The sequence below is a fragment of the Manis pentadactyla genome, chromosome 2 (assembly GCF_030020395.1).
Source record: "Manis pentadactyla isolate mManPen7 chromosome 2, mManPen7.hap1, whole genome shotgun sequence".
NCBI classification, from domain to species: Eukaryota; Metazoa; Chordata; class Mammalia; order Pholidota; family Manidae; genus Manis; species Manis pentadactyla.
In genome coordinates this window covers 229,840,178-230,128,535 of record NC_080020.1, presented here as the reverse complement: position 1 = coordinate 230,128,535, position 288,358 = coordinate 229,840,178, and the positions used below count along the sequence as shown (strand labels likewise).

Below are 288,358 nucleotides of genomic sequence, written 5' to 3'. Positions count from 1 at the left end.
CTCTCCCCTCTCATATCCCAGATCCTCTTCCCTAGAGATAATTACTATCAAGAGCCCCCTGGGGACCCTCCCAACAAGCTTTTACATGCATGGGGAAATACTGTTGGCTAACTAACTTAGTGTCTTTTCCAGACTCTCCTTGCTATAGTGGCTGGAAAGCCAGACACTTGCTTCTTGGCTTCCCTAAAGCTGGGGATAGGCATGTGACCCTGTCCTGGATGACGAGATGTGGGGGCAAGTCGGCCCATAGCAGAAAGAGGTGAGTTTAGGTGGTATCTGGGAAGCTCTTGATTTCCAGATTTAAAAGAAAAGGGAAAAGGCAATGTGTCTGGCACTGACAGGTCCCCCCTTCCTTGTTCGTTGTACTTGGATGTGATGTCCGCAGCTGCAGCAGCCATTTGGGGACCATGAGTAAGTGTAGGGATTTAAAAGCCAATGGATTTCACGAAGGTGGCACAGGAGAGAAAGAACCTGAGTCCCTGAAAACCTTGGTAAGCAGCAACTGCTTCCCTCCAGAAGTAGGGTTAATGAGAAAAATAAACCCTTATTTTTTAACCAGGGTTAGCTGAGTTTTCTGTTCCATCCAAACTGATAAAGTATATAAGCAGATACTATACTGTACGCTGTGCTCTGCACTGGGCTTTCCTCACTCAGGAACGAGTCTTTGCGATGTTTCCGTACCGATTCCTACAGGCCTATCTTAGTCTTTTCAATGTCGCCAGAGTATCTCTCCATATAAATAATATTACAGATAAACCCTGATCTCCTGCTAATGGACATTTTCATTGTTTCAATTTTATCCTATTATAAAGAACACTTCCATAAACATCTCAGTAGATGCATCTTCGTGCATATGTGGAAGTCCATCTGTACAGAGATTGGTACAATAATTTACACCAAAGGGAGGCCAGCAGACTCTTCCCTTGCAGTGTGTCCTTGCTGTCACCCACTCCCTTCACGCATTCTGAGCCTCTTTTCTCTCCAGACCCACCATCGCCAATGATCACACTTAGATCCCTCTTCTCCTTCACTCCCTCCCCTGCCAAGCCCTGAAACCTGGGACCCCACCCCCTTGGCCAGAGCCCTGGGCTCCCACTAACCCGTGACCTGGTTTGGGCAAGCACCTTCAGTGCTCTTCCTCTGGGACTGTGACCCAGGCTTGCTTTACACAGGCCCTCCAGGCCACCTCCCTGTCTGCCTCCACCCAGTGCTCAGTCAGACCAGATGTGGGCACCTGGCTCTGCTCCCCCCGCCCTGCCCAGCGCTGTTTCCAGCACCCTCCCTCCCGATCTGCCCCTTTCCTGCTTTGGTGAACTGGCCCACATGGGCTGCCTGAGGCCCAGCTCCCACAGGAAGCTCAGTGAGTGGCCACACCCCACCCAGGGCCTGGTTTCAGCACCTGTAACCAGCCTCGGAAATTCACACCCGAAACCCAACGTCACACCCCAACCCAAATCCCACTTGTCGATAGAAGCTGCCAAATGCCACTTCTGGGTAAAGAAGGACACACAGAGATGGAAAAGCAGATATCTAAGAAGGTATGAAACGTGTATCTGAGACCTAAGACAGTGGCACTTGCCCCAGGGCAAGTACCGCCGGTGCACGAGTTACGGAAAGGCAGCCTAAGGACGAATCTATTAAGGAAACTATAGAAACTCACCAATTTTTGTGTGGTGATCTACCAGTTGCTGAGAGAGGGACTTAAAACTACCAATCATGAGTGTGGAATTGTTTTTGTCCCTTTAATTTTGTCCATCTTAAGCTCATATATTTTGATATTCTGTTATTGAGTACAGATACATTTATGAATGTTGTGTCTTGTTGACTCAGTCTTTTCTCAGTATGAGTCTTTTCTTGATTTCTTGTAATATGATTTGTTTTGAAATCTGTCTTGTCTGGTATTAACGTAACAAGTTATTCTAGTCTGTGCTTACTGTTTCCTTGTTACATCTTTTTCTAACCATAAGCATTTAGTCTATTTGTGTTTTTGTATTTAAAGTTCATTTCTTGTATTTCAAAAAAAAAAAAAGAAATGTGTCTCTGTGTGCCCAGGAAAGCAAACACAGTCAGCATCCTATCAGACGAGCCTGGTTTATGATCTCCAGCCAGCCGGGGCGCTCAAGGAACACATGGGGGCTCAGCCCAGACGCGCCAGTTATACTTTCAGTGCAAAATTGTGTCTTCTAGGGCAAAAAAGACATCTTCTCTGCTGGCAGATTTGCAGAGTCATTTCTAACAGGAGGCTGGTGCTGGCCTCAGGCTGGGCTGCTCACTTCCGGGCCACAGGGCCTCTGCTGGCCCCTCTCCACCCTTCCCTCCATGCCCCCATCCCCAGCAGCCCAGCCTGCACCTGGGCCCACGCAGGACATCAGGAAGGGAGGTCTTTTGGTCCAGTCCCCCAGTTCTACAGATAAGGAAGCTGAGGTTCAAAGAGGTCAAAAAGGTCATGCAGTCGTTGAGTGACAGAGCCAGACACAGGAATGGCAAAGCATCTTATCTGGGCGGCTCCTGCACGGCTGGCACTGTCTCCAGCACCTCTTCAAGCTCCCACAGCTGGCGAGGGGCAGAAGGGGGCCACACACTCAGCCACCTGACTCTCCACAGTGCTCTTTCTGCCACCTGCTGATACCCATTCCTGGGACAGGAGTGAAAACTCCATTCCTGGCCGAAAGAGTGAGTGTGCTAAGGAAAGGAATGGATGGTTACTATTAAACAATAAAAATGCAAATAAAGTACCTCAGCAGAAGCCAGCAGGCATTCCGCAAAGCCAGGGCCTTTCTTCTTAAGTAAGGAAGCACCTGGAAACCAAAGGGATAGAAGCATGTCCAAGAGACACAGAGGCCAACCTGAAAGAGCTCTCGGCGGCCAAAGCCGAGCCGACGCGACCAACAAAATAGGCAATGTAACCCAAAATTTAAGACAGATACCTGTGACAGCAGTGCAAATAAACGATTGAATAAATAAATAATGGGAGAAGAGACAATTTTCCCTTAAAGAAGAATTCCAAATAATTTCTGTAGATACTGCCCCTTCACGAGCTGGAGCGGAACCGGCCTCTGCCATGGGTGCGGGCCACACTCCGTGACTTGCCTCTGAAGAAGACAGTCTGGAAAGGGGAGTGGCCTTCCAGTGGAGGTCCCTAGCAGACACTGCGTCAGCCGGGGAATCCGGGCCACATCAACAGTGACGACATGATAGTACATGCCCTTCACGCGATTCGCTTCAGTGGTTCCTTCCAAAACACACAGGCCCAGTCTCACCATGAGAAAAACATCAGACAAGCCCAAAATACCTGATGGCAAAACCATCAAGGTCACCCAGAACCAGGATGTCCCAGTGGGAAACTGCCACCAACCAGAGAAGGCCACAGAGGTGTGATCGTGAATGTAATGAGGGGCCCTGGGAGCAGGAGGACTTGGGGAGACTCAGTAGCCCATGGAGTTTGGTTAATAGTGATGGACAGACACTGGTGCCAGGTTGAGACAAATGCAGTGTAGTTTCGCTGGGTGTTGGCAAGAGGGGGTGGGGGGCGGAGGACCCAGGAATTCTCCACCATCCTTTTGACTTTCCTACAAATGCACAGCTCTTCCTAAAAAATGTTTATAATAAATAAATAGGCAGAGATGTCCGGCTATACCCCCAGGGGAGTTGCTCATAACTGCCCACGCGTTTGACTGAGGTGGGGGCTGTCAGGTGCTGGAACGCGGGCCGCCCCGGGTGGCATGGATGTGCGACACTGGCTGGGGTCTGAGCACCCACCGGGCTTTCAGCAGGTCCCAGTGGGGCTCCCGTCAGGCCTGAGACACTCGCCAGGGTAGGACGAGAGTGAATCCAGAGGGCTTCTGCGGAGCCCATGGGACGTCGGAACCGAGCCCAGGGTTCTCAGACCTGGGAGAGCTGCTCTGAGCTGACTTCCTCCCTGCCTGCACTACCTCATCTCCCACTCCCCGGCCTGGAGCCTGTCTTACTCAGGTGGTTGAGGGGTTCAAATTTCTTCTCAGTGTGAAAATGCAAAGTGACCTGGGCGGCCCGGAAAAGACCAGGTGTCCTCTTTCATCCAGCTGGGGTCACTGTCCCCTCAGGGGCCCCACGTCAGCCCTTCCTGCCACACCGAGGCCTCAGACCAGCGGCCCCTGAGGACTTGGCTGAGCTCCAGGCAGTCGCCCCAGAAGCACTAACGATCCAGCAGCCCAGGAAGACAGGCCACCCCAGCCCCCACTGCCAGGCAGAGGAGGGAGGCATTTCCGACGGGCAGGCTGGCCCCCAGCCAGCGGGCCCCCAGATGCCATGCAATGCACACCTGAGCGGAGTAAGAGAATAGGTGTGTGTAAACAGTATTTGAAAGAGAAAATAGCTGTACAAATACAGCACTTGTTAACACAGGTGTTTATAGGTGGAATTATTTTTCCAGGGCTGCTATCTCCTGTCCTTCTTTGTGAGTCTCAGCCCACACCTGCAGGGGCTTTCCTGTTAGGCGAAGGCACAAAGGGAAATGGAGAGTCCATATCGACTTCACGAAGCAGGAGGTCAGTGATCGGCTTCAGGCTTGGGTAGTTCTTACCCAGTTTCCATTGCTGGAGTTACTTTCATTTTTTTCAACCTGCTCTAACAGGATTCTGCCTGTTCAACACTTCCTGCTTGGCTAAGACGCTGCCCCTGACCACCGGAGGGCAGTTACAGCCACACACACCTTTCCTGGGACCACAGGTACGGCCTGCATTCCGGCAGGACTATCTTACTCTATTCTCTCTCCACAGGGCAGTCTCGCTGTTCCTATTTTATGGACAAGAAAACCAACGACACTTGTCCAAAGTCACACAGCTAAAAGGCAGAGGTTGCCAGGGCTGACATCAAACCTGAGCAGAGCTCAGTTGGATGGGACTCTAGGTGAGCCCCTAGGTGACGACCCGAGGGCACAGCGCTCCTTGTGAAAGTGCAGATACGCTCACCTTTGAACATGGAGTTCATTTCTTGGTTCCACCCCACAGAAGGCAGTACTCTCAGGTGGGCACAAGCAACAAGCACTGGAAATTATGGAAGAGAAACATAATTCTACAGATCTGCACCCTTCAGAAAATGGTTACAATGGTAAATTTTTATGGCATGAGTATTTTGCCACAATTTAAAACATTCATGGAAGAGAAACTTAAAACTGAGAACATCCTATTCTTTGCAGAGTCCTAACAAAGTAGGTGACTGGTTTTCAGTGAGTCTGTCTGCTGCCGGGGACCATGCCAGTTTTACGTTCTGAGAGAACATCGTCCTCTGCAAAGACCTTCCCTTGGGAGCAGACGTGAGGCGAGCTTGTCCCTATTACTTGGAGGAAGCCCTTAGGGTGAAATGCCCCAGATGCAGGCTCTCCAGGGAGGGGCATCAGGACTATGAGGTTCGCGGGTGGAGGCAGAAGTGAGGTGGGGGTGGGGAGGGCACATTCCATCTGCGTGGAAGGCGAGCAGCAGCCTGGCCACAGGAGGGAGACGGGCAGTAAGAAGCCTGGAGGGCTGGCAACTGGCCAGAGCAGAGCAGAAGAGCCGGCCTTCCTCTTTCCCTGTCATCAAGCTGGGGGGAGCCTGTGGGATGCGGCCACTTCGGGGACACAGGAGGACCCTGCCACTGTGGGAGAGGGGCAGGACAGGATGAGTGGGGCCGGCAGACACTGCCAGTGGCCAGAGGCCCTAGTAGGAAGGCCTGATGTGGCAGCCTGTGAGCAGGACGGGACTGGGAGGGCCTCGCTCCCAGAGTCCTCAGGCAAGCTTGGGAAGAGCTGAGTCTCTGGCAGGCACACAGGATGGGGCTTAGACAGTGCCCCTGGGCCCCTCCAGAAAGCGACCCCGCGGCAAGCAGAGAGCTTCAGGTCATTTCCATTAGTCGTTTTTATGTCACTATATCTACAAACCAGGGAGAAATACTATTTTTTGGTTTTAGCAGCAAAACTCTCCCATCCTTCATGAAGAACAAGGAGGTTTCCAGAAACTTTATGAACCATTTTTCTATTCCCCCTTTAGACCTCCACTCAGAAACCAACTCTGTTTCATGGATGAAGAGATCAAGGGTCAGAGAAACGGGGGTATTCACAGGTGGGCCTGGGGTTGAAGACTGGCCAGGGTTGAAGCTCGGGTGTCAAGATCCTAGCGTGCATCCTCCATCCTCTATGACACTTCCTCCAGGAAGAGGGGGGTGCCGTGAACAAAGCGGGGAGCCTGGCCCTCCCTGCAGCCCTCTGGCCTCCTCCCTGGCCACACCAGCCCCTGCCTCTCCCGCTCCTGGCAGCCAGGCCAAGGCGGGCCAGCACACAGGCCTGAGCACACCCTGGAGGCCAGCGCCTGCTCTGCTCTGCCCCTTGCCAGGAGCGGGGGGAAAGAGAGAGAGAAATCACCAAGTGACAATCTAAAAGGTCACTGCTGAGAGGCTGAAAGGTTTTCCATTTGAGTCAATGACAAGTCTCTAACATAGGATGATGCCCAATTTAGACATTATTTTATGTCATTCTAATTAAGATGACCTCATATTATAATTACAGACCTGTTCCCTTACTTGGAAATAATTAGGATGCTGGGCTCTGCCCTCTGTCCACCATGTTGGAAGCTGCAGGCTTCACCCTGACAGCCTCCTGTCGCTGCCTTTCAGGGCCCCAGCAGGTACCAGAGTCCAGGGAGCCAGGAGCAGCCTGGCCAGAGCAGGTACCTCAAGAAGGCACATCCAAAAATAAATGGGTCTTTCATCAGAGCACACTAGTCCGCTTACTGTGAGTTCAGGGACTACCACCAACGTACAAAATGCGTGCATTCACACACACACACGCAATGCATGCAATGCACACACACTCCCATGGCCACAAGGGGAAGTTTTCTGTCCTGAACTCCAGGCGTCCAGTTTTAAATTTAGACCTACGCACACATTGGCCATATCTGCTGACCCGTTCCTCTGTCTCCAGTGCCAGCACGTTCCTGGGGCATCCGGGTGCCCTGTAGATGTGCATTCAACTGTTAAACCCTGAACCATGCTGGTATCTTCTCAGCCGTCAGGGTCATGAACTCTCTCTGCCCCAGGTTCTGAGGGAGCATCTCAAATCTGAGCTTCCTGGCTGAGCGAACTGCTTCTCTTCCTTTCGACCCTGAAATTCCAGCAGGGGAGGCAGCCTATGCATAATGCCCAGCTCAGAGGCACACCCAGTAACCGAGGGGCCTGAGGCCCCCAGGCAGAGGCCATCTTGGGGTGTGTTCCGGGCTTGTGGGGCAGCGCACCTCAACTGTTTCCTGGCTCCTTGGCCAGACTCCTCATTCTGCGATGTGCTGACATTGGCTCCCTTGAATAATCATGAAATAAAGGGAGATAATTCATATTTAGCTTTGCCAGAAAGAAGAGCACTTGTCGGGGGAACATCTTTTAGTCAGAGGGGCTGATATCTGAGGACTAACTAGATACACCCATGGCAGCGACAAGGAGCTGAAAAGCAGTTTGCCAGCTCCCAAGGGACTTCCACAAGACGGTGAACCGCCCCGTGGCCCAGGCAGAGGCCGGGCCTCACCCAGGGATCCCCCATTCCCCACACACATCTTAGGCTCCGAGGGCCCCTCACCAAGGTCAGAGCCGGGTGCTGCCCAGGCCAGCCCCTCTCCTTGGGGCCAGCCACGGGGCCGGCCTGAGCAGAGACAGCGCAGTAGCCAGACGGACTGGGTAGGCTAATCCTCAGCAATGGGGTCTGTGTCCCCCCAGAATCCATACATTGAAGCCCTAACTCCCAGTGTGACTGTGTTTGAATATGGGGCTTTTAGGAAGCAACTGAGATGGAACAGGGTTGTAAGGGTGGGGTCCCAATCCAGATGGATTGGTAGCCTTGTAGGAAGAGGAGAGACAGGAGCTCTGTCCGTGCTCTCACCGTAGCCTGACCACACCGAACCTGCCCTGGGCTGTGCAGCCTGTGGGACTGGGAGCATTTCCAGTGTGTAAGCCTCCAGCCTTCAGTGCTCGGTGCTCAGAAGGGCAGCCCAGGCTACCACCGCCCACCTGCCCTCCCAGGACAGGAAGCCCTCTGAACACCTCTACTAAGAGGCCATCGGACTGGCTTGAATACCTCCAGGGATTGGGGGCTCACTCCCATTTCTTTAGCTTCAGGACAGTAGAATGGAATTAGGGACTTTAGTCCTGAAAGATCTGGGTTCAAAGCCCCTTGCGCCCCCAAGCCCAGCCCTCCCCCACCTCCTGGGGAGGGTTCTCGGGGCACATACAAGCATCCTAGCCAGAAACTCAAGCGCCATGCCGGACCCCCTTGCCCTCAGCCCCCACATCCAGTCTGTTCCCCGGTTTGGGGATTCTGCCTCCTTCATCTTGGATACCTGGGCCCATGGCCACCCGCCACTGCCGACCACCAGGGGCTTTCTGGCTTTTCGCCACTGCCTCCTAAATGGGGTACTTCCTCCGGCCCTCCTCTCTCGCTGCTATTCCCAAATGCAACCTCCAAACTTCTCCCAGTGAGTTTTCCAAAACACATGACTGACCACATGCTTTCTCACTTAAAATTGCCTGTAGGACAATGGCCAGATTCCTTAGCACTGCATCCTTGGTGTTCCACACAGGCCCCAATACCTGCTCTGACAGCACCTCTTGCCACAGTGTTACACACTCTGACCCAGCCCAGCCCCACCCACACATGTACACAGGCACACACATATATGTACATATACATACATGCATACACATGTGCACATACACATATGCACACATTTTGAGCACACACATCCCCTCTAACCACTCTGTCTGTTGCCTGTTGCTCTGATCTCCAACAACTGTCCCTGGGCTCCTGCTGCCCTGTCTGACTGACAGCTCCTTGAGTCTGTTTGTTCATCTGTCAAATGGGAACAATAAAATCCTGTCCATCTCACTGGCAAGTTAGGTGCTTTCAATGGAAGGATGTGTATCAAGTTCCTGGCACAGAGTCTGGCATACGTAAAGAGCTTGATAAATATTGGCGGCCTTCCCTCAAAAAAAAAAAAAATTCCAGGATGGTGCAAGCACCCACCACCCCCTGGAGACAGAATATAAGTCATCCTTCTAAGCCTCCCCAAGACAAATTGTAATCATTATTCTGATCATTCAAATTAAGATATTTACATGGCATGCACATCTGAAACAAAAAAACACAATAATTTTTTAGACTAATTTGTTTAAACAAGAACAAAACCCAACACAAGTTGCCTCAAAATGAAAAGGAAAGAGATGATTTTTCCCTTCCACCAAAGACACACAGGCATAACAGCACAGGTCAGCGAGGAGGTGAGTCCCTGAGCATTCAGAGGGGTGCCAGGCTTCTCTTAAATACTGAGCTGCATCATTGCTGATGAGCTTCTGAGGGAAAAGGATTTCTCCTGGGGGCTCCTCACTGTCCTTCAGTTGTGGGAAGGACAGATCTACTACAACAGAGTCCCCCTCCCACATGGTGGCTGGTGCCTGGCACAGCCACATGGGGCCTTGCACAGATCCCCGCATCCGGGGAGAGGGCAGGAGAGAGGGTGGAGGAGGAGGGGCATGAGGGTGAAGATCAGGAACACAGAAAACACTGAGCAAGGCAGAGAGACACGGATGAAAGAGCAGGAAAAACACACAGAGACAGAGGGGAGCTCAAAGAACGAATGGGCTAAAAGCAAAAAGAGCCCAGACAGACAGACAGATGTAGAGAGGAAAGTGGGAGAGAGAGAGAGAGAAGGGAAGGAGGATGGGAGAGACCCAGGGAGGGAGGCAGGGAGGCCTAATTCAGCCATCCTGTTCAGGTTGTGCCAACTCTCTGTCTCCAGGGAAACTACCCTCCCTTTCCGTCAGCAGCTGACCTTCAGTGCAAGGTCAGGAGGTCAGGCCTAGTAGCTAGGAGTACTCCATTTCTGGTGAAGATGGACCAGAAATGGCATTTAAGCCCCTGACCCCACTCACTGGGAAGAGGGCTAACATGGCCAAGGCTTTAGACTATCTCCTTGGTGAGCCAGCGGCTTGATTCATTGCTAAACTGCCTCACCCCAGAAAGATTCTTCAGGGAGTGCCGCTGGGTACCTTACAGGAGGAATCCCCCACTGAACATACACCCTCACTGGACATCCATCCACTGTCCCTCCCAGGCACTAATTATGACTCAGGACAACAGTAAGAATAGCAACTGGGGGCAGAGACAGATTCCAAAAGACACTTGGCTGGCCCTCATGTTCTCCTTTCTAAATTCAAAAGAGAAAGGGTAAAAAGAAGTCCAAGCCAATCCCCATCTGGTTCCTAAGGCTGCCGTGCCTGTTAGACTCAGCAAGAAGATTGCTCTTCATTTGGAATTGCATTAAGATCTCTGTGTCTGATTCTTAACATGAAGTTCTAGGCCCATCTAGACACTTCCAGGCAGACCACACAGGCCTGGGGACCTTTGTTTTATTGCTGCCCTAGTAGTGGCCTCCTGGGTGCATTTTCCCGTTGTCCCCTGGTACCAGCTCACATGTGGTAATATTTCCAAAGAGCCTGTCTGACTTGTGTTCAGGAAAAGCCCACCTCAGGGTAAAGAAGTTAAGGGAGAGTGACATGGAGAGAGTCCCACTTGAATTAGCAAGGCTGAGGGTTACCTGGGATTCTTGCTGGAGTAGGTCCACCCTGGACTTGAAGAAAGTCCCAGTTGAGGTCCAAAGACCACCGGAGGTCCTCTATACCCCTTCAGGTCCATGAGATCAAAGCTCCTCTTACATTACTAAGATAACATTTGCTTTTCTCACTATGTTGACATTTGCACAGATGGCTCTAAAGCAATGGTGGGGTGAAATCACCAACACTATAGCACAAATCAAGGCAGCTTGCAGTGGTGTCAAAATGCATGAAAGATCACTATTCTTCCCTATCACCTGGTCAGTTTCACTAAAGAATGCCCTTAATGAAGCAGAAAAAAAGTATTAATTTCATTATATCTCTAAAATTGATTATACATTTTCCTAATATTCTGTGTGATGAAATGGGATGGACACATAAAGCCCGTCTGCTATGCTCTGAAAGGAGAAGTTGGCTGGAGGAGAGAAACTTGTGTGGTTGAATTACAAGCTAAACTAGCCACTTTTTTTTTTTTCATGAAACAACATTGGTACCTGACACCTGATGAACTATGGCTTTTCAAGCTTAGATATCTTCTTGAAAATGAGCAAATGTGCCCCTTAGTTCAAGAAAAGCAACTGAGAGCATTTACTGTCAATGATAATATCTTAGATTTCAGGCAAAAAATAGAATTTTGGAAAACTTGTATCTACCACCACATGCTTGACTGAGAGTTTTCCAAGACTTTTCTGATGAGATTTATGGTGAATTAATGGTTTCTGGATAATGAAATGTGTCAGCACCTGGAATATCTGCATAACTCAGTACAGCAATATTTCCCAAATTACAACCCAGAATCATGCATGAGTAAAAGATCCACTCCAAGAGTAAGACAGACTCATAGACTTTAAAGTTACAGTGTACATACATTGCAGTCACCTTTTACAGAACTATCACAGAGTTTTAGAGCAGTGTCAAAGAAGAATGATCACAATTACCTGAAAGGTCCATTAAAGTACTAAATACATATCTACAATACAATATTTTGCAACAGATTAAATGCAGAAATAGGACAGACCAGCAACTTCTATTAAGTCAGACATTAAAGAGCTTTGCAAAAATATTGATACTATTTCTTCTACTATTTTTTGTTTGGAAAAAATATAGCTTATCTTTAAAAATTTTTGAGGTCTTGTGTAATGGGTTTATTGATGTTATTTTTAATGAATTAATAAGTAATACTTTTTAAATGTGTCAGTTATAATTTCTAATACAATAAAGAGCAATAGATATAACCCACATAAACAAAAACTTTTTGGTATCCTCAATAATTTTTAAGAGTATAAAGGTATCCTGAGATTAAAACTCAGAGGACACACTGGTCTAGTCACGTGCCACTCAGAGCAGCACGGGCACCTCCTGAAAGCCCGTTAGGAATGCAGGATCTCCGGCCCCACCCCAGACCTACTGAGTCAGATTCTGTATTTTAACAAGTTCACATTAAGATTTCAAGATATGGAGAGGCGTCCTTAATAAAAGCATTTATGATGTTCAACAAAGCTCTTCTACTAAATCCTGTGGGACCAACACTTCTCTTAGTGCAATGACCCTGCAGGTAAACATCAACTCCCCAAAATGGAGACTAGCCCGGAAATAACCCGAGTCCACAAAGCATTATGGGTCCCTCCCCCAGGGGCAAAAGGGGAGGCAAGTGTGAGGAGCATGGAGCCCCTCGAGGCAGTGGCCCTGGGCCAGACATAGGGCCTTCTAGCCACAATGTCTATGTCAGTCCTGAATCCATTAACAGCTGCCCGTGAGAGACACAATCCGTGCGGTGGAGCCCTGCTGAGGCCATCGCTGGTGGCAGGTCTTGCCACTCCACCCACACCCACCATACTGTGCAGGGTCCTTCTAGCCAAGAGCACTCCGGCAGCCCCTCGGCTCCCTGCCTGGGTGGTCTGCACCCCACTGACATATCAGCCCTGCCCAAAGGCCACCTTCACTCCAGGGGTGGGGGGAGGATTAAACAATCGGTAGGCTGGGCATAAGAGACAGCTCCAGCTGGGGGTGGGGCTGGGAGGGGGCACAGGAGCCAGGTAGGAGCACCAGAGCCCTGGGTTAGAAGCTGGAATCAGCATCTGGATTTGGTGCTGGAGGCCAGTCGGCACCAAGGGAGGGCCACCAGCCAGCACAGGAAGGCAGGCCAGGGTGCACGGTCATGAGGAGCTGCTGAGATTACCCAGAAAGCCCTGGAACAGAACCTGGCACACAGGTGCTCCCCACACCACCAGCAGCCAGGGGAGAAGCCTGCAGCGGATTCTCCCTCACGGCCTCAGAAGGCACATGCCTGCCGAGTGGCACCTTGCTCACCCTCCACCATGGAATGTATCTCTGTTGTTTAAGCCACTCAGTTTGTGATATTTTGTTATGGCAGCCCAAGCAACGAACACAACTGTGATGACGCATGCTTTCCAGGTGAGGAAACCAGAGGTCTGGGAGATCAAGAACTTTGCCAAGGTCACATGGCCAGAGTGGGGTGCCATCCCGCATGCTGGCTTGGGTTCCAGCCACACGGCTGACCCTGTGAACTTTGGCACATCTTGTCTCCTGACCTCCCTGAGTCGGAGGCATCCAGTCCAGACCAACTGGGAAATGCAGTTGACCCCTGGCCATGGTCACCCGGTTGTAAGGAGCTGAGTCAGTGGTACCGTGCACCCTGCTGGGTGGAAGGGGAGCCAGAGGCCAAGGGCCTTCAGGACTATGTCAGTCAGAGAATCAGGAACTAAGTGACCAGCTGCCAGAGCCCTGAGAGTCTTCTTAAATTTGTGCCACTTCCCCACTTTTTTCCCTTTTGTAACCACCCTGCTGCCTGGGTGGCTGCTTATTAACCCCTTGTAGCATCAAAGGCTGGCCTTGGGGACCAGCAGAGGCAGGAGCTGGAAGATCTCCCCATTGCGCACGGAGGCCAGAGGGGGGTTTTGGCAGCCCCAGCCTGGAGCCACCGCAGCCAGAAATGCCCTGGGCTCCCGGCACACTCCGAGCAGGGGCCTCTCTGCCCGGGGGCGCTGGTGCTCCAGAACTTCCAGTCCTGATTTCTCGGCAAGAGTGGGTGCTGAGTTCCCTTCCTCTAGGGGAAGTGACGTCAGATCGGGGCGCCTCTTTGCAGGTTACTCTCCTCCCCGGACCTCCCAGCTGCTTCCCATTCTTGTGCTACCGATTCTTCTTCACAAGGGCGAGAAAGATCAGGTGACAAGGAGGTCACCGAAAGGGATCTGACCAGGCCTTCCCCGATGCCCTGGCCTCCAGCAAATTGACCGAATGGCCTTTGTGCTGCCTTGGGAGGTGCAGGGGGAAGTGGGCGAGCCCAGCAGAGGAGCAAACGGCTCCCCAAAACATGCAGCAATTCATCCCGACCCAGAGCCACTCCTTCTGCACACACACGCATGTGCATTGGGGCAGAAACCTGTACTTTTTATGAACTAGAAACTCATTTTTTACTTACATTATTCCCTCTGATCCTTACAACAATCCCACAAGATAGAAATTGTTGTTAATATATAGCTGGGGAGCAGATTTGGACTGGTTGCAGGACTGGGCTGGAGCTCCCCTTCCTGTGTGACGGGAGGGTGGTGCCGTCCAGAAGTCCTGGAAGCATCCTTCAGGATGGACCATGGCCACAGGCCACACCTCCCACCTGCAAGAGCCTTTGCACAGGGACCTCCACTTGTAATCTATTCTCTCAGGAAGACCCTCGTCCTTGCCCCCAACCAACCCTTCAAGCCATAGTCTGAGCCTGTCTCCTGTGCACTGTCCAGAGCAGAGGACAGAGAACCACCCACTCAACACCATACTGTTCACCCTCATGTTCCACAGTCGTAACAGTCAGCCTCAGTGTCACCTTCCCCCAAAATTCCCCTCCCGCTTCTAAGTTTTCAGCCTCTGCTAATTTCTAGGGGCAGGGACCTGGGGATGGGAGGCTGCAGGAGGCAGCCAGAGCTTGGTGTGGAAGTTGGCGGGTGTCCCCAGGTTCCTACTGCCTGATATTACTAACCCACTGTCTTTGGGCAAGGAAGTGAGTTGATGTGCAGCCCGGCTCAGCACCAGGCCCAGGAAAGGCACGTGATAAGCAGGCCCAGACCCAGCAGGACCCGGGAGAGACCTCTGCCTGGCCAGGACGTGCTCTGCCCTTGGCCCCACTCACCCCAGCTCTATTTCTCACCACTTCCCCAAGGCCAATGTGAATTCAGATCTTCTCTCTCCCCAGCCTGCTGCCCCTCCCACCAGCTCTGGTGTCCTTTGCAAAACCTGCCAAACTGTGGGTCCTTGGTCCTAGCTGTGACGACATCATCAAACAGGCCTGGTGCTGAGAGGTCCCTCTGAGACCCTCTGTGGGGGTGGGCACTTAGAGGCTCTGGTGCCCCCCAGCTTGGGACCCAGAGATCAGGACTAATATCCCCTCTTTCCTGGCTTGGGGTAGGGGAGGTATGTCACAGAGTCAAGCAACGGCCTAACTGAACTCAAGATAGGTGACACCTATCAGTCGCCTGCAATCTGCAAGCTTGTCACACTGCCTGGGAAGATGAGATTACCGAGAGCCCGGTCATCAGCAATAGGGCTTGAGACCCTAACATCCTGCCCTCTTTAGTCTGGGCCCACAGAGGCTATGCAGCCAGCCTGTCTGGCAGTTTTTCAAGTGTAGAAACGAAGAGCAGACTTCTTTGCAGGACCACTCCGTGTTGGCGGCTCCCTGTTCACGCCCCCACACACCCCCTGCAGCCCCTCACAGCTTCCACAAGGCCCCAGCCTGGCTCCAGCTCAGCCTTGGGGCCCTCCCACAGGGCATCCTCGCCGCCCCTGGGTTTTCTGCAGAGGAGCAGTCGGGAGTCTCTCCATTTCTTCTTTGCCTCCTGAGCAGAAGTTCCCCTCCCCTCCTCCCCTGTCCCCTGCTTTGACAATTTAACAGGATTTGAATGATGAAGGCTTCGTGTCCTGTTTGCACGTCACACAGGTGGGGGAAGTGAATAAAGAAATGGTCTTGATGGACGAGGGCAGAGCAGCGTCTTTGGCTAGAGTTGGGTAGCCAAGCCTTGGCCTCTGGAACAAACAGGACAGCCAGGTCCCAAGACTTCTGCCTGTCAGCAGCTCTGGATGAGTGCCCAGACGTCAATGTTGGAGATGACAGACACCGAGAGGTCACACAGTCCCTAAGCCACACTAGCTGACATTTCCAAAGCCTAAAGTCTCCAAAGAAGTTTCCCTTTCAATCCAAGTTCTAGGAGCACCAAGTGGGGATTAGCTCCATAAACTGGGGCTCCTCCAATGGGGGCTGCGGCTGCAGAAGGTCAGAGCACAGGGTCTGGCTGTTCTGTCCCCCTTCTTCCTACATGGGCACCAATCAGCCTGCACCTCCAGACCTGTCCTTGTCCCTGGTGTAGGGTCGCCTGTCCTTTCTGTCCAGTCTCAGCCTGGATGGAAAGATCCAGCTCAGGCAGGGACTGGCCCCCTCCAAGGGGCTGTCATCTTTGGCTGGTTCCTCCACGAGAAAGGGAGCTGAGGACTTGGGTGAGAGGTTACGCTTGGTGCTTGGTGGCACCTCCAGCCAGGACTCTGTAGCTCTCCAGGGAAACGCAGAACGGACGAAACTTTACAAGCACCCAGCCGGTGGGCCCAGCGCCCTCCTGCTTGCAAGCCACTTCCCCTGGCCTGGGGCTTCCAGCTGACTTTGATGACAAAAAGATTCCAGGGTCATCACACAGAGACAAGACTTCATCAAAGTGCACCTGAAAATTCCACATCTCAAAAATAGCCCAACTCTTTTCATTCTGTGGTTTCATTTTGTCAAGTCTCCTGCCCAAAATCCTACTGCAAGTGAGTGCCTGGAATACTTTAAAATTCTCAGAAAACCTTAGAGCGGGAGCCCTGGTGCGCCTGCCCGCTCCGCCCTCCTCCGTCCGCCCGCCCCTGCTCCTTCCCCGGATCCTCACCTCTCCCTCTCCCCCCCCAGCCAGGATGTAGTTCCTCTCAATCGCTCTCGCCCATTATCTCTCTGTCTCTCTCTCTCTTTATCTCTGTCTCTGTCATCTCTCTCTCCCCCCTCAACCCCTTCCTTTGTCTCCTTCTCTGCCTGGAGGGGTCTCTCCTTTTTGTGGCCCCTCTCCCCAAATCAATGTCTCAACATCTACAAATATGAACTTCATTAATTTGAGAAGGACTTACCAGCGCAGAGGTTAATTGTCTTTCCCTGACATGTTCTTACTGAATACATCTGGGTGACAAATTAATTTCCTCATTAGCTATTTTTAAAAGTGGAAAAAGCTAAGGGGGAAATCAGTGAAGGCAGACCGGCAGCATGAGCCGCTCTGGCCTCCAGGCCGACCCCGACTCTGCCCTGGCTTTGCCCTCCCAGGGGGGGCTCACCCCGCCCCAGGACCAGGCGCACGGGGGTCAGGAGTCACAGGCAGGGCCTTCGGGGGACCCGAGGTCTGAGTCCTGGGGGGAAGGCTGGTCTCTGTGGTCTCAGAAGCTCCAGGGAGGCCCACCCCAGGGAGAGGCCCCGGCCCAGCAGCCGGGACTCAGGACCCACCCCGGTTCTTCCTAGCTGGACACCAAATCATGGCTCTTTTGAACAGAATAAGAGTCGCAGATAGGAACAGACATAATCAAAAGAGCCCCAGCTCCAAGATTCATCCCACTGAGCCCTGGAAGCCGGACCAAGCTACTCCAAGTGGCAAGGTGTCTGTGTCTCCCACCAGGAGCTGAGCAGCCAGGCCCATGGGTGCCTAGGACAGCAGCTTCCAGCCCAGACACCCCTGCATGGAGTGGCCCTGGGGCCCCACCCTGGGGGGCAGTCTTCTGGGCGAGAGGGCTAGGTGAGAGCTTCTCTGGTGCCTGGCCCTGACATAGCCGTCCCGCCCAGAACACTGTCCAAGTGGAGACCTCTTGGGCCATTCAATGCAAGGGCGTGGGAAGTGGCTAGTGGTGTCAAGCCGTGGGACCCTGGGCTGGTCACTCTACTTCTGTGCCTCAGCGTCCTCAACTGTGAAGGAAGCAGCTGCCCCCTGCCCCGTCCCCACTGCCCCCAGTGCCTTTCGGCTGCGCCGGCGTCTCCTCACCCTGTGTGACCTCTCCTCCCTTGCAGAGTCACCTGTCACTCTCAGCCCATGTCACCCCCGAGGGCTGACTGCCCAGGCAGGGAGACCTTGCAAGACCCAGTGTCCAGAACCTCTCTGAGCCAAGCCTACTCCCCCAGCCTGGCTCCTCCCAGCTGGCAGGAAAGTATCCGGGCTCCATTCTAGCAGAGAAGAGGCAGACGCCCAGGGGCCGGACACTGCCGTGGGCCAAAGCCAGGCCCACTCCAGATGCTCCGGCCTCCAAGCGCCAACCTCAGTGGGGGCCCAGCCTCTGCACTATCGGCCCCTTCCTCTCTAGGACAGAAGGTGGCATGGGCCATGGAGCTGATACAAATCCTGAATTTCCTGTTTCTATAAACTGAGGTATTACACACACACACCCTGGACGCTCCCCAACGGCCACTTCTGACCTAGCCCAGAGAAACCGCCAGGCTGCAGCAATTTCAGGAACAGGAAAAACCAGACCCAGGGAGCTATCTGACTGCCTCAGGGCCCAGGGAGAAACAGGATGGGCTGCCAGCACCTCAGTGCAAAGGGTCCTTCCAGGAGCCGAGCAGCTGCCTTCAGGAGGGAGAGGTGGTCCTGAGAGAGGAGAGGCCCAATGATACAGAGATGGAGACCGGGAGCAGGCCACCTTCCCAGCCTCCCCTAAGCTTGCTGCTCTGGCAAACAATGGCTCCATGCAGATGGTGCTTAAATGGCCCAGAAGAGCCGCCAGGAGCACTGGCCCCTCCCAAGGGCAATCCCTGAGCTACCAAAGCACAAGGAGGAGGTGACTGCACACAGCCAGGACCCCTACAGTCATGCTCCCAATAATCAGCCAGCTCCAGTTTGCCTTAAGCCTGAAAAGGCATTTCCTTCCCCCAGTCTCCAGCCTCATGGCCACTGTCCATCCCGGCTGCCAAAGAGGCTGGCCCAGGGCTTCCTGGGAGTAGGAATTCCAGCCTTTCTTTGGGTAGGGAGTAGGAATCTAGCAGTGAAGTGGGACAAGGTGGATTCATTCCTGCTCCCCATGAAAAGGAAGCCCCCTGGCTAGCCTGGCCTGCGGTGGTGGGCGGGAGGATACTAGGAGCAGGCAGGACCCCCCAACTCCCCCCCTACCCCCGATGCTGAGCCTGAAGGTAGGGCACATAGGGGGTCAGGGGAGTCTTCCTGGGGCCATCATCACAGAGCTAGCTTCTGAAGGCCGAAGAGAGTTTGCCTGGCTGATGGACGGAGAAGAGCCTGCGGACCAGGAGCATTTACAGAGGCCCTGGGACTCAAAAAAGGCCCAGCCTGACTATGGAACTTGGAGCTGCTCTGTGCTGCTGGCACGTACATTTCGGAAGGTTGGGAAAGGAGAGGGGGGCAGTGCAAGGAGTCCTGGGGTTTCTCCACCAAAGTTCTCAGGGGGATGAAGCAAGGGCAGAATAGACCACAGGTCGGGAAGAACACTTGGGAGGCAGCGCAGAGGCCAGACCGGAGGGGTAAGAGCACAGGGAAGCTTCACCTTGGACCGGAAGCACTCCTAAGGGGACTGAGTTGGCTAAAGTGGCCACGAGCCACAAGGCTCCTTAGAAGACCTCAGGAAAGACGCTAAGGCCTCTCTGGTCCAAGGGTGCAGCAGGCAGGCCAGCTTCCTGACCAGTGACATGGTTTGCCTGCAGGTTTTTTGGAGCCAGGTAAGTTAGCTCTTGCCCCATTTTAGAGATGGGGAAACCAAGATAGAGGGAGGCTTCGTATCACAGTAAGTCAGTGCCTACGCCAGGAATAGTGCCGATCACCCTGGACTCCCACACTGGACCACACATCTTTGATGTGGGCGCGGCAGCTGCACATGCCTTCCTGCCAGTGCACCTGGGTTGCCTGCATCGCATCCAAATGTGGGCGTCTGGGTGCTTCGAGGTGCCCCACCTGAAACACCGTGCCCCTCCTCCCGAAGCCAGAGAGAAAAAGGTTTGTGCAAAACCCGAGGTCGTCAGAAGCAAGCTGCTCATGGTGCTGCCCCTGGCTCTGTTTGGCTCTGCGCAGCCAAGGTCCTCACTTTAAGAGGTTTATTCCCATCCCTCCCCATCCACACCTTCGTGGGATTATTTGTTGAACAGCATCTCTCCCACTAAACAATATGCTCTGAGGACAGGTACCAGTAATTTTGTGCAGGATGCCTGGGCTGAGGATGTCTTGAAATGGAATGGGATTAAGACCGAGCTTCCCCAGGATGTCCTGGAGGCAGTGGTGGCTCCCAAGGGTTCACCTCCTGATCCACGGCTCTCCTCTCTCCCCGGGGGTTCTAGTTTTTGAAAAGAACAAATCCTGATCAGCTGTTTCCTCAGCATTGCCAGAGCGGGTCCAGCCAGCCTGGGTGGAAAGCAGGTCACTGGACCAAGTTCTTCCCAACCTGGTCCTCCTACAGGCAGTGAGGTTTGTCACTGTGACTAAAAGTGAGGTTTGCAGCCACATGAAGGCACACGCTTCAAAAAGCAAGGTTTTCTTGTATTCTGGGCCTTGTGACTTTTTTGAGTGAGAAAAATTAAAACGTTCTGAAATTTTTTTCTCCGTGCAAAGGCACATTGCTTTGGAAAGTGGTCAGATTCTGCATTTGGTTGATTTTAGGATCCAAAAATATGGCAATGGGGGAGGGGGTCCTTTTGAAGATGTAAAAATCCTTCTCAGACACATTTTGAACGTGATGACAGCTGGAAATACTAATGCACATGGGTCTTATGCTCAACAAAGAGCCTCTACTAGCCTAAATGTATGAGGCATTTCTAGGAGTAATTACAGCTTCCCTGCTTATGTCATTCACCCACTAAAAACCCTTCAGTGGCTCCCCAGCACCCTCAGATGCAATCATTACTGTCTTTATAGGGTTTAGTGAGGGCTGTGCTAAGCACCTTGCATGTAGGACCTCATTTAAGTCTCAAAACAATTGTAAAGGAAATACCATTACACCCATTATACAGATGAGATGGTGAAGGCTTCAAAAGGGGCAGGACTTGTCTGAGCTTATTGCACCAGATGACATTGCTAGGATGGACCCCAAACCTAGCAAGGTCATCCTCAGCATCACCCCTGCCCCTGAAATCTTCCAACTTTCTTTCTCCCCTTTATCTACTCCCCACCATGGAGGAGCTGCTCAGCTCTCAGCCACTACTGCAGCGAGCCCCTCCAGGCCCCAGCCCCAGGCTCAGCCCTCACTAGGGAGCTTCTCCAGAGTAGGTGGCATCCTTGCTGTTGGCTTTATCTGCCTCCTCCAGCCTGGGACCCCTGAGGACAGGGATTTGGGCTCTGAGCACCAGATGGTCCCTGGCTAAGTCTAGCACAGAGCCCAGTACCCATGAGGGGGGCAGTAAATCTGCGTGGAGTGAGTCATTTAATTCTGCACTAGAGTATCATTTTCATTCCTCACAACCCACGTCTATCAAAAAAATAATAGAATCCAGCACTGAGGCCTAGAGCGCCGCTGTTCGTGCTTGTGGTGAGACTGGTCCGCCTGCAGAGGCAGGTCAGACCCAGACTGCCAGCCCAGCTTGAAGCCCCAGCTCGGTGGCCCCAGGTGGGCCGCGGTTTTGCATCTCATACTGGCTCCCAGGTGCCACTGCTGGTCCCCACCTCACCCTCTGAGTGACTGAGCAGCGACATCCTTGAGACGCGACACTCTAGACAATTAAAGACACTTCACTAATGTTTACCAACATTTTGGACAACTTCCAAACTCTGGCCCACAGCATAAAAAAAATTAATGGACACATACTAAGTTTTCTATTTGAAGGAGTTGCTTGCTACCGCAGGGAATTTTCCTCTGCATTTTTGGAAATGCCAGGAAATAAAATTTTAAATGTGACTACAATACCCTAATCTAGGCCACTGCAAGCTTACCACAGTTACACCTCAGAGAGAATCCAGGGCTCCCCACGGAAGGGCAAAGCTCAGCCTAGATTTATGTTCTGACTTCTCAAAACATGATGGCATTTATTTTGGCTTTGGTGCATTCAAAAAATTCCCTATACCACACACATACTACACACACACACACACACACACACACACACACACACACAATCCAATTTTGGTTCACAATGAATGAGCAGGTCTTTTCTGCGTCTCACTGGGGCCGACGGGGAAAGGCCCAGGAGGGCGGAGTAGGTGCTGTCCCTCAGTGCTCAGAGGGAGATGCCCCTCGCAGACCCTGTCAGCGTCCCTGCCAGCCAGAGCTAGTGAATCACCAGCCCCGCGTCCCTTCCCAGTTACCGGAGCTATCGGAGCTGACTAAAAAACCAGTAGCAGCTGGCAGGAAATGGGTAAGAACACTGACCACAGATAAACTGAAGGGCTCCACAAAGCAGCGGCAGATAGACCCTGGGACAGGAAGTGGAGCTGTCAGGCCTCAGCCCCGCGCCTGCTCACGGGGCACTCCCAGGGCCGCCAAGGGGTGCCCACACCCGATAATGCTCCGGGACGCAGCTGTGGGCTTGTGCAGAAGTGAGGAGCCCAGCCGGCGGGGACAGAAATGGCCCGAAGGGAGAAAGGAGCGCCAAGGAAACCCCCGGCTCAGGAGTTCCCAGGCTCCCGTCATGGGAGGCTGTGGTGCTAACAACTGGGCCTGCGATGAAATAACAGCAGCCGGGACTGTGCTGTCAGGATCAAGTCAGCTGCTCTGCAAGCATTTCTTAGCCAGGGTCCCTGCAGCCCAAATGACCAGCTCTCAGGAGGAGAGGGCCAAGCACGTTGAGAATGTGTGGCCAGAAGGGCTGCTGGTCAGAGTTACAGACCTAATGTTTCAGGTTTTCTCACAGCTTTTCAGTCAATTCCAAAGATGAACCCCCTGAAGTTCATAATGATGGAGAACATAACAGCCAGGCAGGGTGCCAGGCCCTTGCCAGACATTGCCCATTTCATGCCCCCAGGCACTCTAGGATATAGGTCAGATTATCCCCATTTTACACATGAGGAAACTGAGGCTCGGGGGTGAGTACACCTTGCTCTGGGTCTCAGAGCTTAGAAGGGGCAGAGGGCAGATTCAAGGGGTGACTTCAGTCTCTGCATTAGACCCCGAGTGAACTATCCTCTGTTTCAGAGGAGCCATTGGGTGTGGGAAGGAAGAGAGACGAAAGGGGAGCCAGGCTGTCAGTGCCCACGGTCAGTGTCAGTGCCATCCTCCTGTGGCCCAGGCTGGAAGCCGACCCCAGCACCCCAGTGAGGGATGACCCAAATCCTTTGCACCCCAAAGCTGACCCAGGGGCAGCCAGAGCAGGTGAAGAGCAAGGTCCCATAGCCGCTCGCCCCTCTGTGACAGGCCTGTGACCAGCTGGGGAAGAAGTTCACACATCTGCACTTGGGCTCTTGAACCAGGTCTCAGCCTCAGAGGGAAGGGGCTCAGCGAAGAAGGGCGGCCTTGGGCACTCCCGGGGCCTTCGGGCTCTCTCAACAGAGAGCACCGCTGCGAGGGCAGGGGTCCCCTTCCTGTCTCTGAGAAGCAGCTCGGTGCCTCCGCCCCTCGGCACCCGTGGCCCCCTCTGCTGGTACTGGGGCCACCTCCCGGGCAGTGAGAAGAGAGTTCAGCTGGGCGACTGACTCACCCACGTTCCTGGAACTGACTGAAGGCGGGAGAGGATGCTGTGGGTAGGTTCTAACTGTATCATCTGGGCTGGGGCCGGTAGCAGATGGTCCTTGTAAAAAAAAAGACTTCCATGTGGGCTTAAAATAGAGCAGCGCTCACCATCAGCTGAATGGGGAAATGTACGAGCCAGCCGATCATGTGGGGGAGGCCAGCAGGCTGCAGGTCGGGACACGGGGGCCCAGGCAGCAGCCGTGGTGGCCAGGGCCTGGGAGGCAGAAAAGGGAAGCCTTGGGCACCCGCAGTCTGCCAGCCCCGTGGTAGGCAGGTGGTGTGTGCAGCCCTCACAGGCCCCACAACAATCCTGAGCCCATGGGACGCACGGCCTGAGAGGCACACAGGGGCACAGCGATAGAGAACCTCCGCAGCCTTCTCCGGAGTCCATCTCGGACCTGCCACTCACTGCTGCTGCGCCCTGGGACGGCGCATTTCCTCTTTCTGTGACTCAGTGTTTTTTCTAGAAAATGGAGTGGGCACAGCAGCATTCTCCTGGGGCAGGGGGGGTCTTTGCCAGGACCCTGTATGGGTAGGTGCCCTGCTGACTCACTCACAGGTCAGGGGGCCCTCCCTGAGGCATGAGGGAGCCTCGGCCCTTCCCCTTCTGTGAGAACCCGTCAGCGCCCTCGTTTAAACCACGTTACATTTGGGCACGTGGCAGCTCTGGGCTGAACGTTGTCCCCTCCGGGCCAGTGCCGTGCATGCGCGGAGCCAAGTCACGATGGCATAAGCCCCTTCAGCTGCATGGGAAGGCGGCAGGCGGCCTGCCCCACAGGGCCAGCATGGGCTCCCCCTGGCAGCGGGTGGCCCTGACTGTCTTCTGCCCCCAGAGCTCAGCAAAAGGTGCCCCAGTGACGTGCAGGGCAGATGGGAATGCTCCACAGGAGGCCCTCAGGCAGCTCATCCAAGGCAGAGGGTTTGTCTGAGACAGAGGGCTTTCCACCAAGTTCACCCCTGGGGCCTTTGGGGATAAACAGCTTTCTGGGCTGATAAGTGTTTAACAACTGCTCTGAGAGGGATTCAAAAAGCTCTGGTCTGTGCTGGTGGCCGTGGCATGAATACTCCCACGTGGCCCAGGGAGACCAGACACAGGGCTGGGAAGAGACCATACGGTCGGCTGCCGTGGGCTCAGGCAGCACGTCACTGGCACTGAACAGACCAGCCCTCCCTCAAGAGGCTCCATGTCTGCTCAGGGACAGCCACAGGGTTCAGCTGAAGGCAGGGCTCGGACGGGCCGAGGGGGTGAGATCAGGGCTAAGACAGGACTCTCCAGCTGGACTCCGTGGTTAACTGTACCTGGTCAAAGCCTCACTCTTTACTCTCTGTGTGGCCTTGGGCAAGTCACATACCTACTCTGGGCCTCGCGTGTGGAGTGAGCATGGTCACCATGCGCCCTCATGATGAACACAGCTGCTGTGCAGCCGTGACCCCCTGTGCAGTGGGCTATCGCTTCAGGTGACGTGGCGGGTGCAGCACAGGACTCTCCAGCCAGCTCTCATCTGGAAGGAGCAGGTTAGAACCTCACAACCCAAAATTAAATAAACACACGCCTGCCCTCAGCCCCACACCCCTCCAACTACCGCTTTCTCTCTCTTCCCCCCACATGCTTCTTCAAAGGTTGTCAGACCGCCTCCATTTCCTCTGCTCCCGCCCACCGTCCACCCACTGCCCCCAGTGAGCCAGCTCCTGGCAGCATCACCACCCACCCCATCTTCTCTGTCCAGGAGGCAGGTCTCAGCAGCCCTCTTGCTCAGGCCCTGCTGTCCTCCCCCTCACAGACCTGTCCTGCCTCCAGAGCCTGTTAACTCAGAGCGGCCCCGTCGCTGCTGCCAGCATCCTCTCTGTCACCCCAGACCTCAGAGCGCCAGCTTCTACTGGCCTCCTGGCCTCTAAGTCCACGTTTGCCTTCCATCCTCATCCCATCCCCGGCACAAGCAAACACCATCTCTGGGGACAGGCAGGGCTCCGGCCACCTAACCAGTCCCCCGCTCCACCCTCCCCTCCAGCCTGTCTCCCCATAACCCCCAAATCTGTATTTAAAATCAGCTGTGTCAGACCACCTCAGGCAGAAAGCTCTTGGGACACAGACCAGAGTCATCCCATCGAGTCTACTTAGGGCCTGCGTGACCAGCCACACCCTGTTTCTCCCAACCTCTCTCTTTCTTTCTAGAACAATCCTCCTCCTAGCTCCACCCCTCACCCCCTCACCCCTGCACTCGCCCTTCAACCCAATGCCCATTCGAGCTGAGGATCTCAGCTGCTCACTGCTTCCTGAGGCAGCCTGCCTTCTTCCGGGTGCCCACCTCCGCCCCTCCCTAGGAGATGGCCTGTATTATCCCCCCTCCTGCAAGCTTCCTATACCATTTTCTTCATCACAGCTAATTGGGTTTGTAATTATTCACTTATTTGGGTGGCTAACTGGTGAGCACGTGTCTCTCCCACTGGGCTGGCAATCCCAAAGGAGAGCCGGTCGCATTTGAGCGGGTAATGCGTTACCGTTGGGCAGTGCCCCTGAGCTGCAGGAGGCCCAGCCCTCCAACTGGATGCCAGTGGCACTCCCAGCCACTGAGGAGGAAAGCCCTCACATTCCCACTCCCCCGGGACCCTGGCCTTCCCCCGCCCACTACTAGGGGGGCAAGCTGCACACAGCACACCGTGTAGGCTCATCCGACCCTCGTGCCTCGCAGGGCCGAGGCCCCACAGACACTCTGCGGGCACGAGGAGCTCCCGGCCAGAGGCTTTTAAACAAGCTGTTCCAACCGGCTGGCGGGCACTGGCAAGGGGTTCGGGTTGGGGTCCAGGAAGCCATCCTGCCTGTGGCGGCCCAGACAGCAAGCCTCGGCACCCTGGAGGCGCCCCCGCCCAGAGCTTGATCAGGGTGCGGTGGCCGGGTGCATGAACCCTTGGCCACGTGCCCAGGAGGCACTGCTGGTACTTCCCCTGCTTGTCAAGATCTCCGCTTCCTCCCTACCTGCTGCCAAACTGCCACTCAGGCCTGCCCAGTGAGCTGGCCGCCAAGGAGAGACAAACCCAACTGCGCAGGGGGCGCAGCGGGGGGCAGGTGCCGCCAGGCCTCACAGCCGCACGCGCAGGCCCCCGCCTAGCCGCTCTGCCCTCCCTCAGCTTTCCCGTCTCCTCATGGTGGTGAGGCTCGGTCCCCATCACCCAAGCTCCAGCCACATCAGCCGGCCAGAAACCCTCACGGAGTCGGCCAGAATCAACACAGAGTTTCGTGTTCCAGTCACTCCATGAATATGTGCCAAGCACTCAGTCGGTGTCCTCGGGACCACCGTGGCACGGAGAACCCCTGCCGGCCTCGTGCCTCTGCGTGCGGCCCAGCCAGCGTCTTCTGTCTGCTCACCCCATGCAGCGTGACGAGACTGTTTTGCACCTGCTTCGTGCTGGGACGGTGCTGGGCGCCGGTCGCACAGGAACCGTAATTGGCCTTAAGCTGATTCTTCTGCCCACGTCATCTGTCCCCTTTATTTAATCTCAACCACTTATTCTGTGTCATGCACTCTGCCGAGTCCTCTTAGAGACCCTTCAGAATTGGGAAGAGTTACATCTGAGACCATCAGAGAACAAGTCAGAGGGTCTTAAATGGACAGCTAGGGTGTAAGAAGTGCAGACAAGAAGCCAGAGAAACTCCAAGGGGGAGAGGTCAGCATGGGTCAATAGGAACAATAGAAACTGTACGACAGGTTAGCGCCAGGCCGGCCCTCAAAGGACTGGCTGTAATCATAACGGTAGCTAATACCTGCTGAGTGCTAATGCTGTTCTGATCAATTAATAGGGCCTCGCTCGTGTCATGCTCACACTCACCCTGTGGTACGGGTGCTCCTCTTACTCCCATGTTACAGATGAAGGAACTGAGGCACATGGAATTAACTAGCCCGCCTAAGGTTGTCCAGCCTGGCAATGGCAGAGCCAGGACTTGAACCCACAAAGTCTGGTTCGGGACAGTGCTCCACAGGGTCTGGGTGTATCAGCTGTCTGTAACTGTGCGGCAGGTGGCCCCAGATGCAGCGGCCTGACACGCGTGCGCACTGTCTCACGGGTCCAGGAGGCCAGGAATCTGGGGGAGGCTTAGCCGGTTCCTCTGGCTCCTGGCCTCTCATGGGCTACAGTCAAGCGGACGGCCCGTGGTCCCCTCACAACATGACTCAGGGAGGTGCACCTCCAGCTCACTCACCTGACCCTGGTCAGCCGCTGGCGCTCCCTGGGTGACGGCTGGGACCTCAGGTCCTCGCCCCGGAGTGTCTCCCCAGAGCGGCTCACAGCGTGGCAGCCAGCACCCCTCGGCGAGCGAGAGAGCCGAAGTCAAGGTGGCTGCAGCCCAAGCACAGAAGGGCCATCGCATCACTTCTGCCAACATCCGTTTAAAAGAAGCGAGCCTCCAGAGCCCAGGCCACACCAAGGGAGGCACATCGCAGGTGGCAGGGGCACCAGAGGCAGGGCCCCGGCCAGGGCTGCCCGAAGGCAGGTGAGGTGGGAGGGGGTGCCTGGGGGCGCATCGTCCTCACCTTTGATCCCCTCCCCAGGAGTTTTCTTAGGATGTAATAATAGCCCCAACGTGAGCTAAAGCTTGACTCCCAGCCTAAGAATTCTTCCTCTTGTTTTTCCCAGAAACTAAGTTCCGAGTACACGGAACACTCCTTTGTATCTCACCGGCATTGGGCTGGCACCCACTCTCACCCCCCGCCCCCTCCCCATGCGACTGCAGCAGGTCCCTCTCAAGTCCGTCCTCCCATCTGTTCCTTTTCTTTCCCATCACCCGTAATGAAGAAACACCAATGGTTCCCGTGTCTGGGGTCTCCCTTCAAGCATTTACAGGCTCCCCTTCTGAGAGTCCCTTGCACCAGGTCCCCGCTCAAAGGCCACCCGTGGCTCTCCATGGCCAAAGAGCAAGGTGCAAACTCAAGCCTGGAATCCAAGACCTTTCCTCTCGTAGCCCAGACCTGCTGCCCACACGACCCCTGTGCTCCTGCTGAGCTGGTCCATGTGCCTCTGACTCTCCTGCTTCCACGCCTCTGCTCACCCCAGTTCCTAACTCGTGAATGTTTTTCCTGCTCCTCTCCACGTGCCCAAATCCTGGTCACCCTTCAAGGTAAGGTTCATGCCCCACCTTCTAAAGGAACCTCTCCCAGAGGACTCCAACTCTCCAGGGCTGGACTTGGCAGGAGGCAGTGTGTGCTCAACAGGACCAGTAAAAAACACTCATCACAGCAATAAAACCGTGATAGAAAAGTCGTCTGAGTCCCCTCCGTAAACCTACAGCCCTGCCCTCATTATCACGACCTGCTTCCTCTCTGTGGGTCACCCTAGACTCAGCCTTCCAGCTTACCTGGGCGATAGTTCGCAACGCCCTTCCACCTGAACACCGGCCACTCTGCAGCCCTACACCCTGGGGACAGCATCCTCCAGGCCCCCCACGCCTCCTGCTCCCCGCCAATCCCTGACTAGATCCTGAGGACTTTCATGGCGGGAATGTGTCCAATTTACCGCTGAACCCAGACCCGGGCTGAGATGGGGAAAACATTATCTGAGATGATGAAGCAGGAGAAAACTGTTCATTGTAAAAAACACACCACACCAGAGATGCTTTCCTCTATTTCTTTAGTGCTCAGAAATACAAAGACATCTTTCCACCTAAAATCTAAGAATATAAACTCAGTATTGTCTTGATGGGAGAATGGAGATAAAGTGAAGGTTCCTTTGGCCAGGATTCTTCCCCTGGCCCTGGTTGGCTAGCTCACCACACAGGTGTGGGCAATATGTCATTATTGACTCTGTATAAAGAGCTCCACCCAGTGCTCTGGGCAGCGACACGGTGGCACAGCTGCAAGGCTGCAGGAGAGCAGAGCAGAGGCTGGAGTGGTGGCAGCGCCAAGGACAGAGACTGAGATGGCTACAGGGGCAGAGAGGCCCAGAGGCAGAGACCAGCTTGCTGCATGCAGACTCGCTCTGAGTGGACAGGTTTCTAGTGACTGACCTGCCACAGTGGGAATAAAGTTGGGTATAACCCTTTCACCCCAAGAACGTTCCATTGTCATTTCTTTCGTCTCATTGAATCCATAGTGAACTTGCCTGGGGCTGAAACCCATTGGCAAGACAGGCAAGAAAGCATGTGGGGGTGCTAACAATCAGTAACCCACAAGTGCTTTATATGAAGCAACTGTACAGCCCATGGAAGAGGTACACCTGAGGCCTCATTTTCCATCATCCCAGGTGAGAGAGCCAAGTAGCAACCACAAAGGTAGATGGGAAACAGATCTGTGTGCATGGGGAGCATTGTGCCAAACCTGCTAATGTCAGCATGGACCCCAAATCTTCGTGGTGATGCCTCCTATTCCCCAGGCCCTGTCAGATGACACCCACATTACTCACTAGACATTTACTCTTGAACTTTACATTCTGCCATTCTCTTTTCTCACACTGTTCAGAAATAAATGTTGCCCACATCATATTTCACTTTTAAATAGCATGCCAAAGAGGAGACATGTCCGGCGCTCTCTGAACCACACCAGAATCAGAACCATTTGCATAAAAAGCAGAAGTTGGAGTTGGTCCAACCTGTCAGGTGAGGGCATGTGGAGGTCTGTCACCACCACCCAGAGGCCTTGAAGGAATCTCTTAACTGTCTGTCCTAAGCTAAGACTGGCTTTTCTGAAAAGATCCTGTCTCAGACTTTTTGGTCTGAGAACCACTTGATACTCTTAAAAATTACTGGGCATCCCTAAAAAGCTTGTGTTCATGTGGGTTATATTTGAAGATGTTTACTCTACTAGAAATCAAAACAGAAAATTTCTAAGTGTTTATCAATTTGTATCAAAAAACACAATAATAAATTAATTACATATTGGCATAAGTTTCACATTTTAAGAAAAATAACTATCTTCCAAAACAAAAATAACAGTGAGCAGAATGGGAACAGTTTCTTCTTTCCCCAAACTCCCTAATGTCTGAATTAGTAGAAGACAGCTGGACCCTCACATCTGCTTCTGCTTTGGATCCGTAGCATTATGTTGTTTTAGTTGAAGTATGTGAAGAAAACTGAGCTTCAAACAAATACATTGGAAAAGAAGAGATACCTTGTTATAGATTTTTCACATCACTGTACTGTGGATCTTCTTTGATATTACACCAAAACTCAACAAATGGTGGTTTCTTAGAGGTTAGTTATAATATGGAATCTGAAACCATATCAATTAATTTTTAAACACTGTTCCATTAAAATCCACTAGGTATCACATTCTAATTTTCACTCAAAAACTTCAGTTTTATGATTGGCAACAAATACTGTCATTTTTCTTGAAGAAGCAGGCTCACTTTATTCATTTCCCAGAAAATGTCTGCCAAACACTCAGGTCTGAATAACCTAGTTTTTCAGTCAATTGTTCTTTTATAAACAGTATGCTGCATGGAAAAGCCAGAAGAGGCCTAGAAACCTAGCCCCTCGCTAAGGACCAGCGGGTCTGGCTGCATGAACAGAGCTTAATTCATAGCTCAGAAGCAATTCCACTTAGGCAGAGAAAAGCCAGTCCCTCTACAGTGTTCATAAACATTTCTGGTAATGCATCGAATGAAACTATTGTGGATTTTAGAAGAAATGTTACAATCTTCCATGGAATCAAAAATTAGCGAAACCATTTTGGTCATTTACTTCTTCTTCATTTGATAACATTTGAGTCAACATAATGCTTCCTTCATTATTATTTTCCACTGAGGCATGGCAGGATGGCCAAGTGGGTAGGCCGGAGACTCTGGAGCCAGGCTGCCGGACGTGGACCCCTGGCTCTTTCTCATCAGCTGTGTGAGCAGGGCAAGTTCTCTAACTGTTCTGTGCTTTGGTTCTCTCGGCTGTGGAACAGGGCGATCATAACAGCACCGCCCTGCTGGTAAGCTGCGAGAACTAATCTGAGCTCATCACAGTGACACCCTCCTCACAGGCAGGGTCACTGCACACTGGCCATTTCCAAACGTGCCCATCTGTGCAGAGGGGCTGTGACCCGGGGCCTCACCCTTTGTGGGGAAGGCCCCATGCCTGGTCGGCTGTCCCACCCACCCAGGCAGCACACAGCCCCCATCTGTGGCGACGGTATGACCAAGAATCTAGAAAAACTAAACAGGCGGCTGCTCCTGGCTGTCTCCCACTCCTGTCAGTGAGGGGTGACACGCGTGAGAAGGAGGCCCAGCAGTGGGCCCTGACACTGAGCCCTGTGGTCCGGCAGCCTGACAGGACAGGGAGAAGACAGAGGGCAGGGGAGGTGGCCAGCACTTGTGCTTCCTCTATAATTGCCCAACAGTCAGCGCCTTCCAATGTGGGCATGTGTGGCAGGAGGGTGACCTGACAGAACCCACAGGTTCCCACTTAGCTGCTCCGGCTGCAGCAGGCGTGGCCTCCAGCCGGCCCCGCCCAGCCCAGTGCGGGCCTCCTGAGTGGGGTTTGTCAGGGACTCTCCCGGGTGGGGCCCACTGCAGGGCAGGGGCAGGGCCTGCCCCCCGAGGCACAGGGCCCCAGACCTGGGAAGTGGGCAGCAGGGCAGAGCGTAGGCTGCTGACCATTTTAGCCTTGGACTCTCAGAGAGGTGTGCACGGTTCCGCACAGGTGACTCAAACCAAAAACACCTGCGAAGCAGGTAATAGGGCTCAGAGCCAAAGCACACACCGCACGCGTGAAAGGGGAGCCCAGGCAGACAGTCACTGCCGGGGAGCTGCATGCGGCTGCTCGCTGTCCACCCGGGGGCCTCTCAGGTGAGCTCTCCCCTGGGCCCCTCCCTGCCCAAGGCCTCACTCAGGAGAAACTCTGGTGGCCGTCAACTTGCAGTGACCCCAGACCCCACCTGAATTTCTTCCACAAGAGGTCTTTGTCAACATCTCCTGCCACTGTTTCAATGTCAGGGACCAAGGCAAGGGATGAGCTGAAACAGGAGTGAAAGATGCATTTCTTGGTTAAATGCTCAGAAGAAGTGAGAGAAGAGGGTGCAGAGGGAGGGGCGGAGAGGGGAGGCGGGAGGGAGCAGAACCCGCTGGCGGAGGGCGTGCCCTGTGCCAGGGGGCGGCACCTTCCTCGTCTCCTGCCATCATAGGCGCTTTAAAGAGGACAGTATCACCTCCCTTCACAGACACCCCAACGAGGGGCATTTGCCTCCGTCTCAGGCCGACGGCTATGCTTCCTGTTTGCAGGATGCTGCTGCTGAGACTGGGGAGGTGGGGTAGGAAGGCTGGAGAGGCTCACTATGTACACCCCCATGTGCTTCAGAGCCCCTCGCAAGGCTCGTACACACAGGTGAGCAAAGCACCTGCTCCTCAGTGAGCAGGCGGCGGCTGTGACAGCAAGGTTCCAGGCGGAGGGGGCAGGCAGGGCATCGTGCCAGGGTCAGGAGCCTGGGGCTCCAGGGCCAGCCCTGCCTCTCGTGTGCTGGGGACCCGGGCCAAGCCATTTAGTAGCTGGGTTTCCTGTAAAATGGTGAGGGGTGGGATAGATGAGGTCGGTGGTTCCTGAAATTCCGTAGGAAGCACGATCTGATTAAGAGGAGTCAGCACACGATGCCAGCAGGTGCCCTCACCCCATAAACTCCATGAACCTGCAGTGATCATGGAAAAGTGATCGTTGCTTACAGATAATACAACTTCCTAGCCAAAAATTTATAAAGACATCATCTAACAATATTCTTGTAACGAAGAAGAGAATTCTGTAAGATGGCAGGAGAGCCACATGAAGACACTCATTGGCTTTCTATAGAGCAGGATAATAACTAGAAAACATATTGAAAGCTCCAATTCCCATGCACAGCTTTCAGAAGTAATATATAGGAATAAACCAAACAAAACAAGTGTAAGACCTATATAAGGAAAACTATCAAATATTTTTTATTAAAGATTCTACTCCTGAAATGGAATGACCTAAATATCCATAAATACACACACACACACACACACACACACACACAAGAAGTTGGGGGAGGGGAGGAAAAACTATTAGGGAATACTTGCCCTACCAGATATCAAAGCATAATTATCTTTAATAATTAAAACAATTGGGATATATGTATAGTGATAGACAAACAGCCCAATGGGACTTATTAGATTCCAGAAATAGAGCCATTACACATGGAAATCTAATATACGGTAGGGGAGGATGAAGCAGTTATAAATATGGCCACAAATCCTTTGACACTTCTTCCATTTAGAGGTGGGGTCTGTGCCCCTCTCCTGGAATCTGAGTGGGCACATGGCTTTCAGGAAATTGACATGATCCCACGTGACTTCCAAGGTAAGGCCGTAAAGGGCCATTGGGCTTCCTCCTCGGTCGGCTGCAACCCTGGCCCCTGGTGCCCTGAACTCCCATCAAGAAGTCAAACTGCCCCAGCCTCCACACGGAGAGAAAGCCCTCAGCACATGGAGGCCAAGTGTAGGTGCTCCAGTCCCAGTCCCAGCTGTGCTCAGCTTTTGCTGTATCCAGCTCAAAAAGATATCTGCACCCCCTTGTTCACTGCAGCATTATTTATAATAGCCAAGACATGAAAAAAACTTGTGTCCATTGATTCCATGGATGATGAATGGATAAAGAAACTATGGCATATATATATACACATATACACATAGAATGAGATATTATTCAGGAATGAAATCTTGCCATTTGTGGCAACCTGGACAGTATCAAGGGCATGAAGCTAAGTGAAATAAGTCAGACAGAGAAAGACAAATGTTATCTGATCTCTCTTCCATGTTGAGCCTAAAAAAATAAATTTTTTTAAAAACCAAGCCCATAGATAGAAAAGATTCATAGTTGCCAGGGGCAGGGGATGAGGGATGGGAGAATTAGGTGAACTGTGTTGTTTTGTTTTTCAGTTTAAATAAATTAGGGGAAAAAAGAGCCTCCTCAAGAGCCTGACATTATAGCTGGGCAGACAGGTAATGAACCATAAACAGAATAGTAAGTAATTACAAAATTTGGCACAAGTGCCATGCAAATCTACAAGCACCAGCAACAGATTAAGAGTTTGTAACTTTAATGTGGGTAGGCTTTACTGAGAAAATGACATCTTAACACAGATTTGAAGGAGGTGAAATAGTCTGTGCGGGTATCTGGGCAAAGAACCTTGCAGGCAGAGGGCAGAGGGGAGGCCAGTGCAAGAGCCCCAGGTGACACCACGTGATTACAGCAAGAGCGGGATGTGGGGCTCTCAGAATGCAGTGGGCAATGGGGAGAAGATGGGCCTCTGTGGAGCTTTGCAGGGCACTGGAAGGCCTGCCTTGCACTCCCTGGTGAGTGAGATGGGAGGGGAGGGGCTGTGGAAACCTTAACCCCCTTAGTAGTACCAGGATGACTCTTAGTGGGTGTCACTGTGAGAAGACCAGTGAGGAGGTGACTGCAGGTGTCCGGGCAAAGGATGATGGAGGCACAGACCAGAGCAGTAACAGCAGAGGTGGGAAGAAGTGACCAGAATCTGGACATATTTTGAACATGGCATTTTCTTTCTCCATTTGGGGATAATGCATTCACTCTGGGGTTAGTCCAGTTAAAAAAAAAAAAAAAAGATGTTACCTCCTAGCAATCATGCAGATCTCCATTAAAACAATACATCCCAAAACAAATAGCAAATAATATCATTTTTCACCCATTATGTTGGTAAAAATAGATCTTGATAAGCTACATCGAAAGAAGTACTGAGATATTCATAGGACTGTGAATAGGGGTAGTCTTTCTGAGGAACAATTGGTTCAATCTATCAAATTTTTAAATCCCATGCCTTTTAATCCAGCAGGTCATTCCCAGGGGTCTCCTCCACGGAAATATTCCCGTATGTCCACATGTGCAAAAAAAAAAATATGTTTGTAAAAAGGCAATGACTGCCTGTTTGTAAAAGCAACAGACTGACATAAACCCAAATGTTCACCAATAAGTAATGGCCAAGTAAACTCTGAGCAGACACACTATGGATAGCTATGTGTCCTTTACAAATAATGAGGCAGATATGCACATATGTAAATGTTAAGAAGAAGGCCTGGGAAGGACACCCTGAATTGTCCTCAGGGGGGGCTTACAGGAGAGAGCAGATTGGACAGCAGTATTAGAGGAGAATTTTGTCCTTTTCAGCACATGTTGTTCGGCATGGTTTCCTTCCTTACATTTATAAGAGCACATCTGTGCATTATCTGTGTAAATATTATCAACATGGGGCTTGTAAGTTTAAGCATGACAATCTTTCAGGCTCCTTCCTGAGAGCCCATGGTCTGTGATCACAGGTCCTCTGGACTCAAACCCATAAGCTTCAGGCCCCTTACAAACCTGGGCCCTTTTTAAATAAATATTCCTTTTGTGTACCTAACTAACATTGTAGCTCACATTTTGTATTTAAAGAAGAGCCTGCAATGTATAAGCTTCAAACCCCACCATGGTGCATCTGCCTCTACAACTGCCTCATGCTGGTATCAGAGGTCTAGGGGGGCAGGACAGCAGCATTTCAGCGACACCTCCTAGAGGGCCATCCGACAGGCTGGGCTGAGCAGCGGCAAGATGCAAAGGCAGAGAAGCGGAACCCAGAAAGCAACCACCCCCCACCCCAAAAATAAAGAACTGCTAGTGGTAGACATAAGCTCAGTGACTCCCCAGAGTCACTGTTCATAATGTGCTTGGAAGCTCAGGCAATTTTACAGGAAACACCATTAACCTGGACATCAGACCAGCCACAGATTCAAGTGAAATAGAAAGTCACAGCTGCCTCTACGAATTGAGCCATGCAGCCAGGGAAAGCAGCATTCTCTAGAGCGGGGCATCGATCAGCCGTGGAAACCCAGAGAAGCGGGGCTCCAGAAGAGAAGCAGGTCTGTCTGAGGAGTGGGTTTTAATTGTCCAGTCCCAGGGGCAGGCCTCCTCACTACAGCGATCAGGGGAGTCATGCATCAGAGCCCGATGTCACTAAGCATTCAAATCCCGTAGCCTACTCGGTGGCTCTGAGCCCACAGTCATGAGGCAACCAAGAGGTTAAGAAGAGGTTTGCCAGGTAGGTTTCCCCGCACAGGATAGGTAAGCAGAGGACTCAGCTCTCTAGACCCTTCAACAGATGGAGTTCCACTGTAAAATAATAAGCTGACGTCCAGCATAGACATCGGTGCTATGCACGTAGTTAATGTGAGTCTGCTCCACAGAAAGGAATTTGGGGTTTGGTTCCTGAACTTGCCCAGCCAGTCCAGCCCTGGACTGTAAGAATTTGCACACTGCCCACGTGCAGCCTGCTGTGTGACCTTTCACATGGCTGTCATCCAAACTGACTCTCTCCAAGCCTCGTTGTGTACTTGGTGACGTGCCGTAGCTGTGTGGTCCTGCTGGGCCCACATCTATGGGGCCGTACACAACTGACTGGCCATGATACAGGCCAGCTGGCAAGTTTGTGATGCAGCATGACAAGGCAGCCCAGATCTGAGGTCAGAGCCCATAGTTGGCATGTGGATCCCTAGGCCAGGGCCCACATCCTGAGAGGCACCCAGTGGGTGGTGGAAACTGTCCTGAGAAGTCACAGGCAGCCCCCTGCAGGTGTTGTGCATTTCTTATGATTCCAACACAAGTTGTCCAGAATTCGGGCAGGAAATCACATCACTGGGGTGGGGCTGTCTTCAGAGTGTCTCCACCCTCTGTCAGCTGATCTTTGCATCTGTGATCAGGAAATCCCGTGGGAAAACATGAGTGGCGCCTGCTCTGGATTCTGGAGAGAACGGCCGCCTTGCGGGCCGTGCCAGAGAAATAGAATAGAAACAGCTGGAGAACGACCCGAGAAGATGAGCTCAGAGCTGGCGCCTAAGAGAAAGAGCTCATGGGACAAGGACAGTGACGGCCCATGGCCCGGCCCTGCTTAAAAACCATGGACAGCTCGCGGACAGCAATGAGATGCCATTCCCTGGTGTGCCAAGAAATGAGCAGATACTTGTTCTTCCCATTCTCATAAACAGATGCACATTTTTTTCTCATTCAAAAGAGACGAGATGCAGAAAAATCAAAGAACAGACACAGAGGCCAGAAAATGCCAGGATGAAGACTTGCATCTGCTCAAGGTGAAGCCATGGTCATCCAGGCCTGAGCTGATGGGGAGGCCTGGGGACACACTACTCCTGAAAGAAACACTGCCTACACTAATGTATCTTCTCTTAAAACTGTCCAGTTCAAAAGACTCAAGTACGCAGCACAATCAGACCATCGCTGCAGCAGTGTTCAGAATAGAGACAATCTGGAAGCAACTTAGAGGAGCACTGAAGGGGAGATCTGCAGAATAAAATGGGGTTTATGTACAAAGGATGAGTTACAGGCAGCCAAATAATGATGTTGCATGGAAGGTTTATTGACAAGGAAAAATGGTTGTAAGATGTTACCAAGGGAAAAAGAAATTTTTACAGCTGTACATGGAGTTATCTAATTTTGGGCAAAGGATATAAAAGGTAGAAATTTACATACAGGTGAAGAGAAAAGAGCAGCAGTTAGTAGGACAAAGTACGAAGAGCTTTCACATCTGAGCGGGGTCATATGGTTGTTCCATCTTCTAGCTCTTTTTTTGTGTTTTCCAAATTGTTATGCTATGAACATGTATCAATTTTATGTTTGTTTTTGTTTCATTTCCAAACCCCATGGCATTGAATCCTGTCTGCAGTTTACACACCCTTTTGCATCCGATCACCCCAGGGTGTGCTGAGTCCCCAAGCAGGGATTTCTTCTCTCCACCTGAGGGCTGGGGGAGGCGGGGTTCTGCTGGCGGCTCCTGCCCGGAGCAGGCGGTCCCCACGCTGGTTCTCCAGGGCCCTCTCTTCAGAATCCAAGAAGGCCTGGCCGCCCGTGTCCGGCCAAGCCCATGCCCTCCCCCAGCCAGGCCAAAGGTCCCACGCCACGCACCTGGTCAGCTCCTGCTCGGCGCCAGGGCTCCGCCGTCTCGGTTTGTGGCGCCGTGTGCAGTCTCACTGTGTCCTGTCAGAGGCTGCTGTGTGCGCAGTAGTTTGCCATGTGCATCTCTCACGGTGAGCGGCCTGGGCTCACACGGGCACGGAGTCTCCTTCCAGCCTGATCTGGACACCCCCTCCTCCCACTGTGCCCCTTGCTCTCTGACCAGCTCCATGCAGGAAGGGTGATGTCTGTGGGGTTCAACCCCAAGCAGTGCCAGGCCTTGAGGGGCAGGCTCCAGGCCAGCTCAGACCAGCCTAGGTTAGAGGGTCAGAGTCTAGCAGATTTGCTCCTAGACCGGGCTGACTGGGTCCTGGGGAGCCCAGAGAGAGGAGGGAGGCCCCCAGTCAGAACCCCAGAGATCTCTGGCCCGGAATCGATTGGCAGTGTGGGGGCCTTCCCTCCTGACTGCTGAGGGACCCTCTGAGGGCCTGGGGAAGAAGCACTTCCCCGTGACCAAGGCCTCAGCCCAGGCAGCAGGTACTGACCTGGGAACCCGTGGGTCTTGCCAGGCAGGTGGGAGGGCTGAAGCTGTCACCATTTGTCCCACCCGCCCTTGAGCAGTCCACCGCAGCCCCCAGCTCCAGTCCCCTCTGACAGCAGTGGGCCTGGCCGGCCATGCCCCACTCTAGGAGAAAAGACTTTGGTAGCACAGAGCCCAAACTCCCCCACCAGGCACCGAGGACACCCCATGATAAGCCCCCAAGCTTCCCAAACTCATCCACTCCACAGGACCACAGGGTTCCAGCCCCCCAGGCCACTGGCTCTGCCCCAGATCTCTGCATTTGCCTCCTCAGAGACCCTTTTCCCAAATTGTTTGCTGCTAGAATCCTGCTTAGCCTCAAGATCCTGCTAAAATCCCCACCAGTTCTGCATGGACTCCTCAGACCAGACTCCCAATATGGAACTCAACTCCACCCTCCACACACATCCCTCTTGACCTTGCTGTGTCCCCACCGCACATGAACCCCTGTGCCTGTGCTGTCTGGCTCTCCCACCCCAATTTCTGAAGGGCAGGGAGCATGAATCACTCCCTTCCTGTCTGGCCCCCACAACCCTCCATATTGCCACAGGATGTCAATGGACACAGGAGGTAATCAATGAAGGTTTGTTATATTGATATAACCTCATGGCCGGCCACAGATTCTAGTCTTCTTCGATGTGCTAAGCTCCTCCTGGAATTTTTTTTTAATTACCTTCAATTCTTGAAAAGACCTTGACCTTTGAACCCTGTGCTATACACAGATTCTGTCCTTCTGAATATATGCAGTGGTTTTTCCATCTTGTCCAGGCACCCAAGGCACAAAATAAAATGGGCATTAGAAACCAGACCCAGAAGAGGGAGACCCCTCATTAAAATTTCCCAGGAGGGGGCTTGCTTGCCTCCCATGACTATAACTGTAGGCAAGACACCTGAACCACTGTGCTCTGTGCTTCTAAATAGACAACCCATCACCATAGCAACACCCACATCTGTCACTACCTCAGAGAGGGGACACCTTTTCAAAGAAATCTACCTAGCAACATGTCATGTTAACTTCTGTGCTTCCTAAGGAATCTCTCAGGAATCTAGGCCGAGGCCTGATATCCTGGGCCTGATACTGTGAACAATCTAGAAGGCACTGCCACAACCAAAAGTGGCTCCACCTGCCCCCTCCTGCCCTTGGATGAGTCAGGTACTGGGGACTCCCCAAAACCACAGCCTATTGGCTCTGCATGCAGGGCAGTTACACAAGCCAATTGTTATAAAAATAATAGCTGCTGTTCTGGTGCTTTGCATGCATGGCGATCCTCAGAACAGCCTCTGCACCAGGGGATCCCCCGCTCAGCCACAAAGAGCCAGGCTGGCCCCAGCCCCAGGTGCTCTGCCCTCCCCAGAGCAGCCTGCTGCCCTCGTGGCCACACCGGCTGTGCCTGACTCTCCACACACCACCCATACACTATGGATCTGCAAATTTTCCCAATGACACAGAGGAAGGGTTCCTTTATCATCCCCATTTTATAGAAGAGAAAATTATCTTAGAGAAGTGAGATGTCTCACCCCAGAGCCCTCCAGAAGTTAGGGGGGTCAGAGATGCTGCCCCACTCCCAGCCCAAAAAGAAGACCCCTGGAGGCCTGCCCTGCTCAGCCTGAGAATGAAATCACTTTCTTGCTCTTGCTGAAACTCTTCCTAAGCAGGATGGCCCACTGGCTAGGCTGTCATCCTTCCAGACCTTACACAGAGCTTTTCCATGCATTTGAGGGGAATGAGGACTGGGGAGACACATGTGAGGCCTTCGTGCACAGGAATCATGAAGACCATGTTAAATGCAGGTACTGATTGGGGAAATTGGAGGTGAGGCCTGGGAGTCTGCATTTCTAACCAGCGGCCAGGGGAGACTGCTGGGCCTTGATCCCATCTTTAGAGAAAGGGAACAAAGCCCCTCTGTGTAGAAGAAAAGATGCATTGTGGAAAGATGCAATGCTGCCCCCAGGACTGCCTGGGACTTTGGGGGCTGCATGTTAAGGCCTCCTGTTGCTGAGGAGCCTTCGAGGAAGGGAAGAGAGCCTGACTCCAGACTCTACCTCTAACCTCCAGGGGACTGAACACCCAGACGCTTCTGGGCTCCAAGCTCACTGTTGATAGCAGAGTATCTTCTCCATCTCTGATTCCCCAATGCCTGGCCTAGCACCTGGAATATGCTAGATGCCCAATAGACATTGACTGAAGGAAGGAAGAAAGGGAGAAAGGGTTTAATAAAAAAAAAAAATTAAGACTTGTATCAAAGAAGATTCTGAGATATTATCTATATTCATAAATCAGCACTTGCACATGTTTGAGATAGGTACAAAATGGCTACTCCTTGCCAACTGATAGAAAGAACTCAGTCTTATTTAGGAAGTTTTATGTATTTCTGTGCCCCACAGAGTCTAGGACTCTACCTTGAATATATTATATCAGCCTTCTAGAACCAAAGAAACTTCTGGATATTTAAATGATGTAAATTTAGGGGCTGTGATGATTAATTTTGTGTGTCAATTTGGCTGGGCCACAATGCTCAGCTGTTTGGTCAAAATTATTCTGGATATTCCTATGAGGATGTTTTCAGATGACAGTAACATTTACATTGGTAGACTTTGAGTGAGCAGATTGCCCTCCATAATGTGGGTGGGCCTCATCCGATCAGTTGAAGGCCTGCATAGAATGAAGACTGACTTCCCCCAAGCAACAGGGAATTCTGCCAGCAGATGACATCTATCCTTAAAATGCCACACCATCTCTCTCCTGGGGCTCCATCCCGATGGCCCACTCTGAAGATTCTGGACTTGCCTGTCTCCTTAATCACATAAACCAATTCCTTAAAATCTCTTTCCCTCTTTCTCCATGTATATATACACATCCTATTGGTTCTGTTTCTCTGGAGAACCCTGACTAATACAGGGTCAAAAAAAAGTGCTATGTTTTGTAGTGAACGATAACACTGTTTATCCCAAAGGATACTAAAAATAGCACACAGACTTGAACAGAGACTGAATATACTCATAGCTGATGAACTATCTCACAAGTCATAAGACAACTCTGAACCCAGAGAAATACAGGGCTTTGTCTTCTAAAAGTGCATCTGCCAGCTGGCCAGCCCTAGAAGCCCAGTCCCACCATGCCATGGGATCCACATGTAAACCTGATCCCCTGACCCCCATTCCCAGACGGGTCCTCACGTCACACTTTGAGAAACGCTATTGAACAGTTTTCCTGGAGGGATCGTTTCAGTCAGAATGAGGCAACCAATATATATTCTAAAATACGAAATGAGTTCTGCTTAAGAGTCCTTCTTTTTATATACCCTTAAACTATTAGTCAGACTATAGGAAACCAACTTTGAGCTATAAAAATGGCAATTTTCTGTATAGCACATCTAATTGTGCCTCATTTTTTAGATCCCATGGAAAAGAGCAAGTAATACCCACAGTCCTCTCTCCGTGCCCGCCTGCCCCCGCCCCACCTCCGCGGGCAGCAGCGTGGCGCTGTGTAGGCTGGGTGCCCTTCACCACCCAACCCCGTGCCTCATCCTCGAAGTGCCCTTATTATGGTGCTGCCTCCACGGGGCTGAGGCAGGACACAGCCGCGGCCAGACACTCCATGGGAGCACCTCTCGTTTCGGCCTGGGCCTCTCCACGGGGCAGTGCCACTCTCCTGGAGGCCTGGTTCTGTGCTGGAGGTGCCCCAGAAATCAGGCTAACCCTTGTCTCCTGAGCACAGAGTCTGCTGGAAATCCTGGGCCTGGGGCCTGCTCACAGCCCGCCCGTGTTGACAGGCCCGCCTGCCCCAAGGAGTTAAGGCCAGAGACCTGCAGGTGAGGCTGTGCCGAATTCACCATCTTCCCGGAGCCCAACAGGAGGCCGTGAGGCACAGAGCAGGTGACGGAGGAAGGAAAGGGGACAGCAGGAGGGAGGGAGGCATGGCCCTGCCTCAGCTCCCCACCAACCACTCCATCTGGGTCCTGTGTCCGCCACCCACCCCCATCCAAGGCCACTGTAAGGCTAGCTTCTACCCCACAGAGGAGCAGCCCTTTCCACCCCTTCCTGGTGCTGTCGCCAGCCCCCCATGACCTATAGCAGCTGCCACGCAGGTGAGGCCAACCTGGCCCCTGCCTCTCCCGCCCCCACCTGCACACTCCCAGCGAGAAAGCAGCTCCAGGGCTCCCCTGAGTGCACGTGCTCTGCAGCGGCTTCACCTGCCTCCGTTCATCCTGTGCAGAGGGGCATACAGGGCGCAGAGGCACACGCTGTCAGCAAGAGCAGGGCTAAAGACAGCATCCTAGGAGAGCGGCCACCCTGCGGACGGGGCCAGGTCAGCGAGGGGCCGCAGCCCGGCCCCCTAAACAGATCACTTAGGGGCCAGGAAGGCAGCGCCTTGCAACCTCAAGTAATTGTTAAAGTGGCAAATATTTGTAAACAACCTCCTTACAGAAGACTTGTTTGGTTTTGTTTAATAATTACTGTTTAGAGAGAGCTGTGACCTCACACACACACCCAGCAGATGCTGCATTTGAATAGTGTTCCTGAGGAAATCCAAGGAGCAGAGAGAAGAAAGATCACAGAGAAAAGCGTCAACTGCATTATTCCAAAAAACTGGCTTACGTTACCGCCAATGTCAGAAACAGCGGAGGAGGGCTCAGAGCGGCTTCTGTGCTGGGCAGACAAAACCGCAGCGTGGACTCGGCCTCCGTGGGGAGGTGGCGCTCCCGTTGCTCTGGCTGGTCTAGTTCAGTTTGCTTTACTTTCATGAAACAGCGGCTCAGCCGGCAAGTGCATTCGCTCACTGGTCATTCCTTCCGCTGGGACGCAAAAGCAAGTGGTGCCCAGGGGCAGATCTACGGTGCGGAGGTCACAGGACAGCGGTGTCTGCTGCCCCACCAGCTTGAGACCGTGGCTTTTAATGCAAGTGCGCCATTAAGGACCACCAAGCACATGTAATCGCAGCTGCTTCTCCATCCGCCCAACAGCCTGAAAGGTGGAGGGCTGTCACCCCCTTTGGCTCCCAGAAGACTGAGAGGCTGGGTGGTCACCTCTGAGCTGACCTGAGGCCTGGGGGCCCCTGGGGCCTGGGAACCATGGGTCAGGTCCAGAGGCCACCTGGCCCTGCAGCCACTGTGCATTCAGGGCTGGCATGGGGGGTAGCCTAGGGACCCCATGCTCACCAGCGGACAAAGCCATTGGCAGAGCCCAGCGACACAGCGGGGCGCCGCACCTTCTCACCACCACACAGTACTCACCGGGCATCGTGCGCCTACTAAGAAGCACATTTCATTAAACAATCAAGTTCAGGTTTGGTGGCTGTAGCTTCTGTAGAGATGCGAGGCTTTTGCAGCAGAAGAAGCATTGGCAGCTGAAACCCTGACCCGTCACACAGCCCACAAAGCGGCCGAAACCCTCAGAGGAATTAGAGCAGGTTTGCAGGAAATGACAGCCAAGATAGCCAAGTGTCCTTATTCTTCACTCTGTGTTGTCCCCTCCTTCGTTTTACTCTCTTTCTTTCTCCCACTTTAAATCTACACTATAGTCATATGTTGTACACCCTGATCAGCCACCTGAAGTCGTTTCTTCAACAGGGAGGGAGGCAACGAAATACATGAGATGAAATGAACCATGAGCTGTCGGCTTGTTACCTGACCAAGGAGGGAAATCAGACCCCCCAGTGGGATGTCCCTGCATGTGTCCCCTGTGGGGCATCCCTGCAGGACCGGCTGAGAAGGGGCAGTTGGGACATAAGTCTCCAGGGCTCCCACAGGAGCAGCAATCGGGGATTTCAGAGGGTGTCCAGCGTTGGTGGCTTCTGGCCCCGAGAGGCATGTATGCCACGTCAAAGGACCAGAGATGTTAGAACTTCCTGGGGTGCAGAAAACACAAGTACAAAACTAAAATGCAGGTTCCCAGGCCCCACTGAAGCAGACTCTCTGGGTGGGTGGGTGGGTGGGACCAGGGATCTGCGCTTTCACCAGAACCCCTAGCCCAGGACACCCTGAGCACTGCTGCCCCAAAAGCACTCAGAGTCTCACCAGCCACTACATGCATGTATGGGGGCCCCCCCAGGGCCCCCAGCTCCCTGCCTCTGCACTCCTGCGGGCACTTTGCTCCACCTGCCCCTCCCTCTGACACTCACTCCCCCTGGAAGCCACGGGCACTCAGTGCCTTCCTTTCTGACCTTGATCTGACACACTCCCTGTCCCTTTAAAACTGCTACCCCGGCACCCAGGACCCCACAGGGCCCTGAATGGCTCTCGGTTGGTTTCCCCCACTAACCAGCCACACCGCCCGCAGCCTCCTGTTGGCCTTCACTGAGCCGAATGGCAAGTAAATGTTTATTGAACAAACAGATGGATCTTTATTGTTTTCCTCCAGGAACTCACTCACCCCCAAATACACAGCTCATGACGACACAAAGCCTGACCACACCTCTCACTCGATTATGGTTTGGGAGCTGCATGCATCTCCCTGTGCCTAAGCCTGGCTCCTGCCATTCGCCCTCCTCTCTCCCTGACCCAGCACTACCTAAGCTCCAGCCTCAGCATGAATGACACCTCCTCAAGAAAGCTTTCTTTGATTTCCTCTTATTCATTCAATAAACATTTGCTGAGTGCCCACACTGGCTCAGGCACTTCCTCTCAGTCCTCTCACTTCACTCCTTCATCCTTGTACCTACATGTCACATACATAACACACCGTCTCACAGGCAACCAGCTGGGGCTGAGTCTTGCTCATAGGCCCAGACACTTATAAGGAAAAGTACCTCTGGAGAGACTTGCTGAGTAAACAAAGCGTAGAAAGAAACCAGACCCATAGTAGGGGAATCTAGGTAAAGCTAAAAATGAAACTAACACCCATTGAAACCAAAATGAGACAGCACTGCACACCTGTTAGAATGGCCAAAATCCAGAGCACTGACAGCACCAAAAACCTGCACGTGGCTGTTTGCTGGGGATGGGGAGCAGCAGGCACACAATGTAAACTGGGGCAGCCCCTTGGGAGACAGGCTGGGGGTCCCTCACAAAGCTGCCCATACTCTCCCCATGTGACCCAGCAATCACGCTCCTTGCTCTTTACCCAAGCGTTGAGAACTTATGTCCACAGAGAAACCTGCACATAGATGTTTGTAGCACTTTATTCATAACTGCCAAAACGTGGGAGCCCCTCAGATGTCCTCCGTAGGTGAGTGGGTAAATAAAATGTGGTGCATCCACACAATGGAATACATTCAGTGCTAGAAAGAAATGAGCTATCAAGCCATGAGAAGACATGGAGGAACTTTAAATGCATATTCCTAAGTGAAAAAAGCCAATCTGAAGAGGCTACAAACTGTATGATTCCAACTTTGTGACATTCTGGAAAAAGCACAACTATGCAAACAGTATAAAGATCTGTGGTAGCCAGGGGTTGGGGGTGCGGATGACTGGGTGGGACACAGAGGATTTTGAGGGGAATGGAAATACTCTGTATGATATGCGAAAGATGCACACATGTCATTATACATTTGTCCAAACCCACAGAATGTGCAACAGCAAGAATGACCCCCCAATGTCCACTCTGGACTTGGGGGCCTATGATGTGTCAGTGTGGGCTCACTGACTATAATAGATGTCCCAGTCCAATGTGGATGATGATAATGGGAGAGGCTGTGCATGTGTCGGGGCAGGAAATAGATGGGAAATCTCTATCTTCCTCCCAATTTTGCTGTGAACCTAAAACTGCTCTAAAAGAAAGCCATAAGAAATGTTTTTTAAAAAGAACACACACAATAACTAGCCACCCTCTTCCTTACCCTTACTAGTGACAAAATCAAGGTCCTCCATGATAAACAGCAGAGCTGGGAGCACAGCACTGCCCTGGCTCTGAGCCCATGCCCTCCCCAGCACCAGCCTGCCCGCAGGTGGGCAGCAGGGCCTGAGTGGGCCTCCCAGAGCTGCTGGGGGCTGTGGCTTACAGCACGGAGTCCAGGTATGGGTCGTGCCAGCTGCCTGAGACCAGTTGGAGGTGTCAGAGACCAGGAGCTGCAGGGGCCCCGGCATGCACAGCTTGGGGAGCAAGCAGCCAGTGGTCCAAGGGCAGTGATGTCCTGAGCAGAGTGAGAAATGGGGACAGCACAGACCCTGGGGCCTGACTGCCTGATACAAATGCCTGCTTCTGCCTCTGGCCAGCTCTGTGACCTTGGGCTTCTCCATGCTTCAGTTTCCCCATTTTCACCATTGATAAAATGGGGATGATCATGCTCCTTGTGTTATAAGACTGCTGTGCGTTTGGATAAGATGATCCGTGTGAACGCTCTGCAGGGCCAGGACGCGGGGAGCCTGCAGTGGGGGGCCGCTGCACTTACTATTAGCTGCTGCTTGCCAGGCACAGGACCAGGCCCCTTATGTCCTTGGCTTACTGAATCTTCAGCCCCGCCTCCAAGGAAATGTTACCGTCCCCACGCTCACATGACTCTCCAGGACACCCCGGGAATGAGAGGGATCGGGAACACAGAGCCCTGCGTCTGAAGCTATCATACTGACCTACTTTTTGGAGTCAAAAGTCTCCATGGAGGGAGCATCTGTCTGCAGAGAGTGGCCCCGCCACCTGGCTGGTGCATCCCTCAGATAGATGTGGCCTTGGAGCAGCCAAGCCCTGGCCGCCGGGGCGGGCAGGAGCAGGCTCCTCAGAAAAGCCCCAGGTAATGTAAATGGAGACTCTAACGGACAGCCCTGCACCTGGTGTTTTTGCATTTCCCAGGACAGCTGAGGGGATCATGTGTGAAGTTTCACGCCACAGGGGAAACTGGCTTTGGCCCTCGTCCACCGTCGTTGGAACAGCTGGACCAGGCCCCAAAGCCTCCTCACTTCCCGGCCTGGAGATTCTGTGATGGAGTTTACTTCATCGCAGTCCTTCTGGTGACCTAGAAAATACCTGGGAGTCACCCCAACCTTGGCTGGGAGCCAGACCCATTCCCACAGGGCCCTTCAAGCCACATCTTGCATCGCAGCCAAGGGGACGCTCTCTTGGCTCCAGGGAGGAGGGAGCGATGCCCTGTCCCCACAGGCTCCTAGAGGATCAAAGGGAGACCCCAAGGCCACTTAACGGTCTGCAGGATCTGCAAGAAGGGCCACCCACAGACTGCCCCCCTGCACTCCAAGTTCACATTGCCAGGCTCTCTCTGATGCCAAGTACGCAGGCAGCAAACCCCAAACACACAGGCATCACAAGGGAAGTGGTGCTTGAAGAGCTTACGTAAGCTGTCCAAGGTCATACCTAACTGGGAGAACCAGGACTTAGAGACAGGCCTGACTCCAAGACTCCAGCACTTTCCCTGAGCCTACCTGAACAGGAACCACCACCACCATGGTTTAGGGACACCAGCTCGAACATGGGGCCACGGATTGGCCACACTCTAGGGCAGAGTGCAAGCCTTGACTTTCTGGGGAAACCCCAGACACCAGACAACAAGGTTCCCGGCCTTGAACTACAGTTAAGTAGTGGAGCAGCAGTACAAGCATGTGCAAATGACCAGAGCCGGTTCCCTCATCAGCAGGGCTGGCCCAGCTGTGCCAGACAGGCAGGCACGTGCCGAGCCATCAGGGGCATGGTGGAGCTAAGGAGGTGCTGCAGCTGTGCAGTGGCAGGGGGCGGGGGGGAATACAGTGTGCCCAGAGCCTGAAGAGACTCACAGACAAGGAAGTGCAGGCAGCGGGCCCAGCCCACAGCCAGGACCAGGCCCCAGGGCACAGCTGCTGGGAGGAGGTGGCCAGGAGGCCTTCAGAGCCTGATCTGAAATCTCCACTTAGATGAAAATGGGCGGAGAGTGTCCTTCAGAGACAGAGAGCACAGGGGTGCTGGAAAGGAGCTGGTGCCGCAGGGACCCATGTGTCCCTGCAGGCAGCAAGTGGCAGGGTTTGGAGGGAGCCTCCCACCCCCCATCCTGGTGGACTGGGCTGCAGTGCCCAGATCTGAGCCCCAGTGCTCCCTAGCCCCCAGAAAAGGTATAGCAATATTTGCTGACTTACCTATTTCTCCCTTCCCTAAGTGGATTCATGCCTGTTGAGTGTTCCAATTCAGGAGGCTGCTCAGACTTTAGTAACAAGCCCTCCTGTCGATGGCGCTCTAAGAGGTGCCTCCATGAACACTGACAGCACTGACAACTGTACCCCAGAAACAAAAAGCTCAAGAGCTAAAAAGGCAGACCAAGGCCACATGTTAACTAAGGGGCTTCAGGGCTGATAAGAAGCGGTCTCTGACCCAAGTCACAGCTGAGCTGAGGCAGATGGGCTCCCCGGCTGTGTTCTCCAACCTGTCCCCCTGAGCCTGCCCCTTGGCCTTCCATCCCCTGGGTCTAAGTGTGTCCCTGCACGCAGGGCCCCTGGTGACTCTGTGGACTCAGAGGGCACAGCTCTGGAATAAGGTGACCCCCACTCAGCAAGCAGCCTCCAACTTCTGCCCTGACACTGCCACCTACTTCATCAGGCAAACTGCCAGGAGCTGCCCCCACAGGGAAAAGAGGCCAGGCGACATGAAAGCAAAACCGCCACCAGAACTGGGTGGGTTATTGTTATCATCCTATAGACTCGTCGCAGAGCCCCCAGCAGCTCAAGGGGCATCCCAGGCACTGAGCAGATCTTTCCCAAGCTCTGTCCCCTCCCTCCTTCAGCCTCCATAGCCCCATCCTCGGGAAACAGAGAAAGTGGACCAGGTCAGAGCAAAGCATTCCTCATCCTGCCATCTCCCAAGGGAAAACTCATTAGCCGCCAAATATTCAGAATGGCTAATTGCTACCTGAATTAATAAGGGCAAACAGTCGACAGGAAAACAGTGGTTTACTATTTCTGAGAGCTTGACTTTCTGTACCCGAAGTGCCAGGTTCTGCTGGGATGGCCTGGCTCTGGGAGACAGGACTCCTGCCAGCAGCCTTCAGGAGAAGGGGGACATGGCAGCCAGGGGCGGCCCCTGCTCCAGGTCAGTTCAGACACTGCTGGGACCAAGACGCCATTTGTCTCCTTTAACACCACGCACACACACACTCACAGGGCACATGTGCACACACCCCACACACACTCACAGGGCACATGTACACACACACACCATACACACAGAGCTCACACGCACACACCCCACACATGCACACTCACAGGGCTCACATGCACACATACCAGGAACACCCAAAGGTTCCCAGAACTTCTCAGACCAGGGTTCTCAACCAGGGTTTCAGCAAGTCGCCCCACACTCCCCAGCTCTGCCAAGGGGCTATATAAGCCAAACTGAGGGGGTTTGGGAGCAGAAGGGGGGAGGAAAAGGAAAGTTGAGAGGGGGAGGTGGCCACCAGTTCAGGCCCACCCTACCACAGACTCCGGAGTCACACGGTGGGCATGCTGACCCCCTCCTCTGCCTGGCTGTGTGAACCCGGGCCCGTCACTTCTCCTCTCTGGGCCTGGATTTCTGCCCGTGTGGAAATGGAGTGATTCAGTGTGACCATTTGAACAGTTCTAAGACGCTGCCATCTGGAGGAGGCTTCAGTTCAATCTGGGGGCCCCACTGTCACCCCTGCCCTTCGGCCCACCCCCACCCCTGCTGGAGCATTTAATACAGGACTTGCCCTGAGCTCAGATGGAAGTAACTTCCTCCAGGGCGGCCATGGCTCCCTGGGGGCGGCCTGATGTCACAGGCGGCTTGGGCCAGAGACATCCAGCCACCGGCACTGCCATCAGATCCGCAGTGGCTGCCTGGGCTGCCCCTGCAACATGTGAGGCCACTGTGGAAATTAAGTGTGTCCGCATGGTGCAACCACCCGTACTGCCCTGCTTACACTTAATGACATGCTACAGGCAGGTCCTGGGCCTGCACATGGAGAGCCTTTTCCTGACAGCCAAACAATACTTTTATCAAGTGGTTGTATCATAGCAGATCTAACTGAACCCCTACTGAGGTTATTTCGTTTCAGGTATTTCCAATCTTTGGCTTCTACACACATTGCTGTAATAAATCTGCTTATATGTACTCATTTTGTATAAACGAAAGGTTCCCTGTGTGTAGATATTTACATACTCATTTAACATTTCATATTTGTCTGGAACACCACATACCGAGTTACTACCTGGGGTCATTCCTGAGGCATGGGATTTAGGGAAGAAAATTGAAGCTTTTTGTAAGCAAGTTAACACTTTATAATTCTTTTTAAAGGAATGAGTAAAAGGGAAAATAAACAAAATGCAGTCACTATTTAAACCTCTTTAGAGGCAGTTTTATTATCTGGTATAGATGCTGCGGGAGCAGGCAGAGCAGGGGAGGAAGGTGGACACCCCAGGGAGGGGGCGCCAGGAGCCCCGCCTTTTCTACCACGCGAGCTCTCCCCTGGCATGGACAGGAGAGGACGGGGTTCAGATTTGGCTCTGCACACTAACTGGGTGCCTGGGTGTTATTTTGTCTCTGAGGACTTGAGTTTCTGTGTGTGTCAATGGGAAGGACAGAGATGCCTGGCCGGCGGGGCTACGGTCAAGCCAGCGAGTTAGCCTGGGAGGGGCGGCCTTCAGTGCCCTCCCCACCATCCTCCTTCCTTGTATGAGGTCCAGGCAAAAAGACACTGAATCTCACGGCTGCTCCTCAAATTCCCACTCCTCTCCCACGTCCCACGTGGCCCTCAACCCTGTCACTCGGGCAGGCGAGGGGGCAGGTGGCAGTTCACACATCACATGGCCTCTCTCCCAGAAGAGGGTCTCCTGGCAACACAACTTCTGGCGCAAAGACAAAGAAGACTCGAGCGCGGCTAGAAATCCCGAGATGACTAATTACTAAGACAACCCTTTCCGTCACCAATAATATGTCAATAACCTATTGGCCAACTTCTTAAAAATACGTTTCTCAGGAAAACTCTGCAAGCCTAAGACGCAGAAATACAGCCACTCTGGGGTCGAGCAGAGACGTTTTAAACAATCCCGACTGTGTACACAGTTACCTGCCCCTTCGCGATGACGTGCCCAGGAGGCGGGACTCCTGCGCATCCGAACTCCAGGCGGCCTCCAGCGGGCGGCCGAGCGCGCGGTGCTGTGGCCCCTCGTGCCTGTCCCGCTGCGGTCGCCAAACGCCGGCCAGCCCCCACCCAGGCCACCGAAATCGCTCCCGGCTCACCGGCCGCCGTGCGCCCTTGGGAATCTATGACGTCGCCGAAAGGCCCGGACTCCTCACCTGCAAGGAAGTCCCCTCTCCCTCAGGGGTGTGGGGAGGACTCTGACCGTTGAAGCTGATGAACTCCGAGTCCAGCGAACGCCGACAGCAGCCAATGTCCCCACAGGCCTCAGGGGGCTGCTCGCGAGCCCAGCGGAGCCCACACCCACGGAGCAACACGCAGACTATGAAAAGCTGGGCAGGTAGACTTGTGGGTCTCAAGGCCTTTAGTCGCCTCCCAGGAGCCAGCCCGGGGTCCCCAACCAGCTAGAACCCCCAGCACTGGGGAGGAAGCTGCGCAGAATCCCCATCGGTCGGCAAAGGGTCTGCTGATCCGTTTCTCCACACCCTTGGCCTGCTCGCCCCCCGCGCTCCCCAGCCCCCGCTCTCCAGACAGGCCCTCACTTGCTGTCCCGCCACCGCGAGAGCCCTGCCTCCGGCTTCCCCGCCACCCGGAGCCCCGCCTTTGGTCCTCTCCCAGGAAGCACTTGGAACATCTCAAGTGCCCTGCTCCAGGGAACGTCAAAGACGACAACGCCTCCCAGGGTCTCAGACGCAGTGACCCACAGATGTCCAGCCCCTCAAAGCCTGTCAGGCATGACCCGGGAGCCCGGCTTTGATCAAGGAGTGACTGACCCCCAGACCCCTGAGCCCCAAATCCATTCCACGGGCAGGGGAGAGGGCTTCCCCGGTGGAGGAGCTGAGATGGATTATGCCTGGAATTCGCACCTTATCCCACCGAATAAAAAGCTGCGTATCCCTAAGCCTCTCCCTTACTTTATTATGGGTTAATGGGTTAAATATTTTTAATTTTAGAAATAATTGCAAACAATTGAACAGCACACACTGGCTCTATGTCTCCAATTCATAGGGCCAACAACATAGGGCCAGCAACATAGGGCCAACAATATTTTTAGGCTCTATTCAAGTTACCCACCCTGGCTGCAAATGAAATACTAATTAAAGGTCATGCTTGAAGTCTTCGGAAAATGATTACTCAAGACAGCAATTATATTTCCCCCCCTTCTTGTGTAATAAAACTGCACCTTGCTGTGCAGTAGGAATTAATAATTCTGAGCCCTGTTGTTACAGAGGCAGCATCAAAGGGGAAGAGAGGGCATGCCCACGAGGGGAAGCACAAACACGTTTACACCCACAAAGAAAGTGGGGAACTTCAAAAGAGGAGGATTCTATATCCAGGGCTGGATCCTTTCTCCAGGTCATTAACCACTCTAGCTGACTGAAAATGGCCCAATTACGAAACATACTGAGAAACGGAAATGAGAACAGGACAGAGCAACACTCCCACCGCTGGGACACTCAGCACGGCCCACAGCCTGGCATGTGCCCAGAGCCAGTTGGCCAACTCCCCACATTCCTTCCAAGGGACCCCAAAACTCAGAACAGCCAGCTGACTCAAGAGCCAACAGTTCAGTAACTTCCCTGACAATGTCCTCGTGAGAAAAAGAGGACATGCTATAGTCTGATAAATGGCAATAAGAATAGCTGCCATTTACTGAGCACCTACTGTATGTCAGGCGAATATAGTGAGGCAGGAATTCCCATCTTCATGTTATAGGTAAAAGCACTGACACTCAGAAAGATTAAACAACTTGCCCAGGATTACACAGCAAATGGCAGAACCAGGATTTAAACCAACAGACCAACCAGCCCATGAACGCAGGCTGTGTCCACACAGTCTACCTAGCAGGGTGCCTGGCACAGAGTCGGTGCCCAGAAAACGTTACTTATTTTTAAAATGATCAAACTCCTGAATCAGTCATCCATGCTTGGAAGGCAAAGTCCTGCAACTTCTCAACAAAGTAGACTTAACGACAAAACAACAAAATAGTTGTGACTTCAACGGAGTCTCGGGGGTCAGGAACTGGGTCAGGTGAGGGGAGGGCAAGCACGAGATTTTGCGCATCTCAAAACATGACCCCTTTATCCCCCCATCCCAGGACTCAGGGTCTATCTTTCCCCCAGAGCAACTGCCAACTATTTTTCGTAAGCTGGACTCTAATAGTACACGAAATTAGCAATATATGGTATGAAATAATTATGGTTCAGTTTGTTCTGTGACAATGTGAAAATCAGAAATTTTTCATGAATCTCCCTTGCAGAAACTGGGTGACCACATCAGATGATGACGCCCTGACCCTGAGGGGAGGTTCCCATTGTCCCACTGCCCTTCAGGTAACGGGGCCAATGAGAAAAGCATTGCCCTAGAGGGCGAGGTTGCCGGTTGCAAGAGAACAGATATCTGGGTAGCCAGGACGCAGCTCCAGATCACATGGCCTGTAGATGGGGCCCAACCAGCAAAGGAGAATTTGCTGAGCCTGCTGAGGTGGGAAGAGCTGCTGAGGCAGGAGGAACAAGGCCACCATGGGGTCAGCCGTGGTGAGGGAGGTCTTCCCCTTCGGACAGGGAGAGCAGGGAGGCCAGGAATCTCGCAGCGAGGTGGTGGGACAGACTGCCAGGCAGGTGGACTTTTCAGGTTCATGGATTCTTCCAGAAATTACAGAGCCTCTGTGAACACACGAGGAGGTGGGGCAGCCCTTCATGCTCCAAACACCAGGAGGGGCAGGAGGGATCCTGGGAGGAGGCTAGGGGAGACAGGAAACTCACTGGCTCTTCAGGCAGAGGGCAGGTGCTGGGTAAAGTTTCCTAAAGCAGTCAGACAGAAAATCAGAGCCCAGGCCCCACCCAGAACCCAGGCTGGTGAGCCCACTGGTGGACAGCAGCTAGAGGGAGTGGCACGCATTCCTGAGGGTCCTACACGTGGGGCACGGCCCTTGATACTGCATACAACATCAGAAGCTCGGACCCTGCCCTTGAGGATCATGCAGTCCTGCAAACAGCCATCAGTGCATTCGGAGTGCAGCTGGATGCCGAAACCAGGGCCCAGAGCCCTGCTGGCGAATCACAACAGAGCCCAGGTACCCCTGCTGCTCCTCTGGGGCATCTCCTGCAGGGGGCGGCATTTTCACAAGGGGCTCAGATGAAATGCCCTGAGGTACCTGAGATGCCTTCCAAACCCAGGTTCTATGAAAGCCCTTATCAGATGGCCCTCGAGGATGACGACACCCTGGAGGGAAGCATGGATGACACCAAGGCCAGGGGCTGTTTGGGAGGGAGGGACGGAGGGGGTTCCTCCCACCTCCAGGAAAGGGGACCCAGAGCCTGCTTTTTTCTGACCCTCATTTTTTTGGGGCATGAAGGTCCCAGAGCCCAGAGGGCCTCTGCCCAGAGGCATCAAGGCCGTCAGGGAGAAGACACGGCAGGAAGGAGGGAGAGGTTTTGTGGGTGGCCAGAGGCTGCAGGGGCAGGGCCCCTGGTTCAGCAACCTGGGAACTCTACCTGCAGCCTGTGGTTCTTGGGGTCACGCCCACAGGTCCTCAGGAAGCCCTCGGGACTCACCCCAGCCTCCTTGGGGGCTCAGCACAGACGTAAGGAAGTGTGTGGGTGCACACAGCGCCACGTGAAGGTAGCGCCCACCACCCACCTGCAGGGCTGAGCCAGGGCCAGGCTGCCCGGTGAACGCTATGGGACACTGCAGCTGCCCCAGCCTTCCTGGGGGAACTGAGTGGCAGCAGTTGCACCACGAGGAAGCAGAATGTTCCAGATCCAGATACTCCTTTCCTCTTCCAGAAAATTAAGGCCATTTCCAGGAATGCTGAGAAGTCAAAGAATCTGCTTTCCGTGTTCCTGAGCTACAGAGACAAGGCACAGGCCCCTCAGACTCCAGGGATGACCTGGCCCTGTTCTGAGGGTGGGAGCAGGCTCCCAGTCCAGGAACGCAGAGGCTGGGGCGCGGGCTGCCTCAGGCTCAGGGGGCCGGTTCCCACACCTCCCGCCAGACGACCTTGTGGAGGGAAGAGCCTTCCTTGGCGGTGCACCTGCCTCTCCCTCCACCCGAGGCTCCCTGGCTTGGAGCGGGAATGCAGAGCACACGGGAAGCACGCCTGAAGTGCAGGCATCTTGCCTCCTGGGGCCTAAGGGGAGAGAAGCAGCCTCGTCCCAGGTGGGAGGAGAAGACCGCATCTGTGCAGCCCAGCCTGGTCACGGTCATGCAGCATGAGGCTGCACGGAGGAGGGCCACCCTGCCAGGAGCCTGGCTCAGGGCCAGAGGGGGACACACACTCAACCATTCAGCCACTGCATTTACCACATGCCTCCCTGGGCACTCATAAAACTGAGGCAGTGATTGCCCCACCCAACGCAGGGCGATGCAGGGTGCAGCAGGCACAGAGGGTGCAGAGGGGCCGCTGCCCTCCCTAGGGCTGTGGGCCAGGGCCATGGGCCGGGTGTGCAGAGGAAGAAAAAGAAGAGAGGGTGTGCGGGACGTGGGGCTCAGCTGCACAGGCGCCTCTCTGAGCCAGGATTGAGGAAGTTGGGGTCGGAGCTCCAGCCTGGAGTCCTTGCTGATTTCCCCTTCCAGACATCGGGGGAAAGAGGAACATGCATTCGAGACCACCTGCATCAGCCCTTCCCACTCAGTCAGAAATATAGGTTGTTCTGCCTCCAGTGCAGGCGCCTGGCAGGTTCCCCTTTGTGCTGAGGGCCCAGGGGCAGGTCTCAGAGCAAAGGGCAGCTCCCTTGAGCTGACTCTCCTGCCCCACAGCCCAAGGTCGGCCCCGCACCACCCACCACCCTCGCCCCAGGGCTCCTTCCTGGGGTCTACCTTCCCAGCGGGGTGCAGGACTGCTCACCCCTCTATCCCTCAGACCCCAACTGACACCTTCCTAGTCCTGCCTCCAAGCATCACCTGTACCTGTCAGAAAAACACTTCTTTTTAAGTCCATTCCATTGTTTAAGACCCTTTCAGATCAAGGCTTTCTTTAGCCCTGGCCTAGAAACAATGTTTCTCTCCTTTAACCACCCCACCCTCCCACCCCAAAACTGGTGCAAACATCTAATTCGGCTGATTAGACTACAGGAGTCAGACCGGACACTGCAGGGCGCCGGGGGCCCCTGGGAACCACACGGGGACTGGAATGAGAGAGGACTCGCATACTGTGCACACCTCGTGATGCCAGGGCACGCCACCCCTTTCCCTGCAGACTCCCATGAACCAGGACGCGGTGGGCCCTGCCTTTGGGTTCAGGGCTCCTCCACCCTGACACGAGTTCCCCTCCGTCTGCAGGACTCGCTGAGTCCCTGGGAACCACCAGCCTTCTCTCCCAACTGGCCTTTGGTACAGCTACTGTGTGCTGGGCACCAGGCCCCGTACCAGGAAGGCTCCAAGACACCGTGGGTCCCCTGAGAAGGTGTGCCTGAGGGGGAAAGGCATGAACCTCGGAGCCAGGGAGGCCCAGGTTCAAACTCTGGCTCTGCCACTTACTGTGGTTGTGACTAGGCAGCCTCCTGAGCCTCAGTTTCTTCAGCTGTGAAATAGGAACAGTAACAGCTACCTTGCCGAGTTGTTATAGGGATTGAAGGGAAGTGTTGGCACCTGAGGGTTCTCAGTAACCATGAGCTGCTATTAAATACCGAATTCAGCGTGGGGATTAGGAGCACGAGCTCTGAACCCAGATTGCCTGTGTTTGAACCACGTGTTTGTTGTGGAATCTGAGCTCTGTTTCCTCACCTTGATTTTCTCAGCTACAAGATGCAGATAATATGCTCAACAGCTACTGAGTTTCTGTTTGGGAGACAAAAAGTTTGGGAAATGGATAGGGCTGCACACCACGGTAAACGTAATAATGTGACTGAATTGTACACTGAAAATGGTTAAAATGGAAAGTTTTATATTATATATATTTTATCACAATTTTGAAAGTTAATAATATGATATACCAAGAAGCAATGAATTGGACACTTTTAATGTATGACATGTGAATTTTATTTCAATAAAACTGTTTTTTAAAAATAAATGTTGATGATAATAGTACCTGCCTATAAGGTTGCTGGAGGTGATTAAATGGGTCTATACAGTGCTTGAAAGAGACGTGAACAGCATTCAGAACATGGTGTGCATTCAACCAGTGTTGGCGTTTTAAATTAAATACACTTCATCCATCACATCATTTAGTCTTTATAAGAACTCTACAAGGTTAAAAAGTATTTGAATCCTTTTATGGGTAAGAAAATTGACAATTAGAAAAGTTAAGTCACTTTTGAATGGTAGTTGTAAAGGGAGGATTCAAACCCCAGGTGTGGGTGTCATCAAAGTCTGTTACTACAGTCTTGGGAAACACGCTGAGAGGACACCTGGCTGAGGCTGGCAAGCAGCAAGCCCAAGGGCCCCCAGGCTGCAAACCTGTGGCTCGCAGTGGCAGCCTGAGGGGACAGCAGCAAGGGGACCGTGCAGGTGGAGCACAAACTGCCTGCAGGTGAGCGTCCAACTGTCCTCGGGGGCTGAGATGGGGGCTTAGCTAGGCCACGGTACCCAGATACTTGGCCAAACATTATGCTAGAGGTTTCCGTGCAAGTATTTTATTTAGATGGGATTATTATTCAAACCAGCCAACTTGGAGTAAAGCATAATGTGGGTGGGCCTCATCCCATCAGTTGACAGGCTTAATGGGAAAAGATTGATGTCCCCTGAAAAAGAGGGAATTCTGCCAGCAGACAGCCTTCAGACCTGAACTGTAACATCAGTTGCTCCTAGTCTGCCAGCCTACCCTGCAGATGCTAGAAGTGCCGGCCTGTCTACACACACACACACACACACACACACACACATACACACACACACACACACACACACACACACACACACACACTTCCAGTTGGCTATTGGCTGTGTTTTTCTGGAGAAACCTAATACAGGCCTCAACTTCCCTGGTCCATTTGGGACTAGAAGGACTGGCTCACTATTGCCATGAGCTCCCACCATGGCCAGAGCACCTGCAATGTGGCCCAGGCCACATCTCAGTAACAAGAGCTTAAGCCCTGTCACTTGCCCAAGGAAGGAGAAGCACAGCTGGGTTTGGGGATCTGGGACAGTCTGGGTTTTCTAGGGCCTTTTCATTTTGTTCTAGGATCCCTTTTTATTATTATTATTCAAACCACTGAGAAAGCTCTGAACTTTCCACTCCTAAATTGGATGTAAATCACCTGACTTGGGCATTGCAAGGTGAGAACTGGGGATCTTGCTGTTTGAGACGTCATCCTGCTCAGAAGCAGAAGGAAAGGTCACATGCAGAGGGTGCCCTGTGATTAGTCCTGGCTACTGAGTGTGAACTCGGTGCCCCATAGATGGCTCCCACAGAAGCACCCGCGTGGCACTGGACCCCTCTAGAAGCTTCTCCTCTGAGACACCTGCTGCCATGCCCCTTCTTCAACGAAGCTCCAGGCTCACAGGCAAGATCCTGGCCCTCAGCTGCTGGCAAAGCAGGAGAAGATGCTGGGCTCAAGGAAGGGGATAGAGGCTGACAGCTCTCAGAGGCTGGGAGGCAGAGGGGGCGAGAGAAGGCCCTTCGTGCATCTGGGTGTCCGGCTTGGCTTCGCCTGCCTTCTCCCAAAGTTGCATTCACATTTGACCCCTGGAGAGGATGGGGTAGATCTGGGCAAGCCACGGAGGTCACAGTGCTGGGGGTCCAGGAGACAGGAATCGGGCCTGGAGCCAGAAGACAGAGCAGTGGTTTGAGAGCAGATCGTGAGCCTAAGATGTGCCGTGCAAGCAGCACAGGTCTAAGGGAGGAGGCACCCAAGTTGGAAGGCCCCCCTGCCTGCCTGGCCCACCCTGTCTTCACCCTGCCTGCCCCACCCCCGGCTGCTGACAATGGGACAGCCCCGGGCATTGGCGCAGCCCAGCTAGAGGGCCACATCGGACCCTCTGGGGCTCCTGGCTGTGCTCTGTGCTGAACCAAGGAGCCGAGGCCTGAAGGAGGGCAGCAGGCTGAGTGAGCACCAGGGAGGGGAGGAAATGAGCTCTCCAACTTCTGCTTCCTCCTCTGCCAGAAGGCTTCTCTGGGGACTGGACCTTTCACCTCATATGGGCACTGGGGAACCTCTCTTTCCCCTAAAATCTTGGCATGTTAGAAAGATGCCAGACAGAATGTAATGGGTGACATAAGCACCCTGTTCTCTGAGGTCCACCCTGTCCCCTTGTCCCACATCCCACCTGGACTTCAATGACAAGCAGCACAAAAGCTGCCAGCACCCCATAGCAGGGCCCCAACTGTGGGTGCCACAGAACTGGGCCAGGGCTTTGCCCCAAGCCTGGTGCTGGAGCCCAGGTACAACAGGGGAAGCCCCACCCCTGCTCTCCGGCTCCCTCCCCTAAGCCAGGCTTCAGTCCTGAGCGCCCCCATCACTCCGAGTTCCAGTCCCTATAACCAACCAACAGGTACCAGGTTGGCACCCCCCACAAAGTGCTTTATGCCCAGTCTCTCTAGTCCTCAAAACAACTTGGTATAAAGTCATCCCCATTTTACACATTTGGAAACAGGGACCCTGAATGGCAGGTGGAAAGCTATTAAGTGGCAGAGCCAGATTTGAAGCCAGGTCCACCTGCCAGTGCTTTGTGACCCCCTCCCTTGGGGCCTGTGGCCCTGAGCCCACCCTCAGCATCCTCTGTTTGGGTCCCACTCCAGCCCCACCAGCTTTCCCAGTAGCCCCATGAGTTCCAGTGACCCTTGGGTCAAAAGCCTCCAAAACAGGTCAGCCAGAACCATCTTGCAACTCAAAACATGACCCTAGAAGGAGCGGCAGAGTTATGCTCAGGCCTCCCTTCTAGTTCCCAACCCCTCTCAAGCCCCTGTCCCAAAGTTGCCCAGGGTCTGTTCATCCCAAAGTTGCCTTGGGTCTGCTCATGTAACAACCATCTCATGTGTGCTCGGTGGGGTGGGGGCACCCTGCCTGTCCTAACTCACTGGGCAACCTCAGCATTTCAGAGGTGGGAAACTAAAGCACAGAGAGGCCACAGGGACTGACCAGGTCTTACCACGCCAGCAGTGCCGCAGCTGGGGTCCGAGCCAGACCACGCAGCTCCAGGGAAGCGTCACCTGGTGAGACAGGCTCAAGCACCCTCCCACTCAGGCATTCTGTCCTCTCTCCTCCAGAAAGAACAGAGTCTGGCCCATGCTGCTTCTTGCAGGGAAGATGGGGGAAGGACAGTGGTATAAAATCACTAAGGGCAGGATGATGCATTTGGGGCTCTAAGAAGCCACATCCTTTCCTACCTTCCAGGAATAGTCATCAGAGGGTCAGGATGGATGGCTCACTGATCTATTGATTCACACCACTCTGTAAGATGATGAAATACACACCTGCCTCTGCCTTGTAGGATCATTAGGACACGTGCTGCAGCCCATTTCCCACAAGCCAAGAAGCTCACATAAATCTGTCAGGCCAGTTGGCTACAGTAGAATCTTAGCCAGAGATATCAGTGCACTGGGCATGCACGCAGGGACATCAGAGGCTTCATACCAGGACTGCAGTCAGCAGGGGGCGGCTGCTCAGACAGAGGAGCCCTTGTTTAATGGAATATCTGAATATTTATGACATCTTTAAACATCTTCAGGCCAAGAAGTCACAGTAAGGATGAGTCAAAGAATTAAAATGGTATAATGGCACCCTAGGGAGTGGCCATGCAGGCGCATTCTGCCCCTCCCTCTCCCAACCTCTCTCTCCCTCTGCCTCCCTCCTATCACAGGTCTTATGATATATAACAACCTATCCCAGGTCCTAAGATGTCTTCACACCACTTTCTGGCTTTCTGGAAGGATTTGGAGAGAGTTGCTATGCTTGTGCTTTTTAAGGTTATAATTCTGTATTGTTAAAATCTAGCACTTAGTAAAATAACAATGACTGCTCATTTGCTATGCATGTTTATGTTCTAGAGGAGTCTGTCTTATAAGTGGAAGTTGGTTCTCATAAATATTTGGTTAATTAGCTATACTATCTGAAATAAATTGTTTGCTCTCAGTTTTTATGTGGTTAACAGTTTGTGAAGCCTTTTTGCATACATTAGCCCATGGCTGGAATATAATCAGTGCCATATAAAATTTTATTGAATTGAGAATTGAGTTATCCAATTTGACTTTCACAATGGCTTATGAAGGGTTAGATTTTTGTTGGCGGGAGGGGCTGCCTTCTTAAAATACAAATCTCATGTGCCGAAAAAATTTGATCACTACAAAGGGTCATACAATCACAAATTGGTTTCCTGACCATTTCACGGACCCCCACGCTCTCCAGAGAGAACCACCATCAACAATTTCCTGTGCATCTGTCCAGAAATTTCCCGTCTACACAAACACACACAAATAGTTCTTTGCAAAGAACAGATGTATATCAATCATCATGAGTTTTTGCCTTTTTTGTTTAATCTTAATAACATATCTTGGCATGCTGTCCATACAAAACATACCTCATTCATTTCAATGGCCATCTAATATTCCATGATATGATATATCATAATTTACCTACCAAGCCTTTAGTTTATCACCATTTCAAATCTTCTGTAAATGAGCAACCTTGTTCACATATCTTTGCTTGCATTGCCAAAGTATATTTGAAGGATAAATTCCTAGAATTAGAATTGGAAGTCTCAAAATGTGTGCATTTGTGATGTTGATATGTAATGTAAAATTGCCACCAAATAAAGTAAAATCTGGACCAATTTATACTACCACCAGCAGTGTTTAGGACCCTATTTCTTCACACCCTAGTCAATACTGCAGATGACCAAACTTGTTCGTCTTTGCCAATATAATTGGTGGAAAATGGCATCTTGATCTGATTTGCATTTATGAATCAGCAGAGAAGAGCATCTTTTCATGTACTCTCAAGTTATTGGTTTTTCACGTTGTAAAGTATGACTAAGGCTCAGAGAAGTTGTGAAGAGCAATTTTCAAACATTTCTCTCCAGAGCTGTCTATGTCACTGATGTCTGATGTCAGCTCCAAGGAAATGACTCCTCAGAGCTCTAATGCAGGGGGTCAACAAACATCCCCAACTTAATGTTCCGGCCAAAATAGTTCCTATGAAATTCATCTGCTAGCTGGGCTTCTGCAAGGAGAAGAAATTGGGTTGACTCACTTGGGAAAGGGATGTAGCGCTCCCTCTCTGAGCTTCCCATTCCTGTTCACTGCCCCGACCAGGGAGTTAGGGTTGGACAGACAACACGCCCGTCCAGGGCTGTCATGCTCAGCTGCACAGGTTGTGCAGTGCACAATTTCCCAACTGCAAGGAGGCTCTGAGTCAGGCAGACGGACAGAGAGACGCATAGAAAAGAACATCCTTAGATGCCTAGAGTCAGTGGGAGGAGGCCGGGGACGGGGAACAGAGCCTCAGGAAGGGGCTCTTGGCTGAACCCTGCAGACAGCCTCCCCTCACCCACTTGCCTGCTTATCAGGCACCACAGAGGTGGGATTGACAGTTCTCAGCAGGGAGGGGCGCTGCAGGATTCTGGAGCTAAAGGAATCTATCTGGTCTCTCTTCCAGGCTCAGCCTCTCACTGACTTCAGCCTTGGGTAGCCACTCTGCTCACTTCCAGAGCCTTCTGTGTCTGAACAACAATACCTGGTTTCCTCTCACCTGTGGTAGCGTCAAAAATATGCACAGAGCTCCCAAGGACCCATAAAACTCCATCCTCAGCTGGTGGTCCATTTCCCAGACTCTGCTGAGAAAGAAAGAGCAATAATTCTATGAGAGTCTCTCCAGCGATGTGTGGAATTATCTCCCTGAGGAGAATAGAAGGCTGGAGGGGAGAAGCCCACATCACTGCCGGGCCTGTGGCTCAACCAGACTTGTCCCGCGTTGGGAGTTCATACCGAGTGAGGCGCAGACACGGGGCAGGGAGGGAGAGTAGCGACACCCAGAGGCATCTGAGCTGGGCCAGGCACGGCCCTCCCTGTCTGGCCCATTACTCTACTGTACAGATTTAAAGTCATCATTATGGACCAAATTGTGTCCCCCAAAGTTCATATGTTGAAGTCCTAAACCCCAGTACCCCAGAATGGGACTGTATTTGGAGACAGGGACTTAGATGAAGAAATTTAGGTAAGATGAGGTCATTGGGGTGGGCCTCCTGCACTATGACTTGTGTCCTTACCAGAGGAGACTAGGACACAGACGGGCCCAGAGGGAAGGTGGCCGTCTACAAGCCCGGGGGAGACAGGAGGAACCAGCCCCCAGCACCTTGCTCCCGGACTTCCGGCCTCCAGACTGTGAGCCAGGCTCTGCTGTTACGCCGCCCAGCCTGTGGCATTCTGTTAGGGCAGTTCTAGCAAATGAATGCAGTCATCGTTTATCACCTGGATATTTTTTGTCTTTTTTCTTTTCTTGAACCATCTGGGCTTGCCCTCACTATAAGAGTGGGTTAAAAGTCCTTATCAGAGGAAGCCACAGGCTCTGCCCCCACTCAGGTGTGCAAGCACCTGCACACGCGCGCTTCCCAACGTGCCCCCTCTCAGTCCATCCCTCAGCAAAGGCATGCTCGCTCCTACCAAAGCCGACACTGCTCACAGCCCGCAGTGAACCTTGATTTACAGGCAGCCTTCGGAAAGCAGAGTTCTCTGCAATGCAACAAGAGCAGCCCTAGTGTCGGCCGACCTGGGTGGCCAAACCACCTCAATTTATTTCTCCTTTTCCTCCTCACTGACAACTCCCCCACCCTCCCTCTTCCCCAGGTCAGGGCACACTTGGCCACAAGTGTCCATGGCCACGTATCTGAAGGAGATACTAAATCTCCCCTTCCTTTTCAGTAAGTACTGATGCAAATGCGATTTTAAGAGCGGGACCCCGCCGGCACCAGAGTGCGTCCCGGGGCGCACTGGGGTGCATCCACCCCCTGCAGCTCTGAGTGCATCCAGCCGGTGGCCGTGGTGTCTGGGCAGCCCTGAGCTGGTCCCTCGCCAGGGCACAGAGCTGCCCTGCTCGCGTGGAGCTCGGGCTGAGCGAGCCGCCTTCCCCGCAGCCGGGCAGAGCCCGCAGGTGTTCCCCAAGCCTCCGCGGGCCTCCTCCTCGCGGGAGAACGCCTCGGCTGCCAAGAGCTCGGAAGTGCCACCTGATACTTGGAAGCCACTTCCATCCCAGCTAAAGGCTGGTCCCTTCGGAAGGAAGCCTGTGCCCTGGAGATGGAGGTTACACGTGGATCAAAAACAGTGGGCATTTTCAACGGCTTTGTTCCCTTATGAACTTCTACAAAGCATCATTTAGTCCAAGCTGCAAAGCAGGCTTCCTTCTTCCTCCACAGCCCAACCTGATGAGAACCGTGTCTCCATCCCACGAAGACCCGTGAAAGCATACACCATAAAAATTGTATATTCATTTATTTTGTCTATTGCCATTCATTTTATATTGTGTCTGAGTCATATATTGATGCACATCGATGCAACAGGGCTCCTAAGAGGTCTCTTGTGTCAGGTCTCACCAGCTCCCAGTCAGCTCCTGTGCCTTGGTTCAAATGACTTTTCTCGAGTGCAGCCCCTTTCCAGTCACTTGCCCTGGTTCACGGATCCCGTTAAGGCTCTGGGCTTTAAGTCCCCTTTAGGCTATGGGCTTATTATTCATAATTTCATTTTATTGAAAAGAACACAAGGATAAAAGAACCCGACACTAAAATACCCTCCAGACCATTCCTTAATAAACATTAAGGGTCTCTGCTGGGCCCACTTGTCCTGCAGGAGGAAACGCTGCCACCAGAGCCCCTTACAATCTGGGTGGCACTTTGCCTGCCAAGGCCCTTTGACACAGAGCCTTCCCTCAATGACAAACTCACGGTGCTAAGTGTGGCGTCTATTAGAGAAAACCTCTGCCCACGTCAGAAATGTCCTGCTCGCCTGTGTCTCCTCTCCCCTTGTCCTCACGCTTCCCACGAGGCATTCAGCAGCAGGCAGACGTTCCAGGCTTGAGTTCTCACCTCCTGAAGAACTTCCCACTGGGCCTGCTTCCGGAGGCCCAAATGTCCCCATGAGCCACTCCCTCCGGCCCTCTGCCGCAGTGTAGACCGCAACCTGGCAGTGAGGACATCACACAACGCTCACCCACTCTTCTTGGCTTCCTCCCTGGGACATCACCCGGTGCGTGACATGTGTGTGCACACATTTGTGGAAGACTGAGCAAACACCTGGGCGTGAGGAGTCTGTGACATGTGCATGAGCGTGTGGAACCTGTGGCCAGGGTGCGTGTGATGGAGGAGGGGCCTGCCGACAGTGGGGCGGGGCTATGGATCTCCACGTGACTGGTCGGTGCACAGCCGACGGGAATGGAAGAAAGTTACCTATCTTGAGCTCTGGGCCTGAGCATACTGGAGGGTATCAGGGACTGGGGAGGACCGTGCAGGATCCCCAGCCTGAGAATAGCAGAGATGAAGGTAAAATCAACAGAGATAAAGGCTGCACGGAGAAGCGAGGTCAGAAGACAGTGGCCACAGCCCATCAAGGCCAAACACGCTAGGGGACTAGGAAAGACAAGAGGACAAATATGTTCCACGATCAAGGGTATTAATGCAGAACTTTATGTGAGTCAGTGAGAATGTCAGTGAGTCCTGGGGGCAATGCAGGGGCACAGAAATACCCTGGCTGGGGAGGCAGAAGACAATCATATCCCAGTTCACCCCACCTGCGCTGTGTGACCCTGGTCCGGCCAGCCAGTCTCCCTTCGCCTCCATCTACTCTCCAGGCAACCTCGGATGCTAGCAAGACCTCCCTTGGACAACAGACAAGATCAGATCAGCTCAAGCCCACCAAGGTGCCCTGTGGCCCATCACATGCTGTGTGATTGCTAGTCCGTGTTTCTGAAAAGTACCTGCCAGCTGATCCGGTAGAGAGAGAAGCGCGAGAAGGCCTGACATCACCAAGGGACCCAAGGAACCTGGGAGGGACAACAGGCAGGCAAGGAAGCTGGGGCCACCCCAGAAGCCCATAGCCTAAAGGGGACTTAAAGCCCAGAGCCTTAACGGGATCCGTGAACCAGGGCAAGTGACTGGAAAGGGGCTGCACTCGAGAAAAGTCATTTGAACCAAGGCACAGGAGCTGACTGGGAGCTGGTGAGACCTGACACAAGAGACCTCTTAGGAGCCCTGTTGCATCGATGTGCATCAATATATGACTCATACACAATATAAAATGAATGGCAATAGACAAAATAAATGAATATACAATATTTCATGAATGTACAATATATGACAAGTATACTATAAATGAAGGGGATGCAATATGCAAAATACAACAAACATATAATATAGGATGAAAACTCAATATGTGGTGGATACGCCTTCCTAGGAAAGGTTTTGTGAGCCATGACGTAAAGAAAAGAAGCAGTTACAATCAATTTATTTGGAAACACTTGTAAGTGCTCCCAGACCCTAGAAATAACCTGTCTTAGGCTTTTCTGATACCTCAAGACCTGTGTGGCTAATGGATTCATGAAGTAAATCGAGATAAAGCACAGATGCACACAGACACGGTTCAGAGCTCTGGCGGTCTGGTGCTGAGATGCTGAGCGTGGTTCTGGAGAAGGAGCGGGCCGGGCACTCTCGCTGCTGGGATGCGTAACAGCTTGCTGCAAAATGAATGCTGAGCACTCCTGTCTTTTTGCCTTCTTTCATCAAAGCAAAAATCCTTTTCTGATTTCTTTTGGTTACCAAAACAGCTACTGATGTGCATCTTTTGTAAATGCAAAGTGGCCTGACACAACCTTCCACAAAGTGGGGGATACCTGGACAATATCGGATGAAGGCCTGAGCCCAGATGGTGGGAGTGGGAATGAGAGGGGTGGGCACAGGTGTCCTGGGACAGACATATACTGGACAGGGTCACTGGCAGGATGCCGGGCTGCAGGGAGAATTCCCCGAAGACCATCTCGGTCTCCAGTTACAGAGACGGTCAGGGCCGTGATGCCATCGCCAAGACAAGGAGGCTGTGACCTCTAGGGACAACTCATCCCTCCTGAGGATATGTTCTCCCCCTTCCCGATGGCCTTCCCAGGAGCCCGTCTCAGTCCTCTAGCCACTGCTCCCACCCCTGGAGGTAGGAAGGAGTCAAGGAGGCCTCACCTGCAGGCAGGACAACTGGTTTGTAGGAAGACATCCTGCTCTTTCCCCCTCTGGAGGAAGAACCAAAAAGGACTAGGTTCCATGCCTCCTCAGTGGGGGTGTGGCAGGGTGGGAGAAGGCTGGGTTCAGAGCCCAGAGCTTGGCCAGGAGCGCCCCGGGAAGACCACGTGGGGAAAGCCAGAGTTCAAGTCCACCTCGGGTCCCACAGACAGAGGGCACACGTGAACGGTACAGCGGGAGGCAGGGTGTGCAGGGGCACCTCACCCCAGACCTGACAGTCTCCCAGGTGAATGCCACGCTCATGGGAAACAAGGATGGGGCCAACCTGTTTTTCCAGGCCGAGAGCTGTTTTCCCCAATCAGGTGTGCAAGATGCCATCTGAGCCAAATTTCAGAGTCAAAAGCCCTTGGGCTGGGACCACCTTCTTCACATGCCTCTACACAAACACCTCAATCTGGGCCCTTTGAACAGCCAAACCGAGCAGCCTCAGAAACCAGACAAGCTGGCTGTTGTCACAGGCCTCCCCAGCACACAGGGAAAGCCGTGCCCGCTCTTATTAACTTGCCTAGAAAGCCCCTTGCCTTCGCACAAAGTTCCCCAGAGCTGGACTCTTCCTCCACCCCAGCCAGTTCTTCTTCAGTCCCACCAACCTGGGCCCCTCGCGGACAAGCCTCCCTCACCTGACGGGAGGGCGAGTTTCCTGCTTCTGAAGCCCAGAGCGCAAACACCCTCCTGGGCAGAACCTGCCCTAAGGCCAGCTTGATTGGCAATGACTGACAAGGCATCCTAGGCCACCAAGAGCTCTCAGGCCAGCAGCCAAGTCTCACCAAAGGACTGGGGTGTTGAGCCCCCAGAGCCGTGGGCACCCTCTGAAGTGCACCCTCGTACATGGCACACTGGGTGAATCCACTTCCCTCAGACCAAGGCAACTCCAGCAGCAAAGGTCTTTACCGCAGTGACTGAGAAACTGGACCCAGAGCCCCCCCTCAGAACCTCCCACAGGCCCAGGCTGGCAGACAGGAGCCTGCAGCTAATGGGGGTCAGGGGTCGGGAGGTGGCCAGAGGGCGCTGTTGTGGGCTGGCTGCAACTTCATGGTTACTGAAGATAAAACGGGGGGAGTCTTCAGCTCTGGATGAACATGGCATGAGAAACAACGGAAAGATCTCTTTTTTTTAACTTGAAACCACATCATACCTCTCTGAACATTAAACATTTCACAATTCAGAGACCATGCCCATCAGTCCTAATAGAGCAGTCTCATATATTCTGCTTTATTAAGAAACTTTTGAAATGTCACTCTCTGAGAAAAGAAGGGATGCATGTGAAATATGCAGCTCATGTGAAGACCAAAGAATCATGTCAATTTAAATTAAACAAGTAAAAATAGTAATAAAATAGATGGTAATTTTACCATCCATAACACTCAGGAGCTATTCAGCTAGAATCTGTGCTGAAGCATTTGAAATCACTTGTGCTCGCCTACAGGTTAGCCCCGCACACACTGCTGAAGGCAGTGCCCTTTCCAGAAACGAAACAATAGGTATGCCCTCAGAATGTTCTGTTTGACCCAGAAACCCACCTGCTGGGAACCAGCCCTGAGGAAACAGTTTCAAAAATGCTGCATGCACAGACATGTGTACTGTGGTGTCATCTGTATGTTAAAAGTGGAATGCAACTCAAGTATTCAATATCTGGGCAACATAACTAAATTATGGCACATCAAATAAATGCAATATTACACAGCAATTAAAATTATAACTGTAGTGACAAAGAAAAGGCTCTTGGTATTGTCACATGATAATCTACAGAAAATATTTGAATATTAGACAAGATCAAGATGGCACCTCCCCCAAATCAAAGCAGTTATAGAGTTCATTTTTTAACATAACTATCCTTCATTTTCTCTGAGAATTGTCTCAGGAAACCATTGTATATCTGTTTTATTAGAATGCTGGAAATAAGGGTTTACTCTTTCAAAATCATTTTTGAGAATTTATTCTAAGGAAACTATCACATACTCATTGCTGTACTATTATTTTTTTTTAATGGGAATAACCTGAATGACCAATAATAGGGATTAAACAATTATATCCATCCAAACAATGTGATATTGTCCCACCAATAAAATTGCAATGTAGAAGAATAATAACATAGAGAAATATTTCTGAAAGAGTAAATGAATAAGGTAAATTATGGAAATGATCTTGAAGTCCAGTTTCTTGTTTGTAAAATATCTATTTTTTCTTTAATTTTAATTTTTTTTCTTTTGTACAATAAAGATGGGGAAGAAATGTTTAAGAAGGGAAGAAATGTTCCCAGAACTGAGCCTGATGATTTGAGCATAAAGCTATCTAAGAGTTAGGAACTAAAACTACACAACCCTGAGAAGAAAACATGGCCATAGATCTTTATGGCCTTTGATCAGGTGATGGTTTCCTACCCGTGACAATGGAGGCACAAGCAGGCAAAGAAACAGCAGATGACTTGCACTCCATCGAAATTAAAAGCTTGTGTGACAGAGAACATCATCAAGAAAATGAAACAAGAATGATCATAAAAACAGAGAACATTAGGGTGGTTGCCAAAGGGGAAGGGGGCGTGACGATAAGCGAAATAGGTGAAAGGGACACAAACTCTCAGTTATAAAATAAATAAGTCACAGGCATGAAAAGTACAGCTTAGGGAATATAGTCAATAATATTTTAATGGCCGTGTATGGTGACAGATGGTAACTACACTTACTGTGGTGAACATTTCATAGTGCATATCATTGCCACATTGTGACATGTTGTACACCTAAAACAAATACAATATTACATGTCAACTGTAACTCAATAAAAAAATTTTAATGAAAAAAGAACTCCAAGAATGGGAGAAAATATTTGCTAATCACATATTTAAAAACAGTATAGTACCCAGAATATATAAAGAACTCTTACAATTCAAAAATAAAATGAAAAATAATTCAAGAATGGGCAAAGGGTTTAAATAGACATTTTTTCAAAGAAGATACACAAATGGTCAATAAGCCTATGAAAAGATGCTCATTGTCATTAGTCATTAGGGAAATGCAAATCAAAACCACAATGAGATACCCCTTCATATCCAGCTGAGATGGCTAGACAAAAGATGGACAGCAGGAAACAAAATAAAAAATGAACAAGTAGGACTATATCAAACTAAAAAGCTGTACAGCAAAGGACACTATCAGCAGAACAAAAAGTCATCCTAACATTATGGGAGAATATATTCATAAATGGTTTATCTGACAAGGGGTTAACATCCAAAATATATAAAGAACTCACACACCTCAAAACCCAAAAAACAAATAACCTGATTAAAAAATGGGCAGAGGATCTGAACAGACACTTCTCCAAAGAAGAAATTCAGATGGCCTCAGATGGCCAACAGGCACATGAAAAGATGCTCCACATCACTAATCATCAGGGAGATGCAAATTAAAACCACAATGAGATATCACCTCACACCTGTTAGGATAGCCAACATCCAAAAGACAAGAAAAATGAATGCCAGAGAGGATGCAGAGAAAGGGGAACCCTCCTACGCTGTTGGTGGGAATGTAAATTGATTCAACTCTATGGAAAGCAATATGAAGGTTCCTCAAAAAACTAAAAATAGAAATACCATTTGAGCAAGTAATTCCCCTCCTAGGAATTTACCCGGAGAAAATAAGATCCCTGACTAGGAAAAGCATATGCACCCCTATGTTTACTGCAGCACTATTTACAATAGCCAAGACATGGAAGCAACCTAAGTGTCCATCAGTAGATGAATGGGTAAAGAAGAGGTGGTATATATGCACAATGGAATACTATTCAGCCATAAGAAGAAAACAAATCCTACCATTTGCAACAACATGGATGGAGCTGGAGGGTATTATGCTCAGTGAAATAAGCCAGGCGGAGAAAGACAAATACTAAATGACTTCACTCATTTTTGGAGTATAAAATCAAAGCAAAACCAAAGGAACAAAATAGCAGTGGACTTACAGACTCCAAGAAGGAACTAGTGGTTTCCAAAGGGAAGGGGTTGGGGAGAGTGGGTGGGTGGGGAGGAGAAGGGGATTAAGGGGCATTATAATTCACAATCACAATAAAGGTACGTCACAGGGAAGGCTGTACAGCATGGAGAAGACAAGCAATGACTCTGTAACATCTTACTACACTGACAGACAGTGACAGCAATGAAGTGGGTGAGAACTTGACAATATGGGTGAAGGTTGAAACTGTTGTGTTATTGAAACCATCATAAGATTGTATATTGATGATATTTTAATTAAAAAAAGATGGACAATAAAACATGTTGTTGAGGATATGGAGAAACTGGATCCCTCATGAATTGCTGGTGGGAATATAGCATGGTGCAGCTGCTCTGCAAACCAGTTTGGCAGTTCCTCAAAAAGTTAAACATAGTTAGTATATGACTCAGCAATTCCTCTGCTAGGTCCGTACCCAGGAGAACTGAAAGCATAGGTCCGCACAGAAGCTTTGCAGGAGCGTGCACAGCAGAGTCGTAAGAGTCAGAAAGTGGAAGCAATCCAAATGTCCATCAGCTGATGAACAGATCAGCAAAATGTGGCACGCCCATTTATTTGTATTTGCCAATAAAAGGAATGAATAAGTGATACATGGTACAACATGGATGAACCATGAAAACACTATGCTCAGTGAAAGAAACCAAACACAAAAGGCGACATATTATACGATTTTATTCACAAGCTATGTAGCAAATCCATAGAGACAGAGAGGTTAGTGACTGCCTGAGCCTGGGGGAGGAGGGAATGGGAAGTGACTACTCAGAGGTATGGGATTTCTTTGGAGGATGTTATAAATGTTCTGGCATTGGATAGCAATGATAGTTGTACAATATTATAAATATACTAAACACCACTGTAGTATACATTTTAAAGGGATGAATTTTATGGTATGTGAATTATATCTCAATTTTTAAAAAGGTAAAAAATTTATATACACACAATTTATTATATATAACTGTATATAACATTATATATTATATGTGTGTATGTGTAAATATATATATATATATGTAAAATGTGATAAATCATTATTTACAGGTCATTGTAAAACCAGATAGTGAGTACAAGGACTCTATAGCCTAGAACTTTTGAATTTCTGACTAACAGACACAAGAAAAACACTGAGATGACCTCAGCAGATAATGAGCGGAATGTTTTCTCCTTGAGTTAATAATACAAGGCAATGTTCACATGAGGTTCCAGATCTGTTGGTGATTTGGAGGAACAAATCACATTGGTTTACAGAAAACGGTGATCAGTCTACAAACATTAGGTTTAAATACTCTCTCAACTAGCTAGAAGTTGGGATATGCAGTCAAGCAGGCATTTCAAAAGATGAAATTTGTTATTATAAACCTATGCCCTTGACATGAGAGGTTCTCAGGAGCGCTGTGCAGCAGTTAGGATTCTGGAATTCCTGGGGCTGTGTCTGGCCAGGGCTCTCTGTCCACACACTGTCCACACGTTCGGCAAGAGGCCACCCTGGGCTGGCGGCAGAGAACCGGCCTTTTGACACTCGGAAGCTCCACGTCTGCCCTTGGTTCGGTCTGTGCTCTGAAAACTCCACCCCAAACCCTCCCCGCGCCCTGCATCCCGTTTTGGTGTCAGCACCACGTGGGAAGGGTGCAGCAGATCAGGGGCACAGCCCTCCCCGGTGAATGAGGCAGTACTTTCTCTAAGGGCAGGGTCCTAAGTTTCTCTCCAGTGTACTGCCCTAACTAGGCATGTGGAGGACAGAGGGAATGCCAGCCGCTGGAGGCTGCCAGAGAGAAAGGAGGCCTCCACAGCTCCAAGCCCAGCTTTCCAGCCCCGCTGGGAGCCCCGTCCAAGAAGCACTCCCTGCAGGCGACACCTAGGGTGTCAGGAGCACCACTCCCCACCCACGGGCAGCTCCCCCCCACTCCAGGGCAGCTCTGATTCAATTCTCCCTGTACTGGGCTGAAATTTACCTCGCTGTGACTTTGCACAGAGGTTTGAGCTTTCTGCTCTGAAGCAGCAGGTGGAAGGGGTCTTCCCCAGGCCACATGAAAGGCCCTCAGACATGTGAACACATCAACCAGACTCAGGCCATCGGTTCAGTGATACTGAGAGAAGATGGAACCTGGGAGTCACAGCAAGAGACGCTGAATTCTAACCTACGTCTCCATCTCCCAGCCAGGGTGACTTGGGGCTGGACGCATAAATTCTCTGTCACCCACAGACAAGATACTGACCACCACTTCCTCACCAACACTGTGACGAGGAATGCCTTAAGAGATGCTCCATACAGCTCAAAGCAAATCTTTCTTGTTTTGGGGGGTTTTTTGTTTTTGAGGGAGAGAAATTCCCAACGGAATACATCCAGGCTTGCAAGGCAGACTGACAAAGGCAAGCGACGATTGCTTCTCCCCACTTCCTCCTCCAGCTCCCAGATGCTAAGGCTGGGGTTCCCCCCAGTCAACCCCTCCAGCGCCTCCTGAAGAGGACCTGCTCAAGCTCCCCCAGCAGCTGCATTTTGCATAAGAATCCTTCATAAGGGACGTTGGTATCGACACTGTCAGGACAGAGTTGGGCCAAGTCCATTGGCCCGAGTTCTAGTCCTGCCCAGATGCCACCCACTGGGACCTGGCCAGTCCCTTCCCCTGGCAGGGAGGGGGAGAGGGGTACCCAGTGCGCTCATCTATGAAAGGCTGGTATCCAAGACCGCCAAGGTCCTGACCATCCTAACCTCCTCCGCCCGCCCCTGTCTGCTGTTTGCAAGCTCCTCAACCAGGCCTTAGATTGCTGGATACTTTAAATGATAAATCTTCTTGGTTGCAGTGAAAATTGAGTTTGGCAGAGCTGAGGCCCATTACAAGTCACTGAGGAGCTGCCTGGCCAAGTGAACAGCCATATAAGCCACTTTGTTGACTTAGCAAGACAGTCTTTTCCTTTATTTCTTATAAGAAAAAAATGTCATCATTCTTAAACTCATCTGATGGCTGGCCAAGAACCACCCATTCTGTGTGGGTGCTGCTACGGCGTCATGTATTCCAGAGGGAAACTAAGGCACAGTGAACTGTGGAGAAGGCCCCACATCATGTGGGTGTGGTCACAGGACCATGCCTCGTAGCTGAGGGGTCTGGGGCTTGGGGCCTGGGGAGCAAGCAGAGAGATGTATCCGGGAGGCATAAGGGAGGGCTGGCAGCCCAGGACAGGGAACCCCCAGACAGCAAAGCCAGAACAGGCTTCCAGAGCGGGTTCTCTGGTTCCTGGCTATGTGACTCCAAGTGCTCAGGGCACACAAGTGGGCACTGCTTCCAGGAGCCCTGGGGTCACCAGCACAGAATCTCTGCCACTCCTGGTGCCTTTTTCAAAAGAAAATTAAAGGCAGTACCATGAATTGATTAAGATTCATCACTTCCCTCCAAGGCATCTTTGAGGGATGCTGGCCCCAGGGCCCTGGGCTGAGCATGGAGCGCAGTGCTGGCAATCAGCGGGGGCCACTGGGGCAGGAAGCCGCAGGAAACACGGCTGAGGACTGAGCCCTGGGCGCAGGGCGTCAAGCTAAGCTGGCCCTCAGTGGCAGGCAGGGCGATCAGGGCCCAGGGCATCAGGGCCCAGGGCAGGACAAGTAGAGGAGGCAGGAGCCTTAGAAGAGTAGCCATCACCATCTGAAACATGTTTGGAAGGTGAGTGGCTGGCAGGGCCAGGGGTTCAGGACATGTGCTGGGGTCAGGCAAGGGGTCGGGGCATCTCCCCTGGGCGAGGGGAGTGAGCTGTCTAGGCACAGAGCTAGGCGATGGACAGGGGCAGTGGGCCGGCCCTTCAGTGGGGGTAAGCCTTCTGCACCAGCACTAGACAGGGTCTCTGAGTCTTGGATGTTGAGCACAGGGCCTGGAAGCCAGAAGCAGCGCCGGACCACATTTAGCAAAAGGCCACTTGTCTCCACTGTCACTTCTTATCGCTTCTATGGTCCCCATCTCCCTGCAGGCCTCCTGAAGCCTCATCCTGCTTCCCACCCTCCTGGAAACAGCCTTCAGACTGGGAGGCATTTTATAGTCCATGCTAATCTTTTTCTACATACATTACCACATGTCAGCTTCATGAAAATCCTGTGAGCTTGGTATTATTATAGCCATTTTCCAAAGAAACTGAGGCTGAGGCAGGTTGACTAGCCTGCATGAGGTCCCCAGTGAATGAGGGACAGCGCCAGGGGTACAGCCTGCCTAGCAGACATGTGCCCGTCCGAAGCCTGCCGGAACACCGTGGTGGGGCATCTGCAGTGATCCAGGCACTTAACAGGTATCATTTCATCAAATCCCCTCAGCATCCCTTTGAGGTCAGTGTTATAATCTTCATTTTACTTCAAGAAATGTCAAGAGGTTGGCTAACTTTTCTAAAACCTCTCAGCCTACTTCAGAGCAAGAATCCAAACTGGATATGCCTGAGTCTAAAGCCAGTGTTCTCACCTCAACGATACCTACCATTAGCCACCTTCTCCTCCCTTACCCTCTGCAAGTGACAGACCCCCAGAACTATTTCAGGGGATGTCCTCAGCCCCCAGCCTTGGGCTCAGTATGACCAGCTCTTGGGGTGTGTCCACACTTCAGGCCCTGAGGGGGCCCCCTCTCGTGTTGATGAAGCTGATGTCCCTCATCACTGCCACACCCACCCATTCCAGCAGGAGGCCTACACTGGACGCTGCAAGGTCACATGCGTTTTAGAGTTTCTATTTACCTACCCTTTGTCCTGGGAAGGGATCCACCCCTGTGGGGAATATCAAGGCACAAATTCCCTAATTGCCTCTCCCTATGACGAAACCTCACACAGAATTCCCTACCGATCTGACAACTTTGGTATGCAATCGAGAGAGAAAAGTCGTCAGAGAATGAAGGCACTTCTCCTCCCCCACTAAATGCATTAATGCATTTCTTTCAAGCAGATTATATCAAAAATGGTCTCACTTATGTCGGGAAAGAGAGGACACCTTAGCAAAGCCAAGTTTTCACTCTAAATTCTTGTGCTGTGCCTCCTGTGATTACAACTGGCAACTCAGACAAACGGAACGCTCGGCCTGCGTGATGGCCCCGGCACTCACCGTGCACCCTGCAGGGCTGAGGCAGGCTCTCTGCGGGCCCACAGTGAGCACCGTGTATAGGAGCCTGGTCCTCGGGCTGCAGGATCAGCAGTAAGGGAAGCAGGCCAGGGCCTCACACATCCTCTTGTAGCCTTATGACCCTGGACAGGCTCATGTCCCTCTGCCCAGCAAATCCCTCATGGGAAAGGGGATCCCATGGATCTCCAGTGAGATGCAAAGGACCAGAGAAAGAATGGGAGCATGTGCCGTGTGCCTCTAATGCCTGGACCCGTGTTGACTGCACTGACAGCTGCACTGAACAAAAAGTGGCTGCATATGGTATTCCTGATGGGAAATTTCAACCCAACGTCCGGCCTTGTCCAATCTCACCCAGACCAACAGAGGCTAGCACAAATAAACCACCTGATAGCTGCCACAGATCAGGCCCCCTGCTCTACACCGGCAGGATCCTCATCATCCCTCACCCACTCCCCTAGGCATCAGTGTTGCATGTCCCGGGGAAGGAAACGAAGAATCTGGAAAGTCTGGTTGCCTGCACAGCTATGAGATGCTGCGTTTGAAGACGAGTTTTAAAAAGTAAAGGGAAGGATGAAGCAAACCTCCCCCTGCCCCTGCCTCCCAGGTAGGAGAATCTGGTCCTGCTCAGAGACCACCCAGCACCTGCTCCTCTTCCCCACCCTCCCCCCTGCCCAGTTGGAGAGACTGGCTGGGGCAGCACAACCGCTGCCCGGTGAAGCAGGACAGACGCTGGGGTGCGAGAGTCTCCCGTGCCACCGCTCAGGTAAGAATGGGCTGCAAGCTATTCCAGGCTTGTTTTTAAAGCGCGGCAGGATGAGGATCCTGCCGAGGAAACTGAGTGGGTCTGTCTCCATGCCCACAATGAGAAGAGTTGTGATGTCCTTGCTGACTCTTTCTCATCCCCTAGTTGTTTAGTCTGGCTTTGCCCTTTAACATCCTGTATACACAGAATTACCTGGAAAAGAAAGTGCCCTTGGTCCACTTAGAAAGCACCAGACACCTTCCTTCCTTCAGGGTGTGCATAGGAGCTCCCACCTGGGAACTCAAGACTGAAAAAAATCAAATAATATTTCACTGAGGATGTTTCCGGGAAAACAATGCTGCTGTTACCTTCAGAGCCCAGGAGAAATGGTTGGCCCGACCGAGTTGAAGGGATAATAAAGCCTGTTGTCAAATACTGAGAAACTTCAGACCACACTGTGGGTCGGCAGCCTTGAATGCCACAAGCCCTTGTAGTGCCTGTGTCCCAGAAGCCGTATTTCATTCTAACATGATGCTTTTATAGGTTATCATAAAGCTTTGAAGTTGTAAATACCCAGGGTGGTCTAGTCTGACTCCCCATGTTGGTGATAAGGAAACTGAAACCCGTCAAGGTGGGTCGTGTCCAAGGTCACGGAGTCCTTTGTTGCAAAGCTGAGGACAGCCGAAGCTTGGGTCAGTGCCTCTTAGGAGCTGAACTGTCTCCTCCAGAAGTCATCTGTTGAAGTCTTAACCCCCAGTGGCTCAAAATGTCACTGTATTTAGAAATAGGGCCCTTAAAAAGGTAATTGCGGTACAATGAGGTCACTGGCTGGGTCCAGTTCTAACACGACTGGTCCTTATAAGAAGGGGAGATTGAGACAGTGACACACACAGAGGGAGAAGACAGCCATGTACAAGCCGCAGAGCAGGACCCCAGGAACCCAGGCCTGCCGACACCTTGGTCTCAGCCTTGGGCTTCCCGAGCTTGGAGAAATGAATTTCTCTTCTTTAAACCACCTAGTCTGTGGTGCTTTGCTCAGCAGCCCAAATACAGTGTCCCCCTCTGCCTCCCAGGCCATGACAGCCATTTAGGGAACAGGAATTTTTAAGTACATCATTTTTGCATACTTACTGACACTGATGATATGCCGGGCAAAGCACTTCCAGTTGGTAAACACACACCTGGGAGAATCCCTGGGGTGTTGTGGGTGCTGTGCAGGGGGTGATACAAAGTCATGGAATGCTTCCTGGGCTACTGGTGGGCTGTCTCTACAGCTGGCTCCTAAAGAAGCCATCCAAAATCTGCCAGGGGGTGATGACGTCCCGGGAGTGACTGTTTAAGGTGGGTGGTGCTCACTTCCATGGATAAGATCAAATTTATTTGTTTGAACAAAGGATAGCAAGAGTGTCCTGAATTTGTTTCTCACTTAAGTTACAGAAATGGACCAAGAAAGTAAAGAGTAGGGAGATTTCAAAGGGAAATGTGAATGGAGGCAGGAAGAGGAGGAAGTTGAAGAAAGGAGGAAAGTGGGACTCACTCACATGTGCACCGAAGGCCTTCCAGTGACCAGCATCCTGTGGGTGAAGAGACGGGTGAGGAAGACACTTCAGAGCGCTTGCTGTAGGTGACAGAGGCCACACGTATGGACTTGGACCCAACCTGCCTTCCACGCTTGCTGGCTGTGTGAGCTTAGGCAAGTTCCTTAACCTCTCTGTGCCTCAGTTTCCCCATTATGTTCTTAAATAGACACCACAGCAATCTCTCTCTCCCAGGGCAGTCGTGAGGATCCAGTGAGCTGAAACATGGAAAGCTCTCAGCACAGCGACTGGCACACAGAAGCCCTGTTATTTTCAGTCTAGCTGGTTAACGAGCAATTACCGGAAAATGCAACAGGTGTTTTTAATAAAAGGTTTTGAAGGGCTGTGGAAGCCCAGAGGACAGAGCCTCTGTCTCAACCGCGGTGAGGTATGTGAAGACCGGCCCCCTGAGGTGCCCTGTGCCAGGCTCCGGCATGCAAACCAGAGGTTCGTTCTGGAAGAGAAGACACCTGTAGGTAGAGCGGGAGGCTCCGACAAACATCTTGCCTTTGGGCAACTGCCAAGGACTTTGTTGCTGCAGGAGAGGTGCTGTGCCGGGGAGGGAGGTGGGAAGTGAGACAGGGGAGGTCGGAGGGCCAGCCATGAAAGACCCCCCAGCAGACGCTGAGAGGGAGTGGACTGAATCCCAAGACGTGGGAGGCGCACCACTGCAAGACTCCAGCAGCAGGGGGGTGGTCTGCAGAGGCGGAGGGGGGTCCTGCTGCCTGAGGGCACTCCCCCCGAAGGGGGGCTGTGCAGGAGGGTCCAGGCAGGATGGGGCGGTTAGGGCGGAGGCGGAGGAAGGGGCCCTAGGCCATCTCCTCCCCTCTGGGTTTGGGGGCATCAGCCTCTGAGGGTAGCTGATGTCTTGAGAAGGAAAGAGGGCCTGGACGAGAGAGAGAGAGAGAGAGAGAGAGAGAGAGAGAGAGAGAGAGAGAGAGAGAGAGAGAGAGTGTGTGTGTGTGTGTGTGTGTGTGTGTGTAGGCCAATGTAAAGATGAGGAAAAGGAGCTGGTAGAGATGCTGCCCCACAAGAACAAGGCGCCTTGACGAGGATGCCAAGGGGGCAGAAACTTCCAGAAGACAGTCCTGGGAGGGGTGAACTGCAGACAGGGTGAGTCAAATGAAGACCAGGAAGTGCACACCCAATCCTGCAAAGAGCAGGACACCCCCAAAACTTAGATGCAGGCCACCAGAGGAGGACAGGAGGGGCGCCAGGTCCCTGCAGCCCTGGAGTGAGGCAGAGGGGGCTTCTCGGGGCCGAGGCCAGCCTAGGAAGGGAAGGAGGACGCTGGGGGAGCTGCAGGGACCAGAGAGGTGAGCTCCCAACAGGGAGAGACGGAAAATGGCCCCTGGCTGGGGAATCAGCCCAGCAGAAGGGGAGGCAGGGAGGACACAGCAGAGAGAGGCGACACTAGGTGGAAAGACACAGAGCTCACGGGGCACGGGGCGCAGGGGGCAGGCAAGGAGCCAACGCACCCCGCGGCCTTCCCGGGGCTGCTTCCTCTGGGGCTTTGCGTTCCCGAGGTGCCAGCGCGCCAGCCTCCAGGTGCGGAGAAACCGCTCAGCCCCCAGCCCCGCAATCCAGGAACGGCGTCCGGCTAACCCCGGGGCAAGGGCTCCGCGGAAGATCGCACGCGTTTACAGAAGCCCTGGCCCGGGAGGCGCTAGCGGTCCTGCGAGCGAGATAAGGCGGGTTCAGAAATAACTCTCATAACTCTCCGAAGGCAGACAGAGGCGCGTGCTCGGAGGAGCAGATAACCACGGGGAGTTCCAGGGCAGCTCGCTTCCAGCTGGAGGAGATCGGGAAGGGCGCATCGGAGGCCGGGCCCTGGAGGTCCAGGCCTAATAGTTGCATGCCGACGTCACTTCCGGCTTCTGGAATGAAAGGTGTCTCTCCCTCCTGGCGCCTGGTCTTCCTTCTGAGCGGGTAGCGGCTGCCATCGGTCATAGCGCCCTCTTGCTGAGCCCCTGTGTTCCCTGGGCGATCAGCAGCGCCGGGAATGGCGGTGAGGGCTGGCTCCCAGTCTCCACAGGCCCCTCCTGGGGGCAGAAGTGTTCTGGCAGGCCCCCAGGAGTGGGCAAGCGTGTACATCTCATGCAGTCGGCCAGACCGGCCAAGACCGTGGCAGTTACAGACCGCGCTCCTCATCTCAGTCAGTCCAGGTGGCTGCAACAGAATACGACAGACCAGGCAGCTTTAACAAGACACGTTTGGTTCTCTCAGTCCTGGGGGCTGGAAGAGATCAGGGCACCAGCAGGCTGGGCTCCGGTGCAGCCCTCCTCCTGGCCTACGGATGGGCCCTCCCATGGTGGAGAGAGAGATCTCTCTCTCATGTCTCTTTTTATAAGGGCATTAATCCCATTCGTGGGGGTGCCACCCTGACCATCTAATTTCTTCCCAAAGGCCCCACCTCCAAATACCATCATGCTGGGAATTAGGACTTCAACATATAATTTGGGTGGGGAGCACCTTCAGTCCCTAAAACTCTTTTATAATTCCCACCTGCTGGATAATGAAAAACGCACGAGGTAAACTCCACTTCTCAGACCTTCCCAATAATCAGTAAATTCACTCCACAAAGGATGTCAATAATTTTTATTTAAATAAGGGAATGAGCATGAGTCATCCTGAGTACAACACATAGTGTTAACTGTTTATATAACAAGTAGAGTTTGTAACATAAAACTGAAATGGGCACAAAAGTCAGAAACTTCTTAACAGTGTCTTTGCATCTCTCAACTTGATTTCTTCTCATGCTGCCCTTCTGAGTCACAAGTGAGAAAATCAAGATATGTAACATTTGAGATCAACCTAAAGTCACAAAGTCAGTTGTCGAGAGACCAGCTTGTCCCGCAGTGTTGTGGGAAAGATGCTCGTCATTCTAGAATTGCTCTAGCTGACTCTGGGGAAAGAGTTCAGGGAGAAAAGAAACCCTTCCTAGGGGTTGTCACTTTTCTGTTGAGTGCACTAAGGTCCACAGGACAATGACCACCTCCAGGGCTGAATTCTTGAGCCACATGCTCAAAAAAGGCCTTGAGGGCCAGGAGTGGGGGCAGGAGGCCAGGGGCACACTTGCAGACTGCTCACCTTCTACCTTTCATTTGAGCCTGACAGAGCATCACAAGGTAAGATGGGCTGAAGACAAGAAGCTTCTGGGGTTGGAACGCCCCAGTCTCCCCGGAGAGGCGGGATGCCCCCCAGTTAATCAAACCCCAGCATAAGTTTCCACAGACAGAACCTTCCCGGCTTGCACTCTCTGGGTGTTGGCATCTGTCCTCACCCCACACTGACCTTCTAATTTAAAAGTCCAGCTGGCTGCTCTCACCCCTAAGCACACGCATGCCGCGTGTCGTGAGCCTGTGAGGCCAGTGTCTGAGCCCCACACACTCCACCTCCAGGAGGAGTTTGCACTGGGAACATTGTTTGGAGGCAGAAGACTGTGGCTTGGCTCTTTTTTATTTTAGGATTGATCAGCCAGGAAAAGGTACTTTGCAAGGCACGACAGAGGTAGACCATCTCCACTGCTAGCCACTTCGCAGACATATGGCCTGCTATCCCACCAGTTAGGAGGTGATTATTGGAGTGGCACAAACAGATTTTTTTGTCAAAGTGGAGGTGCAATTTTCTCAGGTTCTGTGAGAACACACACACATATTTTTACCAACCCAATCTGTTTTCCAGCAGCCGAGTGGCCGCAGGGCCCAGGAGGCCAAGTTGAATGTCTGGGATCATGAATGCGTGTCTGGTGCAGTCTCGGGAAGCTCCAAGCATCCCTGACAGAAGGCCGAACCGCCAGAGATGAGGCCAGCTGGCCAAGGACCCATGAGTAACAAGGATGGGGGGCTGAGCAGGCCTGGTGGCAGACACCCCAAGTCCATGCATGGTCACAGGCAAGGCAGCCTCCTACCTGCCCAGGCCCTCACCTGTGACGGGAGAGACTGCCGCAAAAGCGGCCCCCTGCAAACACAACCATCTAACGGGGCTCATCCGTTATGCGGGAACAGGGTCTTTCTTTTAACTCACTTTTGCTGGTTTAGTTCTAAGATGTCTCTGAATTAAAATTTAAGTCTTGCCAGAGACAGTAGAGACAGCAGAGGAAGTACATCACTTTACTTGTATTACCTCCCTGACTACCTGGAAAACAAAAATATCTGTGGTTTGTTTTGTTTTCCAGTATTGATCTGTACTATCCAATAGGCTAGCTACTAGCCTCGTGTGCTAAATTTACATTTTTATTAAGTAAATTGTAAAATTCAGTGTGTAGGTTGCACCAGCGCATCTCCAGAGCTGAGCCGCCCCATATGGCTAGTGGCCATCACACTGAACGCAGAGACGAGGAATATTCCCCTCATGAACGAATGCTCTGTGGGCGAGCGCAGTGTAGACCTGCAAGGGGCCAAAGCAGCGAGGGGGCAGCCCAGGGTGAAACGCTGGCAGCTGGAAGCACAGGGCGGTGGTCACTGGCAGGGCAGCTAGGATAAAGCTGATTCCCAAACCAGAACTGGGGAAGGCCAAGAAACCAGCTCACCCTTGACATTTATAAGGCCTGAGCAGGAGGCCACATGCCCAAACTCTAAAAAAAAAGCTAAACCAAGATAACAAGGTTCATTGAAAGGATGAAAAAAATACCATTTCTCCTCTCTCGTGACAAACATGCCCTCATACTGGTGTGAAAGGATGGTGCTTTGGCTTCCTAGGGCCGCTAACAAGCAACCACACCCTGGGCAGCTTCAAACAGCAGAAATGTATTCTCTCAAGGTTCTGGAGGCTGGCGGTCCGCAGTCAGGCTGTGGACAGGCTTGGTTCCTTTGAGGCTTTGAGGGAGAGTCTGTCGCATGCCTCTCCCCCAGCTTCTGGTGACGGCCAGCATTCCTGTGTCCCTTGGCTTGTTAACCCATCATGCTTCTGCCTTCACAAGACAATCTCCCCATGTCTCTGTCTTTACGTGGCCTTCATCTTACAGAGACACCAACTCTATCAGATTAGGGGCTCACTATACTCCAATACAACCTCCTGTTTACTAATGACATCTACAAGGACTCTATTTCCAAATAAGGTCACTATCTGAGGCACTGGGGGTTAGGCCTTCCATATACCTCTACCGGAGGACACAATTCAAACCTTAGCATTCATGCTCAAATTTGGGGTCGTGTCCTCAGACATCCCTGCACTCTGCTCCAGAAGAGCCCCTGCCCCTGGCCCTTCCCTTCCTTCCCACACCCAGCTCTGCCATATCTGAGGGCCTTTGCCATCATTGCTCCATCTATACCTCCCACAGATGGCCACCCCTTGGCCACGCCTCAGCCCAGGTATACACATGTTGGCAGCATAGTCCCCCCACTCCACAGGAAGCTCGGGGGGAGGAAGCCTACGCAGGCCCTAGAACCAGGGTGGGAGTCATTTGGACATGGAATTTCAAGGTTCCCTTCCTCCACCAGAGAGAAGGAGGTCCAAGCTCTGGGTGGGCATGCCCCCTTAATCCTGGGGACAGGGCACAGCTGGAAGAGGGGACTCAGGACTCTCCAGCCCTCACATCCCAGGTCCAAGGGCAGTCCTGCCAAGGCACCAGCAGATCCACCCAACAGAATCCACAGAGGGCTCAGAATCTGGTGGCCCCAAATACTTCAAGAAGGGAAAAGGAGAGCTAACGTCTGTTTCAGACGCAGTTGGGTCTGCAAATCCCTTCTCCCACCTCAACAGAGGAGTAAAGGTGATTCTCCGGAGCAAGTAGCACAGAGGAGGGGCCTAGATGGGGAGGTACCAGGCACAGCAAGGACCAGAGCACCACACAGAAATGAAGGTTTGTGTGCGAAAAACTAAGACTGTGCACCCCCACTCCCAAGCCCCTTCTCTCATTCAACTTCCAGAATGTCTAACCTGTCACCTCCAGGAAGAGGATTAACTCAAACTAGCCCAGAAAGAAAGACCTAAAGATGCTGATTAACTAGTGCTTCTGCAACAAAGCAACCCCAGCCATATTTCTCTACAATGAAGCCCGCAATTGACAATCTCACTTCCGTGCTTCCAGTCAGCTTCCTAAGTCCCATTCCTAAATATGAGCCGGGTAACAAGAGTCTTAGACATCAAAAGGAAGCCTCTGATATGAGAGATAAGAGACCAACACAGGGAGAAAAGGGGCAATCTGGGGGGAACAGAGATAACACACAGAGAAGAAAACATCAAAATCAGAAAAACTATTATTAACATTCTCAGGCAGATAAAAAGATATGGCATTCATTAAAAAGGATTTTTTTAAAGGAATATGTAGAGAATAAAAACAGCATTGACCATTTCAAATCTAATATCAGGAACAGAAAGCTCATTAGAAAGATTGTAAGATAAAATAGAGGAAATACAGCAAAAACTGAAGGATTTATTCAACAAGTGTAGCATTTGAATATAGAGTTCCAGAGAAGGAGAGAAGGAAAATAGAGCAAAGGAAAACATCAAGATATAATTTAAGAAAATTCTGAGAACCAAAAGACAGAGTTTCCAGCCTAATGGGCCCACTGAACACCCAGTAAAATAGATGAAAATAAACTCATCCCAAGTGTGTTATCATGAAATTTAAGAATACTGAGGACAAAAAGAAGGTCCTACAAACTATCAGAGACATAAAAATAGGTCTTATACAAAGGATCAGGAATCAGAATGATTTTGACTCTCAAGAGCAACCCTGAATGTTAGATTACAATGCAGCAAGGTCTTCAAAAATCTGGAGGAAAATTATTTCCAAGATAGAATCCTGTAGCAAACCAAACCATCAACTAAGTGTGAAAGTGGAATGAAGATGGTGTCAGTCATTCAAGGTGTCAACATATTACTGTCCACAAACCTCAGAAAGCTATTAGAGGATTCATTCCACCAAAACAAGAGAAAAATGAGATGAAATATGCCTTGAATCCAACCCAAGACAAGATCAGAGTAAACTTCGGACTTCCAGTTTTAGCTTCAGCATGTAAAGAGATCAGAAGTCATCACCCACTGTCCTCGTAATAAGAAATATCTGGAAAACTGAAAACCATGACTTTTCTTGGACTCATCAGAAAATTGGTATTGCAAGGCAAACTGCTATCCCTAAATCTGGAAAAACAAGGTACATCCAGAGTCACATCCAAGATCTTATCTGGAGTAAGTCATAAACGGGTAGGGACACTTACAGAGTAATTTTGATGAATTGTTGAAGGCTAAGTGTGGACTAGCCTAAAAGAGAGATGCTCCTGGGACTACAGGATTGGGGGACTCTCATACTTTGGGGGCTTTACCTCAGGATACCCTCCAAATTCTGACAATGAAAAGCCAAGAAAAATCCCCTCAAGGCTCTGGCCGGGAAGGAAAGGGAGATCCTATGGAATATGACCAGAGCATTCTCCATAAAAAACGGCAGCTCTCCAAGGGAGAAGCCTTTGCCAGGTGTATCCCAGCTGGGGAAGGACACTCCTCCTAATACAACGCTTTCTCTAGCTTCCTGAATTGCCTACCAGGAAAATGATGGGGAAATATAGTTAACAGGGATCATTGCTTCAAGGAAACAGATCGGGAACACTGTAGCCAAGGAAGACAGTAGAGCGCAGGGGTCTAAAGCTACATCATTTGTGACGGTCACAGCCTCAAAAGAAGGCCCATTAAAGACTGAGATTCAGTCAGAAGAGTACAGACACTCCTCCTTTCCAAGGCCTTACCATTACACCACCAGGGCTCAGAGAGCACCTGGATCACACCTGAAACGCTGTGAGTCACAGACCCTCTCTGAGGAGGAGTACTTAGGGAAGCCCAAAGTTAAGAGGAGAAAAATATGGGCATTCAAGGGATTTGAAGCTTCTAGTACCTAAAGCTATAGCAAATACTAGACACAGCCCAACTCGTAGCCAGATGAACATGAATCCTCACACCAAAGACTGTTTACCTTGGTTCCTTTACCCTGAGACAACACATCTGTCTTTCTACAAAAAGTATAGAACACGATGAAAGGCAAACAAAAGCACAGTTTGAAGAGACAAATCAACCGTCAGAACCGGATTCAGATATACCACAGATGTTTGAATTATCAGACAAGGAATTTTAAATAACTATGATTAATACATTAAGACTGTAATGGAAAAAGTAGACAGAATGCAAGAACATATGGGTATTGTAAGCAGAGTGATGGAAACTCTAAGGATCAAAAGCAACTGCTAGAAATTTTAAAACACTGTAATGTCAAAAGCACTGAAATGAAGAATGCCTCTGATGGACTCATTAATAGCCTGGACATGGCCAAGAAAAAAATCAGTGAACTTGAAGATTGGTCAAAATAAATTTTTTTCAAACAGAAATGAAAGAGAAGAAAGACGAAAAACATAGCACAGATAGCCAAGAGCTGAGGAACAAGTTCAAAAGGTGTAACATACGCATAACAGGAACACCAGAAGGAGAAGAGAGAGAAGAAAGCAAAAGAAATCTTTAAAACTAGACTAGCTGAGATTTTCCAAAATTAATGACAGACACCAAACCACAAGTCCAGGAAGTTCAGAGATTAATCATTCAAGATTAATACCAACAAATCTACACAACAGAGTCAGGCATATCACATCCCAACTGCAGAAAATGAAAAACAAGGAGAAAATCTTGAATAGCAGCCAGAGGGAAAAACACCTTATCTACCAGGATAAGAATCACAGCCAACTTCTGCACAGAGGCCATGCAAGCAAGAGAGTAGAGTCAAATACTTAGAGTACTGAAAGAAAAGTGCCAACTTGGGATTCTATATCCAGAGAAATTATCCTTCAGAAGTGAAGGAGAAAACTCACCAGGTTATATACATTAATTATGCACTGCTTTCTGTACGTCAGAAAAAAAGGAAGGCGCCAAGGAGGTGGTAGGAGGTGACGGGTATGTCTATTACCTTGATTGCGGTGATATATTTTTATGGTTACATGCATGTGTCCAAACTTACCAAATGATACACATTAAAAACATGCAGTTTTTTGTATGTCAATTATATCTCAATAAATCTGTTTTAAGTAAATAAGTACATGTGAAGGAAAAATAAAAAAAACTTCCTGAACCAGACAAAAAACAGGAAATTCATTACCAGAAATTTCCAGAAAAGTTAAAAGGAAATCTTCAGAGGGAAAGAAAATGATATAGGTTAAGAAACTCAGATCTTGTTCTTTGAAGGTAGACATAGATTAGTTGAAAATATATGTTTTAAACTCTAGGGCAACCACTAAAAATAAAATTTTTAATAAGTGTAATTGATACTCTAATAGACGAGATAAAATAGAGTCATAAAAACATTCAATTAAAACCAAAGAAGGCATAAAAAGATGGAAAAAAGAAATGAAGAAATACAACAAGAGTAAACTGTTAGAAATATGGTAGATATTAACCCAACTGCATCAATAATCACTTTAATGTGAATGGTCTAAATACACTGATTGTAAGACAGAGTTTGTCAAAATGGATAAAAAAAATTAGACCCATCTGTATGATGAATACAATAAAACCACTTAAAATCTACAGGCAGATGGGTTAAAAGTAACAAGATGAAGATACAGCACATTAACACAAACCGAAAAGAAGCTGGAGTAGCTACAATAATTTCAGACAAAGCAGACTTCAAAATAAGGAAGATTATCAGAAATAAAGAAGGGCATTACGTACTGATACAGGCATCATTTCTCAAAGCAGACATAAAAATCCCTGACATGTATGTACCCAACACCAGAGCATCAAAATAAATGAAGCAAAAACTAATAGAACTACAAGAATAAATAAACACAGCACGCCTCTCAGTCCATAATGGATAGACACACCAGGCAGAAAATGACTATGTAGACGACCTAGTCAGTGTAGTGCAACTGACATTTAGAAAATACTCCATCCAGGAACAGCAGAATACATATTCTTCTCAGAGTATAATTCCGTTCTATAAAGGTGAAAAACAGCAAAACTACTCTGTGTTATTAAAAGTCAGGCTAGTGGTTACCTTGGGGGGCAGCGCAGGGACAAAACTAGGAGAGATATGAGGGGGCCCCTGGAGCACGAGAGAAGTGCTACTTCCGGACAACTGCATGTGCACCTCGCAATGCTTCATGAGGACATGCATTTAAGCTTTGTGCACACTTTGGTTTTCATATTTGCTTCACATATTATTTCATATCAGTTTCACATTTCATATTCAATGTTGTTACTATAGTTAAAGACAGAGAAGCAAAGGGACACAGCCTGATGGAGCTGCCTGGCTGGAGGACAGTCCGTACAGGCGCCTGAGGCCCCCCAGTCCGGCTCAGAGCAGGTGAGGGGATTCCAGAGTAAGTCGCCTCCAGAGGATGACATTGACCTTCTGCCAAAACGGCTGGCATCAGGGGCCGAGGAGAAGTGTCCCACGGGCAGGGGGCTGGAGGTGGTGCCCCTTCTCCAGATTCCACAAAAGTACAGATGCTCCCAAAGAAATGTCTGCTCTCACAGAGGAAAAGAAAGGGGAGCTAGGGCAATGGCTGATGCCTTCCATCAAGCCTCCGGGGGCTTAGGCGGAAGAGCGAGCCCCCAGCGTTCCCCCATGGTCTCTCGACCTGTAAGATGGAGTCTGAAGGCACAGAAATGCTTTTCTCTGTAACATGCTTCCTTTCATGAGGATGCATGACATATTGCCATGTGACAGGGGTGCATGAACATGTGAGAAAATAACGACCTTATTTACATTTCTCAAATTCCTTAAGACCAGTGTTGATTCCAACTTAGTTTCGGCACAGAGCCAAATGCACTCACAGCCCACTTGCTTTCTCTTTGCATTTTGTCCCTCATGGAGCTTAGTATAAATGCTTATTTTCAATTTCCATAATTTTTCATTATGACAGGCAGAGGACAAGAGAGCAGAGATAAAGGAAATACTAACTGGTCTCTCCACACCCCTGATCCCAGCGTGAATTCATTCACTCACCTTCTAACTGAAGGCTTCTTCATCATGAAAGAACAAATGGGTGAAGAAATAGGTGCTTTCATCAGCTCTGCCAACATGGAACCAAATGAACACCTTCACCTCCTTGCTTCACTTTTCCACCACCAGCTGCTGATGCCAAAGAACCGCAAAATTGTCCAGACGCGACACTCAAGCAGACAGAAGGGAAACAGACCGGGGAACTCAACAAATAGACAGTTCGACCGATGAAAATCAGGAGGGCTTTTTCTCCTGGTAACATTTTTATAATTAACCTACAAACCTAAATTCCATGGAAAAGAACCCAGTGCAGAATCTCAAAGTAGTGATAAAATTCTCTCCTCTTAGGCTCACATTCCAGGCATGCCTCAATATCCACTTCTCCTTGGCGCTCCTCCTACGCTAATAAGGAGTGAAATAACCTCAGTCTTCAGCCTGGCCTTAAATTTAATCCCAGGTCTCGAGGGGCCCGTGTTGCTTTTCTAGTCCGGCCCCCTCACCACACAGATAAGGAAACCACGGCCCAGGAGCCTGCAGCCCACCCGAGGCCACACCCGGGCACAGGTGCACTGCCCTGCGCGCACCACCTCCACGAGAGGGAACCCAAGCCCCCGGAGACCCCCATGTCCCGGCCGCGGCCCAGGCGACCCCGCTCTGCCCAGCCAGCCTCCCTGCTTCCTGGCCCGGCCTCCAGCCCCCAGGCAAGAGCCGTAAGCCTTCCTCACGCTCCCCTGAGCCCCGAGCTGCCGGCTCGCTCTGCTGTCAGCATCTGGCTTCTCCTCGGAGGAACAGAGGCGGGCGGAGGGGAGCCCCCACTCCGGGCCACTGGCCCATCTCCAAGCAGGTCTCGGGCCCCCTCCGCCCCAGGCCCAGCCCTCAAGCTCACCTCCTGACCTCTCTGCCTCCAGCCACCGCCGCGGCCCTGGTCAGGCGGCCTGCTCCCCCAGCTTTCTGCCATCAGCTCTGAAGCTTGGGGGCTCCTCTCAAAGAACAGCACACACACGGGTCTGGACTCTCTGCCTTCCGGATGGGCCTTCGAGAGCTGGCCGCCCCGCTGCCCCCCTTCCTCATCCCCCACTTGGCCTCTGCCTGACGCTCACCGCCTCCGTTAAGTCCAGGAGACCCTCTAGTTCTCTCCCCTGTCCTGCCCCAAAATTGTCTGGTGAACTCACCCCGCAGAAGCCCCTCCGCAGAGCACGTCCCTCCGCCCCTCGGGCCATCTCCCTCTCTGGGTTTGCCGGTGTGCTGGCCTCGGGCCAGCCTCCTCTGCTCCGGCAGCCCCTCCCTCTGCCCTAACCCTGCACTGGGCCCTGGCCTCCTGTCATTCGCCCTCTCCCTGGAGGCGTGCATCGCCTCCGTGGCTTCGCTTACCATCCAGTCCCCTGCAGCCCCCAAACTCCAGCCTGAGAACAGCCTGCCAGATGCCCCCTTGACCACCCTCCAGAAACCACACACCCTGCCTCTTTCCCTCCAGCCACCTACCTCCACGCTTCTCTCTTCCCGACAGTCCGTCCCTTGCTTACCATCCCTGCATCACTCACCGCTGCCTATCTTGTTAACCATTCTCCAGTTATGCTGAACTAGCTTCTGGTCCTGAACTGTCTAGTCTCAGGGCTTCACACATGCTGTTCCCTCTGTGGGAAACACTCTTCCACCCCCAAACTTTAAATGACTAAGTCCTAATTCACAGGTCTACGCTCCAGCACCACTTCTCCCAGGACCTCCTCCAACTCCCCAGCTCAGCGCTGGAGACCCTCTCGTGCACCCGCCTCTCTCCCTAGACCTCCATCAGGACTGGCATCGTGGTCACTGCTATGCAAGAATGTAAGTCTGTGTGTCTTATTCAGCCCTGGATTCTCAGCTGCAAGCATACACCTGATTCAGAAACACTCCAGTTTGTTGAACTTCCAGTTGCATGAAATAGGTGTTCACCTCTAGAGAATGAGCAGCTGGAGGGTAGTGACACCGATCTAGCTCCGCGCCCCAGAGCCTGGCACACAGCAGCCTCAGTAAATGTTACTGCTGATGCCACTCCTAGTGAGTAAGACAGTGCCCTGCTGGATAAACTAGGACAAGCTGATCCTCCTGGGGTCAGGGGAAGAAGAGCAGCTGGTCCAGGGCTTCAGGCTGACCACACGTGGTCAGTCCCCACAGGTTCCCAAACCCCAAAAAGATTAGCTCAAACTCGTGACCTCAGCTCCATTTAGCAGAAGAATGGCGTCTGGCTACAGTGATCATCTAAAGGACGTGGTGAGGATCTGCTCCAACCTGTTGGAACTGGACCTCCCATCATCAGACCTCTCTCTGCTGCCTGCAGCAAGGTCCTGAGGATGCCCAGTGCCTTCCTGGGAGCAAGAGCCCAGCTGACCACATGACTGAACTTCAGAGCACCTGGCCAGTCCTGGCACCAGGGCAGCCCCCTGGCCTTGAATCCCCAGACACACACACACATACACACACACGCACACCCACACACACACGATGCTGCAGACTGACTGCCCATGAAGAGCCAAGCAGTGACCCTTGGACCCAGGGCTATGCTAACAAACTCAGTCACCAAGTCCTGGCCGCAAAGAGCTGCTCTGGCGGGGACCCGATTTCAGCAATCTCGCCTGCAATCTCATAGGCCTCGGAGACAGTGAGAAGCCCCTTTTGCAGAACCAGAATGCAGAGAAACCAGTGAAAATTGAAGCTGCAACTCCAAGCCTCTGCAGGGCTGAGGCCAGAGCTGAGCACCTGCTCCAGAGACTGAACACTGGGAGCCTTGCACACAGCCTCCAGCGGCTCCCAGCCTCAGCCCCTGACTCCTCCTTTCTCCCCCTCCCCCTCACCATCCCTCGCAGACAGCAGTAAAGAGCAGAGATCAGAGCCGCTATGAATCCCAGTGAAGCACTGAGTCACTTTCACGGGGGTGTGGCTCCCTGACCATTCTGGAGGGGAGGCAACATCAACCTGGGGGCAAACAAGCAGGGGAAACAGTTGGAGGCTTCCGGAGCTGGGGGAGCCCAAGCAGCAACCTCAGCTTGGAAGCCGCGAGTCCTAGAGTGAATTATGTACCTTCCCAGACCCTCGGCATCCTCATCTCTAAAATGGGGATATGAATGGTGCCAACCACAGAGGCACATCACTCATGCCTGGCAATGGTGGTGTTTCCTCTTAGGTTAGTAAACTGGCCATTTTAAAGATTGTCCCAGACAAACAGAACAGACTGATTTCCTGTGCCGTTGACAGATCTATTGTATTTCCAACATGGCACATTATTTCCTTCCCTGTGCAGGTGGGGGGGGGGGAGAGAATGGCCCCTACTTGCCAGTGTCAAGCTTATTCACTGAACAAACACTGGTTGAGGACCTGCATTCTGGAAGGGGGAGGTAGATAATGAACAACAAGCTTAATACATATATAGTTATATAGTGGGTCAAAGGTCACACATTCTGGGGGGGGGAAAGGAGTAGGGAAGGAGAGCTGGGCGGTGGGAGGTGGGGGGCAGGTTGTACATTAAATAGATCAGTCAACACAGACTTGCTGAGAGGTGAGATTAGAGCCACGGCTGGAGTCGTTCGGAGAGAAATCTGGGGGAAGACCTTCCAGACCGAGGGAATGGCTGGTGTGAGGCTCTGAGGCGAGAGAGGGCCTGACACGGTTGCCAAGTCAACCCAGACTTCTGGTCTACCCCTTGGCCCCTAGTTCTGGTCCGGGCCATCTGCTGACAACCAGAATGGGGTAGTCCCAGCCTGGCCAGGTCTAGTGGCTGAGGCCCTGCCTCCCTGACCTGCCCGATTTCCTGGTATCACCAGCTCCTCCAGGAATACCCTGTGATGGCAAGAAGGCCCCTCAGAGCAAACCGCGCCCCAGGATATCCCATCTTTCCTATTTTCACCCTGTGTTTACACCTGATCAGCCTGCTGGACTGGACTTTCTCATACAGCCTGCAACAGGAACCCACCCCAATTGTCTCTTCAGGTCCAGCAGCGGGTCGCACTGCAGTGGTCCAGGGCCAGGCCCCAGCCTCACCAGGACATGCACTGCCAACTCTCCCCAGGCGCAGCTCACGACACGGCGAATGGTGGGCAGACCAGAGGTGGCCCTAGAACGGGAGGGCTACCTGGACAGATGGGCAGGTGGAGAAGGGCATGGACAGATGGGTGGGTCACAGAGGGGCTGGCTCCAGGAGAAAAAACAGTGCCATGCTTCCCCAAAAGGCATTCTGAAGGGTAGCATTCTCCCACCCCTGAAGCCCTGTTGCCAGCACCCCCATCTCCACAAATGCAGCCGCCCCAGTTTCCAGCTGTTACTGCCAAACTCACACCCAAGTGACTTCACCCACCTCCCTGCATGACTGGCTGTGGAAATGCAGATGCCGGACATATACAGCCCAAGTGTCTCCGCGCTGTAGGGGGCAGGCCAGCCATTTTCAAATGTTTTAGCAATAGCATTATTTCTTCAGAAGAAAGCTCATGAGGTGCTTTAGCAGACACATTTTTCCACGTGAAGCTGGTCTGATTAAAGTAAAAATAAGGAACACAGCTGGAGCGTCAGCACCCACCCCTGCAGCCCGCCTTTTGCTGTCAGTGAGGTGCCACTGGGCTCCACAAAGCACACTTACACACTGCCCAGCCAGCCGCCCACGGGGCTCCAAGCCCAGGGACAGCAGCGGCTCTCCTCGGCCTGCGGCTCACAGCTCGCGGCAGTTACAAGCCCAACCATGGCAGCAGCGAGATGGGAGTAGATGAGGTGCGTATGCATGTAAGAGAGAGCGTGTGTGAGTGTGTGAATGTGCGTAAGAGAGTTGACAGAGTGTGGCTATGTGAGCAAGAGGAAGTGTGAGGATGTGCGACAGCGTGAGATGGGTCTGTGAGCATGTGTGAGTGTGTGAGAGAGTGTGGAGAGATCTCAGTCAATATATAATTCAACTCTAACTAAGCACACAGGCCATAGTCACAGCCATTTCACCAAATGGCCATAAAACAGAAAAATAACTAGGAAATCCCTACATTACAGGGACCCTCAGAGAAGGGAGTTGCGTGATAAAGGGCTCTCTGAGCTAAGTCCCACCTGCAGGGACCCGGGCGGAGGGGGCAAACAGAAAGGACCTGCTGCTCCCCATCAGCTGCCCCATTAAAACCTTCTCCACCGCTGACTCTGCACCTGAGCTCAGGCGCAGGACAGGTCCCACGATGGGAAGCCTCCCAGGCACTGGCCGCAGGTGCGGAGGGTCCCAGCAGGGTCCTCCACCAGCCTCAGGTCCTTGCCTCACAAGGAGGGGCCCCCCGCTCGGTCACCATGTACCGGGCAGGGAACTGAGCCCGGGCCACCCAGGGATGCTGCCACTAGAGCCCAAATGTTCTCACGGCTGCCTCGTGGGGCATCTCACCTGGGGCATCTCACCTCCGTCATGGACGCTCCGACTCCTAAGACCAGCAAAAGCAAGAGTTGAAGCAACTCCTAAGGGCCACCACCCAGCAAGTGGTCAGACGGGGTGTGGCCCAGCCTGCTCAGAGCCTGGAGCCTCCTGCCTGGTGGAATCGCACGCTGGGTGATTAGCTGCGAGAGGCCCTTCTCTGCACTGGGACCACTGGAGGAGATGCCAACTGCAATTCCATTTAGAAGTCAGGAAATGCATGCGGCCAGCCCTCCATTAGTGGAAGGGAGACTAGACAGCTGACAGGACCATGGCTGGGCCACCAGGGGAAAGAGAAGCCAGGACAAGGGGGTAAATTCTGCAAGGATGGGGTGGGTATCAGACAAACTGCTCCCCATTCTACACAGAAACGTGTGCACACACTTATGTACGCACATGCATGACACACACCAAAGCCTGCTTTCCAAACAGTCTGGCCAGAGACCTACCTAGCAAGATGGGTTAGCCAGGTCCCCCCATTTTCCCACTCCCAGGGCCCTCTCCCTCCAGGCCCTGCACTCCTCAGCTCCCCTCAGGAACTGGTGTGTACAAGTGAACAGTCATGGTAACACTTTTTTTTCTTGTCTTTATTTCACAAAGGAACAACCTCAGATTAAGCAGCCTGTCTGCTCCTGCCAGCGTGTGCTCCAGGCAAGCCGGGGCCAGGGGCTTCTCCAGCCCAGTCAGCCTGGAGGGTCTCACTCAGGCAAATCTCTGCAGCCTTCTGAGCCCCCTCCACAGCCTTGGGGTTCTAGCAGCCAGGCCTGGTAAGGGCCAGCAGACAGTGGGGAGCCCACAAAGGTGTGACAGAGGGGCATGTAACAGAAAGCAAGCACAGAAGAGCCGTCCAAGACAGGAGAAGGATGGAGGCAGGCAAGGGAGGAGGGGTGGAGAATGACCCTCCTTTCAGCACCAGCAGCGCCAGGCCCCATGTCAGATGCCCGGCACCTTCACAGAAAGTAAGGCTCTTTTGAGGCAAGAGTCACCACATCTATTTGATGGATGAGGGAGTTGAGACTAAGAGAGGTTAAGACACTCACCCACAGTCACACAGCTAATAAGTGCCCAAGCTGGGACTGAGAGAATCAGAGGACCTGCTGCGGGTGGGGAAGGCAGAGACAGGGGAGGCCAGGGCCTGTACTTTGTGGCTCTGGTGTCCTGCTGAGCATGTGAGGACTTTGTCCCCAGGGGCCTGCTTCATTCAGCAGAGTAGGATGGAAAGCACAGACCTCCCTCAAAGGACATCTGAAGCCACGCAGCAGCCAGGCCCCAAGGTCCAAGAGTCACAGCTATTTCCAGCGTGCTGCTCAGCCCCTGGGGCCGGTGGCCCTTTCGCTTTGATAACACACTGTATTAAACAAAGGATTAAACCTGCACAGGTTTGCTTTTGTTCTGTGACAATGAACTCTCCCAGCTCTCATGCAGCCGTGCTGGAAAGCTGAGCTCCCCCCAGGCCCACCTGCTCACCCACAGCTCACGGGTGTGCAGACACGGGAGTCCACCGTGGCCGTGGGCACAGGAGAGCCCAGGACCAGGAGGCACAGGCCCCGGCACCTCAGCAGGCATTCAGCCACCAGGCACGGGGGCTCACCAAGAAGACAGCCCGAGTCTAAGGCCATGACAATAGACTCAGAATCACCCTTCAGACCACCGCACCTCAGAATGAGGGCCCTTAGGTGGAGGTGGGAAGACGGGAGGCTGGGGATGAACTGGGGCAGCCACTCTCTATGCCTTTGGAGCCTCTCCGCGGCGAGCACCCTGATGCTGGCCTGCGTGGCTCGAGCCTCAGCTGGCGTCCCAGAGGCCCTGACGGTCACAGCCCCTCTGATGGCACGGTGGGGCAGCAGTGGGCCAGGCACTTGTGACTCATAGGAAGGCTTGCTGGGTGGGGCAGAATGAGGCCAAACGGGCTCGGGCGCAGGCAGCCGGGACAGGCCACTTGAGGAACGAGGAGCCGGGTGGGTGGCTGGCACTCGTCCTGCAAACCGCGAGCTGGCCTCCAGGTGGGACGCGGTACCCTTCCACAGGTGGCCAGCTCCCAGGGGTGCTGGCCCTTGAGGTACGGCGCCCATGCCCGTCTTTCAAACATCCTGGGGCTGATGCTTTTCACTCCAGGTGAGAGAAAGAAGTGTCCCCAGGGTGTTTCTTAGGAACAGGAGGGACCGGCACCCTCGCTGTCCCAGCGCAGCGCTCAGGGCCTTGGTGACACGCTGGATTCATGAATATGCACTGAACAGGTTGAGAAGTGTTGCCTATCACCTCTAGATTTTTTAGGTGTGCGAACATCCAAAAATCAGCATGGTTCTAATTTCTACTTGACAAGTCAGTGCAGCGAATTTAAAATGAAAAATGTGTCACCTTTCACTTCCCTTTGCTCCCTCCAGGCTAACTGCTGGCAGCTTGGTGCTGTGGAGCACAAGTCGCACTCTGGGCATGAGACACGAGGTGTTGGGACAGCACATCGACAGCGCACGTGCTCCTTCCGGAGCCAAAGCCCACGGCCAGCAGGAGCCGCTGGACAAGTGCTCACAGGAAGCAAGCCTGCTCTGGCCTGGGGCAACGCGCTCACTGCCAGGCCACCCTGCCGCCCTGCAGAGAGGGGACGACCAGCCGGGGGACAGCCTGGGGCTGGGTGTCCTCCCACCCCCCCACGTGATGCGTGACTCTCGGCAAACTACCCAACCCTCCTTTGCCTCAGTTTCCCCATCTGTGAATAGGGGATCATTATAGAAGCCACCAATTAAGTGAATTAAATAGATTAAGGGAAATAATGCATGTGAATCATGGCCTGTCCCTGAACACTGTCAGCATGCACAAGCCTCAGCTGCGACCGTCACAAAAACGCATGCTTCCCAAGAAATCATTATTGATGGCCACAGCCGTTAACAGGACGTTCATTGGGAAAGGAAATGCCACTTATCATGAAATTCTGGTTTTTTTTATTTTACCTTAATGGTCATTTTATGTGTATATAAAAGCAGCGGATACAATCATTCAATGGGGAAAACATAATTAGTAAGCTATTCTGCACATTATACTTTCATTTAAAATTTACTTTAAGAGCAGTGGACTATTCTCCTCAAGTATTAATAGTCTTAAACGAGGGATATACTCACCTTTAAGGAGTCAGGGAGCAGATTTGTACTCATAAAAGAATAAAGTGCCAATGAAGGTGCTTTATAGGGGATGCCACAGTCGGTTTCACTTATTCCTCCATTAAAAGTTCCAAAGGTTTATTTTCCAGAAGCATTCAATCCTAAAATTCCTATTCTGACTGTGCCCAAATACGGCCGCCTTCATCCGAAAGGCCTTACTCGTTGCTGAAGAACCTGCGGGTGCTCAGGGAACCACTGTGAGAAGCACAGCGTAGGGGCCCCAAGAAAACAGTTAAAAACACATCGTTGGAACAGGGGAGACCTCGGAGGAGTTTTCTGAATGAGGGTCCTTTAGCTTGGAAGCGAGAGGTGAAGGTCTTCTCCCCCTAGGGGCCTTCGCTCCTCTGCAGCCGCCCTGCCTTGATGGCCCCCAGGAGCCCCCTCATGCCCCGCCCTCACCTCTGTAAATATTAACTCACCGTGCTCCCCGTTGTCTGGCCGCACACAACACGCCCTCCCCAGACCGCGGGGCTCTTTCTAAACCCGGTTAATCCTCTGCGATAGGCAGACTCTGCAGGATAAGAAGCTAACCCAGGAATCTCCCAGGCTCCCCAAACCAAGGTCGCCCCTTGCTCACACCACGAGTCTGTGCGGCTGGTGGACCTGGGACCACAGAGGCTCCACGTCTTGGGACCCGCCTTGCACGTGGCTTCTGGGACTACTGGGACAGTGACAAGAGAACACGCATCCATGCTGCTCACAGCCCCATGGCCACAGCTGCCATGGGAGGAGACCATGGTGCCCAGGAAGGAGGCCCAGGAGTCTGGGCCTCACCCCTGCAGTCGTGCCCGTGGCCCTACGACTTCCGAGCTCCCACCGTCTGCCCAGGTCCCCTCTGGGACCTTCCCACAGGCCACATGTCACCCTCTGTGTAGACTTGGCCTTGATCCTGTTTGCTCCCCACTGCCAGAGGAACCTCTTCCTTGTCCCAAACACTTTGCTGCAGGGTCCGCTCATGCCCTGTGACCACACCCCAGCACTGCCCTGTTTGGGGACCTTCTCTGCACACACCTGTCCCTGGCTGACCTGAAAGCTCTTGGGGACAAGCGCAGGGCCTCCCTCCTCTTCCCTCCAGCTTCCCCCGCCAGGTCCAGCCAACAGACCAGCCTCCAGAGCCCAGAGCATAGTCCCCTGCTGCATCCACTCCCCAGAGCCTGGGAGGAATTGTTCTCAGCCGGACGATCACAGGTTAGCTAAAGAGTGTGAGAAAGCTTATTTCTCTGAGCATGACACGGCACAGCACTGCCACGCTGGCACACAGCTCAGCCGGCACACAGGCAGGAGGCTCCGGGGCCTGCAGGCTCACAGATTCCTTGCACCCTGCGGTCGGTTTCCATCCCTGGACATGTGCACATGGAGAACTGTTCCCTAAGATATGTCACAAGAAAAGATGTAACCCAGTGTACTTATTTTCCATTGCTGCTCTAACAAATTATCCTAAACTGGATGGTTTGAAACAACACCAATTATTATCTTATAATTCCGGAGGCCCGCAAAGTCCAAAATAGGTCTCACTGAGGTAAAATCGAGGTGTTTGCAGGGCCATGTTCTTTCTGGAGCTTCTAGGGGACAATCTGCTTCCTTTTTTAAGCCCAGCTTCTAGAGGAAGCCCACATTCCGTGGTTCCTGGCCCCTCCCACCCTCCAAGCCCAAAGCAGCCCGTGGAGTCTTTCTCGGATTGCGCCACTTGGACACTGACCCTTCTGCCTCCTCTTCCACACTTACAGGACTTGGGCCCTTTTAGATAAATCAGGATGATGTTCCATCTTCCATCCCAACATCCTTGATTTAAGCCTGCCTGCAAAGTCCCTTTGCCATGCACAGCGCCATGCTCACAGGTCCTGGGCCTTAGGACGCAGGCATCTTTGAGGAGCCTTTATTCTGCTCCCCCTTTCTGCGGACACTGACAGGCCAGTGTCAGGAGGAGAAGACGGCCTCGGTGCCTCACCTATGTGTCATCTTTGTAATTAGTGAGCAACGCCCCCAGGGTGTGATGGAGGCTCATGGACCCAAGAAGAACCTTCCCAGGAACTTGGGGGGGGGGTCCCGTTTTTAGCCACCAGATAAACAGGAAGTTTCATCCAGAAGGTGGCATTTCTTCTGCTCTGTGAGTCACAGAAGGGAAAGAGCTGGAAGGGCTGGGCTTGAGGAGTGACCGCAGCCCCCAGAGGGAGAGGATCCAGGGACCCTGAGCAGCCCTGGCCTGGGGTATCCTCGGGCGGAGAGGACGTCCTGGGGACCCGGCTGAGGGTCTCTGAGGCAAGGTGGGACACGCGGTGTGTAGTGCTGAGCCCTAGGGAGCACAGGAGGGTCTCCGAGACCCAAGTCCCTTTGTCAGACTGACGGTGGGGTGGACAGAGTAGGGCCAGGGCAGGGCACTGCGGAGCGAGAAGCAGAACTGCCCAGCTGGGGAAAGCAGTAGCCCAGTCCCAGCCATGCCCCCAAGGGCCAGGAGCGGGGCTGCCGGACAGGCTGGGCGGCCAGGAGCGGAGGAGGCTGGCCGGGGGCCGGGGGCCCTGGCGGTCAGCATCCTGCGGCAACAACCTTCTGGCCCCGAGCCCTGCTTGTTTGAGCACAAAGACGTTCTTTATCATCAAAAATCTCCAGAAATCAAGACTCATGCAATCCTAGCACTCGACAGCATCCTAAAATGCTATCTGGCCCACCCCGCGGTGCTGGAGGAAGGCACTGTCGGCCCCTTTGTAGAAGTCATGAGGCCGTCCAGGGCCACGGGGCAGGTGGCGGTCATGTGGGGCTGGCACCCTCTCCTGCTTCTTCCCTGATTATCAGATGATGGGGGGCGGAGACGAGGGCAGGGACTGCGCCCCCAGCTTCCTGTCCGGGCCTTCGAGCCCCACCTCCAGCAGCTGCAGGAGCCCGGGGCCAGCGGGGTGCCCTGTGGGGCTTGGGCTGGGCGGAAGTGGGGGCCAACGAGGCCTGCACCCTCAGTCCTGGCCCCGCCACCCTTCCCAGCCACAGACCCTTCTGCCCACTAGCCTCCCTGAGCCTCAGTTTCCCCATTGGAAAAGAGGGGGAGTCCAGGGCTTCCCTCAGCACTGGCCCAGGGCTGGCTCCCGTGCCCTCACCTTTTCCCTCCTCCTGACCAAATTCAAGTCAAGCCAAATTGATTTTCCTAATCAGCCCCACTAATTTCCTGTCCCGGCCGTTTCCAAAACTAAAATGCCTTGCTGTCCAGGGTCTGCGGTCCGAGCTTCCTGCGGTCTTCCGTGTGGGCCACATACCAACGGGGCGGGTGAGGACGGGGTCAGGCCCGGGGACTCTGACCGGCCCCGGCCCGTGGTGGTGGCGCAAACAGTTTAATCATTAACTCTTTCTCCAGTGCAGTCGGCCGCCCCCACGCATGCACGAGATGCTAACCCCTTCGGCTCGTTCGACATAACTCGGCCGCCCACATTACAACAGGACCAACATGCTTGCCTTCTGAGTCACTCACCAGCACCGGACTAATGCCTTTCCAGAGCGCTTTGTTGTCGGGAATCACGTTCGCTCTGCGTGTCAACAACACGCCCTGCCCTCCCCTCCCCAGCCGCCCTGCCCCTCTGCGCTGCCTCCCCTGCTCCAGTGCTCACCTCCCTCTGCCAGCCTCAGGGCTCTTCTAGCATCTTCCAGCACTGCTGCCCTTTCCAGGGCGGCAGCCTGCAGGCCCGGCCCCACCCCCCACGCATTGCCGCCCTTCCCTCTCCCCTGCAGTCTTGAGCAGCCCGCGTCCTAAAGAAACTCTGCACATTCTTCCTTTGCCCGCAACTCTGCTGTGAAACTGGAGGGCGTCCCCTTCACCCCCGTGAACTTCTGAATGAAGCCCAAATATTTTAAACGTTCTCACCCTGCTCTCGTCCGCGGCCCGCTCTGATTCTTTCAGAGATCCCCATCATGCATGGCGCCCAATATCAATTCCTCTTTCCGGCTGTCAAGACTTCCCGGCATCCGGCTCCAGCACCAGGGGGGGCCCCGCGCACCCAGTCACTCCTGGGGCCAGGCCGCCGGCTTCTTGCCGCCCTCCGCCAGCAGTGCCATCCTCTTGCCTCCTCCTCGGCGAGACCCTCTTCACCCTGCAGGGCCTCCCAGCTCCCACCCTTGCTGTCCTTTGCTAGCAGCAAAGAATTAAACCGCTTATGAGCCAGATGCACGCAGCATCCCGCATCCCCGCAGAACTGACACAGAATTGTGTAAGCCACACGGCAGGAGCCGGGTGAATACTTGGTGCATTCAGGTCCGTGGCTGCCATGACAAATTACTATAAACCAGGTGGCTTAAAACAATAGAAACTTATTTTCTCACAGTTTTGGTGGCTAGAAGCCCAAAATCAAGGCGTGGGCAGCATCACACCCCCTCTGAGACTCTGGGGCAGGATCCTTCTTCCTTGCCTGGCAGCTTCGATGGTTGCCAGCACTCCTTGGCACTCCGTGGCTTGCAGATGCATCACTCCAACTTCTGCCCCATCAGCACACGGCATTCTCTCTGTATCTTCTCTGTGTGTGTGTCCAAGTTTCCCTCTTCTTATAACGGCATCAGTCATTGGACTAGGCCCACCCACATGACCTCATCTTACTTTGATTTATATCTGTAAAAATCCTATGTCCAAGTAAAGTCACATCCATAGGTACCCCAGGTTGGGACTTGAACACAACTTTCTGGAGGACATCCTACCCACACAATAGTCACATATCTGCCCAGGTTTTCTGATGTTTAAGATTTCACTCCCCTGCCCAGGTTGTGATGAAATAAAGAAGGTGGAACCCCGCCACTTCCTGGCAGAGGTTTCTCAACCTTCTTCTGTCAAGACCCGCAAGGCATTCTTTCTTGCAGGTGTAACTTGGAGCCCACCAGCTGCGGCTTCTCCTTCCCTGTTTCTCTCCCTTTCTCCTGAAACCAACTAGAGTGAGACTGACAATATTATAGACAAAAGCTGGAATCTGTTCTAATTTATGTGTTTTTAAAATTTAGGCATCACTGGCAAACATTGCCACTTTAAAACAAATAAAAGTTTGCCTGAAACTTCAGTTGTCCTCAGACACTAGGAACCTTCAGTTCAGGTGGACACTTGCAAGCAGCTGTCCCCTCCCCCTACACAGCCCAGGGCAGCCGAGGAGGCCCTGTGGGCTTAGGTCCTGCGTCTGACTGTCCTGCCAAATCTGGCCTCACTGTTAACCAGCTGCACAACTGTGGGCTAGCTGTTCAGCAGTCTGAGCCTCGGTTTCCCATCCGCACAGTGCAAGCCCCTGCCTCAGGGGAGGATGGAGTGGAAGGCACTGAGAAACAGAACACACCCAGCAGGTGCTGAGGCTCAGTACCTGTCAGCTGGGGTAGCTGTCGCTACCAACGCTCCTTGGGGTGGTAGGCCCTCCAACAGGAACCCAGACGTCAGGGCCAGAGGCAGTCTCTCCGGTGCTTGAAGGCTTTGCTAAATTCAACAAGAGGCTCTTTGCTGAGTGTTCTCAGAGACTCTGAGGCTCCACAAAGCCACGCTGGTTCAGGTCTGCCCTTGGAAGCTGGAGCTGGGACGGCTCCTGGAGGAAGCTGACCCAGACAGGCTTGCAAGGAGCTGAACCAAGTTACAGAGAAGATGTCTCCCCATGGCCCGTCCTTTCCCACCTTCCTGGTCTCGGGAAGTGTTGAGAACTCTCCCCACGGGCCCTGACTTTTGGGGAGCTTTGCAGGGACCAAGTCTCGGATATCTAGGCAAGCCAATGACAGCCTTTAAATCAAGTGAATTGAAACTCATTTTGTCCCAGGAGGCTTTGAGAGTTTGAGGACCCCTGGGTGGCTGAGACTCCTGTGCTTGGGAACCAGGCCCCTTCCCCTCCTTGGACGCCTGCGGCATCCCCCCATCGCCCTCCAGGTGCACTCTGTGACTGAGGTGGTCGTGCAGCAGCCCCCTGCACCCAGCAGTCCTCTGCCCAGAACTTTTTTAAAGCATGAACCAGACAACACCACCACAAATCTTGCTCCTTGTTGCATTTTCCGCCCTCACATTCCTAAAATGCTCTCCTCCGTGAGTGGCCAGCCTCTGTTACTTCTGTTTACATTTTACGAAACTGGAGACTTTCAGAGGAATTGATAAGAATGAAGAAACCCTGGTTGGAACGAGTTGCTCCCTTCTAATTAGACGTGAATGTTCGGCCGACGGGAAATGATACTGAAGTGCGAGGCGTGTTTTCCCAGAAACGCTGCTGCCTAATTATTCACCATTTTTCTTTCATTATCATTCATCCAACATCATTCATGTTGTAATTTTTCATGCTCGATCCTAGTCCACTTTATTAGCAGTGTGTAATTTTCTCTGAGTGGGCATGGCTGGGTTCGTTGTTTTGTCGGTGAAGGGGTTTGTTCATTCTTTTATGAAAAACCTCTTGTCTTTCTTGTTCTGTACCAGGGAAGAGAAAGGACAGCATGAAAGGGGAGTCCTGGACATGGGGACCCCGCAGCACTTCATTTTCTTAAAGTGGATCCTGGCGCAGTTGCTCAGATGAAATGAATCGTCCCAGAAGGGGAATAGCTCCGCCGGCTTTTCCGAGAACAGTAACAGAATACCAGCATTCCTGCTCTCCTTCCTGGAGGTGTCCTGCCAGGTGAAAACCCTCGTCAGCAACTCGGAAGGCAGCCCCGGAGTCCCCCCAATGCACAGAAAGGGCCCTGCCCCAAATGTCTCAGCACTCCCTGAGCAGGGCAGCGCCTGTCGGCCCACCTCTCCAGCAGTAAGGACATTTCCAGGAGGCCGAGGCAGGTTCTGGAAACCCGTCACCTGCTGCTTCCCACGCACTGATCAATGTTAAATTACAGCACTGATTTTAAATCCAGTCATCCTAAATCTAGACTGACAGGATATAGTCTCAAGGTCCATCAGAAAAGGCATCGCCAGCTCTGGGTCTCTCCACTGATTTCGTTTTTGGAAGCCCATCCCCATGCCCTGCACCCTCTCTGAACCCCAGAACCATGAAGACAGCTCAGAAATATTGACTTCCCAGGACTCAAGCAATCACAGAGTGATTTTGACTGAAACTATCGTCTTCCCCCTTCCCCTCGTCTGTGGTGCAGACATCCTGTGCTGTCCCCAGGAGCCATCCCCAGAGTGGTCCCGGGAAACACACCTCTGCAACCTCAAGGGGCTCCAAGGGCTGCCTTTTAAAAGTCTCCAGAAACCAGAGGGGGTAATCTAATGCTCCTCCTGATAAGCTCCTGCCCTGTCTTCTGCCCAAATACAATGGTCCTCATTAGCTTGCAGAGGGGCTTTGGACTCACACCAAACCCTTCCCTAGCCCCCTGCCCGTGGAGCAGTGCTGGGGCCCACAGGCTCCACCTTTCTTTGTTGTCTGTTTCTAAGGAGCTGATAAGGGAGCCTTTTCTGCCCTGCATGCACCCGGCAGGTGAAGTCTGTGTAGGATACTGTGGGGCTCTCCACACACCAGGGGCTCTTTTTTAAATGCTGAGAGTAAACTAAGCTGTTCTGAGCAGGACCAGTTTGGGGCACTTTGTGGGGACGGCCGATATCATGTCACTCCAAGGGATTTGCCTCCTCTGTCAGACAGAGGCACTAGGGCCATGTGCATTTTTAAAAAGAAAATATTGGTGAATCCTAATGAATATCTACCTGATAGACCTTCAGGCAGCGTCATGAGGCATAAATGAACACATGGGCAGTTGAGAAGGAGCTTCTTTGAAGCCAGTTGCACATAGTCCTCTCTCCTCAGCCACTGCTGATTTTTGGTACCTTTCCTTTCCCACCGCACACGTTCTGAAAGCCCCAAGCTTCCCAGGACGGCCTCAGGTCAGCGAGGCCAGAGCTCACTCAGCCAGTGAGACAACCCAGAGTGGCTGTTTATAAATCCGTGTGTTGGTGAAACTGAGACCTCCTGTTCTGGGAAGCCCCCCAGGTCACTGAGCCCCATGTCTGCACACAGCTAAGTAAATCGGACTCCCTGGGGCCCACCAGGACACAGTCCACGACATGGCCCATACCACTAGCACAGTTAGGAATTCTTAAGTGTGACACAGATTGGCCATTATCTGTGAATGCCCTTGACTTCTATTAAGATATTATTATTTTATTATCTCAATTCTCTCACTGACCTCCTGTCAATGTGATTGCAATTCTACATTCCTCCTGGAGGCCATTGGAACTTCCAGTGTTTTCTCTAGAGCTGCATCTACTGTATTTTAAGCAAATCCAGGATGGGGAGGAAGATGATGGCCCCTGATACAATGAAGTGTTTTACTTTATAACAGATTTTCTCTAGGTTCACTTTTAGTAGAAAAGAGCACACGATGTGTGCTCAGTATAGATTTCATAAGTGAATGCTTATTATCCTATATGCAGGCAACTTTTCAATAACTACTTAATCCAAAAAGCAAGGCTTTCCTACAAGGATAATGAGCACAGTATAAAGAGCATGAAGGCCCCCCTAAAAGTCTTACCAGAGAGAAACCTGGCAGCCACACTTGCACACCACGAGGACGATCTGCCCACGGAGCTCAGCACATGCAAACCGTGGAGGACAGCACGCTGCATCAGCGGGCAACCCTGGGTGACCCTCCAGGCTTCGGATTGTTCAGGCCTCTCGCTTCTCCTCCTGCGGTCCCTTCTCCACCCTACTGGCTGGAAGGCAGGGAAAGGTGAGAAACTTTCAGTGTCCTGGGGACAGACACTGGAAGCATGCACCGACCCACTCTTTGGAACTGACTTCTCTGTCCCTTGCCAAGCTCTCGGTAACATCAGCGTCCCAGCTTGTGCTCGCCCAGCACCAGGCTGGACTCCAGGCAGTTAGAATGTTTCGGGTGTGGATTCCACCACCTCAGGCAGGTGGTCCGGAGACATTCTGGTGGTAACAATGGGAGGAGGGTGCTACAGGCATCTGGTGAGTAAAGGCCGGGGATGCTGCTACACGTCCTATGAGAGGGAGGCTCGGCCTCTTCCGCCAAGGCTGATCTGCTCTAGGTGAGGAGAGGAGGCGGAGCGCGCCTGATCCCACAGGGAACATGTGCAGAGGTGCTCTACGCTGAGCGCCGCGGAGGCTGGGCGGAGGGGGGGACATCGAGGGCCGCGGCGACCTCCGAACCCACCTCTCTAACACCAGGTGTAAAGGTTGTGCTTCTACTGGTGGCGGGGCTCTTCCTACCCCTTCTTCCCTTGGACCTAGAATCTCCTCTCCTCTCCTCTCCCAGTTTTAAATTAGGAATATTTGGTGGTACGATCATGTATGTTTAAAACCAAACAGAAATTTCCTGTTCCCTAGCACAAAATAAAATTCAAGTTTATAAAAGGGCCTGTAAAATCTCATAATCAAGCCCATTAGCCAAGCAAAATGCTCCCCTTTGATTTCGTGGTGTTTAGTTTTCTTTTCTTAGCACCACTTCATTAGCGCGCTTTTAATGGATGTTCTCCCAGCCTGCTGCTTGAAATTGCTGAAGAAGAGAAACACGACTTCATAAAGCACAAGATACAAGGGAAATGTCCCTCCGCCCTTAAGTGTGGAGGCCCAGGGAGAGCAGAGTGTGGGGGTGGGGGGCACAGGGACATGCCGCCTGGTCCCCGACACCGCGGCCGACTGCAGCGTCGGAATCTTCTACCGCATTTTTGCTCCCTGGCCTCGTTGCTGGCCTCGCTAATTTCCAGCTCTGTGCTGCTTCAGAAGACCAGATTTTCTTGATTAATAACAAAAGGTTTTGTTGGGATCAGAGCTGTTTCCCACCATCTCTATGCAAACCCGGCAACACAAACTGTGTACATTAGCATTTCAAGGCACTTCCTATTACTGATGGCAAGAAAAGCCCCTGTTGGTGGGTAAAATCTATTTTGTCCTCTCTTGTGACATCTGTTCTAACTTTTAAAGCCAGAAAGGAAACTAGATAATGCCAGAGGCCTTTGATTTACAGCACTTGCCCTTCGGAAGCTGCGACTCTCTCTGAAAGCACGAAACCTTTCTGGACAGAAGCGGGAATCTACGACCTCCCTCCCCGCGGGAGAGAGCGGCAGAAGCGATTCCCAACTGGCCATTCAAACTTTTAATTGTCCTTTTCATGATTTTTTAGTTACATGTTCAATTACTTCTAAAAGTCCCAAAACTGAGTCTCTTAAACTTCAAATTTTGGGGGAAAAAAATGTAAATGTTTATCGCTACATATGCTATTGTGTTTCTTCTCTAATTCCCCCAAAGCTAAGTTTGCTTTCGTGGAGGGAGGAAATCGAAGCAAATTCGTTTAGGCAACTGAAATAAGTGTGCGAATATGGAAGACGGTGATAGGAGGATAAAAAGGAAAGGAGTCCATCAGATAGTCGCCTCCTCCTTCCATCTGCGCTGCAAGCGCTGGGGTCCCTTACCCTGGTCAGCCCCGGAACAAAGCTGACGGCGGAGCCCAGCCGGTTTCCATTCACTATTCATTCAGGGGTCCATCCGCTCCGTTTGCATGCAGCCCCCTGCGTGCTAAATCAGGGCCTTCTCCCAGGATTGACATGGTAATGAAGTCCTGGTGCTGCCCGAGAAAGGACCGCCCTAGGGATGCCCCTCTGACAAATCCACCCTTTTCACCCCATTGAGGCCCCAAAATTATCTCACAACATTACAACATCTGTGCACAGGACTCCTGCCTTTTGGAGCTGGGCCTGTTTATCACGTGGCCAAGCCTCCCACGCAGCTCCCTCGGGGTGGGGCGCCAGCCTCCGGCTCCCTCCCTCTGTGTCCTCAGCCCTGGGGCTCCAGCTTTGCCCAGAAGTGCAGAGGCCTGGGTGCCGAGAGTTATAGGTGGACCGAAGAGTTAAACTACATCATGTGAACTTGCTGTCAGAGAATCTTGTAATTAGTTCAGCAAGGAAAACCAGACAAGGTGGGGTGTGGTGGGGGGACAGGGCAGTGGTGGGAGTGAGGAGAAGTTAGCTCATGAATTTTGCTCAGGCTCTAGCAAATGACATTTGCTCAACCAATAAGTGAATTTGAACTTTATTTAAACTGGCCCAGGTCAATAACATCTAAGGGGAAGCATGAGATTGGGGGAATTTATAAAAGATTGCACCATCTGCAACTTATATGTGCTCTGCCCTGATACAATGATTTCATTTAATTTGATTTGACATTTAAGAGCCTTTTTTGGAAGGAAAAATGAGTATTTCTATATTCTATTTGCAATAACCTCACCTGACTCTGCTCATAGCCAAGAAGAATAAATGTCACGTTCATTGCAAACAGTTGTGAGCCATCCTGGGGACAGGCCGGAGGGGACAGGCTGGGGGCCTTCAGCAAATGTTCCCGCGGCACATCGAAGAGCGCCTGGGCTGTGAGAGCTCAGGCTTGTTTTGTGTTGATTCCTGTGTCCAGATGCGAGTGATGGTTTGGATAAAATGTTCTTGACCACATGAGGTGGATGTTTGGCTGCCAGCTGGGAAGCACAGAGCAGCTCATTCAGCCATGCCTGCACTGCAGGGCCGCAGAGCTGAGGCCAGTGTGACCCCAGCTCTTTGCCAATGTCCCATTCCCTCTTTCAGCATCTTTCAAAAGCCTATAGGTCAAGATTAAGCTGTTCTGACATCACAGGACCTGCAAATGCCTCCCTGGCCAATATTTTTCCTTCAACCATCCTTGAAAAAAGCAGCTCTCTGCTTGCTGACCTCCAGGGTCTACAGGCTCACGGGACAAAAAAAAAAAGCAGAAGGTGGAGGCCTTTGGTGGTTATGTCATGTTCTGGACCCTCCACCCAGAACATGGGGTATGAGACCCACAGGATGTACCCCAGAAAGTCTCCTAAATGGGTCTCCTGCGATCATCCTTCAGTCACCACCTGGCTTCAGCCCTCCGAACAGCTCACCTGGGATGCTGCAGGACCCTCCTAATGAGACCCCTGAAGCCAGTCACCCTCCACCTCAGCCTCCACCCAGCAGCCCAGCCAGGCTCCCAAAGCAGTGGCCCCAGCCTTGCTACACGCTGGGGTCCCACCCAGGGTCTGAGGCCATTGGTCTGGGGAGCAGCCAGGCTGAGAACTGGGGTCCTGCCACGTAGGTCTGATCCCTGTGTCCCCCATACTCAGGGGCTCTTCAGAGACGTCCCACTGCCCCTCAGGCCTTCCTAAAGTGAGTCTCAGGGTCTTCCTGGGCTCCTCACCCATCCACCACCAGTGTCCTTAGAACCCTGGCCCTACCCTGGACCCTAAGCTTTCAAGGGCCCCACACTGACCCTACTTGGCTGAGCTCCTCCCCACAGGGGGACATGTCTGTTCTGGGTTGAATTGTTTCCTCCCCAAATCCTTTTGCTGGGGTCCTAACCTCCAGAACCTCAGAATGGGACCCTATTCGGGGATAAGGCCTTACAGAGGGAATCAGAGGAAGGTCATTAGGGTGGGCCCTGATCCAGTATGACTAGTGTCCTTGTAAAATTGGAAATCGGACCACACACACACACACACACACACACACACACGGGGAACGCCATTTGAACGTGAAAATGGCATCCACGAGCCAAGGAGTGGGGCCTGGAGCCGACTCCCCCTCATGGCCTCCAAAGGAACCAGCCCTGAGCCCTTGCTCTCAGACTTCCAGCCTCCAGGGTCACGAACAATGCGTTTCTGTTGTTTAGGCGCCCCAGTCTGCGGAGCTGCGCCAGCCAGCCCAGCAAGCCAATGCCGGGACTGCAGGGCCAGGGGGTCCACCCACATGGAGACCACGCCCCAGCTTCTAAACCATGTCCTGGGTGCCTACAACCCCAGAAATCTCTGCCAGAGGGCTGGGCTCCACTCCTGGGCTCTCCCCAAGGGACCACACCACTGCTAAGCACACCTCAAGGCCCAGCTTTTTGTGGGCTGTGGAACAGGAGCTTGCGTTCAAGGGCCGGGGTGTCCACAGGCACCTTGAAAGGCCCTTCATAATTCCGTGCAGACCCAGAGGTTGGAAGAGGAAGAGGGAGCATTGGCCAGGGGCCCCTGCTGCCCCCTTACCCTGGGCCTCATGACCGTCAGCGGGCCTGCACCCTTTGACTCCCATCAAGGCTGCACCCTCCTTCTCAGGGCAAGAGTGTCAGGGGCAGCAGGAAGAGTGACAGGGAGGTGGCCCTTGTCCCAGGCCACAGAGTTTCTTCCCAGGGTGACAGGAGGCTATGGATCTAGAAGATCTCCATTTTCCCAGCCACATCTGTCCGGTTTATTACTTCACCAAGCCTTACTTTCTCTCACACCATAGCCATGCCCTTGGCCAAAGCCCTTTCCAAGTTTCCAGTGCAGGCCACCGGCTGGTGAAGAGGCCTTCTGAGCACTACAGGGCGGTCAGCACAGTGGGGGCCGAGCTGCTCCCCAGTGTGCAACCCGCCCCGCATGAGCCTGGGTGGGGAGGTGCCCACACCGTCTTCAGCACAGCATGTTCCTGGGGCTGTGCCTCCCTGCCCGGTGCCCCCAGTCCCTACCGCAGGCCTCAGCAGGCAGCAGGCGCTGGAGCTGAGAGCTCTCGTCCCACCAGGCCCCCTCAGCCTGACTGCCCGACAAGCCCAGGCACCCAGTGGGCCACGGCCTCTGAGGTCACAGAGCGTTACTTTTTGGCCAGTGTGTGCCTCGGTCTGGCTAGAAGCCCTCGCCCCCAGGCCACCTGGCCTTGCATCACTGGCAGCCCCTCCCCCTGCACCCTTCAAGCCTTACCTGCCTCAACTCCACCTCGAAGGACCGGCAGAAACAACAGTATGTGGATCACCTGACACTGCAAACCTGAGGCGGCCCCCGGCTCCACAGGCTTGGCTCCTCCGTCCTCCGAGGGCAAAGTCACAGCCTCAGTGCTGGGAGGGCTGAAGGGCCCTTGTGCAGGGGCCCTCCTAGACCCTCCGCTCCTCCTCCAATCATCTGCTCAGTATCCTGGGCCCTTCCTGCTCCTTCCTGCACCCTGTCTGACACCAGCTTTCCAGCCCCACCCTCCGTTGCGGAGCCCATAGCTTACAAGACCTCACCTACCGCATGTCCACTTTCACAGAGCCTGCAAAGAAATTCAGGGCAGGCAACTGGGTGATGCGGGACTCCATGGAGAGAGGCCACACCGAGGAGAGGAGAGTGCCCAGCCAGTGACCAGCACCAAGGCCTCAGTGAGGGCACCAGGGTCCCCAGCCCCAGCCCAGGCGTGTCCACTTCCAGGCCCAGCGAGATGGTTGTTGCTCTGGGCCCTCATGTTAGAGAGCTGTGCTGTCCAGTCCCGATGACCCAGCAATCTCTGCGCAGGCCTGAACTGTTTCCTGGGTTCTAATTTACCAGTGTTTTTGTTTGTGTTTTTTGCTTTCCCCATTTCATGACCTTCCTAAATTATTGCTCACTGCTTCTCCAGAAGTCCAGCTTATAATAGCCAAATAGTCTGTACACTGTAGTCTCATTACAAAACCTATTTATCTTCCTTAAATATCCCAGAGCAGTAAAACTAAAAATATTATCAAGTTATTTTGGCTGAAGTTACCAACAGCCTTTCCACAGCACTTAACTTCCTCCTTTTCTTTAACCCGGGTTTAAAGGAAAAAATACGTGTACAGATCACTCTGGCGATCTCCTTTTCGGAAAAACGTCACATGACCATCATTTTCCTTCTTGTCTGTCAGTATCTTCCCGCATGTGGGGCAGTCGGTGCTCCACGATGCCTCCACATTCGCAGGTCCCTTACCTCAAGGTCCTTACTTTTCCTGGCAGCCACCCCCCCAATCCAATCATACCTACGGTTTGACAGCACAGCTCACTTGTCTTCGTCAGCCAGACCCTGGCCTCCAGGTATTGTTGAATGAGCTGTTCGGTGTGTGTCTTCTGGATGGTCTCCCCTACCCCTCTCTCCATTCCCTGTTCAGCTACACAACCCCTGTTATGACATCCCCCCCTTCCAGATTCCTGCACTCCAAGATGTCACCACCTTTCCCACCCTGGCCCACCCCACAAGCCACCACCCAGAGACTGCCAATCACCAGGACAGGGAAGGACACACACAGGGCCCGTTGCGTTTTTCAAACTCATGGTGTATCAATACTCAGCAAAACCACCTTAGCACCCAGAAATTCCACTGTAATTATTCAGTGTGTGCCCACCAGCCACGCACCAAGAAAATCATGCAAGACATAAATACAGAGAGCATGGTGTCTGACCTCGAAGGGCTCCCCGCCTGGTGAAGAGGAGACGCAGACACGGGGAGAACGCACATGCAGGGAGCTCAGGGCGAGAGCAGAGAGGAGCACGGTGGGGGGGGCCCTGAGGGGAGGGGTTCTTCAAGGGGGGGAGGGCCTAGAAAGTTGTAATAGTGAAGGGCACATTTGAGCAGGCCCTTGAAGGATGAGAAAATCTTGCCAGAACGAGAAAAGGGAAGGGGGTCGAGGCAGAGGAGTTAGGGGAGGTCTGGTATTTCCTTACCTCCTTCAGTGAATCTGGGCTTAGGTGGTACTGACAGGTAATGGGTCAGCCCAGTTCAGGACTAGGGTGAAGATTTGAGAGGCCTTGAGTGCAAAATTAAAAGGGATGTCAAAAACTCAGTGGTCAAGATAAATCATATTTTACTGAAATATTTAAGAAACCAAAATTAATGCAAAAATCCCTGGTGAACAAAATACCTTATTTTTATGTAAAGATAGGATCAGTGTTACTGATTTCTCCTTCTGTTTCTGGCTCATTTTCACTGTGAAGACACAACTTTTTAAGTGTTCACAACTATGTGTATTTGTACACTTATTTTTACCAATTCTTTTGATTTTATTTCTGGGGTAAATGAGAGGAATAAAAATATGCAAAGATAGTTTGAACCAAAAGCTCATTCATTCCTGTCTTGGTCTCTAGCAGGCTGTTCTGTCTACAAAGTCCCTCCACCTTATGGGAAATCAAAACATTCTTAACTAAATACTTCAGTTCAGGAGCTGGAAGCTTTCCTTCACATTGAATACGCTCCACGCCCTTTTCCTCTGTTACCCCAGGCACAAGTCGAATGCACATGCCAAAGGCTCAAAGCTGGCCTGGGACCCTGCGGATGTGTGTGCATCCTGCAGGAAGCTGCAGTTACGAGAGGGCTGGGCTTCTGCGCACGTGGACAACGCTGGCCTGAGTAACTCCGGGCTTATCAAAAGAAGGTAGAGGGGGTGAATCTGGTCATTAATCAGGTTGTAGGTTCTAAAGGAAAAGGGAGGAGGCGGCACCAGGGCTACTGGCGCCCCAGCACTTTAGCTAAAGGCACAGACAGAAACGGGACAGGTGGCCACAGGGCAGGCCCACCGACGGGGCCCCTGCAGCTGGGCCCAGAGCCCCTCTCTTTGGGAACCGAGCACCTGCAGCTGTGGGTGCAGGCTTTCTCCTGTGCCTCCATCCTCCTTTATACCCACCTAACATTCACTTGTTACAAGTTATGGTCAAGGGGCTTCTATCATTCCCAACTCCTTCTTAACTTTTCCAGGTAATTACCATTTTGAAGGAAGTTTCTTACTCTGGGATCCTATTGAAGAAGTGAACTTACTTGCAGAGTTTAGGAAGATTTTCAAATTTCTATTGCAGCTTTCAATTTCAACTAAGTTTAAACAAAGCTTACCACTAGCAACTACATATTTAAAATGTATATTTCAGTAAAGGTGAATCAATTTGGTTCTGCCGGCCTGGTAATGCAACTCAGGGGAGAGTTAGGGGTGTAGAAAGCTGCACCCCACTGAGATCTACCCCAAGCAAGGACAGGGCCGTACCTGTCTACTAGGTACCCGTGTTCTCTGGAGACCCCAGCAGCAGCTGCCGTGCCTGGCCACATGCATGAGCTGCTTTGCTGTCAGAACCACCGGCTAACCCGTGCGAGCCAGGCGCCTCTCCATTCAAAGGCCACAAATGCCTCCTGAAGCGGAGCATAAAGGGAAAAGCTCAGAGGAAAGGGTTTCCCCCTTCTGTGACCCTGAAAGAGACCCAATTGTAGCCTGCAGGCTGGATGGAAAGATTCAGACAAAAATCACAGGACTGAGAGGACAAAAGGTCATACTTGGTTTCCATGGTGAGGTGGGGAGCCTGTTTACCTCGGAGTTAAGCTGCACTGCAGTCCTACCGCATACCTGCTGCACGCCTGAGGTCCACTCTGAGCCTCAGTGTCATCGTTGGGACAGGGCTGGGGCTGACAGTGCCGTGACCCGCCCCCCTCATCTCCGGCTCGCTGCTGTCCTCACCTCCTGTCCAGTTTCCTCTTCCCCTCCCACCAGGGAGCACTCCATGAGGGCTCCAGGGAGTGCTGAGTGAATCTCACCCTGTCCCCTACCTGCTTCAGAATCACCCCGACCGCCTACATCAGGGGCTCACCTGCGAGGAACACCGCAGCCCACAGGGCCAGCCCTGCCCTCCTGGGGCCTCGGGACACGGCCTCTCCCGGGCTCCCACCTTAATGCCTGCAGATCCTCAATGCCCCATGCCCCCATCTCTCGGCCTGGACTCCCTGCCCAGTGCTCAGATGGCCAAAGCGACAAGAGTATGCCCACCTCCGGAGGAAGGAGCACAGAAGGTAGACCAGCAGAGGCGTTTCCACAGCCCTGGCGTGGCATTACCCACTACCTGTCATCATCAGTGTCACCATCACTGCTGCCCACCTCCCCAGGAAGCCTTGACCCCGAGCCCCGTCTCCTTCGGTTGGGATGCGCTCCCTGCTCTGCGTTTCCACCCAGCAGCCAAGCCTCTCTCCTTGGACTGACCCTGTGGCCTTGCAACATACACCTTCATTCATCTGCTTCACCTACAAATTTGCATCTTCCATCTCTGCTTCCTGGGCTCCTATTCCAGTAGCTGCCACAGCACCAGTGCCCACATTACAGGCATGAATGAAGAACATTCTGTAGCGGGCCCGGAGTGTGACTGTGGCCCTTCTCGGACGGCTGGCAGTGGTGCGGCTCTGCAACCTCCCCCGAGCCTTGGAGGTCTGCGTGTCTCCAGATCACTGGGCGTCCGACGGCCTCCCCACTAACACAGCCTCTGCTCACCCGCCTTCAACCAAAAGCCAAGCGGAGGGTTGAACCTGTGTGATACCTCTGTTCACACCAGTGTGTCCCTGCTTCGTGGGCCTGACAATTCCCACCAGCTTTTCAGAAAACCAAGGGCTCGGTTTTCCTTACAAGCAGATGTCTTTTGCATTCCCATCAGAAAGGAGGCTTAGTCTGAATTTCCTGGTCACTGTTCACCTTAGCCTCTTAGCTTGGCAACTAGTTTGCAGTAGGAAGCAGCACATGCGCTGACGTCTCAGGAGGCAGGCCCGCCCTGCACACTGCTTGCCTCGGTGGAATGACAGCTGAGCAGTTCTGTGCAGAAAAGGAGATGAGCAGCTGACACCTTTCATCCTCCTTGACTTCTACGGGAAGATGTTCCCCGATCACACCTGACCTTTCCCCGGTTCAATAACTTCAATAACCTTAAGCTTTCTTCAAAAGTATCATTAACTCAGCAAGAAGAGAGAAACTGTTTGGGGCCCTGGAATGTGAGCAAGGCTCCATCCTCACCGGAGAAAGGTCCAGGAGGATCCGCGAGCAGAGCTGTTTTACAGATGAAAGGAGGAGCTGAACATTCAGAGTTTTCAGTGACACTTCCCTCCTGGGGCAAACTCCCAACTTCCTGCCCCGTCATGGACTAGCTCGGAAAGTGCTGATTTCCATTAGGAGATAAATCAGAAATTTCACGGCATCATAGGAATGCCTCCCAGGAATAAGCTTCTAAAGAAGTGGCATTAAAATGGGTGAAAAGGAAATGCGTCCTCTCACCCCCTTTTGAAATGGCAGTGATAGCATTCAGAATTAAGGAGATTTCCGGAAGTGTAGTAGCTTTGGGCATAAAACAGGAAAAGATATTCTATCTAACAGTTCACACTGCACCTGCTTCCTTGCCTGGCTGCAGTTCTGCCCTGCTTTGGGAAATGAGTAATAAGAGGGCCACAACAGCAACCTGACCTCCACGGCCCTCAGCATTACAGGTCAATCGATTAAAGCAACAAGATAGCGGCTGACATTCGCGCTTCGCTCTCCCTGCTTGTCGGGTGCAGCAAGCCCAGAGGGGCCGTGTGTGTCTGCCCACTCCGGCCCTCCTATTGTCCTGTTGTCTAAAGGCACCACATAGCAGTAAGCCTGATGGTGAGCTTTGGCTCTCTCAAGCCCAATGTAGTGTTCTAGAGGGAGAAGATTTTTCAGTAAATAATGCAATTACGCTTTACACGAGGCTTCATTCCAGAGAAAAAGGTGTGGGCGTCCAGGTCTTTCTGTTCTTAGGGTGTCGTGGATATCTGTGAATCGGCTATGTGTCTTTTATTCATTGCTGCTTTAGTTCTGCTGAGAATAAATTCAGTCATTCATTTGTTCCATGAATATTAATGGAGTCCTTCTGTGTGCGTAGCAGGTGCTAGTGCTAGGGAAACAAGAGCAAACAGATCTCTAAGGGGCTTACCTAGTCTGGGAGAAGCAGAGATACCAACAACCAGGGGCCAAACGCTCCCTCCCTGGGCCCTCTTTGTGCCTTGAGAGGAATCTGCACAGGGCAGGGCGGAGCCTTCGGGGAAGAAATGGCCTCTTCTAACTGGAAGCTTAGGTCACAGAAGACTTTGCAAACCCAAGTCATAAATGGGAGATCTTCCAGGCTAGGCTGAGCAGTGGGGGAGGCACGGGGGTCTGCGGAAAGATGAGGAGCCCCGGGCTGGTGTGCTCTGGCCTATTCAGAGGACTGAGGACAGTTGGAACCAAGCCTTGGGTGGCAAGGATTGTGCAGGCCAGTCAGGCTGAAGAAGTAGGCTGTGGGCCACTGTCCTGCAGCGCTGGGTCTTCTGTCCCCTGTGGGAACCCCAAAGAGTGACCTGCTCAGATCTGAGTTTCTAAAGACGACTCTCATGGCAGCTGAGGATGAGAACAGCAGTGACTCCTGTAATCACGCACTTGCTGTTTTCTTCTGTGTGGGGGCCCCTGGGCAGAGCAGGCAAGCGGGGAGGCACTGCACCTGCTCCTCCCCCTCTGATGAAGCCACCTCGCCCTGGGCCAGACCCAAGGGCGATGCTCTGTGCTTTGAGATGGTCACATCAGCCGAGGGACCGTGCCATCCCCAGGACCCCTCCTGAACCTGAGAAGCTCATGTCCTTATGCCCTGTCTCTGGAGATACTGGGCAGTGGCACCAGGGGGTGGAAGGATCCCCTTTCTTGGAGATACGTAGGGAAAGTTAGCCAGGTCAGCAGCTAGTCTCAAATCATCCACCCCACAGTGGGCCCTGTGGGGACAGTGATGAGTAAGAAATACATATGACCTCTGAGGGGTCGCTGTGGTTCAGGCAGGTGATGACAAGACCCTGACGTGGTCTTCCCAGGTGAGGCGCAGAAGCGTTAGAAGGACCCACACCGGCCACAGGGCTGGGAGCGTCTGTGGGAAGAGTTGATTTAGGATCAGGTCCCAAAGGTATCCTGTGAAGCCGTGGGGACAAGGCATTCCAGGGCCTGTGAGCAGAGGTGCAGGGGCCAGAGAGCACGGAGCCCAATGGGGTGGAGACCTGGAGCCACACCAGGACGGGGGACTCCAGAGAAGTCCTGGTGCAGAAGCCCTACTTCTTTCTGTCAATGGTGGGCAACTGTTGAGAGTCTAGGAGCAAAACAGCAGGACCCCAGTTTTGCTAGAAGAAAACGACTCTGGCCCCATTTGTGTACAAGACTGGCTGAGAGGAGGCTGGCAGCTCTCAGAAGTTGTAACTGAGTACCTGCTGTGTCCTTACATAGCCAACTGCTGCCCTTCACACCAAACTGTCCCTTACGTCCTTTCCACTACCCTTCACCACAGGGCTGTGAAGTCACTCATCTGGTGCGCACAGATAGTGAGCAGAGAGGCACCAGTGTTTTATAACAGTTGCACGTTGTGTTTTTGCTCAGTTGCCACGTGTCAGTGGAAACCTTTGCAGCATCCAAAGCATCGCCAACCAGTTTGTAGTTCAGCAACCATGCAGCACATTTGCCCAGGACCTTCGGGGTTCACACCTGCCCAACTGTTGTTCCTCATTGTTAGTGGCATTCCCTGCTGCTCTCATAAGTGTCCTGTCTCAGAGAATCAATTCCATAGTTACTCTAGTCCTGACACTGTCGCTTGGAAATCCAAAGCTTTGTTTGTTGGGGTTGGAGGTGCATTTGTTACATGTGCATGTCTGCCACGTGCCCAGCCCATGCACTCCCTGGAGGGGAGCAGAGACGGGGCCCCTCTCACCTTTTCACTTCTCAGCATGACATGTGCTGTGTGGTGTGGACATTGAGTGCAAATTTGGCTTAAGTGGGCAAACATTTATTTCTCTCAGTTCAGGAGGCTGGACTGCAGCAGATTCAGTGGCTAGTGAGGGCTCCCCACCTGGTTGGCAGCCAGCTTGCTGCATCCCTGCGTGCTCTCTGGTGGCTCTGCTTGTAAGGGCACTGATCCCAGCACGGGGGCGCCACCCTCCTGACCTCAGTCGCTCCCAAACACCTCCCAAAGGCCCCGCCTCCAAATACCCTGGGCAGACACAAACATTTAGTCTACAGTAGGGGGAACAGGATAAAAAAACAGAGCTGGCATTTCCTTATGTTTCCAAAGGGTTTTACATAGGAAAGAAAACACTACTTATTAAGAGCAATCATGACATCTCTGAGGAGTCCTGCACTGTCTTTCCTCTATCCACCGGTGATGCTGTTTCTGGTAAGAAGCAGATCACCTCAAAATACAATTTTCGTTCCAGAAGCAAACTCAAAGGAGGTACTATCAGGTAAAAACCAAACAACAGAACAAAACTCAGACCATGTGAGTGTCACACTTTTGTAAAAAACAATCAGTTGCTGGTTTTCTCCTGATACTTCAGGGTCAGATCACATTTGGCATCCTTGCCAGTGGTCAGACTCCATTCATAAATGGTTGCCCACGTCTGTGCTTGGCTGTGGGTGTACTTCCATGGGGGCTGCATGTCCTTCAACCTTTCTTTCTACTTGAGATTCCTTGCTCAGCCAAACGTCTTCTGATACACTCACAGACCTACTCATCACCCCATTCCTGCTGATTTAGAGGGAATTGGAGACACTGACCTTGTATTTTTAAATGAGGATCATTGAAGAGACTTTGACGTAGAGAATTTTTCATGACAGCCAGCTTCCCAAGTGCATCCTCACGCATTCCCTCAGTTGCTCTGTGCCACACACTGCTGCAGGCTCTGGGGTACAGGGGTGCAAAGGATAAATGAGGCCCTATTCTGCAGGAGTGTGCTCCGTGAGAACATGCCAAGAGCATTAGATGCCACACAGAGGACCAAACGAGGCTGGCAGGAGAGAGCATGGTTGTGCGGAGGGTGCCTTACCCATGTGCTAAACCCTGACTAACTGGAGTGATAAACACTGAGCCCCAGACGGCTGCTTCCGCACCACCCCCTGGGGACAGGGTAGGCATCCCTGCAAACCTCCTTCTCATTCCTCCCTCCCAGGCCCTTCAAACCTTCAGTACACAGTCAAGACATAAACAAAACACAAAAATCTCATCCAGTCTTCAAGCTCCACTTTATGGCCTAAAAAGCAAAATTTTCCTGAAGCATAACAAGCTCCTTCAGCTGAAGAAAAGAGTCAGCTCTAAAAGGCAAGGAATCCAGCCTATGTCCTTTGTCACGTGAACCCCAAATACCGAGAAACCATCCCAGGACGGAGGAGGCCGGCGCAAACCAGCTGCTTCGAAGAGGCTGCTCTTTAAGTGAGGGCTTAACACAATGACCCTAGGGCCGCCGAGGGAGGAGAGGGAGCTCCTTGGCCGTCCAGGGGTGAGTGCCAGCTCGCCCGGCCCTCACCCCAGGACCCGCGGCATGAAAATCGCATTTGCAGAGACTGCCAAGTGTCTACGGATCGGCGCTGCGATGTCCTTTCTAACTAGCCAGACTTCCGTGCCACTTAAAAAGAAGGGAAGGACCGAAGCTGAAGGTTCGGTAAGCTCACAGTTGTGGGATGAACTGTACCTTTCCCCCCACGGAAACAAAGCTGTGCCAGCTGCCATGGTGGTCACAGTGCACCCTGGGCGTGGTTTTCCTCCTGGCTGGCTGGTTTATTTCCAACCAGGCGGAGACACGTCCGTCAGCCCCTCTCGGCAGAGAAGCTCAGCATTCTTACCTCCTCGTTCTCCCTCTTCATTCCTTCTTCCTCCACTTTCTGAGCAACAGCTCTCCTGTTCGGCGCCAGGGAGAAAATGGCTTTTTCAACGTGATCTCTGCTTCCTGGAGCTGACCTCCTTCACTTAGGGTGTGAGGAAATCTGGGCCTTTTTTTTCCTGGTGTGTTTAATTTACCATGATTTTGCTAAACAGTGTGAATGTTTACCATATGTTGGTGGTGTGGCAAAACATCCCGACTCCCCTAAAAAGTCAGGTTGCTGAGTCATGCTGAGTTATGCACCCAGAGAAATCCTAGGGGAGGGAGGGCACCCGGGGCACCCCCAGCAGCTGGAGCGACTCCTGGGCCTCGGAGGCAAGGAGGCACGGGAGGCGCGGGGAGGGGTGGAGGCGGGCCAGACTCCACCAACGACAGAACCACCGAAGCTTTTACGCAACAGCCGCGCGTGGTGTTAATACAGGATCGCCTAGAAATCTGCCTACAGAGAAAGGAGCAGGGCCATGAGCAAAGATACGTGTAGACAGAAATAGTATGAAATAAAAATGAACAGCAGAACTTCATTATCAAAACATAAAGATCACTTAAATTTTATTTCCTCAAAGTTTGTCCTTTGATCTCTCTAATATTGTATAGTTGACATTCAAAGGAACAACCTAATTTATTTTGATTATAAATAATCATGCTTTTAAACGGAACGTGAGTAAACTCAAGTGGTTATTTCCTGTACTTTCAATGTCCCCAAAAGTCAGAAACTGCACTGCATGACCACACGGCCACTTCCAATCTTATGTACAACCATAAGATTCACCTGGGTGACCTCATCTAAAATGCAGTTACGTGGTCGATTTCCACCTGGGCGTGGGTCTGAGGAGTTCTTAAAGCAGGATCCCAGGATTGCCCAGGAATCTTGTGAAAAAATTTAAAGTATTAACCTTATTTCTCAGCCCACCCCCCGATTCTTATGGGATATGTAGGAGTGGGCAGTCCTCGTTCACCCTCTTCATTCCTTCTTCCTCCACTTTTCTGCATTTTCCAGAAGCTTCCAGATCATTCTAGACAGGTTTTGGCAGTGCTTTCAGCAACAAAACAGCAAAGCCCCACCACTGCCTAGACGGCCTGCAGCTTCTGAGCAGACGTGGAAACGTTGCTGTCCTCCGCTGGTCAATGTCCTCAGTTTTCCCCACACTTGACTAAAAGCAGCAGAGCGTGTCTCCACCATCCCTGGCTTTGCTCCCTGATCCAACACTTAGTGGCTCTATGACTTGTTAAATAGAAACTCTGAGGAGTCTTGTTATTTAACCTGAGTCTCAGCTCCTTGCTCCCACTAAACTGGAGCCCCTAAAGCTGTCACCGCGTCCCTTGGGCTGCTGTCAGGGTCATGTGCCCACCCACAGGCAGGGGAGCCCCTGCCTGACCCTCTGCTCCTTTACTGCAGTCAGCTTCCAAGCGATATGAGCCGGGGGGCCTTGCTTTCTTCAAGTCCCTGCTCGAATGTCCCCATCTCGGCACAGCCTCCCGGGACCACCCTCTTCAGAGCTGCCCCGCCCCCACTGCGGCAGACCTCATCGTCTTCTAGGAACCCGTGCCATGCACTCACCAATTTTGGTTATTTTTGTCCCTCCCCACTAGAAGGCAACATCCTGGCCTTCTAAATGATGGAAAAAAAACATATTTTGCCAGTTTAGTTCGTGGATGATTCCTAAGTTGCTAGAAGAGTGCCTAGTGCATAGTAGGTGTTCAGGAAATACTGACTGGATGAAGGGATGGGTGGGTGGGTGGACGGATCCCTCTCGCCTTTGAGCTCTGTTTCCTCAGTGCTACCATTCACATTGGCTGTGATTTCTGAGCCTGGAAAACCTGTCTTCTCTTCCAGCCTGAGGTAACATCTGACTTCACAAGCCAGTCACTTCCCTCTTTAATAAAGCAAACTCTGTTGTTTCATTACTGACGTTTTCATTAGATCTGTTTGCGTGTTCATCAACTCACGTAAACATTAAGAAAGAACTATGGAATCGGCTTCCTCCCTGTCTCCTCTTGCTCTCATTCAGGTATGTTTATACGCATGCACAACGCCATATACGCAATGGTGCGCATCCTCTTTACCGCACTCCACCGGCAGCTCCTCCCCGAGGAGACACCCAGATACCCTTTACCCCCAGTCTGCTCGGCCCTCTGCACAACTTCAGGGTCTTGAGGTAAGACAAAAGTACCCCTCAAAGCCCCCTCCCGACGACATGGCAGAGGCCAGACCCACTCCCACCCCAGGGCAGCCTGGGAATGCAGGCATACCTTTAAAAGCATCTCTGAATTGTCAGGTCATTTCCTCTTCCACTGCATCTTTCTCAAAAACAGTCATCTATTCAAAAATGCTTAGTGCTGCCAAATATGGTGGGGGCTTCTGGAATCCCTTTGATCCATCCAAGTCCAGCCTGTCTCTCAAATTCTTGCTATCTCCCCTCACCCACCGGCCACGGCTCTGCTCCAAGCTTCTGGGTCATCACAGCAGGAGAGGCAGCAGCAAGCTGGAGGTCACATGAGAAAGACTGGCCGGCAGGCTTAAGTGGGGTGTATTTTCTTCCTGGTCACACAACTAGACTACATGCCCAGCCCCACTATGGTGGTTTGTGGCCCCATGCCTGAGCTCCAACCCAGTGGGTCTCAGCCAGGGCGATGTTGCCCCCCAGGGGACACCTGGCAATGTCTGGAGACATCCTTGGCTGTCACAGTTACAGGAGGGGAGAGAGGCCAAGGAACATCCCACTCAAGACAGCCTCTCACAACAGAGAATATTCCAGCTGGAGGGGGTCAGTAGTGTCAGGGGTGAGAAGCCCTGTTCTAACCAATGGATGCGAGCACAAGCGTGAGCCAACTCCATGCCTGACCCACACCACCCAGGGGCTGCTCCCCGCTTCTCCCTGCCCCCTCCACTTCTCCAGGCTTGCGGTAGATGAGCCCCGCACGGTGAACATGGCAGAGCCACAAAGACAGGCCAAGCCTGCATCCCTGAGTCGCAGCTTGGGGCAGAGCTGCCTGCCATTGCTAACACCCCCTTTGGGCTTTGAGTGACAGGCCGACCTCAGCCTGGGGAAGTGGTTACACACCCTCGGGTTTGCTTGTTACAGCCGTCGGCCCTGCAGCAGCTAACTCAATCACAGACACCTGCCTGGAAATGGATTGGGAACTGATAAGAGGGGCAGGCATGCCCAGAACAGTGGAGGGGGCTGAGGACCCATTTAGGTCCATGAGGGACTATGGAAACTGCAACTTTCAAAAGAGCCCTGCAGTGGCCTACCCTGGCTGTTCTAGTCCTGACGGGCTCCAAAGCGGTTTGGCTGTGCTCCACATTCTACATGTTATCTTCTCTCCTGTTATCTTAACTAGTCCCAGCTAGTAAATAAAAGCCAGTTCCTACTTCTTTACAGATTCTTAGGCTCTGTCAAAAGGAGCGGTTGCGGCTGTCACAGTGATCATTTACTGAAAAGGTTGTTAGATTTAGCGGATAAAATACGGGGACTATCACTAAAAAACCCTCATTGTTTACCTGAAAATTAAATGTAAATGGATGTTCTGCATTTTATCTGGCCACCCTATTTATTGAGCATTTACATTCTTCCAGGTAGTACCTCTGAAGTGCTTTGAATGTTCAAAATCGCATTCAGAGGGCGGTGCTGTTACCAGTCACACTTACCAACAGGGAAACAGGATCAAAAGGGCCGCCTGCCCCGGCCGTGGTGCTGGGACAAGGCACACGCACCCAAGTGTGCAGCTTTCCCCTGGCACACCGCCCAGAAGACGTCCCACGCACGGACCTGTGCAGGGCGCTCCGTCTGCAGCCCCACAGACAGCGTGGCCTTTCTTTCCCCCAAGGGCGATCATCAGGACACAGCGGCCCATAGGGAACCTGCAGGCATGGTGAGGATGGTTAAGAATATTTTTTTTCAAAATGTCATGTTTCAAACTATGGTAAAATATCTGCAGTACATGCTTCCTTTTTTAAAGCAGGCAGTTCTGCCAGAGATAACTAAATGAGTCTAGCACACTCTCAGAAAGCCTTAGGAAGTAACTCAGAGCAAAGATTAGACTTTGAAGTCAAGACAGGTGTGGGTCCAGATTCCGACTCCAGCATCTCCTGGCTGTGCTGATGCACACGTGACAGGGCAGTCTTCTGACACGTAAGCCAGGAAAGCAAGCGGGTCCCACCTCTGAGGGTCTCGTTCAGCCTTGGTAAAATCAGGCCAAACGATGGCCTGCACCAGAATGTGGGAGCACACAAGCTGCCACACAGTGTGGGGTTGAGGCCCTGGGTGGGAGCTTCAGCCCAGCAATTCCCAGGCTCTGTGGTCTCAGCCGAGTCAGGGCACCGTCCCCAGCCCAGCGCCCACACTGGTGACCTGGCACCCCCAGTGCCAAATGTGATCCCCAGACTTGCTTCCCACACAAGGCCCCTTAGATGTCCTTGCCCACAGGCATTCCCCCATGCCACCCTGGTGGGGCAGCAAAAGGAAATGCACCCTCGGCTTCAGTCCTGATTCCCTTGTGACACCCCAGCCGTGTGGCTACGGGCTCACCCTTTGCACTCAGTCACTTTATCTGCAAAACGGACCGTTGCTCCCTGCGCTGCTAGTCAATGTGAAAGCCAGAGACAGCAGTGCTGTTAAGTCTGCTAAGTGATTCAAAGGGATGGTGTTGCTCTTGAAAAGATGCTACTTTAAAGGTGAGTGCGTGAGCATTTTTGCTAGATGGCTCTGTCCACAGTCTCAGATAGAATGTCAGTTCCGCACATCTCAGCTTCGCTGCCCAGGAGCCATCTAGGCTCTGGTTAATTGCAGCTTCCGGTTCGTTCTCACGCGCTAGAGCCTGAGATTCTGCATTTCTCAGTGTGCCCAGGCTGCCGGTTCTCAGACTCACTTTGAGGGGTAAATTCCGAGTTGAAATGCTCCCTTCTGGCCTTCTACCTTATTTAAACCTCAACATGCAGATGGAGAAGCCGGGAGCCCAGAGCTCACTGCGACTCACCTGGGGAAACACTGCAGTCAGGTGTGCAGATGCTCACGAAGCATAAAGAAACAAACGGCCATGTTAAAGCTGCCCCCTAAAGGCCAAGGCTTTTTCAAGGGTTCTTGAAAGGGAGAGAGGCGGGAGCCTTTAGCTCCCACCTCCCTCCAAGCACCCCCCCCTCCACATACTAGCAGCGGCCAAAAGAACTGGGACACTTCATTGCAAGAGTTCTGCTCTTCTGCATTTTATTGGGGCCCCTGACTGGGAATACGGGACTCATGACTTCAGAGTAGGATGTAATGAATTGTAGTTGCATCAACCCATTCCTGCCTCTTTTCTCAGGATCAGAAGTGGCCACGTGGGGATGGGGTCACAGGGCAAGATGGAGGCTTTTGGGCAGCTGCCAACAGCTATTGCCCCTTCTCAGCACTCAAGCCTTACCATCTTCATACCAGTGGTGTCTTCTGAAGGGCAAACAGTATCACAGGAGACCCTGGACATCAAATCAAGACAATGGGATAAAGAGGTTGGTCCTAACTAGGAAGCATGATCATCCCATACCCAAATTCTAAATGTCATGTAAAGAAAAAAATGTTAAAATCTCCTACAAGTTTTGATGATGGGAAGTGATGCCTCTGAGATGTTTCTCTGATACAGTTTCTAGAATGTCTGGAGGCACCAGATGCTCTTACACCCTCACTAGGGAAGCTTTAGAACCTCACTCAGCCACCTTCCTCAACAGCTCAGCCTCCTCGTCCTTTCTGGGGCTCTGGAGTCTGTTGGGTCCTTTATCCTACTTGGTTTGGTCCCCCCCAAAAATATAAACACCACATTTGTTTATACAGTCTATACCTTGGGGGAAAGTTGGTAAGGATACTGATTGGTTAAAAAAGGACCTACACTGTATTCCTAAATATATACTAGACCCTAAGTTGTCAAATAAAACATCATGCATTTCTTTCCAAGGGATGCACTTTTCTTGGCTGTAGGGATGTGCTTTTTTATTCATTATAAATTATGTGTTGTAAAAAAAGTTATTTTCAGGGGAAAAACGGCCAAATAAGTTATCAATGATTATAATTACAATGCATGCACAAAGTCATTCTTAGAAACTCTGATCCCCCCTCTAATTTTTCTTTTGGTGGCCATCTCATTATCAATGTAACAAACCATTCACAAACCGAGTGGCTTCAGACAACAATTTCCTCTCTCGTGATCTTATTGCTTTGGCTTCCAGTGAGTGTGGGTGTATGTGGTCAGCTGGTGATGGAGTGGGGTCATCCTAAGGCTCTTCTGGGCCATCAAAAAGCTTTCAATGAGCAATTACAAAGATGCTCTAAAAAAAAGAAAACCAAATAGAAGATCTTGGCAAGGAAACAGAAGATATAAAGAGGAAACAAATGGAAATTTTAGAGCTGAAAAATCCAATAGCCAAAGAAAAAAACTCACTGGATGAGCACAAAAGCAAGCTGGAGAGGACAGAGGAAACAATCAGTGAGCACAAAGATAAAACAACAGAAAGTACCCAATTTGTACAACCAAAAGAAAGTAGAGTAATAAAATAAATGAATAAAAAATAAAAATAAAAAAACCTTAGTCTCATATGTCTGTGTGTGAGACTATAATAAAAGAGCTAACATTCATGTTATTAGGATCCTGGAGAAGAAAGAAGGTGGGGCTGAAAAAGTATGTGAAGAAATAATGATTGAAGATTTTCCAAATTTGGCAAAAGACTTAAAACCTACAGATTCAAGAAGCTGAGAGAATCCCAAACTGAAACAACACAAAGCAGTCTATACCAAGGTACATCACAGGCACATTTCTGAAAACTAAAGACAAAGAAAGTGGGCAGAGAGGAACAAGACTTTATCTACAGAGAAAAAGCAGTTTGAATGACTGCAGATCTTCATCACAATCCACGGGGCCAGAAGGAAGTGACACAATATGTTGAATGCTGAAAGAAAAGAACTACTAACCCAGAATTTAAGATCCAGCAAAAATATCCTTCGGAAATCGAGGGGAAACCAGACCTTCTCGGATGCAGGAAAACTGAGAGAACTTGTCACCAACAAACCTACCCTAAAAGAACATCTAAAGGATGCTCTTGAAACAGAAGAGAAAGTATCAAAGAAAGAACACTGGAACATTAAGAAGGAAGAAAGAACAGGAAAAAAGTAAAAACATAGGTAAATATAACAGACTTACCTTGTTCTCTTAAGTTTTCTGAAAACAAATGTGTTGGTCCTCAGGTCCAAGGTGGCTCATTCTTTCCCAGAAGGAAAATTGCACCAACTGCAGGGGTGATTCAATAAGCCAGTTGTTCACCTGAGGAGTCTCAGAGTGTGGTCCCTGCACCTCCCATATCAGCACTTCCTTGTTGAGAGGCTGGTTCCTAAGTTGCTCACTAAACTCTCTGATTCAGCAGTTCCAGAGATGGGCCCCAGGACTCTGCATGTAAAGGTGGTACATACACTAAGGTTTGAAAAGTTCCCAGATCTAAGTTGACTTTTTGTTAATAAAGGGTCAAGCTCAGTCACTCAGTGTTAACTTCTGAGGAAGGTGAGAACAAAGTGTTTTGCAAAACCCTGGCTTTGGGTAATCCAGCACTGCAGGACTGGAACAAACTGCAAGGTATAAAAGTAATCAACACCCCACATGGGGTCAAGGTCACACACCTTTGCATGGTCACAGGAGGTTGTCCCAGGGAGTTTGGGCCCATTCATCTGTGCCTCAGCTTCTTCTTCTGTAAAATGGGGTCAGCATCTGCCCTGCCTAACTCATCAGGTCAAGGTAAAGGGCAAAACAGGTGAGCTGTGAAAGGCTTGTAAATAATCCATTATTCTTACCCAGTGTGAATGTTTAATCTCCCTTAAAAAGGACCACCATGTGGCTCTTTTTTCTTTAAAATATAGTATCTGTGCTCCTCACATAGTTTCAGAAAGGCAGGCATGGTTAAAATAAAATATAGGAGTTAATTCACCTGGCCTTTCCTCCAGGGTCCTGCTGATGGGTGATGCAGCATGGAAGCAGACCCAGGCCCCTGGTGTCATTGGGTCCTGGCACTGGGAAGATGTTAGGACCCCCAGAAAGCTGATGGCAGGTGCCGAGGGACTGCTGCAGGAGTCCCTACAGGCACCTTCTGCTCCCCAAGTCCCCAGCACTTGCCTCCCAGAGGATGCAGCCCTAGATCCTGTCCCCTTTTGCAGAATGGGGTAGCAGTGACACGTGACAGGTATCAAGGGCCTTGCAAAATGTTCTGTGATTTCGGTCTAACTGGGAAAGAGGTCTGTAAATTGTCATGGAGATTGGCAGAGTGGGGGTGAGGAAGGGGACACAGTAAAGTGAAAAAAGGACAGGGAAGTGAAAGCCTCCCAGTTGCAGGCAGGGGGTCAGAGATGGGTGTCAAAATTATTTTATAAACAAGTCTATCAAGTCAACCTAAGAGCAGCGATTACAGTTACCGCGCTGGTGCCGCCAGGCCTCAGGTGAGGGGCAGTGCCGGCCTCTGGTCGCCAAAGGGCTGTGCCCAAAGCGCCGCCCGCCCAGGACCCGTGTCCGCCAAGCGCACCCCCCTCGGCCCTGGCGAGGGTCGCCGTGGGGAGGCCACCCCCGTCGGGCGCGCACGTGCTGCGGGGCGGGCGGGTTCCTCCCTACTGAAGTCACGGACTTGGCGCTGCGTCCCGGCTGGCGCGCAATCGTGGCTTCGGCCAAAAAGAAAAAAGGCGCACAATGTGTTTCTTGTTAGGGGCTCTCAAGCTGGAGCCTGGGGTTTTGCTTTTGGTGCCGCATTATAATATTAAGACGTAGGTCGATTCCGTACAAGCCTGCCCTCGTGGCCGTCTGGAGGGGGCTGCGGCGGATTCCCACGGCCGCCGGCGGACGCCAAGGAGTCCTGGGTGCTGCGCTCCGGCGCGGGGAGGGCGAGGCGGCTGCGGGTCCCAGCTGGGGCCGGACCCCACGACGCGCGCCTCGGGGCGGCGTAGACTCTGCGACGCCAGGCCCCGAGCTGGCGGCCCGGGATTGTTTTCCAAGACCTTATCTCTCGCTCAAGTTAATTTTCTTTTTTAATTTGGTGACCGGAACAAAAGTCACAGGAAAATCCTTTGTGAAAGCCAAGCGCGGCCACAAATCGGGGCCCTTCACAGCATTTGTAACTAAATATTTGCTGTGCTGGTAGTTAAATCGGCCCCTCCGCCGAACTTCCCAAACTTTGCTTTCTTTGAACGGAGCTGAAAGGTGATCTCCTTACAGGGAGATCAGACGGTTGAAAGCAATTGGATTTAGCACGGCATTTTTCCTGGTGCCCTTGAGATCCCTGGGCAAACAGGACCGCGCGCCGATCCTAGAAGGAATTAGGGTCGGATCGTGGTGGGGTGGGGGAAGGGATGACTGCTACGCCGTTGTGGTGGCTCAGGCGCGTTGTTAATGCAGTTCACTAGCTGTGTACGTCAAGAAGTGGAAGAGCTTGGGCCGGTCTTAAAAAAAATACCCAAAGGGAGAAAAATAAACATCCCCATGGTTTGCTTTCTGTGGCTCTGCTCCTTTCCTCCCCTCTCGTCGCCCCTATCTAAGGCTGTTTTATACCCAAATTCGGTTATCTGATTTCAGAGTTAGGGCCACCTCTTGCCAAGGTATTAAATAAACAAGTAAAGCAAAAAACTTGAATCCTTATGTAATCCAGATGCTGTTTCCTCGAAAACCACAACAAACTCTGCTAACCCAGATAAGAGCATCGGGAACAGTTGTGCACCTCCCCCCAACCCCCTTCAGGGCCAGCAGAGGACATCCATGTTCGGGAATTCTTCTCCAGGACAGCCGACAAGCAACTGCTGCTAACACTCTAAACTGCAGATGAGCGCCCTTGAGGGATCCGGATGCCATAAACTGTCCGGGAATGTTGGCATCTGGCTCTTAAAACGGAAGTTTCCCTAGAGATATAGCCAGGACCGAAGCGGCGTCTGCGTCCGCAGGCTAACTTGGAAGTCTCTTGATACGTCTTGATGTTCGCAGAAGAAAAATGCAGCATTGGAAAGGGGCTGTGTCTGCCCGGCTTTGTAGTGGTAACGAGGACGCGGACGCGGGTCCGTGGGAGCGCAGAGGCTCGAAGCCACAGTCCCGGCTGCACTTCCTCCCGCCTTCCCTGGGGCGAAGGGGTGGAGAGGTCTGGAGAAATCTTATGTTTTTAGGGCAACCTCCAATAGTTCCGAGGAGAGGGGCGGGGGACAGTGGGGGTCCTTCAAAGGTATTTTTAGGAGTCCAGCATCAAAGTCATCCCCGAGAGGATCCAAAGGGATAAATAAATCTCGCCATCCACTAAGCCCTCTTTTCCCCGTCCACCTTCCCCCGCGCCAGCCTCACCCTGAACGCCTCGGTTGCAAAACAAAGTAAAACCTTGTGCTTTGGCAACCTCTAAGCCCCAATATGTCTCTTTCTGCAAAAGGAAGATTTCTTTCTTCTTCCTCTCCCGGCATTTTTCCTTCTGCCCCCGACCCTCCCTCCCCTGGCTTTCCTTCTCGGTCCTCCTTCCTTCCCCCAAATCGCTCGAAACTCAAGACGTGCGGCGGCTGCAGGTGCGCGCGGGCCGGGCGGCCGCGCCGGGGCGAGCCTGGGACCGCCGGGCCTCGCAGGCATTGATCAGCTGGGCGCGCGCGCTGAGTGACGGCGCGGTTGCCATGGCAGCCGCCTGAGCGGCGCCGCGAGGACAAGGCTGCAGGGCGGCGTGAATGGGCGGCGTCACGCGCCTGGCGCCAGAGAGTCTGCTCCGGAGCTCCGGCTCCGGCCCCGCCGCGGCCTGGCCCGCGCGCCGCCGCCGCCGCCGCCAATTCATCACCTGTCAGGGATCACTCGGGGGGTCACAGGCGGAATGGACACAGCTGTGAGAACAAAACCGGGGGGAAGAAAGGCGAGCGCTCCCAATTGCGCCAGATGTGCAGGGCGGATCTCGAGCCCCCCGCAGGCTCCTCCCGCCCCCGTTGCATCACGCGGGGATTGCACGGGCGGCCGCGGCCCGGCCGGAGCTGCTGCTGATTACCGCGAGGGGCCAGAGCGTGGGGAGCCGCCGGCCGGCTCGGGACGGAGACCGAGGGAATGAGCCCCAGGGCCCGGTCGGGGGAGCTTTAAGTGGAGGGCGTCCCGGCGGGTGAGCGGAGGCGACGGTGCCGCCACCCCCACCGGAAGCCCTTCACACCTTGCCACCACCCACGGATCTAGCAAATCCATGCCCCTTTCTGCAGCTGGGACCGTTTGAACTTTAGAGGCCTCAAATGCAAACCCACAGAGACACCAATTGACGGATTTTTCAATGCCTTTTAACCCACCCCGACAATGCTCCAACACCATTTTCCCCACGAAAACACAATTTTTAAGGTAATTTCGTATTGGACTTGCTGAGACAGACATACTAGTAACGCAGGTATTTTTTTAGAAATCATTAACTTATACAGCCTCATAATCCCCTTAAAATGATCTTTAAAATGAATGTAGAACTGGGTAGGTGCCAGTCGAATGGGATTCAACGCAATCTAGCTGACTGGACTCTGACATGGCAGCTAAAGAAAGAAACACCAGAAAATGCTCACCATATTTAGCAGTTTTACTACATCAGGGTACAAAAATGATCATGGGAGAAGGCACTGCCTTGATCAACTTTGCAAGTGTGTAAAGCAGTACCGCACAAGGCTCATTATGAACCAGCCTGGCTGTTGGGATAATGAGGCTGGCACGGATGTTAACATACGGTGTCCTTGGAAAAAGCTAGGAATGCGTCAGTATCGCAGAGCCGCAATGTCCAAGAATCACAAGTAATAATTTGAGAATCCCAAAGATGTTTGTTTACGTTGGCTATTATTGTAAAATAGTCAAAGTATAACATCATGAACCAAAATAGTGTCAAAACAAAATCTGTTCCACTGTGGCATGTATGTGACAGAAACACATGCACACAAAGTACATCAAAAGGCTCGAACTGTGGGGGATTCGGGTGTTAAATCATTTCCAGACTTAATATCAGAGGAGAGGTTGTTAATTGAACACTGTCAGGAGCGGAGTTGCAAGCGGCATTGGCAGGGCCAGACCCTACGCAGACTTCTCTGCTGGTCAGGAAACCATCCACCTCCGTCTCCAAACTGAAGTGGCTGGAATTTTTGAAAGTGCCACATCACCTCAGCACCACCAACTCTGCCTCCCTAAAGAGAAGCCCTGGGGCAGGCACATGGCTGCAGCTGGTGACAGGGACCTGCTGGCCCACCAGCTGACGAATTCATCAATAGAAGGGAAAACTACTGATTCTCCATTATTTAGCCTTTCTTTTTCTTCTGCCCCTTCCTCTTTCTTACATGCAAAGGAGATGGAGATTGAGACAAAAGTAAACAAGATACTTTCAACTACTACATTTTCTCGAAGTTTCTAGTTTATTGTTTTCTGGAAAAATAAAAGTCTCAAAACACAACTAATTTATCCGTGGTCTTCAGTTGAATTAGGTGTTGAAGTAACTGAAAAGTATTTGAGTAAATAGCTTGCACATTTTTTATTTAGACTACAGGAATGAGTTCTTAAAGATTTACAGCAAATTTTTAAAAAAAAAGAAAGAAAAAGGAAAAAACCTGAAGCTGTACCCGGGACCAGGACAGAGATTCCAAACCTCATATATGACAGAATGTTTTTTATATAATGTGAAGATGTCGATCATTGGCTAGGGCTGCCATAAAGCTTTAAAAATACTGTAAGTGCTGGAATGTGACACCAGCAATCACGATTTCTGCATAATTAATAACATTCTTTTGCCACCTACACTGTAGGGCACAGACCTGCAGCTTCTCAAGGGCAGTGTATGTAAATAAGCTTCAATATGCAAATTTCCCTAATGATTTCCGATTAATAGGATCATTATAATAACCCTGCCCTGTTCTGGAAAAGGAATTCTGAAAGCGTTCTGCCTCTGATCTCCTTTGCAATCGGCACGATTTCCAATAAGTACTCATTTTACTGAGTTTACAAAACTGCTTCCCGCGTTGCTAGAGGTGCCAGATCCCACACAACCTGTCGGTGAATGCGCGCGTGGGTGTTTTGGTTTGGGGTTTTGTTTTGTTTTTTTTACATAGCTTACCCTTGTCTTAGAGACCGAATTCACTCTACAAACGTCACTTGTCAATGGCAAACTTATTTGCCTTATCACTTTCTTCAGAAGTGCTATCTGGATGACATTCCTTCGGTCACCGTGGACGGTGGCTGTCCCTCTGTCGTGAAGACCTTGCTCCTGTCGCTGTGATTTGGGGCTGCTGAAAGCTCCAAGGTGTGGCAGGCTTGTCGGGGGACACCCTAGGGCGAGGGTCCTACCTGGACATTGAAATCAGAATTAAGATTCACATTAGGCTTCCCAGAGTCACCCGCCAGCCTCTCCACTCCGGCCTGCTCCCCTCCTCTCGCGTCCGGGTCCGCTCCCCTCCCGACCCCTCCGCTCGCGTCCGCCCGGCGCGCCCCGCGCTTACTGTACTCTATTTACCACCCCAGCTGGGCTGGCGCCCACCCCGCCCACCCCGCGAGGATTGGCTGCGAACGCGGAAGGACCGAGAGCTCGCCCCGCGCCCGCGCTCACCAATAGGAGTGCCCGTGCGGTCTGATGGACGTGCCACCTTCCACCAATGGGAATGCAGGGAAACCGGATCGTGTGGCCCCGGCTAGTGCGGATAAAAGCCGCCCCGCCGAGCTCCCGGCTTCATTCTGAGCCGATCCCAGTGCTGAGCGCAGGAAGGTACGCAGGCGGCGGCGGCGGCGGCGGCCTGAGCTCCAGGACAGCTCGCTCCCTCCGGGAATCTCCTTCCCCGTGGTCAGCATGAAAGCCTTCAGTCCAGTGAGGTCCGTTAGGAAAAACAGCCTTTCGGACCACAGCCTGGGCATCTCCCGGAGCAAGACCCCGGTGGACGACCCGATGAGCCTGCTGTACAACATGAACGACTGCTACTCTAAGCTGAAGGAGCTGGTGCCCAGCATCCCCCAGAACAAGAAGGTGAGCAAGATGGAGATCCTGCAGCACGTCATAGACTACATCTTGGACCTGCAGATCGCCCTGGACTCGCACCCCACTATTGTGAGCCTGCACCACCAGCGACCCGGGCAGAGCCAAGCGTCCAGGACGCCGCTGACCACCCTGAACACGGACATCAGCATCCTGTCCTTGCAGGTAAGACCTCCTCCCACCTTTGCCCGCGGCCGCGCACCTCTGCGATCGCCTGGGCTGCCAGAAGCTGACCTGTTGTCGAGACGCTGAGGTCGGTGATTTACAGATTGAGCTCATTAACTTTAGTTTTGAACAAATCTGCTGTAGATGGAGTAGTGCGTGAAATTGCTAAGTTCCGACGCGTTAATTCATCTGTCTTTGAGTGAATTGTTGCATGGACGTGTTTAATGAAACTTGCTGTTCTACTTTTCTAAAAAGAGAAAGCGACCCATTCTCTTTAAGATTGTCTAACACCGGGCCTTTTATCCCCTTTCTTTCGCAGGCTTCTGAATTCCCTTCTGAGTTAATGTCAAATGACAGCAAAGCGCTCTGTGGCTGAAGAAATGGTGAGTGTTGGCTTGTGCCTCCTTTTGATAAACTGCCTCTTGGAGAGTGTGTGCGCGTGTGTTTGTCCATTTGTATATGCGGGTACTTGAGTATCTGTAAAGTGTTTAGTAAATGAACGTGTACCTCGATGTATTGCGCGAGTTACATTGTCTACACGTACAGGACCCGAAGAGGTTTCTAGCCTCTCTTACTCAAGATCACACATTATCCTTCCAAAAAAGAAAAAAGCCGATACCTTACTATGAAGGTAGCGGAGGAAAATGTGTATTGGCTTCTGTCACGCATGTAATTCCCTGGTTGGTTTCTACTATTACTGCGGTGCTATGAGGTACTAACCTCCATATAATTAATCTTATCGCTACAAATTCCATAGGGATCCTCCTTCCCTAAAACTGTAGCCCTCCGGGATTCAGCTAGTCAAGCTTTGCTACCCTGTGCCTCAGCCCCTGTGATGTGGGATGCCGACTTCCCTATCTGTTAACTAAAGGACTGTTTCCAATCAAAGAATTGTTACAAGCAGCAGACTGGCGCCTGTGAGCGCTGCCGTTGGAGATCCAAATAGGAGATTGTGTTTGGAAGTTTTTCCCTTGAGTCTCTGCTGTTTTACTGTTTAATTTTCGCTGCCGAGGCCGAGTGCGTGTGTTGCATCTGGACGCCAGGGTTTGCCCAATCTCTGAGTGTTTGGTTAAATGTTCAAACTGCGGCTCCCTCCTGGCGCCAGTCTGCCGCCTCTGCCCTTAGGCTACATTCTCCTGAACACGCCTCTCTCTCCCAATCTTTTGCAGGTGTTCATGACTTTTTTTCCCCTTTGCACAACAACAAATCCACAGGATCTTTTAAGGCGCTGAACTTACTTTTCAACCATTTCACAAGGAGGACAAGCTGAATGGACCTTTTTAAAAAATGGAAGGAAAGCTAGGAATGATCATCTTCCCCAGAGTGTGTTCTCTGACCTGGACTGTGAAATTAGTTATTTATGAAAAAGACTTTTAAAATGCCCTTTCTGCAGTTGGAAGGTTTTCTTTATATACTATTCCCACCATGGGGAGCGAAAAATGTTAAAATCACAAGGAATTGCCCAATTTAAGCAGACTTTACCTTTTTTCAAAGGTGGAGCGTGAATACCAGAAGGATCCAGTATTCAGTTACTTTAAATGAAGTCTTTTGGTCAGAAATTACCTTTTTGACGCAAGCCTACTGAATGCTGTGTATATATTTATATAAATATATATATATATTGAGTGAAACCTTGTGAACTCTTTAATTAGAGTTTTCTTGTATAGTGGCAGAGATGTACATTTCTGCAAAGTGTAATGATGTACTTATTCATGCTAAACTTTTTATAAAAGTTTAGTTGTAAACTTAAGCCTTTTATACAAAATAAATCAAGTGTGTTTATTGAATGGTGATTGCCTGCTTTATTTCAGAGGACCAGTGCTTTGATTTTTATTATGCGATGTTACAACTGAACCCAAATAAATACAAGTTCAAATTTATGTAGACTGTTTAAGATTATAATAAAACATGTCTGAAGTCAATACCTGAATTCTGAATGATTTTTAAGATTTCTCTCTGTCTCATAATCTCTCCTGCCATTTAATTCAACCCCTTCTTCATCCCTTCCACCACCCGCTAAGCCTTGCAACTTGTGTGCAAAGGAACTCATCAGCTATGTGGTCAGGGCTAGCACTGTGGGGCAAAGGGGTGCTTCTAGCTTCTTAGGAGACCTAAGGGGGACTGGGGAGGCTATAAACAATCTTAGTTCCTCAGGGAAAAATTCGTTCTGTGTCTTGGGGCTGAGTTTCAAACCAAGGAGTTGCTGTGGCTCCTGAGAGACCTTAAAAATAAATGTGGAGTCTGGAAGGACTACCCCTCCGGGTAAGTGTCACAACACTTTGGAGTAAATGAAATGCTTGTTAATCAGAAAAGAAAAGGCTCCATAGAATTCCGAACATGATTTAAGATTTAGGGGCAGGGCAAAAGGGCCCCTCGGGGTGACTGCTTACCCCTGGGAATGAAGCTGTAGTAGGGCTTGAGCGATTGGCCTGTACCCCCACCTGTAGCTCACCCAGGCTCTCGGAGCCAGGGGTTGTACTGGGCCCACTTTCCAACGCAGGTGGCTATTAAATCGCCCTTCACCCTTGACTGCCCCGGAAAGGAAAAGGGGGAGGGAAAGGAGAAAAGCCTTTCAAGTCACAGGAAAAGTATCAGCAAGCTATTTCCTCAGCAGTCCTCCGGTGGCAACGTGTGGACTTTAAAATACATAGTCTAGAGTCGTGTTTAAAATGCATATGCACATATATTTTCAAAAGCCACTACTCTAGGGGTGAGAGACCTGGGGTGGGAGGTTCTGGAAGGCTGGCCCGAGGTGGCCGGAACTGGGGAAGGCAGGGGGAGGATGGCAGTCTCACCTGGGGCCCGCTCTCAGGCCCACCGAGGAGGTGTTTGGGTGTCGTCTCCGAGTCTGCCCCGGCGGCGGCAGCGCTTCCGGCCCCGACGCAGAATCAACCCAGCACCGCTCAGCGGGCTTGGGTGGAGAGGCGAGCTCGGCTTGGCCGAACCTTGCCGGTTCCGCGTCCGGCTGGCTCGAGACCCTCCTTCACCGGGGCGGGGGTCGTAGGGTGGCCTGGGTGGCTTCTGTGCTCACAGGTGGGCACGTTCTTTGCGCTGGGCGCAGGACCTAGGGCCGTCGTTGTTGTTGATAACCATACACCGGGGAGGCGGGCTCTAGCAAGAGGCACCCGGCTGGAGCGGGTCATCCCGACGCAGAACACCCTTCGGACCTGCCGCCTGACGTCCGGACACCTATCGACTGCTGGGACCTGGCGCGGAGAGGGCGGGAAGTGCGAGGACAGGTCCTTTCCTCCGGGGGGAGCGCCGGCGGGGGCGCAGACGCCCGGTGGCTACGTTTGTGCTCGGCCCGGCTGGGCCAGGGCATCTGCCCGGACGGGGAGGGTCGTGTGCAAGGGCTCCTTGGCTTTCCCGGGAAGCCGTGCGGCCGAGGCGGGCCCTTTCGAGCACCTACACAGCCTCTGGGGGCCGGGGACTGTTTGCAACGTTCGGATGGCGCCCCAGAGTACTGCCCCGTCCAGGAAACGCGGCACCTTTCGGACGGCACTTAGAGCTGCGGAGGCAGGGCGCCCTTGCCTGTCCGGCCGGTGGAGGCCTGGCGCCACCTGCTGGCCGGATGGAGGAAGGCGACTCAGGAGCGAGGTCCTCTTGTGCCGGGAGGCTTGGGCACTAGGAGACGAAGGGCGAGCTTTCAACTGCTGCACTGGAGCGGGGGAAACCTTTTGAAAATAAACCCTGATACCATGACAGATTACTTGCCTAGCATGTTTACAAAGTCGTTTCCACAGGTGATTCTTATTTCGCCTTTGCTACATAACTTATAATCACCTTTTGCTACCTAGTATCTACCACCAACTCTACTCTCAGGTGCTGTCTTGGATTTTAATACAAGTATCAGACATGATCCCTGGCCTCAAAGAGATTGTAACTGGATTGCAAAAAAAAAAAAGAATTTTGAGATAAAATTAAGGCCAGAACCTTTCCCCTTGTCTTTCCTAAGGTTTTTAACTGTATTTCATTTTTCCAAACTGCTTAAATAACATTAATGAGGACCTCCAAAGTTCTGTTGAAGGAGTAAGGGGTGGGAGCAGACACCCTTCCCTTAATCCAGAGTTTCATGAGAATGGGTCAAACCTTCTCTATTATGCATGACCTGACTCTAGGATTTTGTTGTAACATAGTTTTTATCTAATTTAGGAAGAACCCTTCAATTGTTAGGTGGAGAATTTTTTTTTAATTTTAAATAATTTGGGGGTGAATTTGGTTTAATAGTTTTACTCATGTTGATAAATTTACTGCTGATAGAATAACTGATTTTTTCCAGAGCAGTACACTGATTTTTCTAATGTGAACCAGCCTTGTGTTTCTGCAGTAAATCCTTACTTGAACATGATGTATTACTACTTTTTATATGCACTCTTGCAATCTGACAGCCAATATTTTATTTGGAATTTCTGAGAATGAAATGGAGCTGTGGTTTCTCTTCTTGCACTATCTTTATCTGGTTTTGGAATCCAGGTCACACTAACCTCAAACAATAAATGTGCAGATCAGTTTACATTTAATTTCAGTTACCAAAGCCATGGATAAGTCCTCGGAGCTAGGCAAACATGTGGTCTCTCCATTCTACAGAAACTGGACTCGAGAGATGTGGTGTGAGTGACCGGAGCACACAGTGGTTCAGCCTTTTCCTGGAATGGAGAAGGGGCTTCTGAGGACAAAGATGTGGGATTTAATAGGAAATAGCATTCTTGTCAATAAAAGGCTGTTTCATGGAGCTTTTAAAAAAAATTTCAGGATAATAATTTATAGGGCTCACCACTATGTGGGTGCATGGCTACAGGACTACCCGAATCCCTTTCAGCCTGACACACCCCACACCCTTCCACTTCCTGCTGTGCTCTGCTACTGGAAGGGTGCGCCAGGCTCAGTGTCGTCCTGGATGCTGGTTCTGCCGAGGCTTTGAACGTGTATTTCCTCATAAAGACAATCTGAGGCAGAGGCAGCAGGGTTTGTTGAGAAGCGTATTTTGCTTGGTGCAGGTACTGAAGTGCTACAAGGCGTGCCCACCCAGGACTGTGAGAATGCCAGGGAACTAACTTCTACAGAGGACCCAGGCAGGGACTGACAACCGGCGGGGGCGTGCATGCTCTTCAGCAATGTGGGTGAGGGTGCCTTTCTCAGTAAATTAGGGGTATTGGCCCAACAGGAATTGGAGACACGTTTTGGCATTTGACAATGGTGAAGCCAGACAATGGAAGTGAGACCACCATGCAGGAGCTTTGAAAGCCTGTGATCTCAAAGTATAAACTAGAAAAAAAAAACCTCACTGCCCAGGAAGATCATAAAGAGTCCTGTCTGTCAGCCTCAGCTCAGGGTAGGAAAGAAACAGCTCCCCTGAAAATTCATAGCCATGGGTCTGCCTGCATGGGGACTGGAGGCTCAGCTAGATATTACTAGGTTAGTCAGAAAAATTTTAAGGCTGATAAATTAACATAAAATAGGTTCCTGGCTAGTGATGCCCCTGGGCATTTGGCAGTAGCAGATACAGAACTTCTCTGGACAGAGAAGTTCTCAACACCTACTATACAAAATTCTCACGTGTAATGGGTTGGTGAAAGTTAGCTTACAATTTGAAACATTTTTAAACCTCTGGAAAACAATCTACCAGGAGAGAAAAGATCAGTAGATACAATGAAGAGAAAGGTTAAAACCAAATAACTATAAAAGCTGTGAAGTAAGGATAACTAAAATGATTTAAAAAATCAAGGAACTAATTGAAAACAAGAAAATCACAAGATACAGTTATTGAGATTGAAAACTCAGTGAAAAGGTTAAAACCCAGATTAAAAACTACTAAATCATTTCTATACACTAACAATGAACAATCTGAAAGAAAATTAAGAAAATAATTCCATTTACAACAGCTACAAAAAGGATAAAATACTTAGGAATTAACCAAGGAAGTAAAAGACTTTTATATCAAAAACTACAAAGCATTACTGAAAGAAATTCAGACATAAATAAATGGAAGGACATCCTGCACTCATGAATTGAAGAACTTAATATTGTTAAAATATCAATAACATAAAAAGCAATCTACAGATTCAATGTAATCCCTGTCAAAATCCTAATGATTTCTTTTGCAGAAAAATACATCTTGAAATTCACATGACACCTAAGGCACCCTGAATAGCTAAAACAATATTAAAGAACAAAGTCAGAGAGCTTATGGTTCTTGATTTCAAAAATTACTACAAAGCTACAGTAATCAAAACAGTGTGGTGTCAGTATAAGGACAAATACAATGTCTAATGGAGTACACTATAGAACCCTAAAACTAAACCTTCACATATGTGGTCAAATGATTTTTAACAAGTATACCAAGACCATTTGATAAAGAAATGATACTCTTTTTAACAAATGGCACTGGGAAAACTAGTCACATGCAATAGAATGAAGTTGGACCCTTCCCTAACACCATATACAAAAACTAATTCAAATTACACCAAAGACCTAAATGTAAAAGTTAAAACTCTAAAACTCTTAGAAGAAAACATGGCCTAAACTTCATGACGTTTGGCAATGATTTCTTGAATATGACACCAGAGGCATAGACAACAAAAATAAAAAACAGACAAGCTTGATTTTATGAAAAATCTAAAATTTTGTGCATCAACAGATACTATCAACAAAGTAAAAAGGCAACCTACAGAATGGGAGAAACTATATCCAATAAGGGATTAATACCCAGAATATATAGAGAACTCCTAAAATTCAATAAAAAAAAAACTAACAACCCAATTCAAAGATGGGCAAAGGACTGGAATAGACATCTCTCCAAAGAAAATTTAGGAATGGCCAATAAAACATGAAAATATGATCAACATCACTAGGGAAATGCACATCAAAACCACAGTGAGATACCACCTCACACCCATTAGGATGGCTATTAACAAGAAGCAGAAAATAGTAACTTTTGGGGAAGATGTGGAGAAGTTGGAACTCTGCACATTGTTAGTGAGAATGTAAAATAATACAGTGGAAAATACATCCCATGCTCATGAATTGTGGAAATTCATGCAATTTCCTGTGGAAAATATAATGGCAGCTCCTCAAAAAATTAAAAAATAGAATTACCAAATGTCCTAAAATTCCACTTTCAGGTGTATACACAAAAATATTGAAGCAGGGCCTCAAAGAGATATTTGTGTGCCCATATCCACAGCAGAATTATTCACAATAGCAAAAAATGGAAGCTAAAATAAGGAAGCATGTGTCCTCCAACAGATGAATGGATAAACAAAATACAGTATATACATACAATGGAACATTATTCAGCCTTAAAAAGAAGAGAAGTTTTGACATATGCTACAACATGGGTGAACCTGGAAGACATTCTGCTAAGTAAAATATAGGAAGACAAATACTGACTGATTCCACTTAGGTGCAGTGCTTGGAGTAGTCAAAATCCAAAAGCAAAAGGGTGGATGCCAGGACCTGCGGGGAGAGGGGAAGAAGAAGATACTGTCATTGGTGTAAAGACGCAGAGGTGCAAGATGAAGAGAGCTCTGGGGTGGGGTGGGGGGTTGCCCAGCAGTGTGGATGCACTTAATGCCGCTGAACTGCACACTTAGGAATAGTTAAGAGGGTAGGTAAGTTTTATGTTATGTGTATTTCACTACAATAAAAAATGTTTCTAAGCTACTAGAGAGAAAACTCATGAAGTGGGAGACAGATCTGAGGAAATAACCCAGAAAATAGCACCGAGAGCTAAAGAGATCCTATACACCAAATCAAAGGAGGAGACAGGATAGGAGAGGTCCAACATGCAGGCTGATGTAACTGAAGGTTTGGGCGACAGAGGGGAGAGCATCACAGAGGCTACCACGGACTCTTTAACATCCGACAGGTCTAAATGTTAGACAAGCCTTCAGTTGCGCTGATAGGCCACACACATACATCCTAAAAACTGGGAAGAATAAGTCCAACAACACAAGGCAAAGAATTCACAGGTAAAGTAAAACAATGGCCTTTAAACATACAAAAAGATGGCTAGTTTCACTCGGAACAAGAAAAGTGTAAATGGAAACCATGTGAGATACTCATTCTCACCCAACAAATGGACAAAAGTCCACAAGCAACAATATATGCTGTTGACAAGACTTGGGGGGAGACAGGCTTGTACATTGTTCATGATAAAATGGCCCAGCCTGCATGCAGACAAATTGGACAGCATCTAGCAAAACGTGCATTTCCTCCTCACCCAGCTCCCACTCCTAGGAATCTATCGCAAAGTTACACTGGCAAAAGATGGAACGATGTGCTCCAAGTTAATCTATTTGGCGTTATTTTTAATAGTAAAAAAATGATTATAAACAACCCATCAGTAAATGTCCATCAGTAAGGGACTAGAAAATCCGTAGGACAGTACACTGTGAGGAGGAAGAGCTATGGGTGCTGATGTGGGCTTTCGAGGATGTAATATCGAGTGAAGAGAGGTTAGCAGAGCAGTGTGAGTGGCAGGCCAACATTTGTGTCAGAAAGAAAGTGTAAAATACACATAGAGATTCACATTTGTTTATGTTTTCAGAGAAGTAAAGTGAGAGACTAGACCAAAAATCATTTTAAATGGTTGTCAATGAGGGAGGCACAGAAAGGGGAGAAGATGATGTAAATGTGATGCTTCTAAATTATCTTGTTATATTGCTTTGACTTGGGATATGTAAATGTTTTTTAAAAATTAAAACAGCCACATATAAATTTTTTAAATAATGGAAACAAATTCATCTAATTGTATGTTGATGACATACCCACACAGAGAAAAGAATTGTCCCAATTGACTGTAGAACACAGGAGCTTGATTATACATTCCCGGTGGTTATGTTCTAAGGACAAAGAACTACAACGAAATCATAAACTTCATTTAGTTGCCATACTGATGGTAATAGTATCAATATTGTTATAGTTAAGCTATTAAATGTATATTGTGAGATAACTAAAGAAGTAATTATAATGTTACTAGGAACTAAGATTTCAGTGTAAGAGAAATGAGGTACATATATAAAGTTAAATAAGTAAAAGCCCAGAAATCTTAACATTTGAACTAAAAATGTCCATTTAGACTCATTTATTCCTCTTAAAAATTTTTTTGCCCCAGCTTTCCACTGAAAATGCCTCGCAGCAAAGTGGCAGGAATCAGCACCTTCTACCAGGCTGTATTCTCTGGCACCGTTAACCACTAGAAGTGACCAGAGCTCTTTGGAGAAAGGGCTGATTCCTAGGATGGGACAGCAAGTAAAAGTAAAAAGAAAGAGACAAAAAATAAAACTAAACTCTGGATCCCAATGGAGGTTTCTAGGGCATCAAATCATTCAAAAAAATGGATAAGCAAAAGGAAATAATAAAACACTTATCCTGCCTTCCCAGTAGAGCTGTATTTCAGATAACTGTAAGAGAAAGACAAAATTAGAAAGCCCCCATTTGCAGTCCCAAACATAACAACGAATGTGATGACAAATGTAGTAGCACCTATACAATTCCTAAGGTAGTTACTGACCCAGTCAACCATTGAGGTTGAGCAGAAGTTAGCAGAACCATTAGGTGGAAGGTCGATGGGGAATTTTAAAATGAAATGATCAGGCTCTTTTTAAGAAAATAATTTACTTCTCACTAAAACTCGGGACAGCTATTAGGTGTCACCTACTAAGTGTGCTACAATCAGCAGTCACAGCATCACTCGTGCAGTATTTTAGGAAAAAGAATTGTCACAACCCAATATGAACTAACATAAAGCCTTTAGATCAAACTTCCTGTCTATGGGGAACAGATGAGAGGAAGCGAAATGACACCCCACAGAAGCAGTCGGACAAGCCCAGCATGGGGACTTTCTACAGGACAACTGACCCAGCTTTGCCAACATGCCAGGGGGTTGGGGGTGGGGAAAGAGCTGTCCTTCATTAAGACAACTTAAAGGGACATAAGAAATGTACCAGCTAAAAACAATGAATGGGCCTTGTTTGGACTGCTAAACTCTGAAGGGACAATCAGTTTAGACAGCTGGAGAAATTGGATTGAGAACTGGGCACTGGATAATTCTGAAGAATTAGTTTTGTTAGATGTGAAGTTAGTATTGTGTTACGTAGGAAAACGACCCTGCTTTTTAAGATGCATAATGAAGTATTTACAGGTGGTGAGACATGATGTCTAGTGTTTGCTTCAAAACACTCCAGAAGAAGTCAAAGGGGGCAAGGACGGATGATACAAGCACAGCAAAATGCTGCTATGTCACAGCCCAGGGACAGGCTCATGGCCATTCTTTGTGTTTGGAAATGTGCACGATAAGCAGGTTAGAAAAAAACAGTGCTGTGTCTACCCTGGCATATAGACTGCCTGGGAAGCTTTCTTGCAGGTTCTAGCCTCCTGCCATGTTGCCTGGCATTCTGTTCTTGCCCTCAAAATTTTCCCCGGCTGGAGAACAACTGAAACCTCCTTTCTTACCTGGCTCAGCTGCCTCTGCACCCGCTGAGACAAGACGCTGCTCTGGGTACACAAGGACGCCGATTATGGGTGTCACCATTTGGCAGCAAAGACAAACTCTACAAGGTCTAGAAATGTTCTCTTGTCCTTTCCTCATCTCCCCACTGTCACAAGCAGAAGAGAACAGTATGTACATTTCCACGTGCATGATTATGCCATCCTTTTAGAATATGATCTTAGTTTTAAATAAGTTTCCACCTAGACTCAATGCTGTGAATTTTATTTTACAAATATAGTCTTCTAAATAAGTTTCATCAGTCCTGGAAGAAAGTTCTAAAACTCACACATTCCTTCAAACATTTTATGTTTCTGAAAATCCTATCGAAGCACCGCAAGCAAGGAAAAACGAAAGGCCATTCTTAATGTTCTAATTTTATCAGATTTTTCTAAAGTCTACCAGGGGAAAAAAATGCTCATTAAAAAAAATGTCAACTGAAAATTTAATCCTCAAAGTAAAATATTTAAGGGAGTGAAAAATCTCAAATTTCAGTTTAATCCAAACTAGTTGAGTCAATCCGATCTTAGAATGTCTTGACTAGGAAAGGTATTTTGGTACAAGTTTGTCAAGCCCTGGTTTTGTTTGTACCTGACAATGACGTCAGAGAATCATTCCAAAACACGTATGTGCCTTCAGGTACTAGCCCCATAAACTCCATTTGATGAAGGAGCAATTCCAAATCATATCAGGACATGCGATAATGGGGCAGGCCATGTTCTGCTGATTATTTTTGTCTGGTGTTCTATTGTCTATGAGAAAAAACACTCCCCCCTAGTAAGCTGCTCCTGCTAAACAAGGAGACACTTCCTTCCAGAGAACAATCTCTGATGTGTCAACGGGGTTACATTTAGTTATAATTTGTTGATTCTACAAACATTGGATGCCTACTATGTGCTAGACATTGTTCTAGGGCTGTAGGTACAGCCAACCAGACAGACAAAGCCCCCAGCCCGGCAGAGCTTGAGCTCCAGCAGTGAGAGAGACACCATACGCAAGTAAGCTATATTATATATGAAAATGATAAGAGCTATGAAGAAAAATAAAGCAGGGGAAGGCTGGGAGGCTGCAAGGAGAGGCAGGAATTGAGTTAGTCACTGTCTCTCATCTCCAAGCCCAGTAGTGTGGGCTCTGTAGGCAGGTGGCCTCTGGGTTCAGACGGCCAATAGCAGGTGAGAGAGGGCTGTCCTCCAGCTCGGAGAGCCCACCACCAGTCAGGGGCATCCCCTCCTCAAAGCTTCTGAGTGTTAATCATTCCAACCCCTGCTGTGTCCTCAGCAGCCCAGAGCTGGAAATCCTTCTTCACTCCCTACACTCATAATATCTTAGAGCTCTTTTTCCACTTTTTCAGTTACCTAGTTAACATTTTCTACCTACTTAACAATCTCATTCTCTCTGCTGAAGCTCCTGGTTGGACCCTAACTGGCCCATTAGGCCTTCCACCCCTGAACCTCTCCTGTCTGATGGGAGACCCATGCTGCTCAGAGGAGAAACTCCCACAGCTCACCAAGTCTAGGATTTAAAATAGAGTTTAGTTAGTACCAGTTCTATATTGCTGCATAACAAAGTACCCCAAAACTTAGTAGCTTAAGACGAAAAAATATTTATTGCCCTGCATGGTTCCTGAGGCTCAGGCACCGGGAGTGGCTTAACTGGGTGGTTCAGGCTCAAGTCCTGGCCACACTGGAGAATCCACTTTCAAACTCACTCACATGGTTGCAGGCAGGCCTCTGTTCCTCACCTGCTCTTGACCAGAGGTCTTAAGTTTCTTGGTGCATAGACCTCTCCATAGGGCTGCTCGTTATACGACAGCAGGCTTTCCCCAGAGTGAGGCAGGCAGAATGTCTAAGACCAAAGCTGTGGTCTTGTATAGCCTAATCTCAGAGGTGACATACCACCACTGTCACACAGGATGACCCTGGTCTGATGGGAGGGGACCATAGGGTGTGGGTGTGACCACCAGAGGTGGAGCCATCTGGGGTCATCTTGGACTGGCGACACAAGGTCTTCTTATGAAAAACTTTGGCTTGTGGGGTGGGCTGGGGTCAGGGCAAGCCGGGTGTCCTGACTCCTTTGCTGCTGGTAAAAATCAAGAGACCCCATAATCTGAGCAGGACAATAACCCATCAGTCCTACAGGCAGGAAGTGGCTGACTTCCCGCTGCAGGCGCCACTTCGGAAGCACTCTGGAGACACCGGGCGGAACGGCAGGGATAACTGTGGCCGTGCAACTGCTGCAGGCATATCTTGCTTTGTCACTAAAACTCAGTTTAGGAATTATGCTGGCTTTTCCTCCAGCTGCTGAGATGTGTAGATGTCACTGGTTTATATATGTTTTTTTAGTTAGAGCCAATGTATTTTGAACTTATTAACTAGATTTTTTTTTAACTAAGAAAAGAATAGCATAAGTAACCAGTTATCCTAGGACATCAGAATTCATTAGATCATTTTACTTTTCCCAAATATTATTCCCAGCTGATTAAATACCTGGCTGTAAGAAGAACCCTCAACTGTGGTAAGTAACATTTCCACTTCTAAAATGGCAGGAATCATTTTGACATGTCTGGGAGACTAGACAGACAGAAAGACAGACATAGATAGATAGATAGATAGATAGACAGATAGATAGATAGACAGACAGATAGATAGATAGATAGATAGATAGATAGATAGATAGGAAGGATAGATAACCATACTATTAAGGATTTTTGTACTTGAAATGATTATTCTAATAATAATAAATCAAGTGGCAAGATACAACAGCTGAGGTTAAAATTCAGGAGTCCTTCCCTCCCTCCTGCCCAGCTGTATGTACGCAGCTTGTCTGGGGGAAATATTCTAATTACTGGAAACATATAATACACAATTGATAGTATTCTCCAATCTCACCACTCAAAGTGATACTATTCAAGCCCATGGGGTTGGTCGAAGTAGATAAAGGAACCAAAGTTACGGAAATGTTGAAAGTGACCTTTGGGTCATTTCCACACATACATACATGGGAAGTTGATAGCTTTTATGTAGCATCTAGATAGTAAAGACAAGGGACTTCAATCCTAAATGTTATGTTGATATGCAATCTGAAAATAGTATATATCGAAGATTTTTATATATTTCAACATTTTCTGTGTAAGAACTTTACATTCTTAGTTATAGGCAAGAGCCCAAGTTTTCTGAGATTTCAAAGCCAAATCAGTGAAATAGAAGGGGAAGAAAAAAAAACTCTTATTGGAAGCCATATGCAAGAGAGAGATGGTGACAGTGTCTGAAAAGAAAGCCATTTCTATTTTTTACATCTTTTTCACTATAGTAAGGGTGTAAATTTTAACTGACATTTTCCAAGTAAAAATCATTCTGGGAAAAAAATGGCGGCGATTACATACCAAAAGTACTTGAAGGCTTCAATGCTGAGAGAAAATACCTACTTGATTTCAAATATTTTCAACCAAGACAGTCTCTTGCCCCACACTGACCTCACGGACCTGTGGGGGGGAACCCAGGGCTGAGGTGAAGCCTGCAGAGAGGAGTGAGGCAGTCGGCACCTTGCCCTTGATGCAGTCACGCCCAGGGGACTGGGGACAAGCCCTTGCACTGGCTCGTCTTAGTCTCGCCAGAAGCCTAGTGAGGGATCCTTTCAGCTTCCCGTGCGGCCTGTCATTCTTCTCCTGCCCTGGATAAACGGTTCTCTAAGATCAGGCTGGGATGCCAGCAGCATGGAGCAGTTACTCTCCTTCTACATCTTCATCATTTTCGGCCACCATGGTATCGTAGGACAGTGGCCATTTTCCTTATCCCTGTAGTGATCTGTGGCCATTTGGATTTTCTAAAAATGCCTACAGAAATATTTCTGGTCCCACATGCTCTTCTAGAACATTGCCACTCTGAGGACAAGCTGTGGAGGCTGTCTCCAGACCTTGAACCTGGGCTGGACTATGTGAATGCAGCAGAAGGGACACTGAATTCCAAGGCTCAGTCATAAAAGGTGATACAACTTCTGTCTGGTTCTCTCCCTCTCTATCTCAGGATATTCACTCTTAGTATAGAGCTGCCGTTTTATGAGGGAGCCCAAGCTGCAGAGAGAGACCATGTGTACGGGTTGCCACCAACAGCTGCCATGCCAAGGTCACCCATCGGACTTGCAAAGACTTTGCGATGCTGTCAGCCCCCACCACCATCTGACCACAACAGCATGCAAGACCCTGAAGAACAACACCTGCCTGAGCCCAGTCAACCCCAGGACTATAAGAAAGATACTTATTTAAGATATATATATATATTTGTAGTTGTTTAATACCATTCAGTTTGAGGTGATTTCTTGCATAGCAATTGATAACCTGCACATGCTCAAAAGGTAAGGTAGCACACAGTTTAACAGTTGTAACCTTCAAATATTTTTGTTTGTATAATCTCCTGAGAGGATTTTGAAAAACCATATATATCTACTCACACATTTTTAAGTTGCCATCTAAAATTTGTGTTACATGTTTAAATGGCTGCAAAATAAAATTTCACACAAAATTGTTACATTATTATCTTAAATTAATTCACTGGAATATCAGTGCAATTTGATAGCCATGATCACCCATAATTAATAAGATACAAGAACCATTTCTTCTTTAAGAGAAGAAGAAATTTTCATACTGTTTCTTTTTCTCACTGAACTAGAGTTTCTATTCCACTCCCCCACAAAATTTTATTCTTGTAATAAAATGTAATATATGTTTGCATTTAAAAATCATTTATCACCCTATTATGCCTTCCTGCAAAAAGTATATATATATGCACATATGTACTGAAATTATGTTTTTGTTTCTAGTTATCACAAATTATCCTTCAACACTTGAAACATTTTATAAATGTTAATATTTTATAGACAATAATTCTCTTAGTGAGATGGGTGAGACTGGTTTCCAATTATTTTAAGTATCTGTGGATGAATATTACTTCTGTATAGAATGAACCAGAGTTCAGAGCCTGAATTTTAATCCCTGAACTTTTATTTGTATAGGTTTAAGTGCCGAGAAACCTCACTCACATAAATAAGTAGATGGAATTGGAAGCCGTTTTGCTAAAGCAGTGTCACTGATTCTTTAAACTTCTTCCAAGAAACATGCTAGAAACTGCAGAGACTCATTATCAAACTTTTAGTATTCTATCCCATGACAACTCGATTACATTTTACTGGAAATCTCTTGACTTGACTACTTCCCTAGAAAATGTTCTGGGAGACCAAAGGGAATGGGCCTGCCTTGGATGGCAGGATAAGGTCTTTCAGTCAACCTTCCATCTTTCACCCCACCTGCACCTCTGCCTCTGGGGGCCGTGCTCGGCTTTGAGGGCCCTGCACTGAGCAGTCTTCTCTTCAGGGCCCCTGGGCCAGCAGCCCCGGAAGGCTCATGTCTCTGCTGAGTCCCAGACCATGCCTCCCTGGGCTTTCCAGACTGGACACTTGCCGAGCCCTCCCCCTGCGGTCAGCTCCCTTCTGGCGCTCTGCCCTTACAGGGCGGTATGTCGGAATGGAGAGGAAAGAGAGGCGCATGACCACTCTCCCATCCTGACCTGATACTGGAGCGACTAGCTGACAGAAGGTGCCAGTGTTTAGACTCCCAGATGAGTGTCTTACACTCTAAAGATGAGTCTTGGGGGGGCTCTGTTCTGGAAATCATTTTAACAGGAACATCAGAGTTTCTTGAGTAGGCTCACTGATATTGCTAAAAGTTTCTAAAAGACATTTAGAAGAAAGGCCTTAATTAGGCAAAGCCCTTTACAGGGTGTTCTATCCTACACATTGCTCAAGGAAAACGGGTTCCAGGGAAGATGTATGTGGAAGAGATTGCATACCTTTTTCTCTTCTCAGAATTCAAGATATGTATCAAAAGTTCTAATAAATTATGTAACAAAGAAATCTGTTTGTTTGGATTTTCTAAACTCATTGGACCACAAATCCAGCTTTTTGTGTAAAACCTGCTAACATCTGAATAACCAGCCTTCCACAGAACATCCCAAGGGAGAGGGTGAACTAAATGAAAAATCTGGTATCACATTTTGGCCAGAAACTGCCTCTCAGAAAGTCCCCTTTCAACTGGGCCTTGGACGTGGTAAGGCCGGCAGACCCCATCCAACCTCCGTGCAGCGAAGCACCCTGTGGCCCTTTGGTCTGAGCACGTGACGAGAATGATGCCCTCTCGATCTCCACTTTGAACCATCCTGCAGATGGCACAGGGACAAAGCAACATGCTCTTTATTTGTGATTTTGACATGTGTGCTTTTGGGGATATCGGGAATGTGGTAATTTTCCAGGGCAAACTTTGATGTTTTGTTTCTGAGTCACAAAGAAAATGCCACCTTTCATCACCCATTACTGTTTTCTTCAAACTCATGCTATTTTTGTCCAGTTTCCTTGGAAAGAACAAATGCTAAGCCTTAGATTTTTCCACTTGTCACTCGAATTTATGGTACACGTTTTTAGGTCTTACCTTGGGTTTGAGTTATCCTTCAGCACATGATTCACTCTCGAAAGTGACCTCTTCTCCCAGGACTTGCCACATTGCGAGGATCACCGATTGTTCACTTCTTCCATCAGTATCTTCCATACTTGCTTAATTTTCAAGGTTGCACTTTCACTTCTGATGTCATTTCATTCCAATCAAATCCCTTTTTATGTATTTACATTTTGCATGAAAATTTTACTTCATATAATCTTGATATTCTTTGCTCCAAATAATGGTCAATTCCTTTAAGCCAATACATAATCATACATTCTTCTATTTATTAAGGCTGCTAGAACAAGATTAATTTAGACAATGTTGAGATTAATGCTGCTTCAAGTCAAAACAACTTACAAACATGCTGGAAAACACGCTGAGTTTGATTTTTTAACTTATAAAATAAGGGTGTTAGACTTGAATCTTTTAAGGTCTCTTTGGAGAAGGTCTCTTATGCTTCTATGTGTTGCTAAACTCAGGACACTTCTGTTATCCTAAGTTATACAATAACATTTATAATCACTTACCATTCATTAAATTTACCTAAAATATTTAAGGTTCGATTATTTTTCAACTTGTTGCAGCTCTTTCAGTAATAAACTCTGTTAACTTGCTGCCTGCCAAGTTCAAGTTTAGCCTTTGGCCCAATACCTTGTAAGTGGCTGTGGCTACGGCCTAAGCTACAAACAGACACTCCCTCAGGTTGTGATAAGTTTCCAAGCCATAAGAGATAGCCCAAGAATTGCATTTCAGTAGAAGATACTGTGCTGGGAAGGAACAGCACTTCAGCGCATGGGGAAGAGAGGAGCATGCATCTGGGCATGAGATGGAGTAGGGGGACAAAGTCACAAAAATAAGAACCATCTGTGAATTTAATTTCCCAGAGATCTTTGTAATATTTGGGGAAATCATGTCAGTGGACAACTTTAGCTTAGCAATCAATTTTTAGAGAGTAAATAGGGGCCGTGTTCTGAAGGGCCTTGAATGGCCAGGGAAGGTCCCTGGAACTGGATACTGTGAGTGACAGGACAATCACCACTACTGAGCAGCAAACGACCTCTGCATTTCTGGAGGCCTCATGTGCATTTGCATGCAGACTGGAATGAAGAGGGGAAGAGGTGGGTAAGGAGAGGGTGGTGGTTAGATTCAAGGTAGAGGGACATTGAAGGGATAGTCTGGAGAGACACTACAGGGATGCTCTCAGAGCTTCATGACTGAATGGATGAGGAAATGGAATAGAGTGGAAGCCAAGATTCCTCAATTTCTGGGCCTCAGTAACAGAGATAATTATGGCACCAGTGACAAGGAGGAAAACAGCAGTGCTAGTTGGGCTGGGGGAAAGTTCTGAGTTCTGTTTCCGACTAACAGCACATGAAGTGCCAGCTAACAGCTGGGTGGAAATGTCCCACTGGTGCTGGAGAAGGGGAGGAATCACAGGGCTCACTGGGCACAGGCACTCTCTCCCTGCCAGCCCACCACAGCACCAGTGCTCTGAGCCACAGCTGTTTTCTCCTTGCTTCATTCCAAAATGAAAGGTCCTGATTTCAGCCTGTTTCCAAATGACAATTTCTTGCACTGATTCACTCACTCCCAGCTCCCAGTGCCTTCATTAAGGTTCGGAGCATCTCCACATGAACTTACCTGGGAGGTTTAGAAAGGCAATAAACCTAAAGGGTCTTTGTTTTTGCAGTATTCTTCTGATTACACAAATACAAAAGTCCTCAAACTCAGAAATTTGAATACAAAAGCCCAAACTCTTACACATACAGCCCAAGAGACATGTAACACATTCATACAAACAAAAAATTGGAAACCCAATATCCAATAAGGTAAATAGATAGGTTATATTTATAAAATAGAACACTACTTTGCAGTGAAAGTGAATTACACCTATGTACATCAACAGAAATAAACCTTGCAAACAATATTTAATGAAAGAAGCCAGCCAATGATAAAAACAATGATTTTACTTGTATGAAATCAAAACCAAATCACATTGTTCAAGGATGGATACCTACATAAGTGGTACAACCATAAAGGTAAGCAAGGAAATGACTAGGGTGTGGTACTTTGGGGTACTTCCAGAAAGACACACAGAAGACTTACGTTGGCACTTTGTCTCTTCACCTTGCTGTGGTTACATTAATGTTTACTTTATCACGTTAGCCAGACAGAAGATTCACTTTGAGATACACAGGACTTTTAAATACTCAGGGTGGCCTGCAGCTCCGGACCACTTTACAGCCTAGCACTGAGGCTGCCATAGTTCAGGGTACAAGTACGGAAAAGATAAACTTCTGTGGGAAAGCTGGGACTCATTCAGCTGAGCATGAAGACTCACAGGTGTTTAACACTCTGCACCAAGGTTTTCTACAATGGAATATGGAAAACAGAAGCATCCTGAGTTATGCGGTGGCAAAATAATCCAACTTGGAGTCAGAATGTCAGGGTTGCTGCTTTTGCTCTGTTTCTGAGCTGCGTAACCTTGGGGGTGAGTGAGTCTCAGATTCCCAGATCTTCAGTTTTCTCAAAAATAAAGATAATAATAATAATAATGCCAATATTTTAGGGAACCGCTATAAAAATCTAATGCATTGTTATGTAAAACTTGTAACTTTCTGTATCTCAGTCTCATCTGTAAATTCAGGATAATAGTATTTACTTCACAGGTTTGTAAAGATTTAATGAGTTAATACATGTAAAATGCTTAAAACAGTGTCTGGCTCAAGCAAGCACTCAAACTATTAGGCAGATAGTTATATAAACTGAATTGTCAGCCAGCCATGTTCTCAGTGCACCGTCTATCCACTATTACTGCTTACTGGTTTCTTCCCTTTAGTGACTAGCTACCATTGTGACAAACAGAGGATCCCATTTTGCCTCTTGTCTGCTCTTCTCTCCTTAGGAGACAGTAACCAGAATTATTTTTAAAACTCTACTGCAGTAATAATTTTAAAAATAGACAAATATTATTTATCTATTAGCATTTATTAAGCATTAATGCTGTTCAATAATAGAATATAAATACATATAGTAGTTTTAGGATTATAATTTAACACAGAATACTGACAATAAACATATACAAGGGCAAGTATATGAAGGCTGTATCACAATAAGGCTGCAAATAAAATAGATATTTTCAACATCGTAAACTTTAATGTAGTGGTCCAGTCCGTTAACAATAATAGGATAAAAGACATTTTAAAATGTCAATCTTTAATCAAACGATTGTTCCAAAATAATTAGTAGGAACAAAGAAATGTTCTATACGAAAATTTTTTCTTCTATAAATATGATTTACATTGCTATAGAATGTTAAAGACTTATCTTTCTTGAAAGAGCCCTTTGAGAGACACCAAGCCTTATTTTAAAACAAGATTATGATGCAGCAGCAAATGAAGCCAAAATTAAAATGTATCTTGGAAAAATGTAAGAATTGACCCATCCCTAATCAGTTAAAGAACAATAAAGATAAATGTAATATAAAGAGAGGGCATTCTGGAGCCACACAGCCTGGGCTTGAATCCTGGCTCTGCCACTTAGTAGCTATGTGACCTTGGGAAATTACTTAACCTCTGTGTCTTTCAATTTCCCATTTGTAAATTGAGGATAATAGTAATCGGTACAGGAGGCCATGGTGAAGATTAAATGAGTTAATACATGTAGAGGTCTTACATATTGTCAGGCAGGTTATGTGTTCAGTACATGTAAGCTATTTTTACTGTAAGTATATAACAATACCTAAACTACCCGAGATGAATACAGGATGAGTAATAACTGACAAAACATTCAACATTGAACATTGACTTTTGGGGGTCAGTGAAATATAAATCATCACTAGCCCATTCCGATTGCTTAAGATATAACTCAACATGACCACACCATACACTGAAATAATATCATCTTCCATAAGCCCAAGCAAGACTCCATCAACTGTAGGATGTGTCATGCTTTTAGGAAACATTGAGGAAAAAACGCTGCCATGGATGCTGTCAATTTTAAGATATGGCAGAAAAGTCAAGATGAACATCTTAGAATTGATGAAACACTGATCGGAAAAAACTGGAAAATGGTCAATAGATTGCAGAGTTTTTTTGAAAACAAATTGTAGACATAAAGTCTAATTTTCCCCCTGACTTCTAAGGATGGGAGCTATTAAAGGTTTAACTGGACAGCAGTGGTCACTAATAAAGGTTTAACTTCACATCAACTACCAATCCCCACACTGGGGGCAGGGGCCTCCCAGGGTCGCATCTCACCGCGTGCATCTGCCAGGTGTAAGAAGCAACCAAGAGTCTGTTGCCCATGTTTCAGGAGGAAGAAAGTTTAATCAATAGCAACAGAAAGGCTTTATCATAAATATTTATAACCAAATCTTTAAAAAGCAGGCAGATTCTGAATGGTCTGAAAGTCTTTGGGTAAGAAAGGATGCTAGAGTTGTGAAATTCTGTTCTTTTTCCCGTTCTTCATTTTGCGTAATTCACCCTGTAACCTGCTCCACGTGAACTATTTCTCATATGTATGGAAAGAAGTGGCTAATTGAAAACTACCCTGTTTAAAATCCTTCTTCTAGGTTAGGTGACAGGGTTTTAAGAGAATTCCTAACAGAATGAAAATTGCATCCAAAGTCAACTGTAAAAGAGATGTCAAGAAAAAGAACTAATGCTATTAAAGTTGAAAACAAGATGAGCCACAGTTTTAATCTGCTGTGGATAATTTAAGTCAAGTATCTGAGTAGGGAAGACTCCTACGTGCTCAACAAAACGTGTGCTTCCTCCAGCGCATACAGTACACCTACTTGCAGCTCAGTCAACCATACGTCTTAGGAAGGCCAGTGAAAGTGGGGTATACACCACTTCCAGGCTCGACAGTGTCCTCCAGCCTGTCTGCCTCCTCTCGTGTACCACAGGATGCAGATGGGGCCAAGGACTCGGAAGCCTTGGTGCCTGGTGAAGCCACAGATGAAGAAGCCTGGTCCCTAAGTCCTTAAGTCAACTTAGGTAACACTGAACTGCTACAGGAACAAGAAATAAAACTCCACATGTATTAAGTCATGAGATTTTTAGGGTTGTTAGCCTAACCTTAATAAAGAAACATTTCAAACCACATATAATGGCACTCATATAAAATATTCAATATAAAATCCCAGTATGACACATTTGCTGTAGGTTAAACTTATCAGAGCAGTCAACCTCAGTAGGGATTGACAGAGAACAATGGAGAGTGGTCAGTGAAAATGAAGACTAATCCTACTAAAGGCAAGGTTGAAAACTGAGCTATAGAAAAGGTAAGATATATACATGTCATATTTTCTGGTATGGTCCTATTAAAAATCCTCATTATAATGATGGAAGCCAATTTGGGCTCGGAGAAAATATGTTCACCATAGCTAAGCTATATCTGAAAACATTTTCAATATCCTAAAGTAAAATGTTCAGTTGAACTATTTTGACTCCACAAATGTGTTAATTTATAAGATAGGCAACTCCACAAAGGGCTGAACAGAGGGTGCGAAGTGCACAAGAGGATTTAAAATACATCCACTCAGAACACAGAGCCTAGCACTTGAAATTGACAGCACTCATTGAGATAGGCTGTGGATATCCTTCCCTAGGGTAACATTAAACATATAAAAAACTGTTATGTCCTGAAAGAGTCCTGAGTCACAAACAGAAAAGTTTATGGGGGCCACTCAGCTAACAGGGTGGGTATAAAGGGGCAGAGCAGATGGGGCCTGTAAGGAACCATGTCACAACACAGTGTTAAGGCCTTCCAATTCAATATTTTAAGACACAGTGTAGGATTTGTGGGCAGACTCTCCATGTTTAGGTAGATTTTATTCATCCATTTAACAAGTACTGACTGAACACTCACTGGCTATCTGAAATCCAGGATCTGGTCTAAAAGCTGTTGTGAGGTTCTTTTCCATTCTACTGCTCTTAAGGAATGTTTAATGGTAAAATAGGGTAAATATATGACAACCTATAAAAAAACTGAAGACACAAAAGAGTGAAAATAACTCAGAAGAGGAAGAAAAACACAAGGAACTGAAAAAGAAAATGACTTTCTTTGAAAATAAAAAGTTTACTTTGCATTAAGTATAACAATATGCACTCTATAAACTCTCAGAAACACAACTAAAAATACGTCAGAAGCCTTGATAATTTTGAAAATAACAGTCTTTTTATCATACATTTGACCGAGATGCTGTAAGATCTATGAAATGTCAGGTCATGCAGAATTTGTTTACATGCTCTTCGTTATACACTGAGGCTTTTCCCTAAAATTGCATAGAAAGAACACTTCATTAAAACTCATTCAAATTTTACAACTACAAAAAGCAAAGAAAACTGGTAGAGGTGAATGAATCTCTCTTCTCCAGGATAGCAGGACTACTGAATGGTAGATAGTATCTTCCTTAGCCCCTTAAGTTTGATGAGGAGGCCAACTGCGAGGAGAGAACCCAAGTGCCAGGTATATGGGCAGGGGTACAAGAGGTACAGCCCTGGCCGCCTTGAAAGGAAACGAGGTATGAAATATACATTAAAATTAGAAAATGATAGTAATCAAGATGGTCTTAAATTTCAAACAACTTACTTCAAATATGAAGCAGATAGTTCTATATTTTTTAAAAGTAAAATTTCATTTATTCAAGTCCAAATAATTATCATCTCCTGTTTTATTAAATCCTGGCCAAACTAAGAAAGGGTTCCTAATATATATCACCAGCGTGAATAGCATTACAAGAAGCATGTTTAGCCTTAGAAAATTAAGGACTTAGGCATGTTCTAGGTAAATGACTGATTACACTCCATAGGCAGATTCAGAGTAATTTGTGCTTTAAGACAGTCACACTGCCTTTACTGTACAGTATTATGATTCATGTTTTTGCCAACTTCGGTTGGTCTTCACTCCAGCTACGTCAAATCGCTAACACTTCTGTTGACTTTTTTAAAGAGTCATCCTACTAACAGTCTGGAAATAATTGCTCTTCCTTCTGGATTAACCCCTTTATTCCTATCAATCCTTTATTTTCTGAATGCCTCACTGTAACTGGAAATTCAGGATAGAGCTAATCATATAGCCACCCAGCCCCATTTAAATTTTCTTCTCCAAGTGCCAGGAAGGCCTCATTAGGAAACCTTTCACCCACCACCCAGACCTGGAAACAGCAGACAAGGCAGTGCAACCGAGGCTGTGCTTTACTAGTGATTTTAATTAACAAGCTTTGGCCATGGAGGTGATAGTGGTTGATTTCTAGCAATCATTTTAGATGCTTCTTAACTCTATTTCTTCAAGTGGTGAGAATATAAATTCTCTAATGGAGGAAAATGTTTTCAACAACTGGCTTAAAATGAGTTGACTTTGAAAACTAATTTTTTACATACCTTAGTTTAAAATGGATCCTCTGAAGATCTATCTAACTCAAAGGCAGCATTTTCTTCCTAGGCATGAAAGGGTTTAAGATTATGTAAGACGTTAAATTCTCTTTCTAGTTAATCGGTGTTTACCAAGGATTCTCAACCTTTCTGAAGTGATGAGCCATTAAAAGACCATCCAGTGTGGGTTCACTGTTAACATAAAAATTTCTATTTTTCAACATAATTGCATAGTTATGGCCTATGCTTAAAATTCTGAGGTAGGCAAGAGTATTGGGCACCACAACCTGGAAACTAAAAATACAGTATTTCAGAGATCCCACCCAGGCTGGCCAATCCCTACCCCTACGCAAAGCAAGTCTCCACGCCTCTTTCTTCCCATCTGCCAAATGAGAGCGTGAGTCTGTAAGGGGCAAGTGGGAAAGGAAGGAGACCAGGTACTCAATCCAAGCATTGGCCAAGGAAGCTGGTCCTCTTGAACCTTCCCTCCTCATCACATCCTTAAGGGAACGGGATCCTCTAGTTCTCTTTTCAAGATAGTCATGTTGATTTAATCAAGAGTGAGTCAGGAATTCAGGGATTTTTTTTAAAACTCTGGAATACTTCTAAATAGGCTGAGAATTCCTGGTATAACCAAAAATTATGTAGTCTTAAAACCTTTTAAACTTAGTATAGTTGTTAGCCAGAAGAATAAAGGATTTAATTTCATTCAAAAAATATTTTTAATGGTTAGTATTTGTAAGAAAAAAACATGATTACAAACATATTTCACTGCAGCACTATAACATGCAAATGATCTAAAGAGCTCTCAACTTAAGATGAGAATTTTAGCAAATAAATTTCTGAAGTTATTTGGCTAGGCAATTAAAATTATTCTGACTACTAGCTCACATATGTAAAATCTAACACATAAACAAGTTTTCCTGTTACTATTGAAAATGTTGGCTCAGTTATGGATGCTTAAATTTCCCGGAATTTGAGACAATCCTTAAACAGTCAGCATTGTGAAAGTCGTATCAATGGAGAGAGAGCAATAGCTTCCCTTCTAGTCTCTCCTGCAGAGAGGCTGTACTCATAGGCACCATTCCTTATGTCTAACGTGACTGGATCTGGTTTAATATTATGCTACGTGAACTGAACTATGTGTGGCTTCAAGCTAAAATGGCTTACAAAATATGGTAAGACTCTAAAAAAGATGTAGAATTTGAAGGACTATCAAGATTAGAGCACCGATTTTCCATCATTTCCGACTCAGCTTTAAGCAGAGCTTTGCGTATGTGAGAATCAGACCGAGCTATGTATTATAAATAGATGCAGATGTACACACACACAGACACATGGATTCAAAGGGATTATGGTGTGACTCAATAATCCATCTGGTTTGTCAATTTCTGTACCAAAATGAAAACGCAAACTTTTCCAGAATGTTCATATAATAATGAAATTGATACCCTCCCAGGATCTGATAAACTACTTGCAGCTTCAGAAATGCACAGTGCAGAGCTGTACAGTTGGGCACTAATGCTTCACTGAAGCACCATTCGGGCACAGGGACCACCCAAGAGCCAAGCTCCCTCAAAGAGACCCAGGGGGGCAGCTCAGAAACTTTAGCCGGCTGCCATGACTGCTGCATGAACCTGAACGTCTGTAACAAACATTACGGCAAAATGAACACACAAATTACTTGTTTATTTTTAATCAAAATATGCATCATCATCACTATAGTGAATAAAAATTCATGAGTCAGAATACCATGCAAATTTTTTATTGTTTCTAAATCTATTTGTACACTTAATACTCTAGTATTAACTCCACAAACAATGAAGAATCTAGTACAATAATATTAGGCTTTATCTACTCACCTGAAAAGGAACAAACTATTACCTCTGGTATAACTGCTAATGATACAAAACTGCATGCACACTAATAAACACCATAAATACTAAAATATTAACATTTCAATATATAATGTCAATAGCATATTGCCTTCTTTTAATTGGTTAAAATAGTTAAGGTCATGCAAAACAAACACATTATGAAAATGTTAGATTATACTCAAACATCAAGGCAATGAAACCCAAAAGAACAACTATTTACTGCAATGACTGGTCAAGTAAAGAATTTATTCAGCATATTAATAAAACTCCATTAAGTGCAAAACATCACAAATGTAACACTAAATTTAGGTAATTGCACATCTACTATTTAACCATCTACAATCTTATCTGTGACTGAGGATATACTGCCAAACTTAATTTTACACACAAAACAATGTAAAATGACAAAAAAATTTCAATGCATGATGACAGGGTACATTTCTAGTCTACACAATTCTTAAACGTTATCATTCTCTTAACTCTGCTAACAATAAATGAGAAGTCACACAAGCTTTATCTTCTTTTTACCCTTGCTTTGTTACATGTTTTTATACCTTTTTTTAAAAGTATCTCCTTATGATCTCCCCCCAGAATTAACATGCTGATTTAAGAATAGCTGGAGTGGCTATACTCTGACCTGGGATAGAAGGCAATGATTTAGTTTTACCTAATTAAGTATTTCCTTATCATTAGTCAATTGTCACAGACATTTTTTACGTTACTTCCTCATTCACTCATTCCATAAATATTTATTAGTGCCTATTATTACCCAGGTCTTTCTGATTCTCCAGAGAATTCATGGGTTTTTCTTCTCTCATTGCTGGGCTAAGAAAAGTCATGCACACAATTTAAAAGAATTACACAGTAGGCGAAGGTAGATTCTCAGGCAAGTGGATGGTGCTTGAAGCCAGGTCTGAAATTTGGAGAGAGGTGTGTCCAGGACACAGACAGGCTACTGGCCCTTCCCCACAGGCCACTCTCTTAGCAGCTCATAATGGCCCCACTACTGGGATTCTGTATCAGGTACTGCTGATTCAATTTCTTATCAATTTTTAAAGCTTTTTATCATGTATTTTCTACTTAAGATTTAAAAACCTGTTGATACGCAATGTATCCATTATATATAGAACACTGGCTTTCAATTTACAGAACATTTGCCTTCAATCTCTGGGCTACTCCACAGCCTGTCAATTCTTATCTTTTATCCCTTATGAGCAAAATTTGCTTCTGGTTCATCTAAGACCATATGTCTTCCCTCCAATATTTGATGAGTGAATGTTCTACAAAAAGGATCTCTAGCTTTTATTTTCTTTGGCAAATTAAACCCTTTATTTTTAATAAAATATGCCTGGCCCCTCTACACTCAGATCTTATCTCAAAAAATTTTACAGGGTTATATAACATAGGGAGTTTTTAAGCTTCTAATTACAAAGACAGTGGAGACTAATTGATGAACCACCCTTTCTTATACTTCCCTCTGCTGTAGGGTATATGTAAGTCTTCTTTACCAAAGGCCTTCCCATCCATTAACTATTTGTGAATGAAATGTACAAAGACGATGGGCACGGATGAAGTCACTGTAAAACGCAGGTCAATTCTGTCATAGGCGTATACTAATACTATTCCATTTTTGCTTGATTTTCTTAAAGAATGCTTTCCCTTTCTTCCCCAAAGCCTGTACTATCAGAAGAGGCTACTGCAAGGAGCTCTGAAGCATCCTTTGGGAGCCTTGTGTAACTTGAACGTTGGCTCCGCTTCTGTGTGAGGCTTTTTAGATTTTCATTCTGGATAGCAGCTGGATTGGAACTGGGACTGGGCCTCAAAATGACTTGGGAAGTCTCCCTGATTCCCTCAATTTCATCAAAATTCTGATTGGCTCTATTAGCTGGGGCACTGTTGTTGTTCAGAGTCACAGTACTGGGTGTTCGATTCAGGTTGTAGGCTTTTTGGCACGCTGGCCAGTTTTCTTCAGGGCTGCTGGCTATCAAGCTACATTCAGAAGGGCTTTTCTTGTCTTCTGAACAAATAGACATCCGAGCTGTAACCGGATCTTGCAGGCCGCTCAAGCTATGAGGTATTCCTCGCTTTCCAGTGTGGCTGTCGTCCTCAAGCTCTATGAGGTTTGCTTTTTCAAGCTGGGAATCGTCGGCTGCCTCATTGTGCAGAGAGTGATTGGGGGAACTTTCGTTGGACCTCACTCCTGAATCAGATGAGTCCTTTTTGTCGAGGAGGGCATCAGATAAATATTCTTTTGCTTTAATGAAGGTTCTTATTGGCTCAGCACTGTGTTCTGGAGACTTTGACACTCTCTCTACTCTCCCTTCAACTTTTTTATCTTTATCATCCTTGAGCAGTGGAGTATTATCGGATTCTTCTGTTCCAGATTCGTCCTCATCGCTTGGAAGTTTCTGATAGCGCATTCCACCTCCCTTAAGCTTCAGATCCGTCTGGAAGAGACTTGACCTTTCTGAGGATTTCTTACCTGGGAGAAGTTTACTGCCTGACTGATCAGATTTTTCATCTTCCTCAGTGATAGGATCCAGTGGGGAGGCATCATTCGTGGAAACTCCTGATGATGAATAATCCATAACATCTCCCCTCTTCATTAGAAACGACTTCCTCCCATCATCCTGCTTTGGTTCGCTATCCTTCCCTTTTTCTGGTTCTAGACTAGAATGAATGGAGCCCCCTGAAGAACTCTGACCCATATAGTATGTGCTATGTGGAGAAGATCTGCCACTAATTGTTGTAGAACCTGTACCCCCTTCTAACTGAGACATCTGAGCAATATATTCTCTATAAGCATCTCTATACTCAGCCTGCACCTTATCAGTAAGCTTTGAAATTTCAATACTGGAATCCTGGGAATTGAGACTTGAAAGACTCGGGGTTCTGCGAGTTTGTGACTGTGAAGACAGAAAAAAAATAATTTAGGAATTCAAATAAGAAAAAAAAAAGAAAGCATAATAAACATCAGCTTAGGAAAAAAAAAAAAATATATATATATATATATATATATATACACTACAAATTTTTGAAGTCCTCAAAGTGCCAAATTCTTTTTAAAAAATTCTGCATAACAGTTTAATAACAGCTGTGAACTTATGGATAATTTTACTGTCAGTACAAAGCTTTATATAAATTTTTTAAAATTAATTATTAATATTTAAAAGTATAATTCAAGGTTGTAGTAACAATCTTAGCACTTGTTTTTATAACTTCAAACTTTTATTTAAGGCAAGTGACTTTTATTGATAAAATATCAAAATTCCTCTTAGAAAAGAGAAAGATTAAAGATATGTCTCAAAAACAAAATACTGAAGTCCTCAATGTATGTTAAAATGAAACTTGTACAACATGAAGTTTCTACCAAATTCCAATTCAGAGTAAGAAAATATACTCAAAATGCCAAAAAAAAAAAAATTTTACAGGAATAGGATATAGAGTGGAATAGAGCAGATAAATTTGTGATTCAAATGAACAGAAACGGGAAGCCATGCGGCCAATAGTCGATGCTAATAAACAAAGAAATGAAGTATTTTTAGAAGTTTGATTTCCAATGTGAGGTTTTAGGGTTAGAATTACTTTAAGATCCCAGAAAAGCTAATATATGAGTAAAAAGTATAGATTAGGAAAAGAGAGAGAAATGTGAAAAAGAATCAGTGAACTGTAAGAAGAGACCAGAGCAAAGACTGAGCAAAGAAGCAGAAATAAGGGAAAGAGTTTTCCTTCCAGGGAGAAAATGGCCCATCGTGAGAAGGTGCCCGTGACCAGGTCCAGACCGTAAGAGGGCCGTCCTCTGCTCTCCAGTGCAGTGTGTGCACCCCTTTTGGGTTCTATGAGAGTAAACTGTTCCCCTAGGAACACGACGGCGCCGTTTGCCTTCCACTCTCATCCCTACAACACTGTCCAGTGGGGCTCCCAGAGGCTCCAGGACATGTGGTATCATGAGATCGGACACAGAAGCAGATGAGGGCGAGCCAGGTATTAAAGAGATTTGCAAAACAATACTGTTTTCACTAAATTTCATTTTGCTTTGAAAAATATGGTCATTTTCATAAAAAATGCTCTTTATGTTAACAATGTAATTGGTTTATCTTAAATAAATTGATAAATATTTCTAAAGTTTCTCAGTTTTTATTTCTAATACAGTAAATATTGCCAGATTTAAAGTTACACAGACAAAAGCTCCTCAGGTTCTTCAATAATTTTTAAGAGTGTAAAGGGATTCTGAGATTTAAAAGTTTGAGAAGTGTTGCATTAATGGGAAGGCTGTGAGCTTCCAGGTGACAGTAGGAAATATTAAGTATGGAAAAGCAGAGGATGGAGATTTCTTAAGAAATCCCAGGGAAAAAAAGAACAACTGTTAATGGAAACACAGAGACCAAAGGATCTAGTGGACTTATTAAAATTTAGGGAATTTTTATCTTAGTCAATACCAGTAATAAAATGGCTTCCCAACTTAAAGAAGTAAGGTAGATACTAAGTAAAAGACAAAACAACAACCAAAATATTTTTACTACCAAACCAAACCCCCTTACAAATGGCAGACCTGGCAGGTACTGCTTTCTCTAAGTAGCACCCTTGTCCAGTATAGACTGTCTGCAACGCCTACAATCTTTCCTCCCCACTTGTCTTCCTCTTTGCTGTACCCTGCTTCTTACTCTCCCCTTATTCCTCGTGTGTCTCTTGCTTTCGTTTTTATGGCTGATCCTTACCTATCCTCCCTCTTCTAAGAACATTCACAGAAAGAACTCACCTGTACCTAACATCAGGTAATAAAAAGAAAACAAATATCCATAAACAGTATATGTATGTACTAAAAAACCAACAGTGCTCAAAGAGATAGTATATGGCAAGTTTTCCAATAAGAAGAGTTTCAGCCAATGATCAATGACTTCAACAAAAAATTGCAAGTGGGAGACTGAACCTTGCTGACTACCTAAGGGTAGCCCAGTTCCTGTTTAATCTCTGTGCCATTAGCCAATTTTGTTTTGATAGTTCTTACCAATTTCTGAAGTATCTTTTCTTAATTTTACCAACTGTCCTTTCCAGAGGAATACAACTCCTTGAGAATAAGGAGTCCCCGATCTTGCTCACTTAGGTACTCCTTAAGTATTTTCTCAATGACAACATAAATGTACCAACAGAATCTCAGTGAATTAGATACTGCCCCAAATCCTCATTAAAATGGAAAATGATATTTAATAAATACCTGCCAACTTAGATTACTGTGACGTGGGGCGCCTTCATCTAGGCCGAGTGTATTCAGTTCTTCAAAGCTGAAGTTCAGCGTGTAGGGAGTCTGGTTGGAAAGCTCTGTATGAGGCAATTCGCTGTGTGAAGAGCGACGGGCAGGTTCACCATGAGGAACTGGGCCGCTGCTGTTCTCACTAAGTAGACGTGGGTCTTCAGGAACTCCTTGGTTTTCTGCACTTCTCATTTCCAGTACCTTAAGAGAGGAAAAAATGTCATTCATATCCACATTGACAAATCACATTTTAGAAGCTCCCCAAGTTATTTAAAAAGTGAACATTATAAAGTTATTATAATGGAAATGAGAAGGTATGCTTCCAATAAGTGAATTTCTAATGAATTTGTACTGTATCTGCTTCTCTTTCATTTCAATTAATACTAAAACAAGTAATGGCAATAATCATAGATATTATACTCTAATTTGACAATTACATATAACTTTAATTTAAAATTTAACTTGAGAACAAAACAAAATGCAATTGTGGTGTGTCAAAGAGAATCAGTGCTCAAGTGGTAAAGCAGGTTTTCCTCAGAAACCATGGCAACAGGGGAAAAACGACCTCAGGACAGACCTGGGCTCAGTCTGACCCAGCACGGGCAGGCAGGCATTTACGACAGAGTGGGGTGCGGTCAGTGGATGAAAATTTTCTAAGAGGAAGCATCAAGGGTCACAGGGTGGGCAGGGTTCTGGATAAACCTACTGGACAGGATTCTTGCTGGAGGCAGGCCGAGGTGATCAGACATCACCTGGGGGACAGTGGGGGTGAGGAATATGATCAGGCATCAGGCCTGATCAGACATCGAGGGTGGGGTTCTTTCTTAATTGACTTAACAGGATTCTTGTGAAGGCTGGGCAATGCAGCAGGCCTGGTGAGGACAGACACCAAGGCTGAGGCCTAGAAGCTTGGAGGGGCCAGACTAGAGGCAGGTCAAGGAGAAAGTCTTTGTCAATGAAAGCAGAGAGAATTGGTGAGTTGCCTCTTTCCTAAATTTCCAAGTGAAATGCCCAAGAGGCAAAGGTTGCCACGCGCTGCTGTGTATATTCTGCACAACAGAACATACAAGGGTTTACACAAGTATCCAGTACAATTTTCACATATTTTTTTAAAATACAGAAAAATCAGTTGAGACTGTACTTATTGGGCACTTGTTTTATACAATGTTATAAGTAGTTCTATAAATATAAAATATCTTACTGTGCTTTTAAAAAGGTGCCAATCTCCAAAATTCATATTCATCTCTTTCTTCAGTTCATCAACATTACACTGAGCTAACACACGGCCATTTATGTTTGCCTGAATAAAAATAAATACAAGTATATTATGTACAATAACCAAGATATGGAAGCAACCTAAATGTCCATCAACAGATGAATGGATAAAGAAGATGTGGTGCATATACACAATGGAATACTATGGGTGGACATTCTCTGTCTGAAGTTACTAACGTAACTGGTCATTAGAAATAAAAGAAATCCTTCCATTTGCAAGAACATGGATAGATCTAGAGGGTATTATGCTCAGTGAAAAAATCCAGGCAGAGAAAGACAAAAATCAAATGATTTCACTTATTTGTGGAGTATAAAAACAAAGCGAAACAAGGTACAAAGTAGCAGCAGACTCACAGACACGACAAGGGAACAGTGTTACCAAAGGGGAGGGAGAAGGGGATTAAGGGGAAAATAATTTGCGATCACAACATAGGTTGAGCACAGGGATGGTAGTACATCACAAAGAATACAGTTAATGACTCTGTAACATCTTACTATGTTGATAGACAGTGTCCCCACTTGAGTGGGTGAGAACTTGACAATATGGGTGAATGCTGAACCATTGTGTTGTATATTTGAAACCATCATAAGATTGTATATCAATGATACTTTAATAAAAAAAAGACTTGGTATATAAAAATAAAGCAGAATTTGGGACTAAAATAAATAGAAGTATAAACACAGACGAAATGTGAGATATTCTGAATTATTAGTGATTAAAAAGTGCATTTATATTTAATACTAAGGAAATCATTTGAGACTAGAAAATATCTTCCTAAAAAGGTTATCACCACATGTAATAACATCACAATCGAGCTGAATTTGAACAACAGAAGCCACACCATATTTACCAAGCATCTTAAGCACTGAAGTAAAATAAACCACCGTTCAAGAACCAACCCAAAAGCTAACCCTCCCAACTATTTCCAAAAATACCTACCCTGTTGTGAGCAATAACAAAACTGTTCGTTTTTCTCCTCTGATCTTGTAAAATATGAACATGAACACAAGCTCCTGGGAGGGGACAAAGGCATCTGTCCTTGGAAGTGTGTGGTTCACTGATGAAGTACTAAGTGAAGTCAGCACTGACAAACTTGCTTACTGGTTACACTAGTAACTTCAGATAAAGAATGTCCACCCACTAATGTCCCCATCTTTACACTCACAAAAAATGACCATGTCACTATTGGGTCTCTGTAATTCTAGTCTCCCCCAAATAAGAAGTGATGGAATTTTCTTGATTAATAATAGGTAGCCTAGTGATTTACAAAATACAAAAACTTGACTATTTACTGTGGTAAAATATGGAGTACCTGTTTCACCAATCGGCACAATGTTCAGTTCCCAAGTTAATTCTGGCAAAATGCATGTACAGAGCAGGCTAGGACAGAAGACCTGCTGTAAGGAACACAGGGAACCTTGCAGCACTTAAAAGCCAGGCCTGGGAGCAAGGTGCTGAGTGGGAAGAAAACCACTGTCCTGATGGAAACAAAACTGTCACAAGGATTCACTCTTTCCTGAACTAACTGAGCTGTGGAGACGACACCATCAATGTACCTCCGAAAGACAGTACTTGACCCTACTGCAAACAGGGGTTCATGCTAACCAGATCCGTAAGGAAACTGACATTATCTGAAATCTTTCTGACTAAATGTATGTTAACATTAGTAAAATGTTATCTATATATGCTCATAATTTATATAAAAACCTTTGTAGATGCCATTCTTTAAAGTATGCAAACATAGAGGCTTGTTACTAATGTTCTGCTTTGCTATAATTCTCTGATAGAAAAAGCGTAACTTAATGGAAATATGTACTATAACTTGGACTCAGCCTTGTATAGTATAGTACAGGAAAATTTCCTCAAAATCTCATCCAACTTTATCTGCTAGAATTGCAAGAACAGGAGTTAGGAGTAAATGAACTTCCTCATATGTGTTAGCCTTGAAAACTAAAACCTATGAGGTTTCATCAGAGGGGACACAGGAAGTCCTATAAAACACCAAGGTGAGAAACTGGGGAAAAGGAAGTCAGTATGGTTTACTTTGAAACTATTAAGTCACAAATAAATGTTACAATTAAAGAAAATGTAACATAAAAGAAAAGGCCTTTGAATGTCCTATGGGGCATACTGGAGTTAAGTTTATCTAAATGTGAAATCCCCTGGAGCTTTGTATTTCTCATCAAAGCATTTTTTACTTATATTGAGTCATTTTTAAATATTGTAATACTTCATTTTCTTCTATCCATTTATAAATTAAGGGATAATAGGGCAATTTTAGGATACAAAAAAGAACCATGTTTCCATTTAGAGCTTTCCCATTCACCAGAGACCCCATGTTGGATAAGCTCCTCTGAAGTGCCCCCGCCATCCACCCACCCCCTAGCCCTGTCCCAGTAACAGGGACACACTCGTCACCTTTCTGATGGTCGCACAATACTGAGGCAGCATACTCTGGTCCAGCCCTTCTATTTGTTTCAGCTTCTCACATATTGCATCCACATTCATTGAATTCAGTGATATTGTTCCTGAGGCTGGGCCTGATCCCTAGGCAAGTCGTGGAAAAACACATTATGAATAGCATTTAATGCCAGACACATGCAGTCACATGACAGAGAAACATTCATGATATAACACTATGAAATGTCCTAACAAACTTCCAAACTTAAGAAAAAACAATGGATGTGTGCATATATGGGGGAAATGAATAGATTTAGCTCTGTTAAACCTTCATGAGCAGCTTTCATTATAGCAGATACAGCCTGATCAAAACCACTTTTCTAAGACACCAAGCCTACTTCCCCACTGTTTACAGCATAACCTCAAGATGAGGGGATACAGCCTCTAATCAGGAAGGACAGGGGTTTTTTTAAAAGGCAAAGGAACAAAGAGGGAAAGTTAATGACACCTTTATTATAAAGATACAAAAGAGAAGTCTATGAAATAAAGTACCTATACCAAATAGCTTTAAGTGTTTCTATAGACTTGCTTAATAGTTCACAACAGCTGAAGTTCTCAGATCTTGATTATATTTTATGCCTAAGGGATCTAAATCGTCTCCTTAAGAATCTCTACAATAATCATGTAAATATTAAACCATACTATTATTTAAAGTATATACAACCCATTAAAATTTGGTCTCATTTAAAAGTCAAAATAAACAATTCTAATTTACCTAGAAGAGAAACATTTCTGAGTGTGTTGACATACTACAGAAGCATTTGTCTGTAGTCAGTTACATATGAGTCTCCCCAATTACAGATGTGGACAGAGTGATCTAGAGAGGCTAAGTTCTGACTTCAAAATCACAGAATTAATAGCTAGTTAGTGGTAGATTTGGACCAGAACCCTATCTTACAGGAATTACAACTTCATATTTTCCTTGCTCCAACTGTCTATTTTTGAAGAGTTTGTAGAAACTCTAACCATAATAAAGAAGACAATACTCCAAACGATCTGTCCTGTTTTACCGTTCAACCTAATCTTAAAATGATCAATAAAATATATCCTATCCTCAAGGATGTATAAATTTGTATTTCTACTGCCTCTTTTAGCATTTCAGGACCAAAGTAGACTATCACACAGCCAAAACTGCTGGCTAGTCAGTTGTTAAACATTATTTGTAACATGAATGCATAATACTCTATTACAATAGAGTGTGTAAATAACTGTATACACACAGAGTATATACTCAGCATATATATATATTATATATAAATACAGTGAAGGAATAAGAGAATATTGAACAGACAGCTGGGGAAGTCGCTGAGTTAGGGAGTCTCAGCAAGTTTACAAATGTAAGACATGCCTGTAAAAGTTAGGAAATTAATGACTTGAAGTAAACTGCATCAGAGACATGTATTCTTAGTTTGTTTTTAATTAAAGATATATTTGAAACATGACAGGGACACACCCGTCACCTTTCTGATGGTCGCACAGTACTGAGGCAGCACACTCTGGTCCAGCCCTTCTATTTGTTTCAGCTTCTCACATATTGCATCCACATTCATTGAATTCAGTGAAAATTATCTGGACCAAAAATTATATGGTCCAAAGTTCAACTGTTGCAAAAATACTAAGAGCAAAACACCAGTGTTTCCACTGTTTAGTTTTGTAAATCTATACATCTATTTTCTGCCTGGATCATTATCATCAATACTCAAAGTATTAATTACCCATTATCTACTACAGAAATTCCAAATGCTTTCTATGAGTTTTTAATAACTATATTTGTTTTTTATTTCTCTTTAAATAGTTCGAGATATAATTCACATACTATACAATTCTTCCATTTAAAGTGTATGAATCAATGATGTTTTAGTGTATTTACATAGTTGTGAAACCATCACAATCAAATTTAGGATATTTTCCTATCCCTACAAATAAATCCCTGTACCCATTAACAGTCATTATCTATCCCCTCGTAACACCCACTCCCAGGCCCTGGCAACCACTCATCTACCTACTGTCTCTATAGAGTTGCCCGTTCTGATATTTCACATATATGAAACCACACAGTATGTGACCGACCTATTGTGACTAGCTTCTTTTACTTAGTATGTTTCCAAGGCTCATCCATGTTATAGCTGATGTCAGTACTTCATTCTTTTTTTGTTGCTGAATAATATTTATCTCTTAAATGATCTTTAATACTCTTAAACGTTTTTATGCCTCAACCCATCTCTTCTCTCTAAATACATTTACTCTAGTTCACATTTTCTTGGTTCAACAACCACAAATGAAGAGTTTGAACACCAAAATACTGATCATACTAATTTAACTCACTGGAGAAAATAAATATTCATAAGTCCATACTGATATAATAAATAACTGAGTAAGTAAATGAATGAGGAACAGCTTTTCCTTATAGAATTCCAATCAATAAATGTACAAGAGGGAAACAGAAAATTTCCATCAGGAAAACACCACATAACAGTGGTTGTATAAACAGGATGCATCAATGGACACTGAAGTTAACAGGCAAAGTAAAAGCAGAAAATAGGGTATTTTCAGAGTTTCAAAATATCTCCCCCAAAATATTTATTAATTACAAAGGGAAAATAAAACTTTACAGTGTTGAAACCTGCCAGATGCCACAACCACTAAGCGACAGGTTAGAAACGCCAGTGCTGAGTGAGACTGGACCATCCCAGCCCTCACACGATGCACTGCGAAAGCACAGCATCAAGTCTGCGACTGTCAACCTACTCATCACAGGCAAGCAGCAGACAAACCCAGACGGAGGGTTTACAGTCTACAAAATACTTGACCAGTGTTCAGTCAGAAAAACACAAAGACTGAGGAACTGTGACAGATTAGAGAACTCTGAAGAGAAATAACAAAACACAACTGGGCCAGAAAAATGACATTAGTGGAAAAACTGGTGAAATTCAAATAGTCTGTAGTTTAGTTAATAGTATTATACCAATTTCAGTTTCTGCTCTTGAAAAATATACTTATGAAAGATATTAACATTAATTGAATACTATTTTTGTACCTTTTAAGTCTAAAATTAATTTAAAGTAAAAAGGTTTTTTTTTTAAATGACAAAAGAACTCTATTTCTGGTTGTGCTAAAAAGGGTAAGTACACTTAATCATAATATAAGTTGGTCATGGGGATAGTAGTACAGCATGGAGAACATAGTCAATGATTCTGTAACATCTTTCTATGTTGACAGATAGTAACTGCACTAGTGGGGGTGAGGATTTAATAATATGGGTAACTGTTGTATATCTGAAACCAATATAAGATCATGTATCAATGATACTTCAATAAAAAAAGAAAAGAGAAAAAATTAAAAGGGCAAATATAGTAGACAAGGAACAGATTAACTCTGACAGCCTAGTTGAGATAAGTAAGATGTTAGAGTATCTTTTTTTCAGAGAGAAGGTGAGAATTCTGCAATAGAGACATGTTAATAAAGATACTCACCTTTACTGTGAAATAGAAAACTCCACATAATTTTACTTTCGTGACCCTTTAAAACTTACTTTTTATCAATTATTTTAAAACATGTTTTCTCCCTCATTGGGAATTATGTAGAAAATATACATTATATCTGAACAACCCTTAGAAGCTTTATAAGAAAAAAAAGACATACACATAGACATGAGATCCCTAGAAGTACATCAAAGCTATAGTCCAACTCTTTAATATTTGTAAGTTGGGCTTTATCAAGATAAGGGACAAATAATCAATAAATTAAAATATGTTACAATGTGCTCCTTGACTAAATGAGTAGTAATTACCTTCTAGGTCCTTTCTAAAATAATTACATATAATAAAATTACTTTGAAACCAAATGAATCTTAGTAACCAAAATAATGATTTTTGGCTGAAAATCTCGTAAGTGTAATGAGAAAGAATACAAAAGTGATATGGAAAAAGCACATTCAATAATTCAACAGGGAAATTACCAATAGAAAACTAATTGCATTACTTTGACAATACACAGAATGGTAATACTTAAAGTTCATCACACATTCTTACTTAAAATTTACCTGTTTATAAATCAAGAACAGATAATCTCAGCATATATCACAATTTATTTAAATATTTTTCTAATACAGAAAACTGAATGCAGATGTTAGTTTGTTTAAACTGTTAAATATAAACTTCAGAAAATGCAAAAAAAATACAATTTATCTAGGTAAAAAGTAAAACTAACAGTGAAATTACCTTGATATAACTATATCATTTTATGCTGTAAGTAGATTAAAACTACACTCTGAAACATTAACATGTTTGGTAAATTTATTAAATAAGCTTAGAATTGATGAGCCAGAAATGAGTGCCATGCAAAGGCTTGAAAGCAGCTGTTAAAATAAACACCACGCACTGAAATGAGCACAGTTTTATCAACAGCCCAGCATGAAGTTGCCAATAATTGCTTCTAACAGTCTAGTAAGATTTCACTGGAAGTTTCTGTACCTGTCTCTGTTTGTTAAACCCAGAGTCACACGGCTTTAAGGAAGGAACAAAAAAAGAGTCAAGGACAGGAGCTTAAAGTACAACGTGAAACACACACGTGTAACTAACACAACAGCACTGTTCATTCCTCCTTCCTCCCCATGACTCTGAACAGACCAACACAATACAAGGAATGCACACACTTACGAGTTTAATTTCATTAACATGTCTTTGGTGATTTAAAATTTTACTCTCAAAATTTATGTTCTTTCTATTAAAGAAAATAAATCATGGATCATACATTTAACAAAGAAAACCAGGTAAATAAAATTTGCTATGAGAACTCAGCGTTCCTACTACAAACAAGTTTAAATTAATTTTTAAATATTTTGACTAAAAAATAACCAAAGTTAACCAGTTTCATAATAAGGTCTAAATACTTGGGAATTCACATGATCACTCCATAAAATTAAGTATTACCTCCCCATACTACAGTTAATGTTCAGAAATATACTTTTCAAAGTTAGATGTTTCATTCAGCATTGGGCACATAACAGATGCACTAAAATACCATTTGAGAAGAAAGGCTGTACATGCTTTACAGTTCAAGAAATTATAAATGTAATGGCAAAAAATATCTGCACATTATGATTAACCTAACCATTTTAGTGATATTGGTTTTTAAAAACTGATCATTGCTATTAGTTACTTTCCTGTATCTGTTAGGCTAGAGGTAAATATTCTTAAAATAGTTACAATAATCTGGAGATGGCCAACAAAACTGGTTCAAAGTTAATTAATTTACAATGTTGCCAGTATAATAAAGGGTAGAGCTTTGCTACCCTAAAGTCAGATGTTTTTCTTTTAAAATATTTAATGTCTATGGTACTTCATGGGAACCTGTTTTCTAAGTTTACACATCAACCTTATTATAAGTAGATTTTTTAGAAAGTTACTATGTATATCTATGGAGACTTGAAAAAACATCAAAAAAAGAGTGCTAATGAAATTAAAATTTACTACAAGATACCCAAAACACAAAAGAAATTTTATTTGGAAAATGTAACTTATTCTTCAAACTATATCAGAAAATAATAACTAGGTCAAAGCTGAAAGATGAGGCTTAACTCTACATTTGAGGGCATCTTTCAAAGAACACACAAGACTAAGCAACTGCAATGAATATGATTTTATCATTTTTTAACTCTTAATTGTACTCCAGGATTTTGATGCCACTACTGCAATATATTTCTGTGACAATATCTCAACTTCATGGTGGTTTATTCACTGTTTAGGGAAAAAAGTTTTCTTGAGTTGAAGTCTGGCACAAAGACTTTCAGGCTGGAAGTGAATACATTTTTTCATTGTATTATTAAAGGAAAAACAAGCCAACTCTTTTCTAAATTGAAACAGAGTAATAAAAAAGCACTTCCAAAATTCTTTAAAGTGTGAATGAACCTGAGAGAACTCCCTGAGAGATGACAGTGAGTACCTGCAATTTAAACAGAACCTAAAACATGCCCTCTCTTACCCACAGCATCTTTAACTTTCTCGTCCAAGTCTGCTCCTGAACAATGAGAGACAGATTGATTTGGACATATATTTGTTTGCACACTGGTTCTAAGTTCTAAATCAGTGGTGGAAATAAAATATCTGCAGTTGAACCCCCATCTTTTCTTTACATCTTACTTAGTCACTATACCAATTGGATCCAATTTAATGAAAACCAAGACCTTCATTTTTTTTTTTTTTTTGTGAGGACATCTCTCATATTTATTGATCAAATGGTTGTTAACAACAATGAAATTCTGTATAGGGGAGTCAATGCTCAATGCACAATCATTAATCCACCCCAAGCCTAATTTTCGTCAGTCTCCAATCTTCTGAAGCATAACGAACAAGTTCTTACATGGAGAACAAATTCTTACATAGTGAATAAGTTACATGGTGAACAGTACAAGGGCAGTCATCACAGAAACTTTGGGTTTTGCTTATGCATTATGAACTATAAACAGTCAGTTCAAATATGAATAGTCATTTGATTTTTATACTTATTTATATGTGGATACCACATTTCTCTCTTTATTATTACTATTTTTAATAAAATGCTGAAGTGGTAGGTAGATACAAGATAAAGGTAGAAAACATAGTTTAGTGTTGTAAGAGAGCAAATGTAGATGATCAGGTGTGTGCCTGTAGATTATGTGTTAATCCAAGCTAGACCAGGGCAATGAAACATCCACGTATGCAGAAGATTTCTCTCAGAACAGGGGGGTGAGGTTCTAAGCCTCACCTCTGTTGATCCCCAATTTCTCACCTGATGACCCCCCTGCAATTGTGCCTGTCTTAGGTTGTTCCTCCCTTGAGGAATCTTACCCGTCTCTGGCTAACCAGTCATCTTCCGGGGCCATACAGGGAAATGTAAATTTGGTAAGTGAGAGAGAAGCCTTATTGTTTGAAAGGGACCTTCATTTTTAACACCTTTATTAACTCAGTAGTTTTCATCAATCTCTAAAAGTAAAGGTGACAGCACACTGGACATCAGGATACCACCATTAACACTACTTCTACAATTCTGAAGTTCTTTATAATTAAAGCTTGTGTTAATTATTTTCAATGAGGTATAAAGGTGAGCTAAATAAAGCTGCCTACAGGTTATCAAGTAAAGGCTGTGGCCAAGACAGACAAGAAAGAATGACTCAGTGGTACTGATAATTCCCTAGGCAGCCTTCAACTCCATAAGCTCTATGAGAGCGGGGTTTTCATCGGTTCTGTTCCCGGCTGTATCCCACTAGAAGAGTGCCAGGTAGATAATCAATGTGTTGAACCAAATTGATTGAACAGGCTCCTATAGTACTTGATGATAAATAGTGGATGACCACACAGGCACCTGTAGGACTTGACGATAAATAATTCAAGGATAAGAGGGTGAAGAAATGCGACACCTCTCCTTCTTTTTCAGTGAAACACAGGTCCATGAGCAGAACGCTTTAAATAAAAAGAGACTATAATACTCAGAAAAGCAACTCTTTGAAATATCCTAACAAAACGCTTCTGCGGAGCCCTGGCTTGGGACAGGCCCCCCGGGATGGGTCCTTCCCTCCTGGTCACGGAGCACCCAGAAGGCCACTACTTCCCAGGGGGGATGGACTGAATGAAGGCAAAGGCACCAAGTAAACCTTCTCTGGAAAACTTCAAAATTTTAAAGTGTTTGGAGCAAGTAATCAGGAAATTCTTCTAAATTCTAAGAATACAAACTAATACCCTTTGGGCCACAGAAGCATCAACAGATGAAAGGCTGGGTTAATCTAAGTCCACGGTGGTGTATCTGTATACTACTCCCACCGCTGAGACAAAGCTATTTAATGCGAAGGAGTTCTAGGGTCTGAGTCCTTAAAGCTCCATGGAATTTGGCCTTTGGGGTAGTAAAAGTAGTCATTATTAATTAAGTACTTAAACTATGCCAAGGGGAGCAATCCTTCATCAAACTATGAGGTAGGTCTGCTTTTTCCAGATGAGGAAGTTGAGTGTCTGCCAAGTTAAGTAATTTGTCCAAGGCAAAAAGCTCACCACCAGGGTCTATTTAACCTGAAAGACCAAGTACCTAATCATGCTTAGTATTAACGGGAACAAAGGCAGCAGTGTGGGACTGGGGACAGGCTGTGACAGTACAGGCCACGCAGTTCTCGGTCAACACCCAGCACTCCCCTCCCGTGAGCCTCAGGGAAAGCTCCCAGACACGCTGTACGGTGGAGCTGGGCTAGACTACAGGCATTAGCATCCCCTTAGAAGCTTTAAGAGGGAAAGTGAGTCCAAGGTGGGGCCAGAGTTATACTTTTACCAGTTTTAGGAACTGGAATTCTGATTCTGATTTCATTTCTAAAGAGGGCCCTCTGCTTAGCAGTTTGAAAAACACCAGTCCTTTCTAACTCTAGTATTCTGGGGAGCATATTTTGAGTCCAACATTACCTTTTTTTTTCAGTTTTACAAGATTTGGCATATATTTCTCTATTATAAAATTATGGGGGAAAAATTAGCATATAGCCCTATGTTAATACATTTTCACCTTTGGAAACACTTGGACATTTCTAAATGTATCTGGTAAGTCCCTGGTTGGCCCTCACAAACTACAATCATTATAGTATTCCTTAATGTGAGAAAATCCAATTATTTTCTTAAGGATCTACTTTATAAAGGTTTGTCAGAAATTTCTTGTAGTAGAAAAAGATGGCACAACCGCTACACTGAAACCAGTATAGTCGGTTAACTCTTTATGGACTGGTTTTTTTGGTGTGTGTCTGTTTTTTTTTTAACTAATTATTTTATGTCTGAATGGCAAGATGATAATTTGTCCAAAAATGTCTGTGTAGCTCCTGACTTATCTTATAAGCGACTTTGTCATCAAGTGTTGCATATAGGGTGGGACTGAATGAGCAGAGATGGGATTCAATCTGCAGTTCTATTATCCCAGAAATACAGGGTTTCCTGCTATAGGACTGGAAAGCCACATGAGCCATGAAGGGCTAAATAATTTTTATAGTAACTACTCCTACGCTGGTTCAGCTATAAAGATCCCAGACAATGTTCCCAGGCACAGTTTCTCCACAGTTTCGCCACATTTCCACCACTGCTTTTAATTTGGCTTTAAACTAAGTACCTACTTTTTCTACTGTTCTACAAAACAAACTTTGCATGCTGTTGTCATTGTTAATTTCTTAAAAGCAAAGAAAGCTTGGTAAGCAACTATTATTCACTAAGCAAATCACAAAACTATCTCATAATATTAAAAGATCAGCAAATAGTATGGTTATTTTCTAAACAAAGGCACTAATATATGCAGAGTACATTTACTCTTCATTATTAGACTTCTAAACACATCTCAAGGATTGCATTATTTCCCCTTCCCCAAAAACTCATTTTAAAATTTGCCTAATGTTCCTTCATTGGTACCTAAAAGAAACAATGACATCTTTTAATTACAAGTATTAGCCCACATTCTTAAGTATTAGAATAGCTACTATTTCAGCATGTCATTAAGATTATCAAATTCTTCACAGTATCTGATTTTCATCAAAAGTATGCTGAGGACTTTTAGCTCAGAGAATTGCACTGCATGCATGAATATATGTATTAAAGGCTATCTGACTAAACTAAAAGTCATTCTTGCACCTAGTGGCAATGATCCATGGATTACAGATTCCCTCAATACCCAAGCAGGATTATTATGGTTTACTGTGTCTATCATTCCTGGATAACTGAAGTCACTCAAACACTTCAGCTGAAATATTAACGACTTAAAAAGAATCATCAACCCCTCCTTCTCTTAATGACATTAACTCAAAGAAAATTAGAGTTAAAAAACCAATGCCTACCCAAACACACGTTTTAAGTTAAAAATTATGGATAAACTCAGGATGTAATATTCACATTAATTCTAACTGCTATACCACATTTTAGCATGGCTTTAGATTAGATCATGTTTACATGGGCATTAACATTCTGTAAATAAATCAATATAAGTTAAAACACAACCTGAGTCTCTAAGTTCCACATTGATAGAGTAAAGAAAGACTTTAAGGCTAATCACATTAAACATAGCTCTTATTAAGTACAAAGTCTTGAATAATCAATATACAAAGTGATTTCCTATAAAAGTTTGTTTTATTTTGTTTTTAAAAGAAACCCACCTTATGGTGCTAGGGGAAAAAAGGTTTAAATAATTCACTTGACTTGCTGGGCTACCTCTGTATTTACTTGGAAATTATATTTAATAAACACACAGATAAAAAAAGTAGTACTGCATTCACATTGTCTGATAAACTGTGGATACCTAGACTGAGAATGATTCACTAAAGATCTGTTTCGGTCTACACCATCTAGCTCATAATGTCTTTCTGCAATCTCAAGGGGAATCTGGATATTTTCGAAAATACTCTCCATGTGTACATGTATATGCACATGTAGTTGTATACTACAATTGCAGTCTTCAGAAAAAAACAGTTAAAGATGAAAATAGAGCTCAATACTAAAGAACAAATATCACCACCAGATTGCTCCTCATGGCGTATGGGAAAACCCCTTCCTTATTGGACAATTAAAAATCCTCATCCCTTGTCATTGGAAAAGGGGAAAAGCAGGAGGAAATTAACAAAAAAGTTAGATATTAGCTGTGTCATTAATCCATGAACTATAATTATTAGTAGTCAGCTACTCTACACTAGATGCCCATCACACCAGATGCAGAGTTAGTGAACTGCTGTCAACACTATTACGGCAGTTGCTACTGCTACAGAACGATGAGATGCTCGCGCTCCACACCACAAGATACTCCATTACCCTCGAGGAGTCTGTGGGTGAAGACAGCCCCTCGGCCGCATCCTTCTTGATAACCTCCTAACAACACAAAACAAGATGTGGGTGAAAGGTGAGGGGTGAGGCAACCTAGGAGGATGAATGACCGCAATGCAGGACACTGAAACCTGGATGCGATTAGAGTTTTCTTTTGGTGACAATATTTTAAACTTTAAGGAATAGTTAAGCTCTATAGCTTATGCATCCTAATTTATAAAAATATATTAACTGGGAATTTCTTTTTTAAATTGTTAAACTAAGTTGATTATATGGAACACCTAGTATTTTAGGCACAAATGAATTTTGTTTTGCATTAGATTCAATAGTACATTTGAATAATTCCCTTAGTCTGTTAAATTTCTGTCATTAGACTGAAATATTCTTTCAATATATCCTCTAATTTTTATACCATCGGTCAAACACATATATATAGTATATATATACCATATATGTATGTTTTTTAAAAGCTATTAGAAATTAACAGACATAAAGGTTTTATTTTAGATGTTTTGGTAACAAACACTCTATAAGCCAGAAACTCTGGTTGTAAATAATATTTATTAACTGTGGCTTCTAGTCATTTTCCTCTTACTGATATTTACCAGAAATGAAAACAAAATACACTTCATGTTAGTAATAGCTTACGTTTCTTAAAACTATTTATAAAGTAAGTTGCGCTCTTTTACTACAGAAAGGAAATAACCAAACTTCTAAAGCTATCTAGTTTTCTTATTAGATTAATACTGTAGTTACCCTTTTATATACTTACTAGGCCATTGCTCTGATCTCTGGGCAAATTCGTTTTTACTGATGGGCGTGAGATGAGATGGGAACCGCCAGGGCAGTACCGTGGCGTGTAAAGGTAGGGGGCAAAGAATGGCTATGGAGAAAACACGTAACAAAACAAGGGGATAAACAATTACAGAAATCAAAGCATAATGAGACTTACAAACGAAACTAACCAGTAAACTACAACTCCAAGTCTTTAATGTAGACAAAACAAAAGAAAAAATGCCGCATTTATATTCTATACCAGACCCAAACTTAAAGCATATTATTTCAATTTTTACATTGTTGATTTAATAAAGCTTTTTTTTAAGCAACTAGTCTTGCACCTTACAATCTGACAAGAGTTTCTCTTTACATTTAACATTTTTATAGGCTTACCAAATGTCAGTGTTTTTACAAAAAAAAAAAAAGAAATCTACAAATATTAACTCACCATCTCTTTTTAAAAAGCAGAATGGAATCTTCAGAGAATACCATTCTTTACCAAAAAAAATTAGTCTTAAGGAAGACCAAAAAAGGTCTTTTGTGAGACTACCCTACCATGGATTCCAGGAATATTGTTACTCTGAGTTCCTAGAGTTTACCTTGTATCCTATACCCTAGAGTTTACTCTATCTCCAAAATAAACAAGGGTATTTTTTTAATGGGGAATCCATTGTTTAGATGAGATTTATAACTATAACATTCACTTGTAACCAGCTTCATATAAAGGAGATACAAGATTATATGGGCTAAACAATAAGATTAAAACCCACTAAGCTTAATTTCACTGAAGTAACATCTTCCCCTGCCTTTTTTACTTCTGCCATTTTAAGAAAATTCTTTTATTTTTTATTTCAGACTAAAAATATCAAATAACTACAGCAAAAAGTAATTAGACCTAAAAACATGAGAAAACTTTAAATGTCTTAAAAATAATGAAATGCTATTAAAGCATCACATTATTGTTATTCATGTAAAATAGCAAACACCAGGTCTCAGTCTAGACGGTATAGTAATTTTAAAAAATTAACTTCTTGGTCTCAAAACTTCACCTGTCATCTAATGATCAATTGACCAATCTTATGTAAAATTACAGCAGATACCCAGATTGGTAAATAAAACCCTGCATTTCACACTGACACCACACAGTTAGATTTTATAGGATGGAATTCATCATAAAATGCTATTGTTCCACCTTCTCCTTGTACGAGTAAAGGAATGGATTACCATTCTTAGGACCTCTCTTAATGGTGTGCCTAATTATTTACATGGCCAACTTTTTCTAAAAACTGAAAATTTAATTTAAATTCTGGAATTCCTTCCTTGTCACATTAATTCTAAACTTCTCTTTCTTCCTAGCTCTTATGAAGTTTAGGCATTCAGTTGGCTCTTATGCCTACTAACCCCTGTATTTTCTTAAATTAGACTAAAGAGGAACACAACAAAAACAAGAAATGATAATGGATCTTTGAGCACAATTTCAGAAAGCATAATACTAGGGCTCATACTCCACTTTCCTACAGGAAATACTAAGATCATTACAATGAAGACAGCTTGGGACTAATAAACTTGACAGGGTCTGTATACCACTGATCATTAATTGCACTTTCATCTTTTCAGTAGAAAACTATCATATTTATATTAAGTAAACAATTATACATGACTGAAGATGACTTGAAATAAAACTCTAGAAATGGGCTATGGTACTATATTACTTGGCAATAACATCTGAATCTTATGAGCACATTTTCCATTATTCTCTCATATTTAAAAGTATAACATGTATTAATGTAAGTTTACTGAGCTAGTGAAGAAATTTATCATTGTTTTTAATGACAATATAAACTATTATACAAGATATAACAAGTGGGACACTTGTTTGTAACAGAGAAACTGATTCCTTTGAAGCACAGAGTAGTCACTGCTGCCCCTGTAGAGTTCAGTTTCCTATCAAGAAAGTAAATAAAAGCAAAAACTATCTCTAATATTCAGACTCAACTGAGATCAGGAACCCATTAATATTCAAAATTCTTTTAATTCTTAAAAACTCACATATTTTAAATTCAAACTTAACATTTTTCCTATTTTAAAACTATTGTTTCAAAACAATAATGGAACCCATAAGCAGAAAACTTCTGATTCTCCCCAACAAACAATTCTTAAAATTGAAAGATTCTTAGCCCTTCCTTACCCTGTTATAGAATGGGTGCTGGGGTCCTGTCATACCGCTGTAATAGCTGCTATGAGGCTGAGGGGACACGACCCCAGCTCCAAAGGGACCATTGAAGGAGTTGGAAGAAGAGCAGACCGAGGGAGGCTGACTGTAGCCTGAGGGTGGTCTAGGGGGCACTTCATGTAAAGGTAGTGGGGGATATGCAAGTCCTCCAATATTAATCTGGTCTCTTGCAGCACGAACATCTAAAAGATTAAATGATATCTCAGAAGGCAAAAAAAAACATGACTTCAGTAATTAGTCCAATTACCACTTCCCTCTTTAGTTCCCAATAGAAACATTATTTTAGCACTCTTGTCAGGGATTCCAACGGGCTTAAAAGTGGACAGAAATCTTAGTCTATAAACCTAGTGAGAAAAGCCCAACTACTTTGCATAAAAGCTTTTATTACCACCAGCATCTGGATTCTTCTTTTCATTTACCAGAACTATAAATTTTTCTCTTGACTTTTTAAGGTATTTGTGCTATTCTAACAATTCTTATGATTCAGAAAGTGTTACTATTAATAACTCACACTTTTCTAGTATTAACAAATGCAATATTAGCCAAACTGTCAGTGTGCAAACTACATGACTCACCCACCTGTGAATAACAATTCCATAGCTACAAACCGTACCTTTGGCATAAGCCTTACAACAGGCATCTAAGAAAAGAGTATAGGAGTAGTTTAAGGCTGTCCTTTCATAATACCTGGAAAACTCAAAAGTGGGTCAGCAGTGTCAATATCATACAAAAGATGGTGTATTTCAATAAGCCATGTTTGTGCATGCACATGTATGCAGTGCTGCCACAAGAACAACCTTAATGTCACCATCTTCAAGTTCCAGCTCATAAATTTAAGATAACATTTAAAATTTTTGAAAATAGAAAGTTTTTCTTACCCACCTGGACAGAGACCCACCCCCTATTAAGAAAAAAGACTGGTGACAGAAAAATCACAATGGACTGACATCTTAAAGTGGTGACTACATGTTAAAAGGAATCTGATTCCAAAGTTCAATATTTCTTGGTTCTTCATGGTGCCAAGAAAAACTTACATAGTAAGTTAGAAATAGGAAATTTTCTGAGGACTTCAGAGAAGAAAAAAATTAAACTTACACTAATACCCACCTGCGATGATTTCCCGTAGTTTGGGGTCTAGGTTTACAGTGCATGGCAAAAAGGTTTTTACATCTCGAGCCACAAGAACTGGGGTCTTTGAAGACAAAAACACCTCAAAATTTCTTATATCTCCATCTATTTCAAGCAGCGGCTCAACATCTTTAGTTGTTGGAATATTTTTTGATATTCTTCAAACATGAAACAAATGAAAAAGGTCATTAATGTCACTAATAGAAAGGAGATTTCTGCTTAAAACTTAAAAAATGATTTGTAAAAATAAATAATTACAACCTTGATTTAATCTAAAAAGAAACTTTGCATAAAAGAAAAAAGAACAGGTGTTGGGAGATTTAAAATGGTGGTGTGACAGGTGAGACAGAGGCCTCCTCCCAAAACCACATATAATACAAAAATATAATTAATACAACTAATCCTGAAAGAGTAACAGAAAATAAGGTTGTGCCAGACTGCATACACCTGGAGAAAAGAAGAGACCTCACAGAACAGGGTAACGTATCAAAGCCGTGATCCGGCAGGACCCAAGCCCTTCCCCAAACCCAGCTCACCAGTGGGAGGAAGAGAAACGGAGTGGGGGGGCGGTGGAGGCCTGGGACTGCTGAACACCAGCCCAGGAGATCTGCTCTGGGAGCGCCAACCAACATTGCATGGTGCTCTGGAGATCAGTGGGGTTGGAAAGCTAAGACAGGCAGAATACCTAGAGAGACTGAGACTCCAGCTGCTTGTGGAAAACAGGGATCCACACCTGGCTGCTCTGGGACAAAAGAAAGGTGGGCAGTCTGAGAGACTTCCTAACAGCGAGAGGGCTGCTAAAGGGACAAGGACTGCACAGAGCTTGCTGCTCAGGAGAAAGGACAGGAGCTTCAGGCGCTTCACCGCTCTGGCTGGCTACGCAGCTCCAAGGCCCCCCACCATGATACGCACCCTGCGGCGCCTTCCTCCAAGCCAGCCTGCAACAGCTCACAAACTGGCAAGCCCCTCCCTGGCATCTGCCTACGGCAGCTGCAAACAAAAAACATACAGGCTTATACCTGTGTGCTCAGCCCACTGGTTCTGGCAGTGGAGACAGGCAGAGCAGCCGGGAAGCAAGAAACAGCTCTTTCCTCCCTCCAGGCACCAGCGCCACTCCCCAGTGACCCCCAACATCACTCCAGGGGCTGAGCAGCTCCAGAGAGTAGAGCTTCTGGAAACTAAGCCACATACAAATATGAACTGTCAAAGGAACAAGGTTCAAACCAAATCCCACAAACCCAGAAAAAGGACCAAGTGAAACTGAACTCATCAATCTTCATGAAAGAGATTTTAAAATAAAAATCATAAACATGCTCATGGAGGTACAAAAAAATATTCAAGAACTCAGGGAAGAATTTCAGACAGAGATTTAATCATTATGGATTACAGTATCTGAAATGAAACATACAATGGAGGGATTTAAAAGCAGATTAGATATAGTGGAGGAGAAGATAAATGGAATAGAAATTGGAGAACAGGAATAAAAAGAAGCTGAGGCACAGAGAGAGAAAAGGATCTCTAGGAATGAAAGAACATTGAGAGAACTGTGTGACCAATCCAAACGGAACAATATTTGCATTATAGGGGTACCAGAAGAAGGAGAGAGAGAGAAAGGGATAGAAAATGTCTTTGACGAGGTAAGTGCTGAAAACCTCCCCAATCTGGGGAAGGAAATAGTCTCTCAGGCCATGTAAGTGCACAGATCTCCCAAGACAGGGATCCAAGGAAGACAGCACCAAGACATACAATAATTAAATGGCAAAGATCAAGGATAAGGACAGACTAAACATTAAAAGGAGCCAGAGAGAGAAAAAAGATCACATACAAAGGAAAACCCATCAGGCTATCATAAAACTTCCAACAGAAACCTTACAGGCCAGAAGGGAGTGGCATGATATATTTAATGCAATGAAGCAGAAGGGCCTCAAACCAAGAATATTCTACACGGCAAGATTATCATTTGAATTTTGAAGGAGAGATTAAATAATTCCCAGATAAGCAAAAACTGAGAGAATTTAACTCCCACAAATTGTCTCTACAGTGTATTTTGGAGGGACTGCTACAGATGGAAGTGTTCCTAAGGCTAAATACCTGTCACCAGGAGAAATAAAACCACAGTAAAGAAAGTAGAACAATTAATTACTAAGCAGATGCAAAATCAAATCAACTATTCCCAAAGTCAGTCAAGGGACAGACAAAGAGTACAGAATATGATACCTAATATATAAAGAATGGAGGAGGAAGAAAAAGGAGGAAAAAAAAACCCTTTAGACTGTGTTTGTAATGGCATACTAAGTAAGCTAAGTTAGACTGTTAGATAGTAAGGAAGTTACCTTTGAACCTTTGGTAACCACGAATCTAAAGCCTGAAATGGCAGTAAGTACATACCTATCAATAATCACCCTAAATGTAAATGGACTGAATGTACCAATCAAAAGACACAGAGTCACTGAATGGATAAAAAAACAAGACCCATCTATATGCTACCTACAAGAGACTCACTTCAAACCCAAAGACATACACAGACTAAAAGTGAAAGGATGGAAAAAGATATTTCATGCAACTAATAGGGAGAAAAAAGCAGGAGTTGCAGTACTTGTATCAGACAAAATAGACTTCAAAACAAAGTAAGTCACAAGAGGCAAAGGACATTACATAATGATAATGGGGTCAATCCAACAAGAAGATATAACCATTATAAACACCTATGCACCCAAAACAGGAGAACCTACATATGTGAAATAAATACTAACAGAATTAAAAGGGGAAATAGAATGCAATGCATTCATTCTATGAGATTTGAACACACCACTCACCCCAAAGGACTGATCAACCAGACAGAAAATAAGGAAGGAGACAGAGGCACTGAACAACACATTAGAACAGATGGACCTAACAGACATTTACAGAACACTCCACCTAAAAGCAGCAGGATACACATTCTTCTCAAGTGCACATGGAACATTTTCAAGAATAGATTATATACTAGGCCACAAAAAGAGCCTCAGCGAATTCAAAAAGATTGAAATTGTACCAACTAGCTTCTCAGACCACAAAGGTATGAAACTAGAAATATATTATGCAAAGAAAACAAAAAATCCCACAAACACATGAAGGCTTAACAACATGCTACTCAATAACCAATGGATCAATGACCAAATAAAAACAGAGATCAAGCAACATATGGAGACAAATGACAACAATAATTCAACACTGCAAAATCTCTGAGACGCAGTGAAGGCCTTGCTAAGAGGGAAGTATACTGCAATACAGGCCTACTTCAGGGAAGAAGAACAATCCCATTTGAACAGTCAAACTTACAATTAATGAAACTAGAAAAAGAACAAATACGGCCCAAAGTCAGTAGAAGGAGGGACGTAATAAAGATTAGAGCAGAAACAAATAAAATCTAGAAGAATCAAACAATAGAATCAATGAAAGCAGGAGCTGGTTCTTTGAGAAAATAAACAAAAAAGATAAACCCCTAGCTAGACATATCAAGAAAAAGAGAGAATCTACACAAATAAATAGAATCAGAAATAAGAAAGAAAAAACACTACAGACACCACAGAAATACAAAGAATTAGTAGACAATACTACGAAAAATTATATGCTAGCAAACTGGATAACCTATAAGAAATGGACAACTTTCTGGAGAAATACAACCTTCCAAGGCTGACCCAGAAAGAAACAGAAAATCTGAACAGACCAATTACCAGCAACAAAATTGAACTGGTAATCAAAAAATGACCTAAGAAAAAATCCCTGGACTAGATGATTCACCGCTGACTTTTATCAAACATTTAGTGAAGACATAATACCCATCCTCCTTAAAGTTTTCCAAAAAGTAAAAGAGAAGGGAATACTTCCAAACTCATTCTATGAGGCCAGCATCACCCTAATACCAAAACCAGGCAAAGACACCACAAAAAAGGAAAATTACAGACCAACATCTCTGATGAACATAGATGCAAAAATACTCAACAAAATATTAGCAACCAAATTAAAAACTACATCAAAAAGATCATCTATTATGATCAAGTAGGATTTATTCCAGGGATGCAAGGATGGTACAATATTTAAAAATCCACTAACATCATCTATCACATCAACAAGAAGGACAGAAACCACATCATCATTTCCATAGATGCTGAAAAAGCATTCAACAAAATTCAACATTCATTCATGATGAAAACTCTCTAGAAAATGTGTATAAAGGGCAAATACCTCAACATAATAAAGGTCATATATAACAAACCCACAGCCAACATCATATTTAACAGCGAGAAGCTGAAAGCTTTTCCTTTAAGATTGGGAACAAGACAAGGATGCCCACTCTCCCCACTTTTATTCAACATAGTTCTGGAGGTCCTAGCCATGGCAATCAGACAACACAAAGAAATAAAAGGCATCCACATTGACAAGGAAGAAGTCAAACTGTCCCTGTTTGCAGATGACATGATATCAAACATAAAAAACTCTACAGAATCCACTCCAAAACTACCAGATCTAATATCTGAATTCAGCAAAGTTGCAGGATACAAAATTAATACACAGAAATTTGTGGCATTCCTATACACTAATGATGAACTAGCAGAAAGAGAAATCAGGAAAACAATTCCATTCACAATTGCATCAAAAAGAATAAAATACCTAGGAATAAACCTAACCAAGGAAGTGAAAGATTTCTACTCTGAAAACTACAACATTCATGAGAGAAATCAAATAAGTTATCAATAAATGGAAATACATCCCGTGGTCATGGATAGGAAGAATTAATATTGTCAAAATGGCGATCCTGCCTAAAGCAATCTACAGATTCAATGCAATTCCTATCAAAATACCAACAGCATTCTTCAATGAACTAGAGCAAATGGTGCTAAAATTCACATAGAACCACAAAAGACCCCAAATAGCCAAAGCAATCCTGAGAAGAAAAAATAAAGCGGAGGAATTATGCTCCCTGACTTCAAGCTCTACTACAAAGCCACAGTAATCAAGACAATTTGGTACTGGCACAAGAACAGACCAATAGACCAATGGAACAGACTAGAGAGCCCAGGTATAAACCCAACCATATATGGTCAATTAATATATGATAAAGGAGCCATGAACATACAATGGGGAAATGACAGCCTCTTCAACAACTGGTGTTGGCAAAACTGGACAGGTACATCCAAGAGAATGAAACTGGATTATTGTTTAACCCCATACACAAAAAGTAAATTTGAAATGGATCAAAGACCTGAATATAAGTAATGAAGCCATAAAATTCTTAGAAGACAACATAGGCAAAAATCTCCTGAATATAAACACAACCAACTTTTTCCTGAACGCATTTCCTTGACAAGGGAAGCAAAAGCAAAAATGAAGAAATAGGACTACATCAAGCTAAAAAGTTTCTGTACAGCAAAGGACACCATCAGCAAAACAAAAAGGCATCCTACAGTATGGGAGAATATATTTATAAACTACATACCTGACAAGGAGTTAACTTCCAAAATATATAAAGAACCCACACACCTCAACAACCAAAAAGCAAATAACCTGATTAAAAACTGGGTGGAGTGTATGAACAGACAATTCTCCAAAGAAGAAATTCACATGGCCAACAGGCACAAAAGATGCTCTACATCGCTAATTATCAGGGAAATGCAAATTAAAACCACAGTGAACTATCACCTCACACCAGTTAGGATGGCCAGCATAGAAAAGACTAAGAACAACAAATGCTGGCGAGGATGCGGAGAAAGAGGAAGCCTCCTACACTGCTGGTGGGCATGTAAACTAGTTCAACCTTTATGGAAAGCAATATGGAGGTTCCTCAAAAAACTAAAAACAGAAATACCATTTGAACCAGGAATTCCACTTCTAGGAGTTTACCCAAAGAATACAAGTTCTCAGATTCAAAAAGACATATGCACCCCTGTGTTTATTGCAGCACTATTTACAATAGCCAAGATATGGAAGCAACCTAAGTGTCCATCAGCAGATGAATGGATGGAGAAGATGTAGTATATATACACAATGGAATACTATTCAGCCATAAGAAAGAAACAAATCCTACCATTTGCAACAACATGGATGGAGCTGGAGGCTATTATGCTCAGTGAAATAAGCCAGGCAGAGAAAGACAAGCACCAAATGATTTCCCTCATTTGTGGAGTATAACAATGAAGCAAAACTGAAGGAACAAAAACAGCAGCAGGCTCACAAACTCCAAGGGACTAGTGATTACCAAAGGGTAAGGGTGGGGGAGGGAAGGAGAAGGGGATTAAGGGGAGTTATGATTAGTACACATGGTGTGGGGGGGATCATGGAGAAGACTGTATAGCAGAGAGAAGACAAGTAGTGACTCTGTGGCATCTTACTATACTGATGGACAGTGACTGCAATGGGGTATACAGTGGGGAGAACTCGAGAATATGGGTAAATGTAGTAACCACATTGTTTTTCACGTGAAACCTTCATAAGGGTGTATATTAATAATACCTTAATAAAAACAAGAACAAAGAAAATTGGTATAATTACAAAATTACTTAGGTAACAAGTGTGTGGTCACAATTACATGCCTTTGGCTAAATAAATGCAGGACTTAGGCTGGGAAATAGAGGAAAGAAAGTAACATACACACCAGGCATGTCACATGTCACTGATACCACTCAGTGAAGATGAAAGGAGTTATTTTGTACAGTGGGCCTCAGACAATTAAACAGCTTGCCTAAGTCACATGACTGGCTCTAAAACCCATGTTTATAATAGAATACCATGGTTCTTGCCTTTGCAAAGAGAAATAAAACAGTAAATTTTTACATCAATTACATAAACTAGAGAAAAGTTAACTCAGTTTTTCCCTTTACAAAAAAAGGTTTTATTTTCTATTACTTTTACTGCTTAAACCCAATACCTGGCTAGTCGCCAAATATTAAAATCCATCTAAGGGGAAAATACAGGGAACAAAATCAGAAAACAAGAAAAAAAACAGGTGTTGGTGAGAAAAGAAGGATAATGGTTTTGTCTCAAATTCATTCCTAAAATGAATTTCAGGAAGCCCCTTGTATAGACTCAAGTGTGCATGCACAAAATAGAATAGCCCTCTGAACAGGAATTACTTCTTAATAAATTTAAATGGCACTCAAATTTATTATTAAATATATTTAAAGTGAAATGGAAACTTGGAGAACAATTGCACAGAACCATTTGCGGGAGTGGCCAAAATTTCAGAGCTTCAATAGTTTCAAAGGTACTTCATCCATTTCAAGAGTTTAATGTAAAATGCAACGAGAAGCTAGAAAGATTTAGATAAAAACACACAGCTGACAAGTCACATGAAACATATTAACTGAATTTTAATGCCAACTCTGCTTAGACGTGAATGTGAAGTGTTCTCAATATGATGAACAATACTGCTGTTCACAAGCCAGCAGTCTATGGCTGGTTCCCAGATTGAAGTCTCTACTTTAACCTTTTGAGCTCAATACATTAAACTCTTCTACTGAAAGAGATATTTATGTAAATTATAATCTTTTGGCAGTGGGCCACCAAAATCATATGTGCTTTTATTTTTCAGATATTTTTCCAAAGGTTAGTATTTAAAGAATTTAAGTAACTTCACTTTTCAATTAAGAGTGAATTTAAATTTCCAGTATTATGAATCATGTGAATTCAAGTTGCCAGCAGTTAAATGGCCCACAGAAAGCATTATAAAACCTGAGGCATCAATGAGCTCCTAGTAAGTTTAAATGCAATTTCTTTCTATGCTACCAATCTAGGAGTATTTGTTAATGCCAACACCAATGTAAGTTAAAAGCATTTTGATTATAAATGACAGTGGTTTATAGAAAGTCCATATTAATTTCTTGGCAGAAACTACATAAACCATATATCACTGCCATTCAAAATGAGGTTTTAAATTACATGGAAAAAATTTCTATTTTAAATCAAAATATAAACAGTTCTAAAAGTATAATTTATGAAGAAGGCATTATTTACCATCCTTTATCTAAAAGCTTGATTAATGTCCTAAAGTATTTAATCTTAAGAGGTTAAAAATACATTTCCTTTAAAAATTTAAACCTGGAAAACTCTTAACTGTCTCAGAATTCTACTACCTTGAAACAAATACAATTTCTAGTAGACTATCAAATACTTTGTACCAATGAGTGCTCTTTTACTAAACACCTATGCACACAGCACTTCTGACATTCTGGGAGGTGGGTGGAACACACAGACAGAAAACAGCCACTCAGCTTTGTAGCCAGAGGGTCAGAAATGAAAGATAAAATGAAATACCTTGTTAAACCCACTACTACCTGTGACAGACAACCAAGAACTTTTCACACATAGAAGCTAACTGTGCTCCCCGTCTTTCTTAGCCCAGTAAATTCCTACTCATCTTTTGTCTCCAGGCTCAGTCCGTTCTTCAGGGACATCTTCCCAAAACTAGGCCATACTCCTCCACTACAAGCCTTCACAGCACACATGCTCTCTTGCATACCACATAATCACAATTGGAATTTTATAGTATTCATTAGTGGAATTATTTATATCTCTCTCCACCTCTAGACTGTAGATTCCATTAAAGCTGGGAACAAATTTGATTTTGTTCACCACTGTGTTTCCACTGCCCAGCATAGAATACTGGCACATCATTTTTGCTTAATAAGTATTTGTAGAATGAATATAAACTACACAAAAAGTATTGTTGCCAAAGAACTCTATTCTCTAAAAATAATTTTCACTTTAATTACCCTGATAATGAAAAAAAACCTGTGCTTGGGAAAAAAACCGGTTGACCCATTTTGAGTTATTTTTGTGTATGGTGTGCTATAGGGGTCAAACTTCCTTTCTTCCATATGTGGAAATTCAGCTATCGCAGCACCATTCATTGACAGGACTATTCCCTCCCCCATTGAATGGGCTTGACACTTGCATATGAGTTTACTTCTGGACTCTCAATTCTAGTCCACTGGTCTATATGTTTATCCTTAAGCCAGTGCCACACTGTTTCGATTACTGAAACTTTGTGATAAACTTTGAAATCAAGAATTGTTGAGTCCTCCAACTTTATTCATCATTTTCCAGATTGTTTTGACTATTTCAGGTCCCTTGCAATTCCATATGAATTTCAGGATCAGGTTTCTGTTTCTGGATTTTAAAAAAAAAGGCCCTGGAATTTCACAGGGATTCCTTTAACTTTGGATAATACTGACATCTTGATATTTAGTCTTCCTATTTGATAAAAATAGGCTCTCTCTCCATTTACTTAGATCTTCTTTGATTCAGCAATGTTCTGGGTTTTCAGTGTACAAGTCTTTAACCTCACTGGTTAAATTTATTTTTAATAAATTAAAATACTTTTTTTTAGATGATATAGTAAATAGAATTGCTTGCTTAATTTCCTTTCCAATTGTTCATTGCAAGTATACAGAAACACAACTGATTTTTTTGTGTTGATCTGTACCCTGCAGTTCTGTTGCATCTGTTTATTAGCTCTAGAAGCTTTCTTGTGGATTCTTTGGGTTCCTCTACATAAGGATCATGTCACTTAAAATTAGAGAGAGTTTCACTACTTCTTTTCCGATTTGGGGCTTTTTACTTCTGTTTCTAGTGTAAGCACTGGCTAGAACAACCAGTATGTCAAAAAGCAGTTGTGAAAGTAGTTGTCTTAGACAACTTGGGATGCTCTAACAGGATACCATAGACTAGGTGACTTAACCAACACTTATTTCCCACAGTTCTTGGAGTCTGGAAGTCTGAGATTACGATGTTAGGATGTTCAGGTTCTGTTGAGAGTCCCCTCCCTGGTTTACAGCTAACTCTCTGATCCTTCTTACAAGGACATTAATCCCGTTCATGAGGACTCACCTCTCATGCATGACCTCATCTAAACCTACTTACCTTCCAAAGGCCCTACCTCCAAATATCATCACACTGGGGAAAACAGGACTTCAACATATGAATTTTGAGGAGGCACATTCATCCACTGTCAGGGGCATCCTTATTTTGTTTCTGTCTTAGGGGGGGAAACTTGCAGTCTTTCACCATTGAGAATGATGTTAGCTGTGGGTTTTTCATAAATGCCCTTTATCATGTGAGTAGCCTCCTTCTATTCCTAGTTTTCTGAGAATATTTATCATGAAAGATTGCTGGATTTTGTCAACTGCCTTTTCTGTATCCACTGAATATTCTCTTATAATCCTTTTATTTCTGTAAGGTTGGTGGTAATATTCCCACTTTCTGGTATCAGTTATTTGTGTTTTCTTTTTTCTTTTTCAGTCTAGCAAAAGGTTTGTCCATTTTTTTTTATCTTTTCAAAGAAATAACTTGTGGTTTCCTCAATTCTCACTACTGTTACCCTATCCCTTACTTTATCTCAGCTCTAATCTTTATTATTTCATTCCTTCTGCTAGCTTTGAAATTTTTTTAATTTGCTCTTCTTTTTCTAGTTCCTCAAGTGTAAAGTTTAATATAGGCACTTACCACTATAAATTTCCCTCTGAGCACTGCCTTTGCTGCATCCCATAAGTTTTCATCACCCCTGTGGTTCTTATAAGTACAATACATTGATAACAATTCCATGAGGCACCTTTCATTATTATGCTGAAAAGACATTAGCCTAGGGTCAAAAAATAGGCACTTTCCTTACTATAACTAATTAATTATTTAGTAATAAAAGCTAAAAGTCCATATGCAAAAGGCTGTGTTTAGTGCAGAAAAAAACTCAATGGAGCAAAAACATTTGTTAGAAGGAAAAACAAAGAAGCATATGCATGTGACGGTCAGAGCTGATTCTCAAGACAACAGTGTGCAGTGTCAGGTATTTTCATTAATACTTACTTTGCAAAGCCTATAAAAATAGTGTTTTATTTCATAGGCATCCTATTCAATAACTACACTAGGAAACAACAAAGCACTTACACATGCAGCACACTGAATATGTAATCATGCCAAACCTTCAGGTTTGTTTGTTTGTTTCTGGTTTCAACTAGTCAATGTGACTGACTTACATGTTTGAGGATGTTCTAATTAGGGCTATAGAATGCAAACCATAAAAGAACTTGCCTAAGTTGCCCTTGAAATCATTGGCAGAGCTAAACAATGCTATTCTTTTACTTAATAGAAGAGCTTACTTTACATTAAGAAAAAAAAAAAATTTCCTGAGGGTATTCTATTTGGCCAATTATTAGGGCCCAAGACTATTTTTTATGCTAATGGAAGAAACATGTAGCTATGTAATTTAAAGGATAAAAATGTGTTCAATATGCAAAATTAGTAGACTATCATTAGACACACAATTTGTGTATCTGCAGCTGGGCTTCAGTTAGGCTTAACCTGGACAGCCCCAGATCTGATCTCAGGGGCAGAGATACCATTACAGCAAGCACCTCACAGGACACAGCTCCCCCTTTTCCCAGTCATGTTCACATTTCTGGGCTGTCAGTCAGTGCTGCTGGCAATATCTTGTTCCTATGTTTCAGCTGTTCTTGCTTCTTTTTTTGAGCATGAATAACAAATATGATCAGAAACTGAAAGACACACTATGGCTAGAAATAATAGAAGGAAAATTTTATGACTATAAAAATCTTCTTCTTTGTAAGTTAAAAAAGCACTGAATTATTATGACAAAAACGCATTTACACTCAAAAAGAAATGATGCTTAATGAGTCTCCAATGATGATTCAATTTGTCAGTATGTTCAACTGACAAGAAAATTTAGTATATCCAATTCGGGAGGAAAATAAATCTCCCTTTGAAGCTATTATATAAACTTACTACATATTTACATGTGAGATGCATTCCATTAAAGGCAATGGTTTCTAGGAATACAAAGCCCGCATTGCAACTTCAAATGCAACTTAGCGGTACTCCGAAACAAAACAACAGAGTATTCACTACAAAAACTCCTCTTAAATCCAGACTTCCCTTTAACTCAGATAATTTAAGAATAAGGCTAGGAAGTTTGATAATCAAAACTAAAAGCAATGAGATTAATTTTTTTAAAGGTGTAAGAAATGTATTTAAAGGCTGGGTCACTTGTGAACTTTGTGTGATTTGGGACAAGTCACTTAACCTCTCCAGCCTCCAGCTTCCTTATTTCAAAGAGGCTGACACAGATTTCTAAGATCCTACCTATGGCCCTGCAGATGTGTCCCCACCACATGGGAGATGCTCTTTGTCTTGAAGCAATGAGGGAAATCCCTGGCCCACGCAGACATCCCTTCCATGTTCAAGCTCCTTTGGCTTTTGCTATAAAAATGAAACATCTGAGGAATAACTTTAAGCTGCAAATTTGGTTAACTACAGAGATGAGAAAGGAGCAACCAACAGGGAGGGTAAAATATGAAAGCTGAAGGAAGCATCTGCTTAGGCTCAGCCATAATACTGACAAGGCACTGTCTGCATTCATATGTGTTATGTACAATGTTCTGACTAAGGTATCCCTTTTCTTATATAAAACCTAATAGGCAAATTACATTTTAAAGTTATAAAGAGTTGAGAGGGAAATAAAGAATGAGTATTTGTCAAATACCTACTGCCTGCTGCTCCCTGAGCCAGGTGTTTTATCTAGTTTATCTATTTGCTATCTCCCAACATCCCATGAGTTATTATTTCAATTTTTAAAATAAGGAAATCGAGGCTCAGAGAGGTTAAGCAACTGGCCTGACATCATCTCATAGATAAGTGGCAGAGTTGGACCCTGGGTCTGCCTGATTCAAAAGACTGTTATCTTGTTCCCTACACTGTTTCAAACTAGGTGCCACAGACATGGTTCAAAATTCTTAAATTAATGATTAACACTTTTTAAGGTCCTTAAAAATATAATAAAATGGAATGCTGTTATATATTAAATTTTAACACACTGAAGACCAACATAAAAGCCTATGTTACTAGGTCATCCTCATTTTGTGTTTCAGTTTTCTTGCAAACTTTGAAATAGAGTTCTTCCTCACTTAATGTACATACTTAAATTCATTTTTTAAAACCTAGCACTTTTCAGTTACAAAATTACACAAGCTACTACTCCACCCCATGTGCCCGAGTACAAAGTATAATAACCAGTTAGAAAATCAACGACAATTCATGACAAGATCCGGGTAACAACCTAGCAGTATCCAACACTTAAACTAATCATAAGAAATATGCTTTTCTAGGAATTTACCTGAAGAAAACAAAATCCCTGATTTGAAAAGATACATTCACCCCTTTGTTTACTGATGCACTATTTACAATAGCCAAGATATTGAGGCAACCAGTGACCATCAGCAGATGAGTGGATCAAGAAGACGTGCTACACGGGGAAGGCAGTAGAGCACAGAGAAGACAAGTAGTGACTCTATAGCATCTTACTACGCTGATGGACAGTGACTGCAATGAGGTATGTGGTGGGAACTTGATAATGGGGGGAATCTAGTAACCACAATGTTGCTCATGTGAGTGTATATAAATGATACCAAAAAAAAAAAGAAGACGTGCTAGACAGACAGATTATTCACCCATAAAAATGAAAGAAATCCAGGCTTTGCAACAACATATATGGATCTAGAAGGTATTATACTAAGTGAAATAAGCCAGGCAGAGAAAGACAAATACCATATGGTTTTACTTATTTCTGTAATCTAAAAACAAAACAAAATGAACAAAACAACAGGGGACTCAGAGACATTGAGAAGTAACTGGTGGTTACCATGTGGGTGACGTGGGTAGGTGGGTGGGGAAGGTGAGGAAGATAAAGGGGCACAGAAATACTCAATCATAATATAAGTTGGTCACAGGGATAAAAGTGCAGCATGGAAACTATAGCCCATGATTTTGTAACATCTTTCTATGTTGACAGTTAATTGCACTAGTTGGAGTATAAGGATTTAGTAATTTAGTAATGTATGTAACTGTTGAACCACTGTGTTGCACACTTGAAACCAATATAATATTGTGTATCAACTACACTTCAATTAAAAGAAAAAAGAAATGTGAGCAACTGTGAGGTAATATTGGTGATTCATCTATGGATCAAAATTTCCAATTACCTTCTTTCAACTTTCTGAATCAGATTAATTGAAGACATCCTGCCACTACAAAGCAAGTTTGAAAATTGATAACATGTATCTATTTAGGGTTTAGAATTTTCTTTATATTATATTACCAAAATTAAGTAGATAAGTAGATGTTTAAACCATGTAGAACTGTAACAATTAACCATATGCTTCATTTTTAATATTCTTCATAATAGCTCATTTTTCTTACTAACTGGAGTTATTAGAAAATGTTAGAATTTGAATCAATTAATTCATATTCATTCTGCTTTATTTATTGGATTCTGCATAAGATTTATTTTTTATTTTTGTTTTTTTAATACCTTTTTTTTGGTATCATTAATATACACTTACATGAACAACACTGTGGTTACTAGATTCCCCCCATTATCAAGTACACACCATATACCCCATTACAGTCACTGTCCATCAGTGTAGTAAGATGCTACAGAATCACTACCTGTCTTCTCTGTGCTACACTGCCTTCCCCATGCTCCCCCCAATACATTACGTGTGTTAATCATAATGTCCCTTTTTCCTCTTATGCCTCCCTTCCCACCCATCCTCCCCAGGGTACCCCTTGGTAACTGCCAGTCCATCCTCCCCAGTTACCCCTTGGTAACTACCAGTCCATTCTTGGGTTCTGTGAGTCTGCTGCTGCTTTGTTCCTTCAGTTTTTGCTTTGTTCTTATAGTACACAGACGAGGGAAATCATTTGGTACTTGTCTTTCTCCACCTGGCTTATTTCACTGAGCATAATACCCTCTAGCTCCATCCATGTTGTTGCAAGTGGTAGGATTTGTTTTCTTTTTATGGCTGAATAATATTCCATTTTGTATCTGTACCACAGCTTCTTTATCTGTTCATCTACTGATGGACACTTAGGTTGCTTTCTACATAATATTTAATTTGCAAAAAAGATTTTCACTACAGGGAAAAAGCCTGAAAAACTGTGTACTACAGCATGATGCCTACCCATTACTATCATGCAAGTGATCAGATAATAGCGATTCCGATGACAAAACAATAATTTCGAGCTAGCATAATGGGAGAAGACTTCAGTGAACAGGTGAAGAGAGGCAAAATAATTCAAAATGAGTCAATATGAAAATTGTATCTATCATAAAAAAGCAAAGCCATGGTTTTATATCAAGGGTTTGTACTATGATATGATATGAAAAAAAATACTCTGATAAAAGTAAATGAGATCCAATCTTCATAGCTGTTTGAGGAACATTAATAATATGGTAAAGAGCTACCAAGAGCTAAGGGATGTTCATATTACTGTTATCTCTAAGAAATCTTTTAAAATGTCATGCTATTCATATATAGGAAGCAAACATTTTGCAATAAAACTGAACAACAGGCATAGAGAATGGAAATAGTGAACTCAAAGCCTGTCTACGAATGTGCCTCAGATTAAAGCAAAACATGTATTAAACAAGTCATCTTAAATATTCAATGCTTAGTAAGTATAAAACCCAAGTTCTACAATGTTTAGGATTTATTATTTTAAAATCTAAATAAAAACATGCAAGCAGATTAATTTTAAAAGACTACTCTTTTTCCATAGCCACCCTTCTCTCAAAAGTTAATTCAAAAGAATTTTGGAAGAAAAAGGTACTTAATAAAAAGTTAATAAAAACATTAATAGAAAGTATCCTATATGATCAGATAACCATTCATTTGCCTATGATCATTATTCTCAGTGTCTACGAATGTCCCGTAAAGCCATTTAAAAGAAGGGAATAGAAAATGAACTTCAGAGTTTAAAACAGTCATTAAACTCAGTGTTTGTTTTTCTGCTATCAAAAGGGGAAAAAAGCAAAATGCATTTTGCTCTCTTCTTGCTGAACGTGCTAATGTTTCTAATGAAATACTCCCATCTTGTGGACTTCTTGGATATTGCTAACGATGCCACTTCAGCGTGGCTTTCCATCAATATCTCAACTTGTCTTAGCATTTCAATTAACTAGCATTTTTTTAATACATTACTTCTGTTTACTCTCATATTTTGAAGAGTCTTGACAACAGTTTGATTTGAAATTCTGAATTCACAGGCCTCTGTTGAAGAAAAATGGCTTCAGAAAAACAGTTTTTGGCAAATTTGAATTCTTCGATATCAGATTTATTTTTCTAAAAATGCAAACAAGCATAATACTCTTAGTGTATTATAAACTGTAAACTCACATAGGTAGTGGTATTTTTTGTTTTACATATTAAAGCATACATTTCAGAGAAACTGATTTTGTTACTTGTTTTTAAATAGCCTTATTAACATACTTGAGTTTTTCATGTTTAAGTTGGAAATAAACAACTTTGGGACATCTAAAATTCTTTGTTCTCCATTACCATAAAATACTAAAAAATGGCATAATGAGTTTAAATGAGAAAATATTTTAAAAATCAGTTTTATCTTATTAAAAGCAGAAGAAAAGCTATTGAAAAGCTACCCAGAAAAAAATTACAGCCACTTAGCACACATAAAAATGGCATAAAGGCCTAAACAAACAGATGTATCAGCTGTTTAAGTGCTAAATATCACAACTTATATTTTTAAGCTTTCCATACAAAACCTACCGCAGTTACTAGACACAATTAGAACCAAATAAAGCCTTTATTAGGGTTTTACATAAGTTGGCAAGAAATTTGAGTTTTTTTAATAGAAAAGATCAATTCAATCCTCTGAAAATTTTCTACATACTCCTATCAATACATAATAAATTATTCTCAATATCCCTTTGAAAATAAATAAAATATATCTGGAAACAAAAATAAAATTAGTTTAGTCTCTGTATTTCTAATATCTCAGACCTACTGCCCACCAGTGTAGTTACAGGCCATCTTTTGGCTTCCAGAAATAGGTCTGGGGAAGCTCTACCTGTTAGACATACCTGTATGACCTCAGGTAACTCCTGCTATGCCTCCCAGACTTATGAATATTAAATGAAATAATCTAGGTAGAGTGCTTGACCAATGCATAGCATATACTGTGGGCATAAGTAATACTTGCTAGTACTTTTATTAGCATGTGCCCAGAATATAATATACCCTATAAATGAACGAACACAATCAAAATGTTCAGTATAACAAAAATAAAGTCCAGGTAAGTCACATGCCTTTTTAAACAACACTCACAACAGCCTATAAGTAGAAACTGAAGTGGGAGGGACCTGCCTAAAAGTGTAACCATACAAAGCAACTCCAAACCCTGGCATTCATAAAAGGGTTATAAATGTAAGAAACCTTTAATGTCGCTGACCTCAAAGTTACAGGGATCTGCCTATGAAAACAACACTCTGACTTCAGCAGTAGCTGTTAACTGAAATATGTAATCATTATTTAGTCTCTGTGCACTGAGAATTTACTATGTGCCTGCCCCAGGGATATACTGGTATAATAACAAAGGAAGCATTTTACCTACATTTAAAACCGAAGAACAAGAGTCTGTAAGAATAGTATTCTTTTCAAGATAAAATGTGGTTTCCCATTCATCACCTTCCTCCAGTCCATGCTTTTACCTCAACCCAAATGCCATTATCCTATTTATTTATTTATTCTTTCATACATACCTACTCCTGCCTACTCTATGCCAAGAATGTCTAGAAGCAAGGAATTCAGCAAAGTTTAAGGAAATTATTGTTCATGGAGTTAACAGTGTAGTTCAGGAAGTAAACATTAAGGAAATAACAAACAACACAAATATTTATAAAAGGATAACTATGCTAAGTGCTATGAAGTAACATCCAGTATATAATGAACACATCAATAAAATCTTGGAAAACGGTATATGTCTGGTTACAGAAGGCTTCCTGAGGTAGTGGCACTTGAGATGAGACCAGAACAATCAGGTGGGAGAGGGGAAGATGGGCCAGAGAGAAGTTAAGTGCAGGTGGAGAGGTGAAAAGCAAGAGGAGAAAGCATAAGAAGGGGTTGGAGAGCCATGCTAAGATTGTTTGGAACCCCAGATAAACTTCATTCCTGTATATAGAATTCTGAGCAATTATTTCTCTTTATCCTGAGAGGCCAATTTGACATGTAATGATTATTATTTGCACGTTATGCCACTCATAAATCAAATCTGGTATTAGCCTATAAGCAATTTATTAGTTGTTCTCTAAACCTGTTAGTCCTAAATGCTATGGAAACCACTTTTCATTCACTCTCAACCAAGGGTCTAAACGCTGAGGTTAGGGGGATAGGCCATGCAGTTGGCAAGTCTAAAGGGAAAGAAGGCAATTTTTCAAATGAGCCATAAAGTAGGCTTACAAACCCATCACTTTATTAGAAAATAAAGACTTAAATGACCTTAAGAAACAAGAAACTACTACAACAGGAACGACACACAGGAAAATAAGTTGTATCAACTGTTGAAGATATTTAGAATAACTAATTTGTTTTCTTTCATCAAGACTACAAATGATGTTAGTCATTTCTTAGCTTTCTCGTATTCATGGGAGTGCCACCATGCACCACTCATTTCGTCTTTACTGTAGGACTGCCACCTACTTTCTGCATTTTTCATTTACCCTAACTTTCCACCCAGATTCACTCCAATTCCCTTCCCAGCATGGGATTCTCAAAATATGCTCCCTTAGGTCAATAGGATTCCCTAACTCAGGTCAAGGTATACTGGTAACAACCAAATAGGTACCTTAGGGCATACAGGGTATGGATACAGCTTTTTCAAGACCCTGGAACAGATCTCCATCTTACTCGGGGGTTAAAGCCAAAATCCTTCTAATGGTCCTTTAAAAGCTGCCCATGACCTATGCCCCCCGACCTCCCCAACCTCATCTCCAACCCCTCCCCCTCCCTGGATCCCTTCTAACCACACCAGATCTCTTGTTGCTGTGACCTGAACACTCCAGGCACTCTTTGGCCTTAGGACCTTTGTCCAGACTGTTTCCTCCACCTAGAAATGCCTTCCCTAGATATCTGCTTGACTAATTCTCTTGCCTCCTTCAACTCTTTGCTCATTATCTCCCTTCTCAATGATGTCTACCCTGAGCCTCTTAGGAAATGTGGAATCTGCACTCCCCTCCTCTCCCTAACAGTGATCTAGCTACTCTTATTTTTGCCATAGCACTTGTCACCTTTTAACACGCTATGCAATTACATATTATAGATACTGTTTATTACCTATCACTCCCTGCTTGGGGTAGGATCTGTGTCTGTTTGTCCAAGCTCCTAGAATAGTGCCAATTCCAAAATAGGTGCTTAATCACTATTTTCTGAATAAATGAATGAATTCTAAGTTTTAGAATTAGTTCTTCCATTAATTTCTCTAACACTTTGAGTGTTGCTACAAGTCTGGGAGCAATATAAAACAAAGAAGCAGCAAAATATATAAACAGATAAACTCAAATAACAGTCAAGCATGTCCAGTTTAACAGATTTCCTTTTTTTCCCTGCGAACAACAAAAGTTGTTTTGCAGGCAAATCAAAATAAACTAAAACATTCTTCCCTTCACCTTTATCTTTAGGAACCCAGGCTTTCTACTTAATTTCCATAGACAATGAATAAAAATAAACAATGCACAATCAGAAATGCATGTTTAATTATCAACATTACATCTGATTACAGGCATCTTTGTCCATAGTTTGAAGGCTTAATTTTCACATTACACCTGGCAAATATACTAGTTATTTATTTCTACCCAGATAGAATGTGATTTCTATTTTAGATTATGTTTTCTTTTTTTCAACACAAACTTTAGTTTCCCCTTCTGTATGAAGAATTATTTCATGTTTATGCAAAGGATTATTAGATCAGGCTATTTTTTAAAAAGATAAAGATACTGATAAAACATTGAGCCCCTGAATGAAGTATTTACATTACATACACATTAAGGACAAGTGTGTTTGGAGAATAAAGATGGAAACAATAATCATATACAAGACCATAATTTAATAAATGTTGAATGATGACAATACCAACACCTACAGAGAAGTCATTATCATATCGAGAAGAGAGAATTTCATTAAGATTCTAAACCGAATAAAAAACACCAAAACAGCATTTTGAAACATTGTTTGGCATAAACATTTATACTAACACAAAACCTAAATTAAGAGAAAAATCATCAGCACAGAGGATATGCTTTGTACCACACAGGAGATGAGACTTCTTCACAAATCTTAACTAACTAGCATCCAATTTTTCATGCTATTCCAATTTATACCTTAAGTCCACAAGCGAAAGAAATAAGCCTGTGCATAATCATGGCCACACACGGGATGGGATGGGGGACAACTAATAATCACCCAGAACATTAAGAAAAGAGGGAAGGAGATCAGTGACAGCTAAGAGAGGAATGGGATAACTAAGGTTATACAATTAGCTTAGGAAAACTTTGGCTGAGTATCAGGAAGAACAATCATAAGATACAATGTTTTATTGTGAAAAATATCTTACATAAAGTACAGAAATACCACTCCTTGAATAATTTAAACATGGTGAATTTGGTATAAATGTTAAAAATTAGATGTCCATTATGTCTATTTAGCAAGTAGCTATTTCAATGAAATGGAAAATGGCTGCCATTTGGAGGCTCTCTCAAAACTTATTCAATCGTTTTAAAAATCAAAATAGAGTACCAAAATAAAGTCTGGCATATCCTTATCACAGAATTACTCTGACCATATCATCCTGAGTAAAAGATTGCTTGAACAGTGTCAAAACAGAAATTTTAAACATTATCTTCATGAAAACTATTTAAATTGATCTTTTAAAAGCCTCTATGACTGCTTAAAATGCTTACTGAAAAATGCCAGAAATAGTGTTTTATACTAAAATATTTCAATAGTTGTCTAAAATGCTGTAATGAAAGGTAGACAGAAAATCTTATCTACGGTTTTTATTTTACTCCCTTTCTTCTTACTAAATGTATGTTAACAAAAAAAGCCCCTCAAATGATCTAGACAAAAGCTTTTAGCTCAACACATAATTGCAAGAAAATTACAATAATTGTACCAATTAAAATAATCTTGAATGAACAGTATGTCATCTTAATGTTCCAATGGTTTATAGAGGGATCTACTTAATTAGCTGAAATTGCTTTCCAGTGTTAGTATCAAATGTCATTTGTTAAAAGTTGAACAATTTAGAAAATAATTTAACAAAGCAATTTTACCAAACACTAAGAACCAACATTTTCTTTTTCAACTGAATAAAGCAAGCAGATGTGTCATCAAATTGCTATAAAAATAAATGAGGCTTTTTATGGATTAAAAAAATAAATTTTACTACTAGAGTTAAAAATACTATTTTCTGTTTTTACCAAATCAGATTTCTTTAATAAATGAATATCAATTATATACTGCTGCTTTTTGTCTGCCGTAAATAAAACTTTTTATTATTCAAATGACAAGCCATAGCATCAAAGAACTCAACTATGGTTAACTAAAAGCAGTCATCTAAATTATTCTAACATATTCCAATATACGATTTTTCAATATGTTGATCAAATTGTCTTCCTATAGTTTTTCATTCCAAGTCATCTTACATTTAATCATTTTAAGTCAATTCCTTAATGAATTCTCAAAGATTGTTAATACATTGTCTGTTTCTCTTCCTTATGCTAGCTGGCTACAAAACATTGTTGTAAGTAAGTATTGTAGCATATAACATGTACTTTTTTTCTCAAAAAAAAAAAAAAGCATCTCAAAATGACCCTGAATCTAACCCCATTAATGATGGATGGCAGGCCCACCAAATGCTAAAGTCAAAACTAACGGATTCATTTAATGGCAAAACAAAGGTCTTATCACCTCGTTACACCTCCAATATATTATACTATTCTATATTTACTTGAACAAAATAAAATATTCCCCTATAAAAATTCATCCCAAGTTACTCTCATTAGATAATGAAAAATATCCCCACCAAAAACATTTCAGATTGAAAAAAATTACTATTATCTTTAAATTGTAAGTGATATATATATATTCTCTTTTGTCTGTAAAATATATTTTAATTAATTAAAAATGTAAATTTTTAAAAATTTCCTTGAACATTAGGAAGTCATATAGCTTGAGGCTCAAATGCTAGAAGTTGGGGTGAAAACTTCAAAAGGTCGAAAACTTTTCTACCAGCAAAGCACAGTACTTTTAGTCTGAAAAGTTTTCTATCATCCAGAAAGCAATGCTTTAGCCTGAGGTTGATAAACTACCACTCACTGGCTGTGAGGCTCTCGGCAAGTGACTTACCTGCTCTGGGTTTCAATAAACTCATACATAAAATGAGAATAATAGTATATACCACCTCAAAAATTGTGAGGATAAAAGGAGTTAAAATGTAAAATTTATAACAGTGGCAAGCGTGTAAGTTTATGGAGTCTGACAAACCTGGATTGAAATAGCTCTGCTACTTTAAAGTTTAGTGACTTCAGTTTAGTTACTTAAATTTTCTGAACCACAATCTTCCTTGTTAATAATATGAAACGACTCTAACCACCTCTCTGGGCTTTGTGAACATTCAGAGGTACTAAACCACCTGGCTGAGAAGGCACTAAGGAAGAAAAATCTCGATCCATATACCAAAAGGAGAAAATGCTAATGCTGAGCCATCTCTCCTCCTTAAACAAGGCCCTGTGAGACAAGCAGCTCCCGTTTCCAAGTTTTCAAATATCTTGAAACCAAGAATTTATTACTCTAGGACCAATTCAAACAGACTCTAAAAATCCAGTGTATAGTCCCTAAATGAAAGCTTACCCTTTTCTCCAAGATGCTTTTATTTACACACAAATAATATTAATTTCTCAAAGATAAAATGAGGTGTTAAAGGACTACCTGTCTATGCTAATTAGGGCTTTACATAAAACTATACCATCTGAAAATAAATCCCATTATATTGGTATGAATTATTACTGAAAAAGTTAAAACATTTTAAAAGTTAAATTTTAACTGTTTAATAATAACTGTGCTCATCTAGCAAACATTCATAATTAAACACACCTGTGTTATGATGCAAATGTTTATTCATGAACTATAACAGTATTTTACTACACAGCCAAGGGAAAAGCCAATCATGTATCTCATGGTAAGAAAATGATTTCTAAAACATCAAGATTCAGTGCCACTTCCCTACAAGCCTATGGTAATTTTATGTCACTGCCATCTGCTGGAACACCTACTTGGTACAACACGCATAGTTTATACAACTGACTTTATTTAACATAAACAGCAAAACCAAGAAGAGCTCAAATCTCTAGATTAATACTACAACCATCCTCCATAATTCTAAAACTATTTACCTAGAAAATATGAAATAAAATGTGTACATGAAAAATGGGGATTGGAAAATAGGAAAACCATCTGCTGACAAGATTCTAAGAAAATTATTTGTAATCTTGAAAGATTCAACATATGAACTAAACACTAATACTTTGTTAATCTCCCCTTTCATTTACATGCAAAAATAAGTTTCAATTATAATATAAAACAATTATATATAAATATAAAACAATTTATAAAATTGTAGAGTTGCCTTCTAGTATCTTTTTTCTAAGACACAGTTTATTTAGAATACAACTAGAAACTATGAAGGTATTAAGTGTCCTGGTAAACAAAAAGGATTATAAACGTATTTGTGAACTTAGCAAGAAACTAGTAACTCTTATTAAATTTTATGTACTTAACAGATCTGGGCCTTACCTGAACATCTTTCAAGAAAAAAAATTTATTTATCATAATTAGAAATGTTAAAAGTACTTCAAATGACTGACTATAAAAGAACAATAACTCCTTTATGGTTTGATGCAAAAATGTTTTCCAGCCAGTATTCCCAGCTCCCAAACCCTCCAGATAAAAAGCTGTCACAATACCTATACTAATGATTCGGAAAATGTAACCTCTTTAATACTCCATGAAGACACTAAGAATAACAAATAAAGTGGAAACAAATAATAATGTTTCAATGTTTGTATTTTGTATATATAAATATATAAAGCCATTAAGACTATTTATTGAACATTTTTTTATCATATAGATTACACTGAAAAAAGAATATATGCAAACAAAGCTATAGATTTTACAGAATGGGATGTATACCTGTGCTAACAACTCCAAAATTATAATGGAATTAATGAGAATTATTAGTTGAATCCAGAAGTACACATTTTATACATATTATCTTGTATTATTCATTTTGCTTTATACACATTCATTTTTTTCTGAAAAGTCAACTCAATCTAAGATAAATATAAAGAGGTCAGACAAAGTACCTTTCGTAGATGGTTTTTAGTGTCATTTGATCGGGAATACCTTCGGTCTCTTCCAAATATAATATGAGCCATGAAGTTCGGTACGGCCACTGCTCAGTAAGGTTGATCCAGCTCGCAAGCCTATCCCAGTTGAAACTGATCTGATTGGCTCTCAATAATCGTCCTTTAAGGAATACAAAAACAGTTTAAAATTAATAAATGTGTAATGTTATGCTTAGCAAAACATTTAGTATATTCACAAATAATTAAACTTTAAATCTTTAAATTTTGCCATTTAATTTACACTATAAATTCAAGCCTAGTATTTAAATGGCTTATAATCCAAAGAACTATACTGGAAAGCTTCTAGGGCTTAAAAACAATTCTGTTTTATCCTAAAGTAAAATTTTTGTGTGATTTGCCACTGGTGCTATACACTATTTTAATCATGTACACGCAGACAAAAATCTTTCAAAACTGAGTGTCAGACAGTCTCAATGCTGCCCACAGCCACTGGGCAGAACATCAATGCACCCATGATGGGCTCCACCCTCTAAAGTAGTCTAAGAGCCCAGTGATGGACCTTAACCCAAATACATTGGTCTGTTCTTGTTTCATTATAGATGGATGTGCAAGCCCATCACTTTCATTTTTAGATACTCAGGATGGTCAATGTAAATAACCTGCCAGGTGAGTTATAATGTATTTCTAAAATTTGTTTACATATTTTCTAAAAACCCTATCCATCCCTATGGTTTTCTAGGACTCTAATTTAGTGTTCTACCACTGGGCATGCTGACAGGCAGACAGTTGCAATCCTTCAACTTTCAGAATGGATGCTTTGTTTCATTGCTTCATCAATTTCTCCTAGATTTCATTGGGATTCTGAACTGCTTGTATCAATGCTTTTTAATTTTATCAGTTTTACTTCATTGTAGCAGTTTAGCTCATATTTAGCCTAAGATATCTATTCCTTTTGGTTCAAATATGAATGTCTTTTCTCTACTACTAATAGGTATAGAGAAATAATCCCCCCATCCAATTCTTCCCATGTCCTCAGAACCTCACCCCCTCAGCAAATTTGCTTTCACACACAAACTACATTATCATCACTGGATTCTTTTTTCCCTGGAATGTGGATTATTGTCTGTGAGATGGGTGACAGGGTTTTTACCTTCAATCTAAGTGAGCTAGGGTCACAAGCATTTGAGAGCTACAAAACCTCACTGGAGTATCTCAGCTAATGCTATATTAATGTTGAGGATAGAATGCCTAACTAAGTAGAGATGGTTTCTTTTGTTTGTTTTGTTTTTTTTGTTTTCTTCTTTTGTGTTTTTTTTGTTGGGAGATGGTTTCTTCATGACACTTCATGACAGCCTTCATGGCACTTACACTCCAATGGAACAGAAAAATAATCCAATAAAAAAGTGCAAATACATCAGATACAAATTGTGTTGAAAGGTGATCTACTCTCAGCAGAGTATGAACAGGTTACCAGAGAACTAAAAGTTTTAAAAACCAGGCAGCTAGAAGCAAGGTATTAAAATGGACTTGCAACACTGACAACATACTTCTTGAACTTTTGAAGATGATGAAACTGGTGAAAAAACTTTTAGAACTGAACTGGAGACAAAGATTACAACACTGTATGTACAATTTCCATCCCATAATAATTGGGCTTGATCCCCAAAATAATAATTCATGGAAAAGGCAGTGAAGATCTCAAATCTAACTACAATTGCTTGACTGAGTTTCTAAAACTCACTCATTCAGTATATTTACTGATCACAGAGATTCAAGACTTACTCCCCACCCTAAAAGAATTCAAGGATGTATTGGGAAAGATGGATAAATAAAAAAACAATCACAACACTATGAGGTAAGACTCTACTGGGGATAAACACACATTGCTGTGAGAGAAAAGAAAATGTGCACCAAGTCCAGAAGGAGCAGAAGGAGGGACAGAAGGTCCCTCCAGAATGGAACCACTGGAGCCCAGCTAGGTGAGGTTGAGTTTGGGAAGAGAGGACAGTCAAATAAAGAGAACAGCAAATACAGTCCAGAATTCATGAACCTGGTAGACAGACAGAACTGGAAAACTATTTCAAAAGTGTCAGTGACTAAAAATGATGCAGGTGTTCTAAGTATTCTAGCATATAATAGTTAAGAAATAAAGCAGTAGCAAGAAGAAATTTTGTCCAACGAATGTGTCTAAGATTACTTTTTAATTTTATCTTCCAAAGTAACTCAATAAGACAAATTTTAAATGAAGCACATTTGATAAAATAAAGTACAGTTTTTAAGTAGAAAGCCACTTAACTAAATGCCCACCAATACTTCATCTACTAAAACTCTAAATTATTTTCTGATTAGTCTCATGTACTGTATAACTTTTCTAAGAGCAGCAACTGTTTGCATAACATGCAACAGATATTCTTATGCATTTTTACATACAAGGGAATGGAACCTACCAGGGGATAATTAACATGCCCAGGACTCAAACCTGTTTTTTGCCTTTATACTCTATCCAAATAAATTATTTATTTTTGTATTTCAATTAAATAAATTTCTCTACATATAGCTAACTAATTTAAACCAATTAAGTATAAAACCTATCATGAAAACTATCAATAGTCCATTAAAATACAAAGGTTTAAATCCGTAAGTTGTTTTTCAACATAACCCTTCTATATTTAAGCAATGAAACTAATGGCATTAAGGTGCTTTTACAAAATTAGATTTTTACCTAGAAATCTTTCATTTTCAGGAAGAACAATATCTGATGAAACAAAATAAAAATAGTTCTGATGTAATGGTCTAGAAAGACTGTTATTTAGTCGAAGACTAATATTAGAGAAACTCTTGCATTTAAAATGAAGCTTTAGGAAAATACTTTGGTTCTACTCTGAAATGTATAATACCATTAATTTTTAAATGTGCTTATCTCAGCATGAACTATTAAATGACATTAACGTGATCGGCTTCTGAAATGTCTGAAAATGTCTAAATGTAATCCAAAAGGCTTGCCATGGATGTGGGCCTGTAAGGGCGAAAATGAATGAGCCACTGGTTAGTTCTCTGATGTCACTTCCCAGCACTCTCCCTTTTATTCCCTGAACTCCAACCAGATTGGTCTCCAACTGTTCTAGGGATCCTACATGAGAGCATTTACACTTGCTGTTCCTTCTGCTTAGGATGCTTTTCTCAAGATGTTTGTAAAATTCAGCTCCCACTGTTCTGGGCACTGAGGAAAGAAAAACTACACTAGACAGACAAAAATCCAGGCCACGTGGGTCTTACATTCTGCTGAAAGGAGACAGACAAAAACAAAATAAATACATAAATGGTACAGTGTATTAAAAAGTGACCAGTTGTACAGAGTGCAATAAAGCAGTGAAGGGATAAAGCCAGAAGTGCCAAAGAGGGAGAGGTGATATTTAATCAAAGACGTAAAAGGAGGTAAGAAAATATATATTATGCATCTCTCTCCAAAGAAAGATCATTACAGGCAGAAATGGCAAGTGCTGAAGCCCTTAGGCAGGAGCATGGCTGGCACTTTCAGGGAACAGCAATGAGGTTAGTAAGGGACGGAGGCAAGTAAGTAGAAGATAAGGTCAGAACCCTTGTGCACTCTTGGTGGGAATCTAAAATGGTGCAGCTGCTGTGAAAAACAGAACGAAAGTTTCTCAAACAATTAAAAACAGAAATACCATGTAATCCAGCAACTCCACTTCTGGGTATATACCCTAACAAATTGAAAGCAGGGTCTCAAAAAGATATTTGTATACCCATGCTCACAGCTGCATTATTTACAGTAACCAAACCATGGAAGCACCCTACATATTCATCAACAGATGAATGGATAAGCAAAATGTGGCCTATACATACAACGGAATATTACTCAGCCTTAAAAAGGAAGGAAATTCTGACATACGCTACAACAGAGATGACCTTGAAGGCATTATGCTAAATGAAAACAAGCCAGCCACAAAAAAACAACTAACTGTATGATTCCACTTAGACAAGGTACATAGTATAGTCAAATCATAGAGACAGAAACAGTATAATGGTGTTTGCCAGGGGAGAGGGGCAGGGGAGAAAGAGGAATTACTGTTTAATAGGTATAGAGTTTGTTTTACAAGATGAAAAGAATTATAGAGATGGATAGTGGTGATGGTTATACAACAATATGTTTAATAAGGTATTCAATACCAGTGAACTGTACCCTTAAAATGGTTAAGATGGTAAATTTTGTGATGTTATTTTATTTACCACAAAAAAAAGAAAAAAATAAATCACTTGGAAACTAAAACAGGATAGCAGTATATAGAATCCGAATGTCAGCATTTTCAATTACAATTATATTGTCATACAAATTAGCCTAAAATTATCTTTACACAAAGAGAATAATTAAACCTGAGATGAAATAAAAGCTTTTTTAAATCATCAAGTTTTAAAACAACAATGTTCAAATAATGGTAGATTTTTGTTGTCAAAACTAATACTGATTTTACTAGATACACTTAATGCAAACACAACTGTACTTAGCAGTGTAAACAAACACAGCACATCCTTTTGTTTTGGAAACTGAATTGTTTTGTTAATGTTAAAGCTTATTATATATTCTAAGACAGTAAGAAACAAAAGTTACCTGTCACAGAAACAATATTAAGTAATCTTCTCATGGTCTGAGGACTAATGTCACTGAACCAGTCCTCCGTAACCAGCAGTTTTGTAAGATCAAAGGACATCTGCCGAGTGATGGTCCGCTGAATCTGCCTTCGGCGGTAAGTATCCTGAAACAGTGTATTATCAATGAGCATGAACCCATACTTCGAGTCTGAGAATTTACAGCTTTTTGAGAAGTGAATACATGTTTATGACAACAACAAAAATTCAAAATTCTGGTCAAAGAGGCAGACTATTTGATAATAATAATAATAATAAAGAAACCACAGGGAGATTATACATAATAATAATTCCTTGAGACAGAATCTTTACAGATGCATTAGAAAGTAACATAGCAGCAACTAAATCAAATGCTATGGTTTAGCTTCAGATGTTTTTGGATTTGTACTGGACAGTTAGAGAAGGCTAAATAAATGCCTTGAAGATTGTTAGGTAAGCAGAATTACATAAAGAGAATTCAATTCGAACTCTCATAGGAGCTCAGTATTTATGGGAACCCTGAAATAATAAAGCATGTAATCCCTCGGATAGTTTTAAGGAGTCAGCATTTTGATTTTTAGGTTACTTTTAAATATGTGGTAACCATCTAAAAGGCACAGCTGCTCTAACTATCCTCACATCTGCATAAGAATCAAAGACCCTCAAGTGGGCAGGGTGGATTAGGGAATCCCATGTAATCGGAGGAATGGACACAACAGAGGTGAGTTCTCATCTAAGGTCATGAAACAAGGGAATGATGCATGCCACCAAAGGGAGCCCATGAGTCCTGATCAAATGGTAAGTCATACCCTCCTCTTAATTTAGTGCTATTAGTTGTTGTTCATAATATTAATTTTGCAGCATCCCTAGTTTTATACAGGGTAGAGGCATAAAATTGGAATGTCACTGAAGACACACTTTAAAAACTGGAAAGTCCAAATTTACTGGTAGCTAACTAGGAAAAAATGAAAGCAGCACCAAAGCTAGCCCAACCCAGCCATCCTGAAATAGTACTACTGCCGTAACTTACCTGTAAGTGGACATCCTCCTGTCTTGTAATACTCCTTTGTTCTATACACAGAAAGATTATAGGAATGGAATAGGACAGGGACAACTAGAGCGTTCCAGGAGAAACCCAAGGTGGCCGGGAAGGGCATGGAAATGCTATGTGGGTATGACAGAGTCATACCTCACAAACATAAGCGAAGGAGGAAAGCCAACAGGAAGACGAAGCCAGGAGCGTTTCTCACCTACAAGCCTCTTTCTCCCTCACAGCTGAGGAGGCAATGGGCACCTGGAATGAATACAGTCTGACCTGGAGTGAATACAGGGGCTTTCAACTCCGAATGAAATCATACGGGAAGCCTTAAAATCTCATTCTCAGAGACTCTGACTCAATTGGTCTGGGGTCTGGGGTGGCCCTTGGGTTGAGAGCAAGATAGGACAGGACAGGGACTCCTATACAATTCACAGTGATGGCTCTAGGTTCGACATTCCCTGAAAAAACACCTGAAGCTGAAAGGAAATTCAGTGATCAAATTTATTTGATGAACTTAACGCACTATTTACAACAGATTATTTAAGTGGCATCACCTTATTTTTATTTGAATAATAATGACATAAACATTATGACACAAAACAAATGGCACCTTACCCGTCTATTGAGAGCTGTCTTGCTACCAAGTTTTGTCATCTCTCCAAGGCTGTTTTGTGAAACTCTTCTGTCAGCATCTTCCTGTATCCCTTAAAGAATTCATCAAGAGAACACCATTTGTACTAAAATTCTATTGTACATATTTAATGAGAAGGGAAACACCAACAATAGTTTTCAAGGTAAAAGGCGAGTCACCATAAAAAACTACAGAACTACTTCAAGTACCTGAGGAACTTGATCTTTACCTGTAGTATCTGAGCATGTAATGTCACCATTGGTTGTTGAAGTTACGAGAAATTTTCTTGCACTGCTTAGTCCACGACTGTTAAGGAAAACGGGCAAATGAACTATGTTGCGCATATAGTCATGTCCATTTATATTTGAGTCACGAAGCACACTGTTGAGGTTCTGGTTAATTGCCTTTATAATAATATGTGGATCACTTGCAAAAATGGCAATGAATGGGCCTTTTGAAAACAGAACTCGGACCTGTGGTAGAAGAAATGTAAACTTATGATACAAATATAAAATTAGCCACAGTAATAAAAAGTGTCTTCAAAATCTGTGTTACCTTTGATGACTACATTTTTAAAATACTGGCTCCTTTTCATCAAAAAATTATTCTATATGAAAACAGTCATACTGAAGTCTGGTTTTTCACCATCTGACAATTTTTTACCATCTGAAAGTGATAAAACCTCCTAAGACAACAATTAATCCTGTCCTATTTTGAGACACTCATGGTCTACATTCTTTTGGTCTGCATGCTTAAGGTTTTCTACACACTATGGTCTATACTCATGGCCACATGAGAAATACCCACGAATGTACATGAGGTACTGGGCACACTGATCTCCGCCCCCAGTCACACACTATGCTTATCACATACCTTATGGAGAGCCACTGACATGCCCCACTTTAACAAAAACTCTACAAATTCTGTGGTTTCCCCACTTTTGTTTCTGATTCTAACCATAACTATCTGCCAAGAAAAGCTGGAGTCACACTATGTATGGACTTCAGAGCTACTCTGTTCATTTTGTTCCCTCCCATGGCCATTAAGCTAAAATCGTTTAAATCTGTTTGTGATAAAATATACACTCTTTTGCTCTTATTCTACATTTTTAAAAATTGGTTATTTTTATAAAAGAAAAATTCAAATTCCATCTGAGATATTCATGAAGTCATTCCTCTCAGCTGCCACGTAGGTGACGATTACAAAGTTTCAGGACGGCTAGGACATACAGTGTCCAACATCTGGAGCACTTTGTCCTGCTCGCAGGCATCCAAGCCATCAATGATAACCACCAGCCTTGTCTGATTCTGAGTGAAGCTGTCGATGGTTTTCGCCATCCTGGCCATCAATTCCACTTCACACTTAAGAACCTATACAAAGCAAAGGACAGACAGCGCTGATAAAAGGAGAAAATTAAGCATGTTTCTTTAAAAGCCTGATAAAAAAATCGTCTAACGGGAAGGAAAGAAATCCAAGTTCCCTGCTACCACTGCAGTTTTACTGATAACTGAAGTGAGTGCTTCACAACTTACAAAGTGACTTCACATAAATTAGAGCATTTCACCTTACAATGAGAAAGACACTGTCATATCCATTTTAAAAGGACAGACTGAGCTGAGTGACTTACTTGCCAAGATCAAATGCTCTGAATGTCAAAATACTTGGAACTGAATGCAAATTCAAATGATTTAAAACCACAATACAGTTGGCACCTGATGGCACGTAACCTTGACCAAAGGAAGCGGCTGCAGACACTGCATGAAGTCTCTTTTGGTTCTTAGATTATGACCCTATCATGTATGTTTTGGTGGTTCAATGTGCTTAATCTACAGAGCTCTAGAAGAACCTATATTATTAGGCAGGAATTACCATCTGTGGAGTAATCTGACAAATTCTTCAAGAAGTCTCTTTTATAAAAATATGGTATTACTATAACTTTGTCCACTTCAAGTATACTTTTTCACAGGAAAAATGTGAAATGAAACTAAAAACAAATGCAACGCTGTTAACATTTAAAGAGTACACTCCTTAAAGCCCAATGGTCACAGTCATGCTAACATATTCACATTAGGATTATTTTCTAAGAACCCATAAGCGCTTACTTTCATGAATCCTTCACTTTTCAATTTGTGCAGTTTGGAGGCAGCATTATGGAGGCGTTTCCTTTGAGAATTCAGGAGGGAGTCTAACACCTGCCACCACGTACGACAGTTCAGCACCAAGGCCAGCCCCACTATAGACGCAATTGATATGAGGACAGCATTCACTGTCAGATGCTTGGGGTCAACCCTAAATATAGCCAGTAGGGTAATTCCAGCAATAATGCAGCCAAAGACAAAAAGGAAGATGACAAAAGATGGGAGACAACATGTTTTTTTCCATTTCTTTTTACCTGTAAGACAACAAATGATTTTAACAATTATTTGCATATAAATTATCTATAAGTTGCAGTCACAGCATATGACAAATCTGATGGTCAGTTCATGTTTTCATGGAAATACACTGAACATTCACCCCATCCTCAACCTCTACATACATACAAAGAAGAAGAAGGAAGCCCCACCCTGTGTATCTTCAGTCTTGAATACTCGAAAAAGCCTGGTTGCCAAAAAGCCAAACTCTCTTTCACAAGCATCTGAGAGAGTCGCAATCATTTCAGCCATGGACGTTTCTCCGCCTACACTGGAGAGCCTATTGTAATCTGTGAACAAAAACCTTGTAGGACAGAGGAAATAAAATGTTACTCAGGTACTCAAGGAAAGAAGTAACTTCAACATATATCATCTCTATACTTATATTTACCCTATACTTTATTTCAAATTACTGTCTTTAAAATTCTTAGGGAAAAGAACAATTAGATGTTTTCCACTTCTAACATCCTATAATCTTTTCATAGGAAAAGACAGTAACTACAGTTAAATGTGCAGAGTTAGATGAAGTAATTCTGACTAAAGGCAGAAGGATAAGAAAGTTAGGACAGAGCTTAGACAAGAAATCAAACATCTCAAAGATCTCATAACACAGAGATCAAAAGGTGGCACCCCAAGTCAGGACGCAACCAAAAGGAGCTGCAAAGTTCTCTGAGTGCCAACTGAAGAGATTAGAACCCTGAGAAAATAGTATAGTCATTAAGAATTTATGCCATTTCAAAACTCAAGTTTTAGAACTTCTTATTTATAGCTTAAATATCACCAGATTTAAAAATGAGTTGTAAAATATTCACTTCACAGTTGTTCTTTGGTAAAGTGAATTATTTTATTTTGATTCTCTGAATGCATATATTTCAGCATTAGCTCCTTTCTCACCTCCCATTCCTGAGCTCTCATCTCAATCCAGAAGACTGTATTCAAAACACAGTGTAAGATCAGACTGTACTGTATTGTGCAGTCTTGATTTATGCGGTTTTAATTAACTTTTTAAAAAATACCATCTCATCCACGTAAAATGTTATTTTCTGTAAAAGTAGTCTCCCAAATTATTTTATTCTACTGTATAATAGTTTTCTTAACTTTTTCATTTTAACTTTTCATTTTAAATCCTATTCCTAATACTTAATCCTATAAGCTAATTATATGTAGTTTTAATCTTTATTTTTCCTTCTTACATTTGTAGGCCTATTTCATCTTAAGTTACACATACTTTATCTTATAATAATTTTAAAATTCTTAATCATATTTAATTATGCATATTTAATTAAGTGTATATTTAATTACGTTGCTACTTTTTGTTGAATTGCTTTGGCTTTTAGGCCTATAACCTTTTGTTTTCATGTACTTTCCCCTGGAGCCCTCTACCACTCCTCTACTTCATTCCTTGACATACATGTCTTTCATCTTTTCTGAGCTGTTCTCTCATATATTTCCTATTTGACATTAATAATAATTTTAGATAGGCGAGTAAATACTTCCACAGATGAGGAAAGAGCAGCTCAGAGAGTGAACCAAGCTGTTGAGGTTACACACTAATGTAAGGAGATGCCAAGACTCCAACCTACACCCAGCACTCTTCCAAGTGTTTCCAAAGGATGACAACAGGTGTCATAAGGTGTGGGGGGCACAGGAGCTGAGGGAAGGATTATGCTCAGATAAAATGTGGTAAATCAAAGCTAAACACATCTCTTTATGGAAAGGTATCTCTGGTCCTTTAATGTACAGGATGGAGATATGATATAAAGTGTTGCTCAAACATATTTAACTAGGACATGTTGTTTGCATTATTTCTCATATAAAAAGTTCAAGGGACCAGTGTTTTTGGAACAGACATTGAGAAATGTTGCATTATAAACTCGATTTTTTGCTTCATCTTACTGAAAGTCACTTCTGTCCAAAGGCCCAACTTACCTCACAGGCAACGCTTTAGTGGTTTGCTCTGGCAGTTCGGGTGGATTCACAAACATCAGTTTGAGAAGAAGCTCCAAATAGCCAATGTGCCTCGCCAACCTAGTACTGAGGACCCAGGCCCAGTTCCAACTCTCTCCTTCCCTTCGTCCACCAAAGTAAATGACAACTGAAATACAAGGTTTTAAAAATGTTATCCAAAACAGTCATTAGTCAAGCAGCCTATTTTCTCCAAACAGTCAAGTGTCAAGTAATGACAGACAGACTTACGTAACTTCTCATGGTCTCATGCTATTTCCTAACTACTCCTCAAAGAATTCCTCAGGGAACCTCCCCAAAATACAGAAGATACATGAAAAGGGGAAAGTAAACTGACTAAAATATGACATAAAAAACACAGAAAGATACTACCTTAAACAGAAAAATATCACTTAGTTGAGATTCAAATGTAAATGACTTTGGGTCTATCACTATTGGCACTGTTGAAGTAACTAGCTCCTCCAACAGTAAATCTATTTCCTTTTTTGAAACTGAACATGCCCTCACCAAGGACAAGAACTTTATTTTACATTTCTATTTTGCTTTTAGTTAAAATAAAAATTAGTCATGATCAAAATGCTCAAGAGCATGCCAGAGATGGCTGTGAAGAGTTATTTTCAAGAGATTTAAATAGTAGTCATTAGTTAACATATAAAAGGGTGAGTATTATAAATTAGAGTTCTGTTTCAATATTTACAAGTAGTACACTCGCTTTTAAAGCAAACTACTCCATCCAGGCTGTGGACAATGTTCCTCTAAACTAACTTACAAAGTATCAAAAAAAAAAACAATTTTCTCACCTAATAATGAACGTCACAAGTTTTAAGAGATACAGATAATATTTTAAGTAAACAAAGAGTCTTGTTATTTTCTCCGTTTTGAAAAGGACTGAAAGCAAAGACTTACTGAAAAATATATATAAGACAGCTAAGAGGCTAAATGACACTGCAATTCCAAGATTTGGGTCGACCATAAAAGCAAACAATAAACCAAGTCCTCCACAAAGTAGCAGTGTCAGAAATACTATCAGCCAGGAAAACTGAAAAAGAGGTTCAATTTGTTGTCCTGCAAAAGTCTTCATTTCATCTGAAAGAGAAATTAATGTGAAACTGTATTACTGTTTTGCTTCAGAAATACATCTTCTAACTCAATTTGAAATTTTCACATTTTCAATATAAACATTTATTAGGTACTTACAAAGTCCCTAGAGAGAATATTACTATGTAACCATATTAACCAATGCTGTCTATGGATAAACATAAAAACCTCATTCCCCAGGAGCACACCCACATTTGTCTTAGCTACTCCCCTGCCTCATACTGACAATGCCCAAAATCATTTTCATTTCAAAATCCTTTTCCTTTTCCCATCTGCCAAGATTTTGTTGAAATTTTTTTTTGTGGTTTGTATTATACAAGCAACAGGTACTGTTTCCAAAAAGAAGACTAAATACCATGGTTTGCTATGTGCCTTCAAAACTCCGCATCTCTTTCATTCCTCTCTGACTCTCCTCCCTCACCCCTTCTCCCTCCTATCACAGGCTCAGGGCTCTTACATGTATGTGCTGAGCCCACTGAGACTTAAACAGTAATTCTTCCTCAAAACTTAGTAAAAATTTTATAGGCAATCTTGAAACCTGTCCTTGAAGGAAGGATGAATAAGACGTTGCCAAGCAAGAGGTGGGTGGGAAAGCTGTCTAGGAAGCTCCGAAGAGAGGGTGCAACTCAGGAAGAGTGTTCAGTCTGTTAATGCAAGAGCAAACAGCCCCCTGTGACTGCAGAAGGGGGGCGCACAAGAGGTAGTGCTGGCAACTGGCCACGCAAACCAACAAGTCTATGAAGGGCTCTGGATATATTTATTCAGAGCACATGCCAAATCTGCTGCCAAGGGATTTTAGTGTGTTATAACACAACTAGATCTTTGTTTTCAAGAGACTCACATAACCATGTGATCAACTAGTAGGGAGTAATTAATTTCAATTTGGTAAATTGTGTCACACACACCCATATTATATAAAACTCTTTTTCTCCACTTCAGAAAAAAAAACAAGAGAAAAACTTGTTATATATACAGGTTTTGTACAAACATGCCCTTTACCTTCTAGTTTCTTGAGTAAGAAAGATTTCCCACTTCCCCACTGTGCATATAGCCCCACACAAATGGGTGGCTGCATGGTAGGTTCGCTGAGAATATCTGCCAGGGCACTGCTATACAAATCATAACCAAGCATGTCACCATCTGTTTCAGTTGGAGACAAGTGTCCTGTAATTATAAGCACACCATATTATTTCATTAAAGAGAGATACTACTATTAGAAAGGAACATCAATTCTCATTTACCAACTGCTATTCAATTAGAGAAAAAAGTTATTATAAATGGTTAGAACTGTGTCAAAAGAGGTTCAGAGATTCTTAAATTACAATTGTATTTCAAAGAACTTGATACCTACTGATTGTAAGATGCATCATCATTATGCACAACTACGAAAAAATGCTGCTAAATTGTGACATAATACTTTCTTATCCATCAATTATAAATACATTCCAATTTCAAAGACGCTAAAATGTGGAACAGGGTACACTTTAGAATCAATAAAATATTAAAATACACACTAGTACACAGGAATAAATTTAATATGTAGAGAGAGGAGCTAAGATGGCGGCGTGAGTAGAGCAGCGGAAATCTCCTCCCAAAACCACATATATCTATGAAAATATAACAAAGACAACCCTTCCTAGAATAAAGACCAGAGGACACAGGACAATATCCAGACCACATCCGCACCCGAGAGAACCCAGCGCCTCGCGAAGAGGGTGAGATACAAGCCCCGGCCCCGCGGGAGCCGAGCGCCCCTCCCCCCAGCTCCCGGCGGGAGAAGAGCAGGCAGAGCGGGAGGGAGACGGAGCCCAGGACTGCCGAGCACCCAGCCCCAGCCATCCGGGCCAGAGCGCAGACACAGTACGTGCGCAAGGGGCCCTGGATGCTAGGGAAACAGGGCAGCAAGAACAGTGAGCGGGCACCGGAGGCCTGGCGCCAGAGGACATAAGAAAAGCGAGCGGCCATTTCTTTTTTTTTTTTTTTTTCTGTTTTGTTTTGGTGAGTGCTTTTGGGAAGTCTTAAAGGGGCAGGGCGGGACACTTAATCCAGAGGTAGGGAATCCGGGATCTCTGGGCACCCTAACCCGTGGGCTGCAGGGAGCAGGGAGGCCCCTTACGGAGATAAATAGCCTCCCAGCAGCTCCTGCTCCAACGCGACTCCACCACTTTGGAGCAGCTGCCCGAGCCAGGCCACGCCCACAGCAACAGCGGAGATTAACTCCATAGCAGCCGGGCAGGAAGCAGAAACCCTGTCTGCACGCAGCTGCGCAGCACAAGCCACTAGAGGCCGCTGTTCTCCCAGGAGAGGAGGGCCACAAACCAACAAGAAGGGAAGTCCTTCCAGCCGTCACTCGTCCCAGTTCTGCAGACTATTCCTATCACCATGAAAAGGCAAAGCTACAGGCAGACAAAGATCACAGAGACAACACCAGAGAAGGAGACAGACCTAACCAGACTTCCTGACAAAGAATTCAAAATAAGAATCATAAACATGCTGACAGAGATGCAGAGAAATACACAAGAGATACGGGATGAAGTCCGGAGGGAGATCACAGATGCCAGAAAGGAGATCGCAGAAATGAAACAAACTCTGGAAGGGTTTATAAGCAGAATGGATAGGATGCAAGAGGCCATTGATGGAACTGAAACCAGAGAACAGGAACGCATAGAAGCTGACATAGAGAGAGACAAAAGGATCTCCAGGAATGAAACAATATTAAGAGAACTGTGTGACCAATCCAAAAGGAACAATATCTGTATTATAGGGGTACCAGAAGAAGAAGACAGAGGAAAAGGGATGGAAAGTATCTTGGAAGAAATAATTGCTGATAACTTCCCCAAACTGGGGGAGGAAATAATCGAACAGACCACAGAAATACACGGAACCCCCAAAAGAAAGGATCCAAGAAGGACAACACCAAGACACATAATATTTAAAATGGCAAAGATCAAGGACAAGGAAAGAGTTTTAAAGGCAGCTAGAGAGAAAAAGGTCACCTATAAAGGAAAACCCATCAGGCTAACATCAGAATTCTCGACAGAAACCCTACAGGCCACAAGAGAATGGCATGATATATTAAATGCAATGAAACAGAAGGGCCTTGAACCAAGGATACTGTATCCAGCACGACTATCATTCAAATATGATGGTGGGATTAAACAATTCCCAGACAAACAAAAGCTGAGGGAATTTGCTTTCCACAAACCACCTCTACAGAACATCTTACAGGGACTGCTCTAGATGGGAGCACTCCTAGAAGGAGCACAGCACAAAACACCCAACATATGAAGAATCGAGGAGGAGGAACAAGAAGGGAGAGAAGAAAAGAATCTCCAGACAGTGTATATAACAGCTCAATAAGCGAGCTAAGTTAGGCAGTAAGATACTAAAGAGGCTAACCTTGAACCTTTGGTAACCACGAATTTAAAGCCTGCAATGGCAATAAGTACATATCTTTCAATAGTCACCCTAAATGTTAATGGGCTGAATGCACCAATCAAAAGACACAGAGTAATAGAATGGATAAAAAAGCAAGACCCATCTATATGCTCCTTACAAGAAACTCACCTCAAACCCAAAGACATGTACAGACTAAAAGTCAAGGGATGGAAAAACATATTTCAGGCAAACAACAGCGAGAAGAAAGCAGGGGTTGCAGTACTAATATCAGACAAAATAGACTTCAAAACAAAGAAAGTAACAAGAGATAAAGAAGGACACTACATAATGATAAAGGGCTCAGTCCAACAAGAGGACATAACCATTCTAAATATATATGCACCCAACACAGGAGCACCATCATATGTGAAACAAATACTAACAGAACTAAAGGGGGAAATAGACTGCAATGTATTCATTCTAGGAGACCTCAACACACCACTCACCCCAAAGGATAGATCCACCGGGCAGAAAATAAGTAAGGACACGGAAGCACTGAACAACACAGTAGAGCAGATGGACCTAATAGACATCTATAGAACTCTACATCCAAAAGCAACAGGATATACATTCTTCTCAAGTACACATGGAACATTCTCCAGAATAGACCACATACTAGGCCACAAAAAGAGCCTCAGTAAATTCCAAAAGATTGAAATTCTACCAACCAACTTTTCAGCCCACAAAGGCATAAAACTAGAAATAAATTGTACAAAGAAAGCAAAAAGGCTCACAAACACATGGAGGCTTAACAACACGCTCCTAAATAATCAATGGATCAATGACCAAATCAAAATGGAGATCTGGCAATATATGGAAACAAATGACAACAATAACACTAAGCCCCAACTTCTGTGGGACACAGCAAAAGCAGTCTTAAGAGGAAAGTATATAGCAATCCAAGCATATTTAAAAAAGGAAGAGCAATCCCAAATGAATGGTCTAATGTCACAATTATCGAAATTGGAAAAAGAAGAACAGATGAGGCCTAAGGTCAGCAGAAGGAGGGACATAATAAAGATCAGAGAAGAAATAAATAAAATTGAGAAGAATAAAACAATAGCAAAAATCAATGAAACCAAGAGCTGGTTCTTCGAGAAAATAAACAAAATAGATAAGCCTCTAGCCAGACTTATTAAGAAGAAAAGAGAGTCAACACAAATCAACAGTATCAGAAACGAGAAAGGAAAAATCACGACGGACCCCACGGAAATGCAAAGAATTATTGGAGAATACTATGAAAACCTATATGCTAACAAGCTGGGAAACCTAGGAGAAATGGACAACTTCCTAGAAAAATATAACCTTCCAAGATTGACCCAGGAAGAAACAGAAAATCTAAACAGACCAATTACCAGCAACGAAATTGAAGAGGTAATCAAAAAACTACCAAAGAACAAAACCCCCGGGCCAGATGGATTTACCTCGGAATTTTATCAGACATACAGGGAAGACATAATACCCATTCTCCTTAAAGTTTTCCAAAAAATAGAGGAGGAGGGGATACTCCCAAACTCATTCTATGAAGCTAACATCACCCTAATACCAAAACCAGGCAAAGACCCCACCAAAAAAGAAAACTACAGACCAATATCCCTGATGAACGTAGATGCAAAAATACTCAACAAAATATTAGCAAACCGAATACAAAAATACATCAAAAGGATCATACACCATGACCAAGTGGGATTCATCCCAGGGATGCAAGAATGGTACAACATTCGAAAGTCCATCAACATCATCCACCACATCAACAACAAGAAAGACAAAAACCACATGATCATCTCCATAGATGCTGAAAAAGCATTTGACAAAGTTCAACATCCATTCATGATAAAAACTCTCAGCAAAATGGGAATAGAGGGCAAGTACCTCAACATAATAAAGGCCATATATGAAAAACCCACAACCAACATCATGCTGAACACCGAGAAGCTGAAAGCATTTCCTCTGAGATGGGAACTAGACAGGGATGCCCACTCTCTCCACTGTTATTTAACATAGTACTGGAGGTCCTAGCCACGGCAATCAGACAAAATAAAGAAATACAAGGAATCCAGATTGGTAAAGAAGAAGTTAAACTGTCACTATTTGCAGATGACATGATACTGTACATAAAAAACCCTAAAGACTCCACCCCAAAACTACTAGAACTGATATCGGAATACAGCAAAGTTGCAGGATACAAAATCAACACACAGAAATCTGTGGCTTTCCTATACACTAACAATGAACCAACAGAAAGAGAAATCAGGAAAACAACTCCATTCACAATTGCATCAAAAAAAAAAAAAATACCTAGGAATAAACCTAACCAAAGAAGTGAAAGACTTATACTCTGAAAACTACAAGTCACTCTTAAGAGAAATTAAAGGGGACACTAACAGATGGAAACTCATCCCATGCTCGTGGCTAGGAAGAATTAATATCGTCAAAATGGCCATCCTGCCCAAAGCAATATAGAGATTTGATGCAATCCCTATGAAACTACCAGCAACATTCTTCAATGAACTGGAACAAATAATTCAAAAATTCATATGGAAACACCAAAGACCCCGAATAGCCAAAGCAATCCTGAGAAAGAAGAATAAAGTAGGGGGGATCTCACTCCCCAACTTCAAGCTCTACTATAAAGCCATAGTAATCAAGACAATTTGGTACTGGCACAAGAGCAGAGCCACAGACCAATGGAACAGACTAGACAATCCAGACATTAACCCAGACATATATGGTCAATTAATATTTGATAAAGGAGCCATGGACATACAATGGTGAAATGACAGTCTCTTCAACAGATGGTGCTGGCAAAACTGGACAGCTACATGTAGGAGAATGAAACTGGACCATTGTCTAACCCCATATACAAAAGTAAATTCAAAATGGATCAAAGACCTGAATGTAAGTCATGAAACCATTAAACTCTTGGAAGAAAACATAGGCAAAAACCTCTTAGACATAAACATGAGTGACCTCTTCTTGAACATATCTCCCCGGGCAAGGAAAACAACAGCAAAAATGAACAAGTGGGACTATATTAAGCTGAAAAGCTTCTGTACAGCAAAAGACACCATCAATAGAACAAGAAGGATCCCTACAGTATGGGAGAATATCTTTGAAAATGACACATCCAATAAAGGCTTGACGTCCAGAATATATAAAGAGCTCACACGCCTCAACAAACAAAAAACAAATAACCCAATTAAAAAATGGGCAGAGGAACTGAACAGACAGTTCTCCAAAACAGAAATACAGATGGCCAACAGACACATGAAAAGATGCTCCACATCGCTAATAATCAGAGAAATGCAAATTAAAACTACAATGAGGTATCACCTCACACCAGTAAGGATGGCTGCCATCCAAAAGACAAACAAAAACAAATGTTGACGAGGCTGTGAAGAAAGGGGAACCCTCCTACACTGCTGGTGGGAATGTAAATTAGTTCAAACATTGTGGAAAGCAGTATGGAGGTACATCAAAATGCTCAAAACAGACTTACCATTTGACCCAGGAATTGCACTCCTAGGAATTTACCCTAAGAATGCAGCAATCAAGTATGAGAAAGACCAATGCACCCCTATGTTTATCGCAGCACTATTTAGAATAGCCAAGAATTGGAAGCAACCTAAATGTCCATCGATAGATGAATGGATGAAGAAGATGTGGTACATATACACAATGGAATACTACTCAGCCATAAGAAAAGGGTAAATCCAACCATTTGCAGCAACATGGATGGAGCTGGAGGGTATTATGCTCAGTGAAACAAGCCAAGCGGAGAAAGAGAAATACCAAATGATTTCACTCATCCGTGGAATATAACTACAAAGGAAAAACTGAAGGAACAAAACAGCAGCAGAATCACAGAACTCAAGAATGGACTAACAGGTACCAAAGGGAAAGGGACTGGGGAGGACGGGTGGGTAGGGAGGGATAAGGGGGGGGGAGAAGAAGGTGGGTATTAAAATTAGTATGCATGGTGGGGTGGGAGAAAGGGGAGGGCTGTACAACACAGAGAAGGCAAGTAGTGATTCTACAACATTTGCTATGCTGATGGACAGTGACTGTAAAGGGGTTTATGGGGGGACCTGGTATAGGGGAGAGCCTAGTAAACATAATATTCGTCATGTAACTGTAGATTAATGATACCAAAAGGGAAAAAAAAAAAAAAAAGGCAGTTCCTGTGTGGAGACCTCCAATGAGTCCTACACAAGGGTATAAAGGGCATATAAAAGTGTAGGTAAAGGGTCTGTTTGTGTTTATACAGAAGATCAAAGCCTAATTGGGCTACCCCGATAATCAACTAAGATACGATATGAAAAAGAACTTCCAACATCAGCACCCTCTGGAAGACTCATGCCAGAAGATGATCATCAAAAAACCCCAACAAAGATCCACGCACTGCTACAGCTGTAGATGCACTCATCCCACCAGTTCCTGGACTTGCATGGGAATGAAGAAGGAGATATCTAAGCTGGCCTGTGCATACAGTAAAACAACAAATTTGACTGGATCTATACTGTTGGAACTCAATCAAGAATTAGGAGAAGTGCAAATTGTAGTGCTCCAAAAACTTACAGCTACAGACTATTTACTGTTAAAAGAACATATGGGATGTGAACAGTCCCCAGGAATGGGTTGTTTTAATTTGTCTGATTTCTCTCAGACTGTTCAAGCTCAGTTGGACAATATCCACCATATCATAGATAAGTTCTCACAAATGCCTAAGGTGCTTAACTGGTTTTCTTGGTTTCACTGGAGATGGCTGGTAATTACAGATATGCTTTGGTTATGTAACTATACTCCGATTATGTTAATGTGTGTGCACAATTTAATTAGTAGTTTAAAACCTATACATGCTGAAGTTACTCTACAAGAAGATATGTCAAAGAAATAATCAATCTTCCCATGTTTTCTTCCACCTGCTACTTCTATAGCTTTTCTTCTTCCTTCCTAATTACAACCCTTAAATAGAATTCATGCCTCATATCAAATTTACCGAGTATCATAATTCTTCCAAGTGGTAAAGATACCTCAAGACAAATGCTGGGCATAGAAGCTACAGGGCATAAATATGAAAAGAAGTAAAAAGCCAACCTTTTCAAACAATAAGGCTTCTCTCTCACTTACCAACTTTACATTTCCCTGTATGGCCCCGGAAGATGACTGGTTAGCCAGAGACGGGTAAGATTCCTCAAGGGAGGAACAACCTAAGACAGGCACAGTCGCAGGGGGGTCATCAGGTGAGAAATTGGGGATCAACAGAGGTGAGGCTTAGAACCTCACCCCCCTTGTTCTGAGAGAAATCTTCTGCACACGTGGATGTTTTATTGCCCTTGTCTAGCTTGGATTAACACATAGTCTACAGGCACACACCTGATCATCTACATTTGCTCTCTTACAACACTAAACTATGTTTTCTACCTTTATCTTGTATCTACCTACCACTTCAGCATTTTATTAAAAATAATAATAATATAGAGAGAAATGTGGTATCCACATATAAATCAAGTATAAAAATCAAATGAGTATTCATATTTGAACTGACTGTTTATAGTTCATAATGCATGAGCAAAACCGAAAGTTTCTGTGATGACTGCCCTTGTACTGTTCATCATGTAACTTATTCACTATGTAAGAATTTGTTCTCCATGTAAGAACTTGTTTGTTATGCTTCAGAAGATTGGAGACTGACGAAAATTAGGCTTGGGGTGGATTAATGATTGTGCATTGAGCATTGACTCCCCTATACAGAATTTTATTGTTGTTAACAACCATTTGATCAATAAATGAGAGATGCCCTCACAACAACAACAACAACAACAACAACAACAAAAAGTACACACTTCCAATTGTAAAATAAATAAGTAACCGGGATGTAATGTATAGCATAAGGAATATAGTCAAAATATTGTAACAACTTGGTATGGTGATAGCTGGTACCTAGAATTATCATGTATATAAATGTTGAATCACTGTGTTGTACACCTGAAACTAATGTAATGTAATACTGTGTGTCAACTACCCTTCAATAAAAAATAATTACCTACAAAAAAAAAAAATTTAATATGTAATACATATATAAAGATAGTTATAAAATATGAGTGAAGAATATAATGGGTATTCAGAGAAAAAGAGAAATTCTATGGTTCCAGAAGAAAGGTTCAAATGTTAGCAATTCTCCCCAAATTAATCTCATTTTAAGGCAATTTCAATAAAAACTGATGAGAATTTTTTGAAAAGTTGAAAAGCAAGAACATGTAAGAACAGCTGAGAAAAAGTGTTGAAGAGCACCGAAGAGTCATTGTCTTTGGAGAAGAATCAAAATATACTGTAAAGCTATAAAAATTAGAACACTGTCGATCCAGCACAAGATATAAGCCTAAGTGGCATCTCAAATCAGTTGGGAAAGGATGAATTAGTAAGTGATGTTAGGAGAGGTAAGCCATCCATTTTTTCTTAATAAAACTAAACTCTATATATCTCATACCTTAACAAAAATAAGTTTCTGAAATATTAAAAAATTAAATGTAAAGAGTAAAGCCATAAAAACACGAAAAGAAGATATATGAGAAAAACTTTAATCCTTGCATAGGAATGGCCTTTCTCAATATAATACTAAAGCCAGAACTGTAGGAAGATGGACAAACTACAAAAATGTACAACTTTTGGATGCAGAATTTTAAAAAATCACTATAAGTAAATAATAAGCTAGGGAGAGGCACGCAACATATAGGATACATCCAGGACCAGTATCTGTAACATATAAAGATGTTCAAAATCAATTTTTTAAAAAATGTTAAAAACTCAAGAAAAAAGTAGGTAAATGATGCATAGAGGAAAATGGCAAAAAAATAAATAGCTTATGAACATACTAAAATATCTCAATCTCACTAATAATTTTTCAATGCAAATTAAAATGAGATATGTTTCTCTTATTGATCTGATAACAATGGTTAGGGGGCTGGAAATAGCAGTGTTAGCAAGGTTGTGGGGGACGGCACTTCATATTTGCTCTGACGGAAAACAAACTGTTATAACCATTATGCAAAATCAATGAAAACTGTGACTTGCCCATTCTACTTCTGGCAGTTTATTCCAAGAAAATAAGCCTAAAAACAAAAGTAAATGGAAATATACAAAAAGATGTTCACTGCAGCATCCCTCTTTTAACAGCAAAACAAACCAAACAATCATCAGCAGAGAGCTGAATGTGGTACTAAAACCTATAATGAAAGACTATGCAACAGTTAAAACATGATATAGTTCATTACTAAAAACTGTTATAATATGGTATGACCCAATTTTTATTTTTTTAAAAGCTATATACATATTATAAAATATTTTTAGAAATGTAGAGAAAATCCTGGAGAGTCATTAAAACAATTACAGGATAAAAGATAAGGGACAATGAGAAATTTGCACTTTTTACTATATTTGTGTCTTCATTCTTGAAATTTAATTTCTGTGGATTGTTACTGTAATTAGAAAAAAAATGACATATAAGACCTCATAGTATAATAGATTCATACTTAAAAACAAGACATAAGTAAGAAGCTAAGCCGGAAGATGGTGGTATTCTACGATCTCCTTTTGGTTTCTGGGACTTAATTATCTCTATTTTAATTCTAATAGAAAATTTTCCCATATTTCAAAACATTGCATATGAATGATTACATTCTCATGTGAAAATGAGTACATTTTCAATCAAAACCTATTTTAGTACAATACTCTAGGCATTATGCTAGATGTTATGGAGGACACAAAGGTAAGAAGAAACAGCCCCTGCCCTGAAGAATATGGAATCTGGGAGAAAATTCTAAAAGAAATAGAAAAAGAAGCCACATAGAATAAATATAAAAAATAAAAATATAAACATAGGTGCGTAAGTATTCCAACAAGGCAAAAATTTTACTGGTTAGGCAGACCAGTTAGAGCCTCACTGAAAAGGGGACACCTGACAGGTGCCTTGGAGAGAGATGGTTTTAGTAAGCGAAGAGCCTTCACCGGGACGGAGAGGCACAACCTGTAGTGGGTCCAGCAGCAGCAAAGGAAAGATCTCTAAGTGCTGTGCTAGAGCCACAGAGGAGAAAGGCAAAGTATACATGGGGAAAAAGACGTTTAGAAAAGTAGTTACCTTTTTAGAGGTCTTAAACCTGCTTGATGACTCTGAATATACTTAATTTAGAATGCTACAGTACAACACACAAGAGCTTTTGAGAGGAAGGAGTATTTTTCTCCATAGAAAGATAATAACTTCCTCAAATTTTGTAATTTCCTGTTAAGTGGTAAATGGAAAATTTCTCTTGATCTCTTAATTTCTTCATACCACATTCATTTTTTAAAAGTTCAGTCAGGGACAAAAAACAATACTTACTGGCTCCAAATATCTGAGTTAAAATACTTTTCTGATGACTACAGTCAATGTTGTAAGGAGTCTCTCCTGCTTTGTTGGGCCTATAAAGTAACCGTCCATCTTTGGGATTTCTTAAAAGAAGTTCTGCCAGTTTCCGACTCCTCCCACGAATAGCAATATGCAACGGAGTGTCTCCTTTCTGTAAAACAGCAACAGGAAACCTGAACATTCATGTTTTTCACAGACAGTCATATACAGTAACAATTTTCATGTTTCTGTAAAATTATACAAAAACTTCATAAATAATATGAATTTTTATCTCTGTCTCCCTACAGTTTCTATCTATAGTTCCTTACCTACTTTTTCTGATATTATTTCACCCACAACCCTCTAGAAAGAAGGTCATTCTTCTTCCCTCCCCTCAACTCACAGAAAAAGCAACAGGCTTTCTCCTTGCAGCTCCTCCCAGGCCATGGAGCCACTTATATCATAGGTTAGCAATCATCCATCATCCAGATATTTACTGTCCACAGATGTCAAACACTTTTTATATTTTGTTTCATAACTTTCAACTCCATTTCTCTAAAAAACTTCACAATCCATGCTGCTATCCCATCTACCATGAGTGATCTCATCTACTCCCACAGCTGTGTCAGCTGGTCACCATGGCATGGAGCCCTTCAACTTCTCTCCCTCAGAGTCCTGCATGCTGTAGTGATCCTTCTCTAGCCACTGCAAACTCTTTCCACTTTCCTCACCTGTCCCTTCTCCTTAACTTCTCCTTAACATCAACTTACCTTCTTACCTTATGAGAACCTCCAATCACATTATTCATATTCAATACTAATGACAACTAAAATGTTAAAAAAAAAAAGGTCTCTTCAGACTGCGACATGTTCTCCCACTTTTACATCACACACACCAGTCTTGAAGACAATGACCCAGAAGTTAACCAATTAAATCAGTTCTCATTGACTTGGATCACTCTACAACATAAATGCAAATGCCCTGCAATGAAATAAATAAAACTGAGAAGAATAAAACAATAGAAAGAATCAATGAAGGCAAGAGCTGGTTCTTTGAGAAAATAAACAAAATAGATAAACCCCCAGCCAGACTTATGAAGAAAAAAGGAGACTCTACACATATAAACAGAATCAGAAACAAGAAAGGAAAACTCACTACAGAAACCACAGAAATATGAAGAATTATTAGACGATACTATGAAATATTATATGCCAACAAACTGGATAACATAGAAGAAATGGACAACTTCCTAAAAAATTCAACCTTCCAAGGCTAACCCGAAAGAAACAGAAAATCTGAACCAACCAATTACCAGCAATGAAATTGAATTGGTAATCAAAAAATGACCTAAGAACAAAACTCCTGGACCAGATGGCTTCACCACTGAATTTTATCAAACATTTAGTGAAGACATAATACCCATCCTCCTTAAAGTTTTCCAAAGAGTAGAAGAAGAGGGAATACTCCCAAACTCATTCTATGAGGCCAGCGTCACCCTAATACCAAAACCATGCAAAGACCCCACCAAAAAAGAAAATTACAGACCAATATCCCTGATGAACATAGATGCAAAAATACTTAACAAAATACTAGCAAATCGAATTAAAAAATACATCAAAAAGAGCATCCATCATGATCAAGTAGGATTTCTTCCAGGGATGCAAGGATGATGCAACATTCAAAAATCAATCAACATCATCCACCACATCAACCAAAAGGACAAAAACCACATGATCATCTCCATAGATGCTGAAAAAGCATTGACAAAATTTAACATCCATTCATGATAAAAACTCTCAACAAAATGGGTATAGACGGCAAGTACCTCAACATAATAAAGGCCATATATGACAAACCCATAGCCAACATTATACTTAACAGCGAGAAGCTGAAAGCTTTTCCTTTAAGATCGGGAACAAGACAAGGATGCCCACACTCCCCACTTCTCTTCAACATAGTACTGGAGGTCCCAGCCACGGCAATCAGACAACACAAAGAAATAAAAGACTTTGTGGAAGTTAAACTGTCCCTGTTTGCAGATGACATGATATTGTACATAAAAAACCCTAAAGAACCCACTCCAAAACAACTAGATCTAATATCTGACTTCAGCAAAGTTGCAGGATACAAAATTAATACACAGAAATCTGTTGCATTCCTATACACTAATGATGAACTAGCAGAAAGAGAAATCAGGAAAACAATTCCATTCACAATTGTATCAAAAAGAAGAAAATACCTAGGAATAAACTTAACCAAGGAAGTGAAAGATCTATACTCTGAAAACGACAAGACACTCATGACAGAAATTAAAGAAGATACCAATAAATGGAAACACATCCTGTGCTCATGGATAGGAAGAATGAATATTGTAAAAATGGCAATCCTGCCTAAAGCAATCTACAGGTTCAATGCAATTCCTATCAAAATACCAACAGCATTCTTCAATGAACTAGAGCAAATCATCTTAAAATTCATATGGAACCACAAAAGACCCCAAATAGCCAAAGCAATCCTGAGCAGGAAGAATAAAACTGGGGGGATTATGCTCCCCAAATTCAAGCTCTGCTACAAAGCCACAGTAATCAAGACAATTTGGTACTGGCACAAGAACAGACCCATAGATCAACAGAACAGATTAGAGAGCCCTGATATAAACCCAACTATATATGATCAATTAATATATGATAAAGGAGCCATGGACATACAATGGGGAAATGACAGCCTCTTCAACAACTGGTGCTGGCAAAACTGGACAGCTACATGCAAAAGAATGAAACTGGATTATTGTTTAACCCCATACACAAAAGTAAACTCAAAATGGATCAAAGACCTGAATGTAAGTCATGAAACCATAAAACTCTTAGAAGACAACATAGGCAAAAATCACCTCATTATAAGCATGAGCAACTTCTTACTGAACACATCTCCTCAAGCAAGGGAAACAAAAGTAAAAATGAACACACGGGACTACATCAAACTAAAAAATTTCTGTACGGCAAAGGACACCATTAACAGAACCAAAAGGCATCCTACAGTATGGGACAATATATTTGTAAATGACATATCCGACAAGAGGTTAACATCCAAAATATGTAAAAAACTCACATGCCTCAACACCCAAAAAGCAAATAACCTGATTAAAAAATGGGCAGAGCAACAGACACATGAAAAGATGCTCCACATCGCTTGTCATCAGAGAAACGCAAATTAAAACCACAATGAGATATCACCTCACACCAGTAAGGATCACCATCATCAAAAAGACAATCAATAACAAATGTTGGCGAGGTTGTGGAGAAAGGGGAACCGTCCTACACTGCTGGTGGGAATGTAAATTAGTTCAACCATTGTGGAAAGCAGTATGGAGGTTCCTCAAAATGCTCAAAATAGAAATTCCATTTGATCACTTCTAGGAATTTACCCTAAGAATGCAGGAGCCCAATTTGAAAAAGACAGATGCACCCCTATGTTTATCGCTGCACTATTTACAATAGCAAGATATGGAAGCAACCTAAATGTCCATCAGTAGATGAATGGATAAAGAAGATGTGGTACATATACACAATGGAATATTACTCAGCCATAAGAAAAAAACAGATCCTACCATTTGCAACAACATGGATGGAGCTAGAGGGTATTATGCTCAGTGAAATAAGCCAGGCAGAGAAAGACAAGTACCAAATGATCTCACTCATATGTGGAGTATAAGAACAAAGGAAAACTGAAGGGACAAAACAGCTGCAGAATCACAGAACCCAAGAATGGACTAATAGTTACCAAAGGGAAAGGAACTGGGGAGGATGGGTGGGAAGGGAGGGATAAGGGTGGGGAAAAAGAAAGGGAAAAAAAAAAAATCATAGAGCTAAAGGAAAATAGCACCAGCTGTGCTAAAGGATGTATTAATTATCTGTGATCATTATTTCACAATCTTTGTGTAAGTATATATATATATATAATTCATATGTATATCTCTATATAAGTTGTACACATTAAACATGTATATTTTATTTGCCAATAAATAGAAAAAAAAAAATGGGAAGAGGATATGAGGAGACCATTCTCCAAAGAAGAAATTCAGATGGCCAACAGACACATGAAAAGATGCTCCACATCGCTAATTATCAGGGAAATGCAAAGTCAAACCACAATGAGATATCACCTCACACCAGTAAGGATGGCCAGCATCGAAAAGACTAAGAACAACAAATGCTGGTGAGGATGCGGAGAAAGGGGAACCCCCCTACACTGCTGGTGGGAATGTAAGCTAGTTCAGCCATTGGGGAAAGCAATATGGAGGTTCCTCAAAAAACTAAAAACAAGAAATACCATTTGACCAGGAATCCCACTCCTTGGAATTTACCCAAAGAATACAACTTCTCAGACTCAAAAAGACATACGCACCCCTATGTTTATGGCAGCACTATTTATAATAGCCAAGAAGCAATCTAAGTGTCCATCAGTAGATGAATGGATAAACATGTGGTACATATATACAATGGAATACTATTCAGCCATAAGAAACAAACAAATCCTACCATTTGCAACAACATGGATGGAGTTGGAGGCTATTATGCTCAGTGAAATAAGCCAGGCAGAGAAAGACAAGTGCCAAATTTCCCTCATTTGTGGAGTATAACAATGAAGCAAAACTGAAGGAACAAAATAGCAGCAGACTCACAGACTCCAAGAAAGAACTAGTGGTTACCAAAGGGGAGGGGAGTGGGAGAGTGGGTTGGGAGGGAGGGAGATGGAGATTGAGGGGCATTATGTTTAGTACACCTGGTGTGGAGGGGTCATGGGGAAAACAGTGTAGCACAGAGAAGGCAGACAGTGAATCTGTGGCGTCTTACTACACTGATGGACAGTGACTGCATTGGGGTATGGGGGGGGACTTGATAATATGGGTAAATGTAGTAACCACATTGTTTTTTCATGTGAAACCTTCATAAGAGTTGACTATTGTTGTTATTCCCACATTCCTATTTCATCAAAGCCAAAAAAAGGTATATCAATAATACCTTAAAAAAATTTTTTTATAAAAAAAATGCCCTGCAATGTTCTTCCTATGGCTTCTGTGGCACGACTTTATCTTGATTTTGACTTTCTTCTGCTGCCTCAGGCCCACTTCTTGCTTTCCTAGATTCTTTTCCTACATCACAAATCTTCACAATAACTACATATTGGACTCACTATTTGTAACGCACTGGGCTGAGAACTTTAGAGGATGTAAAGACAGAAGACAAACAGTCCCTGACCTTAAACAGCTTACAATAGGAAGAGACTCAATAAAACCAACTAGAATGTGACATATGCCATAAGAAGTAAAGTTTTCGTATTTCTTCCCATAGATGATCTTAAGAAGTCATTCCCCAGCAACTCTCATCTCTCAACTGCCACATTCCCACCAAGGCCTTGATTTCTTATCCAAGTTCTAGTCCCACACTTCCCAATGCCTGCTGTCTTCCTGAATGTCTTATCAGCCCTCAAACTAAACATACCTACACCAGATTTCATCACCTTAATACCTACTGAACCCCATTTCTTATCTCAAACATGTGAGAAGGTAAAAGTTTCATCAGTGGCATTTCTGCCAGACACAAAATTTCTGAAAATGCAGAAATCAGTGATGGGTTAAGTAATAATAAACTAACCGTTATTTTAAATGTATTTTTATGACATCCTCTACAAAGAATCACGTTCAAGACTTACAATTCCTGTTCCTTATTCTAGCAGGATGGCACTTGGTCATGTCCCAGTAAGAATGTGCTGAATGGATGAACAGCTGTTCTTAAGGATCATGTGCTTGTCAGCAGATATGTGCTGACTCAGAGCAAAGCAACAAACAAAAGGATACAGAGACACAGTTCCTTCAGGAAACTTACATTAATGAGAACGAAACAATTACTTATAAACGCATGTTACAGAATTAACGAAGCCATAGGGAATCTTAAAGGGCACTCAGTCGGGTGGTAGTCAGCAGAATGAGAAAAACAGGCAAGACAGAAAGTTTTCTAAAAGCCAAATATATTCATGTCAGAATCTCTTCTCTGACTTTGTCTTTCCTGAGTTTTAATATTAAAATTTCCTTTCTTTTACATGAAACTATATTGATATGGTGATGATGGCTGAGAGGGTTTGATGTCATTTTTTAAATAATGTTGTTTCCTGATAAAATAAAGAGCAAATACATATTGATTCTCTGTAATTTGTTTAACTGCCTCATAAACAACAGAAAGATAAGCTTCAATCTGTTATGGATTAGTAAAGCCCAAATCATATTATACTTTGAGAGGAAAAAAGTTGTTAATATCTCTTACTTCATATGTAAATCAATTAGATTCTTTTCAGGGAGGAAATCAATTGAAGTAGATAAAGAAGCCTGTTTAAAAAAGAAAACAAACTAAACCCAGGAATCAATTCTGTATGAAGTACCACACGCTGCAGAGTTAATCGTTTTACGGGGAGTACGCCAGTGTCTCTAAAAGGACCGTGGTGAGGACGTATGGCCGAGCACCCTCTCTCCTGTTGTGACGTTCGTGCCAGCCTGCTCCAAGTCATCTGCTCCGGCCCGTCTGGACACTTCCACCTGCAACCTGCTCTACACCTGCTCACACCCTCCTCATAGGGTCATCAATGGCAGCTCCCCATACCTGGGCAAGTAGGAGAAGGAGGGCCTGAGGCAGCCTCTTGACGAAGCCTACTGAGCCCGCCTGCTCCTCGACCTGCTACTGGAACAGCTGAGAAGACACCATAGCATCAGATCCCACACAGGCATCTCCAGCAAGTAACCGCTCCCTCCATGAGATAAAATCAGATCCCCTTAGGCCACCACATACATAGGTCGGCCCACCAACAGCTTCCCAAAAAGTTTCTCTATGCACAGACATTTTACCTTATCTACAGCAGACACTTTAGCTCCTTTATCCAGCAGCAGCTCTACTACTTCAATATTTCTCATCTTGGTAGCCTTTATCAGTGGTGTTTCACCATCCTGCGGGCACAGATAAGAAGGTTTGCCAGATTAACAGCTTTACTCCTAAGTGTTTAAAGTCACAAAAACATACACGTAAGAATTCAAATAGCTAACTCTGGTACTAGTCTATGTTGAAAATATGAGAATTTTGTTAGCAAAAACTAACACAGAAAGTGCTTTTCCTCTCATAACCAATCACTTGTATCAAAATAATTTTATATCACTCAGCTGAGTATGGGACGTGCCCAGCCACTTATCAGCCATTTCTGGCAACAGTTTTCCCTGCCCCTTGAGGCTGCTGCCATTCCCCAGATCCCACCACTGACACCTGGGGCAGCACCTCCAGGGACTACTTCCCAGTCTCACCAACTCCCCACCAACGAGCCAGTCATTATCTAGATTTTTCAGAAATCGATACCAGCATCGCTTTAGTTTTCTGTGCACCTAACAATCTGTCTGTAACAGAGAAAACAATTTGATACAAGCAATATGCCTCTGGAAAACCTCTCTTCTGAGTTCATGATTGCTTGCAAAATCAATTAAGGGAAAGAAGAAGAGACCACAGTTCATCACTGAATTAGAAAGAGAGAAACCTGGTCAGAAGCTACAGAGTCACAGTGGCTAATGCACAGGTCCAAAAGAAAACGAAAAAGATTATCAAGGAGCTACCAGCAAACCAAAAGGTATCCCAGGAAACTTTCTGCTCTAGGGCCCCAAAGTTACCATCACTGGTTTAGAAAGATGCCAGCAAATGAAACAGAATTGTTCCATGGGTGACTCCAAAACTTTATTCATTAAGAATTCCTGCCATCTCAACCCAGAGTTCCAAATATATCTCCTCCTGAGAAACTAATTTCCATAAGAGCAAAATACAATCACTGAAGTCTTACATAGTTTCATATTTTTCACATGACTTCAGTAAAACAGACTAAAGTGGCTGGTTTGGGGAACCAATAACCACTCACAATGGTCTTTTAAAAGGAAACATATTCTGCATTCTAAACAACAGGAGCATAAAAGAATTCTGGGGAAATAAATTATCTGTCCACAATTGATCAACAGCTGATATTGTATATTCTGAAAATAATTAAAGTAACAAATTACACACGATATTTTGCTGTGAATGCACAGCTCCTGGAAGGATACAAAGTTACTCCTCAGTTTTATATAACCTATAAAATCAGTTGAATTCTAATATCAAATAAAGATTACTAAAAAGAAGGCACTAATATTCAACACTAGGTATTGCTAGGAGAACAGAAATATCTTTTATACCTTTGTGCATATTTCTGTGTCAGGGTTGCACTGTAAGATATCTCTCACCATCGTTGCATTTCCTTTCTCGACAGCCCAGTACAAAGCAGTTTTATTGTCCTATATAATAAAAAAGAAATCGACAATCACTTCATGTAAGATACAATACTGGGAACTGCTATTCGCAACTATAAAACATCATTCTTAACATTGCTAAAGAAGTAACAATTGATAAGATGCAAGAATAACATTTACATAAAACTTTCAATGAAAATTGTTAAAAGGAAAATTACAAATACATATTTTGGAATTAATGGATCTTAACCAACAAGCAGCATGGTGGAAAATATTATCAATTCTTATTCTATCTTGAATTTACTTTTGAGAAATTCTTTATGAAAGAAGCCTAGGAAAACTTAGTATTACTTGACTTAGAAAGCAAAACCCCCCAGAGTTGAAAGGGCAGTTGTGCTTTTGTTAATGCAATCAGATCTCAGGAGCTGGAGGTCGTCAGTCCCTGAGATCTGTATCCCTGGACAAGTAAGTATTCTGACCCTTCCACTCTTCACCTGCCCAATCTTTCCAAAAAAATCTTGCATGATAATGTAGTACACAGACTTAGGATGAATTGTTTTTTATCATTTTTAGCTTTCTTAATGTACACCCATACCACACCTGTACACCAATCTTGACCAGATCTTTTAAAATCCTATCTAGTTCAAAAACCAATAGATCCGCACAGCCTCTGAAAGCAAAGCAAGAGATATGAAACTAAACTGACAACAGCATAGGAAAACAGGATTGGCAGACAAAAAGGCATTAGATAAAAGCCAAATAGGTGATCCAGTAACCATCTTTTAGTGAAAATATTATTTTACCCCCAAAAGACAATGAATTAGTTTCTGCTGCTGCCACACCAAGTTTCCTATACCAAAATTTCACCAATGGAGTTCCCCTTCTCAAAAATGCACACTAGCTTCCCAACTTCCTTAGGCCGCCACTCAAACCATCCCTCCCCCTATCATTCCACCGCCAGCCTGACTTACCAGCTAAGGAGTGAGTCTTTCACTTTCTCATTTTCTTGAATTCACATCCTATTATTCCACTATCCTTGCTGAAATGTCCAGTCTTCCTTTCTCAGCTAAATCCAACCCATCTTTCAAAGTTAGCTCAAATTCCACCTTCTCTCGAAAGCCTTCCTTAATGCCCTCTTTCCTCACCTCAAGACTCATATATTTGAACTTTTCACTAGGCAATCAATCAGATACCATCTTACACCAAAAGTGGCATCTCTTTTTATATTTATGTAAAAACATAAAAGTAAAAGTAAAGAGAGCGAAGTAAAATGTTCCTCACAAAAATACGTGTTTCTTACAGGCAATGGTCCCCTGTTAAGCTCCTCACAGCATTTGGCATAGGATTCATTAATTTCATTGAAAACTGGATTTGGATGCAAGCTAAATACAAGGAAAAACTGAGCAGAAATGCAGACTGTCCAGCAACAGAATAGGTTATTATGCACAGGTTTTTTAAAATCTAAGGCTCTTGAAATACTGGATAAATTAACAACTTTAGGGAAGCTTTTACGTAAAATTAATACCCTTTGTAGCTCTATGCGTTATGACTGCCTTAAGCAAAATCCAGAGGCACTACCAGCCAAGTGGTCCTAGCGGAGGCAAGCAGAATGGAGAAAGAGGAAAAGAAAGATAAAACAAGAATGGAAGAATAACGTATGAATGAAGAAAACAAAACAGAGGTTAAATACTAAAGGAAATAAACTGCATACACTCTAAGTGCTACCAACTGTCTCAGTACCATAAACTACTCATTTCAGAATTGATTATATTTTACACTAGTAAGAGAGGTGTATTTGAAAAAATTAGCTTCTTTTTGGCTTACTTCCATCTAAATCTAACTTAACATTAATACAGAAATTCCATAATAATGTCAGTGAAACTTAGTAATACAGGCATCCATTAAATAGATTAGGGTTTACAAGTCTATCTCCATAGAAAAGTTGGAAGAATGACATTGTGTTCCGTCAACACGTATAACCAAGGTTACTCAAAGATAAAGACAGCACTGTAGCCACACATACCTGTCCTCTAATGTCTATGTCAGCATATTTCTGGAGAAGTGCTCGAACAATTTCCACATGACCACCTCTGACAGCACCAATCAACACAGTATCCCCACTCTTGAAAGACAAAACAAAGTATATTTAATGATGGGAACAAATAAACACTGCTCTGAAGTTAAGGTTAATCATTTATTAATATAGTTTTTTCTGCATATTTCTTGTAAAAAAAAAGGATCTGTAAATAAGAGAAAAATTTTAGTTAACTAATACTAATACCTGATATTAATAGCACTCAGCGTAAGGGATCAAAGACTTTATACCTCAAAATGAACACTCTGAAATTCCACAACAAAAGCTTAAAAAGACAAGTCACCTAGAACAATAAGCCACTCTCTTTGAAGGTAACCTCCCATTATAAATGTAAATTAAATAAAATAACATGGCTGTCAATGAACCAGATGAACATTTGGAAATTACATAATATAAATCCTTTGGAATAATGTTATGCGATGAAAGCCATGGATTCTAAAAAAGGGAATTGTAAAGCTGGAGCCGTCAGTGAGTGGGTCTATAACTGCATTTAATTAAGGTAGAAGATTGATTCCCAGAACAGCATCCACATTCTAGTTAATTTGTAACTACAGGCCAACAGTACATAAGACTGACTCATGCCCCAGTACAAGACCTAGATAAAATTCATTACTTCATAAGGACATCTCTTTGCCCTGAAATTACATTCACCAAGCAACAATTATTAATTATACCTTTGGTAACGGGCATAATTTTCCTTTTGGCTGAATAACAAATCAGTTGTAGGGATTTGGGCTGGGCAGGTCCATGAGCTGTAGCTCTATCCTCTATCCTGACAGGGCCCCATGGACTATAAATCAACATGCAGGTCCTTGAGGATTAGCACCACTGTGCAGTATCCTAACTACTACATTGGAAGCAGAAATAAATCCAAGGCAAACAAATTCTAGTTGAGAATGTTAGCATTAATATGGGTCCAGACTAGTAAATTAATAAAAAGTTATAAATATTTCATTGCTTACTATACACCATGCCTTGTTCTAGGCACCAGGAAACAAGAGATTCAAGGTCACAGCTCTGAAAAACTAACAGTCTAGAGGAGACAGACAACATACAATAAACACAAACAAAAAAATCAAACAAATGCCACACAAGTAAATTCAAATACAGTGATGTGATAGAAAGTGACTGGGTAGCTACTTTGGATTGGACAGCTGGAGAAGACCTTCCTGAGGAAGTAATATTTGGGGTGAGACTGGAATGACAAGGAGGAGCCAGCCACATGAACATCAAGATCAGCACTCCAGACAGAACCCCACTGGGGCGGGGGCCCCAAAGGAGCACCAGGGTCAGTGTGCAAAAGGGAAAGCTAATATGGCTGCTACCTATTGAAACAGGAGTAAGAATGGTACAAAATAAGGACGAAGAGTTAGGCAAGGACAGTGTCATGTAGCGTCTATGAAGTAAAGAAGTAACACTTACCCCAATGCGCAAAAGGAAGCCCTGGATGACTTTAAACAAAGAAGTACTTTTTGCCTCAGACATGAGACTGACTGCTTTAAAGATCACTCTGATAACAGTGGGGAGAGTGAATTAGAGACAACAAGGGAACTCAGTTCAGATGCTATTGCTGTAACAATGGGAGATGGCGGCTTGGACTAGGCAGGTAGTAGTAGAAATGAAGGAAGTGGACAAAGGTTATATTTTGGAGGAAGAACCAATAAAATGTACTAAAGAATTAGATGTGGTAGCTGAGGAAGAGAAATCAAGGCTAATGTGTAGATCTGGGGCTTTAACAACAGGGTGAATGGTGGTACCACTTACCGAGATGGAGAAAACCGAGGGAAAAGCAGGTTGTCTTGAAACAAACAAGACCTCTCTTTAGCTGTAAGCTTAGAAGGCCCGTTAGACAATCAAACAGAGCTCAAGTAGAGTGCATACACAAGTGTAGAGTTCTGAGAAGATGATAGAGCACGAGATACAATTCTGAAAATTCTAACTGTAAAAGTGGAACTTGAAGCCTTAGGACAATGAACACCACCAGCCATGAACAACATGTACAGTGATATGTATCAAGGACAGTTATTGACTAATAGCACATGTGACATTTTCAATAACAATAGCAATGGAAAAAATTAAAAAGAAAACCTTTCACAAAGATTGAGTAGTTTTTAACTTGTTACTTCTAAGTAGAAATAAAATTTTTCTTACAACAAGTGTATGAAGAACACTGAAGGGTGGGGAAAAGTTAACATCACCACTAGAAGACAAGTTTAAACAGGTAACCTACCCTATCAGGTATGTTCACATATGTTCCAGCATCAAGTAGATCCTGTACAATCTCGGTATGTCCCTCCTTTGATGCGATCATCAAAGCAGTATTTCCATCCTTATCTGTTAAATTTACATTTGGATTCCTCTTCAAAATTTCTTTTACTGACTGTGTGTAGCCTCCTTTCACTGCCACAATAAGTGCAGTCATTGAATTCTTAAAAACAAAAACAAGCCCAAGAAATCAGTATATTCTACAAAACATGATTAATGTGATAGTCATACAACCAATATTTTCAAAAGGTGGCCTATTACTAATAGTTATTTCTGATAATAAAATGCCAATATCAATAACCAGACATACACCAAAAATGGCCAGGAGCTTATTTTCCTTTTCAAAGATACATTAATTCTTTTGAGAGATAGGTCTGTTATGACATCCAATTGTTTACATGATCATTTGAAATTGGACCTCTTAACTAATAATGCATGAAGTATAAAGTAACTGACAGGATGATTCAAAATTAAATGCATTCTAAATTAAATAGTCCAAAGTAAGGTCAATAAGACTTCAAATGAAGAATTGTTTAACAACAAAAGCTATAGGAAAAACTGAAGAAAACAATGAAACAATAACAGTTATAGGATATTTCAATAAAAGTATAATATATCCTTCCATCTATCACAGTGATCTAGAAATATTTTCAAAATCTGTATTATTTTCAGTGGTTTTGTAAAAAACTGCACATCTAATTTATAACAATACATCACCTAATAGAAGAATCTGACTCATTACCAAAAGGAATTGTTAAAATTCTTCTTTAGATTTCATCTATTTTGAGATGTCATATAATTCCCTTATAAAATATTTCTATTAGATCAACCTCCAAAACTAAGCCATGATTTTCTCACATATTAAAATAGTGATAGCCTTTTCATTTCTTTAGCAGTCTGTAATCACAGAGACAAGCCACGCTTCCACTTGATAAACTGTCCCAAAAAGAAGAAAGTAAAAGTATGACTTCTGTGGCTGTCTAAGAATCATGCTCTGTCTCCAACTGCACTAAAATATTACATGCTCCTTGAAGGTCAGCAGTTAGCTCCTGCCAATATGGAAAACAGGAGGACCTGGGTGATATTAAGTCAAGCATGATTTAAGAGTTCATTTTTGTTACACTGGAGCCAGCGATTTGGTAGTATGTCTTCTCAGAATCCTTGATCGATTTTACATAATATTTAATTATGTAAATAGTAGTCTGTATTACTTGTTTCTTATTCATAGATGTCATTTGCTTTCATGATACAGTCATTTGTTAGGCTTCTCCAGTATCACTAGCACACGTGGCACCAGGCTGCACACACAACAGGTGTTCAATGAAGAACTAATAACTGCTAGTCAGTAAGATGTATTGAACCAATTTTTTAAAGTTTTCTAGGTTTTACCACTGATTTCTAGTATTTTAAAAATCTGTCTATTGTAGAAGGAAAATAAGTCACAGCTAAAAAAGCCTCAAAATTAAAATACTAAATTTTTAAAGAAAAGGCAATTTAAGAGAGCTTTCTAGCTTTTTCCCCACAACAGTATTTCAGACTGATCTGAAGAGTATTTCAATTTATACTGATTATTGAAAGATATTCTTTATAGTTTTAGCCTTCCAAAATTGATGTGCAATAGATACTTAAAAACACATGTTTATAATATTTAATACCTATAATACATTTATCAGGATAAGTGAAAGAAAATGCTTATTTGTCTAAGTATCATTTAAGAACTACAGAGATGTTTTTCTAGGCTGTGAAGAAAAAATATTCTCTCTCTTAAAACTAAAAACATATCTTTATTACTTACAGCTCCTTCTTGATCAACATCAGCTCCCATGGCCAATAAATGTTTTACACATTCCAAATGACCCTTTCGTGCAGCCCAAACCAGAGGGGTGGTTCCATACTATTAAAACAAATAATAAATTAAAAATTATTATCAGAACTGTACTTAAAAGCAACTGGTCTGAACATGAATTTTTTATTAAAATCACGCTTTATTATTAGATTATATTTACAATTAAAATTTTAATCCTAAATAAATCATGTATTTCCCATTTGATGATTGACCACCACATAAAAGAAATGTCTTTTAACTAACTTTACTTTTCATAATCAGTGAATTTTTTCATCATAAAATCACACAGCCTCTAACTTTCAACAGGCTTTCTCTGTTTCCTGTATCTTGTGAAATAGTTTAAAGTCCAGCAGTCTGACTACATGCAAAAATAGTAACAACCAAGTACCAAATACAGTTCTAAATATCTGAGTGGGTTAACTTATTATGTAATCCTTACCACAAGAATAAGTACAACTCACAATAACACATTTTCACAAATGAGCTAATGAGGACTTGAGAACCTAATTACAGGCTCAAAGTCACAAAGGTGGAGCAAGACTGAGGAACCCAAAAAGCCTCGCTTCAGTCTGTGCTCTTAACCAATACCAGTATCAGCCTCTATACTTCACAAAACAAACTACAATCTAGAAACTACACCCCAAAGCACCTTCTGCTTGTAACATGATTTAAAAGACATTAAAGAATATAAATCATACATAAAACCAATGCTGTATCTTGGGGGAGTCTGGCAATCAAGAGACACATGAATATCCACAGTGATACTCAACTGCATTGGAGACTGCAGACTGAAAAGAACGTTTAATGAATGCCTACTCTCTCTAACAGCTCTGTCCACCAGAACTTTGTGTTGATAGAGACACACTATAATTCTGCACTAGCCAGCACAGTCCCATATGACTACTGAGCACTTGGAATGTGGTGAGTATGACTGAGGAGATTTGTTTTTCTAGCGTCTGTGTTTAGTACAGATATAGAGCACTGTGCACAGTAGGTACTAGACATTTCCTCAAAGTGTAAGAGTGACAGACTAGGCAGCATAGTACCTGATTCTGGAAGGGCCCTGAATGCCAAGTTATATAATAACATTTTTCAGTAAGCCAGAAGGAGAAATTAAAGGTTTCTTCATCATTGTGAAGTGTCAAATCTGAAACACTAAGAGATAAGAACCACAAACAATAAAACCTCACTAACCTGAATTATAAGGCAATTTGAATTAATGAATTGTCCCAAATACAATATTTTAAAATGCCAATTACAAGTATTTGCAATAGTCTCCTTACAGTCCTTATTAAGCTATTATATTATGCAACATGTTTATAAAAAGGATCTGTGTAGTACACAAATCTTAAGTGTACTACTTGATGATTTCTGTGTATAGATATATATATATATGTATAGATATAGATATATAAGCCGTATCTATATATACACACCTGATAAACACCATCCAGAAAAAGGATGACTTCCACCACTCCCAACAGGTTAAGCAATACTATTTTATTTAAATTTATGAGAATATATTCTAATTATCAAAATCTCTCTAATTAATCACTGTTTTCCTGTATTTCACTATTACCCACAATGTGTCAAGTTCCAAAATAATATGTCAATATGTCAGGTTCTTAAATACTTATAAATGTTCAGGGTGAATATTAGAGATTTTAAAAAATGAATAGAACAAAATGAGGAGCTTTCTGGAACTAAGGCAAATGAGCTGAGTGTGAAGGATGACGAGAGGCTAAAGCAGACAAGGAGAGGGCATGCCACACGGGCAAGAAGCACTGTGATGGCATGGAAGGGGTAGAGCAGATGAACTCAGGAACCTACATCACCATCATTTGGTAGTCTAGCACGCAAGGTAGTTTTCGGATACATATAACAAGAGAAAAGGTAAAAAGGGAGGAAAGGCCTGTCTTCATACGTTATACCAGGGATTGATGCCTTTAGGATTTTAAGCATGAGAAATAGGTAACTACTCTTGACTTTTAGGAAGATCATTCAGGCAACAATACACAGAAAGATACAGGACTGATGTAGGAAGAAGAGTTACAACAGAAAACTTCCAATAACAGAGACAGGAAATCATCCCTATCTATTTTCCAGAGAATGACAGTGTGATATAAAAAATACTAGAAGGGCTCATGAACAGGAAGAATGAATATTGCTAAAACAGACATACTACCCAAAGCAATATAGAGATTCGACACAATCCTTACCAAAATACCAATGGCATTTTTCACAGAACTAGATAGAGCAAATAATCCTAAAATCTGTATGGAATTAAAAAAGACCCCAAACAGCCAAAGCAATTTTGGGAAAGAAGAACAAAGCTAGAGGTATCATACTCCCTCTGTACTACAAAGCTACAGAAATCAAAACAGTATGGTACTGGCACAAAAATAAGACACATAGCTCAATGGAACAGAATAAAGAGACCAGAAATAAACCCACACTTACATGGTCAATTAACACATGACAAAGAAGGCAAGAATATGCAACGGAGAAAAGACAGTCTCTTCAATAAATGGTGCTGGGAAAACTGAATAGATACATGCAAAAGAAAGACCACTGTCTTATACCATACAAAAAAATTAACTCAAAATGGATAAAAGACCTAAATATAAGAGCTGAAACCATAAAACTCCTGAAGCATAGGCAGTAAACTCTTCAACGCCTGTTTTACTTTTTTTTCTGGATATGTCTCACCAGGCAAGGGAAACGAAAGCAGAAATGAACAAGTGGGACTACACCAAACTAAAAAGCTCCTGCACAAAAAACACCATCAACAAAAACAAAAAGGCAACCTACTGAATGGTAGAATATATCTGTAAATAATATATCCAGTAAGGGGCTAATATCCAAAACATACAAAGAATTCATTCAACTCAACACCAAAAAAAACACAAATAATCAGATTAAAAAACGGGCAAAGGACCTGAATAGATATGTTTCCAAAGCAGACATACAGAAAACCAACTGACACGGGAAAAGATGTTGAACACCACTAATAATGAAAATAAAACCACAGTGAGTTATCACCTCGTACCAGTCAGAAGGGCTAGTATCAAAAAATCAAGGAATAACCAAGGATTTGGAAAAAAGGGAACCCTCGTACTACACTGGTGGGAATGTAAATTGGTGCAGCCACTATGGAAGACAGTGTGGAGGTTCCTCAAAAAATTAAAAATAGAAATACCATATGACCTAGTAATTCTACTTCTTGGAATTTACTGAAAGAAAACAAAATCACTACTTCAAAAAGATACATGTACCCCTATGTTTACTGCAGTATTATTTACAATAGCCAAGATACAGAAGCAACTTGTGTCCATCAATAGATAAATGGATAAATAAGATGTGATACATATATACAATGGAGTATTACTCAGCTATTAAAAAGAAAGAAATTCTGCCGTTTGCAACATGAAAAGACCTAGAGGGTATTACACCAAGTGAAACAAGTCAGAGAGAGAAAGACAAATAACATATGATTTCACTTATACATGAAATATAATAGCAAATGAACAAACAAAACAGAAATAGACCATTAAACATGGAGAATAAACTAGTGGTGGCCATGGGGCAGAAGGGTGAGAGGACAGACAAAATTAAGTGAAAGGGATAAAGAGGAACAAACTTCCAATTATAAGATAAATAAGTCACAGGGATTAAAGTACCACATAGGAAATATAGTCAATAATATTGTAATATCTTTGTATGGTGACAGTTGGTAACTACACTTAACTGGTAAGCATTTCACAATGTATGTAATTGTTGAACCACCATGTTGTACAACTGAAACCAATACTGTGTATCAACTATACTTCAATTTAAAAATGTAAAAAAAAAAAAACAATGGAAGGGCACTTAGTACATAATACGTATAAGGTATCTACCTCTGAGCATATACCTTTTAAATGTATATAAAATACTTAATACACATAAATGTAAGGTACATGAGAGCAGTCTCGTGAGATCACAAGAAAATATAACTTAGCCACACTGAGTGGACATAATTATGGACTGGAACCTGGAAAGATCCTGCTGACTTACCTTATCAGAGCAGTTGACTTTAGCACCATTTTGCAGTAAAAGATGCACTATATCTGCATGGCCTCTCCCTGCTGCCCAAATGATTGGGTAAACACTGTACTGCTAGGAGACAGGCAGGTGGGGAGGTAGGAAAATAAAGAGGAAGGGAGCAAGGGAGGCAAAGACAAAATCTTTTAGGTGAATATTTACAGAACACATTTTCTAAGAAAAGTAAATAACCAAGATACTATAAAGTAATACTTTAAAAAATCAAGTTACAGACCATTCTTCACTTTAAAAACACACACAATACTCATAATACATAATTGGCAACTAAGATGCACTCAACATTAAATAAATACATATTATGAACACATTATTTTTATAGATTCAATACATTTAATGTGATTATCTAGCCAACAGGCAAAACTAATAAAAGGAATATGAAACTTTTTTTATCTAATCCTTCCATTAACTTGAATAAAATTTTCCTTTTTTCAGCCTTACTGAGATATAACTGCAGTATACCTCAATATAAAAATACAACTATAAGATAAAGTATATGACATGATGTTTTGGTATACATATACATTATGAAAGGAGTAGCCATCAAAAAAATAGTCTCAATCTACAGTCTGAGATCAAGTTTCAAGCAAAGTAGTAATGCATGTTATCACCATCTGTAAAAATATACAGACAAATGGTATCAATACTGGTAAATGTCCTTTTCATTAAAGACTTTACATTAAAAGAACATACCCACATGGACAGTGACTGCATTGGGGTATGGGTAGGGACTTGATAATATGGGTAAATGTAGTAACACACTGTTTTTTCATGTGAAACCTTCATAAAAGTGTGTATCAATCATACCTTAATAAAAAATTTTTTTAAAAAAGCAACATACCCACAGAGAACAGGCAAGATGACTAAGGATTTCAGAATCTCCTTTTGAATGTTATATAGTTTTAATTAACATTTTAGCTCCTTTACTTGCCTTTTGTTGATAAAAATTGAGAAATAAGCTAGCCTGAGAAAAAAACTCTCATGTTTTGAAGTCATGTTATGATATTTAGTAAGGTCTAGATCATTTCTATCTGCTATGAAGTCTAAAGTACAATTAGCCGTAAATATCTATAAAATTCTTTGCCACTTATATTACAGATGAATTTCTGTTAGGCTTACCAGACCAGTGACACTTGGATTAGCACCATGAGAAAGAAGCAACTCTACTACTTCAGTACGGCCTTTGTAACATGCCCACATAAGAGCTGTCCATCCTCCCTAAAAATAAAAGAAGGAAGGAGAGAGAAACTTTACACCATCTCCAAGCACAAAAACGTCATTAATGAAGTCCCTTTTGTGAATATTCTTCATAAAACCACTGTTTTATGAAGGTATCAACATGTAGTTTTAAATTCCCAAGCTCGAGAAAGAAATATAGTGGACCTGAAATAAATCAAATCTCTTAAGACCAGAAATGATTACTCCAAAGTTTGTACAATATCATAGAAATTGAAATAGGGAACATTCATGTTGGAGTCTTCTAAATTTCCCAGATGTATTTTTGCCATTTAAAAATTTTTCTTAAGGAAACGTTCTATGTCCCTAGATATTCTCCTCCTTGTACAAGTCTAGACTTTTTCCCAGAGGGAGATCCAGCAATCATATTCAACTCCTGCACTTAAACACATCCTATGAATCTCAGATTACAGTAACCTCTTGCTAAAAAAGAGAGAATGCTAAGGCCATGATCTGGATGTAGATCATGATTTTCAGGGGTCAGCAAATTTACCAAGTATGAATTAACAGCATGATAAATTTCTATTTTCTAAGCTTACAGGAGCAATTTTTTCTTTCATTTTTTTTTTATTGAGCAATTTTCTATTTAGCTATGATGCAATTCAATAAAAGAGACTAATATAATCAAGTTCTACTAACAAACAAATGCTTTGTTTTGTTTTGTTTAATCAGTATTTCGACCATTCCACATTTGGTTCTGAGAATATAAATCTGTTTTACCTTCTGATTCTGTTTTATCATTACTAAAACAGAGATTTAAAAAATACCTGCCCTTAGAATTGCACAGAGCTTACTTACTGCTCAGGAGAAAGGACAGATAGACAAAATTGTCCGGGTACACTCTGCCCAACAGGTTGGGAACTTTCTCGATCTTCAGGCACTCCAGCTCCCTGGCTGGCTACACAGCTCAGACCCCCTCCGTGATACACAGCCTACCGCATCTTTCTCTCAGCCAGCCTCACCTGGCTCGCAATCGGGCAAATCCTACCCCGGCATTAGGCCAGCCAGAGGAAAGCACCATCTACAGCAACTATGAACGCAAAGCAGAGGCTTGTATCTGTGTCCTTGGCCCACTGGCTCAGGCAGTGGAGGCAGGCATAGCAGCCGGGAAGCAAGAAACAGCTCTTTCCTCCCCCCAGACACCAGTACCGCTCCCCTGCGACCCCCGACATTGCTCCAGGGGCTGAGCAGCTCCAGAGAGTAGAGCTTCTGGGCACTAGAGGGCGCCATATACAAACATGAAACGACAAAGGAACCTGCTTCAAAGTAAAATTATGAATAGAACACCTGAGAAAGATTCAAATGAAATCGACCTCATGAATCTTCCTGAAAGGGATTTCAAAACAAATATCATTAACATGCTCATGGAGGTACAGAGAAATTTTCGAGAACTCAGGAATTAATTCCGGTCGGAGATCCAGTCGTTCAAGAGCACAGCTGAGGGTATTAAAAGCAGATTAGATACAGTGGAGGAGAAAATAAATGAAATAGAAATAAGAGAAGAGGAATACAAAGAACAGAGGAACAGAGAGAAAAAAAGGATCTCTAAGAATGAAAGATACTGAGAGAACTGTGTGACCGATCCACACGGAACAATATTCGCATGATAGGGATGCCAGAAGAAGAAGAGAGAGAAAAAGGGGAGGAAAGTGTCTTTGAGGAGGTAATTGCTGAAAACGTCCCCAATCTGGGGAAGGAGATAGTCTCTCAGGCCATGGAGGTGCACAGATCTCCCAACACAAGGGACCCAAGGAAGACAACACGAAGACACATAGTAATTAAAATGGCAAAGATCAAGGATAAGGACAGACTGTTAAAAGCAGCCAGAGAGAGAAATAAGATCACCTATAAAGGAAAGCCCAGCAGGCTATCATCAGACTTCTCAATAGAAACCTTACAGGCCAGAAGGGAGATGTATGATATATTTAATGCAATGAAGCAGAAGGGCCTCAAACCAAGAATACTCTACCCAGCAAGATTATTATTTAAATTTGAAGGAGGGATTAAACAATTTCCAGATAAGGAAAAGCTGAGAGAATTTACCTCCCACAAAACATCTCTACAGTCTATTTTGGAGGGACTGCTATAGATGGAAGCATTCCTAAGGTTTAACAGCTGTCACCAGAGGTAAGAAAATCACAGTAAAGAAAGTAGAACAGTTAATTACTAAGCAAATGCAAAATTAAATCAACTATCCCCAAAGTCAATCAAGGGATATACAAAGAGTACAGAATATGATACCTAATATAGAAAGAACAGAGGAGGAAGAAAAAGGAGGAGAAAAAAAGAACCTTTAGATTGTGTTTGTAATAGCATATTAAGTGAGCTAAGTTAGACTCTTAGATAGAAGGAAGTTAACCTGGAACCTTTAGTAACCACAAATCTAAAGCCTGCAATGGCAATAAGTACACAGCTATCGATAATCACCCTAAATGTAAATGGACTGAATGCACCAATCAAAAGACATAGAGTCACTGAATGGATAAAAAACAAGACCCATCTATATGCTGCCTGCAAGAGACTCACTTTAAACCCAAAGACATACACAGACCAAAAGTGAAGGGATGGAAAAAGATATTTCATGCAACTAACAAAGAGAAAAAAAGCAGGAGATGCAGTACTTCTATCAGACAAAATAGACTTCAAAACAGAGAAAGTAACAAGAGACAAAGAAGGACATTACATAATGATAATGGGGTCAATCCAACAAGATATAACCATTAAAATATCTATGCTCCCAACACAGGAGCACCTACATATAGGAAACAAATAATAACAGAATTAAAAGGGGAAATAGAACTCAATGTATTCATTCTAGGAGACTTCAACACTCCACTCACTCCAAAGGACAGATAAACCAGACAGAAAATAAGGAAGGAAACACAGGCACTGAACAACAGATGGACCTAACAGACATCTACAGAACTCTACACCCAAAAGCAGCAGGATACATATTCTTATCAAGTGCACATGGAACATTTTCAAGAAAAGATCATATACTAGGCCACAAAAAGAGCCTTGGTAAATTCAAAAAGATTGAAATTGCACCAACCTGTTTTTCAGACCACAAAGATATGAAACTAGAAATACATTATGCCAAGAAAATGAAAAATCCCACAAACACATGGAGGCTTCACAACATGCTCCTAAATAACCAATGGATCAATGACCAAATAAAAACAGAGATAAAGCAATATATGGAGACAAATGACAACAATAATTCAACACTGCAAAATCTGTGGGACACAGTGAAGGCCGTGCTAAGAGGAAAGTATATTGCAATACAGACCTACCTCAGGAAAGAAGAACAACCCCATATGAATACTCTAAACTCACAATTAATCAAACTAGAAAAAGAAGAACAAACGAGGCCAAAAGTCAGTAGAGGGAAGGACATAATGAAGATTGGAGCAGAAATGAATAAAATCGAAAAAAAGAATAAAACAATAGAAAGAATCAATGAAATCAAGAGCTGGTTCTTTGAGAAAATAAACAAAATAGATAAACCCCTAGCCAGACTTATCAAGAAAAAAAGAAGAGTCTACACACATAAACAGAATCAGAAACGGAAAGGAAAAATCACTCCAGACACAACAGAAATACAAAGAATTATTAGAGAATACTATGAAAAATTATACACTAACAAACTGGATAACCTAGAAGAAATGGGCAACTTTCTAGAAAAATACAACCTTCCAAGGCTGACCCAGAAAGAAACAGAAAATCTGAACCAACCAATAACCAGCAACAAAATTGAACTGGTACTCAAAAAATGACCTAAGAACAAAATCCCTGGACCAGATGACTTCACCACTGAATTTTATCAAACATTTAGTGAAGACCTAATACCCATCCTCCTTAAAGTTTTCCAAAGAGTAGAAGAAGAGGAAATACTTCCAAACTCATTATATAAGGCCAGAGTCACCCCAATACCAAAACCACACAAAGACACCACAAGAAAAGAAAATTACAGACCAATATCCCTGATGAACACAGATGCAAAAATACTCAACAAAATATTAGCAAACCGAATTCAAAAATACATCAAGAGGATCATACACCATGACCAAGTGGGATTCATCCCAGGGATGCAAGGATGGTGCAACATTCGAAAATCCATCAACATCATCCACATCAACAAAAAGGACAAAAACCACATGATCACCTCCATACATGCTGAAAAAACATTTGACAAAATTTAACATCCATTCATGATAAAAACTCTCAACAAAATGGGTATAGAGGACAAGTACCTCAACATAATAAAGGTCATATATGACAAACCCACAGCCAACATTATACTTAACAGTGAGAAGCTGAGAGCTTTTCCTTTAAGATCGGGAACAAGACAAGGATGCCCACTCTCCTCACTTCTATTCAACATAGTACTGTAGGTCCTAGCCATGGCATTCAGACAACACAAAGAAATAAAAGGCATCCAGATTGGCAAGGAAGAAGTTAAACTGTCCCTGTTTGCAGATGACATGATATCAAACATAAAAAACTCTATAAAGAATCCACTCCAAAACTACTAGATCTAATATCTGACTTCAGCAAAATTGCAGGATACAAAATTAATACACAGAAATCTGTTGCATTCCTACACACTAACAATGAACTAGCAGAAAGAGAAATCAGGAAAACAATTCCATTCACAATTGCATCAAAAAGAAGAAAATACCTAGGCATAAACCTAACCAAGGAAGTGAAAGACCTATACTCTGAAAACTACAAGACACTCATGAGAGAAATTAAAGAAGATACCAATAAATGGAAACACATCCCGTTCTCATGGATAGGAAGAATGAATATTGTAAAAATGGCAATCCTGCCTAAAGCAATCTACAGATTCAATGCAATTCCTATCAAAATACCAACAGCATTCTTCAATGAACTGGAACAAATAGTTCTAAAATTCATATGGAACCACAAAAGACCCTGAATAGCCAAAGCAATCCTGAGAAGGAAGAATAAAGCTGGGGGGGGTGATTAAATTCCCCAACTTCAAGCTCTACTACAAAGCCACAGTAATAAAGACAATTTGGTACTGGCACAAGAACAGACCCATTGACCAATGGAACAGACTAGAGAGCCCTGATATAAACCCAACCATATATGGTCAACTAATATACAATAAAGGAGCCATGGATATACAATGGGGAAATGACAGACTCTTAACAGCTGGTGTTAGCAAAACTGGACAGCTACATGCAAGAGAATGAAACTGCATTATTGTTTAACCCCATACACAAAAGTAAACTCAAAATAGATCAAAGACCTGAATGTAAGTCATGAAACTATAAAACTCTTAGAAGACAACATAGGCAAAAATCTCCTCATTATAAGCATGAGCAACTTCTTCCTGAACACATCTCCTCAAGCAAGGGAAACAAAAGCAAAAATGGACACATGGGACTACATCAAACTCTAAAGTTTCTGTACAGCAAAGGACACCATCAACAGAACCAAAAAGCATTCTACAGTATGGGAGAATATATTTGTAAATGACATAATCCGACAAGAGGTTAACATCCAAAATATGTAAAGAACTCATATGCCTCAATACCCAAAAAGCAAATAAACTGATTAAAAAATGGGCAGAGGATATGAAGGACAATTCTCCAAAGAAGAAATTCAGATGGCCAACAGACACATGAAAAGATGCTCCACATCACTAATCATCAGGGAAATGCAAATTAAAACCACAATGAGATATCACCTCACACCAGTAAGGATGGCCAGCATTGAAAAGACTAAGAACAACAAATGCTGGAGAGGATGCGGAGAAAGAGGAACCCTCCTACACTGCTGGTGGGAATGTAAGCTAGTTCAGCCATTGGGGAAAGCAATATGGAGGTTCCTCAAAAAACTAAAAACAGAAATACCATTTGACCCAGGAATCCCACAAAGAATACAACTTCTCAGACTCAGGAAGACATATGCACCCCTATGTTTATTGCAGTACTACTTACAATAGCCAAGATATGGAAGCAATCTAAGTGTCCATCAGCAGATGAATAGATAAAGAATATGTGGTACATATATACAATGGAATACTATTCAGCCATAAGAAAGAAACAAATCCTACCATTTGCAACAACATGGATGGAGCTGGAGGCTATTATGCTCAGTGAAATAAGCCAGGCAGAGAAAGACAAATACCAAATGATTTCCCTCATTTGTGGAGTATAACAATGAAGCAAAACTGAAGGAACAAAATAGCAGCAGACTCCGAGACTCCAAGAAGGGACTAGAGGTTACGAAAGGGGAGGGGAGTGGTAGGGCTGGTGGGGAGGCAGGGAGATGGGGATTGAGGGGTATTATTAGTACACATGGTGTGGGGGCACAGGGAAAACAGTAAAGCAGTGTAGCACAGAGAAGGCAAACAGTGAATCTGTGGCATCTTACTACACTGATGGACAGTGACTGCATTGGGGTCTGTGGGGGGACTTGATAATAAGGGTAAATGTAGTAACCACATTATTTTTTCATGTGAAACTTTCATAAGAATGTGTATCAATAATACCTTAATAAAAAATTTTTTTAAAAAACTCGCCCTTATCTAAGAATGGCAAAACTATAGAAAGCACAAACAGATAAGTTGTGACCCAGGGCTGAGGAGCTGGGAGAGGGGTGGATCGCAAAGGCCTAGTGTGGGGGTGCTGAGGCGATGAAAGTGTTCTGTGAGAACTGTGCTGGTGGGTGTATGACATTCGCACTCATCAGAAAGCACTGGACTATACACCACAAAAGGTAAAGTTTACTGTATGTAACTTTTTTCATAATCAACCAGAATATGGAGAGGAAAGACAGAATACAGACTGGGACAAATTAATCTACATTACAAATTAATTGCAATTACATAATTACTTAGAAGCTGACCCTATGGAACTTTGGCAAGCAGTATTTTGACTGAATACTATAAGGCTTAAGACAAAAAAAAAAAAACAATGGACAAACACTGTATTTAGTAGGTAAATGTTTCTCTCAGGGTAGATTAGAAATTCTATTAAATACTTTACTTGTATACTAGACTTGAACAAATAAGTAAATATACTGTATAGACGAGAACCAGGTTTCTCACTGTCAGAGAAGAGTTACACATCAAGGAAAGGGAGAAAGCTAAAATGGAATGAGTTGGCAATATCAGTTTGGCTTATTAAAATATATATGTATATATATTCTTATATATGTATAAAAACAGAAATAGATTACACGTATGCAAGAATTAGTATACAGACTTGTATTTCCCACATCTATCCATTGAGGACTTAAGCAGTGACACCTGAGCAGCAATTAGCATGCCTAACACCTAAATATTAGTTTCTAAATACCATTTTTCAATTTAGAAAAATGACTGATTCCAGAGCTATAATCAGAGAAATAAGCCAGGGAAAACCCATGATGAACATGAGCCTTGAAGCATCTCCTGGTGCCAGAAAGTAAGGAAGTGCTTTAAAAAAAGAGGACAAAGCATCTTCGAAGGGCAGAGATGATCCCAATCATTATGAGTCCAAATAATTCATGAGTCCAAATATATCTACAGATATATAATGAGAGAGTGTGGCAAAGAGACACACACACACGTGCACTGAGAACTCTTCCTTACAGAAGAATTCCAATTAATAAAAGTAGAGGAATGAGGCAAATAGAAAAATCACCATTATAACACCATAGTAATAACAGCTAAATGCAAGATATATTGGTAGATGCTAAAACCAATGAGTAAAAGTTTAATCAAAAACAGGGTATTTGTATAGTTTCAAAATATCTTCCCTAAAATTTTTAGTAATTATAAAGGGAAAAATAATAATCTCACAGTGATGAAATCTGGCAAACCCTTCTTAAGCCAAGAGATCAAGGTTAATATCACCAGTGACACACTGTGATACCATGTACCAAGCAGTCAGGCTAAGTTTTGAACCTAGGTCTACCTTATTCCAAAACCTTTCTCCTCTATCATTCTTCCATATATATTAGCAGGGGAGTTAGGAACTGTGAAGCATACCATAAAGTACTCTGAATGGGCAAAATGCAGTAAGATTCTTAAAAATATGGTCATTACCAGTGATATGTTCTAATATCCTGTAGACATGGTACCTGAGAAGGGCATACATTTCTGTGTACCCTTCCCAATAAAGCAATCTCAATCTAATCATGAGAAACATGAGACAAATCTACATTGAGAGACATTCTAAAAATGCCAAACAAGTACTCTTCAAAAGTGTCAAGGTGACAGGGAAAAGCTGACATAATTTCTTGAGGTCAGATTAGAAAGCCGGGTATTTGGTCATTTTATGTACACCAATGTTTTAATCTTCAAAATGCCTGCCCAGAATTCTTTTAATATCATGCCCTCACTTTAATCTGTGTAATGTTACCCTATGCAAGAATCTATGAGATAAAAATTTAATCTTAAGAAAACTCTGCCCAAATTTGCAAAATGAAAAGACTGGAGTCAGGTGCCTACAGCAATAGCTGTAGTTTGGTGCCAATTAAAGCTGCTCTCAAGGAAGAATCATCACTAGACTTCCTGGCATTTTCTCACGGAACTCTTCCTGAAACCCAGACAACCCCTCGAGGTCACTCTCGTCTTCCTACACGAGCCTCAGGGACTCTGCCTTCCCTCACAGCTTAGCAGCTACGGCCACCCACACAATCCTTGGATGTTAGGGTCCCTCAATACTAACAGCTAAGGTAGACACAGTCCTCAGTTTCCCAATTTTTGGTGTTTCAAAGCCAAACACAAAGACCCTCTAAATGTTAAAAGGTGTTGTAATGATTACTTCGGGGAAATAAGAAGAAATATGGACAAGTAAAAAAGTTTAAGAAATCGTTTTTGAATCTTACTACATTTTAACACATTCCTAATACTTTATAGTATACTCTACAGTTCCTAAGCCCCCTAATATATACGGAAGGACGACAGAGAAAAATGCCTTTGCAGTAAGGCACACCTGGGTTCAAAACTCTGCCTGACTGCTTCATAGGTGAGTGACTGGGCAAAGAGCACTCCTTCAAGTTTCAGTTTCCTAAACTAGATACACTGAGGACACACTTAACTCTTAGCCCATAGGATTATTCTGAGAAGTCAATGATAGAGAGGCTATAAAACACCTAAGGGATAGTCAAAGAATAGGTACCTAATATTAATTCATCTGATAAACTGATTGTGGATAAAATGAGAGTTCCTGTGGCCAGGATTCTCACCTGGCCCTGGCTGACTAGCTCACTGCACACCTGTGAGCTAGTCAATACATGGCTGTTGACTCTATAAAAAGAGCTCTGCCCAGTGCTCTGGGCACAACACGGTGGCAGGGCTGCAAGGCTGCAGGAGAGCAGAGCAGAGGCTGGAGTGGTGGCAGCACCAAGGACAGAGGCCCAGAGGACCGGCTGTGCAGGACGACTGAGCAGAGAGGCCCAGAGGACGGCTGTGCAGGACAGCTGTGCGGACAGAGGGGCCCAGAGGACGGCTGTGTAGACAGAGGGACCCAGAGGCAGAGACCAGCTTGCTGCATGCAGACTCGCTCTGAGTGAACGGGATTCTAGTGACTGACCTGCCACCTGGAAATAAAGTTGGGTATAACCCTTTCACCCCAAGAACGTTTTGCTGTCATTTTCTTTGGTCACACTGAATCCATAGCGAATTTGCCCGGGGCTGAAACCCATTGGCAAGACACTGATACGGCACCTTTAATAAAATACTGAGAACTAGGTAACTCCATGAGTTTCCTTCCACGTTATATGCCAATAAGATAATAGTAGGAGTACCACATTTGACTCCCACCTGCCCCATTCGTCCTCTGCCTATTCATCATCTCTCTCTGAACTTCTATAGCAATGTACTTCTTTTCAGAAATAGGATACAAATGGTTCTGTATCTTCCTATAAAAATAAGTATATCACCAATTTCACTAAATTTTGAGAAAAAAACATAAGATTACACCAGTAAAAAGACTATGTAATTACAGCACAATATTAATTGCAAGAAGAGAGTGGAATGCTGCAGTTTCTTAAAAACTCAGACCACCTGTACTTCAAAAGCATCATCAGCAAAGTAATACATGTTTTATATATCTAGGCAGATTGATTCCTTCCTCCCTTCCACTGTTAAAATTAATTTTGAAAAGGCTGAATATTTTGCAGAATAAGCTAGAAATGATCCCTTTCTTTACCTCTAGGCTTTAAACAGATACCATGATCAAATAAGAACTAAAATAATTAAGAATCATACCTTGTTAACCTGCAATGTATATAGATGGCATGTCTGAACACAATTACATTTAAAAAATAAATTTATAAATATTATTCTGAAAATTATAACTTTAAACTGAAAATATTTTAAAAACTAAATTAGGTTCCTCTTAAAAGAAATAATTATCTCATAAGTTCTAAACTACTGATATGGTAACAGATAGAGTTGTTTTTAACAATATTTTGCAATTCTAAACTCAAATAAACTTAAAATGATTACCTGGAATATTCTAAAAGGTACATTATATCACATGGGCTTTAAAACATTCTTGAGGGTCATTTCAATGACCAACCCCAGATCCTGAACACATTATTACAACACCACACAAGATTTCACACATATCTATTACTGGTAGTAAGATTCCAGCTCCTTAATAACCTGTCATGAAAGTGCATATATCCAAAATATATAAAGAGCTCACACACCTCAATATCCAAAAAGCAAATAACCCAATTAAAAGATGGGCAGAGGATGTGAACAGACACCTGCTCCAAAGAAGAAATTCGGGTGGCCAACAGGCATGAAAAGATGCTCCACACAGCTAATTATCAGGGAAATGCAAATTAAGACCACAATGAGATATCACCTTCACACCAGTTAGGATGGCCAACATCCAGAAGGAACAACAAATGCTGGCAAGGATGTGGAGAAAGGGGAACTATAGAATATGCCATAAAGTATTGGTGGGAATGTAAATTAGTTTGACCACTGTGGAAAGCAGTAAGGAAATTCCTCAAAAAATTAAAATAGAAATACCATTTGACCCAGAAATTTCACTCCTAGGAATTTACCCAAAGAAAACAAGATCCCAGATTCAAAAAGACATATGAACACCTATGTTTATCAGAGCACTATTTACAACAGCAAGATATGGAAGCAACCTAAGTGTCCATCAGTAGATGAATGGATAAAGAAGATGTGGTAAATATACACAGTGGAATATTATTCTGTCATAAGAAGAAAATATATCCTACCATTTACAACAACATGATGGAGCTAGAGGGTATTGTGCTCAGTGAAATAAACCAGGCAGAGAAAAACAAGTACCAAATGATTTCCCTCATTTGTGGAGTGTAACAACAAAGCCAACTGAAGGAACAAAAACAGCAGCAGACTCACAGATTCCAAGAAGGGACTGGCGGTTATGAAAGGGAAAAGGCTGGGGATAGTGGGTGGGGAGGGAGGGTGAAGAGGATTAAGGGGCACTATGATTAGCACACACAACATAGGTAGGTCATGGGCAAGGCAGTACAGCACAAAGACAAGTAATGACTCTATAGCAACTTACTACACTGATGGACAGTGACTGCAATGGAGTCGGGGGCAGGGGGGACTTGATAATACGGGTGAATGTTGAAAGCACAATGTTGTACATGTGAAACCTTCATAAGATTGTATATCAATGACACCTTAGTTAGGAAAAAAAAGAAAGAAAATACACATACCATATCACGATGCTCCAAGTTAACATCGCACTTGAGTAGTTCTTCTACAATGTGCACATGCCCTTCTTTTGAGGCTGATATAAGTGCTGTCCAGTTATCCTTGAACACAGACACAAATGTTACCTTCTCAAAACCAAATACAACATTCCAAAGTGAGGGAAAATAAATCTGAATTTATATACCAAGTGATCAGACCAAACTGACATGACAACCCACTCTAAACTACTCTAAAATGACACTGAAGCATAAGCTCTGTTAAAATTTTTCTGTTTATCTGTATTACTACAATGGTGTAGAAATGGTTTCATGACTGCTAATTCAGACTTTTTACTGGAATTCTCATCATATACTGTGTTTTTTAAAAGAAGAAAAGAAGTCTACTGACACCTTAAAACTGATCTTTGAGGCTAGCAAACATTACTATAAATTGAAATTAAGGAGCCTGTAATCAGACTTAAGAGCACAGTCACAGGCTTTTAAACTAAGTGATCCCACATGCTTAGTATAGAAATCATGTGATAAAGAACTATCCTCCTTTATTTTTTGAATAAAGCTACAAGTATCCAAGAATATGTGCTCCCTACTCAGCCAGTGCCATCCATACATACAATACATAAAAAACTGAAGAGCTGGGACCTTTCATTGACAGTAAAAACTTCTCTCCTATATTACCGCTTTAAAAAAACTGACAATATTATTAGGCAAAGTTGAGATACATCTGAAAGTAATCTACTTTTGACTCACTTCTAAAAATCAAAGAAATAGCAAAGTTAAGGAAAAGAAAAAAAAGCAAATGAGTGATTTATTTCAATATATACCAAATCTTCCAGATTGCAATTAGCTCCATTCCTAATTAGCTCTTTCACTATTTCCAGATTGCCTTGTTCAGCAGCTATCATCAATGGAGTCTGGCCACACTAAAAAATATAAAACACAGAGAACATGTCAACATGCTGTATTTCAACTGAAATACCAGTTAAATACACCACACTTACATTCTCATGATGGTATGCTCAGCACTGTTTATAGTATTTCTTTAATTTAGAAGCACCTTTGAAATCTTAAGTTTTCAGTTCACTAATACCATAAAAGTAAATGAGAAAATGAAAGTTAAAACAAGAAAGTTGTTTTTTTAACCACAGCACTAGCAAAGTGTTTTCGGCTCTGATTTCACTCAAAATAAGTAAACACGAATAATACTGGGCTCTGAAAAGTAATTGCCACCATGGATATAAAAATCTGAAAATATCTATGGTAACCAAAGATGGTATCTTTGTTAAGCCCTCCCTTATAACCTTAATTCATTAAACTAAGGCCTCTTCTGGTTACATCAGAGCTGCCCAGACTGTGTACCTAGAACAAGTCACAGCAATAAGAGACAGTACTGACCCAGCCCTGAGACAGTAGAACAGGTCCCAGGCACCTAGATCCAGGAAGGATCCCTTCCAGCACCATGACTCATCAATTTCAGGTGGAGTACACACATTATCATCTTCAGCAGATGCAATGATATCGAACAGTTTAGAAGCACAAGGCTAACAGTGATAGTACTAAAGGTGCGAAAACATGTTAAGGTGAGAAAAAAACTTACACCAAAAATAAAGTTCGATTAGATAAATATATACTTAACTATACACAATTATCAGTATAGGGAAAAATATCCATGGTTTTTAAAATGCTAACTTGATATCAATCCTCTGCTTAAAACCCTCAATGGTTTCTTACTGATCTTTTATATCCAAACCAAAATCTTTACCATGGCCCACAAAAGCCTGAATGATGGAGAGAGTGCAGCAGGCCTACCCTGGAACCTAGTCTGTGCCATTCCCTCCCACCAATATCACCACCCTCAAGCTCTCTCCCACTTCTGGACCCTCCAAGTCCCTCTGCCCTGTCCAATTAAGTACCACCTACCATTCAGCTCTCCAGGAATGATTACCATTCAATCCCTCAGGGAAGTCTTACTAAGCCCCTCTGATTTTCCTTTACTATACTAATCCTTGTTTGCCATTACACTTTTATTTGTGTGATTAACAACTGATCACAGTCTGCTTCCCCTAAAGCTTGAAATGCCATGAGAGTGAGAAGCATGTCTATTTTGTTTATTTAATACTGTATCCCCAGCGTGAGGGACAATGATTGCCACACAGGTACTCAAATATTTGTTGAACAAATGAGTGATCAAAGTCTCCAAGAATTTAAAAAATCCATTAGCGGCAACATGCAAATAATTGGCCAGATACGGTTGGTTGCTATTGTTAAGAATAATATAAGTTAAGAGTTAAATATAAATACTGGTTTAAACAAATCACATTCAATATAGACATTCATACATAGTGATGGATCTTAAATTGTATGTGGTAGTCACACATCATTCAACTAGAGTCACTAAGGAACGAAGTATTATGCATGAGCAGATTTTCCAGGTGAAAAAGTTTATCCTTTAAACATTAAATTTTATAGTAACTCTTACGGTAACCATTATTCTAAAAAGCAATGCACACATTGTTACTTGTTAAAAAGACTACCTTAAGCATTATGTTTATGATTCTGAGTCAAAACTATAGACATCAACTATTACACCAGGCTTGTCTGTCAGCTCTGACTTTTTTGAAATACTTGCTACAGCATCCGTCTCCCTTCTAATCAACTGGGATAAAAAGTGAGATATCAAAGACATTATATAACATATAAATTAAGGCCAGTTAGCTCTAAATCCATGGCCTTAAGGATATATGATTTTTATATCAGAATTTTAAAAATAGTAATTCCAAAGACTTGGGAGCTCTCTGTTTACTTTCTAGGGTTACAGTCACATTTCAGATAGTTTACAGAAATAGGTGCTTCTAGGGTATGAGGGAAAAAAATGTAGTTGTGTAGAAATATCCATAACACAAGTTAAGAAGATGGTATAAACTAGAAACAATAACTAGAAAGAACCCTTGAAGAGTCATAACTTTCTCTTGCAGAAACTATTAGTTGTCTACCCAGTATCCAGTGACCAGATTTTGTGAGGGGTGGCAATGTGCTCAACTAAAAATATCCACACTGGTCAGCCTCACCACAGCTGGGAAGACCCTATGGGGCAGCTCTGGGGAGGTCTCCCAGGAAAGCTCAGAGACGGGATGAACTCAGCTGGCCTGGGCCCTTTTCCTTCTTCACATCCAATATGCAGACATAGCGCTGCAGGTGAATCAACGTGGCTGATGTTCCAGTAACCAGCACACAGTGTGCAGTGACTAGGAGCCCAAAGCCATCACATCAGCCTTGGGATGGCTCCTCCACCTTGTCATTATGTGAGAAAAGTAAGACCTTAATTTGATTAAGACCCTGTTTGGGGAGCTATTTTGTACAGTCCAAAGCAATTCTTAACTGATATACCTTTTGTAGCTATACTATCCAAAATAATAAATAACTTTCAGAAAAGATTGCCATGAAGTTTTACTGGAGCCCCAAAGATAAGATAGTTTCTTTCTTCTAAGCTGAGCCTTAAAACAAAACATAGTCTAATAACTACAATTGTGGAGACAGAGTAACTTAAGAAACAAATCATGACAACTTTATTTTGCCACTTCAAAATGAACCACTGAAGGCCTATTCCACACATAACCCACACATCCCAGCAAATCCCAAGCCAAATTCTTTCCAAAAACACATAATCACTTAACTCACACAACACCTACTCATAATGACCTCAAGCCAAAAACACACAGACTGAAGTTCCCTACCACAGGTACCATCCTCTACCTCAGCTTCCCAGGATGCTGTAATGCAAAAACATCTCCTATTCAGCAACTTTTTGCTCTTCCCAGTTCCTAGGTAATCCCACTTCTACTTATTTAGGTGTATCAGCCTTAAATAACCACTGCCTTTAAAAGCAGTCATCTTCAGAGGACATACACTTCTCCCAAGAATTGTAGTATACACATTTTTTAATTCTCCTTTATTCCTTCAGTCTTTCTAAGCACTAAACAGACTTGCATTTAGAGTGTGGATAAAATGAAGGTTCCTTTGGCCAGGAGTCTCACCTGGCCCTGGTTGGCTAGCTCACTATACATGTGGGCAGTGAGCTGTTACTGACTCTGTATAAAGAGCTCCTCCCAGTGCCCTGTGCAACATGGTGGCATGGCTGCAAGAGAGCAGAGCAGAGTCTGGAGTGGTGGCAGCGCCGAGGACAGAGGCCCAGAGACAGCTGTGCGGGCCGAGAGGCCCAAGGGCAGAGATCCGCTTGCTGCATGCAGACCTTCTCTGAGTGAATGGGGTTTTAGTGATTGACCCGCCACTATGGAAATAAAGTTGAGTATAACTCTTTCACCCCAAGAACGTTTTACTGTCATTTCTTTGGTCACATTGAATCCATAGTGAACTTGCCCGGGGCTGAAACCCATTGGCAAGACACAGAGTCACATTTCATTTTCTTAGATGAGAAAATAAAGTCCAACCTCAACACTATACCCTTGTACCAAGGAAAGCTGAGAGTGAAGTTTTGTTCTTTTTTAAAATAATATCCCTTCACTACTCTACAAAAGGCAAAGATTTGCCATCACTGAGAATATTCACAGACCAAGAGATTTATCTAGTTACAAATAAAGTAGAAAGAAAGGCAATTAGCACTTACTGACTGCAGCTGATAATATGCTAATAGGCACACTATCAGGCAATTGCACCTACATTATTTTATTGATGTAATATTTAAGAGACTTTTTCAAAACTGGTAATATACATTAACTTGAAGTAATTATATACTCTACTTTTAAGAGCAAGGGAGAAGGGATGAAAATCCAAACACTTTTACAGAATTCTATAAAAATTAAGTTTTATCAGAAGCTGTAGAAGTAAAATGCTAAGTGAAGCCTTGAGAGAAGGCTACTTTTTCCCCGACCTTCACACTAGAACCATAACTGAACAATCCTAGGTTGTTTCAAACTGTGACTTTAAAATTCCAAGTTAAATTGATACAATAGTAGATATAAATATCATTAATATCAATTAAATGCTATTTCATGCCTAATTAAGTTGGCTTTTTACCAAATATGCTTCATTCAATAGGATTAATGTAATTTTATGCTTACTGATGTACTGTATTTCTCCTCCCAAGTGAAGCTATTTTAAACTCAGTATTCCCATAGAAAGCGTCTACAAGGAATCTTGACCTTTTTAAACTGTCATCATTATTCCAAGTATGCTAATATGTAATAAATGACCACTTCTGTAATTCATAACAATCTCCAATTATAAACTTTATCTCATTATAATAATTTATAATAATTATTGACTATTCATAATCACTGAAGGGTGTTAATGCTATTAACTAACCAAAGTATAGACATACCTTGTTTTATTGTACTTCACTTTATTACACTTCCGAGATAACAATGTTTTTACAAATTCAAGTTTGTGGCAACCCTGTGTCAAGCAAATCTATCAGAGCCATGTTTTCAACAGCATTTGCTCACTGCGTCACATTTTGGTAATTCTCACAATATTTCAAACTTTATTATTATTATTATATTCATTATGGTGACCTGTGATCAGTGATCTTTGGTGTTACTATTGTAATTGTTCTGGGGGCCACAAACCGTGCCCATGTAAGACAGAGAACTTAATGTGTTCTGACTGCTCCACATCTGGCTGTTCCTTCATCTCTCCCTCCTCTGGCCTCCCTATTTCCTAAGACACAATATTGGAATTAGGCTGATTAACAACCCTACAATGGCTTGAGTTCAAGTGAGAAAGTCACATGTCTGTCACTTCACATCAAAAGCTAGAAATGATTACACTTGATGAGGAAGGTATTTCAAAAGCTGAGACAAGCCAAAAGCTAGGCCTTTTGCCCAAACAGCAAGTTATGAATGCAAAGGAAAAGTTCTTAAAGGAAATTAAGGGTGCTACGCCAGTGAGCACATGAATGATAAGAAAGCAAAACATGACTGGATCTATACTGTTGGAACTCAATCAAGAATTAGGAGAAGTGCAAATTGTAGCACTCCAAAATCTTACAACTACAGACTATTTACTGTTAAAAGAACATAAGGGATGTGAACAGTCCCCAGGAATGGGTTGTTTTAATTTGTCTGATTTCTCTCAGACTGTTCAAGTTCAGTTGGACAATATCCACCATATCATAGATAAGTTTTCACAAATGCCTAAGGTGCCTAACTGGTTTTCTTGGTTTCACTGGAGATGGCTGGTAATCACAGGTATGCTTTGGTTATGTAACTATATTCCTATTATGTTAATGTGTGTGCGCAATTTAAGTAGTAGCTTAAAACCTACACATGCTGAAGTTACTCTACAAGAAGATATGTCAAAGAAATAATCAATCTTCCCAGGTTTTCTTCCGCCTGCTACTTCTATAGCTTTTCTTCTTCCTTCCTAATTACAACCCTTAAATAGAATTCGTGCCTCATATCAAATTTACCGAGTATCATAATTCTTCCAAGTGGTAAAGATACCTCAAGACAAATGCTGGGCATAGAAGCTACAGGGCATAAATATGCAAAGAAGTAAAAAGCTAACCTTTTCAAAGAATATCGCTTCTCTCTCACTTACCAACTTTACATTTCCCTGTATGGCCCCGGAAGATGACTGGTTAGCCAGAGACGGGTAAGATTCCTCAAGAGAGGAACAACCTAAGACAGGCACAGTCGCAGGGGGGTCATCAGGTGAGAAATTGGGGATCAACAGAGGTGAGGCTTAGAACCTCACCCCCCTTGTTCTGAGAGAAATCTTCTGCACACGTGGATGTTTTATTGCCCTTGTCTAGCTTGGATTAACACATAGTCTACAGGCACACACCTGATCATCTACATTTGCTCTCTTACAACACTAAACTATGTTTTCTACCTTTATCTTGTATCTACCTACCACTTCAGCATTTTATTAAAAATAATAATAATAAAGAGAGAAATGTGGTATCCACATATAAATCAAGTATAAAAATCAAATGAGTATTCATATTTGAACTGACTGTTTATAGTTCATAATGCATGAGCAAAACCGAAGGTTTCTGTGATGACTGCCCTTGTACTGTTCACTATGTAACTTATTCACTATGTAAGAATTTGTTCTCCATGTAAGAACTTGTTTGTTATGCCTCAGAAGACTGGAGACTGACGAAAATTAGGCTTGGGGTGGATTAATGATTGTGCATTGAGCATTGACTCCCCTATACAGAATTTCATTGTTGTTAACAACCATTTGATCAATAAATATGAGAGATGCCCTCACAACAACAACAACAACAACAAAAAAAAAAAAGTATACACTTCCAATTGTAAAATAAATAAGTAACCGGGATGTAATGTATAGCATAAGGAATATAGTCAAAATATAGTAACAACTTGGTATGGTGATAGCTGGTACCTAGAATTATCATGTATATAAATGTTGAATCACTATGTTGTACACCTGAAACTAATGTAATGTAATGCTGTGTGTCAACTACCCTTCAATAAAAAATAATTATCTACCAAAAAAAAAAAAAAAATTTCCAAGGAATTACAAAGAAATATTTGATGGAATATATAACAGTAAAGCTGATTGTCTAAACTGAAAAAAAAAAGAAAGCAAAACAGCCTTCTTGCTGATATGGAGCAAGTTTGAGTGGTCTGGATAGATCAAACCAGTCACAGTGTTCCCTTAAGCTGAGGCCTAATCCAGAGCAAGGCCCTAACTCTCTTCAATACTATGAAGGCTGAGAAAGGTGAGGAAACTGCAGAGGAAAAGTCTGAAACTAGTAGAGGCTGGTTCATGAGGTTTAAGGAAAGAACCTATCTCCATAACAGAAAAGTGCAAGGTGAATCCACAGATGCTGGTAGAGAAGCTGCAAAAAGTACAGAAGATCTAACTAAGAAAATTCATGAAGGTGGCTACATTAAACAAGAGATTTTTTAGGGGAGATGAAAGAGCCTTATACTGCAAGAAGATGCTATCCAGGACTTTCATAGCTAGAGAGAAAAAGTCAGTATCTGGCTTCAAAGCTTCAAAGGACAGGCAGACTTTGTTAGGATATAATGCAACTGGAGACTTTAAGTCAAGTCTATGTTCATTGACCATTCTGAAAATCCTAGGGCCCTTAAGAATTATGTTAAATCAAATGAAACTGAAGGAACAAAAATAGCAGCAGACTCACAGACTCCGAGAAGGGACTAGTAGTTACCAAAGGGAAGGGGTTGGGGAGGGTGGATGGGGAGAGAGAAGGGGATTAAGGGGCACTATAATTCGCAATCACAATATAGGTAGGTCCAGGGGAGGCAGTACAGCACGGAAAAGACAAGTAATGACTCTATAGCATCTTACTACGCTGATGGACAGTGACTGCAATGGTGGGCGAGGGGTGGGACTTGATAATAAGGGTGAATGTTGAAACCACGATGTTGTTCATGTGAAACCTTCATAAGATTGTGTATAAATGATACTTAAATAAAAAAAGAAGAATTATGTTAAATCTACTCTGCCTGTGCTCTATAAGTGGAACAGCAAAGCCTGGATGACAGACAGCACTTCTATTTGCACCATGGTTTACTAAACATTTTAAAGCCCTGTGTTGAGACCTACTGCTCCAAAAAAAGATTCCTTTCACAATATTACTGCTCACTGACAATGAATCTGACCGTCTAAAAGCTCTGATGGACATGTACAAAAATATTAGTGTTGTTTTCATGCCTGCTAACACATCATCCATTCTGCAGCCCATGGACTAAAGAGTAATTTCTATTTCAAGTCTTATTATTTAAGAACTGTATTTCCTAAGGCTATAGCTGCTACAGATTGTGATTCCTCTGATGGATCTAGGCAAGGGAAGGTGAAAATCCTCAGGAAAGGACTCACCATTCCAAATGTCATTCAGAACATTTGTGATTCATGGGACAACGTCAAAATATCAACATTAATATGAACTTGGAAGAAGTTCCCAGCCCTCCTGGATGACTTTGAGGGGTTCAAAACCTCAGTGGTGGAAGTCACTGCAGATGTGGGGGAAACAGCAAGAGAACTAGAATTCGAAGAGGAGCCTAAAGGTATGGCTGGATCGCTGCAGCCTCATGCTAAAATTTTAAGGGATGAGGAACTGCTTCTTATGGACAAGCAAAGAAAGTGGCTTCCTGAAATGTAACCTACTCCCGTTAAAGATTCTGTGAAGACTGTTGAAATGACAACAAAGGATTTAGAATATTACATGAACTTAGTTGATAAAGCAGAGGCAGGGTTTGAGAACTGACTACGATTTTGAAAGCAGCTCTATTGTGGGTAAAATGCTATCAAACAGCATCACATGCTACAGAAAAATCACTTACGAAAGGGAAGAGTCAATCCATGTGGCAAACTTCATTGCTGTCTTAAGAACTTACTACAACCTCCCCAGCCTTCAGCAACCACCACCCTGATCAGTCAGCAGCCACTGAGACAAGACCTCCACCAGCAAAAAGATTATGATTTCCTAAAAGTTCAGATGGTGGCTAGCATTTTCAGCAGTAAAGTATTTTTTAATTAAGGTATATCTATTAGTTTTTTTAGACATAATGCTATTGCACACTTAATACACTACAGTATAGGTAAACTTAACTTTAATATGTACTGGGAAACAAAAAATTCACTCGACTTGCTTTACTGAGATACTCGCTTTATTGTGGTAGTCGAAATAAACCCACAGTATCTCCAAGGTATGCCTATATATTTGTTCAATATACAAACACTGAAAACACAGACATTATTATTAGATGAACTTATTCTGAAGATTCAAAGAACGGCAGTAGGGCATAAACAGATTATAGTTTGAAGTCAAATAGAACAAAGTTCAAATTTGGGTTCTACCAGATAGTATCTTGGATAGGAAACCGCAGGATTAAGTCATTTACCTGTAAATAAAGATAAACAACAGCATCTTCTTTACAGGGTTGCTAGTTAAATTAAGCGAACTAAGATATACAACGTATAATTATCATAATAGTTGCATAAACATTCAATAAAAGCATTAGCTATCAAAATATTATTGCAATAATAAAGCTTCTGTTAAGATTTCCTAATGACAGTTAACATTTAATGAAATTAGGTAACCACATCAAAAACAATTATTATTATCATAATATAGCAATTGCTGATTCAGCAGCTTTAAAAACATTTACAATGTTTGCACACCCATGTTCATAGCACTATTTTCAACAGCCAAAAGGAGGAAACAACCTAAATGTACATCAGTAGAACAAAATGTGATATCTACATACAATGGAGTATCATTCAACTTTAAAAAAGAAAAATTTTATTACACGCTACAACATGAAGTAATCTTGAGGATATTATGAGAAATGAAATAAGCCAGTCACAAAACAATTCCACTTATATGAGGTACCCAGAGTAGTCAAAGTCACAGATACAGAAAGTAGTGAGAGTGGTTCCCAGGGACTGGGTACAGAGGGAGAAGGTGAGCTGGTGTTTAGCGGGTATAGAGGAGTTTCAGATGTGAAAAAGTTCTGGAGATAGTTCACAACAATGTGAATTACTGAACACTACTGAAGTGTACTCTTAAAAATGGTTAAGATGATAAATTTTGTTATGTTTTCCCCACAATAAAAAAATTTATAAATAAAACTACATGTCTATACAGTGACACATGTATGCATATACACATACATACATATGTATAAAACTTAAATCACTACTCATTCATCTTATCCACTGGCAAAAAATTATACTATATTGAAAATATAGTTCTAAGAAACAGGATTCTTTTTCTTAAGTTTTATAAAACAAATACACACTTTGTTACTTGAAAAATTTCTACAGAAATTTTATTCGTCCTCAAAGTGTTGCAGCTTGGCTGTTCAAGATGAAATAAGATCAACATTCTTTCTTGTATTATTGAATAGAAATATCTAAATTAATGAAAATAGTAAATATATACTTTGCCGTCTTTATTAAACAGAATTTATGACCTATTTAACTGTCTCTTAAAGACATACGGTCTTTAAAACTCCAAGGTGTATGGAATGAACAACTCAGGAAAATAGCTGGGACTCCATTAAAGAAAATATTTCAAAACGTCCTGATTTTGTCTGATTAATCTATTCGTAAAAAGATTGAGTCTAGAAGCCCTCTAAAACTTCCTAGAAACACTAGGATATCATTTAATAATAAAATTTCCTGAATATTAATTATTCCACCTGGAAAAAAAAAGTCAATCATAAATCTAAATTCAATATTCAGTTACTTATATAATTTCAAATGTATTCCAAGTATATGGAATTTGAAGTACTTTTAACTATAAGAAATTACAATGTCGTTTCTCATAACGGTATTACTGAGGGTGAGAACTACATTATTTATCACTCACCTTTATCCTTAACACAGTGCTTTGTACACAGTAGGTAGCCAACAAATGTCTGAGAAGAGAATTTAATTTTAGAAACTTGGTCTTACCTCATTTCTCTCATCTACATCTTTGCATTTTTCAAGAAGAGCTTTCAGAGCAGGAATGTTTTCTTCCTCTACATAATTTATTACACTTTGTGATATCAGAACCGACATCTTCACAGAAAGCTGTAGTTATCTTTATTCCAATGAGCCTGTTAAAAGCAATTAGATAAAATACACATAATTTGTGATTAGAAAAAACTAACTACATTGTCATGCTTAAGCCTGTACAAATACACCTCCGCTGGCGGGAGGGACAAGGCCCCACAGCTCAGCTGTCGAAATGCCCAAGGCTCTCTTCCCAAAACTCGCACTCATCTCAATCTGAACTCATCCAAACCCCAAACCCTAGATCAACCTTTCCCAACCTTCCTCATCACCACCCCTAAAAAATAAAGCACCCACTGCTCCTCCTGCTGTCTTCTCCATCTCAGTAATTGCAGCTCCAGCTCCACTCTTCCAAGGCCAAACCCTTGGAATTCTCCACGCCTTACCTGCCCACTTACACTCTACAGTCAACCTATTAGCAGCTCCTTTTGGCTCTACCTATAAACATAGTTCACATCTGACTACTACAACCACCCTGGTACAAGCCGCCGTGACCTCTCACCTAGGTCCTAACTGCTCTCCCTACTTCCACTTGCCCGCCCTAGTCTACCCTCCACAAGCCAACAGTGCTCTTCCAAAAATGACCTACCTGACCCTCAGCACCCTCATCTCCAACCACCCCTCACGCATTTCACTGCTTGCACATGCCTAGCTCTGTGCCACCTCAGGGCCTGTGGGCTAGCTTTCCTGCCTGAACTTTTCCGCCAGACACACACATGGCTCACTCTGTCACTGCCTTCAGTCACCCTACTAGGGAAGTCTAACCTGTCCATGTGACGTAAAATGTAACAACCTCACACATATTCCACAGCTGTCCCCAAACTCCCATCTCCTTGCTCTGCTTTGTCTTCCATGGCACTTATCGCCATATGAAATAAAACGTATCATGTGTTTACTGTCCATCTACCACAACTAGAATGTAAGTTCCAAAAGAGTAGGAACGTTTTTTACTCAATTGGACATCCAAATGCAAATAGATGAACTAACTTCAACTCATACCTTACACAAAATATACTAACCCAAAACTGACCTAAATATAATATGCAGAAATACAAAACTTCTAAGAAAATATAGACTATTTTGGATTAAGCAAATATTCTTTGATTTAACACTAAAAAGTATGGCCCTTAAAAAAAGAAAATTGTTAAGTAAGAGTTCATCAAAATTTAAAATGTTGCTCTATTAAAAGAGTAAGATTGCTTGGGACTGACGACTCCTTTTTTCCTTCCACTTTCCCTCCTCTTGAACAGGAATGTCTCTAACTGGTATCCCATTCCTGTCCCCTCAATGTTTTTCATATAGTACATGACTTGTTCCTTCAGTTTCACAGGTTCACAGATGGATAGAACTGTATCAGGATGTACTATATCCAGAGCCTCACTCATACCTGATTTAGATGAAGAGATTTAGACCTTTTGAGCTGACAAGATTCAAATGAGATTTTGGACTGAGTTGATGCTACAATTAGCTAAGCCTTTGGGGGATGTTGGGATGGAGTGAATGTGTTTTATATGTAGGATGGAAGTCTATCTTTGTGGGGCCAGAAGACAAGAATTACTGCACTGCATGATTCCATTTATATGGCATTCTGGAAAAGGATAACTATATGGACAGAAAAGAGATCAGAGGGGGTCAGGGTCTAAGGTTGGGGAATGAGGTGACTACACTGAGTGCCAAAGAATCTGGGGAATTCTTGGACTGTTCTACATCCTGACTATGGTGGTAGTTAGACAATTATATGCACTTGTCAAAATTCAAAACTGGGCACTAAAAAAGATGAATAATATTTGTACCTAATACCTTACTTTAAAAAAAAGTCCTCCAAAAAATTTGTACTTGATCCACTAACTTTACATCTAAGAATCAATTCTAAAAACACATGAAAATGGACAATTTTAAATGCAATTTTATTCATAAAAATTAAAAACTTAGATATGGGGGATCACATAAATTGTGATGCATTCACATAGTAAAATAATACAGTCATCAAAATGTTTCCCAAAAATGTATTGACAGAAAAATATGGTAAAACCATTCCCACTTTCTGTCCACTTTACCTCCTAATGTTGGAGATCAGCCAACACTACTCTCAGTGCCTTGGTTTAGGGCCTTCGCCAGCCACACTAATCTAGAATCCTAAGGGTGCAAGGGTCAAATTTAAACTAGCTTAAGCGAAACAGAAAATTTAAAGATACTGGTTTATTCCCCATAACCACACCATGGGGAACATGGGTATCACTGGTCCTCAAATGCCAGCTGAATTCTCATTCTCTATTGGCTTAAATGCTTTCATTATAGATCAACTTGTTCTACACAAATGGGAACATGGCTTCCAACAGCTACCGAGCCCAAATCAGTTTCTCAAACCTGAGAAAGCAGACTATTCTTTGTTTCCAGATCCAAAACTTGCAGAAAAGAGCTCTAATTCCCTAGGTTGGGTCAGGCGCCAACCCAAAACCAATCAACTATAGTCACAGGGTTGGGAGGAAGTTACACGGTCACATAGTATAGGCACTGTTTCCAGAAAAGGGAATTTTTGTGATCTAGGCACCTATCCTAAAGCTCTACATTGCACCACCGCTCACCTGGATCAACATGAGTCTCCCAACCTGTGGCCCCTTCCTCCAGTGTTCCCCATACCAATCGACTTGCACACACTGAAGCAAGATTGATCAAAAATACACTCCCCTTGAAATCTTTCTGTTAGTTCGCCATAAACCCATGTTTGGTGAACAAAAGATGATGGCTTTATTACAAGTAATTCAAAAAACTGAAGCCCTCTAAGCCTTTTAAAGCCATAGTCGAGATTCAATTCTATTAATTCCTATGAAAATCTCTGTGCAGATCAGTAAGGACTCATAAACTCAATTATTGATTATGATGGTGGGGCATGCAGACCCTTCACAATCTGGCCCCACTTTCAGTAACATTCCAGCCTCATCTCTTTCTCCCCTCCCAGCCCTAGCCCTCCCACCCTCTACCCAAACCTGCTTTCTGACTTGCATCCCCATTTCAGCTCCAGCCAGGCTAACCCACCTCCAGTTCCTTGGCTGTCACATGCATTCTTCTTTCCAGGTCTTTCACTTACTGCCCCCTCAGCTTAGAAAGCCCATCCTCCACATACGTGCCTGGAAAGCTTCTACTCACCCTTCAGGATGTGGCTCTAGCATCACCCTCTCCTGCAGTCTTCACTGGCTGGCTGCTGACTCTAAGCTCATCCAGTCCCCTGCTCTGGGTCCACACCCCATGCCTACATCTATGTATGCTGCTTACACCACACTCAACTTTCCATTTTGCTTATCCTTGTCCACATCTCCCCTAAACTATAAGTTCTTGAGGCAGGATCCACCTTGTACCTATCACAATGCCTACAAAACAGGGTTAGAGAAAGAGAAAAGCAGCCCCTGACTGCCAGGAACTGGCCTAACTAGACCTTGATGTTCTCATTCAAACATGAACAATTGCACAGAACACCAACATCAGATGTGATCACGACATCAAGACAAAAACAAGACCACTTCATAATCATATGTGCACACACACAAAGACATGAACATTGTCCAACCTTCAGTTTCAATGTTATCTCTTCAAAAAGGCTATTTTCTTACAGTGCAGCTTAAGGTAGTAGTAGTTAAAAGTATGGACCCTAGGGCAAGACTGCCTTGGTTTGACTCCTAACTTTACTACTTAAGTATTTTATCACCTTGGGCTAGTTTCTTTACCCCAGTGTCTAGGTTTTATCATCTTTAAACAATTACACAGTTACACACAAAGGAATTAAAAGAGTGCCTAACACACATAGAAACTCAATAATTTTTAGTTATTTTACATAATAGAATATTAACATTTCTTAACTACCTTTTCTTAGTGCTCCTAAACTGCATTATTCTCTACCATAGAATCCTATACGTTTCCTTCACAGCATTTTTCTAAACTTACGGTTTACATATTTATCTGTTTAACAGCTGTCTCTCCTACTACATCCTAGTGGGATATACAAGAGAAATGGGTATATAAATGAGTTTGGTCTTTTATACCAAACACCCAACTCTTGAGCACAGTTCCTGGCCCACAGAAGACACTATATTTCTTGGCTGAATAGACATTATTTGAATCTATTGTCCATAGTATTTTCTGTCTAATGGGAATATAAGGTTCTTCTGCACAATGAGTAAAAAAATTAATATCTTGACACTATCTCTGGAAATGGCAGAGATAGCCAACAATAAGTCCAGAAAAAAATCTTTATGTTGCATTAAGCTCATTTTTAGAATTTGCAAAGATTTAATAGGCTAACAAAATTTTTGGAATATTCAAAATGCTTCCACCTGAAGGCCAAATGGTTAGTAGATGCACTGTATAACTTTTCTCTCTTTACAAACAAACCATACTAAAACAGTAGTGGTTGTAAGATAAATTCGAGCCGAAATAAGCAGGCAACGGGAGGCAACAAAGGGCCAGGCAGTTTATTTGAGCACAATTCCCGGGCGACGTTCCCCGGTCTGGCTAGTCACAGGCCAGGGAAGTCACACTCAGCAGGGCAGGCAGCGAGTTTTTAAAGAAGGCAGGGGGAGGGAGAGCAAAGGTGTACAGTGGTGTGGGGATTGGCTCGCCTAGGGTACGTGGGGGTCTCTCACTGGCCTTTAGCCAGGTACTGGAAAGTTACCACTACTCTTCTAGCTTGGGGGAGGGCTCTAGTTAGGAATGTTGCCCGATCAGACTCTGGAATGTTGTCAGACTGGAACCTTGTTGGTGACTGTAATGGGGTATGTGGGGGGGACTTGGTGATGGGGGGAGTCTAGTAAACAATGTTCCTCATGTAATTGTAGACTGATACCAAAAAAAAAAAAATGGTTAAAATGGCAAACTATGTTACATGTATTTTACCATAATAAAAATGTTTAAATATAAAAAAATATATAGGTATCCCCTCCAGAGAATCCCATCCAGTAGATCTGGGGTAGGCCCAGAAATATTCGTTTTAACAAGCACCCAAACTGCTTGTGATGACATGTCCGTGCTAGTAAACATAAAGAACAAAGAAAAAAACGTGCCGCAGCATTTCTCACCCTTGGCTCTGCACCAGATTCCCTACTGTGCTTTAAAAATGTTTAGATGTCTGGTCCTCAATGCTGTCAAAGTGTGGGTAGGGACAGAACGCATCAGAATCACTCCCTTCGCGTTGGGTCCGAAGTGGTGATACCAGAGCCACACCCCAGGCCAGCTGGATGGGAATCCTTGAGGGGAACGCGGAGAAAGCTGCATTTGTAACCAGCGCCCCTACCGGCTAGCGGAGGTACTTCCATAAACACTTAATTTATAAGAAAATTTTTCATTGGTTTAAACCTCCCTATATGTCAAAACAACTTGAAAGAAAAATAATCCCACATTGCTAACAAAGAAGTCGTTTACTAGATAAATCACAGAGGTGTCGTAATCAATGGCTTGCTGATATTTTGCCAGGAATCTACAGGCCTGCGCAGGACAATGGGGCAACGGAGCGCAGTATGAAAGCGGCCGACGAGCATGGAGACAACCAACGAGCGCGGCCTGGAAGCCCAGGGGAAGGAACCTCGCGAGTCTGCCTGCCTGCCTTAGCCGTACCGGCGAGAGGGGCTCTCGGGGCGCAGGGTGTGCCAGCGGCTGCCCCGCGAGGGAAAAACTGTTTCCCTAACACCTACGCCCCGGGGCGCCTGACCGACCCCCTGAGACCCCAGGTCCGGGACGGCCGGGCGCGGCCTCGCCCGGCCTCCCCCGCCTCCTACCCGGCCACCCGCGAAGCCGCCCCGCACACTGACCGTGTCCCCGCCGGCCCGAGGACGGCGCGCGCGGCTCGAGCGGAGAGGCCCCGCTTTGCCACAGGCGCTCTCAGAAGACGGGGCCCTCACCGACGGCGGCCTTCGGCGCACAGCCCGCACCATGCCCGGCAGCCATCTTCCACCAGCGCCGGAACTGGCGGGCCACGTGACCCCGGGCGGCGGCGGCGGCCACGCCTCCTGGCGGCAGGGGGCCCGGAGGGGCGCGGCGGGAGGGGCGAGCCGGTCTCCTACCCTGCCGCGTTCTGCATCCTCCCTCTAGCCTCCGAATAGGTGCGTTTTTGACAAGCGCCCCAGGCAGTGTTTTCTTCACTGTCATTCTTTATTGTACTTGATTTATAATTTCTATTCACCATTATAATCAAAGCTTATGCAAAGACCTAAACTGCAATTATAACTTCTGGAGCCCTTGCAGATGCTCTACAAATGAAGGCCCGCTCAAACGCCTTCCCGCCTCTTCCTCCCCGATAAAAACCCCTGAAGATACTCAGTGTGTGAACTGTTCCTGGGGAGTATTTTTAAAAGCAGTCCAGACAGTCGCCTGGAAAGAAGCTGCGGGCACGCCTTCCTTCGGCGCACATTTTAACGGAGGGTGAAAGGAGGGTTGGATTCCAAGGACCGCAGAGTCGAAGGAAAGAGGAGCAGCAGCGGGCGGAGGGCAGCTTTCGGAGCAGACCCCCTCCTTTGCCGACTGGACTCAGGACGGGAGAAGCCTGAGTTCAGGGGTTGCGGTATTATACCAGGACAGGCATTTGGTTACTAAAATAAATTTCTAGTGACTGAAAGTGACTAGATAATATTATGATCTAAGACTGACGAGAAAAATCATGAAAATTGTGAGACCTACTGAAACTGTCCTCCAGGGTGGGGAGCAACAATTAGACACAGAGCATTTACAAGGCAGTTCCGAGGAAAAATAAAGGTGCTTTATAATCCTACTGCATTACATTCTCCCCTGTTAACATAATGGTTACAGTTAATAAATTATACCTATTTGATGATATTTCCTAACGCATGCCAAATGCTGTTTATTCTTCTCACTTATGGGCTCCAACCTTCGTATCTTGCAGGGATATACCTATTGCAAAACAGAGCTGAAATGCTTTCTCCTCGTTTTTGTTTCAAACAGGTCTCTACTTTTGTTTGCGTTGCCATGGATTAGGCACCCTGCCTAAGTCTTCCTGACAAACACATCCTAAGGGTTTTCTTGCTTCAGCAGAATCACTTCAAGAGTCTGCTTTTCTACTTGTCATGTGGTACATAAATAATGTAGAAGGAAAAATATGAGTTATCCTTCCATTCCTTACTACCCTCCCTGCCAAACCTGTAATTTTAATCACCCTTTCATCTTTTTCAACAGTATCAGCATATTGGGATAATGAGTTCAGCAGTCCAATCTTATTACGTAGTTTCAGTTTCATTGTCAATCAGATTTTCCATAGAATTCTTACGGTGTTTTTCACAACCTGTTGCTTTAAAAGTTTCTTTCCTCTGATTATAAAAGGAGTATGTCTATATTATAAAGAATTTGGAAAATACAGAAAAATTTGAAGGTATCTCCCCTAATCTCACCACTCAGAAGTCCCTGACTTCTTAAACACAGATTTGAAACAAAAACTTTATTGACCAAAGTAATTATTTTAAACCTCCGTTATGGAAAAGGGAAGGGGTCACAGGGATATTCCTAAGATGTCGTTTCTTGCCTTAATTAATGATGATTGTCACTAATTACTTTTCCTGGTACCTTTGCCAGTCTCTTCCCTGACCCATTGAAACAGAATGATCCTTCTACATAAAATACACATAGAAGGAAGCTTCCTTAACTCTGGGCTGGTACCAGAAAGAAAAGGACTACAATAGAGGACAGCATTAGGGACAGGTATGAAAAGCAACAGAAGACAGGCAAATGTAAAACCTTGGTTCAAGTGGAGTGGGGAGAGAGACAGATGGAGAGAGTTGGAGAAAAGAGAGTTATAACTGAGTTAATATCAGTTTATATGAAAAAGACTTCGGGTTTTAGTTGTTGCAAGCTCAACCTAAGTCAAAGCAGGCTACCAGCAGGGCAGACACACTCTCATGTTGCCCACCTACTGCCTTGCCACAGCTGTTTTAGCCTCTCTAAAGCTTTCTCTTCAACAAATTCTTACTATTATTACTGAAGAAGATGAGGATCCCCTCTTACTGAGAGTACAATCTAGTTAGGCAGAGCAGTAATATACTAAAGGAAAATATTATCAAGACAGCATAGGCCAAGAAGCAAGGACATGGTAGCTCAGATGAGTGTTCTCTGGGTTTGGTGGGAGTTGAGCAATGCCCTTAAACAGAGGAGGAGGTTAGGCAGGGATCAGGGAAATGGCAGGACCAAGAAGGGGGAAGGGGCACTGCAAGGTCAGGAAATTCTACTCAAGACCAGCATCCAGCTCTACTAGTTTAGAGTTTCACATCAAAAGTACTTTTTAGGGCAACGTTAAGTCAATAAGAGGTTCAGTTCTTTCTTCCCCTTCTTGAAATTTGGAACTCTTTCCATTTCCGGGGTCTCAGCATCTTGCTCCACCTCTATCTATTAGCCTCCAAAGCCAACACTCACTCATGAGCAACACAGATTCCCACAAAAGGGAATAGGAGCTGAACCAGAAAGAGAGAGAGAGTATGCGTGAGGCCAACTGATTGATTTTTTTTATCCCCTTCAATTCTGAGACTATAATGTTTAATTTTATTGTGCCCTGAAAAATATGTAATGTGGATCTGCTAGTTGGTGTATGTTTTGAAATTTCACCTTCTCCTCTTAATCATGATATTTCATTTTATCATTTTTTAAGTTACCAAGCAGTTTATGCTTGCTAAAGACCCAGAGGGCATTTTACTGGCAATGTGCCGTGAATTCCCAAGACAGCAGCAGGGTTTTGGGAGGGGGTGGGAGATGGAATATACAGAGCTGCATGGGAACAGTGAGGTTTCCATTTTCAATCCTGATGGAAATAGAGATGATTTGGCCAACATATTGAAATGCTATGACTCTAGACATAAAAGAAACTTCCATCCAATCACGATCATGAAGTTTGGATTTTCTAGGCACACACACAGGTTATTTCCTCCAAAGAGCACCATGCTCATACACTAAAAATACCTACTCATGTTGTGGTGTATGAGTCCAAATTCCTAATGGAATAAAATGTCAGGAGCACATGATTACTGGTATAGAATAGTTCTTGATTCTTAGTTTCTCCCTGAGCAAACTGATTCAGAAAGTCAGATGATAGTCACCTGGGCTTTCCCTGACATTGGCTGTTTCTTGAGTCATTTCATTGTCTACTTTTCTGTTATTCTGGATGAAAGTTTGTAAAAATTTATTTTATGGCTTAACTGTGCCCCTGAAAGATTTCTTTCAGGAAAATACCATGCACCAATATAAAGGAAGAGAATACATCTTACTGCTTCAAATACATTTATAAATGTAACCTGACAACTTATTTTCTGTTTTTATGTTGGAGTGGGGTTCAGTGAACATGTGGTTTATTTAATCCACATATTAACTATATCCTTAATTTCTCTTTTGTCCCTTTCAGTAAGCTTATTTAAGCTTACTAATTTAAGTGACATAGTTACAAAAATGAAAAGTTCAATATGAAGTTTACAAAATTTTTTGTAAAACACATCTATCTTCATCTATCAATAGAAAAAAAGACTAGAAAGAAATGCACCAAGACATTAATTAAAATTGGTTGTCAGTGATAGGATTATGGGTGGGCTTTTGGTTTGGTTTTGTTTTACTTACTTGAATGCAGTTTACTAGCTATATGGTGCCTATGTAAATATAAAGGTGAAGAAGGGGACATCGGTTACTATAGGTGTGGAGCAACTGATGAAATAATTCCTAAACTGAAGGTTTGGATAGAAAATAGTTCATCTTGTCTATAGGATATCTTCAATCTAGTATTGTTTTTTGTTTTTTACCACACTGCAGATTTTCTAGTATTCATCTAATTCCACAGAACTCTATTGCTGTGTGAATAAGGAATCTATTTTTATCAAGAAATATGTTATTTCAGTTTAGCAAACTAATAATGATGGTTTCCTGATTGTTTATACCCAGTTGTGAAATGTACATGTGTAAGTGGTCCTCCTGCCTTAAACATTTTGCCTCAGTCTGGCTTTCAATACTTTTGGAAATTACATCTCTACAACATCCCCAGGCTGTGGCCAGTGATGAAGGCCCTTGGAAATGGAGGTTTCATAGCTAAATGAATTAATTAATTAGTCTGGAGTAAATATGTTACTGTATAAATTTGTATATTGTTCTACATTCATCACTCATCCTTCTTCCACTGTGATGTATTGTGCAACTTTCAACAAATATATATGAACAGTTATAGCACCATGCGATGAGTTTAAGGCACATATAAGAAGAAAGACTAGAGAGCTTATGACTGGAAGCTTCGGGAAATGCAGCCTGAAGAAAGGATCTGTGTTTCAGTGCTCTACATTCCTCACGGTGCCTGGCAGAGCACAAACTCCTTCAACATTTCCTCACTGATGACACGAAGCTGTATCCTGATGACTGAACGGGAGTCAGCCAGGCAGGAGAGGTGGGAAGGATGTGGTAGAGAGAATTCTGGGAGATGGAACATTGGGTATGAAGACTAGGACGTGACAAAAGATGACTTAGGCACAAAATAAGGCATACCTGAAAAATAAAAGATACATAAAAAAACAGAAAAGATTTTGACAGTATAGAGAAATGCAGTACTTTAATGACCTTAAAAATCCGAGCTGCCTTCTGGCTTTAGCAGCAAGCAGATCGAATACAAGCCACAAATACCTGGAAAAGGTACACGAAATAGGACATAAAATTATTTTAAACATCACACAGCTAAGCTTCTAAGGAAGCTTATAAGCCTACTAAGAGACCCCTATTGATACAGTTACTTCTGAGGCTAGAAGGGGAAGGGGAAGGCTGGGCCAGGTGTGCTGAGTTTATGTATGTTCTTGTTACAAAAAAAAATTTTTGAACCTATATGGCAAGAGAAAATCACCTTTTCAATCTGAGGGGTGGGCACATGAGCATCTGTTATATTGTTCAGTACTGAGCTATCTGTTTGAAATATTTTGTTAAGACTTAGTTTTTTTTTAATTAGCTAAACTCAGTATTTTCCTATCATTCCTTTTTCTAACTGGGGAAGATAAGTTGTTAGTTGGTACATAGTAGATCTAAACTTGCATTACCTCCTATTTTTATTCCATTTGCGGAATAACATTATGTAATTCTTGACAAATGCTCTTCTTCATTCCCCTAGCTCCCCTCCCACATCTCTCAGTCCAGTAAAACACTTCCTCACCAACCCACTGTGCCACTATCACAGACTCTCCCCACGCTCCCCACCTGCTCCTTATCCCAAGGCCCTTGGGCAAGCCTCTAATAACATACTCACCGTATTATACAGAAATCACTTAGTTCCTTGCAGACCAGGG

At 44.5% G+C, this 288,358-nt stretch overlaps 2 protein-coding genes and 2 long non-coding RNA genes across 16 annotated transcripts; 2 read left to right on the top strand and 2 right to left on the bottom strand.

The window, feature by feature from the left end:
* Positions 1–103,904: 103,904 nt before the first annotated feature.
* On the bottom strand, positions 103,905–135,530 carry LOC118910458 (uncharacterized). Of its 4 annotated transcripts, XR_008995955.1 has the most exons (5): positions 135,400–135,530; positions 132,637–135,140; positions 129,012–129,098; positions 127,248–127,299; positions 125,732–126,824 (listed from the first exon to the last, which is right to left on the bottom strand). It is a non-coding gene; the product is annotated as an uncharacterized LOC118910458 (long non-coding RNA). The 4 variants fall into 4 exon arrangements; XR_005023984.2 differs by lacking the exons at positions 125,732–126,824; positions 127,248–127,299 and adding an exon at positions 103,905–105,131; XR_005023986.2 differs by lacking the exons at positions 125,732–126,824; positions 127,248–127,299 and adding an exon at positions 124,924–125,709.
* On the top strand, positions 135,484–151,228 carry ID2 (inhibitor of DNA binding 2). Of its 2 annotated transcripts, none has more exons than XM_036881613.2 (3): positions 135,484–135,984; positions 136,304–136,367; positions 150,496–151,228. In XM_036881613.2, exons 1-2 carry the CDS (start codon positions 135,637–135,639, stop codon positions 136,358–136,360), a joined length of 405 nt encoding a protein of 134 aa, XP_036737508.1. In that variant the 5' UTR covers positions 135,484–135,636; the 3' UTR covers positions 136,361–136,367; positions 150,496–151,228. The 2 variants fall into 2 exon arrangements, with proteins under 2 accessions (XP_036737508.1, XP_036737506.1); XM_036881611.2 differs by lacking the exon at positions 150,496–151,228 and adding an exon at positions 137,154–137,906.
* Positions 151,229–158,041: 6,813 nt separating this feature from the next.
* Positions 158,042–164,735, top strand: LOC118910595 (uncharacterized). Its single transcript, XR_005024061.2, has 3 exons — positions 158,042–158,419; positions 158,453–159,486; positions 164,597–164,735. It is a non-coding gene; the product is annotated as an uncharacterized LOC118910595 (long non-coding RNA).
* Positions 162,086–283,029, bottom strand: KIDINS220 (kinase D interacting substrate 220). Of its 9 annotated transcripts, none has more exons than XM_057497471.1 (32): positions 282,872–283,029; positions 276,972–277,117; positions 266,375–266,473; positions 265,557–265,655; positions 253,740–253,838; positions 252,576–252,677; positions 248,469–248,567; positions 246,639–246,836; positions 244,337–244,435; positions 242,260–242,358; positions 240,904–241,002; positions 234,003–234,180; positions 223,187–223,351; positions 221,996–222,175; positions 221,054–221,219; positions 219,277–219,428; positions 218,816–219,105; positions 217,943–218,083; positions 216,943–217,186; positions 216,698–216,786; positions 215,027–215,171; positions 210,397–210,559; positions 186,117–186,295; positions 184,965–185,191; positions 182,772–182,882; positions 181,988–182,044; positions 177,183–177,218; positions 175,673–175,705; positions 171,159–171,287; positions 168,666–168,764; positions 167,429–167,665; positions 162,086–165,119 (listed from the first exon to the last, which is right to left on the bottom strand). In XM_057497471.1, exons 2-32 carry the CDS (start codon positions 277,077–277,079, stop codon positions 163,857–163,859), a joined length of 5,385 nt encoding a protein of 1,794 aa, XP_057353454.1. In that variant the 5' UTR covers positions 277,080–277,117; positions 282,872–283,029; the 3' UTR covers positions 162,086–163,856. The 9 variants fall into 9 exon arrangements, with proteins under 9 accessions (XP_057353454.1, XP_057353455.1, XP_057353456.1 ...); XM_057497472.1 differs by having other exon boundaries at positions 252,576–252,674; XM_057497473.1 differs by lacking the exon at positions 177,183–177,218.
* Between the last annotated feature and the right edge of the window lie 5,329 nt (positions 283,030–288,358).

Bases quoted from the DNA above. Each gene is read 5' to 3' on its own strand.
- ID2 (XM_036881613.2), top strand. From the start codon at position 135,637: ATGAAAGCCTTCAGTCCAGTGAGGTCCGTTAGGAAAAACAGCCTTTCG. The intron at 135,985-136,303 runs GTAAGACCTCCT...TTTCTTTCGCAG, and splicing joins TCAGCATCCTGTCCTTGCAG to GCTTCTGAATTCCCTTCTGA.
- KIDINS220 (XM_057497471.1), bottom strand. From the start codon at position 277,079: ATGTCGGTTCTGATATCACAAAGTGTAATAAATTATGTAGAGGAAGAA. The intron at 223,352-234,002 runs GTAAGTATTGTT...TTATAATTACAG, and splicing joins AACTCAGATATTTGGAGCCA to GACACTTGTCTCCAACTGAA. The intron at 167,666-168,665 runs GTAAGATATTTT...TCCTCTCTTAAG, and splicing joins GGCACCTTTTTAAAAGCACA to GTACTGGAAATGAGAAGTGC.